Raw genomic sequence first — 287,642 nt, forward strand, 5'->3', positions numbered from 1 at the left:
GACCGCAAGAGGATAGGAGAAAAATGGAGTTTATGAATGAAATCCGTAAGATTCGAGAACTGAATAATCTTCCATGGTTAATCACTGGTGACTTTAATCTCTATCGAGATTTAGAGGACACCACGGGTAGTATAAGAAATATGGGCTTGCTATCTGAATTTAATAATCTGATAGCTGACACAAATTTGTTAGATATTCCATTACAGGGCCGAATGTACACTTGGTCTAATAAAAGACCGCATCCAACATTTTCCAAGCTAGACCGGGTTCTCTTATCTTATCACTGGAACTCATTTGGTGCAACTCACTCGCTGCAAGATCTCCCAGCGAGTGCTTCTGATCATACACCACTTTTTCTCAACATAAAACCACATGCTAACCCGTGCAGGAAAAAATTCAAATTTGAAAATTTCTGGCTTAAACATCAGGAAGTGCATGGTGTAGTGGCAGCGGCATGGGCAACTACATCTCATTCACCGAATCCAGTTAGGGTCTTCCAGGAAAAGATTTTTACAGTACAAAGTGAATTACTCAGTTGGGCACGAAGAAAATTTTGCAAAAGAGACACCTTACTAAGAAGATCAAAGTGGGTGCTCAGACAATTGGATCGAGTAGAGGAACTCAGACACCTCAACACTATTGAATTTAGGCTTCGAATAAAAATAAGGGAACACATTTTCGGGCTAGCCCGTGACAAAGAGTTGAGATGGAAGCAGAGGTCTGGTAGTGCATGGCTAAAATCAGGCGACAATAATACAAAATATTTTCACGCGGTAGCAAATGGGAGGAAAAATTTAAATTCGATGGCTACAATACAGGATGGGAATGGAACAACAATCCCGGAGGCGATGCTACCGCAATACATTAAATCCCACTTCGCTAACCTACTGGTGAGAAGAGATTTACGTAGAAGACCCTTTAATCTGTCTGGAAAGGTAGGGCCAAATCACACACAAGAGTTACTGAGTCTGGACGATCAGATAACTGACATTGAAGTCCTAGCTGCAATAAATGAGATGCCGAGTGACAAGGCAAGTGGACCAGATGGGCTGCCGGTAGAATTTTACAAGGCATTCTGGAGTATAATCCGAACAGATTTCATGAAAATGATATTGGATTTCCACAACTCAGACAGAAACCTTAAACCGATCAACAAGGCAACCATAACCCTCATCCCAAAGAAAAGAGCACCTATTACATTATCTGATTATCGCCCAATTAGTGTCATCAACACTGTGGTTAAAATCATAACAAAAGTCTTTGCTAATAGGCTACAGACACATCTTCCTTTGTTGGTAGCCCAAACCCAAACTGCTTTTGTTAAGGGCCGCTCAATGATGGAATCCTTTCTGGTGGCGCGTGAATTTTTAACCTTCTGTAAAACTCAAAAATTACCGGCAATCTTGTACAAGGTTGACTTTGAGAAAGCTTTTGACACGGTTGATTGGTGTTTTCTTACTAACTTGCTCATTGAGAGAGGGTTCCCGCCAAAATGGATAGGATCAACACTAGGCATCCTCCGCTCAGCAACCTCAGCAGTCAAGGTTAATGGAGCTTTAACTGAATCCTTCGGGCATGGTAGAGGCCTCAGACAAGGCGACCCGTTATCCCCAATGCTCTTCATCATAGTGGCGGATACACTGAATAGATTCATGCACAATACGGAGCAAGCCATGCCGCCATATGTACACATACCTCCAAAAACCATTCAATTTGCGGATGATACGGTAATTATTGCAGAGGCTAATCCGATAACTCTGAAGGTCATCACACAAGTGCTCAAAGTGTATGAGGAACTCACGGGTCTGAAGATAAATAGAGCAAAGAGTGCATTTGTCCCGATCTCAATTCCCCCACACTTGAACCAAACTATCCAAAATATCCTTTCCTCTCCGGTAGAACAGCTCCCGATAACATACCTTGGCCTACCTCTATCAACCAAGAAATTAAGGATCATTGATTTCCAACCAATGATCCAAACAGTCCAAAGAAAGATGGAAGGATGGAAGTCTAATTTCCTGTCATATGGGGGTAGAGTTACTCTGGTAAAAGCAGTGTTATCGGCTATGCCAGTCCATTTCATGCAAGCAACCAGGCTACCCAAAGGGACCATCAAGCAAATTGATAAAATGAGAAGGAGTTTCCTATGGAGAGGCAACGCACCTTGTAAAGGAATAAACTGTCTGGCTAATTGGGAAATAGTTTGCAATTTAAAATGCAATGGAGGAATGGGTATAATTGATCTTGATCGCCAGAATCAGGCACTCCTGACAAAGTGGCTGTGGAGATTGCAGCATGACGGTGATGGACTCTGGGCAACCACATTACGCCAATTGTATAGCATCACAGATTGTTCTCAACTGGTTGATAATACAAACTTATCTAGGTTCCTCAAAGAACTAGCACCACTCACACCCTTCTTCTTCGCCTCAGTGAAAATGGACTTAGCAACCCAGACACTACAATGGAGATGGACACCAACAAAAGCTTTCTCCTGTGCATCGGCATACAGGGTAATGCACGATTCAGGCGTCAGATCCGAACACCATCAAACCCTGTGGAAACTGAAAATCCCAACAAAGGTAAGAATATTCCTATGGTTGATGATCAATAACAAGATCTTAACTCAGGAGGTGCTAGAAATGAGAGGATGCGAGGTGACACAGGGATGTAAGTTGTGCAATAGTGATCAAAGCGAAACATGCGACCACCTGATGAGAACTTGTCCATATGCTATAAACTTCTGGAATGGTCTATATGCACAGCATAATCTACAAAGGGTTCTGGGTAACAGTTCAGCTGAAATTTGGAGTGAGGGCCGACAACAACTGAGGGGCCAAAGCAAACAATGTTGGGATGTGACATGGGCAGCTGGCTCGTGGGCTCTATGGAAGGAAAGGAACAGGAGGACCTTCAGCCTCAAGAGTAAACCAGAGCATATTCTAATTAATGAAGCAGCAATTGATGTACATAACTGGGTGGTATTTAGTTAAATATAACAGGGAAAATAGAGAGCTAGACTCTATTGGGGCTTTTTTGATTTTATTGGCACAACTCTTTACCATGTGATAGTGGGGAAGGGAGGGAGGGTTTTTTACTTTACTGCATTTTTCATTTGGGTCATGTAATTCTATTGTACATACTTTTTTATATATGTCAACATATCTTAGTGGACTTTTCCACTAACCTTCAAAAAAAAAAACTATATTGATTATTTACAACCGAATATAAAATTAATATTGTATAATATATAATTTACATATTAATCTAATGTTAAAATAATGATATGACATATTTAATAAATGAATCAACTATTGGTCCGTATAAGAGTATCTCTATCTATAAAATTGGTTAGCAATTTTAAAAAATTGTCAAAGAGTAAACAAAAATTAATTTCAAACATAATTTCACAACTACATCTATGCAATTGACTAGCACTTGTTTTTGAAACCACGACTGTGAATTTGATTGGCTATGAGAGAGTGAATGCAGAGATGAAAACTTTCACTTAGTAAAATCTTTCAAAATTTACAATTTGCACTACATCTATGAAAGCAAAATTGAAATTGACAACAAGGATTTTGAAATTAATTGAAATTGAAAGATGATGGAAATGCTCTGACAATGATTTTCAATTTAATTTAGTGCACGCCTTATAATTATAATTAGTGAACAATGAGAAAAACTTTAACATTCAACCACGCCATGTTTTTTTTTTTTAAAACCGGATAGTAGCTATCAGGTAAAAAAATACACGCCATGATTTTAACGTGTTAAAATACGATGAAACACGACACGGAATATTAGATATGACGTGACTAAACCGACATGTAATGTGTTCGATATCGACACAATTTAACATAAACACGAATGAAATAAATGACAAAACGATGCCAATTAACATGACTAACGACCCGGATTAGTGCGTCTAGCAGCTCCGTAAAAACGCTGTCCGGTGTCAGCTGAGAAGAAGCAACTCATATCGGCGTCTTTTCATATCTTTTCCTGCCTCTGCGGCCTCATCCCCTAATCACAAAACAAATATCTCATCCTCACTAAACTTTACAAATGGAGGTGTCGATGCATCCATTTGAATCGCTCAATGTTATATCCATATTAAAATGTTTTTGGTAATCAAATTTTATATTTTTTAAAAATATTTTACTATTTTTTAAGATAGGTACAAAATCCCTATTTTACATAAAATTTTGGACCATTCAAAAATAATAATTTTGTACCTATCTTTAAAAATAGTAAAAAAATTTCAAAAAAAATATAAAATTTGATCACCAAGTATATTTTAATGTAGATATCACATTGAGCGGTTCAAATCATCTATTTGGACTTTGAAATCGGAGATAAAAATGTAGATATGATTGGAACATGAAAGAAATGGAGCATTTTGAGTCCTCATTTATCTCATATTATTCCCATATATATATATATATATATATAGGATTTGGCTAATATGCTATGGGTAGCTAAGAGGCCTCCCGTGCTACGGCTCAATATTTGACTTTTCAAAATCCTAACGGTCGATCCGAACCGTTCATCTTGTTCTCCATATTAATATGTGATTGGAGATCAAATTTTACATTTTTTGGAAATTTTTTACTATTTTTTTAGATTTATTGAATATCGCTGTTTTTTATGGTCCAGATTTGTCTGAAAAGCAGCGATTTTCAATAAATCTAAAAAAATAGTAAAAAATTTCCAAAAAATGTAAAATTTGGTCTCCAAGCACATATTAATATGGAGAACAAGATGAACGGTTCGGATCGACCGTTAGGATTTTGAAAAGTCGAATATTGAGCCGTAGCACGGGAGGCCTCTTAGCTACCCATAGCACCGTAGCCAAGTCCTATATATATATATATATATATGAGTAATGCTATCCTACTTCACGAATTAAACCGCCTGTTTTAATTCACGTTTCTGACCCTTTGATCTGCTTCAAAAATAGTGCTGATCGGATCTAAAAACAGCGGAACTGGACGTCTCCTGTTAAGCCCCTTTACATATCCTCATCTAATTATTAGAAATGGAGATCTCCAATTACACCCCAGGCCTCCCGATCCCTCTCCTTCCCTCTCACGCGAAAAAGAAAAGAGGGCGATCAGCGCCTCTCTAAACCCTAGACGCGACCTCTCCTTCTCTTTCTCCTGGCGAACTCCTGGTAAAAACCTAAGGCAAGAGAGAACTCCTGGCGAAAACCTCTCTAAACGCTAAAGTAAGGAATTCACCATTTATACTCTCCGCAGCTCTCTCTGCTCAGGTAAGGAGCTTCCTCTCGTGCCGAAATCGACTCTCCCAGTCCGAGATTTTCATCCCCCGTACCAGCCCTCTCGTACCAGAAACTGTACCAGCCGGTATACCCACTCTTCCTGTACCAGTAACAGTTGTATCGACACCCCCTGTAGCAGAAATTGTACCACCCAACCTCGTACCAGTAGCAGGTGCATCTATACCCCCCATACCAGAACAATCTCAGTACTGAACCATTTGAACTCCCCTACTTTTGGCCCTCTTTTAAGAAAAAAAAATGAAGAATATTGATTTCTTTTTTTTTTCCTTGTAGGCATGAAGTGGATTATACAAACATTCACGAAATAATCTTTTCTACAACCGACAAACCAAAGCTTATTACTCAGGTTTAGTCATGATTATTTTCATTCTTTTATTCTACTAATTTTTTTATTAAGTGGACAAATATTGAGGAAAGAAATGCAAATTGAGAAATAGGAAGAGAAAATTAATACTTCTGCCCATTGTAACTGAAATTTTCTATATATTTTCTTTCAGGTCGACAATCCAAAATTCAAGCAGACCACAGCTAAATGTGTCGCTAATAACAGAAAGATTGGCTTCAAAGGAGGCACAGGAGGAAATTTTAGCTTGCGAGGTGCCAATTTTGACATTCTGAACCTTTGTTATTTCATTTTAGCTTCCAAGGAACACAGCTAAAGGTGTCGCTAATTTGAAATTGCTTTCTTTGTTAACTTATTGTAGCATTTGGCAATTGATGAATTGTTACATGAAACAAGCAAGGTTGGGGCTGCTCAGCTGAGTTGTGTATGATGAGATAAGGCCGACGAAAGAAGAACAAAAAAGAGACAGCCAAGATAGCGTCTCTACTAGTTTGGCCGAAAAATGGATTCACGCCGGCTATTTAAAATATAAAGCTGATTTTGACTTGCATTCTACTATAATTAGGAATGTTGCATTAGCACCTAAGCGGGCTCGACAGAAGCAGAAATGATTTTGGTGGAAAATGGGTTGAAGTATTTGAAGAATTAGATTGTTTAATGTTGTATGAATCATTTACATTGTTTTAGTCAAGTTGGTTTATATATAGATAAATTAGTTTTGTCATGACTGTTGATGCTTGCTAATGTAATTAGTGATGGTTAAACACTTTCTATTAAATTAATCTAAACTTGTTCTAACATATGGCGTAGGGTGTGACAGGCTAACCCAGCCTTTCCCGTGAGCAGAAATTTTCAGAATAACGAAAACACCTATATAAACACTGAACAGCAAATATCAACCAAAAATCAAATTTCATATTGCAAACAAAATTATCAAAAAATTGTAAGCTCTACAAAAAAATAAGGCATGGTAACACATGCTTATAAACAGAGTGATAAGACTAGCAGTTAGATTTTGCTTTGGATCTTGTTCACAGCTTCACAAAAAAATAGCGGTGCATGTCTTCCTTGGCTAATGTAGTTAGCCGTCACTTCTCCAGATCTTGACATTCATGCTCGAGTAGCTTTATGTAGTTAGCCATCACTTCTGCTAATTCAGCCCACAGCCAAACTGTACAAAAATATTAATCTGGTGATTTATTTATTTTTAAAAGAACTGAAATAAAATTACCTTTCCAGAGTTGTTGTAATCAGGAAATTTGGCTAAGGCAATAACTTGAGTGTTCGGCAAAATTTCTGAGAGAACTGAAGTGCAATAGACCTGTACAGAAAAAAAATCTTCTAGTTATAATAACACAAAGGTTTCAACACCAAGTACTACACAGTTAAGTAGTTGATGACTAGTACCAGTACGTTAATATCTGTACCAGCCAACATATCTTTTATGGAAATCGTGAATTTTTTGGATATATTTTTCCTTATTTTATGACAGCATTCCGTAAGGCCTATCAAATTAACACAAAGAAAACGAAAGAAAAGTTAAATATCTAATTTCAACAAAATTCAACTAGTGCTAATGAACAACCAATTTCAACAAAATTCAGCAAACCAATTTCAACAAAATTTCAGGAAATCTAATAAATCTAACAAAACTAACCTGAGCGACTTTAGCGTTTAGAGAGGTTTTCGCCAGGAGTTCTCTCTTGCCTTAGGTTTTTGCCAGGAGTTCGCCAGGAGAAAGAGAAGGAGAGGTCGCGTCTAGGGTTTAGAGAGGCGCTGATCGCCCTCTTTTCTTTTTCGCGTGAGAGGGAAGGAGAGGGATCGGGAGGCCTGGGGTGTAATTGGAGATCTCCATTTCTAATAATTAGATGAGGATATGTAAAGGGGCTTAACAGGAGACGTCCAGTTCCGCTGTTTTTAGATCTGATCAGCACTACTTTTGAAGCAGATCAAAGGGTCAGAAACGTGAATTAAAACAGGCGGTTTAATTCGTGAAGTAGAATAGCATTACTCTATATATATATATATATATATTTTTTTTTTTTTTAAAAGAGGCATTAGCCCATTTCATATTACTGAAATTGGATAATTACAAAACACTAGTCTCAGTTGTCACCTCGACTAGGAGCCAGAATATATCAAACCACCAGAAATAACAGTAAATTCATACATTTGCCATAATAGAACTAGAAACTAAAGTCCAAAAGTAATCTAGATTATCTACTACTAAGCCACTCATAAGGACTAAGATAGACTAAGTAGTCACAGCTAAGTAGTCAGAGCAAAATGGTGAGGCTGTCTTCATCATCCATCAAGGGGCCTCAGAGCCCTCAGCTAGGTCAGTGTGCTGGTGTATCATCATATGTAAAGGCATGAACTGGCTAATAGGAATCGCATCCTCCACTACTGGCAACCACTCTTCAACAGAGTCCTTGGTCTTCTTTTTCAGCACACCTATCCAATACAAAACAAAGAGATTTTATCATAGTAATCAATGTTCTAGCTGTTTTAACTTGAGCATTATTAAAGCACATGTCATTACGATTTTTCCAAAGTGTCCAAGTGACAACACTGAGGACAATTATAAAACCTGTGCGATCGGCAAGGCTAAGAGAGTAAACAAACTGAATTAGACTATCCCAATTGTGCCAGAGATGCATTACCTCTTGACTTTTTCCTAACCAGAATCAAACCTGTTGAGCTAAGTCACAATTAAGAAACAAATGATCTAATGTTTCATGTTGATCACAAATGTGACATTGAGTGTTATCGATCCAGCCTTTTTTATTAAGATTATCTTTGGTCAGAATGAGATTATGTGTCACTAACCACATGAATATTCTTAATTTGGGGGGAATTGGTAAATGCCACCAAATCATAGCATTGGTTGGTTGGTACCCACCAAAATTTAGAATTATGTAAATAGAGTGAGTGGAGAACTTCCCTGAATTTTCCCATCTCCAATCTATCTTGTCATGCGGCAAAGTGAATGAAGTAGAGCTAATAATAGCAAGCAATTTTAACCATTCTCTATAATCTACACCTAACAATTCCATTCAAAATTTCAAAACCTGACCTTGAGTGTGTATGACATCAGCTAACAGTACTGTTTTATTAGTGCATTTAGAGAACAATGAATAATATTTAATAGAAAGGGAACAATTTTGGTACCATTGATCTAACCAGAACCTAACCTGAGTTTGTAAACCAGGAGTATAAGTAGTACTCATATCTCCAATATGACTAATTTTATTCATAGAAGACCAGAAAGGAGAAGGGAAAACTGAATGGTTGCTACTATATTTGTGTATAATAAGAGTTTTCCAAAGGGCAGCATAGTCATTATTTTTAAGTTTTCACCACCACTTAAGCATAAGGGAAATGTTCATTTGTTTAAGGTCTAGAATACTTAATTCTCCAAAATTTTTGGTTAACCTAGATGTATACCAATCTAAAAAAACATTATATTATTCCCATATATAATGTTTTTTTTTTAAATTTCATGACCAATATACAATTTTATATCAAAATAGAAACTTCTCTTTGTTCCCTATTTACAACATTAAGGAAGACAACGCGGCCCTCCATCCCTTTCGTTTTCATTTTGGATCTCTTCGTTGAAATAAAAAATATTTGCCTATGAGCCCAAAATTACTGGGCTGGCCCAAACCTGTGTTACCAAAATCTCCTTTTATTTTACACAAAGGCGGGACCTCAATACATACGAAGAAAACAGATCCCAGTTTCATATAACAAAATCATCATTCTTTATTCGCAACCAGATAGGCTCGAAGTGGTACTTACGTGGCAAGGGAAATTATAAGCTGGTCAAAGCTCTCTTCCGGTCTTTCCTTTTCGATGATTATTCAAAACACAATAATTAATAGGAAACATAATAACTGATAAAAGGCAAGAAGTTTAAAAACTGAGATTAGGTGCCGGTGCCTTCCTTTTCTTCCAGCAAAAATATTCAATGGAGAAGCCACTGGGACCAGCGGAGCGTTTTCTTTGGGTGGGTTAATTTCCATTTGTCGTTGCTTCTTCATCCTTTCCATTTGTTTCAATTGCTTATAGACTAGGCTCAGGGAGCTGTAGCGCTTTCCGCCTAACATGTCAGTTGTACGGTTTACAAAAAGGTTAGTACACCGGGTCTACTCGATATTTCGCAATGTATCTTTATTCTTCACACTTTTGTCGCATAGGAGCCACACGACAACGGCATTTCCATGATCAACCTTTGACCGTTGACTAATTGACGTCACTTTTATTTTTGTTCGTTTCCTTTCCCCCACTACGAGTTTAAATATACTCCCAGCAGTGCGGTCTTCTGACTGGATTCTCTCCAGCCATGGCCTCAACCAACCCAAACAAGGAGAGAAAGAGAATCTCACTGAACCCACTGGAGCTAACCTCACCTACCTTATTCCGGTGCCCGATCTCCCTTGAAGTGATGCGGTCTCCGGTGAGCCTCTCTACCGGTGTGACGTATGACCGTTCGTCGATCCAACAGTGGCTTGATTCCGGCCATATAACCTGTCCTGCCACGTGTCAGCCTCTCAGCTCCACAGAGCTCGTGCCGAACCTTACACTTCGCCGTTTGATCCATCTATGGTCTGGTACACCTCTTGAAGAATCACCAGCACCTGACAATTCTGAGATCGGTATTATAAGTACAATCGATACAGTAGCTTTGCACCTGTTGAATGAAGGTGATCTTGCCAGGTCAGAGTCGGCTGTTGGGTATTTATCTGCAACCAAAAAAGAGGAAAAAGACAGAGTCATATTTGTGCTTGCTGAAAATTTAGAACGATCTATGCAAGCTTTGGTTAAGGTGTTAAAAAATAGTACTGACATTGAGTCACGGGTTAGAGCGGCTCGGTTGATTGAATCAATCCTGGCATCACCTATTTCTGTATCTGATTCAAAAGTTGAGATAATAAAAAAGATTGATTTGTTCACTGATTTGATACACTTGATCAGAGTAGGAAGCCTCAGTGCTGTATCTGCTGGACTAGATTGTATGCAAGCAACAATTGCATCTACAGATAAAAATAAATTACAACTGGAGATGGTAAAGGCAGGCGTGGTGCCAGTTTTGGTAACAATTATCAAAGCAACAGAGGCACCGCATGAGGTGGTGGGGAAGGCTATCAGACTGTTGGAGCAGGCTGTGAGGTGTAAGGAAGGATTTGAGGAGATAATTGAAGATGCGAAGGGAATTATCGATGCCTTCGTGCCGAGAATGATGAAGGTGGGAAGAGGAGGCCGGGATGCGGCAGTGGGGATACTTTGGGTGATGTGTAACAAAGGCGGTGACAATGGCGCACGAGATGCGGTGAAAGTCGCGCAAGGATTAGTGGGGAGATTGCTTGTGGTGATGCAAGAGGATTGTTCGCCGGTTGTTGTGAAGATGGCTGGAGATGTTCTTAGGGTTTGTACATTGGAGAGGGATAAGGAAGGTCGCCTAAATGGAAATTATACAAAGACACTTAATACAATGCCGTTTTGAAGTTGGTTTATTTCTTGTGATCCTGCTTGTAAAACGACCTCATATTTTGTAAGAGTGGATAAATTTTGGATAGAGAAAGAATGAGAATATAGGAACTGAAAGATTGTGTTGATAAGTATATTTTTAATTTGCTAATTCAAAATAAAAAATAGTTTAATCCTAAATGAGGTAAAAAAATGATCAACAAAAAATGTTCTCCCCTTGATCCGGATGCATGGTAATTAACTGAATAGTGTAAAGTATGGTATATTATATTTTGTTCTGTTTATGTCATGATCATTAACTACATGTTCAACTTTCATTTGTTCTGAATTCATATGTACGTAATTGTGTGTAATCCAATTATGCACATGAAGTGAAAAGAGCTGTCCGGAATATTTGACAGTAATTTTCACGCATATATTGTGACAAAAAATAATGTAAAGAATTGTTCTCATTCCCCCCCTTTTTTTTCTTTTCCATACTTTTCCCAAGAAAAGGAACATTTGAATTTGGGTATTTCGGCATAATTCCATAGACTTTTCATATCCCTTGACTTTGAATGCTCAGTACACAAGTCCAAATTCGGAAAATTTTAAATGGGATAATAGACTGTATAATTGTATGTCTTTTCCAGTTTTCCTGAAAGTGACGTCTTAATTGTGGTAGATAAGAAACTTTGTTTCACAGCCCCATGTTGACAAATTTTCTTTCAGGAAGAGACATGGATATTCTGTGTTGCCCCTCTTAGTTCTGTTGAATAAAAAAGGTAAATTTAATTGTTTTGTAGCCCTGCAAAATTCATAATTAACACATTCACTTGGAGCCTATTGCAAAAATTTGCATGCATCACTACTCGTAAGAATTGCCGCAGTATTTGGGTACTCTGAAAGAAGCGTAATAGAAAAGTCTTCTATGGTTTGAGAAATACAGAGAGCATATTGTTCAATGAGACGACAAGTGATATGCACAACTGGAGGTTGTTCGCATGACAAATTATTATTTTTGATATATTTGGCAGAGGTTCGCATGATAATATAGAGATAGTTTTTCCTATTCTTGTTGAGAATAATTACTTTTAATTTTGTTATATAATACAATAGAATGAGATAGAATCATGCAAATATTTTTTCTTCTTTAATATAAATGTTAGTAGCACAATGCCATTTAACCTTAAAAAAAAAAAAAAAATTCCTTTTTTTAGTACGTACCAGTATCAAGCTAGGGTCAAAGGGTCAAGACACTATAAGATTTCAATTTCAATTTGTTTAGTGCTTGAAGAGATTTCTAAGTATGTGGTCCCTTGTATCACCCAATATTAGGCTGCTGTAGAGTGTAGAGTGCTCACGCAGCGGCACGTTGGGAAAATAGAAAAGATGTTGCAATTTGGGTTTTCGGAGGCTGACAGGATAGCACTGCATTTGCAAAATCCCTAGACTTCTCGTGCATGATATAAGAAAAGATGCAATTATTACTTGAAAAGCAGGTAGTTTTCTTCCCATGTTATAATGCTCCACGCCTCCACCCAGTCCCAATTAGACCGTTTGTAATTGCAAGTCCTTGATTTCTTTTTCCGTAAGGGGCCTTGCTCCAAAGTTTCCAGGCCCTGAGTTGGGGAATATTTTTTATAAACTATAATTAGAAAAAAGATTTTTATGAAACTAACGTTATTATTATTTTTTTACAAAAATCATAAGAACCGAAATGTCATTATGGTCCTGATTTTTTTATATTTTATTTTTGGGAGCGAAATGACAATTTGGCCTAGGTGTTTTTATAATTTTTCAAACGTATTTTTTATGTGAAAACGGCTAGAACCGAAATATCATTTCGGTCCAAAAATAAAAAAGAACTGAAATGGCATCTCGGTTCTTATGGTTTTTGTAAAAAAAAAATAATTAAATTGGTTTGGTAAAATTTATTTTTTTCATTTATGATTTCTAAAAAAAATTCTGACTTGGGGGGTGGTGTTTGCGAGTCAGTGTCCCCCCAATATCTGAGATTCTGAGGTACCATTTTAAAAAATAAATAGTCCAAATTAATTCCATTCATATTCAACTTAATCCAGTCCCTATTATGACTTTAGAGGGTCTGCTTTGAGATTTGTGCCAAGCTAAAAAAACGGTTCGGATTTTCTACTTGCAGCTTAGATACCTGGAGTAATACGGATTCGGTGTTTCAGTGTTTGCCACAACAAAAGTACGTACTCCCTCTGTTCTTAAACTGCAAAAATATACCAATAAATTATACTTGTATTTTTTGTTATACCAATTATTTCGTATTTACATTTTTAGTCGCATAGTATTGATCTATGATAAACTTTTTTTTTTTTTTGGTTTCTTTCAAGACCCGTAGGTCAACTTCCATGTGTTATACTTGGGACTAGAGGTTGAATAAAACCCGTTAAGGGTATACCCGCCCGTACCCACCCGTACCCGCCAGCTAGGGTACCCGTGCCCGAGCCCGGGTATGGGTCGGGTACTCGGGTACGCGGGTACGGGCAAAAACCGGACCGGACCCGTTATTTTAGACCAATACCCGAGTTTACCCTACCCGAGTTAACCCGTACCCGACTAAACCCGTACCCGACTACCCGAGTACCCATACCCGTATACCCGAGTACTGTTCATCACAATTCAAAATTCAAAAAATTTGATTTTTCCCCCCCAAACCGGTGCCATCCCATCCGGACCCGACCGGCCGGACCGGACCGGACCGACCGGATGGGACGGTTTTTTTTTTTTTTTTTTTTTTTTTTTCTGTTTCTGTTTCTGTTTCTGTTACTGTTATTCTTTAATTTCTGTTTTTTAATTTCTGTTTTTTTGTTTCTGTTTTTTAATTTCTGTTTTTTTGTTTCTGTTTTTTAATTTCTGTTTTTTAATTTCTGTTTTTTAATTTCTGTTTTTTAGATTTTTTTTTGTAAATGTTAGATTTATTTTGAATAGGTTAGATTTATTTTTGAAAATGTTACATTTAGTTTGAATAGGTTAGATTTAATTTCTGTTTTTCAATTTCTGTTTTTTTGTTTCTGTTTTTTTATTTCTGTTTTTTTTTATTTCTGTTTTTTTATTTGTGTTTTTCATTTTTGTTTTTTAATTTCTGTTTTTTAGATTTATTCTTGTAAATGTTAGATTTATTTTGAATAGGTTAGATTTATTTTTGTAAATGTTAGATTTATTTTGAATAGGTTAGATTTATTTTTGTAAATGTTAGATTTATTTTGAATAGGTTAGATTTATTTTGAATAGGTTAGATTTATTTTCTGTTTTTTAATTTCTGTTTTTTAATTTCTGTTTTTTTCTTTCTGTTTTTTAATTTCTGTTATTTTATTTCTGTTTTTTATTTCTGTTTTTTAATTTCTGTTTTGTAGATTTATTTTTGTAAATGTTAGATTTATTTTGAATAGGTTAGATTTATTTTTGAAAATGTTAGATTTATTTTGAATAGGTTAGATTTATTTTTGTAAATGTTAGATTTATTTTGAATAGGTTATATTTATTTTCTGTTTTTTAATTTCTGTTTTTTTGTTTCTGTTTTTTAATTTCTGTTATTTAATTTCTGTTTTTTATTTCTGTTTTTTAATTTCTGTTTTGTAGATTTATTTTTGTAAATGTTAGATTTATTTTGAATAGGTTAGATTTATTTTTGAAAATGTTAGATTTATTTTGAATAGGTTAGATTTATTTTTGTAAAGAGAACAGAGCGTTTTAAGCTTTATGCAATTTACTACTCATATGGAAGCTCTTGTAATTAAATAGGATGAGCGCTGCTTGCAGTTAAAACCACTCTGTAAATAAAATTCAGCTCAATTATAACTCTGTGGGGTGGGGCCGTGGGGGATGAGAGGGAATTGAAATTAATTTTCTTAATGCATACAAAATTACTTTATTATTGTTTAATTTAGATATTTAGAAATGAAAATTCTGCCGTAGTTACTATTCATAAGTGATTAAATTTTAGTTTTTTATTTGTTTAGTTTGAACTTCTACATGTGATAGGTATTTTATTCTTGCAATTCATATTTAAATGGGATTGAAATTATATATAGTATATAGTTTAGAAAATTAATTTAGACAAAAAATTGCAAATGAAATTTGCACGAAAATTAATGGAAAAAACATGTTTATGAATTGCTAAATAGTTTGAACCAAAAAATTATACAACATAACATTCTTGTTGCATCAAGAACTCATATCTATCATTGTTGAACATAGCACGTGAACTCTTGCCGCATGAGTTAATGAAAGACCTACAAGTATACGTCATCTAATGATTGATCGGAACCGTTAAAATCGAAGAGTATCACATTAATATCATTACAGTGAAATTTGTTGAAATTTGATGTTCATCTACCTATCCATCAAGCTTACGGAATATACACACATCGTAGGGTCACAAACAGATCGCGTTGGATCAAAACCTCGACACAAAGAAAGTTCATTTTATTTTTGCTAATACAGTTCAATATTTTCCCATGATCATTTAAAAAGTAATTTGGAAGTAATTCACTGCAGATCGATCGTCAATCGCTCATATAAAAATGAACGGTTTGTAATTGTTGACTCAATTTTAAGAAGAAAATAAAGATGAAATTATATAAAATTGATAATTACAAGTATTATTTGATGACATGGTACGTAAAAAAGTAGAAAATATTTTTTTCGAAATTTATTCGTATTATTTACTATACAAAATTCACCAATTTCATCATTTTTTGATATAAGTCGTCCGATGGGTGATTAAGAGTCAGGATTATCAAAAAAACCCAACAAAAAAACCAGCTAAAAAAAACAGGAACAAAAAAACCAAAAAAACAGCAACAAAAAACAAAAAAAAAACAGCAAAAAAAAATAAAAAATAAAAAAAATACCCGTACCCGTACCCGCCCTACTTACCCGTCAAGGGTACACAGGTAAGGGTATAGGACGGGTAGGGTATGGGTTTTGAAAATTATACCCGCCATACCCGTACCCGAATACCCTTGTACCCGAGTATACCCGTACCCGAGACGTACCCGTACCCGAGACGGGTATACCCGGGGTACCCGTACCCGCCCGAGTTGCAAACCACTACTGGGACCTGATCTGATCCCATTCTTTCCCATCCCCTAGTTCTACCCAAATTTGCTAAATCATGTGCTATACTCAATTTTTCATTGTTCCGGTTACAATATGATAAACCAAAAATACCACCTGATTAACAATTATTGTTTTGGTAACAAGATATATATTTTGTAATCAACAAACTTTTTATAAAAAATATTAAGTCTAACTTATGAATGAAAAAAATATATTTAGTTGTTATTTATTTCCTAGAAGGAATATCAGTAATTTATTTTTAATCATCCAAATTATATCATATCCTTATTTATATAAGCCTGATATTCGATCCATATTTATATTTGTTTAACATTTGATCCGTATAAAAAAAAATATAACAAATAAGGATACAATTTGATCACTATACATCTGTATTAAGTATTAATATGATCAAGGAATGAAAATCTTCTAATGGGGTAGTTCAAAATTTAATGATATTCTTAATCAAACTTTAAGTTCACTTGTTAGTTTTTAATCCCCGATTTTTTTATATATATTCAAAAAATAAATAAAATTTTAAAAAATAACCAACTAGCTATTGAAATTGCAAAACTACCCAAACCGGTTAATCAGTAACCGGACTTGAATCAAATTTCCGGTTAACCAATTCCCGGACACGTTGAAATAGTCTGTTTAACCATTAACCGGAAATTTGATTTGAGTCCGGTTATTGGTTAACCGGATTTGTGCATTTGTGCATTTTGTTTTTTTTTGTATTAAAATATTAGAAATGTTGAATATATTTCTTTGAAAATAGATGGAATACAATATAATTTGATTTATTAGAAAGACTGCAACAAATAACCCGGATCAATATTTTTCAGATCGGATTTTTCGCGGCTATAAGAAAAATTAATATATTTCTTTATGTGTTATTGGAAAAAAATAAAAATGCTTAGATTCCGAGTTATTGATCCCGGTTCAAAAGTCACTTCTAGGTAATCTAGAAAATATTATGATCTTTCTAGTACATTTAATTTATTAAAAGTTGTATCTATTTTGAGAATTATTTTTGAATAACAATCATTAAATAAATTAAATTTTTTGTTTTTTTTTCAAAATAGATACAACTTTTAATAAATTAAATGTACTAGAAAGATCATAATATTTTCTAGATTATCTAGAAGTGACTTTTGAACCGGGATCAATAACTCGGAATCTAAGCATTTTTTTTTTCCAATAACACATAAAGAAATATATTAATTTTTCTTACAGCCGCGAAAAATCCGATCTGAAAAATATTGATCCGGGTTATTTGTTGCAGTCTTTCTAATAAATCAAATTATATTGTATTCCATCTATTTTTAAAGAAATATATTCAACATTTCTAATATTTTAATACAAAATTTTTTTTCTGTTTTAAAAAAAAAAAAAAAGAAGCAAAATGCACAAATGCACAAATCTGGTTAACCGGTTTGGATAGTTTTGCAATTTCAACAGCTAGTTGGTTATTTTTTTAAATTTTATTTATTTTTTGGATACATATAAAAAAATCGGAATATCCAGTGACTAATACAATTTTTGTGTGTGTTTAACTATAATTTATAAAGTTATTTGTGTGTTTAACTATAATTTTCAATAAAGAAAATTTAATGATATGCTTAATCAAACTTTAAGTTTACTTGTTAGTTTTTGATCCAGTGACTAATACAATTTTTTTTATGCAATATGTTGCATATTCAAAATTCGGTTAAAAATCTATTAAATTTTTTCTCATGTTCTTTTATGACAAATGCACATCAGCACATGTGTGATTAGGGGCGAATTGAGTAAAGCTCGGAAGTAATAGGCAGTTATATATTTTATAATTTTGAAAAATAATTGCGGTCCATTAATTTTTACCTGATGAACAAATTGCCCACTTCTTGACCAAAGTCATTATTTTTCCAACTCAATTTATATTTTCTAGTCTAACTCATTTTCTTTCTCTACCCGCGATCCAATTTCTGAGTCTGCCCGTGTGATAGGTCAGTATGGTACTTCCATTTATATAAAGTCCAAAATAAGATTTTTTTTTTTTTCTTAACAAAAAACAGAGGTAAATATGAGTGGTATCTTAATTCTATCGATGGTGGAAACAAAACAAAATAGGGACATTATATCAAAACATAAAATTTCTCTCGAAGGCTGTATATGTTCTGATCACTAGGAAGTATCCAGGCACCATCGTACCTTGTAATAACTGTGCCACTATCAACCTTTTCTCCAATCTGAATCACATTTCGGTCTCACGTCAAAAAGAAAAGAGCAAATAATGATTGCAGAATTTAATTTTGAAACAACCAAAAGCAAAAGAACGATTCTTCCTCATATCTTCGTTCAAAGAAACCACTATTAAACAATCAAACTCTAGGAAAAAGAGAAAAAAGATCCAATCATACAGCGAATGATGTTTTTTCTGTAGGGCATGCGTAAGTGACGGTTTGTACGTACTTCGACATCAACCCTTCAAAAAAGATGCGAGATAAAAAAAATTACATTGAGTTGCTCTACGATGTTGATTGGGTTCTTTAAATAAGTTCTTTTAGTCAGGAGGAATAAATTATAATGATACTAACAAAGTATTGACCAGAAAAATATCAATCATGGAATTTCAAAAAATGGAGTGTGGTGGGAGCGGGTAGGGGTTAGTGGTTTGCAACTCGGGCGGGTACGGGTACCCCGGGTATACCCGTCTCGGGTACGGGTATACCCGGGTACAAGGGTATTCGGGTACGGGTATGGCGGGTATAATTTTCAAAACCGATACCCTACCCGTCCTATACCCTTACCCGTGTACCCTTGACGGGTAAGGCGGGTACGGGAACGGGTAGGGTGGGTACGGGTATTTTTATTTTTTTATTTTTTTTTGCTCTTTTTTTTTCTGATTTTTTCTGGTTTTTTCTGGTTTTTTCTGATTTTTTCTGGTTTTTACTAGTTTTTCCTGATTTTTTCTGGTTTTTTTCTGATTTTTTTGGGGGGAAAAATCAAATTTTTTGAATTTTGAACTGTGATGAACAGTACTCGGGTATACGGGTATGGGTACTCGGGTAGTCGGGTACGGGTTTAGTCGGGTACGGGTTAACTCGGGTAGGGTAAACTCGGGTATTGGTCTAAAATAACGGGTCCGGTCCGGTTTTTGCCCGTACCCGCGTACCCGAGTACCCGACCCATACCCGGGCTCGGACACGGGTACCCTAGCTGGCGGGTACGGGCGGATACGGGCGGGTATACCCTTAACGGGTTTTATTCAACCTCTAGTAGGGGTTAATTTATTGCTTTTTTTGCTACCGGGAATGTATTCAAATTTTTTTATTTAAAAAAAAAAAAATGAATTATTTGAAAAAGGGCTAACTTTTTTTTTTTCCATTCCATAGATGAGACAACCAATGGTTCGGTTTGAGAAATTTAGTAGGATCAAATTAATGATTTGGTTCTAATAAATATTTTAATGAGACCGAATCATTGATTTGATCTAGGGCTGTCAAAAAAGCTCACGGCTCGCGGCTCGTGGCTCGCCTCTAGCTCGTTCGGTAGTGGACCGAGCTGTTAACGAGCCAGCTCGGCTCAGGCTCGGACCAAAATAAACAAGCTGAGCCAGGGATCAGTTCGGACCAGGCTAGCTCGGCTCGTTAAGCTACAGTGGATTTAGATGTATTTTCGGTTTGGAAAGAAATGATATATAATTTAGTTGCTTGAAGATGTGCCTGTGGGACAATTTCTTAAATTTTTTGAATGAGATTTCTTATTTTTTTATTTTTGAATTTATATAATAGCAGCCCAATAAAGCCCAGCGAGCCAGCTCGTCAGCTCGCGAGCTAGCTCGGACTGGCTTGTCACAAGCTGAGCCAAGGATTTCGGCTCGGGTGACCTAGGTCTAGCTCGCTCGGTCTAGGCTCGGGCCAAAATAAACGAGCCGAGCTAAGGCCCAGCTCGGCCCGAGCCAGCTCGTTTACAGCCCTAATTTGATCCCAATATATATATATACTCTAATGAAACTGAATTATTAGTTCAGTCTTATTTGATTGATCGAAAAAAAAACAATTTATCCTTTTATCGATGATTTGATTTTTTTTTAAATCTAAAAGTATTTTTTTTAAAATGTATTGATAGTCAAATTTAAGTACTTCTAGTAACTGTTTTTTTTTTCATATTTATAGTTTCATTTTTCTTTATTTTTCTTAAACTATTTAAAACTTCACTCACTTCATTTTTTTTAAATTTGTATTGTCTGTAAATTATACCCTTTGTAGGGGTGATTAATGAGCGAGCATGAGCGAGTTAGGGTATGCTCATGCTCGCTCATTAAGTAAATGAGCGAGTTGTTAATGAGCGAGTTTAAATGAGCGGATAAATGAGCGAGTTGTAAATGAGTGAGCTTTTAATGAGCGAGTTATGAGCGGCTCACGAGTTATGACTTATGACTCATAACAAAATTATATAGTGTGTCCACGTATAACAAAATTTGTTAAAAGTCATCGTAATAAAATCCAACAAATTGTTATAATTCATTTAAATGAGTGAGTTGTTATGACTATTACTTGTTTTGGGCTTTTGGCGGAGGTTTTGATTCTGCCGATTTACAAAAAAAATGAATATGAAACTATGAATATTAGTATATTACACAGAATTAAATGTTACATTGTACTCATTATATTACACATAATTAAATATGAAACTTTGCTCACTATCTATCAATTTTAATGAGGCAAGGTTGATGTTATACAGAATTATATAGGATTAAATGTGGCAGGGATTAGGTGTGGCAAATTCTTAATGAGCGAGTTATGAGCGAGTTGGGTCATGCTCATGCTCGCTCATTAAATAAATGAGCGAGTTGTTAATGAGTGAGTTTAAATGAGCGGATAAATGAGCGAGTTTAGATGAGCTTTTAATGAGCGAGTTATGAGCGGCTCACGAGTTATGAGCGATTTACTCACCCCTAGCCCTTTGTACTCTTTTATTAGTTACGTACAAAATTCATAACCATTTGTCTGCTTTTTAATTAAAAAAAATGTTGTGTTAGAACTAAATGTTTTCTAAAATTTGAAAGAAGGGAAATGAAAAAAAATACTGCAATTTTTTACTATTCATTAATAAGCACATAATCATATGTCGAAAGAGTCATAGGAACTCTTAAAAATTGACTCTTTCGTCCAGAGGAAAAAAAAAAGAGAAATCGAGACTAGTCGCCTCCTTTTTCTACTCTACCATTTCATCTCTTTCATTTTCTTTTAGATTTCAATCTGACACGTTAGTGTACTCCGCTCTCCCGTCTCTATCTCCTTAAGCAGAGAAGAGAATGAAAGAGAGGGGAGGGAGCCAAGTCAAGTGGAGTCGAGAGCGCAGTATCGTCAGAGTTTGGAGCATATAGTCTCTATCCATCATGATCGGAGTGAGGTGGTGAGTTGATTCGGTTGTTGGAGCACTGCAGTGAGTAGATCTGACCGTCGGAGCACAGCGGTGAGTAGATCCGGCCATCGGAGCGCGGCGGTGAGTAGATCCGGCCGTAGAGTGCGGCGGTTAGTAGATCCAGTCGTCGGAGTGCCACGGTGAATAGATCGGACTGTCGGAGTGCGGCGGTGCCTGTCAAAGCACGGCGGTGAGCAGTTTGGACCGTCGGAGTGTGACGGCTATCGGACAAAAACAAATCAAATCGTAGAGAGAGTTAGAGAATGTTGTATTAGAGTGTTTAAGAGTATAAATAAGTAGGATGAGATAGTGAAAGTAATTTAGATAAATTATTAAGAATAAAAGAGTTTAGATTTAAAAATTAGAGTTAGTTGATACTTGTAATTACGTTTTTTTATCAATAAAATTGTTAGTTGGAAGCTAAAGCTACTAGCTTAAAAAAAAAATCATAGAAGAATCATGAAAGGATATAAGTTGGAATTTTGAACCCATGTGAAAAAAAGGAAGCAAGACAAAAGGAATAAATAAAGAAATGAATGCGGAATACAAAACATACATACAATACTCAAAAAAAGTTTGAAGATATTCTATTATGATCTTATCTAGATCCCTTTAAGGTGCACCTCTTTACTTGGATTCTAACCAATCCAAAATTCCTTCTGTTCAACAATAAGGACTGAACTTTGTTGAATGGCACTGTATGAAAAAGAGGAAAATCGAATGCTATAAACGGCATTTTTTTTTAAAATTAGACCGCAATTAAAGTCTTTTGTACACATCAGTGTAGATTAATAACGGATAGACTAAGCCCCACCATATGAACATAGTGGGTGAGTTCGGATTTCAAAATAATTCAACAAGTTTTAAAGTTCATAATTAGGATAATATGGATATAATTCAGAAATAGTTTGTTGTTTCATAATTTAAATAATGTATCAAAATTTTGATATTTTTATAAATGTTTTTATTTTTTTTTGTAAATTATATGAATTCATTCTTATATTAAGTATGTAGTCATGATCCGTCAACGGCTTTAATTAAAAGATGAAATTTTGGATTGAATATGAGTTATCTGGTCAAGTATTCTGATTTTATGCATTTTTGTTATGTTTGTTTTTGTGTAGAAATCTTAATTTATTTAGACATGTACTCGCCACACGTACTCTTCACATGCAAATTGTATAATATTTTTGATTGGTCATGATTTCTTTCTATTTTTTAAATTACATTTAAAAACTTTTGAATTGATTGGTCATGTCTTCATTTATTTTTATTTTTTTTATATAATTTGAGGAATATTATTTGTCATTTAATATGTCATTTCGTTTGAGATTTTTTTTATGAAGATATGTCAAAAAAAATCAAAACAATATATGTCATTTAATATGTTTTTAAGAAATGTTATTCGTTATTTAGTATAATTTTTTTATGAAAATATATCATTTTGTATGAGATATTTTTTATTACTTTTTATAGTATATTTTTGTTGCTACGCACAGAGAGACACAATACTAATATAAGATTATTTCTATAACTAAGCGCAACTCAAAAAAACTTTCTAAGAACATCTCGGTGGTGGAAATACTTTCTTTCCCATCAGCTAAAAAGAAAGCACTCCCCAAAGATGAATTTTCTCTTCTTCCTCTCTCTAGCCTTTCTGTATTACCTAGATCCATTTCTGAAAAGTTCTTGCTCACCTATAAAAAACTTGATTAATAGGATAAAATATTAGACCAAATAGACGATAGACCGATCATTGTGGCCAAAATTGTGTTACTTGCAATGCGTCTACCACCAATTAAGTTCATTACAAAATTTACCAACATCCATCAATCAAAGCAACAGATTTAGTATGTGAAGTTACCCCCACTTAATTTTTAGCCACAATTTTAAGTTGTGTCTGTATCAAAAATAAAATTTCTCAGATTTTGTGATTTTTTTATTTATCATTCTTTTAGAATGGTAAAAATAAAAATTTCGGGTTACAACGCACTATATTAATATCACATCAATACGAGAACCAGTTTTTTGTCTAGTAATAAATGTAATGCCCTTCGTGTGGAAAGTTGCATCTTCGAAATTCGGATGGAGAAATTCCTTGTAGATATTAAATAGTTCGATAACTTGATCTTCAACCTTTACTAAAAAAAAAAAAATATTGCATCAATACATTGCTTTGTTGTAAATGTTGTTTTTGAAGCCGAATTGATCCAACTTCTTCAATTTTTATTCAAATTCATTCTAAAATATTCTAAATACCTTCAATTTTTATTCAAATTCATTCTAAAATATTCTAAATACCTTCAAAATAATTTATCATATCATCTCCATACAAAAATATTTCAAACATACATACATGTGAACACAACACAATCATTGAGTTCGGATCCTACCCTGCATTGAATGCAAAATTTTAATGTGTAGCCGCGTGTATTTTCCTCTGTTTTTGAAAATTTTAATGGCAGCTGTCATGTAAATCTCTCTTCCTATATCTCAATTTCATACATACAGACACAACTAAACTTACAAATTTATACACACATATAACTATCTCGAGCTAGGGTGTGATGTGCTCATCAAGAGGGTTTGGTGAGCACAATTCTAAAAGTTCATCGGATCGACTCCATACGCCGAATCCAAACCGTTGAAATCCATGTACTTCATGAGTGATGCATATACATGCAAAATTTTAAAAGTTTCGAGTTTATTTGCTACATGGTCAAGTGGTCAAATAAATAAACATTTTATAAGTTAATTTATAAGTTATTTTATATATTCAATTTTTATTATTTATTTGACTGCTTGATCTTGTAGCAAATAAACTCGAAACTTTCAAAATTTTGCATGTATATGTATCACTCATGAAGTACATGGATTTTAATAGTTTAGATTCAACATTTGACGTCGATCCGATATACTTTTAGAGTTGTGCTCACCAAACTCTCTTGATAAGCACGTCAAACCCTAGTTTTACTCAACTTTCTCTATCATAATCAATTCCCATAGCTCTTCTATACAGACTTTAACTGTTGGAATGGCATATAGTCCAAAAGTGATAAGTTTATTCTTGCACGAAGTTGACTCTAATAAAGATTGAAGGAAATATGTTCAAGAATGCACTCATTTTGCCATTTTAGTATATACTTGAGTGGGACATTTGACAAAAAAAGGGTGAATTTTTTTTAAAGATAACTAGAAGATTTGTTCTGATTAGGACAGCTTTCTGTGTAAGGAGTGGCAGATTAAAAAATATTTATTAGAATTTTTTTTGTGTGTGAATATTTAAAGTTGGAAAATTTAAATTTCATCTCCATCTAAAAAAGTTTGACAATTTACCTACTAAGCAATTTCATTAATTTAAAACATTACGTATGATACAAAGTTTATATGTACAAATAGAAGATAGATCCAATATCTATGGTCACTAATGTCAAACGGTGCAACTTTTTATTTGTGCATAAATTTATAAATTAAAATAATCAAATATATTTTAAATCATGTCAATTACATGCATATAAGAAACTATGAAAATTTGACTTCATTCCGATAGTCATCAAGTGAGGAGATTAAAAGGTCAAAATTTCATCTGTTGATTATGTTAGTTTCTGTTGCGTATAAAAAAATTGAAATGATATAATTTTTGTGTATATCAATATTGCAAGATATATAAAACATACCACTATTCTTTCCTTTTGATAAAGAGTTATCAAACAACTTTGGAGGGTTTTCCAACAAAAAAGTTGTGTGATTTTATTTTTTAATCTCGCATAACATTAAACACATTGCAGGTTTCTAGTATAAAATACGCAATCAGAATGTAACCTGAAATTATTTTTTAAATAAAAATAAAAATTGATTCCATTCAACTTTCAATTAAACAGTTCCTTAGGTTGAGATTTTAGTAAAAATTTCTGTTTGTTTTAAGAAAAGATAGGTGAAGCAAATATTTCGGCAAAATTATTGGCATTGAAGAAGCACAAACTATTCCACTATCACAACTCTGTATTGCATTTTAACTTTGAAACAATAAATATTAAGTTAAACAGTGAGAAATGCAATCATAAAATGGCCCGTAGTATGTTTAAATAATTGTGTTCGAACTTGATCGATTATGTTTTTTATGGGCTTATGGCCCGTAGCTCAAAAGCTGCTCACCTTGAAACAACATATTGTGGCCCATATATTTTGTTATTTTTAGATTTGGGCTGTTATGCAACACCTTTGAAAGTTTAGGACCATTAAAAGAATTTCAACAAAACAAAACTGAACCTACAATTTTCGGAGACTACATCAAACAGATAACTTGCACAAATTAACTGATCATAAGGTACATCGAACTGGCAATTGCATATACTAGAAAAAATAAATAAAATAAATAAACAACTATGGAAACACAAAAGAATATGCTTTTCTTAAAGGGAGTTTCTAATTAGCAGATTTTTTTTTCTTTTTTGAGTAAAAATAGGGATTTATGTCCCTATTTGTTTTCTTCATGAAGGCAATTCAAAAACAGTTCAGGTTCTGAAATAAAACCTGTTTACAAAGCATAATAATAAAATTGCTCAAGACATTTGAGCTTAAAAGGAAAGAAATTTAAATCTGAAACAAAGAAAACCAAAATATTGCCAGTAGAATTGAAAGCCAGTGAACAGGAAAAAAAAGACAGTAAAAAAATATCAGTAAAATGAACCAGTAAAAAACAGCAGCAACAGAAGAAACCAGTAGCTGTGATCAGACTTTTTGAGGAATGAGCGAATGACCTGCAGCTGCAATCTCCAAGCGACTCAATCTGCTGCATTTCTCAGCATCATCCTCTCCATCTTGAAGTTCTCAACCATCTTAGCACTTCCCTTCTCCCAATCATTGAAGATTCGAGAACACCTCTCCCTCCAAATTACGAACTGTGATATCAGTAGAAGTTCCGTTTTACTGGAAAGCTGAAACAACAGGACGATTAATGGAAGATTGGCATACGCGAACATGATGCAGGGGCCTGTTATCGAAACCAACACGCACAACATATGGAAGTTCAATGCCCCACCCAGAATGAAGATTTTTGTGTGACTGACAATAAACAATAAGGAGTTTGGCTAGTATAACATCAGTGTCATTTCAATCTATATAACACCAACTCTAAAACTTATTAAATCAACTTCAAACAGTGAATCCAAACCGTTCAAACCCATCTACTTCATTAGTTGTGCGTTTACATGCAAAATTTATAACTTTTTGAATTTATTTAGTATCAAGTCAAGCGGTCAAATGTGTGAGTTTTTAAGTTAATTTTAATGCATTAAGTTTTCAATATTTTTATTGCTTGATTTGATACTAAAATAACTCAAAAATATAAAAAAAATTACATGTAAACGCATCACTCATAAAGTAAATCGGTTTGAACGGTTTGAATTAGTCATTCGAAATCGATTTGATAGATTTTAGAGTTGGTGTTATATAGGTTGAAGTGACACTGATGTTATACTAGTCAAACTCAACAATAAGGTACTAACTAATGACAATTTGATGAAGAGTTGTTGGAACTTGCCTAAACGATGTGTCATGTGCAAGAAACAAAGTGAGACAGCGCTACACTTGTTCTCTGAATGTGTAAACTGATTTAAAGCATACGTAAACAATACCGGAAGTACTAAAGATTCAAAAGACTATGACCCCAATTATGCATCCAGAATTGTATTTCCTTTCCTTATCCCGGGATTCTGATATTCATGCACTTACAAAAATGTGTGACTTGATGAATGGATTCTGATATCCAGAGTGTTCTTAAGCTCACTAATTTTTTTAGTGAGCTTAACTTTAAAACCTATATAAATGACTTTCATTAAGTGATGAATTCAAATCGTTAAAACTAATCTATTTGACGAGTAAAGTGTTTGCACATCAAATTTATAATTTTTCGAATTTAGTCTAAAGTCAAGCGGTAAGAAGAAAAGATAGTTTATAAGTTAATTTTAATACGTTCATTTTTTTACTGCTTGACTTTATACTAAATTAATTCAAAAATTTATAAATTTAATATGTAAACATATCACCAATGAATTAAATCGGTTTCAAAGGTTTGGATCGTTGTTTGAATAAATTCGTTAGATTTTGAAGCTGAGCTCACAAATGACTTGGTGAGCTTAAGAGCACCCTAGTTCTACTCAAAAGAGTTTGTTGTCTAGTAATTGCTTTTCTAAATAAATAGTAGGAGTAGAACTAGGAAATTCTTAAGCTCACCAACTCTTTTGATTTTTGATGAGATTATCTTCAAAATCTAGCAGATTGACTTCAAAAGATAATCCAAGTCTTGGGGTTTGGCTAGCATGTACTTTGTAAATAATTATGAGAAAATGTAACATCCTTCGGGCTACAGTTCCCCGAAAATTTCCGCGTATAAAAACCTTCCATTTTTAGCTTAGTTCTGACGCGTTTTTTTGACCACGCACTTTCAACTGCCATAACCGGTCGCCATTTTTCCTATTTAAGCCCTTCCTTTTTTTACAGCTTTCTTTTTAAAAAAAAAAATTGAATTGTTTTTTTAACCTTGTTTCCTTTTCTGATCTGATTTGTATGTTAATAGGATAATATGTGTATGTTCATAGGATAATATGTGTATGTTCACAGGATAATATGTGTATGTTCACAGGATAATATGTGTATATTTACAGGATAATATTTGTATGTTCACAGGATAATATGTGTATGTTCACAAAAGACGGTCCCCAGTTTAACTGCCAATTGTACTTTGTTCGTTGACCACGCGTTTTCAGCAGCTTTCACGCGTTTTTATCTGGGACACGCGGTTTCATCTGCAGAATATCTCTTGAAATTGTTTATAGGATTGTTTTCATAGTATTACCGAATCTAATGAACTTGTTTATAGAATTAGCGTAAAAAGTCCAGAAATTTTCGGAGGACTGAGAATCGGGGACTATTAGCTGCTTCTAATAATTATTGCTTAACCAGGGGTTTATAAATTGTGTGTGCTTTTCTTCTTCAAATAAAACTTCCAATCTTTTTATAGATTATATCAAGGATGCCACTCCGCTACTCTTCAAATAGAAGAGCATGACCCTGTTATTCAAAATCTAACCGTTGACTTTTTTGTACACTAATCTCAATACAGATGAATGATCGGATTTAGAACAATAGAGTCCTGCTCTCCTATTTGGAGAGTAGTGGAGTTGGCTCCGTCTATCAAAGGCTAGCTTTCTTTGCCATGAAATAAATAATCTGTAAAATGAAATAACAATAAAAAGGACATACAGAACTGAAGTATGTTTTGACAATCCAACTTATCAATGTCTTGAAAATAAAAGGAAGACGAACATATTAGATTGTTGAAAGTCAAACAAATAGCACCGTTGCATCTCAAAAATACAATGAATAAAGGCTGGTGTTTGCCTTAAGAAAATTAAATGGGCCTTTGATCAACGCAACCGGCCTTTAAGTTCGGAGAGGACACATAAAAGTTTACTCCAACATTTTTTTTTCTGAGACGGAGAACGACTTAAAAATGAGGTAAAGTCATCTGATTTTAAAAATTCACAAGTGATCTTCTATTTGAGATTGAAACATGCGAATTTTACACGAAATACATTATTTTAGTTACTAGAGTGAAATTTATTTTTAACATAGAATCAATTTATTAGTAATTTTAGAAAAAGAAATACCAAAATAAGCATTTTGAAAGGATGACACGACTATAATGATAAAATATCTTTCTTATGAGACCATTTAAAGTAATATGATACTTTGAAAGTTGGCTGATTTATAAAAGAAGTATTAAGAGATAACTAACATTTTCCTTAAAAAAAAAAAAAAAAAAAAAAAAAAAACAACATTAGTCATGTTTGCCCACACATGATATTTTGTGGGCACCTTACATAATATTTCTTACTAGTTTCTTTTCAGAATGATACACAATTTTACAATAAACTATTACTTATTAACTTAATTTTTAATTAATTAACATTAAATTGAGAATTAAATCTATAGACAAATAACAGTTATATGTCAAAAAAAATTGAAAGGACGAAATTCTTTATCACGTCTCTTATCCATTTTATCCCAGTTTTCTCCGAGACTCCCCCAATATATAATTAGTAGTTTTTCTACGTTATCTCTTTGGATCGTTTCATATCAACACAATAGAAGAGAAGAGATTTGCAATTTTAGATCGATGGATCTAGGCGGAGTGATTTCCAACCTTCTCTCTTTGGGCGCCAAATTGCTGCCTGCTATTATCACATCTGCACAAGCTCCTTCTTCTTCCTCGTCTCCAGAAAATCAAAACCACCAAATTGAGGCTGAATTGAAGAAATTGATGAGGATGTTGGAGCGGATCAAGGCCACTCTGTACGATGCAGAGCAGAGGGAGATCACAGACTCGTTGGTGAAGCTCTGGTTGAAGGAGCTTAAGGGAGTTGCATATGATGCAGAGGATGTACTGGGTGAGTACCACTATGAAGTGTTACGGGCGCAAGTTGAGGCAAAAGATGCTTCTCCACTAGATTCTCGAAAAATGAAGCTAATTCAGGTAACTAATTTAATTTCTTTGTGCAAAGGGTATATGTGATAGTTTTAGTGTAGATGAGTCAGGGTCACTAAGACAAACGTCTTAGTGTTAGGGTAAATTGAATTGCTAATGAAGTTCAGAACAAAAAAAATGTAATGTCTACTAGATGTGAAATGCCACATCTTTATTTGACTGCCAAAAAGTTGCAAGTTCTTCGCACTAGCTAAAACATAGAATTCAAGATATACTTAATTTTACTCATTAATCTCACTATCAGGTCCAGTCCAGGTTAGAGTCATATATAAGTACAAAGTACTAGCTGGACATATGGCCTGCCATAGGAAATATGATGAGTCCATATAAACCACATTGCAAATTGCAAATATGCAGCAAAGACTGTACTATAAATATAACTAGTAATATCTGTGTAGAGGAACATTGTAGTAGGTCATACACTCTCAAGTAATTATAAACTTACTAGGTTCCATGCGGCATTATGCTGGATCAAATTCAGCAAATAAGGAGCAGATTTGATGAGATTGCAAATGATCGGATTGCACTTCAACTGTCAGAGGGAGATGGATCCAAACATTGCAACAACCAATTGCAAATAGCTCCAACTAGCCACTTAGTAGTTGAGTCGAATATCTTTGGTCGAAAGAGGGAAAAGGAGAAACTAATTGATTTGTTGTCCATAAGTGGTAATGTTTCGGTGGTGACAATTGTGGGTATGGGGGGCATTGGCAAAACAACCCTAGCACAACTTGCCTATAATGATTATAGAATCAGAGAAAGGTTTGATGCATTTGGGTGGATATTCGTATCAGAGGATTTCAATGTTGAAAGGCTCACCAAAGAGACAGTGGAGTCTATTACAGGAGATGAGTGTAGACTTACAAATTTGAGTGCTTTGCAAAAGATAATTCTGAAGCGGATAAAAGGGAAAAGATTACTTTTGGTCCTTGATGATGTATGGAATGAGAAGAAGAGTCTTTGGGATTCATTTCGGGCTCCTTTTATGTCAGCAACATTTGTTAAAATCCTAGTTATTACAAGGAACGATACTGTCGCGTGAATCATGCAAACTGAGCCAACATTCAACCTTGGATGTTTGTCAGCTGAACAGGGTTGGCAATTGTTTGAACATTATGCATTCGATGGAGTAGAACAAAATAGGGATCCAAAGTTGGTAGAAATTGGGAAGCAGATTATGAATAAGTGTGGAATGTTGCCCCTGGCTGTGAAGTCAATTGCTAGCCTTTTGAGACTTGAGGTGGAAGAAGAGAGTTGGAGAGATATTCTAGAAAATGAGCTATGGGAGTCTGATGCTAGCAATGAGATATTTCCACCCCTTCAAATAAGCTATAAACACCTTCCCACATACCTAAAATCTTGTTTTCTATATTGTTTCATGTTTCCTAAAGATCATTGCTATGATGTACAATATATGGTGAAATTATGGATGTATCAGGGCTTTATTGAGCCTAAAGGAAACAAGACTGCAGAAAAGATTGGTTTTGAATATGCACATCAACTGTGCCAGAGGTCCTTGTTTGAAGGAGAAGGCAAATATGAGGGGAATGATTTTGTTTTCCGAGAGTTTAAGTTGCATGATATAATTCATGATTTAGCACGACTTAATTCAGAAAATGGTTGTTATTCTTCTGAGGTTAGTAAGCTCACAATTTTTCCTAATGTACTGTACCATTTGTACATACCTCGTTCTTTGAACCTAATAGATCCTATTCCCTCTGACATGTTCACTACTCTGCGCACCCTCATTATAGGCTTTTCTTTCAAAAACTTTTTCAGTGTTTTTGACCTTTCAAGGACACCAAAATTAAGAGCTTTAGAAATACGGGGACCCCCTAATTGTGAATTAGAATATCTTTCCTCCATTGGTAATTTGAAACAACTTCGTTATCTTTCACTCCGTGCTCTGTTCTTTGAAACTCTACCTGAATGCATATGCTCCCTTTATAGCTTGCAAAATCTAACTCTTAGGCATAGTATTCTCAAAGAGTTGCCAACAAAAATAGGAGATCTAATTAGCCTGGAAGAATTGATAATTGATAAATATTTTTTCATGGCGATATTGCCCAAGTCCATTTGTCAACTCCGGTCCTTGAGGAAACTCTGTATTAGTTATTGCTACAAACTTAAAGAGCTTCCTAGTGATATGGGGAGCCTTACAAATCTTCAACAGCTGGAAATCATTAATACCAGTGTCAGTTATTTACCAGCTAGCTTGAGAAAGTTTGTAGGAATTGGAGCACTAAAGGTGGAGCTCATATGCGAGACAATAGAATGGTTAAAGGATTTTCCAGATCTAGGAGGAGCTCTTTGTATAGGTGGATTGAAAAATACTCCCAATTTAAGGGATGTCGAAAGTGCTAACCTTGTGAGTATGCGTAACTTGGAGCACTTGATACTATCCTGGAATTGGGTTAATAGATATTGGGGCATAGATGGAAGTTTATTAATGTTGAACATCAAAAGTGGTAAGAACATATTTCTTGAAGATCAAAGTTGTTTTCCGGTGATGGTTAGTCTCCAGCCTCACCCAAATCTTAGCAAGCTACAAATACATGGCATTACATTGCCGGAATGGATTGGCAGCCTATGTAAACTAAAGTATTTGAGTATTAGCTCATGTACTAGTTTGCAATTCTTAAAAGCAGAGTCGCTCCCATTAGAACTTGAAGAGCTGGAAATTATTGAATGCAATCAGCTTGTATCTATGCCTGGAATACTAAAGCTGAAATCCTTGAGCAAACTTTCTATCGTTAAATGTCAGAACCTGTGCTCATTTATTATGGAACCTGCTCTTGAATTGACAATGGGTGCACAAGAAGGTTCATTTGTGAACGCATTGTTGGGGTTGACAAACCTTGCTTCACTCAGAAGTTGTAGGATTTCAAACTGTTTCAATTTGCATTTATTGGGTGATGAGTTGCTTCCTGTTGAACCTTGCAACGTTGAGGTTTATAATTGCCCTGGGTTAAGGGAGTGGTGCTTACAACATGGAATAAACTACGAGGTACTTCATAGTTCATATTATTCTATAACATTATTGTTAGATAATTGATGAGAGTACCATCATCTTCTTTCTCAGCTTTATTTCTTTTACTTCAATACAAAATTTAAATAAGCCTATATTTCATTCCTTTTTTTCTTTCCACGCATATCATTCAACTCAGGAATTACATTTTGGTAGTCATGCCATATGATACTCTTACATACAAGTTGTCATGGATGCAATCTGTTGTTTATCCTCTAAATTTTACTTGGTTGTTCAAACAACAGTGCATACACCTAGGATAAAATTTGTATGACACGGTGCCAACCAGAGTGACCTTTGTTGTCTTAATCCAAATGTAAAAGCATGGTTCTGAAATCGTCTAATTCCGAATTGATTCGGCTGAGTCAGAACGGAATCGGCCGGTGACGATCTGAGTTTTGCCCGATTTACTCGCCTCTTTGTAATTTTGCGCTGAAAACTAAAATTCTCAACTGAAATCAGACCGAGTCTGAGGCTATCTGAAAATGCTTAGAGGTGCATGGTGAGACTAATTATACTGTTTTTGCTTCTCTATTTTGAATCAATCAGTCAAACTTGTTTTGAGAAGCAAAAATAACGCTGGGTCGGAGAAGAAGGAACTGGCAAGAAGAAATGAAGGTGATGACAGAAATTTTCCGCAATATAATCTATGCGTCAAACTGTGTAGCCGGTAAGAAAAAGTTTCCAGATAAATATAATAATTTGTTTTAAGTTCAGTTGGTAAGCACGCCACAACAAATCTCGAAACAAGTAGAGCGTGTTCACGCGTGGCTCGCTTGTGCTGGACAGCTGGAGTTATTTTGAATTTTATTTTTTAATCTTGACTAATATAGTAAGCTTTTGAAACCAAAAATCCCACCCGTGGAGCACTTCATCAAGTAGGAATATAGTAGGCTTTCGATTTATTAATTTTTAATGTTCATATATATATATATATATTATTAGTGCATTATTTTAGTATAAGAAGTGGCCTTAACATTATTTTTGAAATAATTTTTTTTTTTAAAATAGTTTTTCTATTTTTCTAATACAAAACAAGGTTTTTAAAAAAAATCCAAATTTCCGAGTTGACTCGGCGGATTCCGACCGATTTTTCCGATACCTATTCCAATTCTAATGTTCGGAACCTTGTTTAATAGATCAAATCTTAATCTAAGGAATGAGAATCAAAGAAGACTTGCAAGAGAAAGAGAAGAGGACAAATTTGAAACCTAAAGGAGATAAAGAGGAAGCAATTTTGACAGTCCCAGAATAATGATGATGAGGATGAGGATGAGGATGATAGTGGTAACTTGGATTTACTGCAGCATGAGTTATTCACGACTAGAATCAAGATTTGACAACAGTGACCCTAGATTAAGGGAATGGTGCTCTTGCAATACAACATTACCTACAAGGTACGTTCTATTATTTAATTTGCTATCCTGCCATTTTACACAGTGGCAGATTTGGCATATGATATTGCTACAACTTACCAGCTGTCATCAATAGTTTAATGCAGTCCTTTTTACCTTTGATCTTTACAATAAATTGTTGGATGGTACATACAAACAAGAGTAATATTTGTTTAATATGGTATCTAGTAGGTCTCTTATACCTTGCAAAAGGATCCCATCGCGAAGGTTATACCTTAATTTTGCCCTGAGTAAGCCGAATAAGAAAAAGATTGAAAACGAAAATAATAACAAGTGTTTTTCAGATTTTAGCTCACTTCTAGGATGCCAAAGTGTTGGTACTGATTAGTACTAGCCCGAACCTGAAGGAAATCGTCCTTTTTGCTCAATGCTAGGCTGCAAGATTCAACATAATGACCTTTTTGCCCGGCTGTAAATTATGTCCTGTGTTTGGAATTCTAATTAAATCAACAAGAAACAAAAACAAAGAAAAATGTAGGAAATCGTCCAACGCAAAACCCCAACTAGATGCAAAGAGGGGCCTGCGTTTTTCTCTAGCATTTTTTACTTGGATATGAAAATCCACGCGGACTACAGATTTTGCCATTAAAGGTTTAAGAATCATCAAAGTGCTTTTCTTTTACATGGTGATATTATACAATTCTGAATTATTATTTTCTTTTATTTCAGATAAAACGAGGATCAAACTTTTAAACTTTAAATATTCACAAGAATTTTTTTTAACCGATTTCATACCTGCAACCTCATTTATTTTTAATAACTTCATTTAAATAAATTTATTTCTTCATTTATTTTTAATTGTTCGTAGCTTATTAACAAACAATCGAGAGGTCAAATACTTTGAAGATGCTGGGGGGTTTGGCAACCATAACGAGTTCGGGGTAATGCAACTCAAGAGAAAGTTCACGCTTACATGCTTGACGGTTCTTGTCGGTTTACAAAGGCTAATTTCAAATACAAGGTCATCATCAAGGATGATAACACGTCAGAATGCATATGCCATAAGTCTCAATTAGAGAGAATACTATGTTCTCATGTTTTGTCCATGTGCAGGCTCCGAAGCCTCGACCCTAGCAATTTTGTAAGTACCTACCACATCTAGACACTGATCAGCATATGAAGAGGTGAATGATGTGTATGAAAGTCAATCAGAATGTACACGATGACCGTTTCCTTGTTCCAAAACATAGGCTAATTACTTTGGGTAGAAGACGGCACAACAAGATTCTCATATGGTTGGACTTACTAAACGGGAGGAGCAGAAGACACGCACCAAGCCAACTGAGATACATAGGAAAGGCATAACAAAGATGCTCGAGATGCTCGAGGTTGATACAATGTTTACTTAATTTCAACTTTAAAAAAAATATTGAAATTAGATTTAACAATCATCTTTGCAAATAGCGGACAGTTGCAACAATTTTTACTGTCAGCTATTCTGTTTCCGGCTCATGTAAACAGTTGCAACAATTTCTTAATGAGTTTTAACTTTTAACAGCTTATACTGACGTTTTTTACAGTACTGCTTTGCATATAAATATTGAATTTATAATGATAAACTGTAAAAATTACACAATAAGTCAATAACAAATTATTTTTACTGGCTCAAGATGTGTTACACCAATACTTCATATAGAGTTAGGCTAATATGACACTAGTGTTATATCAAACTAAATAACACCACATCTTAAACCCTTAGATTTGCTTTAAGATTCGTACAAAATGAAGTGCTTGAACAGTAAAAGCGGATAGTACGAATCTTAAAGCAGATCTAAGGGTTTAAGATGTGGTGTTATTTGGTTTGATATAACACTAGTGTCATATTAGCCTAACTCCTTCATATATGGTTTTATATCGTGTTTGATACATGTTGTATTGCTGTGTCGATACTCGTATTGTCGTATCCGATACGATATCCATACTTGCCTGTGTCCATACAACATAGAGCTCAAAGTTATAAGCTATTAGAATGACTTCCACAAGATATAAAGAAAAAGTTGCGAGTTTTTTAGTGAAGAAAAAAAACATAACGTGATATGACACGACTAATATGTCATGTCACGTCACATCACATCACATCACATCACGTTATGACACATCATCAATATTTATTTTTATATGACATGATTAAAACAATAAATGACAGTTACATCAGATAAATAATGTGATGATACATGACATAATCAAATATAACATAACTGATCATGTTTTATTTATTTTTTCAGGTTTAAGTTTGTTCATAATTGATCATGTTTCATTATTTTTTCAAGTTTAAGTTAGCTCATAAAAATAATAACTAATGACTAAAACTAATTAGAAACTACTACAAGATAAATTATAAAAAAATAATATTAAAAGTTATTGATCATGTAACATGTCATGTGACATGACCGAATCAATTTGTATGACATGATGTAACTTGAGGTGTTATTTTTTATTCAAAGAAAACATTACGCAAATGGACACTTTACGTGACACGCGAGTCACGTCACGTCACGTGACCAATGCACATGACGTGACATGACATCCATGTGAGGTTGTGATGTACCTGTGACTAGAAGCGGAGCTAAAGTTTTGAACTATAAGGGTCACATACACAATAAAACTAATCATATAAAATTTTATATAATGAAAATTAATTTTACAATGCCATGATATTTTACTCTAGATTATATAGAAAATTATACTTAAATACAAAATTTTCAACAATTTTAATAATAATTGGAAGAAAATAAAGGGCTCTGTGGGAAATTTTTTGCAAATATACGAAGAAATGAAACAGAAAAAAAAATCGCAGATCATAAGGAAAATGCGAAGAAGAGATTTGTGGAAAAACAGCTGTTTTTCATATTTTTATCTTTTTGTATTCGTTTTTTAGATCTCAAATGACATTTATTTCAATTTTACCCTCGGATTCGGGATTTCTCACCGTTTCTCATCACCGACCCGATCGATTGGATCCATATTTACATGACTCTTCTTCTATCTCAACCATTCAAATTCTATCAATGGTTTAGATTATTTCAAACATTTTTTTTTCTTTCATTTATTATATTATAATACTTTTTTAATCTGCTCATCATGTCTAACACGCTACTTTGCTATGTCACAAATAGATCGTCTCAAATGGGACAGAGTCTGAGTGGCGGGTTGTTGGGCACTCTGACGAAAGAGAAACATGAGATTATTCACCGGGAAGAGTAGGTGGATTGAGCAGCTAACTAAGCAAGCCAATCAGGACATTAGAAATTGGCAAGAGACCAGTACCATAGACGGGACCCGTAATGTAGTGAGATTGTAATATAATTATAATTATGGAAAGTCATGTAAATAATTAGTTTGAGCTTTGTAAATAACTCTTTTATCAATCAAAATGACCTTCAAAAAAATAAAACTTTCCTTTACACTTTTTAGAACTGGTACATACTGCTTGATTTTTGTTAATTCACAAATTTTGAAAAAAAAAAAAATTTCTGGACCTGGAATTGCAATTATTGTTTATGTCAGAAATTGTTCAAACTGGTACAGACTGCTTGATGCACTATTCATTAGTAGCACAATTTGTATTGTAATATAATTTCAATGTTGTAATTTTATCTGGTATAGACTAGTACAGACTGTTTGAACAAATAATCATTATCTAATTTCAATGTTGCATGGCTTTACCAGCATTAGTAGCGCGTTTGGTATTTGTACCAGTAGATTCTTTATTGGATTAAAGAAAATGAAAGTTAGATGTACTTCTCCAAAGCAAATTCTTAATTTGTTTAATGCTCATACAAAAAATAAGTCTAAAGAGAAGGAAAAAAAAAAACAGCAACTAATTAATAGTAACTGCACTCACTAGTATTATTAATTAACATATCATAGATAGATGAGATCATATAGAGAACCCACTCTGTTGGTATATATGGGTAATTGACAAAACTGTACCAGTACCATATATGTACCAAACCTAACAATGTTCAAATTTCAGTGATTATTTGATAATTCCATTTATACATTCTTTACTGGATTAAAGAATGACGTTCAAAATAGAAGTGCAATTTAATCAATAAAAAAAATATAATATTTGATATTGCCACTTCACAAGGGCACTGTTTTGAAAACTTTCCCACAGTGCACAGGAGTGGTAATGAGAAATGAAATAAGTCATAGAAATAAGAAAGGACATAATTGTCTAATTTTTATATTTATTAAATTGAGAAATTAGTATATTAATAAAATAGTTAGATACACTTATCCCCTTTTAACTATTTAACATTTAATTTAATTATTGCAAAAATTGAATTTACCAATAAAGTAGGGTTAAAAAGCTCAATTGGCTTTGTGCCCCAACATCATTATTTCAAAGTCTAAACAATCGATCTGAACCATTCAACATGATCTTTATATTAAAATATGCTTGGATAACAAATTTTATAATTTTTATAAACTTTTTACTAATTTTTTAGAGAGGTACAAAATCACTATTTATGAATGGTCTAGAATCTTCTAAAAGCAGTGATTTTGTACCTATCTTAAACAAGGTTCTAAATAGCGATTATATTACTATAACTTTTAATGTCCAAAAAAAGCTATAGCGCAACCATAGCAAGCTATTTAGAATCATTATAAAAGAAAAACAGTTAATAGCGTTATAGCTAGCTATTTAGAACACATTTTAATATAATATAATTTTCAAAAAAATATAATTTTTTGTATCCAAACACATTTCATTTTAATATGAAAATCATATTGAGCAGTTCGGGTGGACTATTTAAACTTTAAAAATAGATATAACAATGTCAAGTATAATGAGGCATAAAACCAATGTGACCTTTTAACTCTACTTTTACCAATATACCCTCACTTGTGCAGTTGTACTTCATCACAATTTTTTTTTTGTGCTTCAAACTTCATCACAAATTAACTACACAAATATATTGCTTTTGATTTCGATTTTAACTTTCAAAGGCTCTCCTTCTTCTTGCTTTAATCACCATCGTACCTTCCAATTGCAATTTTTCACTTTGTTCTTGTATTCTCCCATTTGATACCCAAGCTGCCAAGCAACATGGATCCTATGTCAATGACCTCTATAGTTATCTCTCGTTTAGTCTCTTTGTAGATCCAAATTCTCACCTCTAATAATAAAATATAAGAATTAAAATGCAACCATGCAAACAAGACAATATGAGGACCTACTCAAGATAGTACGGTCGCGGTCTCGCTGACCACAATCAACAAGAAAGTTCCATTGATTAGTTGTTTGGCGTCACCGGAATTTGCACATTGAAATTTCCACACAAGGTTGGTAACGGTACCAGTTTTTGTCGTTCTTTGATATTTAAATACTTGTTTGGATTATTTTATGTTAATTGACGCTTAAATTGATCCTATGAAAGTATGTTCAATATTTCAAGATCCTAATCAAGATAAAGTATTCTCGAATCCAAACGGAATCACTCTTTCCTTATCAAATTGGTACTACTAGAGGTGCTACTTTTACCCGATTACCCGGATCCGATCCGGAACCGAACCGGATCCGACCCGGAACCGATCCGGATCCGATTAATTTGGATAGGGTATGGTTTAAAAAAATATAACCGATTAAATTATGGGTATGGGTACAAATTAATAATTTAATATCCGACCCGGATCCGAACCGGAACCGATACTGTAATGGGTAGGATATGGGTATCATTTAATTATCCGACCAATAACCGGACCCGACCCGACACCCGTATAAATACCCGATAAAATATATATTAATAACTCTGCATCAAGTTTTTGTGTTAGATAATATATTTCAGCTGAGCTATAATTTGATAAAACTTAACCAAATTTATGCTACTGTTTTACACTACCCTTTAATTACATCCTTAACTAGCCCTTTAATTACGCCCTTTAATTTTTGTTCTATATTATACACATGTGACACATGACACATGATTGTCAAATTTATTCTTTCATAACCAGCTTATTTTATACCTTTTTTCTTCTATTACATTCAATTCATAGATTTTTTTGAATTATAGAAAAGGAAATCATCATCTCTAATATTTTACTTTCTAAAAATTATATCTCCTCCATCCTCCTGAATTCAAAAGCTATTAACAAAAAACTGAATTCAATATTTTTTGTTACACCATTAGTACTCCAAACAACCAACAACCAACTAATAATTTAGAGTTATTATTTTTATTTTGCTATGTAGCATGATATATTTTATTATTTATAAACATGATTAATAGTATAATTTTTATTTTGCAGTAGTTTTTAATTTATATTGTAATGATTTATTATATGAGATGTTTAAGAAATTATAATTATATTTAAATGTAAATAATTTCTCAAATACTTTGGAGTTGTGACCTATACCCGCTCTGGATCCGGAACCGCCCCGTATCCGAATCGGACCCGATAATCCACAAACAAGTTACGGATATCTATCTACCCGGAACCGAAAGACTGGACCCGAAATATCTACGGGTAGATAGGTATCCGGATCCGGATCCGACCCGATTTGAAACAAATAAGTATATGGATCGAAATTTGGACCCGAACACTTTTAGGGTCCGGGTCCAAATATAATAGTACCCGGACCCGACCCGACCCGATAGCACCTCTAGGTACTAGTCCTTTTGGTACAGATTTTGAATCTTATTCGTCTCAGAAATACTCATCTCAGAAAATATAATTCTCCACAATTTCTCACTATCCTGAAATTCTTGCCAACTCTTGATGCGTTTAACACTTTTAAGCTATTGGTTCATATTTTAATATACTTTCAGGCTACCATTGAATTAGTTCTTCATTATTTCAGTCCCGGAGCATGGAAAAAACTTACTGGGAAGAGAGTACTGGGACGGAGATAAAATAAATAATGTCAAGTTTACATGGGTATATATGATATTATGTTGTTTTGATGGATAAATTAGCTATTTTAAAAATTCACATGGACACACTAGAAATTTTCCTTCATAATATTGATGTGTCATGTACTCGTGTGTTGAGATTTTCAACAATATTCCCAGAATATTTTCACAAGATCTTCTGCTATTTTCGGTAAGAAAATGCGGTGGGCCCACTTCTACGCCATCAACGCAGACTAATTCCTTCATGCATTTCAATCCAATAAATTAGTCTCTGTTTTTTTTTTGGGGCTGCTACGTTAGCACCGATAAAGTCATACTACTCCTAGTTAATGGTATTTTGGTGTAATATGAATTGATGGCACGAGATCTAAATTAATTACAAATATTCAAAAATGCAACTTTTACATTCAAATTTTCAATAGACACATCAAAGCAAACGAAAACCTCGTTTCTAATATATCATGAAAAAAATATAATTAATAAGCTCATTAGGTAGCAGCCGAAGCACATTGCCTTATTAATAACATAAAAATATAATTAACGATCCTATTGAACAGACCAGAAGAGGCCCCATGCATTATTACATAAAAAGTATCATAACACATTTATCTTTTAACTCTCATGTGCAAGAAGAAACTCAACAATGGAATTCATGTGTGGTCTTCGATTTCTATCTTCTTCAATGCAAGACAATGCAATCTTCACCATAGCCTTAGCTTGCTTTTCATCAAACTCAGTACCTAAATTCGGATCAACAAAATAACCAGCCCATGACTCTTGGATCTCATGCCTTTCATTTAACATACAAACCATCAGTCTCGTATCTTCATAGGACTGTATTTCTCCTTCCATTGTCCAATCTGAAATCCGTTTACCCTTTACTATCTCCATAAGCACAATTCCATAACTGAACACATCAATTTTAGCTGTGATTGGTAGATTTGAAGCCCACTCTGGAGCCATGTAACCCCTGGTACCCCTTATATGCGAAATTCTTGATCCAATAGCTCCTCTTTTAAATAGCTTTGCGAGCCCAAAATCTGCAATCTTTGGTTCAAAATCACTTCCCAATAGAATATTCTCAGGCTTTACATCGCAATGTATGACCCACTCGAGACACTCTTCATGGAGATAAGCTAACCCTCTTGCCATCCCTAGTGCAATTTTGAACCTCTCTTTCCATCCAAGCACTTTTCTAGATGCATCTTCGATAAAGAGATGTTTGTCCAGTGAACCATTTTCAACATATTCAGAAACCAAAAGCCTATGTGATCCATCAAAACAAAATCCAAGTAATTTTACCAGATTCATGTGATAAATTCTGCCTATTATACTCACCTCAGCCCAAAACTCTTCTTCTCCTTGAATCACATCTTCCAACTTTTTGACTGCGATTGCTCTTTCATCTTCCAATTTTCCCTTGTACACTGTCCCCGAACCACCCATTCCGATCACTTCCTTGAAATTTTGAGTTGCCTTTCTTAGCTCTTTGAATGTGAACTTCCTGAACTGGCTGCCCATCAACTCATAGCCTTGTTCTGCTAATGACGCATTTATCCCTCTTTTATATACAAAACACCAGCCTAATATCCCAAAAAGGATCTCTATCAATCCAAGTGCAGCAGCAAACCCATAGAAATATACCCATTTAATCTTTGATCCTTTTTTTGTGTACAAACGAGCTGAACCTATATCATCCACTTCACTGTTATTACAGATCAAGTTAAGCGCTTTAGGTTCATAAACCCTTGACATTCGAGCATTTTTTGGAACTTTAAAGTATATGCTACCTTGCACCGATGGGGAGGATTTTCCATTAAATAAAGTGACTTTCGTATAACAGGTGCCATACTTGTATTTGATGGCTACACATGTACAATCATTTTTGCAATGATTCTTGCAGTGATGTAATGATATATTAAAGTAAGAATTAAGGTCGTAACCCCAAAAATCACTATTTGGAAGTTGAACAAAGGTAATGGAGTTAGGCTCACAACTTATGTTGAATTTTGCTTTGCAACCTTTACTCCAATCACTAGGATCGCTTACTTCAAAGTTAGGAGGGCAAGAACAAATAATTTTAGACGGGGTATGGAGGCATAAACCATTCTTTCCACATAGCCCATGTACATCACAATGCCCATATGTTATCGGTTGGGTGATTGTAACAATCCATGTCACAATCCATGTGCATGATGAATTATTCAAGCTATACAACCTTAAATGACCATCAGAATCAAGGGTTAGCCTTCTTATAATCCCAAAATCTTTATCAGATGCTTCCAGTGAAAATCTATCACTTGAAGTGAATTGCCCAAATACATCAAGAACACCGTGCCTGCTACTGTTATAAATTGTTCTACCATTCTGCCAAACAGTAAAGTCGGGATTGGGCCAATATATGCTGGAAATTTCAGGCCCATCATATAACATTCGTAAAACATTATCATTATCAAAGTAAAAGCTATAGTAACCAGGATATATCGATCCATTGTTCTTTGAGGAGACAAGCTTTATGTTCCTTGTGATTGGTTGAGATGGGAGAAGCGTGTCAGTAGGATAATCAAAGCTTTGCCACATGACTTTATTTTTAGGATCGGTCACAACTAGGTTGCCTGTATCCAAAAGTTTCATTAGGTTGGCTTGACTCGAGGCCGTGTTTGTGAACCATACTACGGTACCATCAGTGTCAGTCAGGACTACATCACCATCTTGTTGAAAAGTTAAGAGCGACCCCTTGCCATTAACTACATGTCCCCAGTTTGTGGTCCATACCTTAGTTTTGTTAGCCGAGTTTGTGAACCAGATTGAGAAGGTGTAGGCATTTGTTCCAACGAGGATGAATCCACAGGTGAAGACTCTGTTTGGCGAGATGAGTTTGTCTGAATCGTTCTCAACTGAAAGGGCGGAACCTCTGGATAATGAACTTCTGAGTAGGTGAGGAGGAGACAAGACCAACGGAAGCAAAATGACAGTGGCAATCAGAAGAAGGTCGAGGTTATTTTTCATTCTCTTCATAAAGTAGATGTACAGATGTGTCAGTGGGAAAGAAATTAAAACAAGAGTTGTATATATATATTGTAAACTGCATATCTGTAAGTTAGCCTATTTTATGTAAAACCAATAGTTCCAAGCATTAGAATTTACAGAGCAGAGCATATATCTGACTATTTAATTACATTTTAGTCATGCTCGTTCCATTCTGCACTTGAATGTTGTTAAATAAAACAATAAAAAAGGTCCTGCATAAAGTCTTTCAAATATTTACAAAAGGATATGGATTATAAAGGGAGGTATAGAGTGAGGGTGTGTGTGGTGTTTGTCTTGGTTTAGGGGCCGGTATGAGGTTTCCTATAATCAAAATTTAAGATGGACAATCTAGAGTGTGTGTGTGTGACACTATTTGTTTAATCAGTGACCTTTGTATAGTAATACTGTTAGTTACTAAAAGGAAATTAAAGAAGGAGAATCGAAGTTATAAAGAAAGTTATCATACCGCTCTCTGAATCTTCATGAACTGATAGGATGAGATAGTTGAAGGAATGATATAAGAGGACAGGCTCTATGCTATACCCCAACGATTTTATTTTAACAGATAAGAAGATTCCATGAAGATTCATGGGGTCAACTGCTGTATGCATTGTGCTTGACTGGTTCCTTGTTACTTCTGAATTCTGATCTGAACACTTAGAAGAAGACAGGTGTCAAAAGTAACATATTTGTTTTTTTATAAGGCTAGTGGACAAATTCCACCAAGGCAAAATTAGCATATGCTGGAGACTCAATAATTCAGTAGACTTGTAGTCAGCTTGCATGTAAGTTGTTCGATGTACTAAAATTTGGCCCAGTAAATTTAATTGCCTTGAAACATGTTCAATAGACTTGTAGCATAGAGCAGGAAGCCAGGAACAGTTGCCGGACTGATGATTTTACGATTGTAAAATTATGAGGTAAATCCGTTGTGGTTTCCTGTAATAAATAAAATTTTAATTTATATAATTTCCCATGGGAATTAAAGTGTTAAATCTGATATGTTCCCATTTTTTTAATTATTGTAAAATTAATATTTTTTAACAGTAACTCATATTAATTAGCTAGCAGATGTTGGGTGATTAAAAAAAACATTAAGGGATGTAGATCATAGTTTCCTTAAAAAATTTAAAGAGGGGAAGTGTATTACATTAGTGATCTCAGTATTGAGAGTCGACGGATCGATGTGCACAATTTTAATAAAATAAATTAGATCATTTTATATTATAGATTACATGTTTTTATTGTACAGATGAGATATTTTTCTATGAAAAGGAGGACAAAATGTTTAGAGAACAATAACTTAATTGAATGAAGGGAGTTGAGCTTCGGGACTTTCATGTCATCAGCTCATTGCTTGATTGGAATAACTAATTCTTGCTCCGGAATGCATTTCCAAAGGTTGATGGAATAGGAATTATATATGGGCCTCAAATAGAGGTGTAAACGGATCAGATAGTGGTAAAACCATATTCGTATCCACTTTCATTTTTTATATATGGATTCGGATCGTATATTAGACGGATACAGATATAGATATCCTTTTTTTTATAATGATGAATAACATAATTTTTTTTCATAATATATACTAAACTATATGGTATATATCTACTATTTGGATACAAATAATTAAAATTAAAAACCATATATGTATCTGTACCATATCTAATATTCAAATACAATCGGATAATATCCGATCCGTTTGCACACCTAGCCTAAAAGGCCCATTATCAGAAAGATCGGTTTCTCTCATGTATTATGCACCAAAGCACAGAAAGATCCCAAATGCAACCAAGCCCGTATCTGACATCTTCCTTTTGGATTTATATGGCCTGAAAATCTCGATCAGTCTAGATTTCATTACGTTCTCATTGGCTGGATTTTACATCATTTTGCTTCTTGATCGAGAGATTAGATGCTTAAATGAAGTGTACCCAGTGGCGAAACTAGGAGTTTTCTTAGAGGTAGGCAAGCATAACTATATAAATAGTTGCAAATATGGGAAATTTAGGTTACCTAACAAATTTTGGCGAAGCTAGACCCTATTTGTTGTGATCCTTGTGAAGCTGAATCAATTGAAAATTTAGGTCCCACCTTGTAGTATCTGTCCATTCTCTATTAATAAATTCAAAGAAAAAATTAGAGGTACCTAACAAATTGAACAAGATCTCATACTTAAGGAACTTTAAATCTTACAATATATCATACTAAAGGGACTTTAAATCTTTCTGTGATCTTAAAAGAAAACAATGATTTACTTCAATAGCAATTATTTGCAAACACAATTCAAATAAAATCGAGGCAGCAATACTCAAAATTGAATTGCTTCAGCAATTCAAATTGACCCAACAAATAGAATCTAGACAATTGAATTGAGCTTCTGGTTTTATTACTAATCTCAAATCTCACAAATATCCAAATTTCAGTAAGCAAATTTTAACAACAGTAATCCATAGTCTAATGATGTCCAAAATTGAGTAAGCAAATTTTAACAGCAACTACAAAAGTAAACTGAATTAGCAGTTCAAATTTTAACAGCAGCAATTTTGCTTTTGGGTACACGGCAAATTCAAAAAGTCTAAACAATATCTAATAAACTGAATTAGCAACTAGGGTTAACAAGAAATTTCGGAATTCAGAGAAGGGGATTTACCAGAGGCGGCTAGGGTTAGCGGGCACAGACGAGCTGGAACAGGCGGAGGTGGGAACAGGCGGCGGCGCGGCTATTCTTCTCTAAACGCAGGCGCAGGCGGAGCGGAGGCGCTGTGTTGTTTTTTTCCTTTTCTTCGCGCAACGCTCTCGACAGCGGAGCGGAGGGTTGAGTTTTTGTTTTGTTGTTTTTCTCTGGGCTCTGAGCTATTGGGTTTGGGTTCTGGGCCTAGGGTAGGCAAGTTTAATTATCTGGGCAGGCAAGTCCAATAAAAAAGTCCGATCCAAAAAAAAAAATAAAAAATTCAGAAATAGACAACCATACCATTTTCGATATACTACTACGATTCGAAGATAATTGTATCTGAAATGAAAGGAAACTATAATTTAAATTAAAAGGAGATAAGAAGAAGATGGAAATGTATTTTATTATTTCTGTTTTTGATAATTATACAGAGGCGTGCACAATTGTATATATAGAGCTAAAATCCAAAATACAGCTAATGCTAAAATCAAAGGAATGATAAATGCAAATACAGCTAATGCTAAATCAAAGGAGTAATACAGATTATAGAATTTAATTCGTTGGATTGCCATCTTGGGATTCTTGATCTTCTGTAGCAGAACTGTGTTGTGCAATACCCCCCCCACAAGCCAATGAGGCAGGAGCCACAGTGAGCTTGGTGCAGAGAGATCGAAATCTAGGAGAGTGTAGGGATTTTGTGAAGAAGTCTGCAAGTTGATCGTTAGAGCACACGAAACAAACCGAAAGCTCTTTGGAAGCAATTCTTTCTCGAACAAAGTGGTAGTCAATTTCTACATGCTTCGTGCGGGCATGAAACATGGGATTTGCGGCAAGAAATGTAGCACCTATGTTATCGCACCAGAGGGTGGGTGGTTGAGGTAATGAGACTTGTAGCTCACGAAGAAGGTACTGGAGCCACAAAATTTCGGTGCATGTGAGAGCAAGACTGCGATATTCAGCTTCAGTGCTAGAGCGTGATACGGTCGGTTGTTTCTTAGCACTCCATGAAATCAGGTTGGGACCTAAAAATATGCAAAATCCAGTAGTGGAACGGCGATCATCCGGGCAACCTGCCCAGTCAGCATCAGAGTATGCATTGAGTTGTAAAGTGTTAGAGGCACGAATGGTTAGGCCATGAGTGATGGTTCCTTGTAGATAGCGCAAGATCCTTTTAACGGCTACCCAGTGAGTGATGGTAGGGTTATGCATGAATTGGGATACGCGATTTACTGCAAAGGAAATGTCAGGCCTTGTGAGTGTCGCATATTGAAGGGCCCCAACGACACTGCGATACAATTGAGGGTCCTCAAAGGGGGAGCCATCGGAGGCAGATAAAGGGGTTCCGGCAATCATTGGGGTGTTACAAGGTTTACAGTGAAACATGTTAGTTCTTTGAAGGAGTGAGTGAATATATTTCGGCTGGGCAAGGTGCAGGTCAGGACCATGTGAAGTAACTTCAATTCCCAAAAAGTAATGAAGATTACCAAGGGTTTTTATTGCAAAGTGAGTTTGGAGATGAGAAATACATGATTGAACTATGGTAGGGTCACTGCCGGTGATAAGAATGTCATCCACATAAACAAGTAGTATTGTTGTGTGGCCATTTGCAAAAGATAAAAAGAGGGAAGGGTCATATTGAGATGCATGAAATCCGAATTGAAGAAGAGCTGCGGTTAGTTTGTGAAACCAGGCACGTGGTGATTGTTTTAGCCCATAGAGAGATTTGTTGAGATGACAAACATGGTTTGGTTTAGATGGATCTGTAAAGCCCGGGGGTTGTGTCATGTATACGGTTTCGGCTAAGTCTCCATGCAGAAATGCGTTTTGGACATCTAATTGTTGAATTTGCCAATGAGAAGAAACCGCAAGAGAGATAATTAAGCGAATGGTGGTAGGTCGAACTACAGGGCTAAAAGTCTCAAGATAATCGATTCCTTCATGTTGGTGAAACCCCTTGGCTACAAGACGGGCCTTGTAGCGCTCGATAGTGCCATCAGATTTGCGCTTTACTTTAAAAACCCACTTACATCCGACTACATTCATTTGAGGATCATAGGGAACAAGTGTCCAAGTATGATTTTGAGCGAGGGCATTGATTTCTTGAGCCATAGCACTGCGCCACTTAGGATCAGTATTGGCTTGCTTGAAGGTAGATGGTTCGGCATCAAGAGTTGTAGTGTATGCTACATGGTTTGGAAAGGTTCTAGGCCGACGGGTGTTATCTCTAGTTCTAGTGACCATTGGATGAGTTGGGGTTGGTTGATGAGTAGTGGTTTCTGAAGGAGGGGAAACAGTAAGTGGTTCGGCTGTGCATGGGGAAGCCATATTGGGTAGAGTTGAGGGAATTGGTTCGGATATATGAGGTGTAGGGTGAGGGTTCGGCCCAGAAATGATATTAGTAGGCTGGGGTGTAGGGATCGGCTCAGGTTGAGTAGAAGGGGCTGTTATGAGAGTGGGCTGTGTTGATATATTATTGGGCTGAGAAGGGTTCGGCTGAGAAGTAAGAAAGAAAGGGTGGGCCGAAATTGCATCTGTTGGTAGAGGAGGTTGCTCCAGTGGTGTTGTTGCAAAGGGGAAATTTTGTTCATCAAACTGGACATTCCGAGATATATAAATTTTATTTGTGGGTAAATGTAGACATCTATATCCCTTTTGCGCAAGAGCATAACCAAGAAAAATACAAGGTAGTGCTCTAAGTTGTAATTTGTGTTGGTTGTAGTCTCTAGTGTAAGGGAAACAAAGGCAACCAAGAACTCGTAAAAGAGAGTAATCGGGTAATTTATTGAAAAGGGTGGTGTAAGGTATATTGTTGTTGGAGGGTAGGCGATTAATTAGGTAAATTGTGCTCGAAAAAATTTCATCCCAAAATTTATGAGGAATTGAAGCGTGAGACATAGAGGCAAGGGCAAGTTCAATTATGTGGCGATGTTTTCGTTCGGATATTCCATTTTGTTGGGGAGTGTATGGGCAAGTTGTTTGATGTATTATTTGTGGAAATTGGGAATGAATGGGTTTATATTCGGTACCGCCATCGGTACGAAGGGTTTTAATTGTGGTGTTTAGAAGGTTCTCAACTTGACATTTGAATGAGGCAAAAATTTTTGGAACCTCGCTTTTGTGAGTCATAAAATAAATCCAAGTGAATCTTGAAAAATCATCCACAAAAATAATATAGTAGCGAAAACCATTAGATGACTCAATTGGGGATGGACCCCAAACATCCGAATGTATCAATTCTAGAGGAGAAGAAGTAGTAGATAAAGAATGAGAGAAAGGTAAATGATGCGACTTAGCCATGCAACAATCATGACAAAGTTCAAGTTTATTAGAACTACAAGGTAGAGATTGAGAATTTAAAATTTGCAAGGTGGTAGCATGAGATGGATGACCTAAACGAGCGTGCCAAGTAGTGGCCGAAGCTCGCAAACCGAGAAGTGCTTGAGGTGATTGAGTTGGAGAAGGCAACGAAATTGTGTAGAGACCACTAGAAGAAGGAATTTGGAGGATTGTTGTCTTGGTGCGGAGGTCCTTCAATTGACAAGAATTAGAAGAAAAAGCGAGTATTAGATGAGGATTATCGAGTAAAAGTTTAGAGATACTCAATAATTTTTTTGTAAATGATGGAACATGTAGTATATCACAAAGAATTAGAGAATGATTTGAAATAAGAAGAGAAGAGTAACCAATATGAGCAATTGGAAGACCGGAGCCATTTCCAAGTTGTAGGTTGTCGGTACCACCATAGTTGTAGAAAGTTGAGAGATTATTCAAATCACTCGTGACATGATTTGTAGCACCGGAGTCCAAAACCCAATCCAAGGACTGTGGAGCAGTCGGTTGAGCCGAATAAGCTTGAAAGGTGGGTCTTGGTTTGTATTCAGGATCAGCATCGAAGCGGTGCCAGCAGAAACGCGCCACATGACCGACCTTAGAACAGATCTGACAGGTTGGTTTTGGTTCTGACGGCCTAGGTTGAGAAGATTGAGACCAATTCGGATTGAAAGTAGGTCTGGGCTGGTAGGAAGATTGAGGTTGATAACTGGGCCGTTGGTTGGTATTATAAGTGGGCTGGTTGGTATTATAAGTGGGCTGCTGGTTGGTTGGAGTGGGAAGAAGGGCTTTGTGATTTTGGTAGTATTTGTTGTTATTGGGTCTGTTGTTATTGGGTTTGGAATAACGTGTATTAGTAGCAATCAAGGCTGATGGGTTAGCAGCAGAAGGAAGAGATGGGGTGGCTGACTGGGAGAGAAGACGAGCTTCATGAGTGAGAAGCATACCTTGAAGATCGGCAAAAGTCAGATGGTCATTAAAAGCGGTGGTAACTGTTAAGTTGAAGTTGTTGTATTCAGCGGGAAGTCCGGTGAGAACAGCTTGAATCAAGTCATCTTCTGGAACCGGGTGGCCAATAAATGAAAGCTCGTCGGCAATACGGCGCAATTTCTGAAGAAAATCGAAACAGGACAGAGAGCCTTTAGTGGTTGTTTGGAGTTGGCGGCGCAAATCTGTAAGTTTAGCTCTAGAAGAAGAGGAGAAGGAGCGCTGGAGACTTGTCCAAAGATCGAAGGAGGTTGCACTGGAGAGGACCTGACCCTGGACTGTTTCGATAAGTGAAGAGCGTAACCAGCCAAGGAGCATCTGGTCCTGGCGAGTCCAAGGCAGGTAAGCCGGGTTGTCAACAGTGGTGCCAGTAGCAGTGGTAAGTGTAGGAGAAGGTGGAGAAGTAGTGATGTATTTGGTTAAGTTGTAACCATGAATGATAGGGAGAAGTTGTGATTTCCATGTGAGGTAATTGGAGGTGTTGAGTTTAGTAGAGATAGGAGGGAAGATGGAGATTAAGGGTTCAATGACGGGAGGAGGAGGAGGAGGAGGAGGTGTAGAAGAAGGAATTTCTGCCATTGTTAGGCTCTGATACCATATAATTTAAATTAAAAGGAGATAAGAAGAAGATGGAAATGTATTTTATTATTTCTGTTTTTGATAATTATACAGAGGCGTGCACAATTGTATATATAGAGCTAAAATCCAAAATACAGCTAATGCTAAAATCAAAGGAATGATAAATGCAAATACAGCTAATGCTAAATCAAAGGAGTAATACAGATTATAGAATTTAATTCGTTGGATTGCCATCTTGGGATTCTTGATCTTCTGTAGCAGAACTGTGTTGTGCAATAGAAACATCATCTTTCTAAGTTCCTCGTAACTTTTTTTATTCTACATATAATAATATTGGTGTGTCATGTACTCATGTGTGTTGAGGGTTCATTTTTTTTTTTTTCAATCTGTAACTTATCCTATATTTGAATATAGGAATAGATCAGTAATATCCTCGTGCTGCATAAATGATTCGATCAATCGGTTCAAGAGCCTTTTTTTTCTCTTGAGATTTTCAACAATATTCCCATAATATTTTTCACAAGATATCCTGCGATTTTTTTTTTCATCGACGTACGTACGATCTCCTGCTACTTTCGGCAAGAAAATGCAATCTAGCTAATTAATTAATTAAAAATATTCAAAGATGCAACTTTTAAATTTCAAATTTTCAATAGCCACATCAAAGCAAACAAAAACCTTGTTTCTAATATATCATGAAAAAAGTTTCTAGACCTAATATTTTTAGCGAAATTCATACATATATATTAAGTCTTTGAATATATTAGAAGAGGAGGGTTCAAATGCCACCACCATGCCTCTATTTTTAAAAACTTTAATAATTCAAAATTTAAAAATTAAAAGTCAAAATAAAACCGTTGCATATCATCTACGTCATTTTATTTATGCACGTGTAAAAAATTATGACATTTCAATTTTATTTTGATTATCATCAAGAACTTGTAAAAAAACACATTAATGTGGATGATTTTTAGACGATGATTTTTAAATTTATTAATTCATATAAAAATAAAATTGAAATGTGATAATTTTTTATGAGCATATAGAGAAAATAACATAGATCACATCTAACGGTTTTATTTTGACTTTTAAGTTTTAAATTTTGAGTTACTAAAATTGTAAAAAATGGAGGCATGGTGGAGGCACAAAAATAGAGGCATTTGAACTCTCATCATATTAGAAACTTTTTTCTAAATACATTTTAAAATACATTTTCAGATGTTCATGTATATTAGAAACTTTGAATATAACATTTTCAGCCAGTTTATCCCTCTATAATACATACGTAGCAATACATGAACATCTGAAAATGTATTTTAAAATTTAAATAATACAGTGACCACAAAATTAGGTAGTAGAACATTTTGGAAATTTCCATTTCCATACATACCCACTGAGAGAATAACAGTTTTAACTCCTTACAACAAGCTACATCATACTACTTCAAATGTGTTGTTGATTCCGCTAATTAATTAGTTGCTCCCTGTCTTAAAAAAACATGTTTCTAAATGAGTAGGGTAAGGCTCTAGCATTTTTGAAACGGAATTTGTTGTAATGTTACCTAGCTAAACAATGCTCTATTATAAGTTGGACTATTTTACATCCTTTTTTTTTGAGAAAAAATGTGGGTCATGCCCCCATTTGATTTCATTGAACGGGTTACAAGGGTTTTGTAACTACAGTTTGAAAATTAAAAACAAAGCTCAAACAGTTGAGCTATAAAAATAAAAATTAAATGTAAAAAGCAGAAAAGGAAAATATCAAATGAGTCTATGAAAACAGAAATTATAAAATATAACCAAAATTTGCTTGTTTCGCCTCTGATCCAACTTGGGCGTGGTTTATCTCATCTCCAGGCTCCGTACCGGTGGTACCGGTGTCAGTACCTCTGAACAGTATCGTTACCAGAAACTTACCAGTAATGTTACCAGAACCATATTGATCTTGTTTCATATTCGAGGTGTGTCCTTGAATGCCATGTAAGCAGTTTTGACAGTGTACCGACCCGTAGCAGACAATCTCCACTGTACATCATCTTCGCTCTCTGGCTGTATTGTAATCTGGGCCAGATATTGTTGGTCAATTGTTAATTCCAGCATTGCTTGTGGGGTAAGTGTCCTCCTGAAGAGAGAATGCAGGTGTACTGTTGTGATCACTTCCCACACTGATATGTCCTTGTCAATCGTATGTGAGAACAGATTAGGTAGTGCGGTTTTCATAATGCCCCTGTCCCAGTTATGACTCCAAAATGAGACATTATGCCCATTACTGATCACGTGCACTGGTGAATTCTCATACAACTGACTACTTTACATCCTAAGTTGCAGGAGTAAAAGCAGTCGGACCAGACAGACCATAACGGCGCTGGGTCTGAAGTCAAAAAATCTATTGGGGTGTACACGAGAAGGCGTGCAGCAGAGAAAAAGAAAGTATTAGGGGTTAGTGGTTTTCTGACAATATGCAATTATCTGGAATTAACATAGGTACTTGTTATATATGGCAAAGTTTATCCCTCAATGGTTCATATATAGCATTATATACAATTATACATCAATATCTGGAACTGTAGGGTAATACGAGACAGGTTATTCAAAATGTATGACAATCTTACCTTAATTGTTTCATCAACCACAGGATCAGCATAGAATGTGGAGTCACATAAGAAAGGGACCAAGTGGTCCTGTGTATGTGAATGAACGAGCAAAGGCAGTTTCGGTTAGTAAATCAACTCGATAGAATTAAATGTGAGATGGCCCTATTTTGTTAATATTAAGGATGATACTTAATTAAATTGTACCCTTGCAGGAAATGTTTGATTGGTGCAGAGAGCAATTGCAAGCAAAAGGCATGAAAGATATCGATGTGTGGAATGATATTGTCGGTGGGCCAGTCAATGGAAGAATTTTTGGGCTTGGAAGTCGGCCGATTCAAATGGCCGCCACACGAGTTTCGCAGATTGGATCAACGAATAGCATAGCAACCTCTACAGAGGACCCCAAATACTACACCGCAGAACAGACTACCAGAATGATGATTGAGGCACTGGCCATGAAAGATGTCATGCACCGTGCGGAGTTGGAAGCCATTAATAAGATAACGTCTCAATACACAAGTCTCATCAAGACACTATATGATCGGAGCGGGTTACCTCAGCCCGTGTTTCCTGTAAGTACCACTACTAAATTAATTATTTCCTATTACTTTTCCTACATGAACATATCTAGATTCGTTCAAGTGGCTTAAATAAAACGCCTTCATAATTTACGCAACAGGGTACATCTGGTAAAAGGCAAGATGCGCAGGCTGAAAATAACAATCCATAGCGGTGACGGGGAGTGCGAAGTTACTGAAAATTTTCGCTAGTGGGACTAGAGGGATTAGTTATAAATGGTCATAATTAGGGAACTAAATTTGATTTAGGTTGTTGGAACAACTTTGTTTTTAGTAATTTCTGTTAAATTTGTGGATGTACATATTGGAATATGCAGACTTGAATGTTGTGGATTCCTCAGTTCGTTGCTGATCGATGTTAAATTGCTTATCCTGTCAATAAGCGTGTCCATCATGCCTTTATATTCTGCATAATATACCAATATAAATTGAGTCATGTATGGTCTTAACTAATACTAGAGGGGTGCCTTGCTATGCTTCGGCGGTGGCTGTTTAGATCCATTTTGATCGAGTATTGTTAATTAAGTACCATCTCAAGGGATTTTATATCCCATGATATTCCAGGATTCTTATAAGAATTACGCAAAGTAATACTTCACAAGGTGTTCTAGACCCGGTGGATCCAGAAGATATCACAGTAGCATTCAGAAGATCTCGCAGTAATCAGATGTTTGCGACATCTGAAAGAGAAGAAGATGTACCTAATTAGTACATTTATTTTTTTGGCTTTCAAACACAGCTCGATTAATATTTTTGATTCTTAAGCATTTGGATTCAAGTATTTAGTACTTTTGTAATTATCAATTAAACATCAACATTTTTTACGTTAATACATTGGCAGAAATCATTTTCAGGTTCTATGCATAGAAGATGCTAATTAAATTCTTAGAAAAGAAAAAAAAAAAACCCTTTCTGTAGTCTGCCACGTATTATTCCTGTGCATAGATTAGGCACTAAATTTATTTCCAAGGATAGTTTTCGTATAAAAGTCTACACCACAAAATTCAAATTGTTTGGTACCCCTGCATAACTTAAACGCGAGGCCAATTTATTCCAATAATTTTTTTTTTCTACCGTGCATAACTTATCCACGAAGCTAATTTATTAGCTAGAATCGCAGATGCCTCCTATCCCGAGCGTATCCTCCCATTATTGCCGACCCAATTAAATTAGCCTCGGTAAAAACTTATCCGCGAGGCTAATTAAACTAACCTCGCGGAAGCCCGGAATTCTTGTTGTGAATCTAGGGGTAGGGGTGCACAAAAAGCTTATGACTTGAAACTCAGTTCGGAATCAATTTGGATTCGACTCGCTGTAATTCAAGTTGAAACTAACTTGAGTCAAAACTGACTCGATTTTTCTGACTTAGTTAATTTATAAGTTGAATCCAAGTTACCTCCAACTCAGTTCGAAATTAATTTGGTTGGACTCATACCAAACTCTAATATATATGTTCCTAATTTTTGCGTCCTCAAACATTATACATGTTTCTCACAATCTATTATATTGTCGCTTGAAACTAAAAAAAAGAATCACTTCTCAAACGACTAAACATTATCTATTTGGTAATTTTTCATTATGTACTATTTTAGTATTTTCGTAATTTTTAATTATGTATTGGCCATTATCTTATTATGTACTGTAATTAATTAATTGTGTATTATTTTGATAAACTATGTAATATTTCTTTTGTTAAAATTAAATTATATTATCCCACTATGTACTACATTATGAATCACGAGTCGACTCGCCTCGACTCGAGTTGTTCACAAGTTGATTTCAAATTGAAGTTTCTAACTCGTAACTGAATTAGCAACTCAGACTCAACTCAGCCCATGAGTTTGCGAGTTGAATCCAAATTGTTCTAAACTCGGCTCATGAGCAGCCCTAGTTGTGATATATATAGCCCACAGAATTGACACGTTAAGGATAAGTGTTTCATTAATCAATGTAAAACTACTACGATCAAATTCCATGTGCGCTTAGCCCACAGGATTAACACGTAATCATCAGTGTACAAACAGGGGAATACAGCGTAGCCAAGCTCAACCATCGGTGTATAGACACATCAGCAGTGACTTGGCATAAATTATGACACGTGTCAATAGGAGATGCATTTAGGCGCGGGACCAGAATTTGTGTTAATGGAGACTCCATAATTAAAATACGAGTAACATGGTGAATCTTGTCTTAATGCATGAGGATGTGCATTATTAGTGCTTATTAGTGGCAGATAGAATCGACCAAGCTTTCCAGGTAAGACACCTATTATAATATTGTAACATTTTGAGGACATTATTAAAGCTTATATGTATATCGAGGGTCCGGCTAATTTGCTGCTGGCAGCATTTTAGCCGGAGGTGCTGCCACTGTTTTTTCTATTTTTTGATGTTCAAACAACAAATCTAAACCGTTAGATGTTTAATCTATATTATAATCTACTTGGAGACCAAATTTTACATTTTTTGGAATATTTTTACTATTTATTAAGTTGGTTTGAAAACCGCTGATTTCAGTAATTTTCTGCAGCATTGAAATCAGCAGTTTTCAAACCAGCTTAATAAATAGTAAAAAAATTCCAAAAAATATAAAATTTGGTCTCCAAGTAGATTATAATATAGATTAAACATCTAACGGTTTGGATTTGTTGTTTAGACATCACACGGCTAAATATAGCCCCGGCAGCACTTGGGCAGAACTGCTGCCAGCAGCAATTTAGCCACAGCCTGTATATCGAATATCAGAAATTAAGGTTCCTAGTGTTTTCAAATTAGACATTACTTGTATTACGACAGATTTTTTTTTTTTTTTTTTTTTTTGGTTTAAAAAGCCGGAGCCCAGTTTCATTAATAAACGAAACAGCACACAGTCACAGTCAATGGGAGCTGATCCCCCAGGAGACTGGAGAGCACACTTACATCTGTTAATCTGTATTACGACAGATGTAATCATGTTAATTAATAAAAGGGATTAGTTTTTTATAAATGTAATCATGTGTTAAGGCATTTAAATTCATTTACATGCAAGTTAAATGCATATCTCGTTGAAACCTTAATATGAGCAGGAGCCAGGAATAAAAGATTAATCATCACATCAAACTCTAGTTACCCCCAAAAGATTAATCGCTGTCGGACTTAAATGTAATAATCGCAGTCGGACTTAATGTAAGTATCGATATTTTTTGGTAAAATTAAGACGCCACTCATAATAAATACGTGGGTACGTTTCAGTTTTTTTTTTTCGCGTGCATAATGAACTACGGAAAAAAATATTCGCACGGGTGATTAACAACCAACATAAATAAAGATGCAAATTCTAATAGCATTCGTAGTTGCAAGAAAGTAGGACCACATAAATTTTTCTCCTTTTAAGTAGTTTTTTTTTTATATATATTTGTTAAATTTATGTTATATATTAATTGTTCTTTACATTATTCAAATCTCAAGCTAGCGATAATCAACTAGTTCACTGTGCATGTAGGTAATTAAGTATACTTGAGCTTGTGTAGAGAGGATACAATCCTCCTTTGGAAAAACAGATGGCTATCAGGATCTAATTCAATTGCTAAATCGAGATGGTAGAGGAAGAGGTAGAGAAAGAGCTAGGAAGGCGAAGAGGGAGAGGAATCCAACAATCTGTCACTAATTTCTGGGTCAATCCCTATGTCTGATACAGAGAGATCCTGATTCTGACAATGGGGGCTCCCTGTAGTTTGCATTTTGTAGTGCCTTTTTTATGCCATGTTTTAACAAACGATTTTTGTAGCTATGTGGATTTATCAGGAGTTTAATCCCCATCATGTGTTCATCATTTAGCTGATGTTTTTCTTGTGATTGTAATATGGTACGTAGTATGCTTTTTGAAACTTATGTATGCATGGGTTGTAGTTCTATATATCTAGGTTTGATATTTACTCTATGGGCTGGTAACAGTAATTTTAGTTTGGTAATCCATCAAAAAAATTTGCTTTCAGTAACGCGGCGGTTATCGGACGAAAATGGATCCGGTCATTAAGATATATAGATGTAAAATGAGGTATTAGAGCGTTTAAGAGTTTAATTAAATATGTAGGACTAGATGATCATGAGAGTAGTCTAGATGAATTAATGAAAATAAAAGAATTTAGATTTAGAAATTATTAGAGCCATTTGAATCATTTTAAATATGTTTTTTTATCAATGAAATTGTTAGTTGGCATTTAAAGTCACTAATTTTTATAAAATAAAAAAAACGGTGGTTGTATATTCACTTTTCTCACAAAAAAAAAAAAAGAATATTTGAGCTTGTATATACAAGAAATTAATGCAGATATTTTCTCAACTAGCTGGTGCACTTCTGTTGATGGAAATCTTATTTTATGCATCTCTCAAGTAAGTTAGTCCCTTAACTCTGAAGCAGCCTAAGATGAATATATATAATGCTAACTTCCCTTTCAGTGCATTCATTGGCTAGTCAATATTGTCGGATGCATGGACCCAATCTGTTTATTTTATATGTTTTTAAGATCCGCTCTTAATTATGTCTTTTGGACGAATAATCAGTTTTAACGGAGAAAATTAAAATCATCAGCGAGAAAAATCATTTGAGTTTATTTTTCTTTTATGAATTTTTTGTTAGTTAATTACACAATATTAAAAATAAGTATAGCTCTTGTTACAATAGCTAGCTTATGTGATAGCTAGATATCGCTACTCAAAATAGCTTTTTTTTCCTAGACTCGAGTGATAATCACTATTTACGATATAATCCATTCAAATATACTTGAATTGTTCATTAAGTATTAGTGCATGCATAAAATCTCATTGTTTTTATATTAATGATGTCGGGATCGACGTGTTATATATATATATATTATTTGATATATAAATTCCGATTTGAAACTTAACTTGTCATGACAAACATCAGCTAGTATTGTCAAATCAATTAATTAAATGTAAAAATCTTGATCATATCTTGATGTTTTGTTTAGTGTACTTTCTGTCAATCGTTCTATTCTTATCTTTTGAAAACTTAAAAGGGATCGATAAAGGTTACCCACCAGCTAAAGCACACAACAGAATTAATTAGCTATATATATATATCCAAATTCCAAGTACGTACAAATAAGCTTTAGTCATTAAAATGTTACAATATTATAATAATAGATGCTGACCATGAAAGAATTCATTCTATCCACCATTCAATGAGCACTAACTAATAATTCATGCACATCCTCAATATGACAAGATTCATCATGGTACTCGTGTATATATTGTGGAGCCTCCACTAACTCAAGTCCTAGCTAGACCCACAAGCCCTGAAATTCATCTCCTGTTGACACGTGTTATCATTTATTCCAAGTCACTGCTGATGTGTCTATACACCGATGGTTGAGCTTGGCTACTATATATGTACTGTCACTGCTTACATGGATATATAATACGTGTCAAAATCTTGTGGGCTAATTGGCTTAGGCCTTAGGGGCTATATATATACATATAGTAATTAGATGTGCTACGTTGTAGATTAACATTGATTCATGAAGCATTTACTCCTCAGTGCACAGTGCACTTGCATAACTTAATTTGTTTTTTATTGCAGCAATTATTGGTCTTGGCTCAGTGTTTCTCAAATTATCCATAACATATTATGACAAAAAAAAATAGTTTTATGACTAAATTAATTTAAAATTTTAAAACTAAAGCTTATTTCATGTCATCAAATATGTTATCGAATTTTATTTCATGTCATCAAATATGTTTTCTTACTAAAAATTATAAAATTTAGAATTAATTTGATACGAGATATTCAAGAGACACACACACACACAATATATATATATAGAGAGAGAGACTAATATGCATTCGGTAGCATATGGGCCAATATACATACGGTCCAAATTTGAAATTTCAAAATCCAAAAAGTCGATATGAACCGTTCGTCTTGTTCTCCATATTAATATGTGCTTGGAGACCAAATTTTATATTTTTCTGAATTTTTTACTATTTATTAAGCCAACTTTGAAAATTGCTGATCCAACGGTGGCTGCTGATTTTACTGTTTTGTTAAGCCACCGTTGGATCAATAATTTTCAAAGTGGCTTAATAAATAGTAAAAAAATTCAGAAAAATATAAAATTTGGTCTCCAAGCACATATTAATATGGAGAATAAGAGGAATGGTTCAGATTGACTTTTTGAATTTTGAAATTTCAAATTTTGGACCATATGCATATCGGCCCATATGCTACCCAATGCATATTAGTCTCTCTCTCTCTCTCTCTCTCTCTCTCTATATATATATATATATAGAGTAAAGCTAGCGTGTGACATGCTCACCAAGAAAGTTTGGTGAGCATAACTCCAAAAGTATATCGGATCGACATCAAATGCCAAATCCAAACTGTTGAAATCCATGTACTTCATGAGTGATGCATATATATGCAAAATTTTGAAAGTTTCGAGTTTATTTGCTACACGGTCAAGTGGTCAAAGAAATAATAAAAATTGAATATATAAAATAACTTATAATAAAATGTTCATTTCTTTGACCACTTGACCGTGTAGCAAATAAACTCGAAACTTTCAAAATTTTGCATATATATGCATCACTCATGAAGTACATGGATTTCAACGGTTTGGATTTGACATTTGACGTCGATCCGATATACTTTTGGAGTTATGCTCACCAAACTTTCTTGGTGAGCATGTCACACGCTAGCTTTACTCTATATATATATATATATATATGAGGAGGGTTAAAATGCATCCTCTTTTTGTGCTCCTAACGTGCACCCTTCTCTCATATCTTCATTTTCAAAGTTTAAATAGTCGATTCGAACCTTCCAACATGTTCTTCATATTAAAATGTGCTTGGAGACCAAATTATATATTTTTTGGAAATTTTTTATTATTTTTTTCAGAATTTTTTATTAAACTAAATAATAATAATAAATTCAGCAAAGTGATGATTTTCAAAAATTCTAAAAAAATAGTAAAAAATTTCCAAAAAATATAAAATTTGGTCTCCAAGCACATTTTAATATGAAGAACATGTTGGAAGGTTCGAATCGACTATTTAAACTTTGAAAATGAAGACATGAGGGGAGGGTGCATTTTAACCCTCCTATATATATATATATATAGAGAGAGAGAGAGAGAGAGAGAGAGAGAGAGCAAAGCTAGGGTGTGATGTGCTCACCAAGGGAGTTTGGTGAGCACAACTCTAAAAGTATATCAGATCGACTTTAAACGCCGAATTCAAACTGTTGTAATCCATGTACTTCATGAGTGATGCATTTACATGCAAAATTTTGAATGTTTCGAGTTTATTTGTTACAAGGTCAAGCGGTTAAATAAATGAACTTTTTATAAGTTAATTTATAAGTTGTTTTATATATTCAATTTTTTATCATTTTTTTGACTGCTTGACCTTGTAGCAAATAAATTCGAAACTTTTAAAATTTTGCATGTACATGCATCACTCATGAAGTACATGGATTTCAACGGTTTAGATATATTTGACGTTTGAAATCGATCCGATATACTTTTGGAGTTGTACTCACCAAACTCTCTCGATGAGCACATCACACCCTAGCTTTACTCATATATATATATATACATCTAGAGGTACAGGCCACTTAATTACGTCCAAAAAAGGAATAAATTTTTTTGGGTTGTGCTGATAGAATAGGAAATTAAGTACCGTCTGGGGACAACTGGAAGCGTATCCTCTGTATAATTGATCAACTTTTAACTTTTTTGATTTATGAGTTAAATTTTAAACGGTGACGATAATTAAGATCTACATAGTGTATTAATAGGAAATGGGTTGCATTAAGATTTGTGCTGACCGGTTCAGATTTTTACACGTATCAACTCAAAAGCTGAGTTGTCTCAGCGTGCGAATGCGGATTATTCGATCGAGTGCCATTATGTAACAGGGGTGTCAATGGTACCAATCAGTAGCGGAGCCACTATGTAACAGGGGTAGGCAATTGCCTACTCCTGAAATTTTAAAATTAGGTATGAAGTAGTATAAATATGTTGGTCTGTCTACCTCTATTCTTTAACAATTTATTACTAGAATCCAATCGAATGAATTAAATTGCAAATTGCGACTGATAATTGACTAAAATTGTTGAGTATTAATGTTTTTCTTGATTTTTGTTTAAATCTGATTTAGAATTTGATGAAATAGATTAAAATAATTCAAGTATAAAAGTTAATTTTGCTTACTGACCTAGTAACCAGGTAACATGAAACTTTTTGCCCACCCCTAACTCAAATCCTGACTACGTCACTGGTACCAATGTCATGCAAAAAATATTTTTTACTCTTACGGATAGCAACATATTTTTTTTTAGTGGGTACAATATATATGAGATGGGTGAAAGTATTTATATGGAGATTAAATTTACTTCAAATCGATCATTTGAACATTAAAAACGTAAAAATGACTTATAAGCATATGCCCTCGTATGCTTATGGAAGTAGAGTAACCAACTTCTATCCATAACTATATAGAATTAGTCTTATTCATATCTGTTAACTTTTGCCTTATTAATATCATACCCTTATTAATTTGTTAAGATAATTAATATAATTTAATCTAAAATACAACAAATAAATAAAAAAATATTAAACACATCATGTATCTAATATTAGAAAATCTAAAAATTGTATTTTCTTTCCTATTATTTTAAAAATGATTAAATTAGTACTCAAATATGCATGATATAAAATGTGGTACGGTTTAATTCTGTCATAATTTACTAATAAAAAAATATTAAATGTTGTATAAATCAATCTAATTGAAATAACAAAAAAAAAATATAGCACACATAAATAAAAGAGGACATATTTAATTTAATATTTATCAAGTATATATCCTATATGAATGTTGCTCTTATCCATACTTTAATCTGATAAGTTAATAAAAAAAAAATCTTACTCATATTCATATCCGTTAAGTTAAAAAAAAAAAAAAAAAAAATCTTATCCATATCCAACTTGTAATTTTGCTTACACCCCTAGAGCCAACTACTGGATATATGAGGCTAGATAATATAATAATTTTCAATCAAGAAATTAGTTACTAGCTAGCTAGCTAGACCTCTCAAAAAGAAAAATATATATTTTTCTTTATAATAGCGTACGTATAGGCTCCACCCACTCACATAGATACTTACACACACTATTTCTACACATTCATAATTCGAGCCCTTAATTTTTAATTAAGAAGATTTATGTCACTACCAACCACACTAAGCAATAGTCGCAAAAATAAATTAGTTACTAGACAACCTGTGATTCCAATAGTTTGAAGAAAATGGAGCCGCACCATGTACGGACACCACAATTCCCAATTCAATTTCTAAACTCCATAAGGGACAATTTACTTTATTTTAATAGGTCTAATAATACATAACTTTTAGCTGGTGCATGCTGAGTGCGTATCCTCTGAGATATCTCAACTTTTGCGTGACCGACGTGTCCGGTACCTATTCGGGGTGATGTAGGGGGTCAGTATTATGTGTGCTTTGAGATTCGTGTAGAACGTATTTAAACGGTTGGAATTTTCCATAAAGTCACGCAAAGTTTGAGATATCTCAGAGGATACGAATTCGTGCATGCTCCTCTCCTATGTGACTTCTAGGCTCTAGCTAGTATATATATTTGTGTCTCCTGGAGCTATAATTAAGACATACATCTCCATCCAAATTAAAAGAAAGCAAATATTTCTATGGAAGTACACTCCAGAAAGCTTCTGTCCCAAACAAATATCAACAAATTATTAACAAGCATCTCACCCCCTCCTTCCCTCTTACCAACCCAAGACAAACTTAACCAGACCCGATCCGAAGCACTAGCCCGAACTCGACTCGGTGGCCAGTTCAGCACCTTCAATGCTGACATTGTGCTGATCCTCTCCATTCTAGTATGTGGCGTAATATGTGCTCTAGCTGTGAATGTGGCAGTGCGCTGCATCCTTCGTTTTACAAGTCAAACATGCAACCATGGATCGCCCGATTCATCAGCAAATGACGAGATCCAAACCCAATCATCGACCAAAATTAAAGGAAAGGAGGCGTTGCAAGTCTTACCGATATTAGTATATTCATCTAGGCTGGAACTCACTGGGTCTGGATCTGAGTGCACCATATGTCTATCGGAGTTCAAACATGGTGTGCATGTTAGGGTATTACCCGTGTGCAACCACGGTTTTCATGTGCGATGCATCGACAAGTGGCTGTCGACACAGTGCACCTGCCCAACCTGCAGACGGTGCCTGTTTGGGATTAGCCAGCAGGATGTTGGTCAGGTGGGTCCCACAGTTAATCAGGTTAGAGTTGAACCCGTAGAGGAGAGTATGCAAGTATAGGAGAATTAATGGTTGAAATTAAATCAGGAGGTATCTCGGTTTAGTTGACTATTTGTGCATAAAAGGTAGTTTTACTTTACATTCAGTGTCGGATCGAGGGTTTTAATGCAGGAGACCAACTCTTTAGATTTTTCACATGTTTAGAACTTGTTTGGGCTTAGCAAGTTGTACGACCCTTTCTGTAAAATTTTGTTGGGCTGTGGATTGGTTATATATTCTGATCTAAGTTTTAGATTGTCATATTGTGCTTTTAGTTTTCTTTTTATCTATTGTTTAAATTTAAAGTTAAAATGGTACATGTATTTCTAATTACTTTAAAGAGTAAGACTTGGGTGCTATGGATAGCATAAGGTCATCACGTATTACGGTCTAAAAAACTTATCGTATAACCTTCAAACTTTGATTTAAATAGCTCAATAAATTGGTTATATAATAAACTTGTAGAATATTAATTTTTACTATTTTTGAAATTATTTTACTATTTATTATTATTTATGAAAGATGGCCAAAAATGAATAGGAAAATAAAAGAAAATTTAGGCAATTTTTGGCCATCTTTCGTAAATCATAATAAATAGTAAAAATTAGTATTCTACAAGTTTATTATATAACCAATTTATTGAGCTATTTAAATCAAAGTTTGAAGGTTATACGATAGGTTTTTGAGGCCATAGCACGAGATGGCCTTATGCTATCCATAACACCCAAGCCTTACTCTACTCTAAATAATAGTATGTGTCAAATTTGAATTAATTCATCATATATCATATATCATAAAATCATTAAAATTTTAATTTTCTTAATGAAACACTAAAAATATTTCGAATAGATATGAGTTTGGTCTGCGCGCGCATACACATATTAGTTTTGTTATTCGGATAATTTTTTACAAGATGTCAAATAGATTTATATAAAAGTTGAATATATGTTATAACTGTAAAATTAATTTTCTTTTGTTTTATGACAACCATGTGGGTATATAAATTAAGTGCAGGAGTAAAGCTTGCTAGTGATGAGAACCAAAGTAGGAGATGGCTTCTCGCTTTCTTTTCAATTTAGCAACAACATGTGAGTATTGAGGAATGAACATGAAGACATGATATATTAAGTACTACAAAATTTATGAGTTTGACATCTTAATTATAAGCGTTCAATTTTTCATACATTAGCGAGATTGGGAGAAGAATAAAGCGGTAACGCAGTTAGCTTGAGAGTCCTAATTAGATCAAATACTCAAAGACGGGGGCGGATCTAAAGTACTCCGGGGGAGGGGCAGCTGCCCCTCTCCCTCGATTTTGATTTTGAGTTTTAGTGATGTTTGGGATGTTCCGATTGACTTTGCCCCCTCTGAATGTTTGAATTATAATTCGGACTAATTAAATTTAGAGTTAAAATTAAAATAAATTTCTTAAATTATGATTGATAATTAGAATTATAGGTCAGAGAATCATAAATTACAAGTCAGAGTATTGGAAAGTACAAGTTCAAGCAATGTTTTTTTATCGAATACCTTATTAGTTAATGGATCTAAACCTGATTAGCTATTTAAACCCGTTCGATATTTTTTTGCTCCCCCTGACGAAAATCCTAGGTCCGCCTTTGCTCAAAGATCAAGAGTTCGAGTCATGCTCACCCCACTTCGCAACCTCTACGAAACTTTCAAAAAAAAAAAAAATAAATAAAAAATAGAGAGATTGGGAGTGTGTAGCAGCTTCGTAAATTGCCTATGAATCATCATACATTTTGCATGACACATAATTAGGGGACTACCATGATTATTGATGGATATTTGATCTCTAATTAATTCGAAAAGTAAATTGATAGCAATAAAAGTTTATGAATCAATTTTATTTTTCTTAAAAAAATCCAAAGATGAGAACCTGAATTTCTTCTACTATTCTAAGTGTCAAACATATAATCTCAAATTTACTTCACAACATGCCATCCAAACAATATATGTTGGGGAAACAATAAGTCAACATATTATTTACATGCAATGATTTGGGTTCCAGCTCCCTCAGCTCAATTCAAATTCCAACTATATATTACACGCCATATGTTGTGAAATTTGGTACGGACTATAGAGCCTAATTAAGCAGTTGCCTGCTGGATCCTAATTAATCAGGGAAATAAATCTGATTTTATTCCCTTGGAATAACATGAACCTGTTATCCCGAACCCAACCGTTCAATTTTTCATACGTGAATCTTAACAGAAAAACTTTTTTATGTGCGAATCTCAATGATAATCACTTGTTGGGATTGGAATAACAGGTTCCTGTTATTCCTTTGAAATAACAGCAGATTTATTTCCCCTAATCAGATATTCTACCTAATCTGCTTTATTTTATTTTGGAAGCAAAATCGTACAATCTGCGTACACAACTTGAAGACACCAAAAGGCCCAAAGCAAACCGAATCGTGATAACATTAATTTGAGCCTATTAGGCCCAATATAAATTTGCCAAGGATAACACATTCCCTCCCAAAGCAAACTAAATTTGACGCACATTTTTCCTTAGTAAGGAACTTAATTTACACTGTTACGTGTTTGCATTAAATTTAGTTTGAAATAACCTCATCAAAATCTTGTCATTTTGAAAATTCAACTATATCATCTACCAAGTGTGGTAAATTATTTCTAAATTTCCATTTTTAAGGGCTTAGTAATTAAAACCGGAATTTTGTAATATCAAAATTCTTAAATTGAAATCAAATAGAGTATGAATTGAGTAAACAAATAAATTCAACACAAAATTGAGTAGCTGATGACGTGTAATCTCTAAAATTTGCATTCCGAACAAATATTCCTTCTTTATTTTGAAAGAACGAAATCATACCCCAAATTTGTCTACTAAAGCCAATAAATTTTTACATGTAATGTGAGGAGTATATTTATAGGAGAAAAACTGAAGAAGATAATGAAAATCCTCTCCTTTTTGCTTTCTATCTCGTTCTTGCTGAAATTGTTTTTTCCCTCTGCTCTCGACTCTGCTTCATCTAGCCGCGCTGCGCTGCTGCCTCCCGTATTTCTTGCTCTTCTTCTCATCTAATTTGTAGTCCTCACTCATCTCATCTGATTTGTTGCATCGGTTTGGTATGTTTGTCAAATACACTATATATACCATAGTGTGTTTTTTAAGCCCTAGTCTAAGACTTCTACTAGAAACAATGTCATTCGGCCGCATGAGCCGCATTTTACAACACTGACTAGAAAGATGTCAGAATCTTTATAATAAAATGGATAACTCTAGTGTGTACATATATTTCTAAAAATATTATTTAACTTAAAAAAAATATCGATATATTCTCGATTATCAAGACAGGGTGTGTATTAATTTTCTCTACTTCAAACAAAAAAGGAATAAAATCGAAAGTCTTGTCTTGTCATCTATAAAATGAGTCCGTTTGAAATTTGATAGGTTATTCGTCGTAAAGCCAATAAAATTATACTGTTTAAACTTTTAAATTGTCTGATAAAATACTAGACATTTTTCAAATCGATTCAAATTTGACAAATATATTATCTAAATAATTAAAAATACATTTAATTCAAATAATATTTTCTAAAGAGATGGACTATGGTGACTTGTGAAGTAAGAATCTTATTTTACTTCACGCTTATGTTTTTACGATTTCAAATTCGAAATAGCCGATCTGAACCGTTCAACACGATCTCCATATTAAATTGTGTTTGGAGACCAAATTTATACGTTTTTTTTGTAATTCTTTTATTATTTTTTAGATTGATAGAAAATCATAGTTTATCGATGGTTCAGAATCTTCTAAAAGAAACAGTGATATTCTACCAATTGAAAAAATAGTAATTTTATTTTTAAAAGATGTAAAATTTGATCTCAAGTATATTTTAATTTAAAAATTACGTGAAAAAGTTCAAATCAATTATTTAAACTTTAAAAATAAAAATACATGCATAAAATAAAACAACACCTTCATAACTCACCATAACCCATTTCTTTTTAAATATATATATCATATAGATTGAATTTAATATAAAAGTTAAATGGATGCTATAATTATTCTTACAAATTACGGATGACTTTACAAGCCATGTCTAAATTCCTTTATTTTATATGATGACTTGCGGTGAAAGTTCAATAACATTAAATTGGAAGAAAACGAAAGGCGCCGCCTTTCTAGTATTATATACGATCAATATTCAATAACACAGCGGGGTTAGAAGAAAAAAAACATAAAATTATGATCAAGTATGCTCTGTGTATGCTGCCGCCCCAAAAAATAAAAAGAAGTATGCTATGTGGAGATACAGAACACCACAATTATGATCCACAATAACTAAAACTATACTCACAAGATTCACAATTTTTTTTTTTTGTAATAACAAACTGAACACTGAATTATTCAGTTGATCGAACCTGGACCGAATTATTCACGAATTTTACGAATTATTTGTGAATTTTTCCTGAATTTTATGAATTACTCGTGAATTTTCCCGAAATTTATTTTGGTTACTTTTTTAGCTCCATTGTGAGACTGAAATCTCCGATTTGGATAATTCTGAATCATTCCAAAATTATATATGAATTATTCCCGAATCACGAATTGTTTACCCCGCCGAAGCGAACACGAATAGTTCATCTATCACTATAATTTAAAGGGAATTTTATGAGTAGAACTAGGGTGTTCTTAAGCTCACCAAAGTGTTTGGTGAGCTTAACTCCAAAATCCATCAAATCGGTTTCAAATGACGAATCCGAACTATTGAAACCTGCATACCTTACGAGTGATGCATCTACATGTGAAAATTTAAAACATTTGAATTAATTTAGTATAAACTCAAGCGGTCAAAAAACGTTCAAAAAATGAATGCACTAAAATTAATTTATTATAATTAATTTATTAACCTTCTAATTTTGACCGATTGACTTTATACTAAATTAATTTGAATGTTTAAAATTTTCACATGTAGACGCATCACTCGTAAGGTATGCGGATTCCAATGGTTCGGATTCGTTATTTAAAACCGATTTGATGGATTTTAGAGTTAAGCTCACCAAACACCTTGATGAGCTTAAGAACACCCTAGTTCTACTCAAATTTTATTGTGTTAGCAAATCACAACACAGATTTCACTACCGCATTCGCCACAGAGAAACAAAAAGTTGGAATTCTTTCCTCTCAAGTTTGTTGTTGAATGAATCTGGAGCGTTAGATGGGAAGCCAAGGAGAGCTGGCAGCACACGTGACCGTACGCCAGTCTATTCATTCCAAATTCGTATCCTCTGCATTAACTCAAAAAGGTATCTTTTGAGTTAATGTTTATGGACCGTCAGATGAGCTTCAATATTCGTTCAGATTAAATTCGCACTAATATTAAAGACCCCTACATTATAAGCCTGATCCAGATGGGTTCCATTTACAATCAGACGGTGCAAATACATTAACTCAAAAGATTCTCTTTTGAGTTAATGCAGACGATGTGGACTCATTCATTCCAGCCGCCTCTGCTGACGTGTACACACGATTTTCTAATGGCCCACTTTCTGCCGAAAGGCATATCAGGACGGTGCATTTTCCACCGTCATACTCTCCATCTGATGGCCCACAATTCCCTTCTTAGTCACTGCCAGCTCACCTTGCCATTTTCATTCATACCAATACCATAGTTGCAAATTAGCAGAGAAACAGTTGTCCCCTTTGATTGCTTGTGTGGCGTTTTGATACAAAACCGGTTATCATTCCATTTTCTTGACTAACAATCAATACTAGCAAAATTATTGGGATCTAATGTTCATACTTCTTAGTGTAATTGTGATTGTCACCTTGCTGTCAGAAATAAACAAAATAGACATGCTAAAATCAAAGAAGTATTCTGTGAAATGTTATGCATTAAATTCATAATAAGTACCCAATTTATATTAATTTGATTATTCGTTAGAAATTTTTGAAGTTTGATCAAAACACAGTACAATGAAATTATGAAGGATCAAATTAATAATGTTCTTAAATTAACAATATGTCCGAGGAGAAATTATTAGTACTGTTTTGTAAGAAGTGAATGTATAAAAGTTTTTTTTATTGAAAAAATATTTATATAAGATGAGGTTGTATTCTCTAGTATGTCTTTATTTTTAAATTATTGATAGCTCCAGTATGATATGACTTATATTATTTTTTACTTGTACAATTTTTTCACAGGCATCAAGGCCTTAAAAAAAATACCAATGGATATTTTTAGACTATATCTAAAGGTGTTTTTTTTTTATATTGTTGATCTAAAATAAAAAATAAAAGTTTTAAAAATGAATTAATATACATAAATATAAATATAAATATAAATATAAATATAAATATAAATATAAATATAAATATAAATATGATCAGTTGTTTATTTGTAAACACACTAAAGGATAAATTATGGGCATTTTTCCAATAAAATAAAATAAACATTATTTTTATGGCTCAATCTCACTATATTTGATTTTCTGAATTTACACTATATGAAAAACTAGACCACCACAAGATTAAATTGTAGCTTCGATGACGGGTTATTTTTGTGAACTTGGAATAGTTCAAACTTTGTTTTCTTTCTTAATGTTTTGTTTTGGACTCTTAAATAATTCAAATGCTCTTAACTTCAAAATAATAAAATATTAAAGACTAAAAATAACAAAATAAAACTTGTCAAAAACATTTATTATTTTGTTTTTTGTAAAAAATAAAATATTCAAGCGTAGATTCTTCAGATAAAAATCCAAAACTTCTACATGGGTCCGATTTGGAATATCTTACGTGGCATCGAAATTTTTGGTAGCGTAGGACGGCGATACACGACGGACGGTGTCGAAATTTGAAAAGAAAGAAAGGAACAATAAAAAAAAAGGTAAAGTTGGTAAGTGGCTGTATAAAATGCTCTTGCCTTTTCCTCTCAATTCCTCTTTAATTTTCTCTCCTCTCCATTGTTAAATTCTCTCAGCTCTCTACTCTTCTCATCTGATTTTGTCTGAAAAATCTCTACGGTACTTTATTTTGCATGCTTGTGTGATTGATTGATCTTTTGCTCTTTTGTTTGGAATTATTGTTCGAGATTACAATTCGACAAGGGTCTGATTTAATTTCTAAATTAGTATTCAACTGACCTATGATGATCTCGATCATAATTCTGACATAGTTTTAGTTAAAAGGAAGTTCCCCGAGGATTTGATTTAGGTTTTATTGTTGGATTTGATCTATCATAGTTTCAGTTAGCGCCTTTGCAGGAGAGTGAGAGCAAATCAAGCTTCAATTATTTTTTCTTTCTTGTAGTTCAAAATTAGTGTTTTGAAATATGGTTTTGTGGCAAGTTACTTATTTTTGTAATACATGCAAGTATATAATATAGGTTATATTTTAATTATTTTTGTAATACATGCATGTATATAATATAGGTTAATACATGCAAGATTCTTTTTTAGTTCCATTCTTTTAACTGATGGTGAAGTAATATCTGATCTTGCTTTGGCTCTATTGATTTGACAGTATAATTTTTTTGAGAAAAGATTTATCAGTAGAATTTTAACTTACGATTAAGTAGCTAATTAATTTCTGATCTTGATTGGTTCTGATTGATTTGAAAGTTACTAACTATTAATTGGCTTCAACTTGCAGTTACAGTATCCTCAAAAATGGCAGATGTAGAAGATATTCAACCCCTTGTATGTGATAATGGAACCGGAATGGTTAAGGTTTGTTACTTACCATAGAACTCAACATATATTATGTTAATCAATATTTTTGGGGGGCAGTGAAAATTCAGTTATAACCCCCCCCCCCCCCCCCCCCCCCCCCCACACACACACACACACACACACAAACACCATTCTGTTGAACTATCACTTGAGCTATTAGGCCATGTCGATCATCTTGATTTTGGACAAAAAGAAAAGGTTTTAACTGATTAACTCTCTTATTTCATGCTAGGCTGGTTTTGCGGGTGATGATGCACCAAGAGCTGTATTTCCCAGTATTGTTGGCCGACCCCGTCACACTGGTGTGATGGTTGGTATGGGTCAGAAAGATGCATATGTAGGTGATGAGGCACAATCTAAGAGGGGTATTCTCACCTTGAAATACCCGATTGAGCATGGGATTGTCTCGAATTGGGACGACATGGAGAAGATTTGGCACCACACTTTTTACAACGAACTCCGTGTCGCACCAGAGGAGCACCCGGTACTGCTCACTGAGGCCCCACTCAACCCAAAGGCCAACCGAGAGAAGATGACTCAGATCATGTTTGAGACATTCAATGTGCCAGCTATGTATGTGGCTATTCAGGCCGTGCTTTCTCTCTATGCTAGTGGTCGTACAACTGGTATGTGGTTAACCTACTTTTAGAAAATATCAAAATATCCTTCAGTTAAGATTATGCTATTATTGCAATTGGGACATGGTTGGTCTCTAGTTTTTTATGGTTGCCAAATAGCAAGGAAACACTAGATTGTCCGGTACAATTCCTGTTATTTAAATTACAAATAATTAAATACATTGATGAAAGTTCAAATGAAAATTTAAGTGATAAGTTGACAATGATGATTGCAGTAATGAAGGAATAAATAAGCAAAATAGATAGAACTAATAAATACATGAACTACCATGTTGGCACTGATTGTACATAGTATTTTTTGTTGGAGGGATCGGATGACACCCTTTTTTGGTGACATCAGATGACACCGTGCATTTTCAAAGTCCAAACAGTAGATCCAAACCGCTCAACTTGATGGATATGTTAAAATATGCTTGCAGATCAAATTTTACATTTTTCTGAATTTTTTACTATTTATTAAGATGGGTACAAAAATTCAACAGTCTGAATATAGCGATTTTGTTAAATACTTAATAAATAGTAAAAAAATTCAGAAAAATGTAAAATTTGATCTGCAAGCACATTTTAACATATCCATCAGGTTGAACGGTTTGGATCGACTGTTTGGACTTTGAAAACTTTGGAAATGTACGATGTTATTCGATGTCACAAAAAAAAGGTGTCATCCGATCCCTCCTCTTTTTGTTGACAATTATTAAATATTTGAAAAATAGGAAACATATATTGGGTACAAATTTATGCTTGGCTAATTTGAAATCAACTATTTTCATAGGCATTGTGCTTGATTCTGGTGATGGTGTGACCCACACAGTCCCAATTTATGAAGGATATGCCCTTCCACATGCCATCCTTCGTCTTGACTTAGCTGGTCGTGACTTGACTGACTGCCTGATGAAAATTCTCACTGAGAGAGGCTACTCCTTTACAACCACGGCCGAGCGGGAAATTGTGAGAGACATAAAAGAGAAGCTTGCTTATGTTGCATTGGATTTTGAGGAGGAGTTGGAGACTGCAAGGAGTAGCTCCTCTGTTGAGAAGAGCTATGAGCTGCCTGATGGCCAGGTCATCACAATTGGTTCTGAGAGGTATGAATATAGAAGGAGAAGATCTATTATAGGAGTAGATCTAGGGTATTCTTAAGCTCACCAATGATAGGATTAAATCCAAAACCTATCAATAGGCTTCAAACGACGAATCCAAACCATTGAAATTAACCAGTCTAGCGGTAAAAAAATGATAAAAAATGAATGTATTAATTTAATTTATAAGCTTTCTTTTTCTAACCAGTTGATTTTATACAAAATTAATTCAAAAGGTATAAATTTTGCATGTAAACGCATAACTCATGAAGTAGATCGATTTCAACCGTTTGGATTTGTTGTTTGAAACCAATACAATAGATTTTGGAGTTAAGCTCGCCAAGGAAATTGTGAGCTTAAAAACACCCTAGTTTACTCATATTACAACACACATAACTGATACTTGATATAGAATAGAGTAATCTTCCTGTTCACTCATACAAATCCTTTAATTAATTTGTTTATAAGATTTGTTTGAGAAACTATCTAAAAGGTAGAATTGAAAACTTCAAGCTAGTCCTGTTTACATTTAAAATAATAGCACATTAAGTACTGTACAAGTTTCTCAAACAAGTGTTTTTTTTTTTTACATGAAGCTCTGATCGTTACAGTACCAGTCATTGATTTAATTTACCAAATATTTTTATTGGATTCCCTTCCTTGACAAAAAAAAAAAGAATGTCAAAAGTTAATCATTTTTAAAATTGATTGTAAGTGGATGGGATTAAACATGCTATCTAATAATAACCTGATTAAAGAATATTAATCTATCAACGTTAACCACAAATTTCAGGTTCCGTTGTCCAGAGGTGCTGTATCAGCCATCTCTGATTGGAATGGAATCCCCTGGTATCCATGAAACAACCTACAACTCAATAATGAAATGTGACGTGGATATCAGAAAAGATTTGTACGGTAATGTTGTTCTGAGTGGTGGGTCCACCATGTTTCCCGGCATAGCTGATCGTATGAGCAAGGAGATTACAGCACTGGCTCCCAGCAGCATGAAAATTAAGGTGGTGGCCCCACCTGAGAGGAAGTACAGTGTCTGGATCGGTGGTTCAATTCTCGCCTCTCTCAGCACTTTCCAACAGGTTGGCTTTTCCTTTTTATTTAATCTAACCAAAGCAATAATCAATATGGGTATCAAGCTGAAAATTAGTCCTAGTGAAGTGGCAAAATCATTTTGACTTGTGACTCTCTTCACTGGTTGGTATTCTCTGCACTGGAGCAAAATGTGGAAATTATTAAAAAAAAAATTTTGAGTAAACATAAGGGTCTAGCCCTCATTTCATTGATTGAAATACACAAGTTTTGTAACAGCGGATGAGAAATAAAAATAGCTCAAGATACTTGAGATGGTAAGAGAGAAGAAAAACAACCTAAAGGGATATGGAAAATAAAGATAGGGGAAACAATTTACATCACTTCAAAATGTGTTTCTTTTCTTCCTCTTTAATTCATGCATGAAGAAGCGCGGGTTTATAGGTTGTTTTGTTTTATAAATAAAAGGAGACGTTATATGAATGTAATTGGATAAGTAGGGGTTTTGGCATGTCTAAAGTCTTGGTATGATAAACTTGGAATGTTCTTTTATTTTTTCCAATATCAGATCTGAGTGGAATAGTTGGGTATTATTTAACTTTAACTAACAGCTTTTCTTTTACCGTGCTAACAGATGTGGATATCGAAGGGAGAGTATGACGAATCTGGCCCGGCCATTGTCCACAGGAAATGCTTCTAAATAATGTATGCTTGTCAGACAGTATGCTATAGGTTGATTTAGTTTTCTTCATATGGTTTTGGTTGAAGTTATTACCTGCAAGGTTGAAATTGTGTTTTTTTTTGTTTGCTTATATTTTTGGTGAGTGTGAATTTGACAAGTTAAATGGTACATAATTGGAGCAGTGAAGTATTCTTTGAGATGAAAGTTAGGTAAAATGGTGTTTAGAACAAATGCTTTTTGTTTTGTTACCCTTTCAGGAGGCGTTGTTTCTATTTTGCCATTTGAGCTTGTTGGAAGGTAATAGTAATTTAATATGGGCTTGTTTGGTTAAATTAGCTGCTGTGTTGTTAATATGTTGTGCACAATTCAGAATTTGGTTTTAGAGTCTGGGAGCTCACATCTCTTTATCTGGGAGTCGGGGGATGGTCTGAATTTGGTCCGATGTCCGGTCGGAACCATTTGATCAGTGTCAAGATTTGCATAAACTTCTTCTGCACGAATCTAAAAGCTGTCTATGCAATGCAATGCAATGTTGACGCTAATCAAATGGCTCGACCATGCACCATACCAAATTTGATGCCCATTAGACTGCCCTGATTCCTTTATCTGTGTTATGATAATTATAACTGGCGGATTGGTGGGTTGTGTGTGATATATTACTGAAATCTAAAAGTCTTATCTCACACAGAAACACTGAAACGAAAAAGTCTAAATTAATACAAATTAAAGAAAAGAATAGGTCCTTTGTCCAATAATAATTAATTGAATTTAGTAAAGATGCATTTCTGATGAAATGAAATTCGCTCATTTCTTATTTGCAAAAACACTTGCTCATTTCAAATTGGTCCTCAAATTTGCGCATGGTTTGCTCTGCTTGTACAGGACATCGCGCTTAAGCAGATGAACAGAGCATTTATTTTGCACACTGTGTAACAGTCTCTGTTTATTGTTGTCTCAAGCAATGGAATTCTATTAGTACATCCAACATAGAATGCCTCCAAATACAGGATTCACGCATAAAACTGTGAGAAGTGCATTACATGTCTCTGAGGAACAAACTGGTACTAAGCCTAACACGGCCTGGCCTCAGAGATTCATAAAGACACAAACTAGTTTAATTAGTATATCACTTGAGGAGAAGCAAACTCAACTCAACATAGGACAAAGAGGAGATAAATCAACATAAACAGATAAAGTTCGTAATATTTGAATAGTTTTTTTAAAGAGAAGGGATTGGATAACACCGTTTTTTGGTGACATCAAATAACATCGTGCATTTTTTAAGTTTTCAAAGTTCAAACAATCGATCCAAACCGTTGATGTGAATTATGCAATGCAACTAATAAATCCTAAATTGCACTCAATTTGGTTGCAAGTGTACAACCTTATCGAGGAGTACTTAGGGATCGTCTCCACAGGGACAAGTCGGAATATTAACTCTAACCTAACAATTTAATTTAGTGAAAGAAAGTAAAAAAGGTTTTTGTTTGTTCAAAGGTTGGTTTGGTTTCGATTAAAATGAATTAAACTAAAGTCTTAAAGCAAAATCTGAGTTTTTAACAAGTATGAGAAATTAGGGTTTCTTAGGGTTCCTATCCACTAGTGTTATGACTAATTAGTTTATTAAATTTGTTCTTTTAGTTATGAAGGCACAGTTGGGTGTTGTAGGTACAAAGGGATATCTCTATATTAATACCATCTTTAAATTAGAATAAACGTCACCTCTCGGTACTTGGCTACCCTAATCTAAAGTCATTAAGTTCTTACTGTCCCAATAAATCTAGAAAACTATCTTTCACCTCTCGGTACTTGGCATAATTCTCTAAACTATTAGGTAAAGCCCGTATAAGACAAGCGTCACCTCTCGGTACTTAGCCTATCAAATACCATATTCCTTATGGTCTGGACCTAATATTCAATTTCTCAATTGCAAATACCAAATCCTATGGTTTCATGTGATTTCGATTAAGTCCTCACAATCAATTAAAATAAAGAATAGATCATAATAAAGAACAAGAATATATAAAATAAAACCAACTAAATCATAACAAAAGTTTCAAGTACAACCCTAATCTACCCTAGAAGAGTCCTTAGCCTGTCATGGCTAAGATACAAATCAAATCAAAGAAAAATAGAAGAGTTCCGAAAGAAAGAAAACAAATAAAACCGATTGATCAATGATCTCTTCCTCCTTCTTCTCTCTTCTAGCTTTTCCTTGTTTTTCCTTGTTAAAACCCTAGAAATTCTGCCTAAAAAAACATCCCCCAATATGTTCTACAGGTTCCTATTTATAGCCCCCTCTAAAACCTAGAAATAACCAACCAAAAATAGCAAATTCGGACTCTGAACCGACCTAATTGCGGGCCGCAATGTACTGTAGCAGTTAACAGACTACGCAGAAAAATTCTGAAGAGGTCCTTGTGGGCCGCAATAAAAGTCCTTGCGGGTCGCAATACATTCCTTTTATATTCTCAGGTTGTAGATCTTCTCGTTAGCTTTCCAAAAAGTGGTCACAAGCCTAAATCGGAGTTACGAGTCAAAAGTTATGGCCGTTTTAAGTTCAGACTCTATTTTTGGCTGACTGCTACAGTGCGTTGCGGGCCGCAATAACTGTGTTGTAATGAAGAGGCTCTGACTTGTTTGGTTGCGGGCCGCAATAAATGTTGGCAGAAGCTCATTTCTTTGTGCTAACTCACCCGTTTTGCTTCGTTAAGGTCCAAACACTTGATTACCTGTAAAACAAACATAACTAGGGCAGTAACTTGAACTTTTGGACATTTCTAACCTAATTAAACCTAATTTAAACTAATTTAACCAAAACTTGGCTTAATTTACATACCTAACCCTAGGTTTAAATAGATACAATTTTGGTTTATCAACCGTCCATCTTGATGGATATGTTAAAATGTGCTTGTAGATCAAATTTTACATTTTTTAATTTTTTTTTACTATTTATTAAGTATTTAACAAAATCGCTATATTCATACCGTTTTGTACCCATCTTAATAAATAGTAAAAAAATTCAGAAAAATGTAAAATTTGATCTGCATGCACATTTTAACATATTCATTAAGTTGAACGGTTTGGATCGACTGTTTGGACTTTAAAAATTACGGTATCATCCGATATCACCAAAAAAAGATGTCATCTGATCCCTCTTTTAAAAACTGACTTGAGCTAATAAAAGACATCTTCATGGACAAAGAAAAACAAATTTCATATTTTTTTTTTATTTTTCTATAATTTTTTAGAGCATTTTAAAGTTCAGATTATGAAAATAAAAAAATAATAAAAACTGGTATTGTACTAGGCTGGTACACAGAATGCCTCTTGAGAAAGGGGAGGTAGCACAATTGGCTAGGAAAAAGTCCTAGAGTTGTTGTACCCAAAGGTCGAGAGTTCGATTTCCCGAGGTCTTAGAAAATTTTGAAATTTTCTAGGGTTAAAGCTTACACTCTTCTGAGAATTTCGACACCAAAAGCACAAATTTTGACCTTGTAGATTGGCTTATGCAAAATTCACAAAATAGGCTGTCATAATACGTAAAGTTCACAAATATATTTTTTTTCCTTTTTTTCTGGTTTTGAGTGGCTTACGGCGTCCCACTTTGTTTTTGTTTTTGTTTTTTGTTTTCATTTTTCCAGTTTTGAATAGCTTATGAGTTGTGGCGTCCCACTTTGTTTTTTTCATTTTATTTTTTATTTTTTTGGTTTTGATAGTCTTATGGCATCCAATAACCCTACCTGTCTTCCTATTTTTGAATTTTTAACCCAACATTTCCTATTTTTAATCTTTTTATCTTCCTATTTTCTATCAATAAAAATTTCGGCATTCTTTATGTTTCCCTTATTATTAATTGATAATTATTTCTATTTATAAAAAATTCTCTTCCTTTTGTTCCTTAGAGCCTGAGCAGTATTTTTTTTTTTTTTCTGATGTACCCTCTTTAATTAGTGTCATAGTCTTGCACCTCTTAGAGTGATATTTTTCTGCTTACGTGTGTATTTAGCTAGAGAAAGGCTCCAGTTGTGGGCTTGTGGCTCAAGTCCTCCGAATTGTGCACTTGTTCTGTTTTCTTTTAATTTTAATGGAAATTTAGTAATGCTGTTCTGACTAACTTCATTAGAAATAAAAATCATACATAGAGATAATGATGAAATGACAGATTGTTTTTTACTGCCAGTACCCCTGCAAATCAGTACTACAACAGAAATACCGTAAATGAATACAATGTGGTGCATTTATGATACCTGTATTTATGCATGTGTACCAATAACATGGAAAACCAGTTTAGAAACAAGCCCAAATGTTTACAAGATAACTGGCATAAATATCTACATCCAATTTACATACCAAATAAAGTTAAACATATGAGCATTTGACAAGCGGAAACTTTCTAGTACAAATTGATGAATTTTAGTTCAGTTGCAGACAGATAATGCATAGACAAATAAACAGAGGACGAGGTATTTTAAAATTTGCTCATGCCAGAACTTATCATTTAGAAGTACCAAAATTTATATGCATGATAAATAAGTTGTTTGCAATCTGAACAAAAATTACGGTGCTAGTTATAATATATGAGTTTGCTCCAAGTACTCTGCTGTTTAGCAGAAGCAATTTTGCTTTCGACAATTGATATTTAATTAGCACCTTGAGTAAACTGTAAACCGTTATTATACAACCCAGAGGCATTATGAGAACTTTCTGTCCTCTGAATGTATGATCGATCGGTCACGACACAGCTATCATACACAAGGTGACACATTTAAATACAATTACAACAACAGGTAAAAATAAAGGAAAAGAATAATTGAAGTTTATTTTTGCTCAGCAGCATAAAGAGCCTTCATCTCCTCAACATCATCATAGCTTCCAAGAAAAATAGGAAACCTCTGATGTATCTTACTTGGCACCAGATCAAGAACCTACATAATCATATTTAGTATCCAATAGTTATCTTATTAAATCATAACTAGAATCTAGATATGCATGCTGGTTATAATGAAAATTATAACCAGATCAAGAGCCTAACTGTTAGGGCTTTGTGCGAAGAGGAAGAAGAGAGGAAAACAGATCTCGAGTACACTGAATTTACTAATATTCTCTCTCATCAAGAATCTAAATTACATAATATATATTAGTAAGATACATGGCCCGTTAGGCTCAAATAGCAATTTAGATCATAACATAACACTAACATTCTCCGAATCTTGGTCCATGTAAACTCCAAATATCTAACATAATTAAGAGAGTGAAAAAAGTGTTAACTGGACAAAATAAATCAGGTATACATTTCATTATTTCATGGACCAAAGCAAAAATAATATTAAAAAATGGATTTGTTTGTAATTTACTCGAGATATAAAACAAACAATATTTTGCACTTCCTTTTATTTTAGGATTTTGGATTATGTGTGAAAGAAAGTATTGAAGTGTAGATATGGGCTTCTGCTCATTTATTTTATCTGGGCATTTCCGAAATTGCTCATTTGCTCTTCTGTTTTATTTTTATTTATTTTGGTCGGATGTTACTGAAAGAACATTCTTTTTATATATGTACAAAGTTTTGTACTGTTTTGGTCTAGTCCAAAATTATTTGAATAAGGTGATTTTGCATCTATCTGAAAAAATAATAAATAATTTTTAAAAAAAATATAAAATTTGATATTCAAAGCCAAACACATTTTTAATATAAATATAAAGATCATATTAAACTACTCAAATTAAATGTTCGAGTCAACAATACATTTTATCTCTACTCTTTTTTTTTATTATTTACTTAGATTGACAAAAGAGGATCTTTTACTGTCATAACTAAGCAAGCTGTTCTTTTAATTTTTAAATTAAAATAAATAACTTATGCAAGCGCTTTGCAAATGCAAATTCTGAAAGCTTTCGTTTCTGAAATTCAATCTACATCGGTGCCTTTGCGCTTTTGAAATGACACGTCGGACTTTGCAAGCGTAATTGCAAACCGATGGAGATGCTCTAAGAATAAAATAAATCTGTTCTTCGCTTAACTACGACGAAGAAGAACCTATTCGCACCGCACGTCCACTAATCTTTCATCCATCCTCTCCATTTCAGTCGAAACGGAGACCTTGAGTCTCTTACAAGCACCGCGTCAGTTCATCAGTCAAATAACTGATGTGTCATCTTCTATATGCATCCGACCTCCAATTAAGTTGACCTGGCAGTTTCTACGTCAGATCACTCTCTCCGTTATTATTAAGAAACGCAGAAGAACCAGCCGACAGCTACTTGGCCAAATCTCATATTCTTCTAGATTCGGTTTCGTCCATCTTCTCTGCTAAGAAAGATCGGAAAGAACAAAGCTAAACTCCATTTATAAGATTCGCTTCTTTCCCTCTCTCTGACAAGAGAAAGGAAGTCCTAATCGTTTGGTCTGATTTCGTCTTCTATTAATCGATGAAGATCACAGCTTTGCTGGTGTTGAAGTCGGATGCGTCGGCTTCTTCTTCTTCGTCGGCGGCGGGGGAAGGTGATTCACTCGTTCTAGCCAACGCAACAGATGTTAGCCATTTCGGGTACTTCCAGCGTGGCGCCGCCAAGGAATTTATTCTCTTCGTCGCTCGCACCGTTTCCAAGCGAACCCCGCCTGGCCAGCGCCAGTCCGTACAGCATGAAGGTCTTTATCTATTATTCCCAGATCTATTTACGTTTCTAAGAAATTTGGGGGAAAATACTGTGAGGAACAATTTTGGAAAATATCAGATCTTCGAGTGTGTATTGTTCTTGAGCGACAATATATTAGCTAATAGAATCATTAAGCATTCATTTTGTGAGACTCAGTTATTTCATCAGGCTGATTTGCGATTGTTCTTGTTCAACTCGATTTCTGTGGCTGTCATTCAGCAATTGACCATCTAATGTGTAATTGAGGGTAAGCAGCTTGAGATGGGAAAATCCCATCGTGTTTGATCAATGCCAGCTCATATGAATATCAATTGCAGGAACTGGGATTCTTTTTATTCTCTTTCTGTGCTGATCAGTAAACCAGTCCAGTATTAATTAATGCAGCTGTATAATTAACATCTTTTCCATTACATCGGTTTCATTCTTCTGAAACAAAATAGTGCACACAAACCAGAAAGCATTGCTGGGAACAATTTGTATTTCTTTCTCTATTGATGTTAATAAAGATGGAATCCTCAAACTCTGCTCTCGGTCTTCTTTCTTTACATATGCAGAATACAAGGTGCACTCATACAATAGAAATGGATTATGTGCTGTAGCATTTATGGATGACCATTATCCCATCAGAAGTGCCTTTTCACTTCTTAATAAGGTATCTAAATGTTGTTGAATTTATTGTTTCCTTTTGAAATGTAGAAGATAAACAAATCCTCTTTATCATAAAGAAAATATTCAAGATAGTATTAGAGGATTTGAGCTCAGAATGTTGAATTTCTTGATGAAAGATCTGGTAATTGTATGGTGAGTTGTCTAGTGCAAATTATCAACAGGTTACTTTGAATTTTAGCTCTAACTTCACAGTTCTGACTGGTACATGTAGCTACCATCCCAAACTCAGTTTATGATAGTATTTCTGTATATTTTTAGGTACTTGATGAATATCAGAAAGCATTTGGGGATTCATGGAAAGCAACCAAAACTGATGCAACCCAGCCATGGCCTTACTTGACTGATGCTCTTACCAAATTTCAGGTACCCTAATTTTTACCTTTCGCTTGTTGAAATTCCTTCGAGTACTTATCACTTTAAATGCCTCAAATTGAATATATAAAATTAAATTTAATGTGCATCAACTATTATGTATGCACCGTTTGCAAATTCAGAATTATTTCAAGAGTGGTTGATTGCAATTTCAGCTACTTTGTACCATTATTGCTGACCTGGTATACTGTAGCACAGAACATCATTATAAATTATTCCTCTGTTCTTGGGTTGTGCCTGTTTTGTAATGTAATTTTGTGTTGAGGTCAATGCTACTATAGAGCTTATTGGCTGTAGTTATATTTTTCTCTTTGTTACAAGCTGTTTATTGGTTGTAATTATATATTTTTTTTTTAATTTGGAAAGTATAACCAGATTTGAAATTTGTATGTGTATAGGACCCTGCGGAGGCAGACAAGTTGATGAAAATTCAGAGAGACTTGGACGAAACTAAAATTATCCTTGTAAGCTCTATATTATCTTGTGCTGATCTGGAAGCTTTTGAATTATTTGGTTTAGTATATTAATTGAAAAGAATTCTGATGATTTCAGAAGCTAAGCAAATTTGACTTCTATGCTAGATTTAAAACCAAAAACCCTCTGTGCTTCTCTTAAATTGCTTCCTTAGAAAAGAAAATTATAGATGTTGCAGAATATTTTGGTTCTTAATCAACTATGCTTTGTCTCTTAGTTTATTTATTTAATTAGTATTTTTTTTTTTCTGTCACTTTGATGTGCTTGCATAATTATACTAATTTTAATTGATTTCTAAATTATAACAAGGCATGAGAAGTTGCCAAAACATATGGTTCTCCAAATATGTGCTCTTTATTTTCTCATTTTATTAAGTTGTCTCTTGTAAGAAGTTATGGTCTTGTTTTATAGAGTATGTTGGCTTCTGTTTAGCACAGTAGGTATTATACTCAATTATACACTTTGGTATGTGTGCATAAATTATGCTAATTTACCCCTTGGTCGGAATCAATTCTTTCCCATCCAGATGAGAAATTATTTCATTTATAATTATTTGGAGGGAGATTTTAGCCCACTTAAAGCTAATGAGTCGGGATGGAATTTGGTGGGAATCAAAATTTTCAAATAACTATATCCCTACTTTTTCTTTCTTTTCCGGAATTTTTAAGAATGGATGAAGAAGAGAACTTTAATAAAAGGAATTATTCTTATGAACTGGTTTATCTGATAAAAAGAACTTCACTTCAAAATAATATATTTTGAACTCTTGCAATTCAATAAATTGGACTCTTTAACAAAAATTCATTACGATCAAAGAGATTACAATACAGCATAAGAAATATACGCTTATTTCTGTTTATGTTTCTTTTATTTATTGTTTCTTTTATGTAAAAGAGTAAGTTCTGATTCACAGAGTCTCTTGTAATTTTTTTTCAGTAAAATAGATAAAGGTTCTACTCATTTATACATTTTGATATGTTTGCACAATTATACTAATGTTGATTAAATTTTGAAAATGTAACACAGCATAAAACAATAGAGAGTGTACTTGAAAGGGGTGAGAGGTTGGACAGCTTAGTTGAGAAGAGCTCTGATTTAAGTGCCGCTTCCCAGGTAATTGCAATATATATTTGTAAATAAATATAGCTGTATGGACTGTAAGAACTAGGAAGTTTGTGTTATACATTGCTATAGAAAATTGTCAAGTTAGAGGTAAATTTGCATAACTTTCGTTAGATTTGCAAAACCTGGTTTTGAGTTGTTTAATCCTCAGTTGCACAATTTGATGCCTAATATTAACTTATTGGAAGTTATAGGGATCACTAAGCCCGAACTTAATTAGGTAAAATATGGGAATGTAATTCACCAAATTATGGTTACTAAAGCTGTAATTGGTTAGGTTGATCAGAATTTGGGAGTGGTGGTACCATATAGGAATTGAGATCCTTGCTGCAAAGCGTCTATTTTCGTTATTATTTCTAGTTTATCACGAGTAAATTACACAAATGGTCATTAAAAGTATCCTTGCTCACAATTTTCATCCTTAAAAGTTTCAAAGGTATAATTTTAGTCCTTAAAGTATCACTAGTTTATCATTTTGGTCCATTAAGTTTTTTATTTGTAACAAATTAGTCGTACCATTTTCACCGATCAACAAAACTGAATAAAGATACATATTTGCATCCATGGCAAAATGATATACTTTATGATATTTATGGTAAGATATATGTAAATATTATTCTAATTAATTTATGATAGCACAAACATTAATACTAATATAAATTCAATTGCTATTTCATGTCATGAATAATTATATCTATTTTCATATTATTTATATTATTTGATGACTATATCCACACTAGTTTCAATGCTAAAAAGGTGACACTATGATAGATGAAAATATCATTTTGTTTCACAATGGATGTTAAATGTATGACCATTTTGATTTAAACTTAAGAACTTTTAAGGACCAAAATGATATTTTTGTAACTTTAAGAACCAAAATAGCAAGCGAATGATACTTTAAGAACCAAATTGTAAATGAGTGATATTTCAGGGACATTTGTGTAATTTATGTTTTTTTTTTAACTTCTAAAATGGAGCACCTTATATTAACTTCTTATGGTACAGATGTTCTACAAGCAGGCCAAGAAAACTAACCAGTGCTGTACCGTGCTCTAATTCCAGTCTAAACATATTTGGTTGCCTCTTCATTATGTAATGGTAGATCTTTGTTGTTGTTTTTTTTCCTTCTTTTTTATTATTTTTTTTTATCTGCATATCTATTGATGGTGATCGTGAAAATGTAGTGTTGAATGTTACAAATTGATAATATTTGTTTGATCTGTGTGTTTTATTATTGTCCACATTTTCCAGCTTTCACCTTCCGACCTTTATAGCAATAAATATCTGAAAAGATAGATGCATCATAGGTTAACCATTTTTTCATATTATATTTTCCTTATTGTATTGTTACGATTTTCATATTAAACACGTATTGCTGAGTTGGCATATGTGTTTTATTTTATAATGGTTAATTTTGTGTTCCATAATATGTCATTTAATGGTTAACTAATATAGAAAATTAAAAAGTTTAACAGTATGTTGTTGCTGGCAATGATAATAGTTTTTTAACTCGGACGTGCTTGATCATTTGCTATATTTCTTGCAATAGATCTTCACTTTATTAAGAAGAGAAATATTATTAAGCTTCTCTAATCATCTCAGTGGTTGAGGGATGTCTTACGTCAAGTCTCAGTGTCTTTATTTTGCGTTGTAATCACAACAAAAGGCGCAGTTTAAGGGGAATCCGAATCCGCTGCTTTCCGAATAGGAGAGTAGGTATCTGTTAATCAAAATCTGACTGTTGAATTTTTTTCATGCACGAATTTCAACACAGATGAACAGTTAGGTTTTGAATAGTAGGGTTCTGCTTTTCTATTTGGAGAGCAGCAGAGTTCAGCGCGTTTAAGGGGGGAGAAAAGTTTGTCTCAAAGAAAAAAAATTAAATTAAATTAAATTAAGTGAAGGTACATTTAATTGATTGCACCAAGATATTAGGCTTTTACACGTTGGTATCGTGGTGGCTCACTAATAATATTACTGGGATATTTATTTTTGGTGAGTTTATCGTACATTCACTTTTATATTTTTAATAACTTTTTTTATTTAGAAAGTTGAAGTGTAACCTTCCACAACATTCTACATTGAGAGCGTTGTCCTTTACCACTAAACGAAAGCTAGTTTTTAAATTTTTAATAACTTAAAACTCTAAAACTTAAATATCAAATAGTATAATTAGATATGATTTATATCATTTTCTTTAGATTTATGTAAGAGATTATAATATTTTGACTTTGCTTTATATCATTTTTAATATTAATTTTTCAACTTATTAATTTATATAAAAATTAAAAGTGATTTTTTATGAATTTTTAAATAAAATAATATATATTACATCGAACAGTTTATGTTAACATTAAGTATTAGAATTTTTATTAAAAAAAATTAATGGACGCACAAAAAATATATTTGATCCCTCGTTTAGTTTAACTAATAAAAGTTAACAACATTCTGATGACTTGTTTGATGTGTGCCTCAAGCTTTAAGAAAATTCTTATTCGTCTAGTACAAATTGCAACTTTATTTCAAAAGTATCATCACAATACAATTCTTTGTGGCTTCTTTCTCCGAAACTGACGTGTATTACTCGGTGCATTTTACCTTTTGTATCGCAGAAGTACAGAATATCCATTTTTACTTGGAAGATTCTTATTAGCATTTTAAGTTTGAAACTTTAGTTGGAAGACATATTATTTGTTGACCTTAATTTCGTATCATATTTGATATCTTATTTTATATCTTGTTTAACAGTTGAAATAACGGCTTAAATAATCTGACTAGAAGATTCACAAACTGAAAAATAAATTGAGTGAAACTATGGTAATATGCATATTATGGATCGATTTGCGCCATAGATTAATATCAGCTTTTGTTATCGTTACTTTGCATAGCAAACTGCACCTGGATAAGTTAAACAATTATTTTGTACCAAAGAATTTTTAATCATAACCAGTGTTTTCTATGATATGATTTTCCTTTTCTTTTTTTTAATTATGATTTCCCTTGTTACAAATTTAACTTTCCATAACCATAATTGTGGAAAATTGTTAAAGAATGAGATTGTGTTACTATACATATATAACAAAGATTGGTATGTACTATCTGTATTATGAATTAATATCTCTGCTTTCAAAGTCCAAATAGTTAATATGAACCGTTCAACATAATAATCTATATGAAAATGTACTAGCTTGTAGATTAAATTTTACATTTTTTGACAATGTTGTTACTATATTATATTGTAGAACACAACCTTAGGCAACTTTTTTTTGGTAAATTTTCAATCCCAACTGGGAACAAGTTAAAAACAATACAGTAATTAGCGTGGGGATCTTTAACGATATTCTTAGCATAAAGGAAGCTCAGTGCACCAAAATCAATTTTATGCACATCACCATTGACATTTTTTTTTTTTTTTTTTGAGAAAACACCATTGGGCATTGGATCACCTGACACCCAACTCGCTGACAGCTGTGTGTCTATGCTAAGGATTTTAGCATTTCTGAAAATACTTTGTCAAGTTCTTCTTGGCTTATAGCCTAATACTATGATCCATCACAGTCATGACGAATTCTCCATCTAATCAAGCATTCCTTTATTAAAGGAAAAAAAAATTGTTGGTTATTTCTTTGTGCCCTCACTAATGGTGCTTTTAGGAAAATTAAATTTAGGGTAATAAATCTGGGAATTTTCCGGTGTGACCATGCAAAACTTTTGAAATAATCAATTTTCTTATGAAAATATCATAATAATCAATATCTTTATACAAACTTAACATTCTTCTTTCCGTCCCTTTAATTTATTTAACATTTTGTTCAATTATCATATGACAGTGTTCATTTAATGATCCCTCAAAGTTCAGAGAGCAATTTGAATTATCCTGTAACATTCTTTTATACGGACTGTGCAAGAAAGGTGATCTGAGAAGACATTCAATTTTCTAGTTAGAAGGATATGGTTATCAATTCAAATTTTATAATAACTGAATAAAAAGTTAAATAAATAAACGAGAATAAAAAATTGTTAAGTTTGTATTAAGATATTAGTTATTAGAGAAGGGATCCAATTACATCATTTTATGGTGACACATCTTGATACCATATTTTTATAAGTTATTTTTGTGATTTTAAAATCCAAACAGATGATCCGAACCGTTCAACATGATCTCCGTATTAAAATGTGCTTGGAGTCCAAATTTTACATCTTTTGAAAAAAAATTATTATTTATTAAGATGTGTACAAAATTGTTGTTTTTAGACAATTTTGAACCATTGAAAAGAAATAATTTTAAAAAATTCTAAATAAATAGTAATAAATTTTCAAAAAATATAAAATTTGGTCCCAAGCACATTTTAATATGCACATCACGTTGAACATTTCGGATCCACTATTTGAATTTTGAAATCGTAAAAATGACTTATAAAATTATGGTGTCAAAATGTGCCTCCATAAAATGATGTAATTGAATCATTCCTCTAGTTATTATGATATTTTTATGGAAAAATTAGCCATTTCAAAAAAATTGTATGGACACTGGAAATTTTCTCTATTTTTTTATTGTCAAAAATCTCTGTCCACCGATAGCAATGTTTATGTACGTACGTGTCCTTTGAAATTAAGCATGAAAGAAACCCCAAAAAAAAAAAAAAAAAAAAAAAAAATTAAGCATGAAGTCCGTACAAATTAAGATTTACACTTTAAACCTGCTGACTCGCTGATGTGGTGATTTGTCGATGGCGTCTGGCAAACATGTTTTGGGAGGGGTGGGGTGCAAAAATTCTACTGGCAGTTATCAAGAGACACACCCCGTTCGAAATCTTACTCTGTTTGACATATTTATTTAATCATTTTGTCACTATATTTTTTTTCCCTCAATGAGTTTAAAATATCTAAGGTGCTATGGGTTGAAGAAACTGTTTGTAATGATCAGGTACACAATTGGCCTCAAACAGATGGGTACAAGCAATCAACCTTCCACCTTTTTGGCATCTGACGGACGCGGTCGCGTTCACTTTGAACTACAAAACAAAAATCCATAACTTCCTCTAACCTCAATCCAAAACGGACAATTTGGCATCTTCTCTCCATTTTATAATAGCTGGAGAATTAATTCTTCAAAATTTCGAGCACGGCTGACATGAATGCAGATCTCCAATTAAAATAACTGGAGATTAAAAGCAAGTCCGAAGGCTTTAATGTTATCTTCACCCGCACCACGAGGCTAGATTCACTGCAAGAACGCCACGTGTCATCAAACTTCCGATTGGCCCAGCGGATAGCCCTATCTCCAATCTTCATACTCCAACGCCTCGTTTACTAATAACCATTTTGATTAGATTAATCAACGCAATCATAGTTCTGTGCACACTTAAAAGTATTTTAAAGAAGGTAGCGTGACTAGCGTCGACCGTCAAAACCTGGCAGTTAAGTGGCGAACTTATCCGGATCCGACCCGTTATTGGGTCCGGATTATAATCCACATTCCACACCTTGAATTAAACATTTAACGGGTATCGGGCGTGGTGATTAGTGAGAGAATAAAACGCAATTCGACATGACGGACGTCTACTTATAATCCCCGCCATTTGAAGTTTCCTCTGCTCTGTCTGTCCGAGAAAAGAGAGAGACACAGAGAGAGAGAGAGAGAGAGAGTTGAGAAATCAAAGCAACCATGGATCATATGGCGGAGGCGCATCGGACGGATCTGATGACAGTAACCCGGTACGTGCTGAACGAGCAGTCGAGGTATCCCGAGGCTAGAGGAGACTTCAGCATTCTCCTCTCTCACATCGTTTTGGGTTGCAAATTTGTCTGCACTGCTGTCAACAAAGTATTTGTTTTTCTATCTATGTTCTTCTTTTAATGATTCTTCTTCTTTTTTGCTGAAATTTGTGATAAGTTTACTGGTTTGGTTTTAATCAAATTAGGCGGGTTTGGCAAACCTGATAGGCCTAGCAGGAGAGACGAATGTTCAGGCAAGCTCTTCTTTTACCATCTCTTGTGAATTTCATTTTCAAAATAATTGGAGCGTAAACGGTGAAGCACAACTCTACAATTCTTGTTTCTTCTGATTTGTTGAGTTCTGTTTATTTTGTAAATTCAGGGAGAGGATCAAAAGAAGCTTGATGTGCTGTCCAATGAAGTGTTTGTTAAGGCTCTTGTCAGCAGTGGTCGTACTGTATGTTTTCTTTTTCTCTTTTTATTCATTTAGGAATGAATATATATTTAGAAAAAACAAAACCTAATTAATTTATCACGCTATCTTCTTCTTTTTTGGCAAGAACAGTGCATCCTAGTGTCCGAGGAAGATGAGGAAGCTACGTTTGTAGACCCTGCTCTTAGGGGAAAGTGCGTATTTATAAATTTCTTTTTCGTTTTTTTATTGACTTTTTTGTGACATTTAACTGTCTGGTACTAATAATAAATAATTGCGTTTAACGCGGGGCACAGGTATTGTGTAGTGTTTGATCCACTGGATGGCTCTTCCAACATTGACTGTGGTGTCTCTATCGGCACGGTATTAATTTCTTTCTCTTAAGTCAGAAACCTCTTTAATTTTTTGATGGAATTGGTCAATTGAACCTTGAGCATCACTTCTTTTATAAACTAAAATTAATTAATTTACTGATCAATCCCTTGAATTAAACTTAATGACACTAAAGAATAAGGTTATTTCTTTTGGCGACACTTTAAAATGAAGTCTTTAATTTGAGAGACGCTATGTCAAAAGTTGTTGTAAGATGTAAAAAAAGGTAGAACATATTCCTATTAAAGGAAAAGAAAGAATAGTGCGTTAGGCAAATTGTTTTTCCACTTTATCCTCTCTGTTGGAAGTGCAAATTGTTGGTTTTATGTTTTGAGTAAATTACAAACAAATCCCTTTTTTAATATTATTCTTGTTTTAGTCCATGAAATTATGAAATGTATACTTGTTTTATGTAGATATTTGGAGTTTACATGGTCCAAGATTCAAAGAATGTTACTCTAGATGATGTGTTGCAACCAGGAAAGAATATGCTTGCTGCTGGTTATTGTATGTATGGAAGTTCATGCAATGTAAGTTTTACATATCTATCTTAACTTAAATGAGTATTTATTTTTTACTATGTGAAATTAAATTTTAATGACTAAATTTTGTGAATACAGCTGGTGATTAGCACAGGTAATGGTGTAAATGGATTCACCCTTGATCCATCTCTTGGCGAGTTCATTCTCACTCATGCTGACATTAAGGTCTCTGTTAGTTTCTGATTAATTCAATTATTGTAAATTTCTTACTAACAGTAAATTGGTCACTTAATATCTAATTTTGAATCAATGTAGATACCAAAGAAGGGGAAAATTTATTCAGTCAATGAAGGAAATGCAAAGAATTGGGACAAACCGACAGCAAAGTAAGCATTGTTTCAGATCTTATATTTTATATGACTCTTTTAATCCTTACGGAAATATAATATTTTTTGCAGGTATGTTGAGAAATGTAAGTTCCCAACAGATGGTTCATCACCCAAATCTCTGAGATACATTGGAAGGTATGTGTAATTGAAACTCTAAAATTCTACCTAAAATGTATCTTTTTTTATCATACCAGTATACAACTTGATTCTTTTTGCATAAAATGTGCAGTATGGTTGCTGACGTGCACCGTACCTTACTCTACGGAGGAATATTTTTGTACCCTGCTGACAAGAAGAGTCCCAATGGAAAATTACGGTAATATATATAGATCGAATATCTAATGGATATATGCCCATATATTGTGTTGTTGTTGTGTGTTACTTCTGTTCTGAAATGGGTTCAATTTTTTTTGTTAATAGTGTTTTGTATGAAGTGTTCCCCATGTCTTTTCTGATGGAGCAAGCAGGGGGTCAGGCATTTACTGGAAAGGAAAGGGTATGATAATTATATCAGCATGCAATTCTATATTTTAGTTATAATTTACTAAGCTTACTATTGGATACTAAATATGAATGTAGGCTCTTGATCTGGTGCCAAGTAAGATACATCAGAGGTCTCCTATTTTTCTTGGAAGCTATGATGAGGTGGAGGAGATTAAGGCTCTTTATGCTGCTGAGCAAAAATAAACTTCAACAAAAAAAAATTCTTTATTTTTACCTCTTGTTATAATTGTATTTAAATGTGTCACCTCATGTATGATAGCCGTGTCGTGACCGATCGATCATACATTCAGAGGACAGAATGTTCTCATAATTCCTCTGGGTTGTATAATAGCTGTTTACTTATAGTGCTAATGAAATATAAATTGTAAACTTCCTGAAAATTTTATCTTGAAAGCAAAATTGTTTCTGGTAAACAGCAGAGTACCTGGAGCAAACTCAGATATAATAACTACCACAGTAATTGTAGAAATGGTTTGCAGGGGTACTGGCACTGCCAATAACAGTACCTGCCAATAAAAAACAGTTCGTCCTATCATTATTTATATTTATTTGTTTAGTTGGAAAAGCATTACTAAATTTCTATCAAAAATAAATGATAACAGAACAAGTGCACAATTCGCAGGAATTAAGGCAGTAACCCAGTTGGAGCTTTTCTCCACCTAATTACACGCGTAAGCAGAAAAAATATAGCTCTAAGAGGGAAAATTGCAAAAGACTACTACACTAAAGAAGATACATAAGAAAAAGAAAATACTGCTCAGGCTGTAAGGAATAAAAGGGGAACCCAAATGATCGATCGCATAGCAGAATTTTTTTATTTTTAGAAATTAATATAAATAGTATGGAAAAATAGAATGAATAGCTTGAATGTTTTATTTGATAGAAGGATCATGTTTTTGTTTCTCGGAACCAAAGTTTGGAGCTAGTTTTACTTTCGGATCCAAATCATCCCACATGCACCACGGATTATGTGTGGACATGGCCACATGGGATACGAAACATTCTAAAAACTTTGGATTTGTGAAAAATTTAAGACTCCAAACTTAATTATTTCATCCACCCACCTAACCGAAAATTATCCGTAGAAATTAATAGACTAGAAGAGGGAGAAATAAAAAGATTACAATAGTATTTTTATTGGTAGAAAATTTAGTACGAATTATACTTATTTTAAAAGTTAAAAAAGTTTAGAACGGTATAGATTCCATCGGTTCTAAATCTTTTCTTATTTTTTTAATGTTTTCATCGCAACACGAAATGTTACATACTCGCAACGGAAATAGAAAAGTTTTAGTTTAGATAGGTAATTTTGCTTACCGATCTAAATTTTAAAGAAGACGTATGATATTTAATTAAAATATTCCTATTGTTTATATCAGTCTAAATTTTGCCGATTATAATAATTGAATCAGGGTTTACATCCCGAGCGTCCATTTTTTGTTCTTTTCTAACATTCTTTTTCTTCCTTAGTCAGCGGCTTTTTTTTTTTTCTTTGAAACTAAATGTTCAAATAGCGTTTATTGCATCATAACGAAACGGCTAAAAAAATAATGCTATTGTCATATTGCGCCACTGTAGTGCTCCTGCGCCAACACGAGATCATGTGGTGCGCTACAAGTCTCGCAATAACAGCACAGGAGCACAATTAATTGCTCAATTCTATCCAATTCGCTTTCTTGGTTTTGGCACATAAATTTTTTGAGAACCTGGCAGGAGCTGCCATTTATATTGCTTTTAAATATGAAAGGATGGTTTTGGCAAAATTGAGGAGCCCTGTATATACTTTTTTGTTGATCTGGCACCTGGACCACATTTTTCCCTTTTAATTACTTATATTTATTTTGGTTTATTCGGCCGTTCAATCCAGTCCTACTGTAGGGGTGAAAACGGAGCGGATAATGCTAATACCATATCCGCATCCGTCGAATAATGAGCGGATACGAATACGGATACGGATAGTAAACGGATATCAAAATTCAAAATCAAATCCGCCTTAAACGGATACAGATACGGAACGGATAGTCCACGGATACGGATTCGAATACGGATATAAAACGAATAATGGTCGGATAATTAAGATATATGAACTTCTAAAATACAAATATTAATTAAAACATTAAATATAAATATTAATGAACTTATAAGAGATGAAAGATAATCTATTCATATAATATATATATATCAAATAAGTGTATGGTAACAAAAGATGTTGTGGTGTAGTGGTTTGAAGCTTAGTCTTAAGGCATTGAGATGGGAGGACATGGGTTCAAATCCCACCTATAGCAAATATTTATTCCTCTTTTATATGGGTTTGGCCAAACTATCCGAATCCGGATAATCCGGATATCCGCTCCGTTTAAGACTCCGAATCCGTATCCGGATCTTTTATGGATTTCCGAAAATTATTCGAATCCGTATCCGGGAATTATCCGAATCCGGATTATCCGGATTCGGATTATATCCGGATACGGAGCGGATATCCGCCGGATAATCCGGCTCCGTTTTCACCCCTAAGTCCTAGTCTGCACTTGATTTTCAATTGTTTATTTAAACGATCTCATGGACATAGTGAGGTTCCATAGCACTCTCAATGGATCCAATTGGGATAGAATTCTCCGATAATCTAAATATGAATTTATTTAAATTTTATAAAATTTATATGTAGACTTTATATTCAATAAAAATTTGATTATTCTTAATATGAATTCATATTTATTATTATAGCGGATTTCAATACATACGTAACACAAGTAAAACATAATGATTTATATTATAAATGGCTTTACTTCAATAAATTTATATAATTAATTATAATTTAATATCTTTGTATGTTTAGTTATAATATAATACATTTAACTTACTATAATTTAAAATTTTAATCCAATATATAAAATAGAACTTTTTCTAAATCTATGCAAGGATCCAATTAAAGATCAAATATATTTCTTATATATTCAGATATGCGGATATACAGATTCATTCATATAAATCCGAGTAACATATCCAATAACAGCCGTAGACTACCTCAATCTGAACAGCCGGTTTATATCAGCAAAATTTAGGCCAGAACAAACTTTCAGTACCTTGATTTTAGGATGGTAAATTAGTGTACGGTTTCACAACTCAAGAAGAAATGGAATCAGTTACCAAACGAGCACAAAAATAAAAAGAATTCCAGATAATGAAAAGCGACCCACAGTAATTATATTCTTTCAGTATCATACAACCAAAAAAATAAAATAAAATAAACAGAAGAGCAATCCCGGAAATGCCCAAATAAAATAAATGAGCAGAAGACCATATCTATACTTCAATAATTTCTTTCATATATAATCCAAAATCCAAAAATAAAAGGACTCCACGACTTCATCAAATTGGAAGACTTCATAAATTTAAGGCTGCAAAAATCAAATTATTGTTCAAGAATACTAGCCACAGCAATCTAACGTCTCAAGCTGTGCAAAATGTACTCCGCATAGAGATCCCTGCAATTGCAAAAATCAAATTTATTTTTACAAATTGTTTTGAATTGCTATAAGTATTGGAAGGTTCCAATTCAATCAGTTTTCAGAAAGAAAAATGAGACCGGGGAACTGACGCTTTAATAAAAATCTATACAGGTTATCATTTATTCAGAAAATGAAAAGGGAGTTAAACTAGAACTTACATGGAGTACTGGATAGCTTCACGAGCAGTGTTTGATGGCAAGAAATCATCCACAGCCACATCCTTGTTCTCATTTTTCTTGTCTAACCAATTTGGTTAAGTACAATCCAAAATTAACCAGTTAATGTTCTTTACAAAAATACACAGTAATTTGAAGCAGACATCATCCCGAAAAACACAAAACAGTCAATATAGTTCTTATTCAGAAAATGCATTAGAGTGTACCAATATAAAAATAAAGTTTGTGGTAAAAGGATACAGTCCTCGAAAAAGCGGCGAATCTCCTGGAGACGGTGAGGGGAGAGCTCACTGAGGTCATTCAGGTGCCTGAATTCTGGGTCATCAGCACAAACTGCTATTATCTTGTCATCCCTCTCCCCCTATTTTTGTTCAAACCAGCAAAGTAAAAAAATAAAATATTGAAAGAAGACTTCACTAAGGAGTGCTTACTTGAATGATATATCTAAAAGTCTAAGGAATGCTTACTTAAATGATATATCTAAAAGTAAATTTGCAGAATTACATATAACTATCCAAAGAAGACTTCACTATTTACATTTTCAACTATAAGAAACCTCATCAGAAAAAAGTAAATTGAAATTAAAAAGAAAGGAAAACCTGGTCAATCATAGGCATGAGACCAATAGCTTTGGCCCGGAGAAAGCAACCAGGCAGAACCGGCTCCTAATACAAGAACACATTTTTCAGACTAAGTAAGAGAATGCCCTTATATAGTTAATGTCAAATCAAATTACTATGTCAAAAGTCAGATGTGCAGTTAAATAAAAAATATACCTGCATGAGCACTAGAACATCCATTGGATCATTATCTTCACAGAGAGTGCGTGGAATGAACCCGTAGTTGTGTGGATACACAACTGATGAGTATAACACACGATCAACCTACAATTCATTTGTACAACATTTATCAACGTATTATTGTAGTAGTTAAAATGTATGAAATTTATTAATCCCTTGTTGATCTATCCTTGCCAGATCATTATCAGTACCTTAATCAATCCAGTTTTCTTGTCAAGCTCATACTTGACTTTGCTTCCCCTTGGGATCTCAATAACCTGTAACAAATAAAATAAGAAGCAAAAGTTATCAAGAATGTTAAATAAATATAAATAGTGAATGTTCCTCAAATAAAATTTTCATATCAAAAAGCACTTACAACATTGAATATAGCTGGAGCTCCGGGGCCTGCCCTCGATCAAAACAAGAAAGAAAACGAATTTTTCAATTAATTGAAACTGCAATTTTCTTAATGAAAATTAGAACATAAAAACTTGAAAGAAAAAGGGGAGGCACGATAGTTGTACCAATTTCAAGGTCATGCCAGGGGTGTGCAGCAACAGATCTTCTTTTGAGGGATGAGAGAATCCTTTCATTCAGTTTTGGCACTTGTCTTCTATCTAGCACCTTTTTCCCGTTTCCATTTTCCTGTGCATTTTCTGATTCTTGCCCATTTTCAAGGGTAAGATTTTCTATTTTTGTTTCAATTTCCTTGCTCATGTTTTCCCTAGAGATGAATCAAACAAGATTTTTCTTAGTTATGAAAAATCTCTTCTGTTAAGCTAAATATCCATAATCACCACCAACATTTTTCTCACCAGTACTGCTTCTATGTAGATTATATTATTATTACGGTTTATATGAAATTATCATTATCATTAGCGTAATCATTATATTTATAGATGAATATAACAAAAATTTAACCACAAGTGACCCAAAAAAAAACAGACTTTTGAAAACCAATTGAAGTGGGCTTAATATTAAGAAATCCATTAACACAACAGGAAGCACACAAATTGGTATCAAAATAAGTACCAATTCATGCAAGTTGGTACAGGTTCTTCTACCACCGGCATAGCTACAACTTTCTCATTTTCTTCTTTCTCATTTTCTTCATTCCCATTTTCCTCTTTCTCATTTATTTGGCTAAGTTTATTCATGTTTGCGGTTTTCTTGTCTGATCTCTCCCTTGACAAATCAAATAAGATGGTCTATCTGCTTTGCTTATTAATTTCTCGTTTTATTTAATTTTTCTTTTCTATTGATTTCATTTTTATTTAATCAAATCTCTATTGATGCATTTATACTATGAAAAGCTTGACTTTATTACAAATGTTTTATAAGTTCTAACTTGACGAAACTGAGATTAGTGAGGAAATACAGAGACAATGGAAAAGAGAAAAATCTAAGATTTGCAAAAGAAAATCAAGTAGCAATCCATGCAATTGCTCGCCTACACTTATCGGCAATTTTTTAGTACATGTGATTGCACAAATCGACGATTTCTAAATAGTCAACTAGTAAGACTAATGTTTAGTAACTACTTATAACAAATCAAAAGAAGAACATACGAATAGCGATAAATAAAACCGATTAGAAGAGAAAACAAAAATTAATCACCTTGGGGTTTGAGATGACGAGAAGCAAGGAAGTAATAGAGAGCTTAATCAAAAGGGAAATATGCTTCTGCTTGAATTGGTTATTTCTCTCTATAAGTCCTCCTTTTTATATACCTCTGGAATAATGAAAAGTGAAGGGGAGAGACCGAGAGAGGAGGAGAGTGGCTGAGTGGGTGGGGTGAAAGTGTGGGGTCTGAACTCCTGAAGTATCTAAAAATTCGAGTTTAGATGGAAATGCACAGGAATCCTTCAATATTCGTGCTATATCAGATGAGACGGTCTGTATCCAAACTCAAATTTTGAGTTACTTTAGGAGATCCGAATTCGGGTCAAAGGGTAATTATTCGGACGAGACTGCCATGTGGAACTGACTAAGCACTGGAGAAGAAAATCGTGGAGACTGGAGAGCACGAAATAGATATCGATGCCAGATCATCTCACGCGCCGAGCGCCCTTTTATTCAACGAATCTGGATCCTCTGGAATTCGTACTCTGTAATCCACTAACGGGCAAGTTTATCAAACCTCTGAATTGGCCACTTTCTTTTACAGTGACAAATGAATTATTCGGATTCGGTTTGACGAGATCAAAAATTCGTGATTCGAATATAATTCAGATATAATTCGAAAGTTATTCGAAATTATATTTAAATTATTTTTATGTTTTTCAAAAAACAATTAGAGAATGAAAAATTGCTATCAAAATTTTTCAAAATTTTCAAATATCAATCTTTTTTAAATCAAATTTTCAAATATCAATCCACCGTCAAAAGTGAAGCTCCATGTGCAACTGTGCAAATAGCCAAAAATTTTGAATCATTAGTATGAACTAGAGTAGATGCTAAAAGTTAAAAGCTTTACGGTGTGAAGAACACATAAAATAGCGTCACGTAGCAAATGCCATGTCTCACCCACGTGATGGAGACGTCTAAAATGACGTTCATGTAAAGGAGAAATAGGAGCCACATTTATGAATTCTCAGCGCTACGAGCGACGAATAATTCTGAAAAATTGCGATTTATTCTCGTTTTATTCGGTCAAAGGTTCGGTCAACTGTATAATTCGTTGTTCAGTTCGAAAACACACAAAAAACATTTTTTTCGCAAATAAAATCCGAACCTTGTCACTGTGTTTCTTCAACAATAGTTGTAGCTTGTGACATACACTGTTATAATAAACATGTTACAGAAAATCGATACAGTCAACTCTTTTCAATTTCTAGCTTTCTCCAGTTCTTATAAAACAAGCGACATCACGAATTATACTTCTTTTGAATGTCAGAGATGATTGAATTTTATAATAATACAACTTGCATAATTATTTTTAGTAAGATATTTGTCAGAAAATAAAATTAAGATTGAATCTTAATAAAATATGAGAATTGAACTTGAACTTACAAAGAACAAATTGTTTAGCGTAGTCATACAAAAGCAAGATAAAACTGCACAATTTCGTTTTAAATAATGTCTTGCATACCGATTTTGAATCATGATTTTATAACATCAGTGTCATTTCAACTTATATAACACTAACTCTAAAATCTATCAAATCAACCTCAAACGATGGATCCAAACCGTTCAAACCGATCTACTTCATTAGTTGTGCATTTACATGCAAAATTTATAACTTTTCGAATTTATTTAGTATTAAGTCAAGCGGTCAAATATGTGAGTTTTAAGTTAATTTTAATACATTCATTTTTCAATATTTTTAGCTCTTGATTTGATACTAAAATAACTCGAAAATATAAAAAAAAAAATTGTATGTAAACGCATCACTCATAATGTAAATCGGTTTGAACGGTTTGAATTAGTCGTTCAAAGTCGATTTGATAGGTTTTAGAATTGGTGTTATATATGTTGGGATTTCGGGTAGGTTATAGTGCAACAATTCGAAACAGTTCAAGATTTGCTCACTACCCGAAAACCAGAATCCAAGTATAAAACTAATTCTAGGATTAAAACAGATTTTACCACTAGACACGCAGCGAAAACTTCAAGTCTAGTCTAGCGGTAGCCTTCTTCTCCTTTCCTTCTTCTCCTTTCGTTCCGTGTCAGATTCACGTAACAGCCCAGCAGTCACGCCTCTATCAATATCCACACGAACAAATTCAAAATCAACAGTCAACTGGTATGCTAGTACCAATCTGAAAGCCCCGTCTTTTCTCTTTCTTTTTCTTATGTTTTCTGATATGTGTGAAATGGAATTTTCTGGAACCTATGAAACCGAACTGTTGCATGTATATTTATAATGCTTATGCATCCATTCAGTCACACCATTTGGTTGCACCTTTTAGAAAACGTGGTCTGATCTGAGATCAGATCAGATCAAGAATTTGGGCCTAGCCCAATAAGACTTAATATGTTAATTCAGTCCATATTATTTGGCCTATAGAACACTTCTTACAATATAGGCTAAAATGACATTGATATTATATTAGTCAAACTCCTTTATAATTACTTAATAAAGCAAAATAAATTATGGATCAATATAATGTCACTTTCACGTCTAACAGACGCATGCCGTTTGAAGGAGAATGGAGGCCGCACTCTCCGTATCAAAGCAGGAATTAGAATAAGACTTATAATATTTAGAGTCTATGGAACACAGAAAAATTACTGTAAGGGGAAGGGGGCCAAAACAAAAGGCATCTTTTCAGATTCCTTGATGTTCCAAAGGCACGTAATTTTCTTTGAAGAAGTCTTCTACCATTGATTAATTAATTAAATGATAGTTTCCTAATTTTCTGGGAACATGCCTACTACGTCAGTGATGGTTACCATGTATTGATCACGTTTTCGTTATTTTTTTCTTTTTGCCAAGATCACATTTTCATGAGAATACAAGTAAAAGTTAAATTTTTCATGCAATTGAATGAAAAGTATTTAATTATATGAGGGGTTTAACAGCCTCTGTCAGGTCTTTCAGAAAAATAGAAAATAGCACAAAATGTGCGTCGGAAATTTTGTTTTATAAGTAACAGATATCAAGGATAATATAATAAGATGGGGGAATTTCATCTATATCCTTCAAAAAGTTAAAAATTACTTATTTTCATCTCTAAAGTTCATAATATCATATTTATCTTCTGAATTTCTAAAGCTCAAGAATTTACTCAATTATTACCTTTTCTATTAGAAGTCATTTGAATTTATAAAATATCTACTTAACCCTTTATTAAAAAAATATGTGGCATGTTTAAGAGAAATCAAGAATGTTTATTTTTTTTAATTGACCAATTGTAAAGCAAATGATTTATTTTTTACTTGTGACACACAACCGTGTGTCTAAATATTATTGTTTATGCATCACAAGTAGAGAACTGAATTGTATGTTATCGAAAATCTACCAATCATAACATTGAACATTTTTCTTACATATACTATATATTCTTATTTTTTTAATAAAGAATAAGATGGGTACTTTATAATTTAAAATGAATTTTAATAGAAAATGTAAACTAAATAGCATTCATGAGTTTTTAAAATTTAAAATTTAGAACGATAAATCTGATATTATAAATTTTAATAGAAAAATATGTAATTTCTAGATATTTGAAGGTGTATATAAAATTCTCCTAAGAAAGCGTTCAAACATGTCTAACTGGCGGCACATTCTCCTATTGGGAGACCTGTTCGGTGCTGGTGCACGTGGACAACAATAAAAATAGATAACTACGCGTATGCGCGACTTTTGAGACCTTCACAAAAAAGTTATTATGCGACCATTATTTTGCGGCCATTTTTATTAATATTTCTAAAAAAAAAATTAAAATTTTAAAAATGCTTCTGTCTCTCATTTTTTTTTTTAAACATGCTCTAACCGCCAGAATTACGGGCGGCCCAAAACACAAGCGGAGCGCCCGTGGCTGGGGCGCCCCATGGCCCCTTTTTTTTTTTTTTTAGAGAGATTTTAGTATTTTGATTTGAATAATTTTGTGAAAAAAAAGTTTTCTTATTTAGAATGTATGCCAAAAAATAAAATATTTGATATATTTACGAAGTGATGTCGTAAATTTTTATAACTTTAATTTTTTTATTTTTATTTTTTTGGTAAACTTTGATTTTATTTGTCAGTTGGATATCACAAGTCTAAATATAACACTAATAAGGACTTGGCCTTTATTATGGTTTTTATAATATATGTATAATATACACATATACATATACATATACATATACATATACTAGTATTTTGATTTAAATAATTTTGTGAAGAAAAAGTTTTCTTGTTTAGAGTGTATGCCAAAAAAATAAAACATTTGATATATTTATGAAGTGAATCAAGCTGGATCTAATACGCCTTAGTTTAGACCGAAATTTCATACAAACTAAGGCGTATTAGATCCAACATATCAAAAAAAGAGTATGCATGTGATCCATGACATGATGTCTCTTGGTTAAAGATCTCCAACATATTGCATCTCCAAATGACATTCATCAACATATATGTGCATACATAATAAAAAATAAAAATTCTCAGTTAAAATTTTCGTTCAAAATTATAAGAAAATATCTGTACATAAAATTAATTGAATTTATATAACTTTTATACGAACCACTGAAAATCAATTTCGTAAAAAAAAAATTTATTGCATATTATATGAATTTACGACATCACTTCATAAATATATCCAAATGTTTTATTTTTTGGCATACACTCTAAACAAGAAAAAAAAAATTTCACAAAATTATTTAAATCAAAATACTAGTATATGTATATGTGTATATGTGTGTATGTGTATGTGTATGTCTATGTATATGTCTATGTTTATGTGTCTGTGTATATGTGTATGTATATGTGTATGTATATGTATATGTATATGTATATGTATATGTATATGTATATGTATATGTATATGTATATGTGTATATTATACATATATTATAAAAATCATAATAAAGGCCAAGTTCTTATTAGTATTATATTTAGACTTGTGATATCCAACTGACAAATAAAATCAAAGTTCACCAAAAAAATAAAAATAAAAAAATCAAAGTTATAAAAATTTACGACATCACTTCGTAAATATATCAAATATTTTATTTTTTGGCATACACTCTAAATAAGAAACTTTTTTTTTCAGAAAATTATTCAAATTAAAATACTAAAATCTCTATAAAAAAATAAAAAATAAAAAATAAAGGGCCATGGGGCGCCCCGCTAGTTACTATGGAGCGCCCCAGTCATGGGCGCTCCGCTTGTGTTTTGGGCCGCTCGTGGACCTGGCGGTTGGGACATTTTTAATAAAAAAATTAAATGTAGGGTTATTTTTAAAATTTAGTTTTTTTTAAAGGATATTAATAAAAATGGCCGATTATTTTGTGACTTTTAAGAAGCTTCTCACTGTAGAGTAAAATATTTAATATGACAAAAATATTATGTTATTAGTTAAGAATTTAGCTGGACCGATTCGCACATGAAAGCAGCCGGTGGTTTACCCATGTTCTTTCTTTCTTTTTTAAATAAAGATGAGAGTTTACGCGTCTATCAGCTTTTAATATCTATAATATACAAAGATTCCTCAGCCAATTTCAAAATTCGAAAAAAAAAATATTTTTATTTAAATTTGACAGGATTAGTTTCTCATTTTATTTATAAAACATGGCCTCAAAGTGGATTATTATTTTCATGACATTACTTTGATTCTTGTGGAGACAACGAAACGAGGTTATATATATTCCATGGTGTGAAGATGCCAACGTAGCTAGTAGCAAATCGAGCAAGGAAGGATGCAAAGCTATGGGATCTGTATTATAGAAATTTAAGAAGAACAGATTATGCTAGTGCGTATCAGGGAAGGAGGAATCAGTTAATCACAGAGATATTTAATTAATTTAATAATATAGAATTAGTTGTTATAATTACATTTAGCAATATAACCTTGATAGCCATCATTGAGTTTTCAAAAAAGATAACTTGTCTTACCATTACATCATTATTACAAAAGAGTTATTACAAAAAAAAGTTATTATATTAAAATAAAATAAAAACTCCGTTCTTATGATCTTATCTGGTGGCATTGTCATCATTAAAGCAACGCTTTTACATCCTATGAATTCTTCTAAGTTGATTTGATGCCTAGTCTCTGCCCTGGTAAACATACCTCATCTCAAAAAAATTCCATACTGAGAAGTCGTAAAAGAACATAATGGGTAGCAATGTTATCAGAACCGGACCGGATATCGAACCGGCAAAGCTTCGGTTCAACGGTTCACTGGTCAAACCGATGGTTCAACCGGTTCAATTGCTGTTTTTTTAAAACACATATAACTTGTTATCTTAAAGCCTAACTGATTATTTATTTGCATTTTCTGAAGAGGAATAACAAGAGTAGGTATCTAGTTAAATAAACATGTAACTTTAACAAAAAAAATAGCATGTCATAAAAAAAGGTTATGAAATATATTGCAAAAAATGAGGTTCTTCAACACTGAGCTTGTATACTGGAAAGTTTATATTGGAATCAAACTAAGCTTATACTATAAAAATTGAGGTTTTTGAACACTGACAATATTGTCAAAGGATAAACTTATTTGCCATTATAGTCACTCTTTTGTAATTTTCAGTTTGCTGGTAAACTCTGTCAAAGCAGCACCTCCTTGTAATAATTTATGCTGTTGCATTATTGAACCGGATAAGTGTCCAGTGTTATTCAAAAACCTCAATTTTTATAGTATAAGCTTAGTTTGATTCCAATATAAACTTTCCAGTATACAAGCTCAGTGTTGAAGAACCTCATTTTTTGCAATATATTTCATAACCTTTTTTTATGACATGCTATTTTTTTTGTTAAAGTTACATGTTTATTTAACTTGATACCTACTCTTGTTATTCCTCTTCAGAAAATGCAAATAAATAATCAGTTAGGCTTTAAGATAATAAGTTATATGTGTTTTAAAAAACCAGCAATTGAACCGGTTGAACCATCGGTTTGACCAGTGAACCGTTGAACCGAAGCTTTGCCGGTTCGATATCCGGTCCGGTTCTGATAACATTGCACGTAACAATATCGTCACAATGAATAAATAAAAAACAAAATAGGAACCCTTTTGCAGGAGCGATCTGAAAAACACGGTTGCACGATTGCACGAGGTTGTTGCAGATTGTTCTTTTGACATTATACAGCAAATCCCTCAAAATAACACGATTGCATGAGGTGAAATTCAAGAATTTCATAAATTCCCTTCGAAAATTTTGAAATTACGTATTTTCTCCTCTAAAATTTATAATATCATAGTTGCCCTTGTAAAAATTAAAAACTCACAACTTTATCCAATTTATTACTGTTCTATTAAAACTCATTTTAAATTTATAAAATACTCATTTACCCTTTATTAAAAAGTAAATAATATGTAGTATGCTTAAGAAAAATATTTATTCATTCAAATTGCCGTGAGCGAAAATTGTTCATTTTTCTTACTTGTGATACACACACAATGTATGCCTAAATGCCACTATGCTTTACAAGTAGAGAAACTGACCAATTATCTTCGAAAATCAATCATTAGAAGATTGAATATTTCTCTTACACATACTAAATACTTTTTATTTTTTTCATAAAATAAAAAATGAGAAGTTCATAAATTCAAAATTAGTTTTAATATAAAAGATAATAAATTGAGTAAATTTGTGAGTTGTTCAAATTTAAAATGGTAAATATGGTATTATGAAATTTAGAGAGGAGAATACATAATTTTGAGATTTTTGAAGGGTATACGTGAAATTCCCCCATAACTTTCAGCTATATTAGTGATGCCCCGGATTCAAATCTGCTTTTCTTAAGAAAAGGAGCATCTTCCTATTCCTCCATCCGAGCCGTTTAAAATCGATCATATTGCTTCAATTACATCTGATTTGTTTTAATAGATTATATTGATATAAAAGAAAAAAGCAATTCAAGTCGTATAATTGATTTTGAACGGATCGGATGGAGGAATAGGAGGGTGCTCATTTTCTTAAGAAAGAAAAAAAAAAGCAAATTTGAATCCGTGATACCAACAAAAAGAAAATGCAAAGAATTCCACATGTAACACTAAGATATCCATTAGGTGTCATTAAACTCAGCAAAAAAAAATGTTACAAACCATGGTCATAAACTCATAACGCAATAGCATGCTCTTTCATAAGAAAAATACCAAAGAATTCCACCATTTGGTCTCAAACCAACTTTTCAAGAGAAATACAACCATAGTAGAATGGGATACATTATTTCAGTTTAATTTTATTTTTTGCAGTAATAGTTACTCTTGGGCTTTGTCCTCGGGCTTCCACTGGGCCGCGGTAAGGGCCTTCTTGATGGAGAGAGCATGGATCTGTTTCATCTGCTCAGCGAGAGCAGTGTTAATTAACCGGTGCCTCTCCAGTAGCCTCTTCCCTTCAAAAGTGCTAAAACACTATCTCCACTTCAAAGCCACCTTATCAATTACAACAAATGCGACTGTTACTAGAATAGGAATGGTTATATTTATATAGGGAGTAGGCTATGGTACTATGCATAGCACAAATTGGTTTGTACTATGAATTATATCTTCATTTTCAAGATGATCACTATATGAAAATGTACTTACAGACTAAATTTTACATTCTTTTAGATATTTTTCTATAGTTTTAGATAGGTTAAATATCACTACTTATCAATGGTCTATAATCTTTAGATTAAGTGATTTTCTACTTGTCTAAAAGAGAATAGTAAAAAATTCAAAAAAATGTAAAATTTTATTGGCAAGTACATTTTCATACGAAAATCATGTTAAATAGTTCGGATCAACTGTTTGGAATTCAAAAATGGAGATATTGATTCATAGAACTGACCAATATACGCTATGCATGATACCATAGCCTCACTCTAATAATAATCATAAAGGAATTCCGAGGAAGAATTTTTCTGGCTTGGACACAACTGATAATTGTTAAAGACATATTACAAAGTCTGATCATGTATAATTATAAATACATAGATTTAATAACAGACTTGCTTGGTACAGTGCTTTTTTGTACTCTCCAAGCACCTTCACCAGTATTGTATTTTTCTTGAGTTATCAAAACTAAATGATGGTACAATGGTACATGGAGTGCTTTTCAGGGTTTCAGTACAAAGGAGAAATATTCATTTGGGGTTTTAAAGCACTTATCCGCTGACCTAAAATTAGAGGTTCAAAGTACTTGTTTGGATCCACAACAAATCCAAGTACATAAAATAAAAGAGAAAGAAAATAGATAGAGGATTAATTGGTACAAAACCAGTACGTACCTATAGAACGCATTTTACTAAACCAAGCTTGAATTTGCCAAAATAAAAAAAAATAAAAAATAAAAAAACAGTAACTACGTACGTGTTTTACTGGCACCATGACAAACACTTTTTTGAGGGTTTGATCCTCTCTGGTGATATACAAGTAAAACTGGAGCACAAATTTAGAAACGGGCTGTACATTTTAGATCAGATTGTCTTGATCAAACTCGAGTTTTAATCATATATCAAGATGCAAAGAATACGCTCCTTAATATTTGCTTAATTAGTACATATTTGCAATTGCAGGCATAGAAACAAACAAGAAAAACCATACAGTATATATCCAACAAAACATATGCCAATGCCACTGGAGCGCTAATAAAAGTAAAAATAAAATAAAATAAATAAAGCAGATTGTTTGAAATCTTGCTGAACTATTCCATGCACTAAAAAGGACCAATTTCAACTTTCTTTGATATCATAGGATATCGATCATCTAAGACAATTTTGGCCTCCTTTGATAACCTTGGTAAACTCTCCAGCTTCTTCAAGAATGCCACACCATCCATTAAATCATCAAAGCTTAAGATAACCAGCTTCTCTAACACAGGTGCAGTGCTCAGAAAGAAATTTGCAACTTCTAGAATCAAGTCAGGACATCTAAAATCAGTTATCTCAACAATTTCAAGGCAGTTAAACAAGTTGGATTCGATTCCTTTCAGCTCCCAAAACGATTGAGCAAGTGACGATAGAGGGTAACTCTCTCCGCAAAACTGGAAGAAAAAAAATCAATACAATGGGAAAATGAGATTCAATAGAAAGATCAATTAATTGTAGCAAACAAGATAGTAGCAGATTAGTGATCAGCTTGTTGGACGCACCTCTAAATGGAGCACCTTTAAGTTGGGGGCACTTTTGAACAAGCAAAAAGCAGCTGCAACCTCTTCCTTGCATATACTATTAAAGTTGATACGCAGCTCTGTCAATCGGTAGAAGGGTACAGGGAGCACTTCTGGTATGGGCCCCTTGGCTAAACCCTAAAACAAGTCAAAGAATAGATTATCATTAACATATAGGCCAAATACAAGCTGTATAGAGAGAACTAATTAAAAGGTGCATGTGAATTAATAATCACTTTTAAGGTACGTAATTGATGGGAACTTTAATTTCTCAAGTATGGATGGATTTCTCACGCACCATAATAAAATCAGAGTATAGGGAAAGATATGCAATCGTAGAAAGGCTACCAAGAACTCGCAAAATATTACTCTTACAATCCTCACTTGGCGTAGTGAAATCCAGATAGTCTCCAAGGACATTTTCGAGACATATGCTCGCAAAAAGCAACTTGGGGGTTTCCAAACAGAGATCACTGAACTTCCCTGAGATATTCAGCTCTGTGAGGTTTGGTGCATGGATGACAAGACGACCACACTCAGCAATGCCCTTCAGCTCCAAGCTCTCAAGTAAAGGGCAACTTGAAATGAGTCTTGCTACAGCAATCCCGGCTAAACTAAACCTCAACAGCCTTAGGGTGCGAAGATTCTTAAAACCTACGAAAGATGGAGGAACGTGTATGGTAATGTAGCCAGATATTTTCACATGTTCCAATGCAAGACAAGAAAATAAGCTAGAAGGAATCATGCATTTTTCAACACAGAAACCCCACAAATCTATATCAAGATACTTAATTCCATTTCTGGATAAGTTAAGCATCCATCGACCAATAGCCTCATTGCACGCATGCCTACTAGAGAGTACAAAATGTAGAATTGGACCACAATGCAGTAATAGTACTCGGTCAACAACCTTAACTAGCTCTGACTCTGACTGTGCACAGTCTCTGTTGAACACCAATTTTGGAATTGACATCCACACATATTTCCATTTGGTTGATAGAAGGCTTGTCTTCCCCGCCTCTTTAATTGGAAGTTTCATAAGAACTTCCTCTTTTATATCTTTGGGCAAGTTGCTGATATAATCTCGTTCTAAAGCGAGATCAACACTACCCGATTGAGGCTGCAAAATGTTCATGGTGTATGATCTTTCACACCTGTAAAAAGCATTGGTAAATTCTTTAGCAATTATTAGAAATAGCAAAAGCATAATACTGAAACAGGGTAAGTGGCATAAAATGGGCAATTACTAAAGTAAGGAAGAGGGCATTTGGTTTAGGTTAACGATGATCACTGGAAATGTTATTATTGCTCAAACAGAATTCCAGGGCAGAATATTATTTGGAATGATTTGCTTCCTAGTTTGGTAACGCAACAGATAGTTTATTGGAATAACAAAATAATTAATTTGCCCTCTGTAATTAGTAGGAAAATTCCAACCATACCCCCACCTGAATAGCTGTTTTCTTTGATAATTTTGCAAGTCATTTACAGCTTGGATAGTTATTTTCAGAAAAGAAAAGAAAAAGAACAAAGGGGAAACGGGAAAGTGGACATGAAATTACACTCATGAAACCTTAAAAAAAAATGGCTTTTGTAATGTTTGTTCTACTCAATGTTATGTGCAAATGCTTTATATTCTATTTGCAGCCATACTTCCTAGAAATATTGAGTTCTCATACAATCTTATATATTAGAAACAAAACATTGTGTATAGGAGATCACAATACAGTTTCGTCCAATATATAGACCATAAAGTTAATTGAGCCTTAAATGGAAATGATTCCAGAAGTACAAAACATCAAGATTACAGAAATAGAACCTCAAATTGACAACAATTGGGCAATATCTGACCTAAAGCCCCGATTCAGGGCCTAACTAGACTATTAAAGAAGCTATTTAAAAGAGAACAGCAGAGGAAAAAGAGAGCAACTCGATTCAGGTCCTAAACAGATAATTATAGGGTTTTACTACTTGAGAGAGCAACGCAAAGAGAGAGGGAGGAGGGGATAAAGGAAGGAGAAGGAAGAGAAAGGCAGAGAGAGAACCATCACCTTCGTCAGAGAGAGCGCGGCCGGGAGAGACAGAAGAGCGAGAGGAGACAACAAGAGAGTGAACCTTCGTTTTGAAATTTGAATTAGGGGCAATTTCACGTATACCCCTCAAAAACTTCAATATTACGTTTTCCCCCTCTAAACTCCAAAAACTCACATATTTACCTATTTTATTGTATTTTATATTAAAACACATTCTAAATTTATAAAATACCTATTTTACTCTTTTATTAAAAAAGCATAATACGCCCATCTGACTCCAAATTTGAATCTGAAGGTTCCTCTACCGTCCGAATTGCTTTAAGATCCGTGTGCGCTACATCAACACGAATCTTGAAGCGAACACACACAGATATTGAGGCAATGTGCACAGATTTTAATGTGTTGCACGCGGATCAAAATTGCTTTGAGATCCGTGCAAACTAGATTAGAGGGGGAAATACGTAATTTCAAAATTCACATGCACATACATACTAAGAAAAGTCTTTTTATTTTTTTTTTGAATACTTGCCAAGGTTACATACTAAGAAAAGTCAATTGGAAAAAACAATGAAGACAATTGCATGTTTTCTACAGACACAACAGGTAGGTAGTACTTTCAGTGGCGTAGCCAGGATTTGAGTCAGGGGTGGGCAGAAATTGGATTCGAATATTTTTTTTTAAATGGGTTCGGATTCAAATCGCCTTCATAATTCTCTTCCCGCCTTCATCCGCCTACCAAATTGCATTCTGCCTATCGAATCGGTTGTAAAATTGCATTGGCATTGCCGAATTGAACAAAGATTTAAAAATACATTTCTTTCTTAATTAGATTAAACAACTCACAAACTATCTCTGAAATCTGAACTGACAATTGGTACTCCAAATTGAATTCAGAGGTAGGCAAAATCAAATTCAGAGGTAGGCAAGACCTATCGAAAAACTTAATCAAAAGAAGAAGAAAAATTCCAGGGGTAGGCAGCTGCCTACCCCTGTGCCACTGTGGCTCCGCCACTGAGTACTTTGCTTTATGGTACGAAACTGAATCGTCTGCCCCCGGGGGGCAGGAAATTCCTGCCCCCAGAGTCTCTGCAGGGTGGGACCGGGGTGAGACCGGTTACTGTTTAAAGATTTAAATATTGTTACTGTTTTTAAATGGGCCCCACCCACATAGACTCTGGGGGCAGTCTCTTTCAAATTTTAACCATCCTATATTGTTACTCTTTTGATCAAAACTTGATTCTCTTATATTTACCATCTTTTGGATAAACAAATGACCCAATCATTATAAATCTAGGAAAAAGAATATGGAGTCTGTTAGAATTTAGAGACGTCTAAATTACAATTATAATTTGAACTACGTGTTATATAATTATATGTTTTTCATACTGTCATAAATAAGTGTCTAAATAAGTGATCAAATTCAGAATAACATTAATTAGACATTATACGTATTTTAATTAGGATATGGGCCGAAATACGTATAGAATATTCGGGTAATTATTTCTAATTGTTGATGGACCGATTAGAAATATTGCAATATGAACTCGTGATAAATTAGAATAATAATATTGACTAGATTAAATTCTGGCCATATTTGGTTTATTTCTAATATTCTTCTAGAAGTATTTATGGTTATTCTTAAATCAAAATAGAATTCTAAATTCTGAACGGACTTAGCTAATTATAGCATAACCGACTTGGTAATTATAGCATTTTCACGAGTATTTAAGGGCTGGGTCTCCAAGGCAGCAGCAATCAATTCTCTCAGATTAATTTCTGAAATTAGGTTTAGCCTCTTTATACTGCTCCATTAAGTCTAAAGACAAGATTATGTTCAAGCAATTTCGGAGAAGAATCTCGACAGGCATTGCTGCAAACTTTGGAAGGATCTGAGTCCTCAAGTTCAAAGTTCAAGCCTTCAAGAAGAGCTCTAGAAGTGTTCAAGCCTTTGATCTCGATTGAGTGTCGAGCAACAACACAATCAAGATGGAACGAGGTAATTTCGCTGCCTTGATTAAGTTTTATTTCTGCATAAGATGGTCTTAGGGCATGTTTAAGAGTGCGCTTGTGCACCAACAGAGTCTACTGTTGCATGTTTATTCTTTCTTTCTTAATTTTTTTTTTCTTTCTCCATGACTTACTGTTGCAGGTTTTCATAAAAATTGTGGTACACATATTGATAGTTAAAATTAGTTATTTTTCTTTTTTTAGAATTTGAAAGTAAATATTTACTTGCTGTTCTAATGGCTTACTGGTAGAAGTAGGATACAACGCTTTTTCCTCACTATTTTAACCATTTTGAGTAGAAGTCGAAAAGAAAATGTAGGATGAAATTGGAAGATAATAGGCTAACCGAACGGGCTTAAGGAATTATAATCCGAGTTGGGCTAAATCCCGCCTATTCCGATTAAAAAAGTTGCATTCGAGCAGGACCTTAGAAAAATAAAGGAATAATTTTGTTTTTGTTTGTTCATAAGTTCTATTTCTATATACAATAACTAGTAATCGTGTCCATGCACAGCAACGGAAGCAAATTATGTAGTAGAAAACATTAAGCTCCTTAATAAAAAGGAGAGATAATTTAAATCAAATTTGTAGAGAAAAATAGTTAAATGCTATATTTATCTACAAGATAACACATGTGAACTCTAGTGTAGGGACAAAAGTTTTGGCACCAACAGAACCCAACTGGGTTCGAATCCCGCCTTCAGCAGAAAAAAAAAAAGGGTGCGCGGTGCACAGGCTCGGTCCACAGGTGCCGTGCGTGGTTCAGAAGCGCGGTCTATAGGTGCGGCGTGTGGTTTAGGGGCACTGGGATCATATGCGGCGCAACACTAGGATCATATGCGGCGCGACCAATGCATACTTAGTGTTGAAGCTCATAATTTAGAAAATTCATCTGTGCAATCTGGAAATTCAACGGCTGAGCATCATTCCGAAAAAAAACAGTAAATCAGGACCCTTACATAACACATGTGAACTCTAGTGTAGGAGTAAAAGTTTTGGCACCAACAGAACCCAACTGGGTTCGAATCCCACCTTCAGCAGAAAAAAAAAAAAAGGGTGCGCAGTGCACAGGCTCGGTCCGCAGGTGCCGTGCGTGGTTCAGAGGCACGGTCCATAGGTGCGGCGCGCGGTTTACGGGCACTGGGATCATATGCGGCGCAACACTAGGATCATATGCGGCACGACCAATGCATACTTAGTGTTGAAGCTCATAATTTGGAAAATTTATCTATGTGCAATCTGGAAATTCAACGGCTGAGCATCATTAAAAAAAACAGTAAATCAGGACCCTTGCAGGATTTAGACATTAAGCTAATTAATAAGGAGGAGATATTAGCCTTAAAATTGAGTAACTTAACCCATGCTCATAATGAGTTCAAATATAGATGTTGTAGAAATTCCAAACAGAGTTTTTTTTTCGCTCTTTCTAGTTGTTATTTCTCTCAAAGTGAAACTTTAGATATCATATTTACCCTTTTTTATTGTTACAGAGTTGATACAAAAAAAATAATAATAATAATAATAAATTGTATCAGAATAAAAGGGAGAATCTTGTGGATACCCCCTAAAAAAAATTCAAAATTACGTATATTTTTTCTAAAATTCTTTATATCAATATACATTTCTAAATTTCAAAACCTCATAAATTTACTCAATTTATTGCATTTTTCTATTAAAACTCATTTTAGAATTATAAAATACTCATTTTATCCTTTATTATAAAGTAGAATGGAGAATTTGAGTAATGCTATCCTGCTTCATGAAGTAAACGGCCTGTTTTACTTCATGTTTCTGACCCTCCGATCTGCTTCAAAAATTGTGCTGATCTGAGATGATGAGATATTAAAAATGCGGAACTGGACATCTCCAGTTGAGGTCCCTTTACAATTTTGCTTCTAATTTTCTGAAATGGACAGCTCCCATTAAGACTTCCCGACCCCTCTCCTCCTCTTTCTCATGGCAAAACCCTAAATCCCAGACGCATCGGCGGAGAGAGCAGAGGCGATCCCGGCGAACTCCAGCGGCAGCACACCTTTCTTAGAGGCGATCAGCGATCAGTGCCTCTCTCTCTCAGAGGCGATCGGCGCACCTTTCTCTCAGTCGCCCCTCTCTCTCTCAAACGCGATCAGTGCCTCCGCCTCTGACTGGTTGTCTCTCTTGTCACGTGTGCTTTCTCTCTGATATGTTATTTCACTGGTACCTGACAGCATAGTAGTTCTCAATATGCCATTTTTTTCTTCTTTTTTTTGACCTAGAAATAACTGGTACCTGACAACCTGTTATTTCTTCTTTTCTTCTATTTTACTGGTACCTGACAACCTGATCTGTTATTTCTCAATAGGCAATTTTTTCTTTTTCTTTTTTGACTTCGAATCAGATGTAGTTCCTGATCAAATGACATATTGCTTAATGAGGAATCAAGTTATCATTGATTTCATTTTTGCTGATTAGAAATCAAAATAGAATGTGAACTTGAATTTCTTTCATGGTGATTTTAAACTTACATAAAAAATTTATAGAGTTAATTGATTAAGGTTTCATTTAATTTAGCAAACTTATGCCAAGCTTGGAGTTTCACAATTCTCTAGAATTGCTTGAAGGATGTTTATGCGTTTTCTGACTTTTTTGAAAGACAAACACTTCTCCAAATTTATCAAAGGTTCACTCGTTTAATTCTAGAATTCCTTGAAAAAAGAAAGAAATCAGAATTTTGGTTTTAAGAAAATATAGTTATCTAAAGGGCTTAGTTGGGGTTCTGAAATTTGAAATTTCCTTTTATCCTTTGTTATCTAAAGTAGCAAATTTTTAATAAAAGTATGGTTATATGTGGTATTAATTTCATGACACTTAGTCTATTTTGATGTCTTGTAGGTTAATATCTAACATGTTCTGATTTTATTTGTGTAGACGAAATGAGTAGCCAATATAGTCGCTCTTCATCAAGCCTTCCTTGCAAGGCATGCTATAAGTCTACGGTTGTGAAGGTTGCAAGGACCAAATTGAACTATGGAAAAGAATTTTATAGTTGTCCAAATTGCAATGAGTGGAATGGTTGGTGCGACATCACTACCGATTTCAATAACATAACTCAAGTGCAACATCACAAAAAGGGTTCAAGATATAGGTTTGAAGCGGAAATCACTTCGGTACTGAAGAAAATACTAGTCGGAGTAATTATACTTTGTGTATTGATGTGTGTACTTTGTGTGTTAATTGTTGTTAATTAGTGTAGTTTGTCAATTGTACTTTTTTGTAAGAACCTTATGCTTATGGTGCATATTAATTGTACTTTTTTGTAAAAATTTTATGTTAATTTGTGTGTTAATTGTTGTTATCCACTTTGGATGATTGTAGCCTATGGGGATGAAAGGTATATATACACTGGGAAGGGGTTGTCATATACAAGATGACATGAGTATATCATATATGGTTAAAGGTTATATATACACTGGGATGTAATTTTACGGCTATGTGCTGAAGTGATGCAGGAACTTTAGATCGAGTTCATCATAAAAACGCATTGTAGTAGTAGCAGCATATTTCAGATGCAAATCCCATGTTCTTTCTCAGGGGCAGCAAATTACATTGAGCATCCAATTGGCCTCTCTTTTCTTTTATGCCACTCTGATTTGCCTTCTTTGGAACAAACATATCGAATCGATGACAACCCATTCTTATTAGTTGCTTGAGTGACTTTGCGAACACTAAATCCAGCACAAAGTGCATAATTGTTGTAGAAAGTGTATGCCTCTTCGTGTGTATTGAACTCCATGCCGACATACGGCTTACTTGTATCATTTAACAAAGGTTCATCAACTTCACAAGCTTCCTCATAATAGATGTAGGGATCGATGAAATCTGACTGTTAAACATAAGCAAACCATAATCACTAAACACTCTTACTTAAGTTGCAATGTATATGTTTTAAAAATATAAAATAACAAAAATTACCTGCATATGAAATCTCGGATTATTTTCATCTTTATCGACATAAAAGTCATTTGAGCCTACCCCTACACTATTAGAAACATCACATGATGACATTGGTTCTCGTCGCTCGTCTGAAGCTCTTCTCTTCTTGTTTATCTGTTTAACCATTTATTTAGTATGCTTTATTTGATGATGAAATGATTGAAATCATAGAGTGTTATTTAGTTTCATTGAAATGATAAAATAAATACTATTGTATAAATCATAGAGTGTTATTTAGTTTCATTAAAATAACTTTAGTTAAGTCACAATTGTCCAGCTATAACTGAATATGGAAATAATTTCATATTTCAACAATGTAACTCCTATATAATATTATATACATATTGTACTTTTATTTATCTTCAAAGTTTTGCTTACTAACTCAATTAAGCATTTTCCTAAATTCCAATCAAGACAACAGTGAAATATATATCAAGACGCCAGTGAACTAATTAAGCATTTTGCTATTAATTAGTTCTGACACCAGTGAAACATATATCAAGACAATCATTTTAATTTGGTACAGAAATTGCTTCCTAAAAAAAAATCGGTATAGAAATTGAACCTTGGTTTTAGTCTCACATAAAGCCAATTAATAGCAAATGATGCTCAACCAATCAAAAGTCAATACAAGGAGGCGGAGGTGCTCAACCAATCAAAAGCCAATCAAAAGCCAATTCATGTGTTCGCCTCTGAGAGAGAAGGAAAGCCAATTCGAGGTGCTAGGTGAGTCGGTACAACTGATCGCCTGAGAGAGAGAGAGAGAGAGGGGCGACTAAGAGAGAGAGGCGCTGGGTTTCGGCATGAGGCAGAAAGTTTGGCGCTGATCGCCTCTGCCTCTCTCTCACGTCTAGGGTTTTCAATTTCGCGTGACAGAGAAGGAGAAATAACGGGAGGGAGATGTCTGTGTATTAATTGGAGTTCTCCAGTACCGCCCATTTTAATTGGGGAAATCGGAAGGCTCAAATGGAGGTGTCCAGTTCCGCCCGTTTTAGATCAGATCGGCACAATTTTTGAAGCAGATCGGAGGGTCAGAAACATGAAGTAAAACAGGTCGTTTACTTCACGAAGCAGGATAGCATTACTCGGAGAATTTCATATATATCCCTAAAAAAATTTAAATTATGCATTCTCTCTCTAAAATTCATGATATCATATTTATCCTTCTAAATTTTAAAAACTTACAAATTTACTCATTTTATTTTTTTTATTACAATACAATCTAAATTTATAAAATACCCAACTTACCCTTTATTAAAAAAATAAAAATCTATAGTAATTTTTTGAGATTTTTAAGACAAATGTTCAATCGTCTAATTGGCCGGATTTAAGGGCAAATTGTTCATTTTTCTTACTTGTGATGAACACTCAAGCATATATCTAAATGATATTGTAGAAGACTGATCATTTTTTCTTACGCATACTACATATATTTTTATTACAAAGAAGTCCAATTAGATATATAATATTTTATTTTATGTTATTTTTCACCGAAGACCCTAGAAGTTTATTTGCCGATATCCCTAGAAGTTTAATTTAGGGCTATCAGCAATTAAACTTCTAGAATTTTCGGTAAAAAATAATCACAAAATAAAATAAAATAATATATATGTTATTGGACTTCTCTGTAATAAAAATAAATTTAGGGATATCGGCAAATAAATTTCTAGGGTCTTCGGTGAAAATAATCACAAAATAAAATAATATATATGTTATTGGACTTGTTTGTAATAAAAATTAATTTAGAGCTATCGGCAAATAAACTTCTAGGGTCTTCGGTGGAAAATAATCATAAAATAAAATAATATTATGTAATTGGACTTCTCTGTAATAAAAATTAATTTAGGGCTATCGGCGATTAAACTTTTAGGGTTTTCAGTGAAAAATGATCAAAAAATAAAATATAATAATATATATGTTATCGGACTTCTTTAGAATAATAATAAATTTAGGATTATCGGCGAATAAACTTCGAAAGTCTTCGATGAAAAATAACCATAAAATAAATTAATATATATCTAATTCAACTTGTTTGTAATAAAAAATAATTTTGAATTATCGATTAGCCGACACCATCTCCAATAGCCTCTACCCTTCGAACTGCTCTGACACTATCTCCACTTCAAAGCTAGCACCACACCTTACCAATTACAACAAAATGCGACCGTTATTAGAATAGGAATGGTTATATTTATATAGGGAGTGAGGCAATGGTACTATGCATAGCACAAATTGATCCGTTCTATGGACTATATCTTCGTTTTCAAAGTCTAAATAGTCAATCTAAATCTTTCAACGGAATCTCCATATGAAAATGTACTTGTTAAAGAACCAACATTTTATATTTTATAAGAACCAACATTTGATCTAGTAGCAAAGAGTACACATGATCTCTATATAAGAAGTTATGAATTTGAAATCCGGATGAGAGAAATCATTTATTGTAATAACAAGAGTATTAAATAGTTGGGTAGCTTGACCTCCAATCATTACTCCAAAAAAGAACATTACATTTTGTTTGAAATTCAAAAATGAAGGTATTGATTCATAGTACAGAACAAAATGCACTAAGCATAGTACCATAGCCTCACTCTAATAATAACTACAAAGGAATTCCGAGAAAGAATTTTTTTGGCTTGGATACGACTGATAATTGTTAAAGACATTACAAAGTCCTTGCTTGGTACAGTGTATTTTTGTACTCTCAAAGCACCTTCACCAGTATTGTATTTTTCTTGAGTTATCAAAACTAAATGATGGTACATCGAGTGCTTTTCAGGGTTTCAGTACAAAGGAGAAATATTCATTTTAAAAAAAAAAATAGGAATACTTTTCAACCCACCAAAGTCCTAAAAAAACAATAGGAATACTTTTGCAGGAGAGAAAAACACGATAGCATGAGGTTATTGCAATTGTTCTTTTGACATTATACAGCAAGTCCATCAAAATAACACGATTGCACAAGGTTATATAAATTAAAGATTGTCAGCATGAAACAACATAAAAAAAAAAAAAAAAAAAAAAAAAGAAGAAGCAAGAACTGCACATGTAATACTAAGATATCCATTAGGTGTCATTAAACTCAAAAACACAAGTTACAAACCATGGTCATAAACTCATTATGAAATAGCATGCTCTTTCATAAAAATCATGCCAACCAATTTTTCAAGAGAATACAACCCCAGTAACATGGATACTTCACATTTCAGTTTTATTTTATTTTAAATTTTATTAGCACCAAGTCAAATAGTTACTCTTGGGCTTTGTCCTCAGGCTTCCACTGGGCTGGAGTGAGGGCCTTCTTGATGGAGAGAGCATGGATCTCTTTCATCTGCTCGGTGAGAGCAGTGTTAACTAACCGGTGCCTCTCTAGCAGCCTCTTCCCTTCAAACTGCTCTGACACTATCTCCACTTCAAAGCTAGCACCACACCTTACCAAATACAACAAATGTGACTGTTATTTAAATAGAAATGGAGTGAGACTATGGTACTATGCATAGTGCGGATTGGTCCGTACTACGGGCCAATATTTTCGTTTTCAATGTTCAAATATTAGATATGAACCTTTCATGATAATTTCCATATAAAAATGTACTTGCATACTAAATCTTATATTTTTAAGAATATTTTTACCATTTTTCTAGATAGATAGAAAATCACTACTTTTAAATGATCAAGTGATTTTCTACATATCTAAAAAAATAGTAAAAAAAATCCAAAAAAAATGTAAAATTTAATCCACAAGTACATTTCCATACGAAGATCATGTTGAACGGTTTAGATCGATTCTTTGGACGTTGAAAATAGAGATATTGATCCATAGTGCAGACCACTATGCACTATGCATAGTGCCATAGAGTCACTCAATAGAAATGGTTATAATTATAAAAGAATTGCAAGAAAAGATACTTTTGGCTTGGATACAGCTAATAATTTTTAAAGACAGTTACAAAGTTTGATCATGTACCAATACTTAGATTCGATAATGGACTTGCTTGGTACAGTGTTTTTTTAGTATGCTCTAAGCGTCTTCACCAGTATTGTATTTCTCTAGAGTTGTCAAAACTAAATGATGGTGCATGGAGTACTTTTCAGGGTTTTAGTACAAAGGAAAAATATTCATTTGGGGTTCCAAAGCACTTATCTGCTGACCTAACATTACAGGTTCAAAGTACTTGTTTGGATCCACAAGATATCCCAAGTACATAAAAGCCAGAGAAAATAGATAGAGGGTTAATTGGTACCAAAACCAGTACTTACCTATAGAATGCATTTTACTAAACCAAGCATGAACTCCAAAACTGAAAAAATCCAGTAACCAGGTGTTTTTTTCTGGCACTGTAACAAACAATTTTTTTCTCAGAGATATATTTTGCCCCAGGTTGTTTACCAGTTTTGCTACCGGTAGGAGCACATCAGCCCAATTTCAGAAAATAAAAACATGTACCAACAAATCAGTTTAGGGTAATAAATGGCTTAGCTATTCTTATGCAATACCAGATAAAACAACGGTACCGAGGAATAATTCCATACTTTAGGGTAAACATGAAGATTCCCTCAACCAGTAATAACACAATAATCAAACAAATCAGTTTTTTACACTAAAAAATAATAAGATCAACGAAAATAAATAGCAATTAAAAGGAGATGAGAGATATTTACCCTCCAGAAGTATCCACCACTTCCTGAAAATTATAAAAAAAAAAGAAGGGGGTTAGGAACAAATCAGTTAAGAGGGCTTGAAAAAAAAAAAAAAAAAACGCGAGAAAAATCCGAGAGGAGAACTGAGGATACTTACTAAATGCGTAGGCTTGAGAGCGGAGGTGAGCGTAGTTTCAACATCCTCTTTCGTTACTCCCATTTTTTCTGATCTCTCTTTTTTATTCGTCTCTTTTAATTTGGTGGTGTTAGTTCTCTTCTTATTATTACTTTGATTCTTTCACCAATTGGGGTCAACTTGTGTATATGGACGGTCGGGATTGAATGAATCCTTCAGATGTAACCAAACCGGCCAGGCTTTCAAAACTGTCGAGTGGGTTTGGGTCGAATGTGCCGGGTATTTGACAAACCCTAATTCAGAAACGAATTCCACCCTCTGGTTTTTAGTTTATAATTTATCAAAGTGTTGTTACAAATGTGTAACATCTCATTGTCTTTCATATCTCAACCAGTGTTGTAAAAAACATCCGTTTAGGTCGATTAATTGGCCAATTAGTCATTGGCGATAACCAAACTATCACTGATTTTTCTAATTAATCGGCCGATTATTTCTAATTATGACTGATTGTTCTCAATTGTTCTCAATTATTCTCAATTAATCGTTTGACAATACCATGTCCGTCCGATAACCACATACTGTTATTTATAACACTGACTGTGCCTCACATCTCTTTCTTTTTCTTTTTCTTTTTCTTTTTCTTTTTTAAAGTCAGTAAGTAAATTCGAACAACTCAACATAATCTCTATATATTTAAAAAAAGAACAAATTATATATATATATATAGAGAGAGATAGGCTAATATCAAAACGTTTGCACCAACCCCTCCCGTGCAACCAAGTCATTTTCCGATTTTCAAAGTCCAAACGACCGATCCGAACCGTTAGATGTTTAATCCATATTGAAATGTGCTTGGATACCAAATTTTACATTTTTTGGAATTTTTTTGCTATTTATTAAGATGGTTTGAAATCGCTGTTTTCCAGTGGTGCAGAATTTTAATAAAAACAGCGATTTTCAAACCATCTTAATAAATAGAAAAAAAATTCCAAAAAATGTAAAATTTGGTCTCCAAGCACATTTCAATATGGATTAAACATCTAACGGTTCGGATCGGTCGTTTGGACTTTGCAAATCGGAAAATGACTTGGTTGCACGGGAGGGGTTGGTGCAAACGTTTTGATATTAGCCTATCTCTGTATATATATATATTTTTTAAAATTGCTATTGCTTTAAATAAGTATAAAATCACAAATTTTTTTTTTTAGAAAAAATCTAAGCTATTCAAAAACAGTGATTTTGTAGTTATTTAGAAAGTAGTAAAAAAAGTTTCAAAAAATATAAAATTTGATCTCCCAAATATATTTTAATATGAAAATCATGTTAAGTGGTTCGACTATTTGTATTTTCAAAATGGAGATAAAAATGTGACTATGAAAATCATGTTAAGGTTCGACTGTTTGTATTTTCAAAATGGAGATAAAAATATGAGACACATTGAGGTATGAAAAACACAAGTACAAAACATTTGAACCATCTTCTTTATCAAATTTTCAAGAGTAGAACTAGGGTGTTTTTAAGCTCACCAAAGTGTTTGGTGAGCTTAACTCCAAAATTCATCAAATCTATTTCAAATGACGAATCTGAATCATTGGAACCCACCTATCTTACGTGTGATGCGTCTACATGTAAAATTTTTAAATATTTGATTTAGTTTAGTATAAAGTCAATTGGTCAAAATTAGAAGGTTAATAAATTAATTTTAGTCCATTCATTTTTTTGAACGTTTTTTGACCGCTTGACTTTATACTAAATTAATTCGAATGTTTAAAATTTTCACATGTAAACTCATCACTCACAAGGTGGGTTTCAACAGTTCGAATTCGTCATTTGAAACAAATTTAATGAGTTTTGGAGTTAAGCTCACCAAACACTTTGGTAAGCTTAAGAACACCCTAGTTCTACTCGTAAAATTCCCTTGAAATTATAGTGGCAGACGAACTATTCAGGTTTGCTTCGGCGGAGTAAAAAATTCGTGATTCAGAAATAATTCAGATATAATTTTGGAATGATCCGAAATTATCCAAATTTGAGATCTCAGTCTCACAATGGAGCTAAAAAAGTAACCAAAATAAATTTCGGGATATAATATTGCTACGATTTGTAACATGGCTTATAAACCTGTTATAAGCACGGCATGCCTATCAGCTTCAATAATATGTTTTTGCTTCCGCAAATCTGCCAAATAAAAAAAAATGTGATCTTAAGTGTCACCTAAATAGACATTTCCTGTCACTAATATATCTCATTTTTCATGATGAATTGCTAGATCACGCTTCTATTTTTTTTCGAAAACAAACATAGTTATGAAACGAAACATAACTAAATTAGCCTTTAATGTGACATGGCTATCTAACCCAACAAAAAATATCTATCAGAGAAAATAAAATATCTATCGAACAAAGAAAACACATGCAGAGCATAACAAAATAGCAACACAAAACTAATATAAATCTCCTACTGTTACACATGCGAATCAGATGAAGTCATCCTCACTTTTGCCATATATCAATCATCAAAAGATAAAATTTCTAGTCTAGATTACATCATAATATGCCGAGTAGGCGAAATCTAATCTCAAGCCCACTTAGAATCAAACAGTTCTGAGGGGTGGAGACACCAGTATCACTCCATCTCCTCTGACAAACAGAAATGGTATATTTCGCTTTGTTGTCTGAAAATTAAAGGGAAATAAAACAAATGGGAAACAATTAGTTACCACAGAATACAAAACTGGCACTTAAGAGCACTTGCTATAAAATGAAATTCTACATCTTTACATGCCTACTAAATCACAGTTCATTAATGTCAAATTTAACAATATAATACATTATTACTTTGACAACCATATTGAAATTTACTAACCTAAGGGCAGGTGTGGGAAGACAATGGAGAAAAATATTAGTGAATTGAGTATCAAAGAAGAAGAAAAGGAAACCAAGAAACAGTAAACATACCCGAACTATCTCCTCATATGTCTCATCATCGATTTCCACAGTAGTGACAACCTCTTCCACATCTCCAAGTATCATATTCAAATGCTGATCATATGCCTGAAATTCAACCAAAATGAGGTGGAACTTGAAATTGGAAAAGGATAAAAAAGGCATCCAAATCTTTCTAAAATTCATATTGTATTAAAAACAAAACACAAAACTACTGCCGAAAAACACCAGCAAACTACTAGCTCGTTATAGCTAATTAAATTTTGTCTTGATAACATATTTCCATTTTGCCTTTAAAAAAATGTCCCAATTCTACTGTTTCAGAACTAATTTTACAATTTCAGAAAAAAGTTCCATTGTCCTGTTCACTTATTTGATACATGTACCAAGAAAATAACTACATTTAATAGATTTACCTGATATTGAATCAGTTAAAAAAATTCCAATGAGGGTACAATAGAGAAAAAAGAAATAGCATTAGGATCTTGCTTGAATTCAATCTTGGAGGGTTTTCTCTGCTCTAGCCGCAACACTTCCCCTTATCTTAGAAGGTTGGATTGTAAATTAAATGAAAAGAAAATGCCTAGCTGGACATATTGCATGCATATCATGCAAAAGGAAATTGCAGACATGGCCAAATGGAAAAATGTCTCTTTGCCAAGGAGAAGACACAGGTTTGATTATTGCCACTCACAGTCATCAAACTCTTGTGCAAAAAAACTCATGGCCATAATCAGTTTAAATCTGACAACTTGGTTTGCAACTAGTCTACATTTAGCCTATCAATTTATCGTCTCTTGCTCAATAAATTTCGGATCTTTTCAGTTCTTAAACCCTAGATTTCTCCCCTCCTTTTTCTGGCCGCACCCTCTAACAAAATACCTCATACATCAATACAAAGAATTGCACTTTCTTAGCAAATCATTAGCAATTCTGCTTCTGGAAAAGCGCAAAAACCTCGAATTATGAAACTTTCTAGATATACGAAGAACAAAGAGAAAAGAGAGAAGAAATACATGAAGCTTGCCACGGAGCTCGCGGTCGGAACGAAGCTTGACATAGATGCGCTCGTCGAGACTGAGCCGTATCAGATCCAATGGCTCCTTCACCGCTATTTCCTCCTCGCTCGCCATATTTAACCTTTATTGGAAAGCTCTTAAGCTATAACGAGAGTGCGCGAGAGAGAATCAAAACCCTCGTTTCTGCGCCTTTCTAGGTTCCCAAAAAGAATGGAAGAGGAAGTCATTTAATGTTAGAACCAAATTGGGCCTTTATCAGCCCATTAAAGTACATAAAATGATAAAACAGAACTTTGTCTATCAGACTTTTTAAAACTGGATCTTAATAGGCCCAGCCCATTTATCAGAAACAGGTGCGGGCCTTTATGCACTTCCATAGTTGTGCCTTAGTGCGTCTTTTTCTTACAATATCACCCACATAATTTTAATATTTAGTATTTGTGGGTGACAACTGGCAAGTACCACTCCGACTCCGTAGTGGTATTTTATTTCCGTACGCAAAATGTTATCATAACCAATTTTCCATCCCATTTTAAAAATTTTATTTCTACATCGACATAAAATCATAGAAGTCGTAACAGGTAAGTGGAGTACGCTACCAAAATACGATTTGTAAACTTTTGGTATAATTGTGGCGTGTGATTAGATGCACAAGTAATCACGTATGGCATCATGATAATTAATATACTACTATAAAATTTATAATAGAAAAAAAAAATACATCATAAGTAGCTTTCATCCGAAATTCCAGAATATAAGTGCTGGCGCCACTACATAACTTGCAAGCATGAAATAAGAATCTTTCTTGATAAAGGGTCTAATAAGATAATAAACTATATTAAATGAGATTGAAACTTTGTGTTGAATGGGACCCTGATGGCTGGGTTCTTTGTTCTTTGACAGACAAGCAACTGTGGTGCCGTGCACAATTGAGCAAACTAATTTGGATGCTCATAATTGATCACCACAATGTCTGATATTGAAAAATTAAATAATACAAAATAGTAATGCTTTCCTTAAACAATCTTAGCAAGAGTTTTTTGACGGAGCTCCAACTTGCACCAAAATGTGCCTTTTTTGTCCTTTGATTCAAGACCCATAATTTGGGTAAATATATTAACAACGCTGATTTAATTTTGTGCAACGCAGAGTTATATATTTCTTTATTATTTTTACTCTATTGTATGTGCGATGCATGAAGTTAAAATAACGTTGCCAATATTTTTACTCCGTAATTGATGGTTCATCAAGCCAAATTTAAATCTGTCTAAAGGAGTTACTATATCTTAATGTGAAATCTATTGTAATTATTTTTTTAACAAATTTGATAGTTTTGAGAAATACATGTATTACAGACATTGGAAAACTAAAAGCAACGCCATCTAATATGCAAGAGAGAAATAAAAGTTATAATTTATTGACAAGAAAGGATAATTTTCACATTGATGATGAGTAAATTGCTCGTCTATTCATAATATTATTGACAATATATTTTCCTCAAATTTGAAAATAGAATATATTTCTGCAAATAATTCAGAATTTTACTGCATTTCTGATGAAAAAAACTTGTATGATCTGGACAATATTTTTAAATTATGTACAAGATCTCCTTATAATTAATAGCATTATTTGTCTCATAAAAAATTAGCATCATTTTTCTATATAACCATGTACAGCATTTATGTTCCATAGCAATATTGAATTTTTAAATTAAGAGATTTCTAAGAGGATCTAAACTAGGAATCTTATGATATGCACAAATTTTAAATTTTGACAGAATATATTTCCAATTGTTTGACAGCGCAATCGCCTGGAACAAATGATCTTTTTGTGTTTTAAATTCAGAATGAAATTATGTCCATTTTAATTATTGAAGAAGACGGTTTACAGCTTACAGTTGCTACTCAGGACAGTTGTCATGAACATTTAAAAAACAAAAAATACATAAAAATAATGAAAACCCTATTTATGTGCCACAATTGCTCGTACCTATTGGAGATAATATTTTTTGACTTGCCAATGTTAGTTTACCATTTTTCCAAGTTACTTCAAATGCAAAGGTTTTGTAAACTAAATATTGGTCAAACCTAGTAAACAATGACAGCTTATAAAGACTCCTAAACCTTTCATCCCATATATCCAATCTCTCTCAATTTTCTTTTGAAAAATATCCCTCTCTCTTTCTCTTTCTCTCTCTCTCTCTAATCAATGGGGAACTGTGGTCTATCATTCGGCAAGAAGGCAACAACAGAGGCACCGGCGCCTGAGGCTGCACCGGAGAAAACAGAGGAGGTGGTGGCAGGAGAAACGAGCAAAATTACTGAGGTACGTAATAGTTTTGCTTATTTTCTTTGTTCTGAAATAATTACATAGAGTATATCATTACCATGTTCATCTTTCTAAAACTAAACATCACTAATAAAGAGGGTTCAAACTTCTTTATTTTTTGTATCTTTACTATACCGCCACTTTTTAATTTTCAAGTAACAAAATTTACAACTCATATGTTAATTTTAAACCGTTAGATATCATCTATATTATTTTTTCTAAGTGGACATAAAAAATTATCGCTTTTAGTTTTGTCTTGTCATATATTAATAAGTTGAAAAATCAACATCCGGAAATTATCTAAATCAATATTTTTACAAGTTCTTAACACCAATCAAATAAAGTTCGAATGTCATGATATTTTACATGTGTATAGAGAAACTGATATAAATCATATTTAACGTTTTATTAATTAACACATGAGTTTGAAATTTTAAATTATTAAAATTTTGAAAATAAAGGCACCATAGAGTCACAAAAAATGAAACCCTCCTCAACAATAAATTGCGAATTAAGGAGAAGTTCACTAACAAATTAAGGTATACATGCACCAGTGTTGCACCGCTGCTTAGCGAATTGTTTGTAATGGCGTTGCTTCTCCTGTGGAGAACAAAGGGATGGAATCACAATTTATGAGGAGGGGTTGTGCGCATAGCGACAATTTCAAAATTTGAAATAATTGAACGAGGTCTAAATTTTGTAATTCCAATATAATATGAATATAATTGAAAAATATTTTTTGTATAATTAAAATAATATATTAAATTACTGAAATTTTTAAAAAGGTGAAATAGAGCTCAATTGAGACTATATATATTTATGAGTTTTTTTTTTTTGATGAAATATATATTTATGAGTGAGTCTATGGTACTATGCATATTACGATTTGGCACCGTGCTACGGCTCTATATTCGAGTTTTCAAATCCTAACGGTCGATCCGAACCGTTCATCTTGTTCTCCATATTAATATGTGTTTGGAGACCAAATTTTACATTTTTTGAAATTTTTTTACTATTTTTTTAAATTTATTGAAAATCACTGTTTTTGGATGGTCCAGAATTTTCAGATCAAGTGATTTTCTAAATATCTAAAAAAATAGTAAAAAAAATTTTAAAAATGTAAAATTTGGTCTCCAAACACATATTAATATGGAGAACAAGATGAACGGTTCGGATCGACCGTTAGGATTTGAAAACTCGAATATAGAGCCGTAGCACGGTGCCAAATCGTAATATGCATAGTACCATAGACTCACTCTATATTTATTTTTGAAAGCTATAAATGTCTGAATAAATAGAGAACTATTAGGATATTTATTTTCTAGAAATTAAAATAATTGAGAAAAGGCTATATGAAAATTTACAACACATGAGTACATGATCCAACCATGTGTATTAAGATATATTTATTTCGTTGGGAACATTAAACAGTAGGATCTATCACAATTTTTTTTTTTTGTATTTTTATTTTCATTTTTGGAGTTTTTGAATGTCAAGCTAAATACCTACAGTTAGATAGCTTTATTTTATTTTATTTTAAAAAAAAAATCATGGCTGATCCTCTTCTACGAAAGCTTGAAAAATGATAAAATAAAAAAGTTACTTGTTAGAAGAAAAATGTAAAAACTAACTAAATGAGAAAAGCAAATGATTGAACAAAATCCATTTCAGTAATCCAAACAATGATGTCTGACCACTTTAATAGAAATCAAATGATTATACAAACTCCATTTCAGTAATCCGCTATTATACTTTAATTTGAAACTCATAATCGGAATCAGACTGTGTTTTTAATGCCAAGCTAGTTTAAATAAAAGATGTTACTCAGTACCATCTTAATTTCTTCTTTTGAATTAAATAACCTGATATTAAAGTTATACAACTGTTTGGATTGAACAGACTGAAGTAAAGGCGGCAGAGGTCACACCTACTGAAATAGTAACAACAGAGACGAGCACTGAGACTAAAGAAGTGGCAGCAGTGGAGGCTGAAAAGAAAGAAGCAACAACAGCTTGAAATGAAATCCTCATTTTATAGATTCAGTTTGTTTAGACAGGATGGATTGTACGTTTACCCTGGTTTTGAATTTGGTTGTGTATATTTATTTATTTAAACTTGGCTGGTTCATAATTTGCTCTACGAAATTTGATTGATTCAATTGTTTGATTTTGTAACATCTGTTTCACATGACAAGTTAAAGTGTGTGATAGATTTTTCTTTATTTGTGTTGCGTGTTGATATATCTAAAATTCTAAATACATGAATTAACATTAGGAGGATTGAAATGCCTCTCTTTTTTTTTACCTTCACCATGCCTTATTTTTAAAAATGTTAATAAATCAAAATTTAAATCATAAACGTCAAAATAAACCGTTAGATATGATATATGTTATTTTCTCTATGTGCTCATAAAAAAAATATCACATTTCGATTTTGTTTTTCTGTGAATCGATCATTTTAAAAATCAATGTCAAGAAATTATCCACAATGGTACGTTTTTACAAGCTATTGATGACAATCAAAACAAAGTTCAAATGTCATCATTTTTCACATGTGCATAGATAAAATGATGTAGATTATATCCAACGGTTTTATTTTAATTTTTAAGTTTTAAATTTTATGTTGTTAAAGTTCTTAAAAGAAAAAGTATGATAGAGGCACAAAAAATAAAGGCATTTGAACCCTCCTCATTTAATATATGCACACTAGGGCTACTAATGATTAAGGTTCGGCTCAAACTCGACTCGGCTCAACGAGAGAAGCAAAATGATATTTCAGCTCTAACTCGACTCACTTTTGAAAGAAAAAAGCTCGGCTCGGCTCAGCTCAGCTCATGTAAACACTTGACTCAACTCGGCTCGGCTTGCGAGCCGACTCATATTCTTACATGAAGAAATTAAATGTGATTAAAATGAAGAAAATGTAAAGCAATTATGTTCCTTATTATACCAAATTCCCACCCAGAAGCTGTGATTAAAATGAAGAAAATGCAAAGCAATTATGTTTTAATTCTCACTGTGGTATTAAAACACTACAAAATCTATATAATGCCCGGTTATTGAAAATACCAGAACAAACACTTGTACTGACATTGGTTGCTGATGTAACCATCATTTACGACACTTCATGATGAAAGCATTTGGTTTTATAAAAAATTTTGTTATTTTTCAAATTTCAATTTTTTTTCGAATTTCAACGTTTTTTCGAATTTCAAAGTTTATTCAATTTTTTTCAAATTTTAATTTTTTTTTCTATAAATTAAAAAAAAAGACAAAAAAGAAAGAGAGAAGGAAACAAATTCAAGGCAGCGTAACAGAATATAATATCTAATGGTTAGTATCATACATTCATACTTTTTCCCCAAGCCTTCAGAGAGATATCAGATCGAATATAATATGTGATCGTAAGATATATATTTTTTTACTTATCAGGTAATATCTCATGTTACTATTTCTTTTTGTCTTCGGAGATATTTTGAAGATTTCTATATTGTCATTGTCAATTCTTATGAAAAGAACAATGACGTCTGTGGAATGATGTTAACATATTATTTAGTAAATCATATAATTTCCTAGTCTGTGGGTTGGTTCGTTATTTTCTTTGAGATGCTTTACATTTTCTTCATTTTAATCACAGCTTCATTTTAATCACATTTTCTTCATGTAAAAATATGAGCTGGCTCACGAGCTCGCGAGCCAAGCCGAATCGAGCCAAGTGTTTACATGAGTTGAGTCGAGCCGAGCCGAGCTTTTTTCTTTCAAAAGCGAGCCGAGTAGAGTTTGGGTTTTTTCAGTTTCGAGTCCAATTCGTTATAAAATAATGAGCCGCTCAACTCATCGATTCGCGAGCCAGCTCGACTCATTAGCAGCCCTAATGCACACAACATGATGTAACTGTATATAAAAAAAAATTATAAATGAGAAGGGTTCAAATGCCTCCATTTTAAAAACTTTTAATAACTCAAAATTTAAATCTTAAAATTCAAAATAAAACCGTTAGATATGAACTATATCATTTTATCTATGCACGTGTAAAATATTATGGCATTTCAACTTTGTTTTGGTTGTCATCTTGAGCTTGTAAAAATGTATACTAATGTGGATAATTCCTAGATATTGATTTTTTAACTTATTGATACACATAAAATCAAAATCAAAATGTGATAATTTTTTATGGACACAGAGAGAAAATAACATAGATCACATTTAACGGTTTTATTTTGACGTTAAAGTTTCAAACTTTAAGTTATTAAATTTTTTAAAAATAAAGGCATGATGGAGATACAAAAAATGGAGGCATTTAAACTCTCCTCATTCTAAATTTATAAATCAACAATTTTCTAACATAATGTAACTGTATTCAAATCAATATTTCCAAATTTATTAATCAACATTTGGACATATTTCTAAAAAATCACCTTGCGCCAAAAAATTCAATATCTTTTTTTTTTTAAAACCGGATAGAAGCTATCTGGTGTTACAGTTGTAGCCCGTAGGCATTATCAGCAAAACAGCTTGAAAAGACAACCAAAAAAACAGCAGAATCACAAGGTAACATCATAACTTCACAAAATTTTAACCAAAATGTTGCTTCCTTCAAGGCCTTGCCTGCTGCCCACTCAGCATCCATGCACTTATTCTGGAAAATCATGTTGTTTCTTTCGTTCCAGATGATCCAGCAAGCCGAGAAGAAATAGACCCCCCATTTCATCTTAGATAGGCACCTCCTGCATGACCTGTAGGATTCTGTCAGCGTGTCTTGCACTGTATTCCTATTACTCATGATCCGAAATCCCAGGTGTAATTCAATATCCTCTCCTATGAAAGTACATTCCCTAGATAGGCCTTTACAAGTTGGGGTTTGTGCTCCGAAGCAGGCCCGACAAAATATTTCATTATTTTTACTAAATTGGGCCTTAAGGCCTCAGATACACCCAATCATTGGTTGGTGAATTAAGGCCTTAAATTAGGCCCAAGATCGGTATGTTGCCTCAGATGTAAAATAGGCCCTTCGTTAAAATACACTATGAAATACCGAAAGATGTTGCTCTCCAGATTTAGGTCACTGTTGAGTGTTGATAGAGACTTTAGTATGGTGCATTTATTATTGCCATGACTTTACAAAGTATGTTAGATTCATAACTTGAAGATATGAACGAATCTTCTAGGTCGTTTATATGTCCCCTCAACATCGGTTTTAAAATCTTATGTATTAAAATCTAGTTCTTTCTTAAATTAGTGTAAGAAAATCTATACTCTATAAAAAAGACTTTTAAGTTTCAACGCTTTTTATTTATAATCACATAATTATTAACACTCTCATCTATTCAATATTCATATTTATTAGATTGTAATGGCTCATATTTTCTCACTAAGAAATAACATGTGTTTGTATTTTCAGGGTTTTCAGCTGAGAAATAACATTTATTTTCATCTATTTCATCTAGCTTATTCAATTGATTTGATTTTTAATTGTCAAAATCGAACCGTAAATTGAAAATAAATTATCATAAAATTAAACCGAAATCCAACAAAATAAATTGACCAACTGAACTAGTTTATTCGAAATAAACTTGATTTTGTTAAAATCAAACAAATCAAATCATTTGGATGTAAATTGTTTGATTACAAACTAATCTGTATTACGTTTGGATGACACAAGAATAGCTACTATTTTTGACGAGCTATTCTCAACACAGCACGTTTGGATGAAAAAAAACGCTGTTCTCAACAAAGGAATAGCTCGGATTAGCTACTATTTCGCTATTCCTATGAAATGTTGGGTTAGCAGTTATTCCGAACTCAAAAATAACTATTATTCCGAGCTATTCCTTGATTCATCCAAACGCATCTAAATAATTTACAATATGGTACCTTAATTGGCAAGGTACAGTTTGTTACCTTTTTTTTTATTCTCTTGCTTTTCATGTAAATTGTTCAGTATGCATGGGTTGCTAAAATAATGTTTTCTACTGTGCCAATTGTGACTTAAAATTCATGATTATAATCTTAAATTCATCGTAATCCCTCACGGAATGAGCTAAACAGTAATAATTTCTTGTAGCTAGAATCATGTCTTGTTAGTTCAAACTTAGCAACCCAAAATTATTATTTTTTGCAATTCGAATATGAAATACTTTCATCACTGTTTGAAAATATTTCAATTTAGGAGTCTTATATGAGCTTTACTAGCAACTGGTGGAATCATTTAATCCGAACAAACAAAAAGAAAAAGAAAAAATATAGAGAAAAAGGTTTCAAATCCATGATACTTAGCCGCCGCTCTTTCCGCAAATTGAAAGTAGAATTTGTTTTTTTTCTTTAAGATAAACAAATTGAAAGTAGAATTATGACCAAATAGAAGAAACCTTTTTTGTCAATTAATTATGTTTGAAACAAAATTCCAAAAGTGTGTTACTCTTAAAAGAATATTCTTTTCTTTTTCTTGTTCACCTGCAAAATCAACAAAATATTTTGGTTTAATTTATCTTTTTGACACCCTGCCTAACCATGCTTGCATGGGCCTTACCTCCTTCCTAATTTTCTAGCTTATCTGATCTTTTTCTGAAAGAGACCTTAATTAATAGTTTAATTTTTATAATTTCTCTAATGGCCATGGGTTGTTCGTTGAAACTTCTCTTCTTAGTTTTCTCTTCTGATCATCTATCACAAAAATATTTTAAGCTAATAATTCATTTGGTCATTGTCCTCTGACTTCATGTATATGCTTAATTAAGACCTCGTAATTATTAGTACAATAACTTTAAATAAACCACAAAAAATATGCATTATTACTCTTGTAATATGCGGTAATTCATATATTAATATAACTATGTGAGTTAAGCTATGGGACTATGCATATCACATATCGGTCCATACTATATATCAATATTTTCACGTCAAAGTTTTAACAAGTTGTTCTAAACAGTTCAACATGATTTTCGTATAAAAATGTACTTACAAATAAATTTTAATTTTTTAAAAATACTTTTGCTATTTTTGAGATAGGTACAAAAATACTATTTTTTAATAATCTAGAATCTTTAGATCAAGTTATTTTTTACTTATCTAAAAAATAGTATACAATTTCTAAAATATGTAAAATTTGATCAATAAATATATTTACACATAAAAATTATGTTGGAATATTGAGATTGATTGTTTGGACTTTATATATTGAGATATCGATCCATATTGCATATCAATATGTGCTATACATAGTACAGTAGTCTCACTTTTATTATGTTCATCCAAAAAAGACGAAACAATTGCTTATCAGCTGTCAATGATTGTTGTGCAGCCAAATTAATGTGGAGTAGAACTAGGGTGTTCTCAAGTTCATCAAGTTTTTTGGTGAATTTAAGTCTAAAATTCATCAAATTATTTTCAAATGACGAATCTGAACTATTGAAATCTGCCTACTTTACGAGTGATGCATCTACATGTGAAAATCTTAAACACTCAAACTAATTGTGTATAAAGTCAAGCGGTCAAAAAACATTAAAACAATGAATGCATTAAAAATTTTAAATTAATTATTAACCTTCTAATTTTGACCACTTGACTTTATACTAAATTAATTCAAATGTTTAAAATTTTCACATATAGACGCATCACTCGTAAGGTATACGGGTTTCAACGGTTCGGATTCGTCATTTGAAGCTGATTTGACAGGTTTTAGACTTGAGTTCACTAAAAAACTTGGTGAACTTAAGAACACCCTAGTTCTACTCAATTTACTTTTATAATAATTATAAAATTATGTCTTATTTTGAAAAAAAAAAACTCTCGCTCTGTATCCTTGATTCCACCTATAGTCCTCTACTTATTAAAATTGAAAGAAGAAAATAAGACAAAACATATTATTATAAAAACATACTGTGTTTGGATGTACTAAGAACAGAATCTATTATATTCAATAATAGAGATTATTCAAAATAATAATGTGTACACATATAACATTTTTGCTATTCATAATAGTTAAAACAATTACTATTCTCTATTTCTTGTAAATACTATAATAACTAATGTTCAGAAAGTGTGAAGAGAGAGAAAAAATATTTTCTTCTCGTATTTCAGCCAATACAGTCTCGAAATGACAAAGTTGATGTCACTTCTGAGATCTTCAGGTTATGACAATTCATTTGAGACACCCACTTGTTTATCTTTCCTCTTAATTAGCATCTTGTTGACGCTATTTTATTTTATTACAACTATTTGCTATTATAATAAATTATAATCAAAACAATATTTTTACTCATCCGTGTAGCACCACTTTCACACTAACCTTGAAATCACTATTTTTTTTTCTATTCTCATCAACTAATCTTAAATTCCGCTATTCTAGTTCCCATCCAGAAGAACAAAAATAAGAAAAATTGAGAGTAAACCGTGATATTTTTCTTTATCTGCATGACTTCATCCGCAAAAATAGTTTCATAAATGCTTATTGATAAGCATCTAATCTTACTTGCAACTTGCAAGATTAGAAAACAGAGAGTAGATTTTAGCCACCGTCACAGCTACCAAATCCACCTTGTTATTGTCAAACAGGTGTCTTAACTAAACATTTTTATTTTTAATCCTAGTGGTTACCCGGTTAAAACAGGCATGTGTCATGCTTTCTCTCTCTCTCTCCCTTTTTTTTTTTTTTCTTTTTTTTTTTTTTTGAGAGAGAGAACTTGACAGTGGCTGTATGTGTCATGCTTTCTAAATTGCTTGTATTGATTGACTCCTGGCAATTTATTTTTTGAAGCACATCATGTGCTAATCTTTTGCACTTTGTCCTTTGTTTTGGTTTCGTATATCCCTCGCAGCATAATTAAGTTACCTTCAGTCGGGTGGTTGGGAAATTTTACAATCTTACACCGCAAAAAATTGGAAATATAACTTCCCAATAAGTCCCCGTTAAGTTAGTAATTAGACTAATTATAAGACCTCACAAAACAGCTTCAAACGGTCGATTCAATTAAAACCAAATCAAAAGTTTATTCAGTTTGCAAAAATCTAACTGAACTAGCTGAATTAAACTTGTTAGCCGAATAACAGACAAATAAAAAAAAACCGAAGTAAATTCGGTTTGGTTGGTGGAATCGAAATAAAGATATAAAATTTCAATCAAAATTTAATAATCATAAAAATAAATATTAGTTGAACCAAAAATAAGAAAGATTAAATTGAACCTTATATAAAAAATAAAATAATTCTAGTAAATTTTGATTTATTTAATTGTATCAAAATAAGAGAAATTAAACCAAAATAAATATTAAAAATCTTAAGTAATTCAAAAATTCAATTGAATCATATCATTTAAACCGAAATATCAAATCATTTAACTCAAAATTTGCGGTTATGTTCAAAATCAAATAAAGCGGATTCAATAAACACGCCTAGAGCCAGGCAAAATCATACTTATTTTGTTTTATTCGACAGCATCTGTACAAATAAGAATTAATTTACTCCGGAGAAAAAGGTTCACGGAATAATGGAATTTTATCTGCAACAAAAATAGACATTTTTTTTTAAAGGTTACGGACAGAGCCAATATCTAATTCCTTTTAATTAATAGACGAAAATATTGAAGGAGAGCCATATTTAATGAAAGTTGAAAACTGAAAAAAAAAATTGTTAGGTGACCGCTCGTGAGATAATATAGTTCCTTCTAATCGACAACGTTAGCAAAAAAATATAATAAAAAGCATAAACAAAAGGTGGTCCTCTGAGTTGCTAGGTTAAAAAAACACAGGTCAGGCATCTCTTTTTGTCCATTGCAATTTTTATGAATTAAAAAAATGATAATTCTTTTTTACATAAATTTCGTTTTTTGTTGCTTTCTCCAACTGTTATTCCAGTTCCCAGTGCACTTTTTAAAGTTTGGACAAAATAATGTTGTTTGGATGTATAAATACTGATGTGTGATTTAAATCAAAATTTTTTTTATAAATTTTAGCGGTTATTGATTATCGTTGAAGGAAAATAACATTGAAACTATACTAATTTAATATTTGTGAATTTTATTAACTAACGAAAACTACGCTCTAGCTACTGACGGTTCTAAAAAAATACATGATTTTAATGTGTGATAGAGACAATTACTGTACATATCTTTCACAATTTAAAAAATACGATGAGTAATAAGGAGGCAGCTACTCCTATCATTGCTATTACTAATGGAGTAATGGTTATGATGTTTCTACTTCAGGGGTGACAAAGGAGCAAATACAGAGCGGATAGTGATAAAATTATATCTATATTTTTTTTTTTTGGATACAGATACGGAGCGGATATCAAACGGATACGGATATGAAATCGGATCAGATTGAATATTTATTGAAATAATATTAAAAAATATTAAAGTTCAAAATATTTATCTAATTATAATAGTGAATAACATAATTTTTTATAATATATATTAAAATATATGCTATATATCTACTATTCATAATTAAAACGTAAAACCATATTATCATCCTTATCTATACTGATATTCGAATCAAATATCCACATCTAAATGTTGTATTTGAATACGGATCGGATATTATCCATACCGTTTTCACCCATATTCTACTCCCATTGACTTAAATTATAATCATAACGCTATTTCATAATTTTTTTTTGAAAAATAACATACATGACAAATATTTTGCTACGTATAATTAAAACCTTCCAAGGGCTAAGTTTTTTTTTCCCAACATTCTTGGAATAAATAAATATTAAATAATGATCAATAAATTCATCTACAATAATAAAAGAAATCATTTATGCGTAAAAAAACAATAGCATAATCACAGATTAAAGAGAAAAGTTTAACTGAACATATTCCATTCAATATTTATCAAATTTTTAAATTTTAATAATAATTATTATCTTCAACTTATTAGTGGCTTCTGATGTAAATTGGTGACATGAATTTTACTTTTGAATTAGTCTTCTGCTGTTGCTTGCAATTATTTAATTGCATTGACCCTTGCTATATCTTTTCTTATTTTCTTGCAAAATTCAAATAGAACCAGATCGAATTTTAGTTTCACTTTCATTATATTGATTTCACCTTTATTCTTTTTACTCATGTTTAAATAAATAAATTTCGTTGCAGCCTTTTATTTATAATGTATATAAATTTGTTCATTTGTATACAAAATAGACAAAATCACAAAACCCTATATGATGAATGGAGATAGAGTGGGAAAAATGGCACGGCGGAGCCGGTTTCATCACGGAACGGCACGTGTTACTTGTTACTGTTCCGTGCCTTGACTCGCGTGTCAGGTGCCGTGATCATTCGCGTGTCATGACCATCCCTTGATATTTTGGTCACGGCACACGAAAGATCCAATCACGGTACGACATGACACGTAATCACACGAGTCACGTGTAATTAGAACCGTTAGGTCTTAATCAAATGGTGAATCTTGAATAAACTAACTTAAATTATGAAAAAATAGTTAAACATGAGAACATGACTAGTTACGTTTGGACATGACACGCGAGTTACAGCGTGACTCACATGCCATGACCAACCCTTGACATTTTGATCACTACACGGCACGGCACGGATCACTGTTCACTTGATCACGGCACAACACGAGACCAAATTCACGGCATGTTAGTCACGGCACGTCACGTTTTTTCCACACTAAATGGAGAGATCCTAATTTACAAATCACTATTGGTGGATATAAATGGTGAATTTCAACTAAAATTATTAATGAGTTTATACGCGATAGATAGAATATTGTAGAAATAATAAAATAAAATGAAGATCAATTTGTCTGATGGAGGGTAATTTTGGATTGTTGGGTCTTGTAAAATTTGTTAATAAATTACCATAGACACCCTCGTCACGCGAACCTTAGAATCTAGAATGAAACCAATCAATGCTGCACGCAAGGAATGTAGAGCACATGTGACAATGAAAATATACAAATTGGAGAATTATTGACATATCTTCTTTTTTTGGTAGTTTGAATTATAAAAAAGAAAGTAGGTGTCCGATATTTGAATTAGAAAATTTTATGAACTGGAAAGTTCGTAAACTGCATATAGATTTGGGATTCAGATAAGCTGAAATTTCATATGCGTGAACAGTATCTTTGAAATTTTTAAAATTTTGAATCCAACCGTTGAACTATTTCGAGATGCGTGCATAAAAAATCAGCTATTCCGAAATACATACACAAAAAAAGTTAGACAGTTAGATTCAAAATTCCAAAAATTTCAAAAGTACTGTTCACATATATAGAATTTCAGCTAATTTGAATACTCTGATCCAACCTCAGTTTGCATTCAATATATGTAAGTTTAGATATCTCCACATTTCTCTCTCACCTCATTTATTATCTCTCTTTTCTCGGTCAAATCCTGCACCTCCCTCCTTTTCCCCTCTCAAAGCAGCCCTCTCAAAATCTCATATTTTGTGGTTTGTCGGTGGTGATGACGATATGACGAAGACAGTCCCTAGCTACTTAATATTAATTAATATGGTGTGCCGTTTGAAATTATATTAGTAGGTAACTAATATAAATTTGATCAAATTATTTGGTTTATATTTTTAATTGTGATTGAAGAAAATTTATCATACTGGAGAAACTAATTAGTAGTGCATAAATTGTTGCGGGATAAATATTAGTAGGATTAAGATTAAGACTCATACAATAAAAAAAATAACATTTCTTAAAAAAAAAATAAGGAAAATGATATATGTGTTAACAAGTGTGTGTATGAATTGCTTTAAAAAGCTGTTCTAAAACTAGCTTTTCATTGCAATGTATGGTGCATGATTAAAATGTGCAGTGACAGTACCAGTGTTTTCTCCTGGCACAATTTTTTTTTCCCAAAATATATTTCTTTTGTCCTGTATTTCTAAAAAAAAAATTATAAAAATATATGTGTTTAAAATAATTATACCGTTATGTGTTATTCTGAAAATTTTGCTTTATCATATTTTACTTTCTGACTTTTTAAAAATGTGTACTTCAAAGTTTGAAGCTTGAAGCTAAAGACTAATTAAAGACACGTAGACATAATTTTTAGGTTCGGAGTTGTACTAAAAGGAATAAATGTAATTATTCTCATTTGAACAGGAATAAGGTGGTTAGAATTGAGGAGGATTTGCCACTGGTGGTAGGAAACGTGGCAAGTGGTTAGGGACAAGAGAGTATGTTAGATTTTGACTTAGTCATTCCTCAAAGATTTTTTTGTGAAATGATTAATTGATCTAGGATTTTTTTAGTGGATGATAACTAAAAGAAAATTACAAAATAAAAGTTTTGATACTAACTTAATTTAGCTATTTTTAATCTTTGTCTCTATATTTTTTCTTTTAGGAGATATTTGTTTCTATCTAATAAAAGGTGTGTGAAAACTATTGAGTTGGGAGGTTTTATAAATAAATATTAATCTAGTAGTGATTTAGAATAATATCCTAACGAATTTTCATGATAATTACCCTCAATTGAAAAAAAAAAAGATTTTAAAATAGTCAGACTAACTAAGAAATAGCTTTTAATTTAGTGGTAAAAATAATATCTTCTATGTACAAAGGTATTAAGTTTGAAAACCGAATAAAATATTAAACTAATTAGACAGCTTGACTTTCAATTTACTCAAAAAAAAAAAAATTTGTTGAACTAGCCATTAAAGCATAGAACAGTCTGTCTCGGTCTTAGAGTTTTTTTTTTTTTTTTGAAAAAAAAAATGTAGAGATCTCCTCCTTAGAGTTAATCAAGTGTGGCCTTAGAGTTAATCGGACTAGTTATTAGAACCGTCTAATTCCTGTAAAAATTCACACGAACTTGATATGTATAAATATTAAAAATAGTATGTATAAATTTTGCAGTGAATAAAACAGCTCCAACCGAACATCATATTAATTTTGATTTGATATTCATCGGACGTGGCCTCCTTTTATTCAACAGTAGTCTCATGTTTGATTGTGGTCTAAAGCTAAGGAGGTCTAAATTGGTTATTTCAACTTAGGCCGGTCTAAATTATTCATGTTTGATCGGAGGTCTAAAGTTAAATCATAGCTTAACGTATTCCTTATTTGGTTAGAGTCAGTGGAGGAATAAAATTTTGAAAACCTAAATTGGTTAAATATTTATAATAAGATACTAATTATATAATATTATGAGGAGGGTTCAAATGCACCCAAATTTTTGTGCACCCAAATGCACCCTATCCTTTTTCTTCATTTTCAAAGTCTGAATAGTCAATCCGAACCGTTAGATGCGATCTATATATTAAGATGTGCTTGGAGACCAAATTTTATATTTTTTGGAATTTGTTTACTATTTATTAAGCCACTTTGAAAAATCGCTGATCCAATGGTTCAGAAAATGTAAAATCAGCGATTTTCAAAGTGGCTTAATAAATAGTAAAAAAATTCCAAAAATTATAAAATTTAGTCTCCAAGCACATCTTAATATATAGATTGCATCTAACGGTTCTGATTGACTATTCGGACTTTGAAAATGGAGAAAAAAGATTTGAAAGATAGGGTGCATTTGGGTGCACAAAAATTTGGGTGCATTTGAACCCTCCTCATTATTATATATAAATAATAATTGTAATATATTATATATTATTATAAAATTTATTTAATATATTAATAATATAAAATATTAATTATATATTAATAATATAAAATATTAATTATATACTAATAATAATTATTAATAATAAAATACTAATTATATAATTATAAATTAATAATAATTATTAATAAAAAGATACTAATTATATAATCATAATAAAATAATTATTTAATTATTAATAATATTAAAATATTAATTATATAATTATATAATAATTATTATTATTAATAATAAGATACTAATTATATAATATTAATATATTAATAACGCCGAAATTTTTATAAATGTCCAAAAAAATAATGATATTAAGGAATCTACCCTATCCGGTCACCCAATAACCGGAATAAGCCCTTCTTTCCGGTCACCCAATTTCCGGATTTATTACTTTGGTCCGGTTAATGATTAACCGGAAAGAATTTGAAATTCACAAGGTCCGGTTGATGGTTTACCGATTTTGTAGATTTTTCTTTTTTTCTTTTTTTTTTAAACATAATTTTTTTATTTTTTTATTTGTTGTATTAAAATATAAAAAATGTTGAATATATTTTTTTAAAAATAGATGGAATACAGTATAATTTGATTTATTAGAAAGACTGCAACAAATAACCCGGATCAATATTTTTCAGGCCGGATTTTTCGTGGCTGTAAGAAAAATTAATATATTTCTTTGTGTTATTGAAAAAAAATAAAAATGCCTATATTCTAAGTTATTGATCTCGGTTCAAAATTGATTTCTAGGTAATCCAGAAAATATTGTGATCCTTCTAATACATTTAATTTATAAAAAGTTGTATCTATTTTGAGAATTTTATTTGAATAACAATCATTAAATAACTAAAAGTTTTTATTTATTTTTCAAAAATAGATACAACCTTTTATAAATTAAATGCACTAGAAGCATGACAATATTTTTTGGATTTACCTAGAAGTGACTTTTGAACCGGGATCAATAACTCACAATCCAAGCATTTTTATTTTTTTCCAATATCACATAAAAAAATATATTAATTTTTCTTAGAGCCGCGAAAAATCCGGCCTAAAAAATATTGATCCGGGTTATTTGTTGCAGTCTTTCTAATAAATCAAATTATATTGTATTCCATCTATTTTCAAAAAAATATATTCAACATTTCTAATATTTTAATACAACAAATAAAAAAATAAAAAAAATTTGTTGATTAATATGAACTATGGTCTATGGCATATTCTAAAACAATTTATAGCCCCAAATTTATTTTTAAAATTATTTCTTTATTATTTAAGATTTACGGTACCTAGCATTTTGAATATTCAAACTTCATTTTAATTAATTTGTGAGTTGAGCGACGTAAATGTAAATAGAGAAGGGATCTACTTACATCGTTTTTTTATGATATCAGATTACATCCTACATTTTTTAAGTTCAAACAGTTCATCCAAACCGTTTAACATGATGGATATATTAAAATGTGTCTGCAGATCGAATTTTACATTTTTTTTTCAATTTTTTACTATTTATTAAGGTAGTTACAAAAATTCAATGGTCTCAAAACAACGATTTTGTAAAATACTTAATAAAGAGTAAAACAATTCAAACAAGATGTATGATCTGCAAGCATATTTTAATATATCCATCATATTGAACGGTTTGTATTGACTGTTTGAATTTTAAATTTTTTGAAAATATAGAATGTAATCCGGTGTCATCAAAAAATTACCGATGTTAGTGGATTTCTTCTCATGTAAATATCAAACATTTGATAATTATAATTTGATCAATGAATCTATTTAATCCCATCCCAATGGTAGAGTTACTTGAATACTTGAATGCTGTGTCTTAAAATCTTTAATTATTTTCTAGTTTAACATGTGATAAAATCTAGGCTCTCTCGTGCATCTAGATGCTAGTTGCTAAATTCTTTTCTTGTGATTGATCGTCTTAAATGTTAACACAAGCAATGTTGCTTAAGTTCGACAAATTAAAGATGCAACTAGCTAGGTAAGGACCTAAGGTTCACAAAGAATAATTTGTGCTCCATTTCCACTGCAAATTAATAATTAAGTAGGATATCTAGGAACATCTTGATCCATTAATTTAATTAATTATTCAGATACACAAGTTTGATTCATACCACATGACAACTCAAAAAATCTATTGCACAATAATTAAGTGGGTTCATCTAGTTATTTTCATTGCATTATCAATATCTATCACGCAGAAAATTTTGCCATGTTACTATCACATATGAAAGATCGATATGGCAATGCCTAAAGCATATTTAATTTGTTGACATATATGTTACTATGTAACATGTCCAAATTAACTTAAGATGCAATAATGTACGCATACTTGGTAGCTTGAAAATGGCTCACATTTTAAAGAGATCAGACTTAATGGCGTTAAATAAATAAAAATATTTATATTTATAATCTATCACTAATAAGTTTAATTGGCCTAATATTCCTCACGAAGCCAAATATTCTAATTACTTAAGAAGATACAAAAGCTTCATATTGTAGTAATTTTCAAAACGACTTCTCACTCGATCTCATTGATCTTAAAAACTATTGCACAAATATTCCAAGCATCTATTCAAGCTTTCAATAATTATGTTATTAAAAAGTTTTATTCAACGGCACAAAGAGATAATTTTGCTTAACCCATAATTATCACATGGTCATGAATGAAAATATTTGACAATCCAATTGTTTCCTCACATGTGATCAGGACCGAGTTAGAATTTCAAGTTATAGAGATCGGATGTAAATGTGATCAAAACATATATAATATTATTTCTCCAAATGAGATTAATTTTACACCACTCATAATATTTTATTCTGAACTATATATAAAATAAGAAACAAATATAAAAGTTTTAGAAAAAATGAGTCAATTCACCCTATTATTTTCAAATGGCTCTATCAATGCATGTGATACTAAAGCCATCATTTTAAGTTAGATTACCATATTAAATTAAATTCAAAAAGTCATGTTATATCATGAAATAATCGGTGGATCGAGTAAATATTTATTCCATACTAAAATTTTAAATGAGAAATAAAACATAGTAAGTTAGATTATCTCCACAGACAGATTAAGTTACTTAACATTCGTAGAGTTCATTGTCGTAGATAGAGATTTATTTTTTAATATTCTACTTCTCCAAATGAGTTAATTAACTCCACAACTAATATGTCAAATAAAATGCAAAACATGAAGAATGAAATTAAATGAGTAATTTAATCTTTCTTAAATTTAAATTTAAGTAACAGCCAAACGTGACAAAAATTAAAATAATTTGGTACTCAAATGCAAGTCCACACGGTTATGATACAACTGTTAGAAAATAAGAACTACAAACAGATATATTATTTTTTATCGAACAATAATAAAACATGCTCTTATTTTTTGAGAAGATCAGAAGAATAATAAAATAAGCTAACGTGCATTGCCAGCATCACATTTCATCAAAGCTGTCTATTATTGTCTAGATATATCGAGACTCGTGAACTGATCAGAGTTTGTTCAGTTGTTCTTCACGCTCCAAACCCTAGAGTTCGACCCCTACTCTAATCATACAGAATTCATTAGATCCAATCAGTCATTAGCTAGGTATTTAATTCATATTTAATTGTTCAAATTGGATGCAGTAGAATAGTTGTTAGGTGCTCCTTTATGTTTAATTTTAAATATAAGGAATTGCGCACAATTTTAACTGTTGAATTTAATAAGATGAATGAAGTTTTATTTTAATTCCTAGTTCAAATGAAAATTGGAAATTAGAGGGGATATAAATTTCAAGAACGCGCAATATTAAAATTTCTGATGCTGAAAATTGATTTATCAGCAAACAATTCACGTGCTTCTAGAACTATTGATAAGAACATACGGCTCCAAGATTTTGCTTCCGGTGGAGGTAAAAGGGAAAGGAAAGACATTCTTTCTTTGTTTTTTTGTTTTTTTAGATTAAAGAGTCGCGATGTATCTTAATATATTTTTAATGTATCGTGCAGAGAGACAGAACTTACGCTACTGTGCTCAGGTTCAAGAAAAAAAAGCAATGAGTTGAGATGAGTTATACAGAGAACAAAAGTTGTTACTTTCTAAATATTTTTTGTTTGCCAAAAAGTAGTAATTCAGGTAAATAGGTAATTAATTATGCAGTAACAAATCAAGTGCCTGTAACTAACAAACGATCTAGATTTTTTTTAGAAACTGGCACACATGATACATCAACTGAGTAATTTTTTAAGAAGAGTATGATGTAATTTGAATATAATTCTCCACACATCTCATCTAATCCGATCTGCTGTCAATATTTTCAATCCTTCTTAATACATAATAAACAACCGGTGCAGCTCATAACGCCCGAAAGTCAAGTATTGATCAAATACATAAATAAATAATAAAAATTGTTCAACGACACAAATATTGATCAAATACAAAATTTGGATTCAAAACAGAGAACTAAAATTGAAATTTAAGAGGCACCAATACAATATGCAAGTCCTTCGAGGTTACCTGCACTTAACATGCTTTAACTGTCTATAAAGTACTTTTTGACTGCTCTTTTCAGTTAAAATAGGAAAATAAATTACAGCAAAAGCGTAAAATTCTCCGTACTTTTGTTATTGTCAGTTATCAGAGCGTGTCAATTTTCAGATTTCTGACACAGTCAAAACTTTGTCCTCTTTATCCAATAACATACTCTTACAAGGACATAAATACAAAAATCTATGCAAGGAGTGGAGAACCATGAAAGGGGGATTCATAAGGAACAAGCCAAAAACTGTAGTCTTTGACTGGTAGAAAAATCGGAGCTATGGACCCACATGTCAGTGGAATCACATTGTGTGATGTGTTGTAGGTGTCACACAGAATCTGAAACATGAATGAAATGATGGCATGCACTAGGCAGTGGGAAAGAAACTGCCTTTTTTCTGGCGTACACTCCGGGAAATGAACCAAGCATAAAGCTCTTTTTTTTTGTGTGTTTTCCCTCTGTAACGCCGTTACTACTTACTACCGACTGTTATGAAAAGTCAACTCTGCCCCTCCCAACACCGTAGCGACCACAGAGGGAATACATGAATAGACCTGGTTCAATCGTTCAAATAATATATTTACTGTGCTAATTTCTTCTATAAAAAACATGTAAAGCTACCGTAGACGGGTCCAAATCGAGACAAGTCTTTGTGGTATTCTACGTGAACCACGAGCTTTCAAAAAATAGATCGAGCGGAGCAGATAAACTAATAGTAGAGGCTGCTCCTACTCTCTCCCTTCTCTGATTCCTCTTTTTCTCTTTGTGTCTTCTTCTATCAAGTCGCCTTGACCTCGCCCAGGGAAAGAGGGAGAGAGATTTAAAGCGTCTGATGTTGTTCTTGATCCAATCGAATTAGGGGGGTCTCAGAGTAGCTCGGAGTTTCGATTTTTTATTGTTTTGCGCCTTGATTTGAGGGTGGATTTAAGGTAATATCTCAAATACCAATACTTTTTGATTATGTAACAGTTTCCCTGAGGAAAGGTCCTTTTTCTTTACATATTTCTTAGAGTATGAGTGTGGAAATAATTTTTCATGTATAATTTTTTCAGATCTCCCAATTTATACGTTTTTGTTCTCTGTTTTAACAAAAAACTTTTGCTTTTTTAGGGTAAAAAGTGAGGAAGTTTGTGTATATTTAGGATTGTCTACATTTGGATTTCTAAAAATGTACTAGGGACAAATCTTTCTCTTGGTGTCTCCTTTTCTTTGTTCTCATCCTTGGTTCTCTAGCGTATCCAAGTTATAATCCCTCCCCTCAAGAAAGTTAAGCAAGGTTCAAGCCAAATTTATTAGGTTTCTGTTACAATCTCATCATCTCCCTCTTTTTTTGGTACAACTTACAATTCTGTGTAGCAGTTTCCACTTTTCTTCTACTTTTGTTCTTTTTCATTTGTTTTCAATTACTCTTTAATTTATGTATCTGGTGCATTTATACAATTATTACCTTTATCAGCTGTACCTAACTGTTCTAAGTTTCTTAATTAAAAATATCACCACCCACGAAATTGTTGTGCTATTTAAATAATTATGGCTGGATTTGACATTTTCATCGATGGGGGTTGGGAAGTTGAGTTGGCAATTTCGTTTGTTGATTTTTTAAAGAAAAAAAAAATTCTTTGGATGGTTTCAGTCATTGACTTTGTGTAGTTTGTTGAAAGGATTCCATCCATAGATATAAATACCTTGACTTGACAAAATACCCATTCTCATCTCATATGTAACCAAGTTAACAACTGTTAGCAATTTTTTTACTTCATTCTTTATAATAATTTTCTCTGTACTTGGTTTTCAGGTACATTTCATTTGGAACAAGCATGTAAATGTGACTGCATCTGAACTTTGAAAGAAGGTTTTGTGGCTTTAATTATCTCATCTTTCATGTAGAATTTATTTTGGTCTGTGAAAACTTGTTGATTCGAGATTAGTATGGTATAGTAAATATTTGACAATTGTGCCTTGATCCATGTTTCTTTCATATATACCGTCTAGTACCTTCAATAGATCAAAAGCTGACATTTCATTTCTTGCATATGATACAGGTTAAATAAATATATGGTGGATGCAGAAATAAATGTCATTTAGAAAGATAACAAGAGATGTTAGGGATGGGGTGGGTTCCATCTCTCGGCGGAGTTTTGAGGCTGCCCTTGCCGGGTTATCAGGTATAACAGGTAATAGCCGGGTCAAATCAGGGAGCTCAGTGCACCAGGTGCAGGAACCCGGACCAGTGGTTCAGGATAGCAAGTGGGCCCATCTCCCTCCTGAGCTTTTACGGGATGTGATAAGACGGTTGGAGGCAAGTGAGGATGTGTGGCCAGGAAGAAAGAATGTGGTGGCTTGTGCTGCTGTTTGCCGTTCTTGGAGGGAGATGTGTCAAGAGATTGTTATCACCCCTGAGTTCTCTGGCAAGTTGACTTTTCCTGTCTCTCTCAAGCAGGTATGGCACTTTGGATTTTTTTTTTTTTTTTTTATCTAAAGAGGTGGTTTTATGTGCATAGATGCACCTGTAATATCATCTGGAGATAACTTATTATATAACTGTTGAAATAATTCAAAGAAAATAAAACAGTATATCAAGTCTTCAATGTATACAAAATTTAACACTCTGGCATTAAATTGTCTAAAGACACCTCGCCGTTAAATGGTGATTAAACAATGATTAAACCGATTATACCTTAAAATGACACCCCATTGTTATATGCTGTGAAATGTTTTAACCAATATTCTTATCATTAATATTTTTTCAGCCTGGTCCTCGTGATGGGATGATGCAATGCTTTATAAAGAGGGATAAGTCAAAGCTAACTTATCATCTCTATTTAGGCCTTACCAATGGTATGTTCTTTGCTTGATTTTCTCATTACTCATTAATTATTCTTTACATCTAGTTTGATTTATTTGTTACACTTTTCAGCTGTGCTAGTTGAAAATGGGAAATTCCTCCTATCCGCGAAAAGAAATCGCAAGGCTACTTGCACTGAATATATTGTTTCCATGGATGCTGATCATATTTCAAGATCAAGCAGCACTTATATTGGCAAAATTAGGTACTTGATTGAATTTGACCCTAAATAAATAATCTAGTTTATGACCTTCGTTTCATCATTACTATGTTTCCAAGTATTTTATTTCTGGCATTGTTTACCAGAGGTTTTCTCATTTGTTATCCTTTTCATTTGTCTCAACTGTTCCAAATCATTTTCATTTCACTTCTATATTTATGAAATTGAAATTCTGTGCTATGATGAATTGGCAGGTCAAATTTTCTTGGTACAAAGTTCATAGTATACGATACACAACCCCCATACTACATGGACCCTGCCACAGCCAACCCAGGTCGTTCCAGCCGCCGTTTCACATCTAAAAGAGTTTCCCCAAAAGTGCCATCTGGCAGCTACAGCATTGCCCAAGTGAGTTATGAGCTCAACGTACTTGGCACACGGGGCCCACGTCGGATGCACTGCATCATGAACTCCATCCCGGCTGCATCGCTAGACCCACACGGGTCAGTACCGGGTCAACCTGACCGGCTTATTTCACGTAATACATTTGATGAATCTTTTCGTAGCACCACATCCACAGCTATTTCCAAGTCCATCATGGACCCATCAGAATTTAATAGCAGCCGATACCTAGATGACAACATCTACTTTGCCAAGGAAAGACCTCTTGTTTTAAAAAACAAGCCGCCTAGGTGGCATGAGCAGCTGCAATGCTGGTGTTTGAATTTTCGCGGTAGAGTTACAATTGCATCAGTCAAGAACTTTCAGCTAATAGCTGCGACCCAGGCGTCAGGTGGTGGGCCTAGTAATAGTGGGGCAAGTGGGCCCCAGGTTCAAGTCCAAGCTCAAGCACAAGCCCAGCCCCAGGTTCAGGCGGGCCAAGCGGCTCCTCAACCGACTGCTGCTCCTGCCAATTCACCGGACCAGGATAAGATTATACTGCAATTTGGCAAAGTCGCCAAGGATATGTTTACTATGGATTATAGGTACCCTTTGTCTGCATTTCAGGCCTTTGCAATTTGCTTGAGTAGCTTTGATACCAAGTTGGCTTGTGAATAGTGGTTGCAACTGTTAATTTATGTCTGAGATTATGATGCTATTTCTACTGGATGATGTTGTGTTCTTCCAGGTTTTTTCGTCTTTTTTTGTTGTTTTATTATTTATGCAGTGATTTCTGTTGTTGGCCATGTTCTTGTTGTTGTCGTTGTTTGTTCTTATTGTGTTTTGGTGTAATTTGGATGAAAATATTTCAGGCTACGAAGCATTTTTATGAGCTTTCTTGTCTGCTCAAAATGAGCTATAGACTTCAGTTTCAAACTTAATTGTACTGTTTGACACTGCAATTTGATTGTGATCATAATTCTTCTATTTGGTAAATCTGCAAATTATATTGAATCCCTCCTTTTGGGTCATCTTGATAACCAAGATGCACTCAAATTATAATAATAAAAATATTACAAGCTTGAATTAAAATAAAAGAGAGATCGCTTGGCAATGATTATTTTAATGATTTTGACAAAGAGTTGTTTTACAAATAAATTACATATAATTTAAGTATATATGAAGGATTATTATTTTTGGATCGAAATTTTAAGTTATTTAATGTATGATGACAATTAATATCATCATTTTTTTTTATAAAAGTAGTACATGAACAAATAGATTATGGTTATAATGTTGTATTATAAATTTACACCTTATTCTAAGTATTGTTAAGATTAACAATGTAAAACATAAAGTAATTCCCATTCAATACAAAAAGTTTCCTGTTAATCTTCTATGTAACCTTAAAATTGAACTAAAATTATATTATATGATAATACGTTGTAATCATTAAAATTGAACCAAATTTTCAGTAGAGAAAATATTTTGTATTATTATAATGTTCTATTTTTGCATTTGTTATTACGGTAAGTAGTATCATCTCTTGTCAGTATAGGAAGTCGTATCATTATGTGCTAGTGTTTACGGTGCAAGTGCACCGAGCAATTGGTAACATGCTACATTTATTATAAATATATTATATATGTGTAATACTTCATTGAGGAGGGTTCAAATGCACTCAAATGCATTCTATCTTTCAAAATTTTTTTTTCTGTTTTCAAAGTCCAAATAGTCAATCTGAACCGTTAGATGCGATCTATATATTAAGATGTGCTTGGAGACCAAATTTTACATTTTTTTCAAATTTTGTTTACTATTTATTAAACCACTTTGAAAATCGCTGATCCAATGGTCCAGAAAATGTAAAATCAGCAATTTTCAAAGTGGCTTAATAAATAGTAAAAAAATTCCAAAAAATGTAAAATTTGGTCTTCAAGCACATCTTAATATATAGATCGCATCTAACGGTTCGGATTGACTATTCGGACTTTGAAAACAGAAAAAAGAATTTAAAAAATAAGGTGCATTTGAACCCTCCTCTACTTCACTTGTATTTGCTCGTATATAATATTTTATTTGCTGCCATAATAATGACGCACCACGCCACCACTGCCCTAATGTATGAAGATATTATGACATGAGATAATAAATTCAAAATGTTGACAAATTTGAAATTTTTGTGAAGTTAAATCCATACGCAGTAGAATTATCTCAGCATAAAGTATATAAATTTTAGAAATAAAATAGTGCAACGACTTATAAGATAGTATAAATAACGTTGGCTTTCGCGAATCAGTTTTTGGTTTAATTATTCAAAAAATATTGTTTTTTATAACATCACATGTTCGTAATTATTTAACGAAGGTTTTATTTAATTAAGCAAATTAACAAGTATCACAGTGTTGGAGTGAGGCTACAGATATACGGTATTATGCACAACGCACACCCGTTTCTATTACAGTTCATACATCTGTTTTCAAAATTTAAACAGTTAATGAACCACTCAACATGATTTCTATGAAAGTATATTGGAGACCAAGTTTTATACTTTTCAGAATCTTTTTATTATTTTTTTAGATAGATAAAAAATTACTTGATCAAAACATTCAAGATCATTCAAAATTAATTATTTTTTATCTATCTAAATTTTTTTTTCCTAAAAAGTACACAATTTAGTCACCAAGTACATTTCAATATGAAAATCATACTGAGTATTTTAATTGGTCAATTGAACTTTGAAATACGAATATGAAGTTATAGTACAAGACTGCATAGTAACATGAGGAGGGTTCAAATGCCTCCATTTTTTGTGCCTCCATCATGCCTCCATTTTTTAAAACTTTAATAACTCAAGATTTAAAACTTAAAAGTCAAAATAAAACCGTTAGATGTGATCTATGTTATTTTCTCTATGTGCTCATAAAAATTTATCACATTTCAATTTTGTTTTTATGTGAATCAATAAGTTCAAAAATCAACGTCTAGAAATCATCCAAATTAGTGCATTTTTTACAAGCTCTTGATGACAATCAAAATAAAATTGAAATGTCATAATTTTTTACATTTGCATAGATAAAATGATGTAGATGATATCCAACGGTTTTATTTTGATTTTTAAGTTTTAAATTTTGAATTATTAAAGTTTTAAAAAAATGGAGGCATTTGAACCCTCCTCTGGTAACATAGCCTCGCAGCACTGATCTCTTTTGTAGTCTTTATTATTATACATGTGTAATAAGGAACAGAATCCGGTGCTTTTGAAATCCCTTTTCTTTCTCTGCTATTCTCTCTATCTCTCTCCTTCTCTCTCCTACGTAATTCTCTTTCTCTTTCTTTTTTTTTTTTCAAAGAGAGATATTTTTTGCTTTTCTTTTCTAGCAAGAAAAGCAGCGGATACATATTAACATCTTTTATTATGAACCAATGATAGTTGTGTCAAATTAAAGCACATCACAAAAAACGACATCGACTTTTTTGCATGTGGTCTTCTGTCTTTGAAATCTATCCAAAAACAAAAAACCCCACTTTATACCAAAAGGCAAAAGAAAAATTATTAAGAAGAGAAAAACATAAAAGAAAACAGTGCGCACATATATATGAGATATAACCATATTTGAAACAAATTCCAATGTATGTTTCGCCTGAAACAATGAGACAAATCAACAGTGCGCTACAAAATTGTCTGAACTGTTGTTGAAAAATGAAAACAGTAAAATCGGAACTCCCTGCAGTTGAAAACAGCAGGAATTCACTTCGTCTCCATTACCTGATAAGGGAATCTTTTACCATTAGTAGATCTGGACCGTTCTTTCTAACTTGACACGAATCTCAAAACCTAATAATACTGCCTCTGCCCTTGTCCGAATCCCAAAACGTAAAGTGAGGATAATCCTCTACAGTACTTGGTTGGATACGAATCCAAACAACCATTAATGGAATTAGGGAAGTTAAAATTGATTTGTGTAATATATTCGTATTTTCATTTTTAAACCTTATTTTTAAGATTTAAATAGTCGTTCTTAACTGCTCAATATAATATATATATATATAATTTTACAGTTTTTAAGATTTTTTATAATTCTTTTGCACATGCATAAATTTCTACTTTCTGGCATAATCTTTAGATCATATGATCAGGTGACAAATTAAAAAATAAAAAATAAAAAAATTGATCTCCAAGTATATTTTTATAAAGAAATTATGTTAAATAATTCAGATTAATTATTTTATTTTTAAAAAAAAAAAATATAAATTCACAACACAGACCTAAATAGTAAATACGCATTGCATTAAAGTACCGTAGCTTCAGTCAATAAAAAAATCGGACTTGATATTTTTGAAGATATTTTATGGATGGGATTGCTTCGATAAGAATTGTCTCCTTGTTTTAAAGTCAATGTTATCAATTAAATTGTTGCTTGAAAAAGAGGACTCTTGTCCCTTCAAGTCTTTCACCCTTTCATACTGTTTCCATGAATTTATGGATCCAAACATTTTTTTTTTTTTTTGAGAAAATTGATCCAAACATTTTGATAAGTTCGGATTGGATTTCCTGAGTGGGGGTAAAAAGAGAAGCTTATTAGAGAATAAAGCAAAAGATAAACAAACAGGGGCCCATTCCATTTAGCACTTGTACAGTAGAGATTTTTAACAAATTCTCTTCAGTATTATATTATTAATATAATATGTAACACTGATGAATTGTCGTGAGATTCGTTCTGTGCACTGTAGTGGCAAAATTATATCGTATCTTTTTTTTTTAAATACGGACATGGATCGGATATTAAATACCGATACAAATATTCACTTTTTATAACAGTGAATAATATAATTTTTTTTTCATAATATATGTTAAATTATATAGTATATATCTACTATTTAGATACAATAAATCAAATTTAAAACTATATATGTATCCTTATCTGGAAAGATATTCGGATATCAGATATCCATATCAAATTTTCAGACACAGATTCCGATACGGTCGAATAATATCCGATCCGTTTGCACACTGTTTAGACGAGACTACATAATATGTAACGAGCTATTTTTACCGATTCTTTCAAGCTACCGTTTCATAGGAAAATAATAAACGAAGTCGTCATGAATTAAAACAAAAAAAAAAAAAATCAGTTTTATGAGGGACGTAGATAATATTTGCTTTCCAAATTTGGCATTTTTTTTTTGCAATTTCTTTAGTTCAATTTGGAGCGCAAACATTATCTGCTTTTCTGATAAAAATAAAAATCAAAATAAAATCAAAATCCATGGCATCGGCTATTTTTAAAACTGTCATACATACGTCTGTCTATCTAACTTTTATGATTATCTATTTGATACATTTAAGAATAATGTTTAAACTAACAAAAAAAATAAAATTATAATTGTATTCTTCATTTTTTAATATTACGTATGTCAAATTTGTATTAAATTGTAAGTGATTGTAGACTATCGAGGTTTAGTGATTTTCAACTGATGAATTGTTCAAATTTTACATGCACATCCTAACTATAATGAATAATACACTATTTTAAAATTTAAATATATTTTTCAACACGTTAATAGATAAAATAAAATAAAAATTATATATATGTTATAACTATTCTTTATTTTAATGTCATCCGGTGCATTGTCAGGTCTGCATTTCGATAGGATGTATTTAAAAAGTTGCCCGTTATAAAACTCATAATATAATTTAATGCCTCCATTTTTTTTTTGCCTCCACCATGCCTCTATTTTTAAAGCGTTAATAACTCAAAATTTAAATCATAAACGTCAAAATAAAACCGTTAAATGTGATCTATTTATTTTCTCTATGTGCTCATAAAAAATTATCATATTTCGGTTTTGTTTATATGTGAATCAATAAGTTGAAAAATCAACGTCTATAAATTATTCGCATCAGTACGTTTTTACAAGCTACTGATGACAACCAAAACAAAGTTGAAATGTCATAATTTTTTACACGTGTATAGATAAAATGATGTAGATTATATCCAACGGTTTTATTTTAACATTTAAGTTTTAAAAAATCAGTTATTAAAGTTTTTAAAAATAGAAGCACAAAAAATAGAGACATTTGAACTCTCCTCATATAGCATATAATATTTTCTCAAGAAAACATTATTTATGTAAAAAGAATGTAGGTTCAAATTTTACTAAACAATTTATGGTCGGTGTTAGGAAAATGAAAGGGAAGAATCCTTTTCAATGATAATATCAATGAATCAATGGAGATATCATTAAGAAATTGTGTCCCAACCTAATCCATTACAACAATATGTCACAACTCACACGGAGGGGTATCACTTTGATGTAACTCAAAACCTCCCTATGTTGCCTAAATGGTGTGGTCCAATCCAAGCATTCATCAAATGATCAAAGAGAGAATAAAAAATACGAATAAAAATTGAGCTGTACCGCACGAAAGCAGTGGGCCCATGTGGGGGCTAAAATGCATTTTTTATATTTAGAACTTTAGTTAATGGGGCAGCTTGTGTGGAATCATCTTCTGTCTGTCTCGTCTCGTCTCTACAAAAGCTGTGACACCTCCGTGGCTCCGTCCCTGTCACTTTCGGATTGTAATATTTTACTTATTATATGATAGTCGTTTTCTTCCAGCAGTTTCACAGTTGGTGCAGTCGAACTATCTCCAGTTCAGACTCCACAGTTGTGCACATTTGGTGATGCTCCGCTGTCAAAATAAATTAATAATATATGAGGCGGCTAAAATGCCTTTATATTTTGTGTGATTGTGGCTGGTTCATCTTCATCCCAGTCACTTTCAAAGTGGAATCATCTCCATAGTGAATCATGAAAAAATATTTGTAATATTAGAACGAATTTATTGAAAAGTTTATTCTAACGCACACTCCGCCTACCGGCAAAATATAATGAAATTATTCTAAAATATTAATTGGTCGATGGAGTATTTTTTAATATCCAACATAATAATTTAGAAATAAATTTTATTGCAGTCTGTGAATGAAATAGACAAAAATATTAAATGTTTAATGTTAATTGGTCTTGCATCCAACTGCAATTGAATTTATAAATAATATTTGCATTTACATAAGAGAGTTAACGGCTATTGTATGCGTTGTTTAATTGTGGTTGTAATATTATTACGAGGAAAAAAAATTACTTGAGAATTTGACAAATTTCAAAAATAAAGTTTGAATATATAACTCCATAAAGCAGTATAGGCATTATATTATTCACGCATCATATCTATAAAAAAATAGATTTTATGTTTATTTCACCATACAATAAGCTATTTAAAATTTCAACAGTCTAAAATTAATAATTCTCGATACATCGTTGAATTATACTTAAATTACAATAAATTATATTGTTTATATATTCAATGACATGCCGATAAATTTACTTTTTACTTTTAAATATTATTTGAATTTTTTAAAAATCTATTGTATGATTTGTCAAATGAGTGAGGCTGCGAGGCTATGGTATTGCGCATTGTGCAAATTAGTTCGTATTATAGATATTTGCATTTTTAATGTTTAAACAGTTGATCTGAACCGTTCAATGTGATCTCTATGTGAAAATGTACTTACATATTAATTTTTACAAAAAAATGTTTTACTATATTTTAGACAGATAAAAAATTATTATTTTTGAATATCTATAATTTTTATATTGGATGGTTTACTATCTATCTAAAAAATAGTAAAAAAATAAATAAAGGAAACAAATCTGACCTACAGGTACATTTTTTAATATAAAATTCTTAAATAATTCAAATGAATTGTTTAAACTTTCAAGAAAATTATTGATTTATAGTACAGACCATAGTGACAACTTAATAGTTCGGGAAAGGTTCGGCAGAGTCAAAAATTCGTGATTCGGGTATAATTCGGGTATAATTCGGAAATAATTCGTTTTTGTAAACACCAATTCGGATATAAGTCGGAAATAATTTATTTTTGTACACACCAAATAATATATTAAAATACTAAAGTTATAAAAAAAAATGAGATTGTTTTATTCATTTTAATTTTTTTATTACTGTAAAAATAGAAATTTTTACATAGACATGTTTATTTAATTCTACTCTATAAGTCCTATCAATTTTATAGCTTTTTTTTTTGAGAAAAAATAAGGATCTAGTCCTTATTTGTTTTATTGATCATAAAAAGGTTTCAACATGAAACCAATTACAAAAACTTAATGTTATTCAACCTAGTTGAATGAAAAAAACAAAATGAAAAAAGCAGAAAAACACATCAGAAAAAAGCAAAATAGAAAACTGTAAAAAAGCAGGGTTGATAATGTAAAAATTCTAAATCTCTTCTTGTTAGTGAAGAGATCCACTGTTTTTGAAGTTCCGCCTTCTGTTTTTGTATGTATTGCTGCATCTTTCGTTCTGAAAATACGAGTGTCATACCTTGCTGCGCATCTTCTTCATGTAAGTTCCATCTCCAGTTTGTATTCGGCATCTCCATTATTGGTACCGGTTCTTGTACCAGTAACTAATTCTTTACCTTGATTGTCCATTGGCATACTAGTATTCAAAATTTCCACTGTTTTCGGTCACCCACACCTGATCCCTTATCAGTAATCGATGCTTTGCTGTTATTGTTACTGATATCAGTAAACGCTCCATCAAAGAAAATTTGACACTTTCATGGCTTCATGCTAAGCGGGTAGTACAAAGAAAAAGACAAATGCACTTGGCACTTTGGCAACCACTAATTGGTTTTGATCACAATTAAATATCTTAATCTTATACTCTTATCTCAAATAGAAAGAGTCAAAGGAAAAGGGACTTACAAATAAATGCGCGAATCAAAGAAAAAGGAAAAGAAAAAGCGAGAATCAAATCAATCTTAGACTTACTCGATTTCTTCTGGCTGTCGTAGTCTAGGATTTTGAGGGGAAGAGAAATGACGGAGGGAAAGAAGCGAAGTCAGAAAAAAAAATGAATTAGGATGATAAACGACGGAGCGACGAATTTTTTCGAACAAAACGCGATTAATTCGTAAAATTCGTAGAATTCGCGAACGGAGTGTTTAATTCGCGAATCACCTTATTAAACGCGGATTGATTCGCTGAACTCTCAAAAACAATTAATTCGCGAATTAAACCCGTACCGTGTTACTATGGTACAGACCCAATATGCGCTATGTACAGTACCACAGCCTCAATTTTGACAAAATATCTATAATCAAGTGATCCTTTCTCTCCTATTATTTTGTAGAAAGTTAATGTTACGATTTTTGCCTGAGTCAATTACAAATGAATAATTAGAATGCGTGAGGAAAAATATTATGAAGTAAAATATCACTAAATTAATAAATTCGAGTTAAAATTTAGTTTGCTCCAACAATGTAAAATTCAAAATTTGAATAACATATTTATATTGCTAGATATGTTATGTTGTGTATTCGGTATATCTTACAAGCATTGAAATTCACCTGATTATATGATAATATCTAGTTTGTGAAAATAAAGTGAACCATAATTTTAAACTTGTACATTTTACATAAATTCTTCTTTTATACGCACAATAAAAATTCACAACGAACAAGGAAATATTTTAAAATTAGTAGATTCGAATCGTTCTTTTAACTCTGCGAAATCTCAAAACACAAATAATATTGCCTCCTGCGCTCTCTCCAAATAGGCACGGGATTAATTTAATTTGGATCGTAAAGTTATGGGTCCCACCATCCAACACTCGAAAGGGTACTTGTCCCGCACAATAAGAGACAATCATTGTTGGTTTGCACTAATGACCTTATATACGTAAAATATTGCTATATAGTATATACTCGTTGAAAGTTAAAATGTTCAACTTGATTGTGCAATATTTTGTACTCATTGTTGCTCCTAAAATTGTGCACTATTTTGTCAATTTATCTAGGAAAAATTGTGAAAATGCCACTCCAAAATCTTCAAAATGTCAAAATGCCATCACAAACTTCAAGCTCGTTAAAATGTCACTCCAAACTTCATTAATTTGTAATTTTGCCACTCCAAATAATTAAAGACTAAAATGCCCTCCTCTTCTATTTAGAATTAGTTGATAAATTATGGATATAGAATTCTAATGCTAGACCAGTGGTTGCTCCAGTGAACTTAAAAGCAATCCATATATTGTATATAAATGTGGACCCGAGATAAACAATTGCTAGAAGAACAAATGTGAAGCCAAGAAATCGTTTTCTACTGGACGGCTTTGATGGGTCAAAAACCAAAGAATCAATGGTCTGTCTGAGAGAAAAATGAATTACAGGAAACACAAGCACCAAATGGAGAACATAGCCGATTCTCACTATAAAGTTCAAAAATCGGGCTGTAATTTATGCCTAAATATGTATCGAAATTAGTGAGCACATCTGACTCAGTATCATCCCCAAATAACAGATAGCCTGATACAGCTGTAGAAGCATATACCAACACGCATAGCCTTTTGCAATAAACTGAAAACCTTACCAGTAACTCAATACTGATTTCAGATAATATTCCCATTATTACAATAGAGATTAAGCCAACCCCTACTCCAAGAACCTTCATTGTAGCTGGAAGCGCCATGATACCAGCACCAATAATTGATGTGGCGATGTTGAATACCACACCTGTTGAAATCGCCATTAATAAGGGGGTATTCATCAGATTCGTGTGTAAAGTCTTCATGAAAGAGAGATAATTTTGCGGCTTTTTCTTTATCAGGAGGATTTGAATTAGCGTTTTGGAGCTCTATTGAGGAGTAATTGTTTCGCATTTTTTGCTATTTCTCATCGGGAACTAGATGACATGTCGCTTTACAGCCTTTCGCCATGGCAGGAGAAGAAGGAGGAAGGGCATTTTAGTCATTAATTATTTGGAGTGGCAAAATTATAAATTAATGAAATTTAGAGTGACATTTTTACAATTTTAAAGTTTGAGATGACATTTTGACATTTTGAAAGTTTTGGAGTGACATTTTCACAATTTTCCCATTTATCTATTATTACTCATGGAATTTTTAAGAAATCACTATCACACGCGTAAGAGTTGCCATTGCAACTTGCCGTTTTTTTAGTTACCACCCCAATAATTTAGAATTAAATGAATACTACCCGAATAATCAGATTTCATATTCCACCACATTCCACCATGGATCTGCGGATGGATCGCTAACCCGTTCGCGAAATGGATCTGCGGACTGACCCGTTCGCACTATGGATATGCGCGCTGACCCGTTCGCAGATCCTTGGTGCGAACGGATCAGGTCGGGAACGGGTCAGGTCGAGAACGGATCAGTCCGCAAATTCATTACGCGACCACGTGTGCAGATCCATGATGCGAACGGGTCATCGGGAGCGGGTCAGTCTGCAAATCCATTACGCGAACGGGTGACGATCCGTCCGCAAATTCATAGTGCGAACGTGGCGGAATCTTAAATTTAGTAGTAATTCGGGTGGTATTTATTTAATTCTAATTTATTGGAGTGGTACCTAAAAAAACGGTGCAACTTGCCAGAAGCCAAGAAGGCATTACTTGGACATATCAGATTTCTCGGTGAAATTATTCAGATCAATTGATATTATTGCGTGAGCTTGTGAGGATTTTCTGTTTACCGGCCAAATGTACTTTCATAATCGAAGTCTTCAAAATAATTTAATTGGCGAGCAACTGACAAGTCTTGGAAAAATATACAAAAAATAATACGTTGCGAATCGAATTCAAACGGTAAAATCAAACCGTGTAAATAGATATTTTTCATTAGTTGTGTATTTACATGTAAAATTTAAAAAAATTTAAAATTTTTTTAGTATCAAGTCAAGTGGTTAAATGTGGGAGTTTTAAAGTTAATTTTAATGCATTTATTTTTTAATATTTTTGACTGCTTGACTTGATACTAAAATAATTCAAAAAAATAAAAAACTTACAGGTAAATACATCACTTATAAAATAAATCGGTCTGAACAGTTTAGATAAGTCATTTGAAGTCTATCCAATAAGTTTTGGAGTCAGTATTATATGACACCAATATCATACTATCCGGACTCATTAAAATATTCGTGTACTTATAGTAGAACTATTTAACCTACTAATTACAGAGTATCAAGTAATAATTTTATATAACATGGTTAAATGGGTATGGGGGGTAATCTTTTTTTTTTCAACCGAACTCAAACGTGCATCTTTCATATCATTCACACATAAAAAAAAAAAAGAAAAAAGGATCTTACAGTGAATAGATATAATCATTTTTACATAGTGAATATTTAAACTGAGACTCCATTTTAATTAAAAAGCGAGATCAAAACCATCTATCATTTTTTTTTTTTCTGAAGGTTCCATCTATCCTATTTGCCTGGACCTAAAATTCTTTTTATTTTTTCAAAAGCTTTGGCACTGATATATTTCTTCTCTTCTATGCATTTACAAATTACCAGTGGAGGCCTGATTTACCGGAAGCAGCCCATGTCAGATAAACCATAAAAAATTTTGTTGGGTTTTAGTTCTTGTTCTTTGTTAATGGACCAAAGAAGGGTCATCCATTGGAAATGGCACTGTTGATATTTATACGGAAGGAGGAGGTCATTTATGATTTCGGACCTACTCTGTACAGGCAGAATTTTTTATTTTTAGAAAATAATATGATGAATAGATCGGGTGCCGTAATTTATTGATTTATAGTAAAATTCGAAAAAACAATTCGGGGATCGAATATTGAATCTGAATTTTTTTTCTGGATCCAATAGGGATCACAGAATTGAGAATACCCACAACTACGCAGAATTATGAGTCCCTATTGATACTAAATAAATTTTTTGAATCCAATATTTGAGCCGAAATGATAAAAGTGGGAAAGATAGGGTGAGAGAGGAAGGGGATGGAAGGAGAGGGAATCAGATCCGCTACTATTCTCTTTCTGTGAACAGTAACTTTGTTTTTCCGAATCTAATCGTTTAATTTTTTTTTTTGGAACGAATCTCAAAGTGACATTTTTTAGAACTTTTCTGTTCAAGTATCTCGAAATAATTTAATGACTGAATTTAAAAAAACATGGATAGCAGAAACACTGTTCATGCACGAGAATAACAGCAGATGCCTATCTGAGGGAGAGAGGGAGACTTTGAATGTGAGGTAGTTTGAAATATATAGGACTGTATTATGTCTCTGTATTCAGAGGCAGAGACAAAAATTTAATGAATGAGAATCACACTCATATTAAAAAAAAATTTCAGTAAAATTCATATATGTTATAATGCGGGAATTGATTCATATGTAATTAAACAATGAATTAACTAATAAATAAGAGAAATTTTTAACAATCATTTTAATCTCCTTCTTAGTTTTCTCTTTCAATAAGAACACAAAATCTAGAATACTAAAATCAAAACATCACAGACTAATAGGCCAATAAAAAAGAAAGGAAGAGCAAATGAGAAAAACTAATTCGGATTCAATGTGGTCAAATTCATGCAACAATTATGGTGCAGTTTGTTGTCAATCCGAATCATTCTACGACATTGAAAAACGAAAGACTCATTCTATTCTATTTTATTATTCAACAATAATTTCTATATATAAAAAATTCTACTGTACAGGAGCTGTGAAGACACTATCCACCAACTGGTGACTAATCACATCCGTCTTCTTCACTCGGCAGTTTCTTGCTGTGCAATAAAATTAGCCCCATTCTAGAATCCTACCTAATCGATTACCAACTTTTCTTCAATCGTATCAACAATTTGTTTTGTTCTGCTCTGTTATCTACGTGTTTTGGATCAATTGAAGAAAATGTTGCTTAGATCATCTAGTGTGTGTGCGAATAAATTGTCTTGTTCTAGCTCTTAGGCTTTCGGCCGGAAGCTTTGTCTAGATTTGCTTTCTTTTCCTCTGCTGTTCTTTCATTGAAAAACTAAAGGAATAAAGTCCCTGTCTGGTCTTAAGTTCGATTTGTACCTATCCAAACTTTACATCTGATTTTTGTTTTGTTGTTGGTATGATCCCAACGACTTAATGCAATTTCTTTCAGAAATTTTACGAAATAGGTCTCTCGTTTTGATATTTTTCACAAACAGTACATGCATTTGAGGGAACTATTTCAGGCCCCTTTCTGTAAAATATGATTTGAATCACTGTATGCACCTATATGGGGCCCCAACGCAGTGACTTGGTACACATGCTTTCAAGAGAAAGAGAGAGCACCAACTCGATCCAGTCCTTGCTGAATTTAACCATTATTGCACAATTGACACCTTCTAGTAGCATCCTCTCCTAGGATAGTAGGTCCTACATGAAGGGATTAGATGAAAAGCACACCTGACCTTGTTAGGTTTCCTATCTAACAGTCTGATTTTGATCCAATGGCACCTATTTGGATACTTTTTTTTTTATCTTCTCTAAAGGAGGCCCTTGGATTGGATTTGTCCTTGAAAAGCTTGGCAAACAAGAATAGGAAGCTGACAATACAGATTTATCAAGGTACGAGATCCGAGGGCTCTTTTGTAATTTTTAAGGCCATGCTTGTCAGAACTGAAAACCTTTGTTTGATCAAGAAGTTCCCTTCCAGACATAGGTATTGATACATTGGTTGTGTCAGAATTAAATTATGTTATATATTGTTTTATGTTGTTCAATATTTGTGCATGGTGTTTTGATAACGAAGTATTAATGAAATATCTTAAAAATTGGGGTAATAAGTGGGTCGGCCTTAACAAAACTTAAGAGATGGACTTTCAGGTTTCGGTACAAGTGCAGTATTGTGTACCAGTCTTATCTGTTTCTGGTACCAACCAGCTGATACAGAAACACCAGCTATACAAAAATGATGTAACAGCAGTGTAATGCCCGATATGGCACTCGCTACCTCTAGATATATGCTTTGACGTATGCATGTGCATCAATGCTTAATTTTATAAGCCAATGCAGTGTGTATTTACCATCAATTAAAAATTCGGGACATAATTATGAGATCTGTGGGCATTTGTTTTTTTTTTTTTTTCTTTTGTTCCACAGAGATTAGTCTGTTTGTGGAAAATTATTCTTCGGCTTTCTAAACTAGATTTATCTAACAATTGGGTAAATCAAATTATAGAAAGTATTAAGCTACTTATTCTAATTAGCATATGTTTGTGCAATATATTGACTGTACGAGGCTTCTTTGCATATATTATTTTCTTGTACTGGCTCGATGATGCCAGTATTGTTATCATAAGATGGCACTTGGCTTATAACACAAGTACTGATTCATGAAAGGTCCTTGTCCTCTCCAGTGTAGTAACTTTATTTCTTTTTCTTTTTCTTTTTCTTTTCATTTGTTGCATCAATGCTTGCTAAAAATCATGTCATTTGCCATCGATGGAACATATAACAAATCAGATATTACAAAATCTGAGAGCCAATTATTTATAATTTCATTCCACCTGACTAAGTTTCTGTGCAAAGTTGCTAGTGTTTTTTCTCTCAAAAATCAAAGATTTTTTATTTTATTTGAAGTTTGTTTCTTTTTCATATTTCTCTATTTGGATGGTCGTTGTTATAAAATAAGGCATGTGCCGTCTATGAATGTGCTTCTGACAGATATAATGCCACATTTCATTTTGTAACAAGACTATTTATGTTTTGCAAATTATTTTTTGCTGTTGTACAAGGGTCCAATGTTTGATAAAATTGTTACTATGTTACCAGTTAGTATCCTCAGGAGACTAATTCTCAAGCTGTAAAGACTGATGCACTAATGATCAGATTAGTCATTGAATGGTTAAAGATAAAATAATTCAAAAGTTGAGTTAGTTAAAATTATGAGCACTAAATAATATAGCTTATAAAAACTTAAATACAAAGAACTAAACTATATATATAGCTAAAAGATATGGTCAGAAACAATTCCCAAAGGATCTAGATAGTAATATCAACCACATCTCATATTCCCATTGATCTGTTTGATTTTTTCTTTTTTACTTGTTCCTCTCTTCTAGATTTTTGGTTGGATTATCCTGATTCGTGCATAAAGTATTTCATTTTTTTATTTTTTATTTGAATTTATCCAAGAAATTTTGCCTTGAGAAAATTTCCTTGTTGGGTCTCAAATTTGATACGTACCCAATTTAAACTCGGATCGTGATATTTTTTGCTGATTGCAATTGATTGTGCATGCACTTAAAAAGGTTTCTTGAGGTGTCTTCCAATTTCGTTTATCTGAGATTTTTTTTAGAAATGATTCTTTCTTTTTTAAACCTTTTTTTTTTCGTCGGTTTCTTTATATTCATATTGAAAAGGAGCTGTTGGCTTCTAATTAAGAACCTCCGTCAAATCAATAAATACCTCAAAGCCTACACCAAAATCTCCAGCAAGTGTTGGCAACAACCTTCACCTCAGTGTCTTTTCCCTCTTCACCTGCTTAACCCAAGCTCAAGGAATAAATCCTAATAGATATACCTATGATATCTTGATATAATTCTTATTGGGCCTGTTCGGCAAGGTAGGAATTATCAAGAGAATAGAAGAGAATAGAGGAATTGTGGAATTGGAAATTGATCTCTCTTCTTCTCTATTCCGATTATGTTCCGTAGCTTCAACAATTAGAATAGTGAAAGAGAATATTCATTAAAATATAAGAATGATAAGAAATTACTCTCATAGCCTTCACTGTGATGAATGTACTTCACCGTAAAATTTGATTATATGTCTGTTGTTTTCCAAAAAATTTACTCTCATAGCCTTCACTGTGATGAATGTATTTCACCGTAAAATTTACTTGTTGTTTTCCAAAAAATTGTGAAAGTGCTCAAAGAACGGGCTTGTTAGCAGCATTATTGTGTCTAATTGAGCTCATCCTTGTTTAATCAATAAATCATTTAAGCTTTGTGGGTATTGGAGTTGTATCGAAATGATTATATGTCTGTTGTTTTCCAAAATAATGTGCCCCCCCCCCCCCCCCCCCCCCCCCCCTGCAAATTCACCCACCTCAAGTAGTAATGAAGCCCATGCCAGGGGAACGAAGGGAGTTAGCTGCAATGAAGAGGCCATTGATGAGTTAGCTCCAGTGATATTGACGAAGTACCAAAATTTCTTTAACAAGATGGATCTCATTTGAAAGTAGAATTTGTGTCCATCTCACCTGTAGTTTTAGTTTCGAAAATTATCCGACACATTGTTGGATATATTGGATCGGAGTAGATGAATAAAGAAGGTTTTCTCCTCGGTAGATGTGCAGGGAGAAGAAAGAAAAAAGAATATTAAAATGGAGAGAGAAGAAAGGAAATGAGTATTAAATGCCACGTCAGCCAAATAAAGGGTAAAAGTGGTTCGTTTCTCACCTTTTTTCAGCTCAATTCTCAATTCCAGCCCCTCCCTGGAATTAAGAATAGGGGAATAGTTCTCTATTCCAGCTCATTTAATTTCTGTTCGGCAGGAATAGAAGCTTAATTCCATTCAATTCCACTATTCTAGTGGTGCTGAACAGGCCCATTGCAAATAAGAAGAAAAAAGAACATGATATATTTATTCATCTTGTTAAAATAAATCGAAAGAAAGAAAATCAAATCAGATGAATAAAAATATATGTAGTTTATTTATGACATGACCAAATATACTTGAAGGCTTAGTCCTCGTTGGAACATGGGGAATTAGTATTTAAACATTGTTAAAAACATAGAAATAAATTTTACAATGCACTTAATATTTAAAAATAAAAATATAACTATTAATATTGTTGTCCTATTATTTTTTATATAATATTTAAATTAGTCGTATTAGTTTTGCCGAGTAAGGCTACGGTGCTACGGCTCAATATTCGAGTTTTCAAAATCCTAACAGTCGATCTGAAATGTTCATCTTGTTCTCCATAATAATATGTGTTTGGAGACCAAATTTTACATTTTTTGAAAATTTTTTACTATTTTTTTCAAAAAAATATAAACTTTGGTCTCCAAACACATATTAATATGGAGAACAAGATGAACAGTTCGAATCGATCGTTATAATTTTGAAAACTCGAATATTAAACCGTAGCCCTCTATACAACCCATAGCACCGTAGCCTTACTCTAGTTTTGCCATACTCAACAATTGTCTCATCTCCAACATCAACCAGTAAATTCGGAAAATACAATATGAAAAATATTCGTAATATTTGATCAAGTTTGAAAATATTGCGGATGTTAAATTAATGAAAAAAATCGCAACTAATTAATTTATGGGAAGTACTATTTTAAGCGTTGAAATTATATCATGTGAGTTGATTTGTGTCATAAAGAATATATCATGAGAAGTGCTTGCACTCAGTGTTATTAAAACCGGACCGGATTGACAGTTTAACTGAAAAAGACCGAAACCAGTCACTTGTCCAGTTTGATTTTGTTGTTGGATCATTTATGTAGTTAAACCAAAAAAATCAGCTTAATTAACCGGTTTTTATTGAAAAACCGCAAATCAATTTGTTAAAAAAACTGGTTTATGCTTCTTGTACTTTTTTTTCATGTGCATCCAATGAGAAAGAGGCTCCGTCTTGTGTGAGAGTAGCTTTTCAAGCAGTTAACAACATATCTTTTTTTTTAATCTCTAATAGGACCCTCATGTTTTAAATATTATAAAAGCCTAATCAAGTACAAAGGCCCTATAATTATTCATATACATATAATAATTATTAATTTTATCATTTATATTTTATGAGATTTGTTCTTGAAAGAACTAAATTTTTTTATTGAAAAACATGAACTAATTTAAGATTCTATATAAATTTAAACTTCTCTAATTATATTTATATATTTTTATAAAACATGATACTAAAATTCTAGATTCATATATCTTATTAGTTTTAGTAAACTTATCAAGCAAAGTTAGAATGGAATAGTATATTTTCTCTTCTTAAAAAAATTACTTTGTTATTTTTGATAAATTTATTTTTATAGTTTTAATTAATTTATAAATTTATTTTTAAAGTATGTTAGTTAATGTGTATGTTTGTATTTTCATTATATGAAAACCTTATTATATTTACAATAGTACATATATTGCACAGTGTATTTAAAAAATAGGAGGGTTCAAATGCACCATCATTTTGGTGCTCCAATATGCTTCGCGTTCTTTATCTCAATTTTCAAAGTCTGCACAGTCAATCCAAAACGCTCAACATGATCTTCATAATAAAATATGCTTGGAGACCAAATTTTATATTTTTTAGAATTTTTTTTCTATTTTTTTAGATAGATACAATGTGACTTTATCAAATAGTCCAGAATCTCCTTAAAAAAGTGATTTTTGTATCTATCTTAAAAAATAGTAAAAAAATTCTAAAAAATATAAAATTTGGTATCCAAGCATATTTTATTATGAAGATCACGTTAAACGGTTTGGATTGATTGTTCGGACTTTGAAAATAGAGATAAAAGATGTAGTCCATGTGGAGCATATTGGAGCACCAAAATGATGATGCATTTGAACTCTCCTCTTTAAAAAATTAGTGGTCTAACCGACTGACCCACCAGTCCAACGAATGAACCGTTGAACTGAAGATTTTTCGGGTCGACGTCCGATCCAGTTTTGATAACATTGCTTGCACCTGTACTGGAATGTTGATTTTACGTATGCATAAGTTTTTGTTTCTTTATTGTTGCTTAGATGGAATTGTTAGGATGAGAATCACGTTTAGGGCCTGTTTGGCAGATTACTGTTCACCGTGGGAAAAAAAAATTGCTCAGAGTTAAGTTTTTATTCCCACGGTAAACAATAAAATCCAGTTCAAAATTTTTGATTCCCACACCCATTTCTATTCCCTACTGGACTGCCGGGCCCTTATTGGTTTGTTTTGATCCGAAAGACTAGAATGCGATCATCTATGTGGGAATATATTGGCGCATATAATGCTATGTATAAAACCGAAGACGGATTATGAGCCCATGTTGACTGTCAGCCCAACAAATGCCCAATTCTCATGTTTTTAGTTGTTTTGTTTGTATCGTTCAGCGGCTCAGGCCTCAGGCGTTCAACCTTATCGCTTCACAGCTCCCCGCTTTTTTTCTCCCTCAGACCTCAGTGGGCGATTCCCTTCAACTCAGCTCAACTCGGTTAGTTTTCTTTTCTGCCCCTCCCTCACCAATTCCTCTCTCTCTCTCTCTCTTTATTCTTTGCTAATCATCGCACTGCACCTCAATGATTTCCGAGATTCTTTCCTTGCACAATTTTCTTATTTCTGATTACCAACTTAATTGCATTCATTATTCATTATTGCTTACATTACACTCTATTCTTAGTCATGTGTTGTTATTCTTGTAGGCAGTAGGTTAACATAGAAGGACAAATTGTCACTTCCAAAGCAAAACCCCTCAACCTTGTTAGATCAGATTTTACGTAGCGACTGTAAGTCAGTAACAAAAACAAATCAGACTAATTAACAATCATATCAGATGGTGATGGTGATGGTGATGGTGTCATCAACCTTATCTGAAGCCCCCTTCTTTTCACTTTCACCTTCACCTTTACCTTCCCAGTCCCAATTCCGATCCCCATTTGCTTTTCGCCGAGGCCTCTGCCTTGTCTGCTATGCATTCTCCCACTCTCAATTTCAACCCGACATACCAATTCCACGCGGTCAGCCGCATTTGAAAAGGGAGAAAAGGGGGCACTGGAAGGCGGATACTGTTTCTGTTTCTGACCAAGACGTGATTCACCAGTTTGATCAGCTGTTGGCTACTAAGAACCTCCGTGAAATCAATAAATACATCAAAGCCTACACCAAAACCTCCAAATACCCTTACCCCACTGTCTTTTCCCTCTTCACCCGCTTAACCCAAGTTCAAGGAATGAGCACTAATAGATATACCTATGAGATCTTGATAGAATGCTTATTACAAATGAATCAGGTCAGCCTAAATCTGTGTTTTCTGGGATGTTTCCTCAAAGAGGGTTGCAGACCTAGTCATTCTATGATCTTCAGTCCAATAATCAAATCCCTCTGTTGGGAGAAAAGAACTGATGAGGCCGTTAAGGTGGTGTTCTACAAAATGCCAAAGCTAGGATTTGTACCCAATATATTCTCGTATAACATTCTTATAAATGGGCTGTGCAAGAATGGTGAAACTGTGAAGGCATTAGATATTTTAAATATCATGATTTCCAATGGGCATGAGCCTAATGTCGTGACGTACAACACACTTATAAAAGGGTTGTGCAGCAGTGGTATAACTGGCAAGGCATTAGCTATGTTAGAAGTCATGATTGCTAAAGGGCATGAGCCTAATGTTAGGACCTACAGCACTCTTATAAATTGGTTGTGCGATAATGGTAAAATTGACAAGGCAATGGATCTTGTACATGTCATGATTTCCAAAGGGTATGAGCCTAATGTTGTGACCTATAATACTCTTATAAAAGGGCTGTGCAACAATGGTAAAACTGATAAGGCATTAGATATTGTAGATGTTATGATTTCCAAAGGGCATGACCCTGATGTCGTGACGTACACTACTATTATAAGTTGGCTGTGCGAGAATGGTGAAACTGATAAGGCATTAGACTTTCTAGATGTCATGATTTCCAAAGGGCATGAGCCTGATGTAGTGACCTACAACACTCTTATAAATGGGCTGTGCAAGAAAGGTGAAATTGAGAAAGCATTATATTTTGTAGATGTCATGATTTCCAAAAGGTATGACCCTGATATTGTGACATACAACACTCTTATAAATTGGCTGTGCAAAAATGGTGAAATTGGTAGGGCATTTGATTTTGTAAATGTCATTATTTCCAAAGGGTATGACCCCGATGTCGTGACATACACCACTCTTATAGAAGGGCTTTGCAAAAATAGTGAAACTGATAAAGCAATGAATATTCGAAATATCATGATTTCCAAAGGGTATGAGCCTAATGTCATGACCTATAACACGCTAATAAATGGGCTTTGCAAGAAAGGTGAAAGTGAGAAGGTAATGGATATTGTACATGCGATGATTTCCAAAGGGCATGACCCTGATGCCGTGACCTACAACACTCTGATAAAAGGACTGGTCAACAATAGTGAAACTGATAAGGCATTAGATACTGTAGATGTTATGATTTCCAAAGGGTTTGACCCTGATGTCGTGACGTACACCACTTTTCTAACTTGGCTGTGCGAGAATGGTGAAACTGATAAGGCAATGGATTTTGTGGATGTCATGATTTCCAAAGGGTATAACCCGGATGTTGTGACCTACAGCACTCTTATATATGGGCTGTGCAAGAAAGGTGAAATTAACAAGGCAATGGATTTTCTAGATGTCATGATTTCCAAAGGGGTTGATCCTAATGTCGTGACGTACAACACTCTTATAAATGGGTTGTGCAAGAAAGGTAAATTTCACAAGGCAGTGAATATTCTAAAAACCATGATTTCCAAAGGGCATGAGCCTGATGTCGTGACCTACAACACGCTAATAGATGGGCTGTGCAAGAAAGGTGAAATTGAGAAGGCAATGGATATTCTAGATGCCATGATTTCCAAAGGGTATGACCCGGATGTCGTGACGTACAACACTCTTATAAAAGGGCTGTGCAAGAAAGGTGAAATTGATAAGGCAAGGGATTTTTTCGATGTCATGATTTCCAAAGGGGTTGATCCTGATGCCGTGACCTATTGCACTCTTATTGAAGCGCTGTGCAAAGGAGGGTGAAATTGAATAGTCAATGTATTTTTTTACTTTACATTATTATTGGATGTTGCTCCTTGATTAAAGATTGATTATTTTAATGGTGTATTGTCTCATTATCCTCACCTATTGGAGTCCATTAATTCGAGCGTGTGGATTTGTTTATAACTTGAATTTACATATTTTTGATATTTAGGAAAATTGTTATATATTTCTTTTTGTGGTAAGAGGATATCAATTTTATTTTCCACAACTTCATATCACCATATCACTATGTTACTAGTGAACCTAATAGAGCTGACTTATTAGAAGTCTTCAATAAGTGATATATTCCAAGTTCCCAACATCACATTTCATGAAGCACCAATTTTTCTGATACTGGTACAGCAGGGTACGTATGCACCTATATTATTTTGTTTTTGTTTTTTGTTAAAGGGTCCGGGACCCGGCATCTTTCAGATACCTTTAACAGGAGTTGAACATGCACCTCTCTGTAAAGAGACACATGCGCTATATAAAGTACAAAAATGAAAGCAAACAGTTTCATACCAACACTTCAACCTTGGACAAACGATTATAGAGGGCAAGACGCCCAAATCATATGTTTGCACAATATATTGACTGTACGCGGCTTCTTTGCGTATATTATTTTCTTGTACTGGTTCGATGATGCCAGTATAGTTAGCATAAGATAGCACTTAGCTTATAGCACAAGTATTGATTTATGCTCTCAAATCTAATTAGTTACTATCTTTTTCTTTTCCTTTTCTGTATCAATGCTTGCTAAAAATCATGTCATTAGCCATCGATGAAACATATAATAGAACAGATTTTACAAAATCTGAGAACCAATTAACTATTTATAATTTAATTCCACCTGAATAAGTTTCTAGGCAAATTTGCTGGCAGTTCTTCTCTCAAAAAATCAAAGAAAAATTGGCTTTTTTTTTTTATTGAGTGAGGCTATGACACTATACATAGCACAGATTGGTCTATACTATGGATCAATATCTCTGTATTCAAAGTTCAAAGAGTCGATCTGAACCGTTCAACATGGTCACCATATGAAAATGTACATACAAATTAAATTTTACATTTTGCTTAGAATTTTTTTTACTATTTTCTTAAATAGGTAGAGAATCATTGATCTAAAGATTGTAGACCATTCAAAATAGTGATTTTCTATATGAGAAATGTTCTTTGTCCACTGATGTTTGTCCACAAATTGTCCACCACCTTATCCACTCTAACTGATTTTAACGACTTTACTTTCCTTTTATAAATCAGATCCCTCTTTCTCAATCCTCCGCCTTTCTATTTTTTTTCTCTCTTGAAAATCTTGGCGAGGCTCTGTCTCTCACTCTAGCAGCTTTTCTCTCTCTCTCTTGTGAAAATCCTGGCGAGGCTCTCTCTCTCTTCTCTTCTGCTCCGGCAGCGACGGCCGCAACGGCATCGACGGTCGCGACAGCGGCAACGGCAGCAACGACAGCGACGGCCGCGACCTAGTGGAGAGAGACGATCTGTAATCTATCACCGTAGGACATGATCGAGCATGATTCCCTTGTGTATCTCTTTTACTTGAGTGCCAGATCCGACCCCTTGAATATGTGCCACTAGATCTGGGCAAGTGCCAGATCCAACCCCCTTCTATGGAGACTCGTGCTTCCCTTGGCACAATGTCAAAGGTAAAATCAACTTGATTAAATCTTTGTTCAATAGATTCACATTGTCGTACTTTAAGTAACTGGTTTTTGTAAAAATAAATGTTGAAATTTGATCTTACTTGACACTTTGACTTGTTTGAAGTTATTTTGTATGAAATATGAACCATGTCGTCTCTTCTATATATGTTGATTTTCTTTTTTTACAATGTCGATTTACCTTCTCAGATTCATTTTTTCCTTTCCGATCTCTCCTTCCCCTTTTCCAGTTTAGATTTGCGATTTTGATATTTTTAAAAATGTGAAGTACATTTTTTGTAGGATTTGTTATTTAAGTTACAGCATTGAATAATGAATTTTATAGTATTGGTGCATATTGAAAGTTTCTGGATGTTTGAAAATTTGAATGACATTTTTTATAAGATTTGTTATTTAAGTTACAGCATTGAATGATGAATTTTACAGGATTGGTGCAAGTGAAATGATACTTTTTCTTTATGTTTGAAAATTGTTATTAGATTATTTTACATAAGTTACAGTTTTGAATTAGGAATTTTACTGGATTTACCTTCTCTGATTCATTTTTTCCTTTGCAGTGTCGATTTTAATTGAGATTACTGACTCGATCTCATTTTTTATACATGATCGCAATGGAACCTTCAATCGTGGAGCGCGATCGAATAGAAGTTGTTTTTGTTGAAGAGCACGGCAAAATTCAAATCTAGTAAGTTTTCTATTGAATTTGTTGTTTTCGTTGTATGCAGTAACAGATCTAGCATTTCAAATGAAATCTGGATGAAAGAGATGATAGAGAGGCGATATGGAGTATTGATCTATTAATTTTACTATATTGCCCCGTTAATTTTACAGTATTCATCTTGTCATTTTACAGTATTCATCTTGTGGAAATTTAGAGGAAATAGATGATAGAGAGACGATATGGAGTATTAATCTGTTAATTTTACAGTATTACCTTGTTAATTTTACAGTATTCATCTTGTCATTTTACAGCATTCATCTTGTGAAAATCTGAAAGAAAGAGATGATTTGTTAATTTGACAGTATTTATCTTGTAATTTTACAGTATTCATCTTGTAATTTTACATTATTCATCTTGTGAAAATCTGGAGGAAAGAGAAGATAGAGACGCTTTTTACTCATCCGAATAATGAACACAAGAGGTTTCTAATGTAAAAGTTATTTGTTCATAGTTTTTTTGTTGCTATTATGCTATTCTGTAAAATTTTTTTGTTGCTGTGGATTATTGTAAGTGTTACATGATTTTTTTAGTTTTTTTTCAGTTTTTTTTACTGTCATTTTCATGGGATAGATATATATATGAAAGTTCATATGTATTTGTGCAGTATTAAGTTACTTAATTTACAGTATTAAACTACTTAGTATATAGTATTGACTTTCTGATATGAGTTGTTTATGTATTCAGCAAGTAAAAGGAAGTTGGTCCTTGAAGATAGTGCAATTACAAAAGAAGGCAGAATAAGAGAGAAGCGATCAAAGAAAGATAATGATGCATTGCATCCTTCTTTTAGCCTTGGGATCGGACTTACACAGGATGAGGAAGAGGAAGAGGAAGAGGAAGAGGAGCAAGGTGAAGAGTAGCAAATTATTGTAAGTCAAGAGCAGAATGAGGAAGATGACGAGGCTGCTGGAAACATTCAGGTAGAAGAGGAGGCGGATGGAAAAAACGAGGCTGCTGGTGAAGATGGGGCTTATATGGAATTTCATTGGCATACGATCAGTTGGCTCAAGACTTTTCTTGCATGGAGAACTTGTGATTGTTTTTTATTTTATTATACTTTCTTCTTCTTAAATTTTACAGTATTGCTGTACTAGTTTTCCTTTATTTGTGGGAATTAACTGCAGTTTTAATAATTGAACTTTTTACAGTATTGCTGATATTAATTTATCTTTCAGCCAAACCTGACTGGGTAGATGTTTGTGTGGATTCTAAGGAGTGCCCAAAACAGGGAGAAAATTCAAAGGATTGTGCTATCTTCGTGTTGCGTTTTGTGTACAACATTATCAGAAACAGTCATATGATTTTTACCCAGGTAAATAACTTGTAATATTATTTTCTAATTCTTATTTGATGACAAATGCAATTTCTTTTTGTTTAATTGTTTATTTTATTTTATTGTTATGCAGGATGATATATCAAAAGAGCGTGTGGTTCTTGTGATGAGGCTTCTTACTCATCCCAACAATGCACACCGAAAGTTTTTAGTCTGAATGTTGAATGATATAGTTTTGTATTTTTGTGGTGAATATTGGGGTTGGGCTTTGTATTGGATGATTTTGAGGTGGATATTATTGTTTGTTTCGAACAGTTCTCGTGTGTGGTGATTGTTGAACAGATGATGAATGGATGTATAATTTTAGACGTTTTACAGCATACATGGTATTATCTTATGGCTTAGAAGTAGAAAGTTTACAGTATTCAGGATTCTTTTGCAGGTTGTTGTTTAAGATGAATTGTTGTAGTATTTTGTTTACATTTTATTTTATCATTTTTGCGATATACAAGATTTAATTGAAAATTCTACTTTATACAATATGCAATTTTACAATTGTACTAATTAAATTTTACAGTATACAAGATTCAATGATAAATTTTACTGGTTAGATTCAATTTTACAGTATACAAGATACAATTGAATATTTTACTGTATAGAAGATTCAATTTTGCAGTATACAAGTTTCAAATGAAAATTTTACTGTGTACAAAATTCAATTTTACAGTATACAAGATTCAATTTTGCAGTATACAAGGTTCAATTTTACAGTATACAATATACAATTTTACAGTATACAAATTTTAATTTTACAGTATGCAAGATTCAACCCAGTGCATTAACTGATAATAACCGCTAATAACTAACTCTAACTGCCAATAACTTTCTATAACTGTAATTTCCAAAAGTACAATTTGAAAGTACATTTATTTTGTCCTTTTGTGCAAGTTGCAATTTTTTTCTAACTATCATGGAACCACTTCAAATAGTTGCTGAATTTTTTGTTATTAAGTGATATATTTTATGTGATATATTGTATAATTATACAACATATATAAGTAATTTTACAGTATTCGCGTAAGTCAAAGCTGTGGACAAATGGTGGATAAAAGGCTGTGGACAATTAGACGCTTCCTTTCTATATATCTAAAAAAAATGTAAAAAATTAAAAAAAATATAAAATTTAGTCTGCATATCATGTTGAATGGTTTGAATCGAATTTTTAAACTTTAAAATGAAAGATATTGATCCATAGTACGGAGTACGGACTAATCTGCACTATGAAGTTTTGCCGTAAGCTTATATTGGTCCGTAACTTTTCTGTTTTCTAACTCGTTGACGCAACCTATTAAATTCAGCAATCATTAATAGATTATTTGATTTTATTAAGTATATCTCATAGTTTACAATGATAACCACAAACAGAGGCTAAGGAGCCGTTAGACTACAAGGGCTATAAAGAGCCGTTAGGCTGTAACAAAGAAAAATAAATATATAGAGTATATTATGTAAAAAATTTATGGGCTATCCCAAGTAGCACCAAATAATACAACTCCAATTAAATGGGTTTTGTTAAGAATCTCCAACACACTCCTTGTAATATGAAAATATATTTTCCACTAGGTCCTCATAGCATTAATTGCGACCTGTTCATTTTCTTGTTCCTACTTCTCTATTTGGATGGTTGTTATAAAATAGGGGGGGATTTCATGTATGCCCCTCAAAAACTTTGAAATTACATATTGCCCCCTCTAAAATTCATAATATCATATTTACCCTTCACAATTTCACAAACTCACAATTTTACCCAATTTATTAACCTTTTTTTTATTAATACTCATTTTAAATTTATAAATTACCCAATTACTCTTTATTAAAAAATTGAATCCCCCCCTCCCCCTCTCCCTTTGGCAGGCCCACCCTTGTTTTGTCGAGGCTTTTGTTTGAAACTACTGATCTCAACGGGAAGTAGCTCTTAGTTGTATAGAAGATTGGTTAGTTGTTTTTTTAATTAGATATCTCGCCTCCTTGGTCAATCATTGGTGTGTCAACCATATTTGACCCGATGTGAAGCAAAGAGATATTTTCCTAAGAATAAGCCAAAGACAACACCTATTTCAAAGGAGGAAGGTTCAATTTTGATTTTCAAAAGTAAGAGCGAAATACATTATTAGTTAGTAATGCAGTACTATTTGAAGTTGTGGCTCACATGCGTGTATGGCACCTCCTCGGGTGTGATGAACTATTTCTTATGTTTTCTTCTATCAACTACTTATTCTATCCAGCTAGCAACGGAATGTAGAATTTCATTTACCAATACAAAGTTAGGAAAGTATGAAGACGACTTGATCAGGAAAAAAAAAGCAAGAAAGACATCCAATTCTGCTTTGTGATACTAGATCTGGAGATCATCCTCTTGACTATGATGCAATTACATCGGTAAAAAAACAGTCAAATTCCCTTTGGCCAAGTCTAATTCGAGCTCTCCTTTTTCAGATCTTAGCAAAAAGAAAAGTCATTTGATGGAGGCCAATAGAAATCATTTTGCACTTTACTCATTTGATGTATTTTCATCTTTCATTTTGTTTACAAGAATCAGTTAATAGCTCACTTCTAAACTTACTGATATAACCATGGATAGAGAAGAAAATCACTAAAGGAAAATTTAACTTTCATGTGCGCTACTACTTCTTAGATTGCTCCAGCTTACTCGACTATTGTGGGTTAGTGCTATTACTTCATTGAATCGAAGGAATAAAGGATGAAATGGGTAGTTTATATATTTAAAATGAGTTTTATTAAAAAAAAGTTACTAAATTGGGTAAATATGTGGGTTGTTAAAAAATTTAAGGGTAAATATGATATTATGAATTTTAGAGGGGAAAATACATAATTTCAAGGTTTTTGAAGGGTATACGTGAAATTCCCCCCCATAAAATAAGGCAGTGCCGTCTATGAATGTGCTTATGACAGATATAATGCCACATTTCATTTTGTAATAAGACTATTTTATGTTTTGCTGTTGTACAAGGTCCAATACTCCAATGTTTGATACTTTTTGATTGTTTGCATTTTTGAAGTTTTGGGGTGCATTTTAATAATTTGCTGTGTGATCACTATCACACTGTGACACAGCCATTGTAAGAAGGCATTACCTGGACATACGAGATCTCTCTCTAGGTGAAATTATTTAAAAGCTAATTATTCCATCATAAACAATGTTATGTGGATATATATCAATCAATAATATTGCATTAGCTTGTGAGGATTTTCTGCTAACCGCTCAAATGTACTTTCAAAATCAAAGTCTTCAAAATAATTTAATCGGTGACAATTCACAAGTCCTAGAAAAATATAGAAATAAGTTCACGAATTAATTAATTTTAGAAATACGCTACGTAAAAATTATTCACGTGTAAAAAAAATTTGTGTATATTTTTTCTATAATATAATTATATAACCTACTAAGTACAAAGTATTAAATAATAATTGTTTGTATAACATGGGTATAGGGAGTATTTTTTTTTTTCTTCAACCGAACTTAACATGCATCTTTCATATCATTCACACATAAAAATATAAGATCGTAATATATAGTTCATATCGTGAAATCGAGGTCAGAGAATATGATAAATATAATATTTTTTACAGTGAATCTTTAATCCAATTTATAGAAAAGAAATACCGAGATCGATCGACACCATTTGTTTTGGTTGCTGAAGGTTTGATCTATCCTATTTCGTATATTTCTTCTCTTCTATGTGCATTCACCAGCGGAGGTCTGAAGGTCATGTTTGGCTGTGGAGTAAAATTATTCCGAGTTAAATTTTTTATTCTGAGCTAAGATAGATTAAAATAATTATGTTTAATTGAAATTTGGTGAAATAAATTCAAGAAGAGAGAGAAATTTGTAATATGATATTATTCTAATTGCAAGACCTACAGGTGGAATAAGTTACTTCATCTAGAGAGCTAGAGTAACTTGATCAGGATTAACTCAAATATTACTCCATCTTACTCTTTTAAATTTACTCCTCATTTAACTCCTTAAAAGTAGAGTAGATGATTTACTCCACCACTTACTCCACAATCAAATATGACCGAAGTAAATTCAGATCACCCTCAGTACTGTACTAAATCCAAACCATTCTTTCATTGTGACACAATTTTCAAATATCTATCGCTCCGTTGGTAGTTAATCTTAGTTCATTGAACATGTACCATAGACGATACATCCTCAGATAAACCATGTACTTTTGTTGGGACACAGTTAGGACTGGCAAAAAAGCTCGTGGCTCAATCGTGACTCACAGCTAACTCACTCGCTAACAATTCGCTTGTTATTGAACCTAGCAGGAGCCTAGCTCGATCCATAATTAACGAGTTTAAACTTGGGCCTAGCTCGCTTGCCAGTTCGCGAGCTAGCTCGGTTAGATATCAATTTGTGAATTTATATGAATTTTTGTGTATATTGAAACTTAGTAATTCTTTTTAAAACTTATTTGTAAAATTTATAAAATTTATAAAAACAACTCGATCCAAAAAGTTTCTAAATTTAAAAAAAAAAAAAAAAATTCAGTCAAACTAAGCTCACAAGCTAGCTCGATTCAGCTCGTGATGATTTCAAGTTTTTATTTCAACTCGTAAAGAGTCTAAGCCACAGTTAGTAGTTTGCAGTTTGCACAGTGATTCGGCTTTCATCTTTTAAATTGTTGGGATAGTGACATTTTCTTAGGACTTGGGCCGTGAATTTAGAATTATGAGAAATATGCGGCGACTTATCAGCGATCAGTTTTTTGTTTAATTTCCGAGCCGATCCGATCCGGGTATTTTGGGTTTGTAATGTTGTTTGAACAAATTGGGCCGAGTTTGAGTTAGAAACCGCTCATTAGGAGTCTAACTGTCACTCACTACTACTACTGTCACTCCAGCAAATGTGGCTTAGATTCTCCACATTCTCTTGCCCCCCTCCCTCTTCTCTCTCATCATCCCCAAACACCACAGCAAAATGGGCGACAGAGCGTACGCCACGTCAGGCTCCGCACAAAACCCTCTCCCCGCCCCACCTGGAAGAACAGTCAATGGCGCCGCTACAAACGGTACCGCGGCCCCAAAACCGGTACCGGCAGTGCCCCCTCGTGTACCGGCAGTGCCTCCTTACCAGTACCGTCCGAAACCCTATCCACCTCCTTCCAGATCCCGCTACAGGAGTCGCCGCAACTGGTGTTGCACATGCTGTCTCTGGTTCACTTTGTTACTTATCGGCCTCGTATTTCTGGCTGCCATAGCTGCCGGTGTGTTGTATGTACTCTACCACCCTCGAAAACCCACATTTAATGTCACCTCTCTTCGGCTCACTAGTCTGAACGTCTCATCCAGTTCGGATCTGCTATCAGCTCGGTTGAATTTCACTGTCACAGCCCGAAACCCAAATCAGAAGATATTCTTCTCTTACGGTGATGTCTCAATATCTGCTTACTCAAATTCAGTGGACTTGGCTGACGGATCTATACCCGCCTTCTTGCTGGATCCAAATAATGTGACAATAATTCCCGTCTCATTATCAAGTTCGGGTCGGAGTGTAGATCCGTCTGAAGCTACAGATCTGATGAAGAGAAAGAGCTATCCATTAGAGATTGTGCTGGATACCAAGGCCGGAGTAAAGATCGGACGGCTCAGATCTTTCAAAATTGCTATTAGGGTTTCCTGTACTGGTATTAGTGCTGGAGTAGCTAAGGCAGTGAGTATGGCACCGTCTCCTTCGCCAAAATTACCGCCTCCGCCACCACCTTCAATTGATGCAAAGTGTAAGCCTAAGATCAAGATCTTGAGCTGGACTTTCTAGTAAGATGAAAACACAGAGAAATTGAGGGAACTCGATCTCCCGTGGCTCTCTCGGTGAAGTGTTTCGTGTGCTTATGGAGTGCTACATGGACCGGCAAATCACGAGTCCTGCCATGAATTGGGACTCGATTGCGGGTTAGGGTGGTGGTTTCATTTTATATCTTTGTATTTTCGTCACATGTTACGGTTAGAACAGTACAGATAAGAGTTAGCTTGGTGTCTGATAAATTTATCTTTTTAAATTTTTATTTAATTCTTTCAAAAAAAAAATGTTGCTTAGATCATCTAGTGTGAAGCTTTGTCTAGATTTGCTTTCTTTCTCTCTGTTGTTCTTTCATTGTAAAACTAAAGGAATAAAGTCCCTATCTGGTTTCAAGTTCGATGTGTACCTATCCAAAATTTAAATTTTGTTATTGCTAAAATGCCAATGACTTCATGCTATTTCTTTCAGAATTTTTTCAAAAGGTCTCTCATTTTGATATTTTCACAAATAGTACATGCTTCAAGCTGTGCACTTATAAGACGATGGTAATTTTTGAGTGTCCTAAATGGGCCCAAAATGCAGTGACTTGGTACACATGCTTTAAAAAGAAAGAGAAAGCATCAAGTCAATCCAGTCCTTGCTGAATTTCACCATTATTACACAATTGACACCTTATAGGAGTATCCGCTCCTAGGATAGCAGGTCCTATATGAATGGCCTAGATGAAAACCATACCTGATCATGTTAGGTTTCTTATCTATCAGTCTGATTTTGATCCAATGGCTCCTATTTGATTAGGCAGGGTCCTTTTTATGGATTAGGACAGCAGCTTATACATCATTTTTAATCTTCTCTAAAGGAGGCCCTTGAATTGGATCAAAAAAGCTGACAATAAAGATTTATTAAGGTATGAGATCCAGGGCTCTTTTGTAATTTTTATGCTTATGGCCATACTTTTCAGAACTGAAAACCTTTGTTTAATCAAGAAGTTCCCTTCCAGACATGGGCTATAAGTGGCTATAAGTTGTGTTTGTGTCAGAATTAAGTTATAGATTGTTTTGTCTTGTTCAATATTTGTGTATGGTGTTTTTGATAATGAAGTATTAATCAAAATGGCTTAAAAATTTGGGCTATAAGTGGAGTAGTCTTAACAAAACTTAAAAGAGGACCTTTCAGGTTTCAGTACAAGTACAGTATTGTGTACCAGTGTTATCTTTTCTGGTACCAACCAGCTGATACAAAAATATCAGCTGTACAAAAATGATGTAATAGCAGTGTAATGCCTGATATGGCACTTGCGGTAACTGGATATATGTTCTTCGACGTATGCATGTGCATCAATGCTTAAGTTTAGAAGCCAATGCAGTGTGTATTTACCATCAATGAAAAATTTAGAACAGAACTATGAGATCTGTAGGCATTTTTTTACCCTTTTTTTGTTTTACAAAGATTAGCTCTTTTTGTGGAAAATTATCTTCGGCTTGTAAACTGGATTTATCTAGCAATTTGGATAAATCAAATTATAGGATGTATTAAGCTACTTATTCTTAGTAGCATATGTTTGCCAATATATTTACTGTATGAGGCTTCTTTGCATATATTATTTTCTTGTACTGGCTCGATGATGCTAGAATAGTTAGCATAAGATGGCACTTTGCTTTGTAGCACAAGTATTGATTCATGATCTTATCTACTCACTGCTCTAGATGTAGGGATTGATTACTGTTTGCTTGCTTAACAACTATGTTTTGTATTAGGCTATTATTTCTACTACCTAGCATACTTTATAGCTACTTAGCTGTTTCAGCTTAATGGTTCCAGGTTTGTCTTATGCCTGATGACATTTGTATTTTACTTTCTCCTTTTGATGACTGGTGCATATTTGCACCACCATAACACTGTAAGAACTATCTTTTGGTTTCGTAATAAAACAGGTGGGTTTCACCCACTATTGTCAAAAAAAATGATAGGTTCTTATCCTCTCCAATCTAGTAACTTTCTTTTCTTTGGTTTGTTGTATCAATGCTTGCTAAAAAATCATGTCATTTTCCATCGATGAAACATATGATAGAACAGATTTTACAAAATCTGAGAGCTGTTTTTTAAAAATTTCATTCCACCTGACTAAGTTTCTGTGCAAAAGTTGCTAGCAGTTTTTCTCTTGAAAAATCATAGAATAATTGGATTTTTTTATTTGAAGTTTTGCCGTATGCTTATATTGGTTTGCAACTTTTCTGTTTTCTTACTTGCTGATGCAACCTAATTTGTATGAGATGATACATGGCTTGTTGTATCCATTCCTTGTAATGTGAAAATATATTTTCCACTAAGTGCTCGTAAGTCGTAACATTGTTACCTGTTCATTTTCTTGTTCCTATTTCTCTATTTGGATGGTCGCTGTTATAAAATAAAGCAAAATAAAGCATGTGCCGGCTATGAATGTCCTTATGACAGATATAATACCACATTTCATTTTGTAATGAGACTATTTATGTTTGCAAATTATTTTTGCTGTTGTACAAGGTCCAATTTTCGATACTTTCTGATTGTTTGCATTTTTGAAGTTTAGGGTGCATGATAAAAGATATGGTCAGAAACAATTCCCTCAGGATCTAGATAGTAATATCAACCGCATCTGGTATAATGGTATTTTCATTGATTTGCTTGATTTTATATTTTACTTGTATCTTTTTGTTTCTCTTGTAGATTTTTGGTTGGATCATCCTTATCCATCCATAAAGTATTTGTGGTTTTTGTCCTCCAACTGTACTTCAGTTCAAAGCTATTTTTTTTTTTCTTGATTTGAATTTATCCAAGAAATTTTGCTGTGAGAAAATTTCCTTGTTGGGTCTCAAATTTGATATGTACCTAATTTAAACTGGGATCGTGATTTCTTTTGCTGCTTGCAATTGATTGTGCATCCACTTACAATATTTCTTAAAGCAGCTCCTTCCAATATCTTTTATCTGGAAAATCTTTTAGAAATTATCCTTTTTTTTATAAACCAATATTTTGTTTTCTGTCAGTTTCTCTATATTCATATTGAGAGCCTGATAATGGAAAAATAGTACCTTATACCTGAGAACGGCATTAGTCTCTCATTCTGTGTGTAAATTGTCATGAAAGTCACTTAAAAACATGCTTTATGCACTGCAATTAAACTTGAATTCTGTGCCAGAGAATATTTCTTGAATCCTGATACAAAGTCATCTTGAGTCTGTACAATTGGAGAGGAGCCCAACACCCTATTTTCATTATTTAGTTTGAGAAGCTGAAATTTAAACTATTGACAAAAAAAAGAAAAAGCAAATGAAGTTGCAACATCTAAGGGCTCTTTTGTACTTTTTTGTGTTTGTCAGAATTTACACAAACACTTGATTGATCATCTGATCGCCTCAAAATTGTCAGGTTCTTACATGCTATCAGTAGAAATGGTCAACTTAGGTACTGGTACAACTTGGCTGATACTGTTGCAGTGTAAGGGAAGGACTTTCTAATTATTTATAATTTTTTTCTGTTTGGTCAGAAGGTTCAAGGGCTGAATTCGGGCTTACCTGTGGCTATATTAGGAAGTTTTGTTCTTAATTTCTAAGACAAAAACCTATTTCAATTTGAGTACAAGTGCAGTAGTAGGTTGTTCTGGTTTTGGTACTAACAAGTAATGCCCAATGATAATATTGCTAAAAATGTTCATGGCTCTTTTAAGTCTATATTCTTTTACGTAACACCAAAAAAAGGTTATTATTATGTGCGTGCTTACATTATTTATAGTTCTTCCTCTGTCACTGCCTTCTCTTATGTCAAACATTAAGATGTGATGTTCAAGTTCACATCAAAGCCGCTGCATTAGCTTTGTTAAATTATAAATTAAATTATTAGGGTTATTTATGGTCAGAAGAACAATTTATATTTAGGCTCTTCTAAATGTTTCTTGGAACTTACGAAAACAGGAATTCGGAATTTTATGCAGTGCTTAAGAAAAAAAGTGTGTGTAATGATTATTTAGTGTGTTATTAAGAAGTTCAAAAGTTATCTTAGATTTACGTGTGTATGTAGACTGTAGAGTCATTTGTAATAGTACGGGAGAAATTATAATTTGAAATTTGAATAGGAAAAATACTGTATGTTGACCTTTTTTCCTATTATAGCCATCACTAGTGAAAATATTTAACTGAAACCTATGAAATTCCAGTGGACGTGTAATTTGTTTTTTCTTTATTGGTTCAATGATGTGAATAATATGAGATGGCATTCAGCATTTCAGCTCGTTTTATAAAGAGATTCTTCATGCCACCTAGGGGTGTTTATAGGTTCGGTTCGGTTCAGTTCGGTCTAAACCCAATTAAAATTGGCCAATTAAAGTTTTATTCGGTTTTTAAAATTCAAACCGAACCGAACTGAAATAGAATATGAACCGAATAAGAACCGAACCGAACAAACCGAAGTAAATTTCGGTTTGTTCGGTTGAACCAAAATATGATATTAATCATAAAAAAAATATTTTTTTGTTAATTTTTTATTTTTTAAAGATAAATTTAAAATTTTGTTTTAAACCGAAACAAACAATATACATTATGCTTTAATTTTTTATTTTTTTAAATGTTTGGTTCGAATAGGAGATGGAGAAGAGTTTAAAAAAAACAAGTCAGTTTTAAAAATATCTAAACCGAACCGAACCGACTGAACTTTTATACCGATTTTAAAAAATAAATTGGGATCCATTTAACTGAAAAAACTAAACCATTTAAACCGAACTTTTACGGTTCAACTTAAACCGATTAAACCGGACTGATGAACACCACTAATGCCACCTGTTTATGCTTATCCTTTGTTGATAACTGGGACCCTCAACTTCCCAAGTCCCAACCAACTTCTTAAACGATCAGGCATCCAGCCCCACAAATGAATTAATTGAAGCTAAAGCGTGTACAACTGTACATACAGGCGTCACCCTTCAGCAGTGATATCAGATCTCAAAATTGATTTTTTTTTTTTCTCTAAATATTTGAATGCTCCGTGACAGATAGATCCTATTCTAAGTTCTAACTTTAAGCCATATCTCTAAATCGATGGATATATTCTAATTTTGTATGGGGTTGGTCCACTGTAGACTATAGTAGTACTTGCTACAGTATCACCGACAGATAGGACCCACTCTCTGTGGAAATGTTTCTTTTTCCTCTCCCTTTTCGCTCGAGAAATTTCGATTCTGACAGTTCTCTCTGAAGAGTTTCACCGCTCTCCATCGCCACTTCCCTCTCTCCTCCCTCCTCTCCAACCGTGACCGCTGCACCATCGCCCCCTTCCCCACTGCCGAATGTTCTCGACCTAAGCGAAGAAAATGAAAGAAGAGAAAGAATATCTGACCAGCGATTTCCCCACTCCGAGTGTTCCCTACAGTTCTCACGATGCCTCCGACCTCCAATGCTGCCTCCCCCGCCTTGTCGACCTCAACGACCATCGAGTAGTTCGTTCTCTTCAAGCTGAGCTCCTCTCTCGGCGCGCTCTCTTACCCTGTCTCCCACCTCTCCGTGTCTGCTCCACCGGCGCCTCCGAGCTCGCCTTCACTCACCTCCTCCACAACCAGTACTCGCTCTTTCTCTCTATAATTTTTTTGAACCAATTTTTAAGTTCAACTTATTGGTTGCAGTTTCATAATTTGTATCTTTCCTTTTTTTTTCAAGTATATTAGCACCAACTTTTCTGGTTATCTGCTCCAATTCATCAATGCCTGTTACTGGCACTCATTAATATCTAATAATGGTTCATAGTACATTTCAGTACTTACTTTCAGTTAACATATTGCAGTCAATTCCCAATCTGTCCTTTTCTTTATATATTAAGGGCTTAAATTTTTTCGGATCAATCAATATCAAAGATATACCTAGGCAATTTGATTTTGTCTGTATACATTATCTATTTTTTATTTGACTGTCTAAATTTTTTGGGATCAACCAAAATAGAAGATCTACCTAAGCAATTTGATTAATAATCTGTACCCATCATTTGCATATATGGCTTGGTATCAAGACATACCAGCTAGTAACCGTTACATCCAAAATGTGGTAGTTGATTTTTTTTTCTTTTTTCTAAAGAATGAAAGGAATTGATATAGCTGACCTATAGTTACACTGGCTAGATATTTGGTAACCAACAGTGGTTTCTTTTATCAAATCCTGAACAAATAAAAGAAAATGAAATGTGCCATAAATGACTTATTTAGAATAAAGTATTGCAATTTCTGATGCAGGATGTGATCAGGTACAACTGCCAATAAATCCACTCAGTAGAGCTACTGTCTGTTGACAAAATATATTTCTTTTATCCAACCATTTCTATTGCTAAATGGACGCTTTTCTTGCCTTGCCATTGGGAACCAGGTATTCTACAAGCCGGATCAGAGTTGTGTATAAGCATCACGATTTTATACCTACTGAGTGCGAGGCCAGCCAATAGAATTGAGCAGGGACCGATCGAGTAGGACTGGTGGAGCATCAGCCATAGATCAACCTACACCTGGAAGCTAATCACTTGAGAGAGAATAGAGGGACCAAGGCTCGGTGAAACCCAAGCAACGATCAGTCGATCTTAACGATGCCATGTGTCGCAGAAAGGACTTGACAATTGCACCTGAGATATCAATAACAGTGGTTGGAGGTGGTGCTGTCGTGCCATCGAGAAAGGAGAGGAACCCACGTCTACGAATTACAAGTAACACTTGAGATTTCGATATCAAAAGGTTTGATTTGTCTAACTTGAGGTTAATTGAGTAGTGAAATTGATTTGGATTAATTTACTTGAGGAATAGGAGCAGGAGTTGAATTTGAATCTGGGGTAGGAATGCAAGACTCCGGTGGAGAAGCAGCCATAGTTTTGTGTGATCTTGATTTTGGATGCTGATCAGGTTTTGTGCAAATACTGATAAGAACAAAAAGGTAATTGTTGATTCAGGTTTTGATTTCGGTTGTGATGATCTGTGTGACCTTTTTTGTTGATGCTGGCTTTGATTTTGATTTGCTGAATTTTCCTGCTACTGATATCTGATGCTTGCTGATTCTGTTATCTTTGATTGTCGTGGTTTTTTCTGATTTTCTGGTAAACAGCCTTGCTGATATTCGCCAAAGCTGAGTTTTCTGGTACTGTTAAAAAGTAACCGGATTGGTTGCTAGGGTAATTATGAGTTGTTAAACATTAAAAAAATTTACTTTCTGTGTCTTATTTTGCAGCAAATACCATGTTTAGTACATAATGCCATTATACCAATAAAAATTTTGCACTGAACCCTTGATAACAACAAGGTTTTTCTTGCATGAACAGATAGCGAATGGTATTTTGCATAACTTAGCATGCATATTTACAGCTTAAGCCGGAATATAAAACAGTCTGCTTGTCTGAATTATGGTTCAGTGCTACTTTACTATTCCTCAAGTAAATTTTATTTTGCATATCATCACAGGAAAACAAAAATTACACACTTTATATCCTTCATCACCAAATTAAATGTTCAAACATTACTACACAGTTGCAAACAAACTAACATAACTCTTTATTTCCACAGCAGTGGAGAGGGCAAACAAAAAGAGAAGATACAATAGTGATACTGTATATGCACAAACTATTTGAAATAATTTGATGATTGCAAATATTTCTTAGTTTAGCCTCTCTGTAAAAAGAACATTTACGGTTGTTTTGTAATATTTAGATACAAATACTCCACCTTTTACATTTTTGTAATATCCCTATAAAACCTTTTAATATTTGATGTATGCAACTACCATATATAAACATCATATATATTTTTCCATGCACCCATTTAGTGTAGAACTAAGTTATATTGTATTTTTGGATCTTATAGTGGATAATATTTCCGTGTCCGGTGATTTTTAAAAAAAATCCTGCATATCCTTAGCAGAATTATTATTGGTAATTAAGAACCAATTTGTTGTCAAATAAATTGGTTTGCATAAAAGTTGGGTGCAGTTAGTAAACAAATGATAAGTAACAAAATCACAATCCTGATCAAATTTAAAGTAACGCAACAATGAAGTATCGAGTTTGAATGAATATTGCAGTAAGACGTAACATGGAGATTTTATCAATTAAACGAATTATAAACAACTGAATAATTCACGGATTTTTCAAAAAAAAACTGAATAATTAATTCTGTAACGAAAATAATTATCCAACCAGCACTAAAAATCGTGCTTATAAATAAGGCGACACAACATTTTCAATTTTAATGCTTACAGAATAAACCAAATTAAAACCGTATTAATTCAATATAGTGTAAATGGCTACTCAAACATTGTACACAAATCGATTATAAATAATAATAATTATTATTATTCAAGTGGTACAAAATTAAATTATTATCTTTTGGGGAGTGCTATACTAAGGGCAACTATTCGGATTTTGAGAGCTGAGACTTTCAAATACCAGTTTACTCTTCCTCTTCAAACAAAGCGCTTGATTAACGGATCGCCTGTACCAAAAAAAAATTAAACCCGCTTCGTTATTTCTCGTCTCTCCGTCTTCCTCAATTTTTCTCTCCAACTCCACCAAGGTAGCAAGGACAATGGATGCTGTAGAATCAACGGTGGATCCGCTGAGAGAGTTTGCCAAGGAGATCATACGTCCCATGAAGCACTGTCTCAAGCCTGATCGCAAAGGTTCCTTCCATCTCATTTTTCGTTTCTCTTTCTAAATTTCATCTCAATTACTTAAATCTCTGTTATATGAGATCAATTCTTGCTCTGGATTGTTTGATATTCGCTTTAACTGTAGAAGATCCGATCTCACCCAATAATAACATCAGAATTATATTCAATTTATACAATTCACGTAATTTTATTCTACTTATGTACATGAAGTTTTTAGATCTAATCTGATTGGAAGTTCTGATACATCTGCGAATTAAAGTTCATTTTTTTGTTGCAAATAAGGTCATAAAGGTCACTTTATCCATTAAAATTTCCTGGTTTCATCTGAGAGCATTTTCAAAGGTTTAAATCACTCCCCTTCCTCCAGTTTATCTCAAATTCATGTCATATCCATCATACATATGCCTTATGACATATTTGCTGACAATTAGTTTATTTTACAGATAGGGCACCTGTTTGCAATTAAAATGGATTGGTCCCCCACCTGGCAATTTGAAATTCTGATAGGTGAATTTAGTTTTAGCAGTTTTTGTTCTCTTCGTGCTTCCCCTCTTTGATCCCTGCTTCTCTAACCGCAGTCACCACCGCAATGGCATCCATATCGCCGTCTTTATGCCCGTACTGTACCAGAATTATACTACCAGAACTAGGATGTCCTAAGTTAATCAAATATTACTTTATAATAATGTGTTAATTCATTTTTGTAAGGCAAAACAAGAAATGAAGTGTATTCAGGATAAGGAGATTCCCAATTTGGAGCTTCTTCGTGACATTTATGAAAAAGACCATGCAACCGGGATGAAGGCAAGAACCGCTAAAAAGAGACTCTGTCAGTGGGAAGAGATCAATATAATTGATGAGCTAGACCAACTTCAAGCTGAATGTGGTCATTCTAGACAATTTGGATGACCCTCGTACTTCTCGTAAACTAGGAATTCAAATTGGATGACCTTTTTTTTCGATGAAAGTCGTAGGCTCAAATTGGATGAACTAATACCCTCATACTGGTATTAGGTCTTGCTGATTTTAGCATTTACATTGCCATAGTAACGAAAAGTTAGAATAAATCATGAATGACAATCCTCATGTACAGTTGTTATTTGTTTCATTTGGTACTGGTTATTATTTTATATTTGTCCACTAATTGTGTTATCTGACAGGTTTGTGCAGATCAATTGAAGAGGCAAGGGCATTGTCATCATTTCTGAATCTAGTCACATTGATATATTAGTTCCTGAGGTTATTTATAACTAATATGTAATTGCAATTGTAAAGATTTTCATTTTTTTTTTTTGGCTATCAAGCTTATGATGCTTTCTAGATCTGAGTTAGAACTAATATTTAATCAAATTTGACTTTATGTATTTGTTGTTTCTATCTTCAATTTTTGTTAGGCTCATAGCCTCATACTGTTTAAGTTTTAGATGATTAAGTACAAAAAAAATACATATATGCTTATTTAAGTGTTCAAGTGCAGAAAAAAGAAACAGATGCTTTGGAACCAGTTAATCAACTAGAAATCATAAAGAGCTATAGTTCATTTGGACTCATGGTAGCCAAGCAAAAAAATTCCAGGTGTAACTGATAATTTAAGATCATACGAATAAACTTTACCCAAACAATGTTGTACGCTAAAAAGAATTCCAGTGCCTTGTCAGTCTTCGCTGATCATGTAAATATTTTAGCATAGAAAATTAAACTAAAAGCCATTTAAAAGATTACACATGTACAATGTTTCGACATAAATAAAAAATAAAATAAAATAAAAACTACAAGCCGTTTAACAGATTGTCTATTCAAGTTTAAGGGAAAACGATAAGATTAAGTATAAATTAATCAAACCTTTGCTACTTACAATTACACATGCATCAGTCATTATTATCCCATTCCTCAAACAATACCCCAATTAAACTATTTCTAATATACATAGCTACTGATACATATTACAAAAGCTATATAAAAGAAAGAAAAAAAAGAAATCTTGTTTTGCTCCTGATTTTCTCGTTGATCTTCTTGTTAATCTTCATTTGTGCAAATCTATGTGCAAAAGAAAACTTTTGTTTGAATTTTAGTTAACAAAATTGCAACGTGAGTCAGTATTGTGTAAGGTTAGAACAAACAGTATTTTTCAAGCTTAGAACAACCAGCATTTTCTGATATTATTTTGTGTAGCTTCTGTTAGCTAGATTTGTACTTACTGGCTCTCCCAACATTTTTCTTTGTTCATTCTTCAACAAAATTGAATAGCATGATCAATGAAAAACTAAATGTACCTTCAAAATTAAAGTACAAACTAGATCATCAGATCGATCAGCAATCGCCGCCTTATAATAATCAAATCAAGCACTTTCACAACAGTAGTCGGGGTATTGGCGGAGTCCATTCTCATTGCAATCGTTACATATCCGAAACCCACCCCCTTTCTCGTAGTATCTGACAATGCGGAGGGAAGTGAGACAGTACATAAATTTGTAAAGCGAAAGATAAAAAAGCAACGTGAGCCATGCAGTACTTATCAAGATTCTAATTGAAATCAATCAGCATAATGTGATGGAGCTTAGACCAACAATCTAGAGTGAATATGAAACCATCTAAAGCGATAATTGATCTCAAATAACAGAGATTTAAGTAAAAAAATTAGAAAGAGAAACAAAAAAATGGAGACGAAAGGAACCTTCGCGATCAGGCTTGTGACAGCGCTTTATGATCTCCTTTCAAACTCTCTCAGCGTATCCACCATTGAATCTACCGCATCCATTGTCCTTGATGCCTTGGTGGAGTTGAAGAGAAAAATTGAAGAAGACGGAGAGACGAGAAGTAATGAAGCGGGTTTAATTTGGATTTGATCCAGCGATCTGTTAATCAAGCGTTCTGTTTAAAGAGAAGGGTAAACTTGGTATTTAGGAGCAAAATATTATCTCAAAACCACAAAAATTGCCCTCAATATAGCACTCCCCTTTTCTCTTAAAGAAAGAAAATGTAGGAGGAAACAACAGTTTAATTGTACTATTTTTTTAGAAGGAGTGTTCAAATGCCTCTATTTTTTGTGCCTCTAACATGCTTTCATTTTTAGAAATTTTTATAGTTCAAAATTTAAAACTTAAAAGTTAAAATAAAACCATTGAATGTGATCTATGTTATTTTCTCTATGTGCTTATAAAAAGTTATCACATTTCAATTTTGTTTTTATGTGAATCAATAAGTTGAAAAATCAATGTCTCTAAATTATCCACATTAGTATATTTTTTATAATTTCTTGATGACAACCAAAATAAAGTTGGAATGCCATAAATTTTTACACGTGCATAAATAAAATGATGTAGATCATATCCAATGATTTTATTTTGACTCTTTTTTTTAGGGCAAGGTGGCAACTTGCCATCTTACATTTTAATTGATAGAAAATTATTTACAATTGCCCAACGGGCATAGTTGTATAACTAATATTTACACAAATTACACCGCTCACTCTATTCTTGAATGCTTTAAAAATAACTATCTCTCAACAGTTCCTAATCCACTGTTGCATGTCCGTTATCACCTCGTTAGTAAGCATTAGGACCGTCTTTGTTTTGTCATTGAAGATCCTATTGTTCCTTTCTCTCCAAATGGACCATAAGCCTGCAGCCCAAACAATCTCTCACATACGAATTCCTGCTTGATCTCTAATCAACATATTGTTCTTCCATGCTCAAATGTGCGAGTTTACTAGAGATGTTGGTATTTGACCCCCTAATCTAGATATTAGAGCTAGCCAAAACTCCGCCGTAAAGTTGCATGACCAGAAAAGGTGTATATCTGTTTCTCTCGAATCGGTCCCACATAAAACACATCCCACCGGAGTTTGACACCCTCGCCTTTCTAGGACCGTCCTTGTGAGAAGTTTGTTTTGCAATAACACCCATATTGGAGACACAAAAAATGAAGGCATTTGAACCCTCTTTTTTTTAGAGACATTCCTTATACCACTAACATCTATTGGATTTAAAATATAACAATGGCGTATTTTATCATTCCTTCTTGGTGTAGGCACTAGGCTCTGCTCAAATTGTATCATTATCAATTTATCATGGCGTATTTTGCGTGTTCCAAAAGATATCGCTACTTTTACTTTCCATTCAGATGATGTGTGTCTCTATGTACGAGGCTGATGCTAGAGGATCTAAAACCTTTTTGTTCCCATATCTTTAATTGGTATATACTGTCTATAACTACAATTATAATATATGGTTATAATTATGGACATGTTTCCTATTGCTTTTCACGTTCAAAGTTTGTACTGCAGGTTCATGGTCGTGAATTTGTGCATGAATCAACAACACTAACTAACAAATGTACCAGTTGTGACTGATTTGGTTTAGTTACTGAGCACACCGTCATAGGTTGTTAGTAGGGTCGGAACCATAAAAATTGAGATCAGGGGGACTGATTGCATAACTATTACGTAATTTCATTTTATGAGAGGCTACTAGTAATAACTTTTGAAAATTTAAAATTTTAAAGGATAAAGTGCAAAATTTTAATTTATAGGGGGTGCTTAGCACCCCTTTCTCCCTTGGTTGCAAGATAAATAGGGAACTCGAGAATAATTACTTTCACCATTATCACTAAGCTAAAATATTTCACTCATAACAAAATAAAAGTTCCCAAGTTAAAAAATTTACATCGACAAAAAGAATATCAAATGTAATCACCATCACTATCTTCAAAATCACTATCTTCGTCGTATTCAGATCCAGATTGTTCTTCTCTCGGCTCTGCAAACTTCTCCATATCAAAAGACGATTCTGTCCCCGCATCCATCTCCTCAATGCCAATGGAATCATACCTCATTCTCTCCTCAAATTTGTCATCACTGCAATTCAAAAGCCATGCAAGAGAGCACTTCAGTCCCTTTTTAGTCACCATTTTGTGCCTGGGCCGTACAGTAGATTCGAGCCCATACGTAAAGAAAGCAGGGAACTCAACCAACTCCTCTATTTCTCTCTCCATTTCATTTTTGAAAAAATCAAAACTCAACTTCATGATATCCAAATTCAAAGCTAGGATTTGCGGGCAGTGCACCACCATTGTACTAACTTGCTTCAACAAAAACCCACAATTTTTAAAAAATTCTACGTGTTTTAATACTGTATCTCTACTTAGACTAACCGCTTGAGGCATTCTCTCAATAACCGTGCCAAACTCCTCTCGACTAACCAAAACTCTTGATTCGAGCAAGCTTTGTTGCACAACAAGCTTTTCCCTCAGCTCAAACCCTAATATATCTGGATACCTTGCTATAATAGAACTCAACACCTCCTTTCTCACACCAAATTCAACCAATGCCACCAAATTGGGTTTGACTTGATCAATGAGATTAAATCCTAGTATATACGGCTGTTGTTCTATCAACCTAGCTATGGCAGCCCTTGGTAACCCAATGCTTTCAAGGTGTTCAACAAAAGGCTTTATAATACGCCCAACTCTCATGCCGAGGATTTCTGGGTAACGCGTGAGAACATTACCGATCTGACGTGGGGCCACACCAATGCCTACAAGGAAGGCAACTGAGGTGCTCATTGTGCCCTCCAATTTGTACCCAAGAACCTCAGGGTAACGCTCCAGCACACGAGGAATGTCAACCGGTTTTATGTCCATGCCTTGGAGATACCTCACCACTGGCATGAGATCAACAACTACACTTGCATGCAGTACCTGAGATTTGAAGCGAAAGTGAAAATTTATGTAATGGTTAGGATTGATTTTAGAGGGTCAATTAACTTCTTTTAGCAAAGATATCTTGTACATATGCTTAATGGCCACATTTGTACTAATGGCATCATACAGAGAGCAGACATGGATTTTGGTACTGTATAGCTCAGGCCAGGTACTGGTATCTATGGTTGCCATTGATCCATCTATTGGTTGAGTAATTGAGTGTCAAACTAATTTCCTTTTCTTAAGTATAAATTGGTGTTTCAAGGTGCAATTGTTTTCTGCTTAATCAAGGTAACATAAAAAAAATTGGTCCTAGAGATATTTTATATCAGATTCAGTTAAAGCTTTGTAAATTGCTCTATTTTGTTGGTAAGGTACCTTTCCTAGAACTCAAGAACTATACAATACCAGTAGGATAAGCTCCTGTTGCAAGACTTCCGAAGAGAAAACCAAAGTAGATTGTAAATTCCTCTAAAAATCTAATAAAAAAATATAAGACCAGAAAATCTCATCAATACCTGAGGGTAACGCCTAAGGAATTGAGTGAAAGTCGATTTGCGAACCCCAATCTTGCCAAGATAATCCAGTACCGGCACCATGTTTTTGCGCACACTACATCCCAGCACAAGAGGGTACGCATTGATATCTTCAATCGTTAAACCAACTGAGTGAAGAAAATCAACCCGCTCCTTCATGACCTCCACGGTCACAGGCAATTCAAGCCCCTCCAACTCGTCGGTTACAATCCCAAGGCCACGTAAGAACTCAAACACCGAGGTACGGCTAGTGGCTCGTGACTGGCCTATTTGGTAGAGGCTGGGTCGCAAGTAGAGGGAGGAAGACGAAGGCGGGTTATCGGGTACGGTCTTGGTACGTCTGGATGATATTTTTGCTGGAGAGGAAGCAGAGTAAGAGTTGAGTTTGAAGGATCGTCTGCGGCGAGGGAGTGTGGCGAAGGGAGGGGCACGAATCGAATAGCAAGGGAAGGAGAGGAAGGGAGAGTTGGGTTGCGAGCTGGAGAGAAGCGCTTCCATCTTTTGTGTCGAGTGTGGAAGGAGACTGAACCAAGAGCAGACGGAGAGAAAAGTCGAGAGATAATCGCACGAAAGGTTTTACAATTTTTATTACACTTTTAGCCGCTACTTTTAATCAAGGCCCACTAGGAGTTGTCTCGGTCCAATAGGCCCGGTCCAGTACAATTAAAAGAGACGGATCAATAAAAATGGTAGTCCAAAAGGGCAGGAGAGAACTGAATTCATATCACTTATATAGTAACTTACATCTTGAGTTTTGATCTATACCGTCAGATCTGTTTTGGCACGAATATTAAAGAGAACCCTTGCATTCCACCTCGGACCAGATTGACCGCACGGTCCAAATATAAACTCAGAATCTTAGTTACTCCAGAGAATCTAGATAATCTAAGGTAACAGAATATTAATGTTTATATAATGACTGTCCGATCAGAATCCGCACGAATATTAAAGGAAAACTGTGAATTCTAAATCGGTCTGAATTGGTACGGATTAGGATCAGACGGTGATTATCTAAACATAAATATTCTGTTACCTCAGAGAATATGGACTCCACCTCAGGAGAACGAGGTAGCTCTTAGTAGTTCAGCAACGCCGCTACAAGGGGCTGCCGCGCTAAATTGAGAGATGGTAGAAGTGAGGAGCCTGAGAAAGGCGTCGATACCGCCTTCCCTCCTCTCCGACCCTTCTCCTGCTAGCCTTCAACCCACCCGCCTCGCTCTCCATGTATTTCATTTTCTCTTTGTTGATTTTTTTTCTATTAAAAACATTTTCTCTTTGGTTCATTTGACTTAGCTGTTCCTGTGTCTGTCTGCTTATTTTAGGTGAACGAAGATGAGTCATCTTCTTCGGTCTACATTGCTTCTGGGTGCCACGTGTACAACTTGGAGGTGCATGTCTTTATCCTCTTGTCTTGCATTCTTTGTGCAGTTCTGGTTCTTTCTAAGCAGGGAGGCTTGCCTGAGCTAGTACAACAGTTGATCCTTCTGCTACATATAAGTCTAATTTAGTATAGAGTGAGGCTATCGTACTATGCATAGCTCGGATTGGTCTGTACTATTGATCAATATCATTGTTTTCAAAGTTCAAATAGTCAATCTGAAATTCTGAACCATTTAACATGATCACCATATGAAAATGTACTTGCCACAAAATTTTACATTTTTTAGAATATTTTTTCTATATTTTTAGATAGATAGAAAATCACTACTCATGAATTGTCTGGAATTTTTAGATTGAGTCATTTTCTACCTATCTAAATAGTAAAGAATTTTGAAATCTGTAAATTTGATCTACAAGTACAATTTCGTATGGAGATCATGTTGAAGGGAATGAAGATATTGATCCATAGTACGGACCAATACGCGCTAGGCATAGTACCATAACCTCACTCTTTAGTATATGTATTGTATAATAACAATCAGACTTTTGTTTCACATGTGGTATGGTTTAGTAGATGCATTATATATACATCTTATCAGGTTGTAAGGTCCGTATTATAAATTTTACTATTTTCTTTGTCATTATGCTGAAGATATCTATGGAAGGATCCAGGGTTGCTAAGGGAAAGGAGAGTCTCTTGATTCCTATCGAAGCACAGGTGTGTATAGCATTATTCATTGTGAACTTTTCACCATTGTCTGCTTATTCAATTTTATTTCGTATGTGCATGTTTTATCTATACTTCAATTCACCTTGTAAGGTTCGCGATGCATCAATTTTGGATCGGTGCCCGCACAGATCAGAGATTTGTAGTGTAGTTCTTGCTGAATCTAAAGGTATGCTTCTTAAATTTAACCTTTTAGATATTTTCTAATTTTGACTTCAATTGAGTTTGTTTGCTTATATTTAAAATAATTTAGTTTACTTTATATCTCGGATTATCAAAACCCTTTCCATAACAAACGTATTGTTGCATTGCAGGTGATAATTGCCTGATTTTGGGCACGGTCGATTCTTTTGGACATCTTATTGTATCCCAACTAGACACCACCTCTTCTGGTACCATGTCAATTCCCTCTCTTTTAATGCTAAAACCAGTTTGAACAAAGCTTATTTTTTTTCCACTAGAAGTAAAATTTTCTTAGACATTGACAGGCTGTCATACTCTGTACTGCCACATGATTTTGGAGTAGGAGAAGCCAGTTGGGCTGGCGCCAGCTTCAGCCCAATTCACTGGTCTACTGTATGCTTCTCTTCTTTTTTACTATGATTCAAAGAAAAAAGGTATTTACAATGCCTTGTTAAATGAGTAGGGTTCCAGGACTACAAGTCTGGTAACACAAGTTGCTAAAATTTATCTTTTACATGAATATTCTATAACAAGAAGTCTGACCAACTAAGCGAGTGGGTAATCTTGTTTTATGTCAAAATCAATGTGTAAATATACAAAATTTGTAAACTTCTGTGGCTATGTTGTATAAGATCAGTAGATCGATCTAAATACAAAAAATAAATTCTCGCATGCTCATTTTCTGAGCTTTGGATTTTGTACGCTATCCGAAAATTTTTGTACGTGCACACATCTCTTGTGATGTATGGATAACTGTTTGGTCTTTGAATTTCGAAATACTATACAAAAGTGAAGTTGTGGCAAATTGCGGCGCCTAAAACTTTTGGCAACAGAACCATTCTCTTCTAAATTTTTTCATTTATAATTTTATTTTTCAGGTAGCAGTTGCTAGGAGCTTTTGCAAGAGTATAGATGTCTACGATCAAGACATTCCTATACGTAGCTTTCGCACGTAGGCCCTCATCTTTTCTTGATTACAACTTTTCTAATTTTTGTTATGTTGGTACTTCTCATAATTAGTTTCTTTCTTATGATTTAGATTATGGTATCCAAATTCATTAGCATTTATGGGAAATTCAACTCAAATGAATGGGAGCTCTCCCTTACTAGCTGTTGCTGAAGGTTCTCAGGTTGGGCTTAATTTAATAATCTATATTTTGTGTTTTTCCCCTGGCCTGTTTTATGTAATTAATTTACTCTGTAGCTGAGTATATGGGACTTGAGAGCAAATAAAAATGGTGGGTGTGTACAAAGAATCTATAGTTCAGTAGGAGATATGATATATGCTGTCTGTGCATCTCCTTCTGGTTCCATTGCAATTGGTGGGTCTGACCGAAATTTGACGATTGTTGACCCTAGAAGGTTATCTTTTTTTTTATTGTCAATTGGTTCATACATTCAATTTAAAAATCCTCAAGAAATGAAATAAAGCTTTTAATCTTCTATTTAAGTTATAAAATTCCTTTCTTCCTGATGAAAGGTGGACAGCTTTATCGAGATGGAGCAACTGCTCCAAGTATGAGGTTGGCCTTTCTTTGTTTATTTTTCAAGTTTGGCACTTGTGTAGATATTTTGGTCATGTTTTTCTTTTTGGATCTTGTGCAGATAACAGGGCTGTCATTTTCATCAATTAATCCCTCTTATATTTATATTCAAGGCGTGGATTATGAGGTACATTTCTACTGCTAGTACTTTTTCTTTTTTCTTTAATAGTTAGCCTCATAGATAAGATAAAATATTTGTTGCATTTATGTACTCACAAAATATCAGGATGTCATTTGTACCCTTGCAGACTGACAAATATGCTGTAAATTTTTTTAAATCATAGAGAATTTGTTATGTTTTGTTACTCCCAATGTTTTTTTTTTTCCTCAAATATACTTAAATTGCTACTTCTCTCTATGTTTTGCGGGGTGCATACAGTATTTCTCTTATTAGAGAGTATACATGATGCTTTTAGGTTCTGCAAGGGCACATTTTACTGAGATATTCAAATATCAAGCCTTCTCTAGCTAATCATGTTCCTTTCTACAACGTCATGAGTGCTTCATGTTAAAGTTTTCTATAAGAAATAGTTAGAACCTCTGCAGCTAGTTTCTAAGGATGGCATGTTAATATTTTATATGACCAATCTGCAATTCATTCTCAGATAATGAATTTTTGTTGCAGGTAACATGTGGGAACTGGAAAGAAAGTGAGAAAGCTTTCTCATTTAGAGGAGATTCTAATTGGCTGGGATTTTCCAAGGTATGACGACTATTATCTTATTTTTTTCTTTACTTGGTCAAAGTTTTTGCTAATAACAGTATTCTCTTGTCAGTTTTTTGGTCTACTTTCCGGAGAGAGAAAAAAAAAACACTAGCCGATCAATGAATATATATTATAGTGGCCACCACACAGTTAGTTTTCCGTTTTTAAATTATTGGTAAATATGGCACTTAAATTGCTTTGTTGCGAATGCAGTGTGCAAGCAAAGATGTAGTTGCAGGATGGTGTGAATCAGGCAACATATTTATTGCTGATGTAATGAGTTCATAGAGATATAATATCTTTTGTTTAGATTGTATGCGCTATGCATGACAACAAATTAGATGCTCTTCGTAGCTTCATACGTTGGTTTGAAAATTAGTTTTGCGTTTTGGATTAGGGTTTTTAACTTTTTATCTAAATGTCTTAGATGCTAACAGAGATATTTCCTAGCAGTCTCATTCTTCTTTAATTGGAATTTTATTTTTTCTTTAAATATCTTAGATGCTAACTGGATGATATTTAAAAAATAATGGAGTACTTGGCATCTATGGTGATTTAGTTGATTTGTTTAATAAAAACTGATTCGATCAAATAACCCGTTAAATCTAATGTCCAATCCTTCTCAGGACATCCTAAAATAAATTATATGTTCTCATCCGAATTGGAATAAAATCGCAAAAAGAAGTATTCCAATACAAGTTCACAAAATCTGAGTCTAAATATAATCCTATCCACCTGATTTTTAAATATGCATCTAAATTCTGTAGCTCACTATAATTTGAAAGCACGGTAAACCGACACTCTGAGCCCATACATATCAACATTAGTTCAACTCCGATAAAACAAAATTTAGGATAACTGACAGAATGCAACCAGAATATCGATACTTGTCTGAATCTCAAAAGAGCTTTCTTTCATCATAGCCAGATAAAGGGAGCAAAAAACTACTTGAGAAGACTCAAATTTATGCTTATTTATATTCAAAAAATTCAATAAAAAAAAAAGAACAATACAATACTTCACATTCTCCCAGCTCGCCAGATAAACGGGGCCAAAGAACAATATAGGAGACTAAAGATATACTTCTATATAATCAATAAAAGAAAACATACAACACTTCTCCATTCTCTCCCGGCTTGTTCTCCATTCCTAAACAACCACTGCTCAAACAAACATAATTTAACAGCACCAAGTAAAATCATAGCTAACCTTGTGCATTCATGAGCCCAATCTCTCTCATAAATTCCTTCAGCTCTTGGGTTTCTCTGAGCATCTCCTTGTGTTATGTTAGCATCTTCAAAAGGGGATTGCATTTGAGCAAGACCAACACTTTCTCTACCACTCCATTGAATTGGTTCTTTTAATCTTTCGTTTTGGTCTTTTGCATTCGGTAACTGGAATAAGGTTTTCCATCAGCTGCACAAAATTCGATTTATATAAATTAAATTCAGCAAAAGATATTAATGTATTAATGCCCACATAATTAATATTAGAAAAAAAACACAATTCCCAACAAGAAGATATATTGTTTAGGAATAAAATACTAAATGTGATGTTCTTAATTAGAATTCAACCCATATGGTAAACAAAATACTTAAATGTGATCTATACCTGCTTAAGCCTCTTCTGTTGCTCCTCCTCCTGTTATTGAATACAAACTAGTGAGTTACACTCATATGAAATATGAACTCGTAATAAACAAAAAACAAATAATCTTTTGTATATCTGAAAGAACATTACATTACTTTCACATAATATTAAAATATGCACACAAAAATCAAATTCACTCATTCTTTTGCCTTCTGAAAACTTCAAAAAAAACATTTACCTGATATCTCAATAATTGGGCATTTTCTTCCTCCAGGTGTGCAACCAGTAATTCAAGCTCAGCAACATATGCCTACAAAACCAATGATTCAAAGTTTCAAACCTTTAGAGATAATAAATCCAAAGCTCAAGAACCTGGCTTGAACTCACACATGACTGGAAGTAAAAAAAAAAAATATATATATATATATATAGGCTGTGGCTAATTTGCTGCCGGCAGCATTTCTGCCGGCGGTGCTGCCACTGTTTTTTCTATTTTTTGATGTTTAAACGACAAATCTAAACCGTTAGATGTTTAATCTATATTATAATCTACTTGGAGACCAAATTTTACATTTTTTGGAATTTTTTTACTATATATTAAGCTGGTTTGAAAACCGCTGATTTCAATGCTGCAGAAATTTACTGAAATCAGCGGTTTTCAAACCAGCTTAATATATAGTAAAAAAATTCCAAAAAATGTAAAATTTGGTCTCCAAGTAGATTATAATATAGATTAAACATCTAACGGTTTGGATTTGTTGTTTGGACATCACACGGCTAAATATAGCCCCGGCAGCACCTCTGCCGAAATGCTGCCAGCAGCAATTTAGACAGACCCTATATATATATATATATATATATATATAGATAAATAAAACGAAGCGTATAACATAAAATTTTAGGGCTTAGTGTGTTTTACTGGCAATATCTGAAATCGGCATGAGAAAAGGATACAAGAGTCCGACTACAATCCCACTTCAATATGACTTGATTCTGTCAAAAACACTGCTCACTCCATTTCTAATCCAAACTTCTTGATTTTATGAGCAATTCCTACTTCAATTTGATTCAGAACCGAATTACTATTCCTATCGAGGAAAGGGAGAAAGCTAAATCTTATACCTGTTTTCTCTCTCTTGATCTTGCAGCTGATTCTCTGTTCTTAATCATTCTTTTCTGTCTCTGCACTGTAGCTCGATCAACCGGATCCAAAATTTGCCTCTTTCTCCCTCTCCCGGTTCCATTATTTCCATTTCCACTAATTCCATCTCCATTAATTCCACTTACAGATCCTACCAATCCGCTCAAACCCCCAACTCTGGGCTTCCCTTCCTCCTCCCTTGCCAGAAAGTCCTCCAGCGTCATCTCCCCTCCGGGAACAGCCGCGCCGGAGGTGCTGGCGTCAGCCCTGGGCTTTACCGACGAGATCTCCCGCCACACCTCATCCACCGTCTTTCCACTGCTGACGTCAGTCCGGGATCCAACTCCTATAGCTCCAACCCCACCGCCTACTCCTTCATCGTTGTAGATGTTTCGAAACAGATCTTCCATATTCATGGATCCGAGCGTTTTACCGGGGGAATCCATGGGGATGGGGCTCTGCATCTCGGTGATCGGAGGGGAGAAGATCGACGGGGGTGACGTCACCCTCGACGACGCCATGGCCACAATTTTAGGGTTAGGGTTTCTGTTGCTTTCTGATTTCTACTACTAGTTCGTTCGAGTAGATTCGGTTGCTTTCTGATTTCTAGTACTAGTTCGTTCGAGTAGATTCGCTTCAGGTTTCTTCTTCGATTGTTCTTCTTGGAGAGAGTCAAGAGTAGATTGCAATTTGCTGGGTTCTACTGGAATGCCATGTCATACAGCAATTGCTTCCCCACTATTGACCTGTTTGGTCGTATCCCTAATCCCGGGTTAGTTGTTCCTTTACCTGTATGTATTTGTAACGAGTCAGATAATCTCAATAGAATGACCCGCAACACAAAATTTGGTCTTCTGCAAGATATTAATGTCGGTCTTTCTAGAATCGAATCGAACAAAGCGTTGAATGATTGCCGATATGTTTAGCGATTAACACGTACCCGCAACCTTTTTTCACTTTTTCGTGTTACTTATCTAATTTTGTACTGATATTTCCGATTCCTCGTTGTTTCGATTGATGACTAAAGATTGTTTTAGGCCCGATTTAATTAGGTCTTGTTTTGTGACAAATTTCAACTCTGCAAAATTACGGATAGCATCACTCTCTGAAATGACTTGCAAACATTTCCCCAAGGAACTCGTGATTTGATAAAAAAAAAAATTATCTTTTGTTTCTTTCATTTTCTTTCTCTTCTAATGTATTTCTCATATATTTCGTAAGGATACGGTTTACAAAAGCCCATTAACCCAAGCAGCGTCCAGAACACAGATTTTTAAGGTATTGAGCTGGCCCATATTTCCTCTGTACGATTAGTAATTTTTAAGTTGGGTGTATACAGGCTTAATTAAGGTCAGGAAATAAAGGTCTGAGCAGGTTTTTTTCCCTTAGCGTATTTATTTGTTTATTTGAAAGTAAAAGTTTGAAACAATTTAATACGAAAGTATGTCTATTGTCCGCCGAAACAATAAAAAATGGCCGTTTTACATTTAATTTAAATTTGTGAAGCTCGTTACTTTTTTTTGTCCCTCAATTCCTTTTGCACCTTGGTATTGACAAGTGCTAATGTGCTACAGAGCAACAAGAGCTTAGAACATGTTCGTTAAGGGATTGTACGAGATGGGATTTCATGGGTTTGAAAATCTAATAATTAATTTACGGGATCTCACAAGTCATACCCATGAATATGGACAGAAAAGATTATAAGAATATGCCGAAAACAAAAGAGGGAGAGCAATGTACATCAAAGTGCAACGGCACATGCATATAGAGATCATGTACCTACAATTTACATCCACTTTACTACAAAATTTATTCAAAACATTCACCAAAAAAATGCATACATATTATATTTCCTTGAAGCAAATCAGCTTATCTTAGAAAGTTAAATATCAGTTGGAACATCATTTTTTTTACATCAAAGAAAAGAAACTACAATATTTATTCAAAACATTCACCAAAAAAATGCAAACATACTATACTTCCTTAAAGCGAATCAGCTTATCATAGAAAGTTAAACATCAGTTGGAAGATCATTTTTTTACATCAAAGAGTAAAAATGTAGCCCAGACTAAAATCCCTCCTGTTTCCTTTTTGCTTAAGAGAGAAGGTTCTTGCTTGGTGGTGGTACTGAACATCAAGAGACATTGATCGAATGGTATCAGCATCAGTATACACAATGAAATATTCAATTCATAGGTGCATCAAATAAAAAAAATCGCAATAAAATAGAAGTCCAAATTACACTTCTTAGTAGGCTGAGAGCACCGGCATTTTTTAAAAATGCATACCTCCCCAATTGACCAATTTTCCTTCAACCAAATACCATCCTCCTTGCTGTCCTCCTGCTTCTCCCTATTTAGCAATGCATGTCAGCAATAACAGGTCGTCAGACACAATTTAACTCAAAAAAGTAGAGAATGGAAAAGCATATCCAAGAAATGTGAACTCCAAATCAACAATTTTATATATCTAACAGTAACTCTGAAAACAAAGACAAAATCAAGCAAACCAACACCCGACCCCTGCACCCTTGCCCCCTATGGCTAACATTGTGTTATGAAGTCAAGTTGTGGTGAAAAATACTATGTTGATTTGACTCAAGGAAAATGAATATTGGAAAGGGAAGTAACCTGAAGGCTGATGTAACATTGGCCGCAGTTCCCAGTTGAGTAAAACTGGTAAATGCCGGTGCCGCATCACATTGGCCGCAGCTCCCACCAGTCTTTAGCGGACTTCCCGTACCAAGATCAAATTTGTCGATGTTCATGAGAGCAGTATCTGCAATCTTGATCCTTACTATGTTGGCCTTTGGTGCATTTTTGCCCTGATCAGGTGTATTATCTGATACGGCGTAACTCGGGGGAGTACGCAAGGCCTCATCATTATCGAATTCTGACAATTCTGACTGCATTAAATTCCTCTCCTTGCTGTCCTCCTTGCAGTCCTGCTTCTCCCTATTTAGCCATGCATGTCAGCAATAACAGGTCGTCAGAAATGATTCAACCCAAAAGGTAGAGAACGGAGAAGAACAAAGAAGATATGAACTCCAAATCAACAATTTTATATATCTAACGATAACTCTGAAAACAGAGACATGATCAAGCAAACCCATACCCGACCCCTGCACCCTTGACCCCTATGGCTAAGATTATGTTATGAAGTCAAGTTGTGGTGAAAAATACTATGTTGATTTGACTCAAGGAAAAGGAATATTGGAAAGGGAAGTAACCTGAAGGCTGATGTAACATTGGCCACAGATCCCAGTTGACTAAAACTGGTAAATGCCGGTGCCGCATAACATGGGCCACAGCTCCCACCAATCTTTAGCGGATTTTCCATACAAAGATCAAATTTGGGCATGACCATGACAGCGGTATCTACCATGCTCTTTACTTCATTGACCTTTTTTGGTACCTTTTTGCCCTGTTTTGGTGTGTTATCAAATTCTGAAATTTTTGATTGCAATAAATTCCTCTCTCTCAACCTGCATCAATATAAACATTGAACTTAAGTATCTATATTAGTCATGACAACAACTTACAGCCTACCCCAAAGAGAATAAAGGTTATTATGACACGATAAAAGTAAGCATTGTTTTAAATGACTATTTGTATGAAAAGTTTCACGTAGTTAATCATGCAAGCACAATTTTCAAGCATAGTACATATTCGATAAATAAAAAACAATAAATTAAAAAAGCTTGAGTATGAAAAAATTGCAGGTCATTTTTAAGATAATAAAAAAGGGAGCCATATAGAACTGCAACCAAATGAACTACCTAATTAGGGGGGCATGTATAAGCTTAAAAATATATATCAGAGTGATGAGATCAAAAGTAGATATAATAACATAAAAAACTTAATAGAAATAGATGAAAGCATTGCACATACGATGTGCTCTAAAGTACAGCCGTTCTTGGCCTCTTCATACGCCATAGCACGAAGCTCTTCAAAGCTTATGTCGCAGGGCATGCTGTCAATAATTCAACAAAAAACAAATATACATATAAGATCATGGGTATCAGTAATAATAAAAAGTTAGCAGCCAATGCTATAGCTGCTTTAATTAGTTCATAAGAAGCTCATGCTAATATTTCAGACGAGTTAGAAATTCTTCATTGTATTAAAAGAGGAATATGATAATTTCAAGAAATAATTGAAAAGAGACGTACGCATTTTTAAAATAATCAGCGATTATGTTTTGGCAGGACTCAGGATCTGTACAGCTGCAAACAACCAAAACGTGAATCACATAATGTTTTTTCCAATTAGAAAAGAGAGAAGATACTACAGAAAAGTAATCAGTACTTTATATAAATACTTACATGTGAGATGACCCTGGTGTCTGTGAATCTGTCAGATTTGGGGCAGTCGAAGTTGAGCGTATCCATTTATTTGCAAATGGCTGGCCAACAGAATTGTTAAAGGTTTCCTTCAATTATGAAATGATAATTTTCCAATTGTACTACTAAAGGATGTGGTATCCATATACATGAAACCTAATGGGTATTTGTACCAGGAAGTATACCAGAACTGGATTTTTGGACACAAATCATGTAAGTGTCTAAGCCTCCAAAGCAAATCCCTAAGTTGATCATAATAGAACAAGAAACAGAATTAAGAAAAGAACAGCACAGAGTGCCTTTCAATTTAGGTGCTGCAAAATATGTGCTTCTAATATATAAAATCCGTTATAATTCTATATAAACATTAAAAAACAAAAAAAATCAACGGCTACCTTTGATAAAGCTTGGAATTGAGAGGTAGAGTTTTTGTTTTTTTCTCCAAGGTCGAAAAGATATTCATTGGTAGAAACGTGCAACCATCTACAATTGTTACAAAATCTGCAGCTGCAAGCATGAATGGGGGAATTATGTGTTAATAATCAATATGTGTTGAAGAAAAAAAAGAGACAAATTTTCCAGCCATTAATTGAAAACGAGAGAGATGTACCTGCCCCGAAGGAAGTATAGGCAGGGCTCTCGTCGGCTCATCGCGAACCAACCCGACGGATAACAGCAGCCGGAAGAGACGGAGAGAGCGAGCGACAGGAGCGACCGTGAGAGAGGGAGAGATACTGGTGTTGAGGCGACAGAGAGGGCGGGAGGAGGAAAAAGCAAAACAAGAGAGAGAGGAGCGACGAAAGAAAATCGCGATAAACCCTAACTTTTTATCTCGCGAGATATCTCAACTTCTATTTTTTGCGCGACCGACGTGCCTATTCTGGAATTCACATCCCCTCAGGTTACCGGACTGAGTACAATTGAATCAGACAGCCCAAAATTGTTATATTTAACTTGGAACAAATCTCAAAGCACAAGTAATACTGCCCGTCTGCCCCCCTCTGTCATTCCGAATCCCGACCGGATGAGAGTAAATCTGAGCCGTCTGTTTCAATTGTGTTGAGTCAGGTACCTGGGAGGATACGGATCCCCTATTCTGGCCTGGGATAGTAGTGTTATATTTTTTATTTTTAAATTTATAAAATATAAATTTTACTTTTTATTAAAAAGTAAAAATAATCAGTTTTGATAAATAGTTCATTTTCTTGACACACTTAAAAAAATAGAAAAATAATAATTTATAATAAAAAACTCATCAATTAGAAGATGAAACATTTTTCTTATGGACTATATATTTTTGTGTCATGACTTGAGTATTTTATGTTGTGATATTTAGCGTTATGCCACTATCTTTAAAAAATTTGACACGACACAACATGTTACGTGAAAGATCTAGTTATAATACGTGGTCACACAAGTCACGTATAATAAGGTTATTAGATTTTAATCAAATGGTGAATTTTAAATAAATTAATCTAAATTATAATCAAATAGTCATACGAGTTATGCGAGTCATGTTTGATCATGACATGTTTGGGCACGGCGTGACCACCTTTGACATTTTGATCACGGTAGAGCACTGCATATGAAAAATTAACTTGATCACGATATGACACGTTTTTTCCACTATAGGATAACGCAGGGGCAGTATTATTTGTGCTTCGAGATTAGTGCCAGACATATGTGAACGGTTGAGATTTTCTAGAAAACGCTCCAAGTTTGAGATATCTCCATTGTATTACAACTCTTCTCGTGGTTTAATTATAATTATTATTCTCTTCTCGTTTATTTCAAAGTACTTAAGAGTACGGTTTACAAAAGCCCATTAATCCTAGAAGGACCCAGAATACAAATGTATAGATACTAAGTCGGCCCATATTATTTCCTCCGAGTTCGACTAGTGATTTTTAGTTATGTTTATGAGTGAGTCTATGGTACAATGCATATTACGATTTATTACCGTGCTACGACTCTATATTCGAGTTTTTAAATCCTAACGGTCGATCCGAACCATTCATTTTGTTCTCCATATTAATATGTATTTGGAGACCAAATTTTACATTTTTTGAAATTTTTTTACTATTTATTTAGATTTATTGAAAATCACTGTTTTTGGATGGTCAAGAATTTTCAGATCAAGTGATTTTCTAAATATCTAAAAAAATAGTAAAATTTTTTCAAAAAATGTAAAATTTGGTCTCCAAACACATATTAATATGGAGAACAAGATGAACGGTTCGGATCGACCATTAGGATTTGAAAACTCGAATATAGAGCCGTAGCACGGTAACAACCCGTGATATGCATAGTACCATAGACTCACTCTATGTTTATACAGGTAAGTTCAGAAAGCTGTGAAAGATCAATGGCTCTCTGTCTATTTATTTATATTTAATTATTTTAAAAGTAAAAGCTTAAATAAATCTAAAATTTTAATACGCCGTTCTTTCTCCGCATAAACAATAATACGACCGCTCTGCATAAACTAAAATTGTGAAGCTCGTTAATGTTTTTGTCCCTCACTTCATTTTTTGCACCTTAGCATGTGTTATGGAGCTACAGGAGCTTAGAGAATATGCTCTCATTGAATTTCAAAAGGAAGAAAAATAATAATATGTCGTCATTACTTGTCTTTTTCTTGGAGAACTTTAATTTTCGTTGTTACCAAAAAAGGAGATGTTAAGTTTAAAACGGAGAGTTTTGCTTTGCTAAATTGGGCATAAGCCAGCATATTAATTAAACCTTTTGGAATATGCGATTTAAGTAATTTTATTGCCATCTTACTACTAACTTAAAATGCAGGAGTTTAATTAATCAGTCCTTGTACATCAAATCTAATGCAGAAATAAGAACCCTGATGTTGAGTCCATCAACACTCAAAAGATGCTCCACCATTATTAAAGGCGTATAAATGACATAAAAATGTGTGGACTATATTTTAGAGTGAACAAGAGGTGGCAATCAGATGGGTCGGTCTTATTCGGATCGGGACGGGTTGGTTTCACTTCCGATAATTGCCGGGTCATAGGTTGAGCCAGGTTCAAGTCGTTCAGTTTCATATCATGTTCCGGGTTTTGAATGATTTGGATTAGGTTGAGTAGAATTTGCATTACCTTTAAAGTGATATCTAGACTACATAGAATTTGTATAGAATTAAGTGATAAAAAAAACGTTCAAAAAATGAATGCATTCAAATTAATTTATTAACCTTTTAATTTTGACCTCTCGACTTTATACTAAATTAATTCAAAAGTTTATTTTTTTGCATTTAGACGCATCACTCGTAAAGGTAGACAGTTTTCAACTGTTCAAATTTATCATTTGAGATTAATCTGATAGGCTTTAAAGTTGAGTTTATAAAAAGAGTTGGTAAACTTAAAAACACCCTAGTTCTACTCATTATAATTATATATAATATGATATAATGATACTAAAATAGTTCAGTGACAGACTTGCATCTCTTCCTGCATATATTCTCATTGTCAAGTGTATCAGCTTTAAGTAGGATTAAAATTTCTCCTTTCCTATATTTTTTTTGTGATATTTAAATAACTATGTATTGGCAAACTCTAGTATTTTACCCAGGTACAGATTTTAAGTCAAGTGATGCTTAACCATCTTTATGATTTTAATTTTTTAAATTAAGTATATTGAATTTGATTAATTTTTAATTTTTATGTAGTTTAACTTCTCTTGTAAATATTAAAGAGCGAGTCTATGGTACTATGCATATCACGGGTTGTTACCGTGCTACAGCTCTATATTCGAGTTTTCAAATCCTAACGGTCGATCCAAACCGTTCATCTTGTTCTCCATATTAATATGTGTTTGGAGACCAAATTTTATATTTTTTGAAATTTTTTTACTATTTTTTTAGATATTTAGAAAATCACTTGATCTGAAAATTCTGGACCATCCAAAAACAGTGATTTTCAATAAATCTAAAAAAAATTCAAAAAATGTAAAATTTGGTCTCCAAACACACATTAATATGGAGAACAAGATGAACAGTTCGGATCGACCGTTAGGATTTGAAAACTTGAATATAGAGCCGTAACACAGTGCCAAATCGTAATATGCATAGTACCATAGACTCACTCAATATTAAATGTGTACTTGTAATTTGTAATTCAGTAGTTAGAATTTCAATTTATAATTGCGAAAACATAATTAAAATCTCAGCCATACTTGTGCATTTAAGATCAGCCCCCAATCTAATCTAACAAGCATATCGTTTGGTTTGTATATATGCGGCCGGTACTGATTATGAAGTTCCCATTCTATCACACTTCTCATAATGCCGTGGTCGAACAGTTGAATTCATTATCATGGAGCCATTAATTGTTGCCATGCCCATGCAAACTCATCTATCAAGGTCTATTCGGCGTCTCTGTTGGGAATAGAAATAGGAATTGAAAATTTTTAACTGAAAATTACTGTTCACGTGAGAAAAAAAAAATTTGTCTGTCTAGAAAGTGAATATTTTTCTTCCCACGTGAACAATAACACGCTGAACAGGACTTGACTTTGCAGCATGTAAATCGGAGCCAAAGTAAAATGACCATAACTTGTGATTTGATTTCATTCCGTTTCTTCTTTACTAGTCACAAGTCTGAATCAATTAATGTTGCATTAGAAGTCTAGAGAGGAGAAATCAGATTTGAAGAGGAAATCCGTATCACCCCAGATATATACCTGAGGTGCAAGTTATAAATCTGAACCGTTCTTTTCACGTGGTATGAATCTCAAAGCAGATTTCTTACAGTCTTAACTGGTTTCAAATTGAGTTTTGCCCAACTAAAATTAATTTGGATCATCCATTTTTATAAATTGTACCTCAGGTACTTGCGGGGACACGGACTCGTATTTTGTTATGACTGAGTGGGGGCTTTTTCAAAAGTTCTTTGGACAAAGGCTTATTCAAAGTTAGATCTAAACGGTTTAGATTGACGGACCGTTTATATGTATTAAGTTATAAATTATTTACACAAATTTCAACGCATATCGGATAATTTAAATCCGTCTTGAAATAAAATTTGTCCGAAACCTTTTTAAACAAAACCAAATTCTTATTTTTACATGACAAACGAGGATAAAGGAGTTCTCTATCTGTGAAAATTAATACTGGACCCTTAAATGGTGATGATGATGAAAGGCTCTGTGAAAGGATGGAGGACCATGACAAATTTTCAAGATGATCTCACAAAAATATTTCGTGCCTACCTTATTATAAAATAAAGAATTTCAGGCTTCAATGATTGTGCACAGCTCGTGTTTTTCGACAAACTCAGCATTGAATTGTTGTCAGAGTTCTCCATTATAGAAATTAGAAAATGACATCAAAAATATTATTATCTTCAAATAAGTATTCGCAATTTGATAGCAAAAATAACTCAACGAAATAAAAAAATATATTAATTTTTTTTTATTCACAATTACATGCTTTTTTTTTTTTTTTTGTCAAAACTAGTATATGAGATATTACTTTCACCTGTGCAACAAATAAGTCGGTCATTTTTATTAATACCCAAAAAAAATAGAAAATTTTAAGAATGCCCTCGATTTAATTTTTTTTTTACATCTGCCCTGACCGCTTGGTATACGGGCGGTCCATGCTCAACACCAAACCGCCCCAGGAATGGGCGGTCCATGCTCAAACCAAAGCGCCCCATTTCCGGGCGGTCCATGCTCAAAACCAAACCGCTCCGGAAACGGGCAGTCCATGCCCAAACCAAACCGCCCGCATTTGTGGAGGGCCATTAAATATAAAATATTCGGTTTTTAATAATATTAAATTTTTATTTTTATTTTAAAATATTAAATTATTATTACCCGTGACATTTAATACCCAAACCCACCCCCACCCGTGAACCCTAACCCACCCGTGACCCCACTCTCTTCTTCCTCACTGTCCACTCTCTCTGTCTCTTCTTCCTTCACACGGCGCACCAAAAAACAGAAGAAAAATGAAGCTGCAGCAGTAGAAGAAGAAAAAGAAGGAAAAAAAACTCAAATTGCTAACTTCTTCGCTCTCTGTCGTACTCCACCGTTGAATTGGGTAAGTTTTTAATTTGAATGGATTGAATATTAAGTTGTGTAAATGTTGAATTCGATCGAAATAGAATCGATTCGATACGATTCGAATCGAATCATTTGAATGTTATTGGATGCGATTAAATGTGATTGTGATTGTAGTTATGATTGTGACTAAATTAATAATTGTTATTAAAAAAATGTTAGAGTTTTCGAAAAAAAAAAAATGTTAGGATTGTGATTGTTTAGAAAAAAATTCATGTGATTATTAGAATTGTGATTGTTAGATAAAAATTCATGTGATAAAAATTTATGTTATGATTGTGATTGTTAGAACTGTGTATTGTAATGTTATTTGGTAAATAGTTATTATTTTAATTCGATTAAAATTTATGTGTTAGAGTTATTTAGTTAGGATATAATTTTATATTGTCAAATTAGTAATTGTAATGGTAAGTGTTAATTTAATTGTATCATGTATTTTTGTTGTAATAATAAAAATATGTGTGTTATTAGTTATGAATGTTTGCAGCCCTAGTCCGGGGAACCCTCTTTGAATATATGTCCATTACCGGGACCCCACTAGCCGCAAATTGAGTGTACACAACTCTCCACAAATTCGCATCTGTTATTGGAAACCTCACAAAGTAAGGTCTAGCCCCCACCCCACGTGAGTTGTCAATCCGTGTAGCCAATTCTATTTCATACCTGTTGGGGTTTGCAGCAGTCTTTTCGTATATTAGCTGCTTAAGTTCCTGAAATGTGGTATTGTCATTAACCTCGAAGCCAAATGCGGCCTCTTTCGTGTACTGCACACCATCTTCACCTCTTTGTAGCTTGCCGCCCACATACAGTGCAACTAACATCTTTTTCTTAACAAACTACATTTACAAAATAATTTTATGAAGATTAAAATAATTATTCACAAATTAAAATGGGTACAATAATCTAATTATAAAATAATTAAAAAAAAACTGCTACCTTTTGCTACAGTAATTATAATAGTTAAAGTAATGTACATTAGCAACAGTTACCATAATAACTAATTTAGTAATACAACAGTTATGGTTACAGTAAATGAAACAAAAAATAATTAAAAAAAAATACCTGTTACAGTAAAATTCTTCTTCAATCGTCAAATAAATCGCCTTCAATCGCTAAATAAATCGCCTTCTCTCAAACAGTAAAATGACAGGCTTACACTGAATGATGGAATGATGAGAGAGAAAAATAGCCGTAGAATGATGGGAGAGAAGAATAAAGAATGGAGCTGAGAAGAACTCCAATTTATATATTATATATATTGGTGGATCACCAATTATTTAATATACTGTTGGATCACGGATTCGAATGGAGCTGAGAAGAACTCCAATTTATATATTATATATATTGGTGACACCAATTATTCAATTATTTAATATACTGTTGGATCACGAGTTCAAATATTTTAATTACGGTTAGGAATTTAATATTATTAAAAAAATATTAATTGGTAATATTATAATATAAACGGATATAAACGGTCTTCAATATTATAATATAAACGGATATAATGTTATAATATAAACGGATATGTTGAATATTATAATATAAACGGACCGCCCGCCAATTAGGCGGTTTGGTATTTGGTGTGGGCCGCCCGCCTATTAGGCGGTTTGGTATTTGCTGTGGGCCGCCCGCCTGCGAGGCGGTTTGGTATTGTGTGGGCCGCCCGTTACGTAGGCGCTCAATGCATGTTTTGGCCCGCCCCGCTTCCAAGCGGTTGGGGCATCAATAATAAAAAAAAAAATCGAGGTTATTTTTAAAATTATCTATTTTTTTGGGTATTAATAAAAATGGCCGCAAATAAGTTATAAAAAGAATTAAGTCAATGTTATTATGTTCGTTAATTTTAATATTATTGTTATGATTAAATCCGGACCTCCAAAAGTTGTGCAACAGCTCCATTCAATTCTTAATTATCTGGCATTAATGATCACACGACTAACTGTTACAAGTAAATTTAATAATACCAAAGAAGTAATAACGTTTCTGCTCAGCTGTTCTCATTTTAATATTTTATATAAATGCTTTAAAAAAATGATTTATGATGAATTACAGATCTTAAGTGTACAGCTAGCCCGTGAGCCCCGTTAATTAGATCTCTAAAATATATAAGTCATTAAGTATTTTTAATTGTTACATCAACCACTATTTATTAATAAATTTAATAATGCGGTTGACAATCATTATTTTTTTTATGAATAAATGTTTATTAATGTGTTATGATATTCCTAGTTACATATGAAATTAACTATTTTATAATGCGATGGTGTTGAAATTTTATATTATTTTTTATGTTGCATTCTATTTGATAGTATTTGTCTTAATTTAAAAGCGTAGTTTATTTCGAAGTGAAGTAGATAATATAATAATTAAATCATGCAACCTTAAAATTGTTCGCAAAAAAATATAACCTGTAACAAATCTTAAAACACTTAGAATTTAATTTATTTGCATGAAATATAATAAAATAATGTATTTTTATATTTATCACTAGCCAGGAAGCAATAACCGCTACCAGCTGTCTCGTTTGTTGCTTAACTTTACCTTTCCAAAAAATTGAAAATATTAACAGAAAAATAGATTAATTAAGACAAGTACAAACGTCTTACTTGATTTATTTTAATTTTTATGCCAAATTGATTGATTTGTTTTCATAACATTATTTCTTATAGTTTTATCTAATTTTCTTTACGTATTTTGCCTACGGGGTTTAAATCAAGATTACACACCCATGAAATATTTTTAGTAATTAATTAATTTATGTATATTTCTTTCTGGCATGATATTTTTTATGGCTGTACTAGGCTTCATGATTCACTCCTTATAAAACTAGATATCCTTTCACAACCTTTTATGTTAGGCTAAAAGCTGTTGCCAAGAATGAATATTCACTTTTGGCCTCATTGATTTTTTTGTTTTGTTTTGTTTTTGTTTTGAGAAAGCCTCATTGAATGTTGCCATAAACACTATCACTATCATAACAGCTGGCAGATGTGTATTGTACACTGTATAGTACCACCCTTCTCTACCGGAAATAAATTGGTATTTAATACCTTCCTTTTTTTATATTTATCTTCCTGGAGTGGCAACTGACAAATCATACCAACCTACAACAATAAATATGAATCCGTATCACCCGAGATACCTGCGGTGCAAGCGGAAAATCCAAACCCATTATTTTAGCTTAGCACAAATCTTAAAGCAGACCCTCTACAGTCACAACAAATTCATATTAAATTTGATTTGAATGGAATTAATGTGGACCGTTCGTTTTTTAAAATGGTACCTCAAGTCCCTGCGGAGACACGGACTCATAATTTATTATGTATAATCACCAGGCCATAGTTCATAGCAGTGCTGTAAAAAACGTCCGTGACGGCCAATTAATCGGCCGATTAGTCGATGATGGTGGCCAAACTGTCACACATACCTTTAACGGAGACATGTTTGCGGTGGAAAACATTTAATCGGCCGATTATTCCCATTTATTCCTATTTATTCACGTTTTTTCTAATTTATTTCAGAATTTTTTTTTTCACATTGACTTTTTTTTATGTAATAGTGTGTGATAATAAGTTTTATAAATCATGTATTGCAGTTTTGTTTGTGCTTGAGCATACATTCAATATTTTTTATATATGTTTTTCCTTCTTACTTACTTTAAAACTGATTAATTATTCTTCTATTTATTTATCATATATTTTTCTTACTAATTACTGATGTAATTTTTTCAATTAGTACGACATATTAATTTATGAAACTAAGTTGTTGTTATAAACTAAATTTATTGATTTTATATTGGAATATTTCATTTCTTTCACATAATATGTTATTACTATTTGAAAAAAGTTTGACTCTTGAATTTATTTTTTCATTAAATAAATGTGTTACTGACACATGTAAAGTACTTATGCGTTAAAAAAATAAGTGTAGTGTCATGTTATAATAATGAAATTAAATTAAATTAAGTTTATTTGATAAGTTTAATGAGTTAAATAAATTATGATATGTATACATAAATTTAATAAAAACATTAAATTGTCTGCATAATTCTGATTAATCAGCCACATACCGATTAATCATTTGACGGTACCCCATTCGTCCGACGACCGTATACCGTTATTTACAACATTGCTATAAACATTCAACAGTCTAAATTGGACAAAACTATCCTTTTGACTTAGATTTGACTCATATGAACTATGGCATGTTCTAAAACAATTTCTAGCCCCAAATTTATTTTTTTATTATTTAAGATTGTACGGTACCTAGCATTTTGAATAATTCAAACTTCATTTTAATTAATTTGTGAGTTCAGCAACGTAAATGTAAATAGAGAAGGGATCCACTTACATTTTTTTTTTGTGATACCGAATTATATTCTATATTTTTAAAATTTAAACAGTCGATTTAAACCGTTCAATATAATAAATATATTAAAATGTGTTTATAGATCGAATTTTACATTTTTTTTAATGATCTCAAAATAATAATTTTATAAAATACTTAATAAATAATAAAAAAATAAAAAAAATATATGATCTGCAAGTACATTTTAATATATCAATTACAATCACGGTGAACGGTTTGAATCAACTGTTTGGACATGTCCACAGAGGGAATACATGAATAGACCTGGTTCAATCATTCAAATAATATATTTACTGTGCTAATTTCTTCTATAAAAATAAAAACATGTAAAGCTTCCGTAGACGGGTCCAAATCGAGACAAGTCTTTGTGGTATTCTACGTGAACCACGAGCTTTCAAAAAATAGATCGAGCGGAGCGGATAAACTAATAGTAGAGGGTGCTCCTACTCTCTCCTCCTCTGATTCCTCTTTCCATTTATTTATTTTTCTTCATTTCTCTTCCTGTATCAAGTCGCCTTGGCCTAGCCAGGGAAAGAGAGAGAGAGATTTAAAGCGTCTGATGTTGTTCTTGATCCGATCGAATTAGGTGGGGTCTCAGAGTAGCTCGGAGTTTCGATTTTGTCTTGTTTTACGCCTTGATTTGAAGGTGAATTTAAGGTAATATCTCAAATACCAGTACTTTTTTTTATTATGTAACAGTTTCCCTGAGGAGAAGTCCTTTTTCTTTACATATTTCTTAGAGTATGAGTGTGGAAATAATTCTTTGTTCTCATCCTTGGTTCTCTAGCGTATCCAAGTTATAATCCCTCCCCTCATGAAAGTTAAGCAAGGTTCAAGCCAAATTTATTAGGTTTCTGTTACAATGTCATCATCTCCCTCTTTTTTTTGGTACAACTTACAATTCTGTGTAGCAGTTTCCACTTTTCTTATGCTTTTGTTCTATTTCATTTGTTTTCAATTACTCTTTAATTAATGTATCTGGTGCATTTATACAATTATCACCTTTATCAGCTGTACCTAACTGTTCTAAGTTTCTTAATTAAAAATATCACCACCCACGAAATTGTTGTGCTATTTAAATAATTATGGATGGATTTGACATTTTCATCAATGGGGGTTGGGAAGTTGAGTTGGCAATTTCGTTTGTTGATTTTTTAAAGAAAAAAAAAATTCTTTAGATGGTTTCAGTCATTGACTTTGTGTAGTTTGTTGAAAGGATTCCATCCATAGATATAAATACCTTGACTTGACAAAATACCCATTCTCAGCTCATATGTAACCAAGTTAACAACTGTTAGCAATTTTTTTACTTCATTCTTTATAATAATTTTCTCTGTACTTGGTTTTCAGGTACATTTCATTTGGAACAAGCATGTAAATGTGACTGCATCCGAAACCCGCCCATTAGCAGCCCTATTTGTTTTTTGTTTGTATATCCATTCACAATGATTCCTCTTACTGGGCAAATACTATGCCAACAAACTCTATTGACGTTATCTCCTTGGGAGCTATTGAAACTCTCGGCAGAATTTGTTCCGATGAGAGTGACTTTTCTAGTTTAGCAGTTTCTGCCGAGAGTGACTTTTCTAGTTTAGCAGTTGTAAGGAGTTCATCAATGAATGAAAGTCTGCTTTCTTTCTTTTTCTGTCTTTTGCATATTTAACAGGTTATTTGGGAAGAAATAATATATATCAGTAAAAGATAAAAGAATAATGACTTCAACCATTTGCAATAAGATATCATTGAAATATTCTTCTCAATCCTTTGTTTTTAAAGGGTGATAGTTTCACATTACAATCCTTTGATAGCAAATTACTTAACACTAAATACTAAGGTGTTTTGTTCTTTCCCAGGTGCTTAGCCACTGGGATAAGTGATGGCCTCAACAATTTCCTTCTCTCCTGGAAATGTTCTAGTAAGGCCCAAGGTGGCTCACAGAACAACTTCTTTCCCACCCAGTACCAATTTGAGATCTTTTGTTGCGGTTAGAGCAAGCAGTGAGCAAGATGGCTCAATTAAGACTTCCCGAACTCTTGAGGAGTGTGAAGCAGCGGCTGTTGCTGGTAACATCCCTGCCCCACCTCCACTTGTCAAGCCAGCTGGCCCCAAAGGAACCCCAAAAATCAAGCCACTTGTGAGTAAATTCTTAAGATCTACTTGAATTTAAGAGTAAAAAAGGTTTTCATTTTGTATCCTTAGGATTGAAGGAATGGTACTGTAATCCATCTTGGCAACTGGCTGGTACAGGACTAGGGAATTTAAGTCTTCATACCCTAATGGGTAACTATGTAAATGCCAATTTTATGAGACTACTCAAAGATCAGTTCTCTTGTAGTTTAATTTGCACCCTTCAAATGCTAGCGCGAAGTGAGATCTTTCTTCATGAAATTGATAGTTTTGAAGATTGTTGGATATATTATTCTATGCTAGTCCGGAAAGACTAACATTTTAGGATTCTGTGAATCTATTATGCAAAAAAATTTCTGTTATGGATGTTTTGCTAAGCTTGAAGGGCTAATTTTTTATTATTTCAGTTATGTATTCTCTATACTACATTATTATATATACCTTTCACTCTGATGATATCCAGGATCTGGCGAGACGCCCTCGCCGCAACCGCAGATCACCCGCACTCAGATCTGCATTCCAGGAGACGACACTGTCTCCGGCTAATTTTGTCCTCCCATTGTTTATTCATGAAGGTAAATTTTTCTTGAGTTAATTTTCTATTTACCCTCAAAGACTTCTTCAGTTTTCTATTCCCCCCTACACTCTTTGTTATATTTCATATATCCCTTAACTCTGTTTATTTATTTTTTAATTTACCCACATAGTTAATTATTCATAGTTAAGTGTTATTAGGATTTAACTTTCCAGTTATATCCTTGTTCTTATTCATAAAGTTTTGTATGATTTAATAAAATGTGTGAAACATAATCTCTACACTGCTATCCTGCCTGTTCGTTCCAATAGCTTTAGTTCTTCTGCCTTTTATTTCTTAACTTCGTCTACCCACCAGAATCACCTTTCTTAGAAATAGAACCAAGCTTATTATTGCAATATACCAAAAATATTCTAGTAAGTTCAATTTGAGTTGAGAAAGTATAACTTCACGATTATGACAGTAGGTAGGATCGGATTTATGTCAGTATTTGGAGTGGACGAGAAAGAAAGGATTTCTTGGAGCAACTCCCTGCTTCCAAACCCAGGAGTTTACTACGATTAATACAAATTTATCAAATTGGTCAAAAAGTCAGAATAAATGGTCTGACCGTTCACGCCTTGCTCTGACAAACCTTCCAAAATCCAGCTCCATGATTTTCTTTAGTTTCCGATTGACTTACCCGATCGATCCTTCCCGTCCAATTCTTTGTAACTCCCCTTCTATATTATATTCTCCAAAATTGAGAGTTTTCAATTATAATAAAATCTCCTATGCTGTTCTCCATTGAAGCTCGTCTCTCAATTGCGCAAAACCTCTGTGCTTTTGGTCCTGGCTTGAATCCGCTCCCTTTTGCATGTGCAAAACTACACCTCTTCCCACCAAATCCCTTTACTCCTCCATTTTTCAAGACTATGTAAACCCTAGGTCTTGTTCTTTGATCCTTTCTGTTATGAAAATGGTACATTCGGTACCAAAACTACGTATTCTCTTCTTTGACCTCTTCTATAATATCTGATTTTTTTCTTTCTGGGATAAGTGAACATAAGATTGTCCTTCTTGTGTGAGTGAGGTCGATTGCCTATCTGATTTGAAGTATAAACATAAAGGAGAAAAACAGGAGGCGGAGTGGAAAAACAAAGAAGAATGCAGGAAATATGGTCAAACCATTCAGAGAGAGGATATTTTCATCTATTATAATTTTAATCAGAGAATTAACTATGGTTAACTTCATAATTGTTGTGTAATGAGTAAAAAAGAAAAAGTTTTAAGAACTCAGGCATAAATTAGATATATTCAAGTGTATAGGGGTAAATAAGAAATTAGAGAACTCTATAAGGGTATATGAAAAATTAACCCATTTTCTTTATTATTATTATTGTTGTAATTATTATTATTATTGATTTTTTTTTAAGTAGATCAAGTATGCTGATATATATAGACTTAACTGTGTGGGCTCGAGAGTGAGTTCCTTTTTTTTGTCTTTTTTATGCTCATGTAGGTGAGCTAGATACACCAATTGGAGCAATGCCAGGATGCTTCCGACTGGGGTGGCAACATGGACTTATAGCGGAGGTGATGAAATTGGATTGTTCCCAACTCTTATAGCTTATGGTTGATGAATGATGACTCTGTGAATGTGTGAAACTGATAAGAAATCGTGATAAAATTCGCTCACACTGCCACCACACTGTGCAGGTCTCCAAGGCAAGGGATGTCGGTGTCAATAGTTTTGTGCTGTTCCCAAAAATCCCAGATGCATTGAAGGTTTCTTTCTTATATGACCACTATCTTTCTTTTATATGCTTTTAATTGCCAAAGTATGAACCTCATTCATTTTGTTTTGTAGACTCCAACTGGTGATGAGGCATACAATGACAATGGTCTGGTTCCTCGGTCAATTCGTTTGCTAAAGGACAAGTTCCCCGATATTGTGAGTCGTTCCCTTGTATTATAGTCATATAGTGATTAGTGAATTTCAAAAATTAAACAATCTTAATAATGCATAAATCGCCATTCGTTGATGATATTGCCTTATCCAGATAATCTACACTGATGTTGCCTTGGATCCTTATTCATCTGATGGTCATGATGGCATTGTCAGAGAAGATGGTAATGAAAAAATACAAAATTTGACATATAATTTGTAAATATTCAACCATTAGAGGGTTTGTAAATCTTTTGTCAATTGTCTATAGGAGTAATCATGAATGATGAAACTGTCTATCAGCTATGCAAGCAGGCTGTATCTCAGGTAATGCTACTACTCTTGCTAGTAATTTGTGTATTTTTTAACACAGACTTTGCATAAGTTTTTTTTTTTTTTTTTAATAGGCCCGAGCAGGTGCAGATGTGGTCAGTCCAAGTGATATGATGGATGGACGGGTTGGTGCTATTCGCGAAGCCCTTGATGCTGAAGGATTCCATGATGTGTCCATTATGTCATACACAGCAAAGTATATTCATATTTTACTGAGGATATCTTCCATAATTTATAGTTCTTAGTTCTGCTGATAATGGTGTCTAACAAGCCCATTTATCCATCGCAGATATGCTAGCGCATTCTATGGTCCATTTCGCGAAGCTCTAGATTCAAACCCACGCTTTGGTGACAAGAAGACGTAGGAGTTGCACTATTAGACAATTTCTGTTGACTTATTCCTATACCTAATGTGATGGTTGAATCACCTTACATTTTGATGATTATTTCAGATACCAGATGAACCCTGCTAATTACAGGGAAGCTCTCATCGAAACTGAAGCCGATGAGTCTGAGGGGGCAGATATACTTTTGGTAGATTTCTTTACTTGGGTCTTTGACATATTTTGGTTATTCTCATGGTCCCTATTATAGAGATTTTCGTTCAGGAGTAAACATTTTTGCTATTTGTTAGGTGAAACCAGCACTGCCATATTCAGATGTTATCCGTCTTCTTAGAGATAATTCTTCTTTACCAATTGCTGCTTACCAGGTAATCTTATTATTTCTTTTCTTTTTTCCTTGGGTGATGCTTCTGATGATTTTTCTTTTTCTAATGGATATGTAATTTTTGTGCGTTAAGGAAAAAGAAAGAAGGAAAAAAAATAGAGGAAGAGGAAGAGAGGTTGAGGGACTTTTTGTTTCTTCGAGAATACTGTTGCACCAATGTTTCTTTCTTGGTTAAAATTTGAGGAAAAAATTGTTACTTTGAGTAGAGCCAAAAGTTTTGACCTGTAGAAACAGAAACCCTTAGATTTCAGATTTTGTTTCTCAATAGTCACCATCTGGTCGTGTTAAATATTCTTAATTAGTTGCCGACATATTATCTGTACTTTTGTTTTGATTAACATTTTCTCTATTTGATTTCAGGTTTCAGGAGAGTACTCTATGATCAAAGCAGCTGGTGTTCTTAAAATGATAGATGAGGAGAGAGTGATGATGGAGTCATTGATGTGCATTAGGCGGGCCGGTGCCGACATCATCCTTTCTTACTTTGCGCGCCAGGCTGCCGGTGTCTTGTGTGGCACAAAATCTAATTAAGTAGGCCAAATTTTTGTTTTGTTAAAATTGAATGTCTTATTTTGTTAGTAATATTTTTCCTTCCTTTTAGAATGAGCAGAACCTTGATTTTTTTGGACACAGATTGTAGAATAAATGTATTGGGAAAAGAATAGAAGTATGTTTAATGAGTGGAATCTATGTAATTGTTCTTATATGTCAAGTATGAAAAACATGCCTAATCTATTTATCATCTGAGGGTTTCGGGTACCATTATTGTTAGTTTGTCACCTTTACTTTGTAGTTATTTGCCAGCTCAGAAAAGATTGGAGTTCCATCATTCTAATAACAGGTACTCAATATTGACCTTGATATCTCTTTTCTTAAAGTAGGAAAAACTAAATGACAAATATTTAGTAAAATACAGCCATGAGCCATCCAATTTGTTGATGGCAACAAATGGCATAAACATCCATAATTAAGTGACTATTCATTTTTTTTTTTTTTTTAGCAAGGACCATTGCCAACCGTTTCGAAAATTGAACCCATTTCTACACCTGATTTTCTGAAACCTATACTCGACTAGAATTGGAACCTTAAACCGACTCACCCAGCATAACACATTGACCCGCTTAACCTGACTGTTTAACCGGTCCGACCCAAAGAGCACGACCACGCACTAGTCCAAAATCAGTTTCATTCGTTAAAACATAATTGATATAATATTCAAATCTGCATATTACCTGAAGCTAGAACAATCCATTGAAAATCTTACTGGTACCATAACAACAAGCCAGTGGTGGCACTGATAGAGTCTGATCAAGAAAATAACATACAAAAAGATATTGAATCACTCAATAGTCAATACGCTTGGTTATTGGAAGCTTTAAAATGACACATTGACGGAAGAGTGTCGCTAAAGCCTAAGCAAAGGTTAGTACGAACAAGGCGCGCATTAATGAAATCCACGATTAGATAACAGCTGCTATTATGATGCTTAAGGAATAAAAAACAACATCCTAGCTGGCTAAAATTTTATGAATTTAAAAACAAACATGTGCAAATTGGGTGCAACAGTTATGACTTGCATTGCAATGTGTATATATATATATAGGATTTGGCTAATATGCTATGGGTTGCATAGAGGCCTCCCGTGCTACGGTTCAATATTCGAGTTTTCAAAATCCTAACGGTCGATCCGAACCGTTCATCTTGTTCTCTATATTAATATGTACTTAGAGACCAAATTTTACATATTTTAGAAATTTTTTACTATTTTTTTAGATTTATTGAATATTGCTGTTTTTTAGGATTTTGAAATATATCTGTTGTAACTCGCAAACCTACGTAAAGATAATAAATCAGTACAAAGCTTAATTGATATCTGTCAAACTAGTATACCACAGCACCAAATTTTACTGAGATCCCAAGCATGGTCTAACAACCACCATTACAATAGACAAAATTCACAAATTATTGCCTATGAGAACTACTAGTAACTTTTTTACCATCTATGTTCATTGATTACATCTAGAAGTTGGATCTTTTGCTTGATAGCACTGATGCAAACTTGCTAAGATGTCTTGTGTCTCAGTACATCACTAAAGGAACAAACTAATCACATAATGATGGAAGGCATAAATACTGGCTTTCTGTATCTCAATTCAGCATCTAATAACATGCAAAAAAAAACATATACTTAGGAGAGAGAGAGAGAGTATTTACTGATTTGACGACTCCCCCCCCCCCCCCACACACACACTACATGAGTCATGACACCAAAATGCCAAGAGACTGGAAATTAGTAATATAACAATAGCAATATAAGTCTACCATAAAACATGTAAAATTATACTGACAATACCAATACCTGATGAAATCTGACAGACACAGCAAAGACTCGCACTGATTAGCAATTGCATTTTTCAAAAAAATTTGCAAAAGAAATCTCGTCCCCAAAAAACCTGGACCCAAAATAATCACCAAATTAAGAAAGAAAAAGAAAAGGTGCTTGTGCAGAATAGCACTTGTATATTCTTAGTTCAAATCTAACTACAGCAACCAAACTGGTAAATCAGATACCATGATAGATGGGATAAGAGACACGACTAATTATCAGCAATCAACTCCAGATTTTAATGAACGAATTAATCAGTTCCGCATGCTGACTGATTTGAATCAGACAGTCTCAATTCAAAACCCAAAAGTTAAGTTACTTTAGGGGATCCAGACACGGGAGCGCAAGGGGGGGGGGGGGGGGGGGGGATGGATTTACGAGTAGGATACTAGGATCTGACGATTGGACCCACTGCCAGTGTCGTATTTTATGAGTGAGGGATCTGATGCGCCTAGGGGTGGCAAAAAAGTTCGTAACTCGTGGATCGATCGTGACTCGCATCTGATTCACTCGCTAATAATTCGTTTGTTAGTGGACCAAGCTGTTAATGAGCTAACTCATCACTAGTTCAATCCAAAATTAATAAGTTTGAGCTAGGACCTAGCTCGCTCACGAACTGGCGAACAAGGTCGGACCAAGTATGAATTTGTGTGAATTTATTTTGTGAACTATGTTTATATGAATTTGGAGATTTAGTATTTTAGTATGTATGAATTTAGTTGCAAACTTAATTTGGGCTTTTGGCCCATGAGCTTTTACGAGCTACTTTTTCAGCTCGGATCCGAATGTTAGCTCGCTCATGACTTGCTCGTTTCTAAAACGAACAAGCCATAAACTTAGTCTAGTTCGGACCGAACCGTCTTGTTGCCAGCCCTAGATGCACCACACAAAACTGCTAATTTTATGTTTGACTGGTCAAATTATCTTTGACTTTTCTTTGATAAAATGATCTAGACCATTCATAAAAATATAATCGGAAATCATATATAATTACATGAGTGAATTATGATTTCATCATCGCTAAATATTATTCCTTATGCACAGTAAATTAGTTTCTAATTTAATATGAAATATCATATCTATTATAAAATGTGTTATCATAAAATGTGTCACATTTTAAAAATTTAATCATAAACATGTTATCTATTTCTCAAATAGACCAAGTATTATACTCGATGTGATTTCAAAATAAATCAGAGATTTATTTAAGATAACGAAATGAATTACAGTTTTTACTATAAATTCCTCTACTTTATTTTTGTTTTGTGTAATTAAGATGCCGATCATTATTAAATCTTATCCCTACTAACAAGTGAGCCTATCTTCTAATTTTTAAAATATATGACATGTTGGATATTTTTAAAAGTGCGGGTTTCAAAAACCTCATATCTTTTATACCTCATTTGTATCTCATATCTTTGTTTTTATTTTCAAAATTTAAATAATTGATTTGAACTATTTAACATGATCTCAATAATAAAATGTACTCGGAGGGCAAATTTTATTGTTTTCGACTAGAAAGATCTAAAACTAAAGAGAGGAGGCCTATAGTAAGTATTTAGGTAGGCGTGGACAGATGCGAAGGGAAATGAGATGCTTGGACCCACCATCACTAGTGTCGTTACTAGGATTGCTTAAGAAGTTGAGTTAAGTTCGAGTTTAGGACAACTCGTGAACTCATGGAGTTGAATTGAGTTGGAGTTGTTAATTTAGAACCGAGTCAAAAAATCTATCTTAGATTTAACTCGAGATCAATTTGAGTCAATTCGTGACTAGTGAGAAAATGCATGGTTTATCAAATTAAAAATTATCAAAACAAAGTCTAATAAAAAAATAGTACATAATTTATCAAAACATTACACAATTAAAAACAATACATAATGTTATAATAAGACAGTGGCAAATATATGATTAAAAATTATCAAATGCTAAAATAATACATAATTAAAAAATCTAAGAAATTTGAGTCAAGTCTTCGTCCGAGTCTAACTAAATTGATTTCGAATCAACTTGGAGGCAATTTGATTCATTTGTAACTCAACGGAGTCAATGAATTCAATTATTCTCCTATTGAGATGGTGGTGGAAACCGCATACGGAGGAACTGTCAATTTGGACAGAGGTGGTCAACAAGCTTAAAGTTAATGCAAACATCCATCGGGGATCAAAACTTTGGATTGCAGTGGGCAGTTTCTTCTAGAAACAGCTCAGGAGTTTGTGGCGCCTCTTCAATTGGTGTACTGGATGGGAGATTGGAGATGGAAAACTCATCAGCTTCTGGTTCCATGCATGGCAAGGCTTGCCTTTGAGAGACAACGGACCTCCAAGGCCGGCAAGACCAAATATCAGCCTCCACTCAGTGATTCCAATCATAACTGACCTACTGCCAAACAACCCATTACCAGAATTGCCTGTGCTTACTCAGCAGACGGATATCATAGTCTGGAAATGGTCAACTAGTGGCAGGTACATGACAAAGTCGGTTTATGACAAGCTCAGTGGAGGAGGGATGATCAGGGATCGCTTCTCCAACATCTGGAAATGCAAGGTACCACCAACAGTGCGTATCTTCGGCTTCTTGATTCTTAGGGAGAAGATCCTTACAAGGGATGTGTTGACCAAACGGGGTGTCAGATGTTAGACAAACTGTGTCTTGTGTCAGGGATGTGATATGGAAACAACAACACACCTATTTTTCAAATGCTCTTATGCGTTGCAGGTTTGGAGAGAAATAAATAGGTATGCAGATCATTGGGAGGTAATACAGCAAAACGAGATTAGAGATATTTGGGAGTTGTCAATAAAATTTAATGTACGTCGGGCAGAGCACTGGTTAAAGGCAGGACCGGTACTGATGTTGTGTGTTTGTTGGTACATCTGGAATCAAAGAAATGCTGTAATCTTCCAAGCTGCAAGGTGATGTGATTTTGGACAGCTTAACAATTTAATCCCTAACCCTAATACAATTCGGTCACAAGCGCATGACCTTATCGCTTAGTAATTTGGGTATCGAACCACAGAGAGGTATTGTAAGTACTGGTTTTCCGATTTTCAGTAATCTAGACAAGCAAATATTGAGTGGTTTTCTTTTAAACTAAATTATAAAAATGCTGGATGAATTAACTAAATGCAGAATGAATTATAAACTAATGCAGACTAAATTCCAGAACCTCAGCCTGAATTCCAGACAGAATGCATGATGAATTATTTGAATGCAACTTAAATTAACAGAATGCATAATGAATTCCAGAAACAAAAAATGATGAGAAAAATCAGAGAGAATGGATATCTAGGGTTATGGTTTCACTATGATACTTTTAATTATGTATTTCTAATTGTTTTTATAATATTTGGGTTGCAATTATTGAGGGGGTGTTATCCTAAGGTAGATGTTTATCCACTTTCGTGGCTTCGCACAGTATCTAGATTAAATAGGTCTCCTACGTTCGTGGCTTACCAGTTTTAATCTAAATCCATTAAGCTAGTTGATAACCCGTGTTTTTCCCCAAAAGCCTTTTGGACTACTTTCGTAGCTCCGAGTACTTAAGTTTGTTTATGTTGTTCTAGCAATTCAATTTCTCCTTTCGGTCCATCACCAAATTCACCTAATATTATTTGTATAACTATGACTATTTTAAAAAGTACTTCTAATATAAATTTCTCCTTTCGGTCTCAATTTATTATTAGCGGATCCCTTAATAAAATAAGAAATAATTAAACAAACCAAGCAAGCATTCATAAACAAATCAATATCACAGCCACAAATAAAATTCAAACAATTAAATTAACATAACAAAAGTATCAAGTTACTTCCATATCCATAGATAAAATGTTTAGCCAAGCATACTTTCAACACAAACACAAGTCATATTTGATTTCATTAAAATCAGAAAAATAAAAGAAGAAAAAAAATTAAAACCTCCCTCAATCAAATATTCTCCCTTGCTTTCCGTTTTGTCTCTGCTGAGCCTTCACCTTTTCTTCAATTCCCTTCGGTTTTGCCTCTGACCGAAATATCTCCTCAATTGAAAAGTCACGACGAGAATAAAAAATGCTAAAGCAAAAGATAACCTCCTTTTCATTCCAGGGGCTAATATATCAGGTGCTCCCTGTCATCTCATTTTTTGGTAATAGATCAAATCCGCCCCATTAGCCAGCTTATGGAAACCAATCTGCGCCATGCACCTCAATAATTAATAATTGGGAAACCAATCTAAATCAGCCAAATCAATTGATTTAATTTCGGTAGAAAAAGATTATTTCCTCCATTTGTTTCTCCATTCGGCTTGGATATTTTGTGCACATGCAAATCGTGCGGTTTCGTGCTCCAATCCTGCAATAGTTAACAATTTGCGCAGTATCTTTTATCTTGACTAACATCAACTAAAATTAACTAAGATTAAACAAAACGATAAATAAAATGCAATAAAATATGATGATTAAGGTAAGTTTTGGGTCAACTATGTGTCAAATGATGCGTTAATATATGGTTCATCACAAGGACGAAACCCCCACAGGTGTTGGCAGATTTGATCTGTAGACAGTTCCATTGGTGGATTAAACTCTGTTAATTGGTAATAGCTACCTAGATATATATTGTGTTGTTGTGTACTAAAAACTGTCTAGCTATGTTGTTGTGAGGGTGTACCACTGGTACTGTTTTCTGTAACTTAAACATTATTAATGCAATCTTGGGAGCCTCTTCCAAGTTTAAAAAAAAAAAAAAAAAAAAAAAAGAATTCAATTATTAATGAATTGAATCCAAATTGATTTCGAATGAGTTAAGTCATGAGCTTCCTGTACACCTCTAACTGTCGTATTTTTCGTTAAATTATAAATGCAGAGAGATCTAGAAGTGGAGGGATCTAATTAATGCGGCACGAAACTACAACATCCAAAGTTAATTTTTTGTTTGACCGGCTAATTTATCTGACTCTTTTTTCGATAAAAAGAAGAGATGAATACAAATTACATAATGTTAATATAGAAATTAGATCATTCATAAAACTATAATCGGAATTTATATATAACTATGAGAACCAAATTTTCAACGAATATATATATTGTTGTGAATTATGATGTCCTCATCACTAAATATGAAATGTCATTTTTATCTATAATTGTGCCACATTTTAAAATTTTATTAATAGACATGTTATCTATCTCTCAATAGGCCAAGTATAAAATTCAATGGTGGTGTTTGGTTGTGGTCTAAGATTAATAAGGTCTAAGTTAGTTATTTCAAATTAATCTGATAAAAAAAATTATGTTTAGTTGAAATCTAAAAGTTAAGTCATAACTTAAGCTATTTTTTTTGCTTAATTAGAGTTTGTGGTTTAAGCTATGATCGGCCAAATTATTCATACTACATTTAATATAATTTTTTTCATATAGTAATTTATGATCAAATTAATTTATCTAACATTTTATGTAGATTCTTAATTAGTATTCTTTTTTGACAAAATTGATATATACAATATTTTATCATTTCATTTAGTTAATAGTTTATATCTTTTAAATAATTTAAAAGGGGTTTAAAATTATATATTAAATAAAAATAATAATTGTGTATATTTTATGATATCAAGTACATGATGTATTAAATGTCTATATTTATTTGTTGAATTTATATATCTATTGTGCTTCAATTTAAATGGGGCTTCATATAATGTTTCATTGTGCTTCATTGTGCATTTTTGAATTTATATATCATGATGTATTAAGTGGGGCTGGGTTTAGATGATCCAAACAGAGGATCATTACAAAAAAGTAGAGTATGTCTTCATTTATCTAGCTGGCTGGACATCCAGCTGCTCCTTCTTCAATAGCTAACATGGCCCCTCCATCATCTCCTTGGTACAGCACCATTTGGTTGCCAAATGTGTGTAGGGTCATCTTCTTCAGGCATCCAGGTTCTAATTGGGATTGCATCAATGTCAATCGGCATCCAATCAGCAGCCATCTGTTTAATCTTCTCGGGGATATTTCCTGCCCAATATTCAAAAAGGGAAATAATGAGTAAAATGAGAGATCGAATAGTTTGTATTTTTGTATCTTGAAAAATAAGGGTATTTCTATGCTTCCACAAGGTCCAACATATAGCGCTAAATACAACTAAAAATGCTATTTGCTGATTTTTGCTTAAGGTCCCTGAAAAATAAAAAATGTCAGCAATGGTTTTTCAATTACTAAAGTGTTGTTGACTGTTACCAAACCAGAACCATATCTGTTTAGCTACTGGGCATTTGAGAAACAAGTGAGATATAGTTTACTTTTTATGACATAATTGACACGTAAGATCTCCTCGCCATGCTTTTTTATACAAATTATTTTTTGTTAGAATCCTATTATGCATAACCAACCACATAAAAATCCTAATTTTAGGAGGTAAGGGTAAAGCCCACAGCAAAACATATCGATTCCTACTAATCCCACTAAAATTGAGTATGTGATATATAGATTGGACTGAAAATTTTCCTGTTGGTTCCCATCGCCTCGCTAAATTCAGCATATTTATTACTCGTAAAATATTGATTACTTTGTTGTGCAGTCAATTTCTTTCACAAACATCCCTTTTTACCAATTATTTTGGAAAATTGCACTACTGACGGTGCACCATTCTCTATGTCACTCCTGCAAATAAGGAGGTTCTCTTGCAAACTCCATTGCCAGTATTGATGGGGTACATAATATCTTGAGACCTTCAATTCAAAAAAAAAAAAATTCAGTGCCCCATTACTGATAAGTTTACACATCTGAACAAGACCATGCCAGTCCAGCATATGTCTGGCCTTTTTGTCATTTTTGTTTGCCTAATCAGGAAAAAATAACAATGTAACAGCATAAAAAGCTCTTATTCTAAGCTAGTATAGCAGATTAGCAGGTGCCATGATTCTCAATCAAAACCGAAGGCGCAAAGGGACTACTTGAGCTAATACCTCTATCTACTTTCTAGTGTATGACTGCCATCTGTTGATGGCCATGAATTATTACTCAGTGTGGCTGGTAATGTTTTGGTGATCTTCACCCAGTGTATAAAGACATGATTAAGTTATGCAATCCCATACCTGCTCAATTTGAGATGAACATATGTATTACTATTACCTATGTACATAAATATTGGTTGATTATTAGTTGAAACATAGAGGTTATTTTCCAGAAAGCCCGTTGAAAGTTTCTTCTTCACCCTCCAAAACAAAAGGAGATATATTTATCACAGATGATCGGTAAACTTAAAATTCGATATTTACTAGGTTAGAACTACAGGAGAGATTATGTATAACCTGCAAAATCTACTTCCTGGATCTACTATTACTTATTTGGATAACCTATATAATTTTTTTTGTACTTATTACCCCCAATAAAATAAACTAAACTAATTTTGTAATATTAGTTCTAATAATCCCTGTTAAAATTATGAATGGATATGAGGTCCAGATTGATAATAGCTGAACAATAGGTATACTTCACAGAGAATTTCTATTATCATAAAAGTCATTTGAATTACCTACAATCATAGAAATATGATCTGACCAGAGATTTAAACTTGCATAAGTACTCTTAATTATAATTTTCAAAATGAAATAAAAAGTTCCATTCTACAGAAAACACCTATAAATTGTTTATTTTGCACAAGAACTCCTATAAATTCTGGTATTTACAAGCACACACTTACCATATTATAAATCTCTAGAGTTGCAGTTTTCTCTAGCTCCTTTTGTGTTGTCAATTTCTCCAAGTTCTTTGCCTCAGCTTTAGCAAATTTCTTCTCTTTTAGCTCCTTCACATGGGTCTTGAGAGACATTCGTTGCTTGTTGTAATTTTGGATTGTTTGTTCCAGTTACCTAACCTCTGCATCCAGTTGCTGTACCACCGGTTCCTCCATTCTCGCCTATATTTCATGACCTGGTATCACATCATTGAGCTGTACATCCACCAAGTAAATCAGATGTCAAGAGCATTTTGATCATAAAGAAGTGAAACGTTCAGATTTTGAGCAGTCAGGGTATTTTTTGTTTTTTAAGAAAATGTCGAGGACTTTTGTAGAATTTTTTTATTAAATAGAGGATATAGTAAAAATTTCGGTGCGAACTACAATTTAATATGGATCCTGATAACAATCTCCGCAGCTTTATCCCCACAAAAAACCCCGCACAAACTGCTAAAAAAATCATAGGGGGACCGCTAAGTCATTAATAAGCATTTCGTAAACTGTTGGTATTTAACTTGAAGCATCAAAATATTTATCTTTAATTTGCAAAGTATTAATCCCTATGTAATGATCGCTATTTATGAAAGAATAAATCAATTCATCAATTGTCTCCGCACAAAATTTTCTTTTTTTTTAATCGTCTCCGCACAACTAGGACCATTAAATAAACAATCCCTTCATAAATACTCGTCAGTCATCCCCGCACAAAATTTTCTTTTCTTTTTTTGGATTGTCCCTGCACAACTAGGAACCATTAAATAAATAATCCCCTCATCCAATGATAAATAATTCTCAGACATAATGATAAATACTTTATGTTACATGGATAAATACTTTATACTACATAGATAAATACTTCTAAAATATAATTACAACTTTTAATAAAACACCAATAATAAATATTTCTCAGACATAATGATAAATATTTTATATTACATTGATAAATACTTTATGTTACATGGATAAATATTTCTCAGACATAATTGCAATTTTTAGTAAAACATCACTGATAAATACTTCTCAAGCATAATGATAAATACTTTATGTTACATGGATAAATACTTCTTAGACATAGTTACAATTTTAACTGAGAATTTTTATTTTCTATTATGTATGTATGCATGCACATTATAATTTTCTTATGTATGTATGCACATATATGTTGATTCTTGTATTTTTTCATTGGAGATGCAATTTTGTTGGAGACCTTTAACCAAGAGGCATCATATCATGGATCACATGCACACTCCTTTTTTGATATGTTGGATCTAATACAACTAAGTATGTATAAAATTTCAATCCAAACTAGATTATAACCAAGCGTTTTGGCAATATGAGCCCAACTTGATCACATGGTTACTAAGTAGAAATGACGTAACTTCTAGACAAACATTGTATTGGATCTTGAGGAGTATATGTTATGTGGATCACGTGGGATTGCATGTGTACAAAAGGCAATATGTATATATGTTGCATGAACTGAAATATGTTATGGTTTTATATGAATTCATATATAATAATCAGCCCAACAGAAGTTTGATGTATATTTTTCATATAAATAATTTTAAACCATATAACGTTATTTTTTTTAATAATGGGTTGTTATCAATTTTTATCAACTTTAAATTGCAATTTTCAGTAAAATATATGTATGTCAAAGACACTGATAAATACTTCTCAGAAGCAACAATAAATACTTTATGTTACATGGATAAATATTTCTCAGACATAATTGTAATTTTCAGTAAAACATATGTACGTCAAAGACAATGATAAATATTTATCAGATATAATGATAAATACTTGTCAGAACAATGATAAATATTTTCTTAAACTTGTCAAGAAGTAATGTTTAATCAAATCAAAGTATTATCATGTCAGGGACAATGATAAATACTTCTGAGACATAATGATAAATACTTGTCAGAACAATGGTAAATATTTTCTTGAACATCAATAAACAGATAAATAATTGTTAGTGGGGATTGTTATTAAATGACAGTATAATTAATACATGAATTGTTATTAGAGGACAGTATAATTAATGCGATGATTGTTATTAAAATAACAGTATAATTAATGTGGAGATTATTATTAAAAGACAGTAATTAATGCGGGGATAAATGAAAATTCTTAGCGGAATTAATGGGGAGATAAAAGACAGTTAAGAAAGTTAATTTGAAGTGAGAAAATGAGAGGGGAAATGATATAATTATTCATTTAATATAGGACGGGATTTTTCCTAATGTTCACAAAATGTGGGGGGTGCAATATCCAAAGATCCAACCGTATCCCTGCAGCAACGTCATCCTTTGTGGAGTAGTATTTTTTTTCGATTATTGGGTCTCGATCTGATTTTGATTCCGATTCGGATCCAAACAAAAACTCATCCGGACCCAATTAAATTAGATATAGATAAATAATAATATTGATTGAATTGTGGATACTCTCGTAGAATAAAAATTAATTTCTACATCCAATCCAGACTCGACACTATATGGTTAGAGCATGATTATAATTTACCTACCAAATTCAAACCACATCTCCAGAAAATTTTGAGTTCGACGTCTATCAGACTCAAATTTAAATTTGATAATTTCTGTATCTGTCCGATCTATATGAATATTAAAGAGAACACGTACAAATATTGAAGCGATGTACATGAAATTTAAAAAACAGATTGGATGGATATATAATCCATCATACTCTAATTTGAGTATGACGACCTTCAAACCCAAATTGTTTTCTAACTCGATATCCATATAAATGTCCAATGCAATACTAATATACTAATAATTATGGTTGGAAAATAAATATATATGATAATTAATGGTATTTAATCCAACCGTAGAGGCGTAGATTATATAGATTTGTCAATTTATTAATTCTTCTTTCTTTAATCTTAAAAGAATGTATATTTTTGCTGCTTTTTAGCTGACCTAATGTATGCTCTATGGTTCATTTTAATAAACGGGTTTCGGCCTTTTAATAAAAAAAATAATGTATTTTTCATAAAAGACTGATCCTAAAGCATATATTTCCTGCAAAATGTTGCACAAGTGAAACAATATTTAAAATTTAATATATTATAATTTATTATGTAATGTTTTTATCACATAGCGTTATTTTACAATTATTAACAATTAAATTTTAACTTGAAGCTGTTCTTTCAATTTAAATAGTTAAGAATAAAATATTTGATGAGAGATGCGTAAGAAAATAAGACCAAAAGTATAATGTTTAAGAAAAAAAAGATATTTCCAAGCCCAATTCGGTCGTTCTATCTATCTAAATCCGAAATACAAACCACGAAAATATTGTTAAACTCGATATCGGAGTTTAGACCCTACTCGGCTACTCCGGTTTAAAAATGAAATATATACAAATCAAAATTCCGAATTGTAACACTTTAGAATACGGTTCTAGAGAAAATACTAACTTTTTTTTTTTAATTATTGAGAGCCGTAGGAATACTAATTAACATAGTAACAATATATACAATAAATTCGTTAATAATTTACGTTTTATTTCTTTTTTGACTTTTTCGAACTGACTCCGAATAAAATACAAAAAACGTATAATACGTTTTATTTGCGAATAAAACACGAATAAAATGCGAATCACGAATTATTCGCGAAAAAATGCAATTCTTTTTACAAAAAATTTTAAATTTATTTTGGGGTTCTTTTTTTGCTTTCTTGTTGTACCGAATGAATTTCAAATTATATGTGAATTACGAATTTTTGATCTCGTCGAATCGAATCCAAACTATTTATTTTTTGCTGTGCTAATTAATAGTACATCTGGTTCTCACCAATCAAAGGAGAGAACTAGAGAAGGCACTGAAACTGTCGAATCTGTATCCTCTCCGGTATTGCAGAGGATCACCCTCACTTACGATTTGAGATTAAATTTCAACCGGTTTGATATTAGGGCCGCAATAGGGGGCAATATTTTTGGACTTTGAGATTCATGTCAATTTAAAAAGAACGGTTCAGATCTAGTAATTATAAAAAATTCCCTTATCAGGTGTTGGAGAGGATGTGAATTCGAAACTGTCTGGAGAGCGTCACCTCTGAGATATCTCAACTTTTGCGTGACCGACGTGTACAGTGCCTATTCGGGGATGGCGCAGGGCCTGTATTATTTGTGATTTTAGATTCGTGTAGAACGTATTTTAACGGTTGTGATTTTCCAATAAACACTCAAAGTTTGAGATATCTCAGAGGATGCGAATTTAGATTGTGTGTGGCACCTAAAATTCAATTCAGAAAATCCTGCATCAGTTCCACTCGAATTCGGATCTCCCAGGTACATGAGGTGCAATAAGGAAATCTGAACCGTTCATTTAACTTTGCTCAAATCCCAAAGCGTCCCCACAAAGTTTTATAGGCATAGGATTGTGTTTGGCCTGGGGGAAATTAATCCGAGACGTCCATTTATTTATATTGCACCTCAGGTACTTGAGGGAATACGTACTCGTTCCACTCTCCAGTCGAGTCTCCAGTACTGAATCTGAAATGGGGAGAGCGTTAAGCCAAGCCTATACCTAGAATAATTATTTGGCGGTCACTTGTTAGAAGCCCACCCCAAATTTCGCCGCCACCTCCCCCTCCCCCTCCCTCCACGTGGCCATACAATTTAAGAGGAAAACAACGTCCATCTAAAGTTGTTGAAAAATTGAACTGGGATCTCTCTGCAATTCTCTCCTATATTATTTTCTATTGAAGTCACCATACCACGTACAAACCACAGCTGGATATTTTTTTTCTTCTTTTATAAATGCATAGTTGAATGGTCGATGGAGACTGGAGAACATGATTCGCATTGAATGGTAGGTATGCAATTAAAACGCCATTCCCTTCTGATTCCGTTACTAATTCTGTGTATAATCTGACGCGTTTTAATCAATAGCGATCCTCATCAGACAATTTTGAGGTTTGCGAATTCGATTGTGCGATTTGATGCGGACCTGTGTTGACTGAGATGGCGAGAAATGACGAAATCGAGGTTTTGAACGAGTGTGAGGGGATTGAAGAAAGCGAAGGGAAGGATGAATTGGGGGAGAGGCGAGGTGTGGTAGGTTCTTCTCCAGAGTTGATTGGAATTGCGGATTTTGTTGTTAGATCGCTTGATAAAAGATTCTCTGGATCGGCTGAGAGCGATTCTGAATTTTCTTCTTCTCCTCAACCAGGTTCGTAAATATATCCAGTAATTAGTCCTAGAATCTGTTAGGATAAATAAATTTGAGTTTGCATAAAATATTTTATACACTGATTGAGATATCTACTCGTACTGTCGTACATCGGTCATTTTGACTATTGTGAGTAGTTATATTACAAAACTGCAATTTTGTGTGAGTTGGAAGTACAATGCTGGAAGTTCCTAGATAATCGGAATGGTACATGTTCTGCACTAGTAAAAGGGACAAGTGGTATATTTGAATCAGTCTATAGCTTTAGTTGAAATTGCATGCGTCAATTAAATGATTTTGACAAATGGGCTAAGTATGCATACTTTTTAATTAGTTTTTTTTTTATTATTTATTTATTTATTAGTCCACTCACTTGTTTATTGATATGGGGTAGTTTTGGGGCATTGTAATACTGCTCTGGCACGACCTAGTAACTTGAGCCAATCTTCCAAAAGTTATGAGCTTACTGGTAGCGAAAGGAGGGAAGCTATGAAGGTTGATTTGACACTTGACAAATTACCAGACAAGGAGAAGGTACATATTTTTGTTTTAATAGTTCTATTTTTAAATTTCATCTTCTAGTATGTGGAAGTTGGATTGTTTTATTTTTATTTAATATTCAGAATTATCAGCCAAAGCACTGTAGATTGCCCATTTATTCTAATTTTTTTATTTTATCAACAAACCACTACTGACAGATTCAATGCACTAGATCTAACGACTTAACAGAGTCTCTAAACAATTAAACATGTATATAAAATACTTTTTAAAACACTTGTTACGATTGTTTCTCTTTTTTTTTCAGAAAAAGATAATTGAAAATCTGGTAAGAATACAACAAGACGGTACAGTGGAGGTGGATGTAACAAGTGGTTTTAATGTCGCATCTGAGCTTTTAGAGCTTGATGCTGTTGGATCCAGCTCCTTCTCTTTTAATGTCAAAGAAACGGCCTCAGATTGTAACAAGTCAGTGCCAAGGTTAAATGTAGCTATGTTAGTTGTTGGCACCAGAGGAGATGTTCAACCTTTTATTGCATTTGCCAAGAGGCTTCAGGTACCTTTACATTATCATATTTGCCTTTTTTGAAGTTCTGATCTAACATACCAAAATGTTAATAAAGTATGAGCATCCAAATTGCAATACTTTGCATTAAGAATCTAATTGCAATGACCTGAAGGAAGTTTGAAAACAATATCATTACGACAGTATCTGAGATGCTTGAAAACTAGATATATTTGCATTGTGTTTCAATTTTGAGCTTGTTTTACCCAGGTACTCTGTTTGTATGATTAAAATAAATTGTAATTTTACAGGAGTTTGGCCATAATGTGAGGTTGGCTACACATGTAAATTTTCGTAAGTTTGTGAAGTCGGCCGGTGTTGACTTCTATCCCTTGGGCGGCGACCCCAAAATAATGGCTGCATGTATGTGTCTTCCCTTTTATCTCCTCTGAGATAAAAATCCTTTTTGACAACCTTTTGTATTAAGTTAGATCTCATAAGCATTTTGAAATTGAGATAAAAATCCTTTTTGACAACCTTTTGTATTAAGTTAGATCTCATAAGCATTTTGAAATTGACAGATATGGCTAGGACAAAAGGTTTTCTCTTATCCGGGCCAACAGAGATTTCAACACAAAGGAAGCAGCTTAAAGAAATTATATACTCTCTTCTTCCAGCCTGTACAGAGCCTGATTTAGACACTGGTGCTCCTTTCCATGCCCAAGCTATTATTGCCAACCCTCCTGCTTATGGTGAGTCAGCAAGGTTTTAGGTACCTACGCATAGCGTGGATTGGTACTATGGTACTATGCATAGCGCAAATTAGTCAGTACTATGAATCAATATCTCTGTTTTTAAAGTCTAAATAGTTGATCTGAACCATTCAACATGATCTTCATATGAAAATGTACTTGGAGATCAAATTTTACATTTTTAGCAATTTTTTTAGAGAGGTAGAAAATCATTTGATCTAAAAATTCCAGACCATTCAAAAGTAGTGATTTTCTACCTATCTGAATAAAGTAAAAAAAATCTGAAACATATAAAATTTAGCCAGCAAGTACAATTTCATATGGAGATCATGTTGAATGGTTCAGATCGACTATATGAACTTTAAATACAAAGATATTGATCCATAGTATGAGCCAATAAGTGCTATGCATAGTACCATAGCCTCACTCCTGATACATATTATTTGTGGAGTCTTTTTTGTCATGATTATAATTATTTTTTTAAATGCTGACAGGGCATGCACATGTAGCTGAGGCTCTGGGGATTCCTCTTCATATATTCTTCACTATGCCATGGACGTGAGTCTTTATTTTCATTCCATTGTGAAATTCCTGCAAAAAAGACCTTTCAAATCACTTGTATATCTTATATTAGCTTATCTCCTAACTGAAGAAAAGGTATTTTTTTGTTACTTCTTATGGTAAACGTAAACCTAGACATAAATTTGCAACCAAATCTTGAAAAATGATTTTCCCACGAGTAATTAGTATATATCTAAAGGGTGGGAATTCATTGAAAACAAAATAACTCGGCAATTTTGACAACAGTAAAAAATAGCTTGTAATTTGGAAATTGGACATTTTTTTATGTAATCTACACATCATACACGTGAATAATGATGGATTTTGATGCAACTTTCGTCGTTCATCAAATGACTTCAAATTTGCAACGGTCCATAATGTACATCTATTAAATGATTTTCAAATTGTATGAAAATTGTTACACAGCCAGTATCGTAAACAAGATATTTATAATTTTTTTTCTTGATTTGAGAAAGTGCTGTCATAATTGTGGATATAAGGCACTATCAAATATGAAATATCAATGGATCTCCACCTGTCTTTAAAGGGTTGGGATCGATTGATCTTGACAATAATTTAACAAATCAAGCTAATTTTTTTCCTAAAGTTAGAAAAAAGTTTATAGACATGGTATTGGCCTTATAGATTGGTTGTGTATAAAATTTCGTGCAATTTGAGTGTTATTTGATATTCTGTCAAAGACCATCGTATAGACCGTTAAAATTCTAAAATTGCTTGATGAATGGTAAAACTTGCATCAGATTCCACCATTTTTTGTTTGCATGATACAAATATAACATAGATTGCATTCAAAAGTCTATTTTAAAATTGCAAGTTAGTTGTCACTATTGTCAAGATTGTTATATGGATCCCAACCCAAAATTTTATGGACTTAAAATTGTTTCCATAATGATATGTTCTTAACTGGTACTTATAGTCAGGCCAACTAATGAATTCAAGATTGCAAAAGTTAATCCATTGTTAATGGATCCCAACCAAATATAAATGTACTTGTAATTTTTTTCATAATGATACGTTCTTAACTGGTTCTTATAGGCAGGCCAACTAATGAATTCCCTCACCCCTTTGCTCGTGTACCTCAGAGTGCTGCTTATCGGGTATGATTTCCATCTCTCTATCTCTATCTAACACAGACATTCATACTGGCTGACCTGTGCATGCATATCGATAGTAAGCCTTTTGTATAGTGCCCAAAAGTTTTGCAATATTTCCTATTAAATTGCCAATGTTCTTTTGGACATCTCCAAATACTATGCACCAAATAAACTTTAACTGTTTAAGATAAGCACAAATGTCACCTTAATTGAAAAGGCTGAAGCTTAACTTGACATTTAAATTAAATTGGTTCAAATTTGTTTTGATTTGATATAGGAAATAAAAAAGGACTTTCTGGACACAAGGGGTAAAATTTTAATCTGTTTATGTAATAGTTGGGTCCTTTGAACATTTATGTTACTTGCTAGATGTCAGTACAATAGAACACAGGAGAAACAAGACATACATAAAATATTCTAATTTCTGTTATGTTACCATTTCAGCTGTCATATTTAATAGTCGACTTGGTTGTATGGTGGGGGATCAGAGGGTACATAAATGAATTTAGAAAAAAGAAGTTGAAGTTGCCCCCAATAGCATACTTCAGCACATACCATGGATCCATTTCTCATTTACCAACTGCCTACATGTGGAGCCCACAGCTCGTGCCAAAGCCTGCTGGTATTTTTTTTATTTCACGATTATCTTTTTTGTTTTGTTTTTGAAATTCTCAATTACTTGCAAATTTTATCTGTGCAATCTACAGAGAGTGAGGCTACGGTACTATGCATAGTGCACTTTGGTCTGCACTACGGATCCATATCTTCATTTATAAAGTCTAAATAGTCAATTTGAGCCATTCATCATGATGTCCACATGAAAATGTATTTGGAGGCTAAATTTTATATTTTTTACTATTTTTTTAGATAGGTAGAAAATCACTACTTTCGGATGCTCCAGAATCTTTAGATCAAGTGATTTTGTACCTATCTAAAAAAATAGTAAAAAATTTGGCATGCAAGCATGTTTTCATATGAAGATCATGTTGAGCGGTACGAATTGACTGTTTGGACTTGAAAATGAAAATATGCATCCATACTACGGATCAATGTACGCTATGCATATTACCATAGCCTCACTCATCTACAAAAGCCTAAGCTGGTTGTAGTCATATGTAATTCTGAATTCAAAATTTAAGCTGAGGCGAAATCATTTTCAAATTGCAGATTGGGGTCCCCTAGTGGATGTAGTAGGCTACTGTTTTCTAAACCTTGGTCCGAAATACCAACCACCACGAGAGCTTGTAGAATGGATCGAACAAGGATCTCAACCTATATACATCGGTTTTGGCTCTATTGTAAGCACTACATCAGATAATGATCATGCATTTATTTTATAACACTCTCTAGTATGAATTTTTCTTTCTCATTCCTGCTTTTGGTTGTAAGCCTCTTGATGATGAGAAGAAAATAACGGCCATCATATTGGAAGCTCTGAAAGAAAGTGGTCAAAGAGGTATCATTGGCCGAGGTTGGGGATCTCTTGGAAGTTGTAAGTTTATTTTAATGACTATTTTTTTTATTAGGCTTTATAGCAAGATACTACACAATTAAAAATCGGAAATAACTTTTCCCCTTGGAAAACCTCAAAATAACTTGCTACGTTTCAATGACACAATATTTTGATACTTTGCTGGAATAACCATGAAATTCTCCTGTCTAAATTTTATTTCTTTTTACTTTTTTTTTGCAGTATCAGAGGTACCTGTAGATGTTTATCTTCTAGATGACTGCCCTCATGACTGGTTGTTCCCTCGTTGTACTGCTGTGGTATGTAAAGAAAATTACCATAAATCTATAAAGTAATTTTATTTTATTTTATTCACTAAGTTTATGAAAATTTTTGTGTTACTATGCTTAGGTCCATCATGGCGGTGCTGGTACTACGGCTACTGGCTTGAGAGCTGGGGTAATTCTCTAACTAAATCTTTACTTTGTTTCTCCTTTATTTGATTGCAAAACTCAAAAGGCTTTTTGTTGTAGTAGGTATTGCAAGGGTAGAATATTGTATGATACGCTTTAATCTGTTAAGGTGTTCATATTATGAGGCAATATATAGTTTATTATATATAATCACACATTAATTAAGCAATACTTATGCAGTGCCCAACTACGATAATTCCGTTCTTTGGGGATCAGTTTTTCTGGGGAGACAGGATCCATGCAAAAGGGGTGGGGCCAGCTCCAATCCCTATATCTGAACTCACTGTAGAACGCCTCTCCAGTGCTTTCAAATTTATGCTTGAACCAAAGGTAATTATTATTTTTTGTTTGCTGACATTCCAAAACTAATAAAATTGAATTTCACAACATGTGGATGTAGCTTGAATTTCACAACATGAGGATATAGCTTGAATCACAAGTATGAGTTGGATTACACGGTTTAAACTTGATGTATATGGTAGCCATTTTTATTTTGTATTTATACACGAACAAAGCAATTCTTATGCGCACAATGATTTATATTTAAAAACTATATTTAACGTTTTAATTAGCTCCCTCGCTAACATAAAATCAGTGGTAAAGTTGCAATTGTGTTCTATGTAGCAAATTATTAGGACTACAATTTAAGTTGAAGCTTATTGAGATGTGAACATAAGGAACCAGAATAAATCATTCGTTCCCAGAAAAGCTGCTACTGAATATAGGGTGAATGGATCTTTCGACATTTTATGCATGTTTTTTTTTATATATATATACAAGTTGTTTTTCAATGTGATTAATTTTTTTTCTACTTGCAAATATGGATAATTATTGAGAGTCCTTTGAAAAGGGTAAGTGGATTTCTCTCTTATATTAGCACCAATTCATCCCTTCATTTTGCTCATCTGTAGGTGAAGTTGCGTGCAATGGAGCTAGCAAGAGAAATAGAGAATGAGGAAGGAGTTGCAAATGCAGTAAATGCATTTCACCGGCATTTACCTGCTGAAATACCGATTGCACCACCTGAAACTCCAGATTTGGACCCTCCAAATCCATTTGAGTATCTTTGTCAGGTTTTTGAGAGATGGTGCTGCTTGCCTTTGGCTCCTTAGCTATTAGCTTTTTTTTTTTTTAAAAAAAAAAAACCTTCTGTAGTTAGAAGAGTTCTCTTTGTTGATTATATTGTTATTTCATTTTTATTTGTTCTATGCTGTGAATAAGGTGATGAGGAAGTAGCAGTGTTTAGTGATTTTTTGTAGGAAATAGTGCGACATGCTTTGACAGTGTTTTGGTTTGATATTTATCAGCTGTTGTGATTATAATAAGGGAATTTTTTAAGAGTAGTTTTTTTTAGAGATGCCCATTCAAAGATTGGTGGAATCAAGAACTGCCCCCTGATATTAGTCGAATCAAAATTCTTAATACGTTTTTTTTTTATTATTATTATTTAGACGATTTGTGTTTTCTTGTCGTCTTGTCGAAATTTCTATCAGTGTTGTAAAAAAAAGTCCGTTTTGGCTGATTAATCGGTCGTTTAGTAGTTGGTGGTAATCAAACTGTCATGAGTTTTTCTCACTAATTAGCTGATTATTTCCAATTATAATTAATTATTCTTGATTATTTTCAATTAATCACTTGATTGTAACTGTCCGTCCGATAACTGCATGCCGTTATTACTGTCAAAAAATATCCTGATCTTTTTTTATAATAGAACCTCTTTAATAATTCTATTTCTTCGTAAAATGCAAACCGAACAGAGTCGTGGGTAGAGAGCATGCCTCCCTATAAATCAATTTTTTTTTTTTTTTTATTAGAACAGCTTATTGTTTTCGTACCGAAATGATATCTCGCATTTTTATATTAAAATCCCCATATAATTTGTATGTTGCACAAATTTTACATAAAAAGACACTATATGAATTCGTTTCTAGTGCAAACTTAGGATCATTTATGTCTATTTATTTATTAAAAGAGCAATTATAACCCATTTTAGTTGAAAACAGAAAAAAAAAAAAAAAAATTGAGATATGCAAAAAGAATTGCTTATAATATTTTCGAAATATTTACTATTAAAATGTATAATTTAAGAAACATCGCCGGATTAACATAGAACTTATCTGTTGGAAAGCTGTATGAATTGCCGAAAATTTTATTCATATCCTCAGAAAAAAAAAAGGGACATTACAAAGTTACCTTTACACACACACGTGTAAAAACAGCCTCTATCGTTGGCTTTATCACCGATAGATTTCATAGATTACTGTGGGAAAAGTCAGCGGTTGTCTTTCCAAACAGTAGTCTATGAAATCTACCGTTAAAAAAATCCAACAGTAGAAATAATTAAAAAAATATATTAAATTGATTTCAAATAATAAATCCAAATCATTTGAATTCATCTATTACATGAGTGATGTATGTACATAATTTTTTTTTAAAGTTTCCAATTTAGTACATTTTTTTGAAAGTTCCTATTTATTCTCAATTAAAAGTATAATGAAAAATGAATACATAATTTATAAAAGATCCAATTTTTTTTTACCACTTGATTATGTACGATGAATTCGAAACTTTCAAAAAAAATTATGTACATGCATCATTCATGTAATAAATGAATTTCAACAGTTTAAATTTATCATTTGAAGTCAATTTAATATATTTTTGTAGTACTTAGTGCTCATCAAATTTTCTTGATGAACGCATCACACTCTAGTTTTGCTTTTATAATTTCTCAAGAAAATTCTTGTGGATATGAATAAAAACATCGACATGAATTGATAATTTTACATCACCTGGGCTAACAGAAAATTTGAGTTAAGATCCGGATCGTCTGATCTACATAGACACGATAGACACGATTACCTCAGCGGTTTCGGACTATCCTGAGAGAATTGAACCGGTACTTGCAAACAAGGAAAATGGAGGTAGAGAGCTCATTAGTCACTTCATCCGTTGCAAAGAGCTCACTTGTCCCCATTCATTGTACGAAAATGTCCATTGATTGTACGGATATTGTCGTTGAGGTATTCCCGGACCCGATCCCATTATCCGCATTATCCGAAAGCGAAGCCGAGGCCCGTTTTAATTTCCTGTGCAAAAAAACCCCAAATATAGTTTTATTAAAGATCCTTAAACTCATTTGCTCTTCGGCTAACTCCAACCTCCGCTTCCATGGTGCTTACGCCCTCCGCTATCTCCTCCACCACCACATCACCGAACTCTGGCCCCGCTTCGACCCCAGACTCACAGACCAAATGCAAGAATTCCTCATCGATATCAATTTTGTTACCCGGGAAGGAAACAGATCTATTCTTGAACAATTGCGAGGTGCCCTGATTGCACTCGGTTCATATTTGTTACCTGACAATTCTTGGCCAGAGCTTATCAGTACATTATTTCCGGCGATGAGTTCCACTTCGACCCAGGTGCGAGGATCAGCGCTCTTTATCTTTTCCAATCTTGCCCAGCTCTTAGACATAGAACCGCAGTTGCTTCATCCACACCTTCCGATGATACGCTCAATTATTGGTTGCTCTTTAGAAAGAAAATTGTACGGTCCTTATGTGCAGGAGGAGAGAAACGCAGCTTTACTTGCGGCTATTACCTTGAATCATCTTGTACCTCCTGAGGATTGTCAAATGTTCCAAGACCTGTTACCACACATGATTTCTGTTTTACAAGAAGCATTTGATTGTAATCAACAAGAGTTTGTCAAAGAGGCCGTGATAAGGTTGACCAATTTAATCGCTGTTAAACCCAAATACATTCCCCCCTGCTTGCCTGAGGTCGTGAAGGCCATGTTGATTATCGCAGAGTCTGAAGGGGTAGATAAAGAATTGAGATGCAGGGTTGTGAATCTTGTGGTTAGACTTGCCAAGATCCGAGAGAAGGAACTGGGTACTGCTAATTTGATGTTTATCATATTTAGTTGTTGTATTCAGTAGGAGTTGCCTACCATAGACTGATTTATCTTACAACATAATGATGTATATAACTATTGTATGCTTATATTTTGTAATTTGTAATCATGTGTTGATCATTAATATACTCTTTTGTCTTCTCTAACTAGCTAAACGAGTGTCCTAAAGGAATTTAATACATTTTTGTCCAATTAGTTGCGTTTCTGTGGTTTCTTGTCATAAATTTAGTTATTGTTTTTTCTCTTATTGAATTAACTGTACTATCTTGAATAGATGTCTAATCTCCATACACTGTATATATTTGCACTTCTCTTGTACCAATCACCTCTTAAGCCATGCAAATTGGCAAGATAGCATCCTCTATGTTGGTGTTATTTCTGTTCCTCATTCTTGTTTTTAGCAGCCTATATATGGTAGAAATAAAGATTTATTGCTCCTCACCATCTTGGTAAGGACTTCTTCCCAATATTTCTTTCTCTTCTCTCACATGTTTGTTTTATTTTTCTGGTGGGGTAATTGTGGCAAACAGTTATGGTAGAACAGCATTTAGTACCTGTTCTGGAACGGTTTGTTGCAATACTATTGCAAATGTTGTCAGACATGGAGGATGATGAGGATAAGGATACAGGTGAGCAGAATAACTTCTATTGTGCCAAAATATTCTCCAACGCTCTTTCAGCTGCTCTGGGCGGAGACTTTCTTGTACCAGTGCTCATCAAGTTGTTGCCAGCATTCCTGGAAAGTTCTGATTGGAAGGAACGGCATGCAGCTTTGTTTTTCCTTAAGGAGATAGCTAATGGATGTGCTGAGGTTAGTAAAATGTTAGTAGTTTTATGATTTGGATATGGTGTTAGGTCTGATTAGGTGGGTGACTAATTACTATTGTACCTTTCCTTTTAATATCATAGATGAAATTTACTAAGAACATGGTCGTGAGATTTGAGTTTGACACAGCTATACAGTAAACCTTTTTTTTCACTTGGTTTGAGATTTGAGTTTTCGTTGATGATTGTATTTTAAATTGCATAACTTATCCTAATTAGTAAGTACAAAAGTTTAACAATATTCTGTTGGAAATTAATTTTTGAATTCAGGCGATGAAAGAGAACCTGGAGCAATTTAAGAACATGGTGGTGCAATTGTTATATGACAATCACCCGAGGGTCAAGTGGGCTGCGCTAATCGCGATGCATGTGATTTTAGTAGATCTGAAACCCGATTTGGAGGCCCAATACCGTGGCAGAATATTCCCCATTCTAATCCTACAAGCCATAAACACATTTAATCGCTCTACTCCTTTGCTTCAGTCTGCTCAGTCAGATTCAGAACTAATCGTTTCTTCAACTAACATGGATAATACTATGTACAAAACAATAACTCATATTTACATTAAATACACAATCAACGGTATAAGTTATGATATGATTACACAATTAAATGGATGCAGGGTTAAAACAGGCAAAGATGCTGGTGAAAAAGTATTGGATGAAAAAGCCTTAGCATGCAACATGCTATGCTGCTATGCTGATGAGCTCAAGGAGGATTTCCATCCATGGATAACCCAGGTTTTTCTCCTTATTTCTTTTGCTTTTGTTTTTAAAACAAATTAGCGCAGTTAGTCTGATCTCTAGCATACTACACTAATAGTAGTTTTGATTTAAATGCAGGTTGCTCTTTTCTTATTACCTTTGCTGAAAGTTAAATTCCACAAGAAAGTCAGGAAAGCTGCTATTTCAGGTTTATTCTTTTTGCATTACCTGTTCAGCTTTGTATTTCTCTGAATTGCGTGCTTTGTAGACTGATATTTTTCTATTCAACATTTCATTTAGCAATGTCAAAGCTCCTATGCTCAGCCAAATTGGCGGCGAAGAGAAAACCATGTGAGGCAGTTAAACAGTGCTGTGCCAAGATGATACCTAATTCTCTAATTGAAGCTATGCATAAGGTTACTCAAGGCTTTTCTTATCATTCTCTTTTATTCACTGCACCAGTTTTACTAAAATGACAGAACGCTTGTATACTTAATTAATCTCTTTATAGGAAGATGACAAAGAACTGTTTTGTGAAATGGCGAAGTCTTTGATGGATTGCATTCAGGTTCAGTTCTTTTATTAGACAAGTCTGTTCTTCTAGTTTTCTACACTATTAGCTCCTTACATAGATCATTTTTCCTCTCCATCAGCTATCAAAATCTTGAAGAAGGCCACGTGATAGGCATAGTGAAAGAAATGAAGAATATTACCATGGAGAGTATATTTTGGGTAAGAGCTGTGAATTATAAGCAGAAGTATCTACTGCTCAATCAAGTATATACTTTCTTATTTTTTAATTATTTTGTTAAACTTATTTTTCACACTTATTAGGTCTAAGTGGAATAACATTGTAATTTTTTCTTTTGCTTTATTTACTGTGTACAGATTGCTAAGTGTTTAGTTATACTCATCAAAACCTTCAAGGGATCTCCTCTTAACTTTATGGTACATTTTCTGATCTTTCTTTGGTTTTCTTTCTCTTTCTTTGGTTTGCAAGAAGAGGGTCGTGACAAGCGCAATTGCCCTCAGTTGAAAAAGATGACTCCTATTATAACAACAAGATTATGTTAATTTACTTTTCATTTAAGTTGTCTCTCTTTGTTTTAAACTAATATTGTTGATGTTTGTTTTTTTTCGTATGTTGCCATGGAGGACTAAAGGGTGTGAAGAAGAGCTGAAGACAAAACTCACTTGACTTTTTTTTTTTTTTGTTAAACCGTGGTATATGCAAATTACTGTATAAATTGTTAAAGCTATACAAATCACTGTATATGCCTTCAGTTTTAGTGTACCTAAGAAGTCGAAAGCAATTTTGTATAGCATTTTTTGTTTATCTAAAGTTGCAGTACTATATTTTTTTCTATACTATGTGTCATGGCAAATAGGAAGGTTTTCATTTTAGCTCTGATGAGTATTTTCTTTATGTCATAGTTGGGGTTTTTGAACTCTCAAGCATTGAGGGCATCACCTTGAAGGCTCTAGGTTCAAATCTTTTGCTAATCAAACTTACTCTGAATTTGGCCCTTTGTTGCGACTCTGCTTCGCAATCTCTTTCTCAAGAAAATCCAAAATGTCATCGGTTATATGATTTGGAGACAAGCCCAACAGCCGCATTTTTCTGATATACTAATATGCTTCTTTTACCCTTCCTGCCTTAACATTCACTTCAATTAAAAACGGCACTTGTAAAAACAACACCCATCCCCAGTTGGGTTGGGACTAAAGACTTGGTTGCTGTTGTTGAACAACACCCATGCCTCTCTTAAGTATGCCTTTTCCGCAAAGGAACTCATGAAAGAGTTGTATGTGTAGCAGCTGGCCCCTTCTTCTCTCCCCAGAGTAGCAAATAATTCAAATAATTTACAAGCAATGCTCAACTTCTACAGTTACCCAGGTATTCTGCTTGCATTGTGTTTCAATTTTGAGCTTGTTTTTCGTATCAAGTGATCAGTCGCAGTACCGTTATCCAGGTACTCTGCTTGCATGATGTAATATTAGTTTTTGTTGGAATTCGAAACCTCTAAGATATCTCAAAGTTTGGAAAATCTTAACCGTTAAATTAATTTTACACAAATCTCAAGGCACATCTCAGTAGTAAAAAAGTTGGCAAATATGGGGGCCGCATTCTCTATTGTGCGGACACCAATCTGGAGCTCATAGTGCGATCTTTGGTGAAAGAATCCGCATCACAGTGATAAGTTTGAAATTTCTCAGAAATTAGAATTTTTTGGTTTATTTTTTGAAAAAAAAAATTTATTTGTCACCTCAAAACTTAGAAAATATCAAATTGTCACCCTAAAACTCAAAATTTCTTATTTGCCACTCTAAAATCATCAAATTTATCAAATTGCCACATTTTTACATCTGATATACATTTTTCCTTAAAATTATACTGAAAAGTGTTGTATAAAAAACGTTTTTTTGTATTTCCAATTTTACCCTTCATTTCAACAGATCATATTGTTCTCCAATTTTACACTCTTCGTCTCTCAGTCGCTCTTTCTTCTTCTTTCGCTCGTTCTCTCGCCGCGTCGCCCCCGGACCCACACCCTGCTCTCCACCCTGCACGCCCCGAATCCAAGCACCAGTTTCAACTCACCTCATTCCGCTCACCTCCTCTTTCAACTCTCTTGCACTTCAACTGTTTGTCAAAATGCTCCTCACAAGTATTCTCAATCCAAGCACCAGTTTGAAGAATCACTTGTAAAAGAAGGCTGTTGGTCGGGCACCCTCACCATTGAAGACGCTCTTTGATTTTTGAACTGCCTGTTGAACCTGGCACCGTCTATATTCTAGAAGCAATTCTAAGGTAACCACTCATCTTGCACTTGAATGAACTACACTTGTAAATTAATTAATTGGATACTTTGACGGAAATGAAATAATGATTGATATTTCACTGTTAAATCTTTTAATGATTTTTTGAATTCTTAAGGGATAGAAATAAATCTCTCAAAAGGTTTTAGAAAATAAAAATTCTACACAAAAATAAGTCTTTTGCTGGATTGTTTTAAAAGATGAAATAACTTGTAAAAGATAACCTGACGAAGAAAAGCTAAATTGGATCAAAAAACTGTATTTGTACTAAATAAAAACACAAACCATCTCTGTTCAATATTCATATGTCCAAATAATATCTTTGTTAAATATTCATATATCCAAATAATATGGCAATAGTCTACTAGATTATCATGAAAGAATTTTAGGTAACCACTCAGCTTACAATTAATCATTACTTTTTACCATGGGCCAACAGTTCAATTGTTTGTTTTAAACAGAAGCATTGACTGGTAAAAACAATGCACACTAGATGGTATGTTGTTAGGTGTATGGTACATAAATAACCAGGTCAACATATGCAATATAGTCAATATATTACTCATTTGCATCCTAGATTTTTGTTTTAGTCTTTTGCAAATCAAGTCAGCTATCATATGTTTCTTCATTTGAGTTTGTGAGCATATTAGTTTATTGTTCTAGTTTTGCTTAAATATCTCTTAGAATGTCTGTTAAACTTTGTGAGCATATCAGTTTGTTCTTTCATTCAACAGGCCTCATTTCCATTTCCAAAATCGAAGCCGTATGTTTTTTTAATTTTCTTACAAGTAATTGATTCTTCATCATTTTCTATAGATTTTAGACACAACAAGATATTTCATGTGCATGTTTTAGGGAGGAGCTCCATTTTATTATACATGTAGAAGTAGTTTTACAGTATTTACACAAATTAAATCTGTAGACAAATAGTGGACAAAGATCTGTGAATAATTAGATCTTTCCTTAAAAATTTCAGCTGATAACATTGGGCTAAAAGAAAAATTGAGTTTAGATCCGGATCGTCTGATCTACATAGACACGATATTAAAGGATTCTACCTTGAACTATTGGACGGTCCGATCTGAACTCAAAATATTCGCTCACCTCAAGATTCGGACTCTCCTGAGAGAATTGAACCGGTACTTATAAACAAGGAAAATAGAGGTAGAGAGCTCACCTCATCCGAAGCGAAGAGCTCACTTGTCCCCGTTCATTGTACGAAAATGACCATTGATCGTACGAAAATATTCGTCGAGGTACTCCCGCCCCCAATCCCATTATCCGCATTATCCGAAAGCGAAGCCGAGGCCCGTTTTAATTTCCTGTGCAAAAAAGCCCCAAATATAATTTTATATAAGATCCTTTACCTCTGCTCTTCGGCTAACACCTACCTCCGCTCGCATGGTGCTTACGCCCTCCGCTATCTCCTCCACCGCCACATCACCGAACTCTGGCCCCGCTTCGACTCCGCACTCAAATCCCAACTGCAAGAATACCTCATCAATATCAATTTTGTTACCCAGGAAGGAAAAAGATCTATTCTTGAACAATTGCGAGGTGCCCTGATTGCAGTCGGTTCATATTTGTTACCTGACAATCCTTGGCCAGAGCTTATCCAGTTCTTATATCCGGCGATGAATTCCACTTCGTCCAGGGTGCGAGGATCAGCGCTCTTTATCTTTTCCAATCTTGCGCAGCTCATAGCCATAGAACCGCAGAGGCTTCATCCACACCTTTCGATGCTACGGTCATATATTGGTTGCTCTTTAGAAAGAAAATTGAACGCTCCTTATGTGCAGGAGGAGAGAAACGCAGCTTTACTTGCGGCTATTACCTTGAATCATCTTGTACCTCCTTCTGAGGATTGTCAAATGTTCCAAGACCTATTACCACACATGATTTCTGTTTTACAAGAAGCATTTGATTGTAACCAACAAGAGTTTGTCAAAGAAGCCGTGATAAGGTTGACCAATTTAATCGCTGTTAAACCCAAATACATTCCCCCCTGCTTGCCTGAGGTCGTGAAGGCCATGTTGCTTATCGCAGAGTCTGAAGGGATAGATGAAGAATTGAGATGGAGGGCTGTGAATCTCGTGGTTAGACTTGCCAAGATCCAAGAGAAGGAACCGGGTACTGCTAATTTGATGTTTATCATATTTAGTTGTTGTATTCAGTAGGAGTTGCCTACCATAGACTGATTTATCTTACAACATAATGATGTATATAACTATTGTATGCTTATATTTTGTAATTTGTAATCATGTGTTGATCATTAATATACTCTTTTGTCTTCTCTAACTAGCTAAACGAGTGTCCTAAAGAAATTTAATACATTTTTGTCCAATTAGTTACGTTTCTGTGGTTTCTTGTGATGAATTTAGTTTTTTTCTTTTTTTTTTTCTTTTATTGAATTAACTGTACTATCATGAATAGATGTCTAATCTCCATACACTGTATATACTTGCACTTCTCTTGTACCAATCGCCTCTGAAGCCATGCAAATTGGCAAGATAGCATCCTCTATGTTGGTGTTATTTCTGTTCCTTATTCTTGTTTTTAGCAGCTTACATATGGTAAAAATAAAGATTTACTGCTCTTCACCATCTGGTATGGAGTTCTTCCCAATATTTCTTTCTCTTCTCTCACATATTTGTTTTATTTTTCTGGCGGGGTAATTGTGGCTAGCAGTTATGGTAGAACGGCATTTAGTACCTGTTCTGGAACGGTTTGTTGCAATACTATTGCAAATGTTGTCAGACCTGGAGGATGATGAGGATACGGATACAGGTGAGCTGAATAACTTCTATTGTGCCAAAATATTCTCCAATGCTCTTTCAGCTGCTCTGGGTGGAGACTTTCTTGTACCAGTGCTCATGAAGTTGTTACCGGCATTCCTGGAAAGTTCTGATTGGAAGGAACAGCATGCAGCTTTGTTTTTCCTTAAGGAGATAGCTAATGGATGTGCTGAGGTTAGTAAAATGTTAGTAGTTTTATGATTTGGATATGGTGTTAGGTCTGATTAGGTGGGTGACTAATTGCTATTGTGCCTTTTCTTTTATTATCATTGGTGAAATTTACTAATGGGCATATATATTAGTGTCCCTTTTTTGACACAGCTATAAAGTAAACCTTTTTTTCACTTGGTTTGAGATTTGGGTTTTCATTGATGATTGTATTTGAAATTGCATAACTTATCCTAATTACTAAGTACAAAAGTTTAACAATATTCTTTTGGAAATTAATTTTTTGAATTCAGGTGATGAAAAAGAACCTGGAGCAATTTATGAACATGATGGTGAAATTGTTAAATGACAACCACCCGAGGGTCAAGTGGGCTGCACTAATCGCGATGCATGTGCTTTTAGTAGATCTGAAACCTGATTTGGAGGCCCAATACCGTGGCAGAATATTCCCCACTCTAATCCTACAAGCCGTAAACGCATTTAATCGCTCTACTGCTTTGCTTCAGTCTGCTCAGTCAGATTCAGAACCAATCGTTTCTTCAACTAACATGGATAATACTGAGTATGTTCAAAACAATAACTCATATTTACATTAAATACACAATCATTGGTATGAGTTATGATACGATTACACAATTAAATGGATGCAGGGTTAAAACAGGCAAAGATGCTGGTGAAAAAGAATTGGATGAAAAGGCCTTAGCATGCAACATGCTATGCTGCTATGCTGATGAGCTCAAGGAGGATTTCCATCCATGGATAACCCAGGTTTTTCTCCTTATTTATTTTTCTTTTGTTTTTAATACAAATTAGCACAGTTTTTTTGTTTTTATTCAAATTAGCACAGTTAGTCTGATCTCCTGCATACTACACTACTCATAGTAGTTTTGATTTAAATGCAGGTTGCTCTTTTCTTATTACCTTTGCTGAAAGTTAAATTCCACAAGAAAGTCAGGAAAGCTGCTATTTCAGGTTTATTCTTTTTGCATTACCTGTTCATCTTTTATTTCTCTGAATTGCGTGCTTTGTAGACTGATATTTTTCTATTCAACATTTCATTTAGCAATATCAAAGCTCATATGCTCAGCTAAATTGGCAGTGAAGGGAAAACCATGTGAGGCAGTTAAACAGTGTTGTGCCAAGATGATACCTGATTCTCTAATTGAAGCTATGCATGAGGTTACTTAAGGCTTGTCCTATCATTCTCTTTTATTCACTGCACCAGTTTACTGAAATAACAGAAAACTTGTATACTTAATTAATCTCTTTATAGGAAGTTGACAAAGAGCTGTGTTGTGAAATGGTGAAGTCTTTGGTGGATTGCATTCAGGTTCAGTTCTTTCATTAGACAAGTCTCTTCTTCTATTTTCTACACTACTAGCTTCTTACATAGATCATTTTTCCTCTCCATCAGCTATCAAAATCTTGAAGAAGGCCACGTGATAGGCATAGTGAAAGAAATGAAGAATTTGACCTTGGAGATTATATTTTGGGTAAGAGCTGTGAATTATAAGCAGAAGTATCTACTGCTCAATCAAGTATATGCTTTCTTATTTTTTTAATTATTTTGTTAAACTTATTTTTCACACTTATTAGGTCTAAGTGGAATTAACATTGTATTTTTGTCTTTTGCTTTATTTTCTGTGTACAGATTGCTAAGTGTTTAGTTATACTCATCAAAACCTTCAAGGGATCTCCTCTTAACTTTATGGTACATTTTCTGATCTTTCTTTGGTTTTCTTTCTCTTTCTTTGGTTTGCAAGAAAGAGGGTCGTGACCAGCACAATTGCCCTCAGTTGAAAAGATAACTCATATTATAACAACAAGATTATTTTAGTTTACTTTTCATTTAAGTATGTTTTCTCTCTTTATTTTAAACTAATATTGTTAATGTTTGTTTGTTTTTTGTATGTTGCCATGGAGGACTAAAGGGTGTGAAGAAGAGCTGAAGACAAAACTCACTTGACTTTTCTTTTTTCTCTTTTGTTAAACCGTGGTATATGCAAATTACTGTATAAATAGTTGAATCTATACAAATCACTGTATATGCCTTCAGTTTTAGTGTACCTAAGAAGTTGAAAGCAATTTTGTATAGCGTTTTTTTTTTGTATAGCAATTTTGTAGTACTATATTTTGTCTACACTGTGTGTCATGGCAAATAGGAAGGTTTTCATTTTAGCTTTGATGAGTATTTTCTTTGTCATAGTTTGGGTTTTTGAACTCTTAAGCATTGAGGGTATCACCTTGAAGGCTCTAGGTTCAAATCTCTTGCTAATCAAACTTCCTCTGAATTTGGCTCTTTGTTGCGACTTTGCTTCGCAATCTCCTTCTCAAGAAAATCCAAAATGTCATGGGTTATATATTATTTGGTGACAAACCCAACAGCAGCAATTTTCTGGTATACATTTTTTTTTTTTTTTGAAAATGTTGGTAGAAGCCACCAAACAAAAAGAAACAAAAAAAATAACTACAAACTAAATGTATTCACCAAACAAAAAGAGAAAGCAAGGATGTACCGGACCAATTATCGTACCAGAACGTGATTCGTGTCCCATCCCTATTCCGCATGTCACCAGTGATAAATATATCTGTATTTAAAGTCTAATTCTAAATAGTCGATCTGAACCGTGTATTTTTAATAACTTTTTTTACTATTTTTTATATAAATAGAAAATCAATTGATATAAAAATTCTAGACCATCTATTTTACCTAGTGATTTTCTACCTAAGAAAAATAGTAAAAACATTCTAAAAAATATAAAATTCAATCTGCAAGTACAATTTCAAATAAAGATCTTTTTGAATGGTTCTGATCGACTATATGAACTTTACAAATAAAGATATTGATCCATAGTACGGACCAATCTGCACTATGCATAGTACGTTAGCCTCACTCCTGGTACATATTATCTCTGGAGTCTTTTTTCTCATTATTATAATTTTATATATATGCTGATAGGGCATGCACATGTAGCTGAAGCTCTATAGACGTGAGTCTTTATTTTCATTCCAAATTTCTTTTGGAGATCTCCAAATGCTATGTACAAAATCAACTTCAACTGTTTATGATAAGCACAAATGTTTGAAAAGGCTGATAACTTAACTTGACATTTAAATCCAATTGGTTCAAATTTGGTTTGATTTGGTGTAGGTAATCAAAAAGGACTTTCTGGAGTCGAGGGATATAATTTTAATAGTTGGGTCCTTCTGAACATTTATGTCACTAGTTATTTCCCAGTACATTGGAGAAACAAGACATACATAAAATATTCAAATTTCTGTTCTGTTACCATTTCAGCTGTCATATTTAATAGTCGACTTGGTTGTATGGTGTTGTAAGGGTACCAGTACCAGTCGAGGTGATGTGCAGAATAATAGTTTTAATTTTCCATTAATTTGAAGAGTTGTAATAGGTGCAGATGTTGCAAGTACATCTAATGTTTGTATACTTGATAGCTACTACTAAGCCTTTCCAGAAAAAAAAAAAAATAAGGACTTAGGTTGTATGGTGGGGTATCAGAGGGTACATAAATGAATTTAGAAAAATAAGGACTTAAGTTGAAGTTGCCTCCAATAGCATATTTCGGCACATACCATGGATCCATTTCTCATTTACCAACTGCCTACACGTGGAGCCCACAGCTCGTGCCAAAGACTATGGTACTATGTGTTGCGCATATTGGTCCGTATTATGGATCAATATCTTTATTTTTAAAGTCAAAATAGACAATCTGAACCATTCAACATAATCTCCATACAAAAACATACTTGTAGATCAAATTTTACACTTTTAAGAATTTTTTTAGATAGGTAGAAAAATCATTTTAACTAAAATTCTAAACCATTCAAAAGTAGTATTCTCTACCTATCTAAAAAAATTTTAAATTTTTTTGTAAAATTTAGTCTGCAAGCACATTTCATTTGAAGATCAATTGAACGGTTCAGATCGATTGTTTGGAGTTCAAAAACAAAGATATTGATTCAAATAGCAGTTCAGATCAATTATTTGGACTTCAAAAACGAAGATATTGATTCATAGTACGGATCAATCTGCACTATGCATAATACCATAGCCTCACTCAATTTTATTTGTGCAATCTACAAAAGCCTAAGCTGGTTGTAGTCATATGCAATTCTGAATTCAAAATTTAATCTGAAGGTGAAGCCATTTTGTAGTAGGCTACTGTTTTCTGAACCTTGGTCCAAAATACCAACCACGAAGAGAGCTTGTAGAATGGATCAAACGAGGATCTAAACCCACATACATCGGTTTTGGTTCTATTGTAAGCACTACATCAAATGCAAAAGGGTGGGACCGGCTCCAGTCCCTATATCTGAACTCACTGTAGAACGCATCTGCAGTGCTTTCAAATTTATGCTTGAACCAGAGGTAATTTTTTTTTTGTTTGCTGACATTCCAAAACAGATTAAAAATTGAATTTCACAACATATGGCTGGAATATAGCTTGAATCACAAGTATGAGATGGATTATGCGGTTTAAACTTGACCTTTGCTTTAAATTCCATCGCTGATGAGGCTGAGACGAGGCTGGGCGGAGGAAAAGAGCACAGAAAAGGAGAGGCAGACTGAAGGAAAGAAAATAGCGACCCTATCCGTTAAACGGAGCGCATTTATTTGGTTTTTCCGTTCCGTGAAGTCTGATCCGCGAACTCATCAAGCACGAATCAAAATGCAAATCAGACAGTTTAGAATTATGCACTATTGTGTTATGACATTATAACTTTTTTTGTTCATGAATCGAATTATGGGCAATTATTAATTAATTCATAATCAGTATCAATTAATATTGAACAGGTTATATTCATAATTTTTCCAGAAATTTTTTTCTTTTTTTTTCTAAATATATATATTAAATTAAACTAGTAGGGTTATTAAAAATGATTGCATAATGCTTTTTGGGAGACAAATATCTTTTCTCCAATGCCAAATATAGTTTTGGCACAGGTCTTGGTCAGTCTTTCATTATAAAAGTTGAGGGGAAGGTGCCTGGTTATGTCATGCATCAAGTCTCTATCTAACCCACCATCGTTGCAATTTCTGGCAACTAACAAGGAAAACCCACATTTTTTCCCCCTTCTAATTCATGTATCTAACACTGTCTCCAGTTCCTTCCCCATGTCTGAATGTCTGATATCATTTTCTCATTGCCACAAATTGATTATTATTATAGTGTATGTCTGTATGACCGAGAATTCCTTTTTTTTTTTTAAACTTGGTAGCCGGATGACTGAGAATTCAAAAAGACTAAATCTGACCAATGACTTAATAGTCTGTAATGATGCGTTGATGTAAACTGGAAAATTCATGAGTACTTACTAGTGAATATGTAGGGAACTTAATTTGTAGAAAATAATGCAATTTGAGATCTAGTTAAACACCTTGCCTAGATTTAATTATCTGTTATGGACTTGCTGGGTTTTTGGATAAAGAGATTGACAAAGTTGATTTGGCTTCATACATCATAGAAGTTGGTTTGGCTTCATGCCATCGTTACAAAAGTCAAATTAAATATTTTTTTCAATAATAAATGAACTACCTTAGAATTTGAATGTACTAAAAGAATCACGATAATTTCTTTACATATTATAAGCTACTTTGATCAATAATTCAGATTCAAAATATATATTTTTTTTTCTAGTAAGACACCAAAAAATAGATTTTTTTTTTTCACAACTGAGAAAAATCCCGTCTAAAAAAATATTTCGAAGTCCTTCTAATACATCTAAATTGTAAGATGTTTTATCTATTTTATTTGATGTACTTTCTTAATATATTTAAATTATTAATTGTTCTTTCTATTTTTGAAAATCATTAAAAATATCAATTAAATTCCAACGTGACAATTGAATTTGTTGGTTTTTTTTTTTCTGAGTTTTTGCGGGACCTCAACGACAAATGACAGTCTCAATTCAGGGGGGGCGCTATTTGTCGTTGCGGCCTAGATATTTTTCAAAATTTTCAGAATTAAGAATTTTTTGTTTATTTTTTTAGAAAGGGTATTAATAAAAATTTCGGTTGTGCAATGCATGAAGTTAAAATAGCTCTGTCAATTGTATCTTTATTTGGGTTTTCTCATGCAACGGAAGCGAACAAGTCGAATTCGTATCCTCTGAGATATCTCAAATTTGGTGTGACTTTATGGAAAATCCCAACAGTTTAAATACGTTCTTCAAGAATCTCAAAGCATACATAATACTGACTCCCTACATCACCCCCAAATAGGCACCGGACATATTGGTCACGCAAAAGATGAGATATCTCAGAGGATACGCACTCAAACAAGTCAGGGAACAAATCGATACATATATAATTGGATTCGTATCCTCCCAGGTACCTGACTCAAGACAATTAAAACGGACGGCTCAAATTTACTGTCAGTCGGTTGGGCTTCGAAATGACAGAGGGGGCATGATTATTTGTGCTTTGAGATGCGTGTCAATTCATTTTCGCACCGTCCGATTCAATTCTACTTAGTCAGGTAACCTGAGGGGATACGAATTCTATACAATCCGCGGGTCAATACTCCTTAAATCATTTGAATGAGGGTCAACTGTCTATTTGGCGATTAAAGTAAAGCCAATATAAAAATAATGACTAACGTACTGTTCTCTTAATCTATTGATGCTTTTTGACAAGTCTGATAAAATAAATTGGTAAAACAATATAAAAATAAAGAACATACTATAAAATATAAATAATAGATCAACACGATTCATGGATTGTTTCAAAAAAAATTGCCGTCACTAAATTTTAATTAATTGTATTAAAAAGTTTCTCAATTCGAGTACTAGACCAACCAGCCATGAAATTAGTACTTCATTTCGTCAAAAAAAATTGAACAATACACAGGGATTTTTTTTTTTTTTTTTTAAGATAGCTGGCTGACAATATATTAATAAAAAAAGTTATTTATAAATGTTGCAGTTTACACTTCTCATCTAGTAATAATACACAGTGAAAATTGTGTGGCGGACTGGGCCACAATCAATTACCAAACAGGATTATGGGTTTAAAACCGAAAATATAATTTTAATAATAAAAAGACTGTACTATTGGTTTGTTAAAAATAAATTAATAATATTTAATTCATCGCAGTACGATCTTCTTCTTTTTTTGTGAGTTGAAGCTCGTAGGTACGTGGTCAATCTCAACCCCCGTTGTTTCATCTTGACCCACCATCCCTTAGGAAGAAAATTCTCCGTCCGCATAAATACACAATTTCTCTTTTCTTTTTTCTTTTTTTAAAATACACAATTTCTCACTTGCCCACAGACTGACCTACTTCCTCTGGCACCAAACCAAATAGGGGTGCAAACGGATCGGATATTATCTGATTCGTATCTGAATTCATATCTAAAAATTTGATATAGATATCTGATATCTGAATATCCGTACGGATACGGATATGATTTTAAATTTTAGAAAAAAATTCTAGTAGATATATATTATATAGTTTAATATATATTATGAAAAAAATTATGTTATTTACTATTATAAAAAGAGAATATTTGTATCTGTATTTGGTTAATATTTGATCCATATCCGTATCCATCTAATATCTGATTCGTATCTAGAAAATAAAAACGGATACGGATATGGTTTTACCACTATCCGATCCGTTTGCACCTGTAAAACCAAACGCCCAAACCCTCTCTCGCATCTATTACCTCCAGTTCAAACAACCTGGAATCGTCCGGCCTAGAACTCGACCATGATTCCTTGCAAAACAACAGAGGACAAAACCTCCACGTTGAAGCAAAAAGATCTCCAGTTCTTTACCAATCAACAGAGGACAAAACAATGATTCCTTCACTAGAACTGGACGAAGTGGCCAGTCAATGCAAGCATGCAGCCTACGATCATTTCAACTCCAAAAAAGAACTCCGAAAATAAAAGTGGCCAGTCAAAGAAAGAAAAGTGATCAGTATGATCATGCTGCAACTACCTCGCTTCTCTCTCTCACCAACCCGCGCACGCATTCCCGTCCCCTATTTAAGTCCCATCCCATTCCTACTATCAGCAATTCACCACACCCAACCCAAATCTACTTCATTGTTAGCACCATTTCCGGTCCCCAAATCAACTTCTCTCATTCAAACAGCACCACAAATTCTCTTCATAAATGGAGTTCCACCTAAACGGAAATACCAACGGCTCAATGACCGACCTGTGCATGCCGAAAAAAGACGCCTTGAATTGGGGCAAGGCGGCGGAGGCCCTGAGCGGGAGCCACCTGGACGAGGTGAAGCGCATGGTGGAGGATTTCAGGGCTCCGTTGGTGAAGCTAGAGGGGGCAGATTTGAAGATATCTCAGGTGGCTGCTGTGGCCATGAAGGAGGCCGAGGCGGTCACGGTGGAGCTGCTCGAATCAGCGAGAGAGAGAGTTAAAGCCAGTAGTGACTGGGTCATGGATAGCATGAACAAAGGTACTGACAGCTATGGTGTCACCACTGGTTTCGGTGCCACTTCCCACCGCCGCACCAAAGAGGGTGGAGCTCTCCAGAGGGAGCTGATCAGGTAAATGCTACTATCATCTTAATTAGTTTTTGGGTCCTCCAGTAGAAATAGTATACTTATCTGAAAATAATTAACAAGTGGTCCCCTTGGTAATGCAAATTTGTTCCCCTCTGAATTCAGAACAACGGGGGAGATATTATTTAAAGTCGAATTAGTAATCATAGTTTATCACATCTCTTAAAAAAATAATTTAGGATTGTAAAATTTTGAATTTGTATTAATATGTTATTTGATGCAACTTGTAAGCAAAGAGCTGTTGCCGTTTGAAAAGTCTAATATGTAATAATAGAATGTTTGACCGAGGAATTGTAGTATACCCAGGAATCACAGTTGACTGTTGTTATTAACTGAAGAGAAATTTAGATATATGCACAAACATAATCACCACTCATCTGTCATAGATTAGACCTGCTGGCTCTAAAAAAAATTAAATTCTGTAACTAATTAATTTATGCCCAAATCTCTATGTTTTAGATTCCTTAATGCTGGGATCTTCGGTGCTAACAAAGAATCAGGCTGCACACTGCCATCTTCAGCCACCAGAGCAGCGATGCTTGTTCGCATCAACACACTGCTACAGGGCTACTCCGGCATCCGTTTTGAGATTCTAGAGGCCATCACCAGCCTTCTCAATTCCAACATCACCCCTTGCCTCCCTCTTCGTGGCACTATCACCGCCTCTGGTGACCTTGTCCCCCTCTCTTACATTGCAGGCCTCATCACTGGCCGTCCCAACTCCAAGGCCATTGGTCCTGATGGTCAGGTCATGGATGCCACAGAGGCCTTCAAGCATGCTGGTATCACTTCCGGCTTCTTCGAGCTTCAGCCAAAAGAGGGGCTTGCACTAGTCAACGGTACTGCTGTGGGGTCCGGATTAGCATCCATGGTACTGTATGAAGCCAACATCCTTGCAGTGCTTGCTGAAGTGATATCGGCAGTGTTTTGCGAGGTTATGCAAGGAAAGCCGGAGTACACCGACCACCTCACTCACAAGCTAAAGCACCACCCAGGACAAATCGAGGCTGCTGCAATTATGGAGCATGTGCTCGACGGAAGCTCTTACATGAAGATGGCCAAAAAGCTGCACGAGCAGGATCCGTTGCAGAAACCCAAGCAGGACCGTTACGCCCTCCGTACTTCCCCCCAATGGCTCGGTCCCCAGATTGAGGTGATCCGTGCTGCCACAAAGTCGATCGAGAGAGAGATCAATTCAGTTAATGACAATCCTCTGATCGACGTCTCGAGAAACAAGGCGATTCATGGTGGAAACTTCCAGGGAACACCCATCGGTGTCTCCATGGACAACACAAGGTTGGCAATTGCCGCAATTGGTAAGCTCATGTTTGCTCAGTTCTCCGAGCTTGTCAATGATTTCTACAACAACGGATTGCCGTCCAATCTGTCTGGTGGCCGCAATCCAAGCCTGGACTACGGATTTAAGGGGGCTGAGATTGCAATGGCCTCCTACTGCTCTGAGCTCCAGTTCCTTGGTAACCCAGTGACAAACCATGTGCAAAGTGCAGAGCAGCATAACCAGGATGTTAACTCACTGGGTCTCATCTCTTCCCGTAAAACAGCAGAGGCGGTGGAGATACTAAAACTCATGTCATCCACATTCATGGTAGCTCTATGTCAAGCTATTGATCTCAGGCATCTGGAGGAGAATCTAAAGGCTACTGTGAAGAATACCGTGACCCAAGTGGCTAAGAAGGTGCTGTCTTTGGGTGTTAATGGAGAGCTCCACCCCTCTAGATTTTGCGAGAAAGACCTGATCAAGGTCATTGATCGGGAGTATGTGTTTGCATATGCAGATGACGCGTGCAGCGCGACCTACCCGCTAATGCAAAAGTTGAGACAAGTTCTCGTTGATCATGCTCTCAGCAATGGCAACAAAGAGCTCGATGCAAACACTTCCATCTTACAAAAGATTAGTTCATTTGAAGAGGAGCTGAAAATTCATCTACCAAAGAATGTTGAGGCCACTAGAGTAGCATTTGACAAGGGCACTTTGGTAATCCCCAATCGGATTAAGGAGTGCAGATCATATCCACTATACAGATTTGTGAGGGAAGAATTAGGCTCAGGTTATCTTTCTGGAGAGAAGGTCGTGTCGCCGGGAGAGGAATGCAACAAGGTGTTTAATGCGATTTGTGAGGGTAAGGTGATTGACCCACTGCTAGAGTGCTTGAAGGAGTGGAATGGTGAACCTCTGCCAATATGCTAGGAAAACTTGCTTTTTATTATCTGCAATATACCTTCTTTTTTTTTCTTGAAAAAATCTTTGTAAGCAACCTTCAAAAGTTGTTGAAGGTGAGTTTTGGTGATCTTTATAAAACGAAATAAGAAACTTTTTACTATTTTCTATCTTTGTCTTATATTTTATTTTGCCATTAGCGCACATTACTTTATGTTAAAGTTAATAAAGAGGAGATTGATCTCAGTCATTCATCATAGATCAAATTAAGGGTCAAGTCAAGATTAGATCAAGCATAGAATAGTCCTTTTGTAATTAAAAGAAAAGTAGGTACAGAGTTGGTACCAATAGGTTACCAAAAATAAAAACAATACCAACGGTACAATAATATAGCCGTTTAGTTTGTAATATAAATATAGCGCTTAGAGCTTGTAAACAGAGATCCGAATATACAAAAAAAATCATTCATCATATTATCTTCTCCTCAGATCTTTGTCTATAAAAATAACATGGTATATCAGAGGGACTTCTTGCAATTTCTTCTTACAACGGATCAATCTGATGGAAGGGACAGAAAACTGCTCGATGAACAGATTTTGGATAACATTTTAACACTTATTATTGCCGGTATTTAACAACATCTATTTTTTATACTTGATTGTTTTCATATGTTATATCCATTCAAGACCAAGAAGTTGAAAATAAAGTTTATATTTGCATATCCCAAATACACTTGCAGACAAGTAACTACTGCAAGTGCAATTACACGGATGGTCAAGTGCTTAAACCAGCATGCTGAGGTCCAAGATAAGCCAAGTAAATATAGCTTAAATGCATAAAAACTCTAAGAGCCATTATTATTACAATGTAGTTTAAACAATATATTTGTTTTCATTTTTATACGAGATATCAATAAACGATACCCATACTGGTACCTGTTCTTATCAGGTCCAAGAGAAAAATCCAATGAAATTCGAAGGGCTGAAACAGTGTTGTTTCAGCCAATACCCGAAAATTTTGATCCTTAAAAAAAAAAAAAAAACAGTAACCAGCAAAACCTTGTATAGAAAAATTTGATCCTCCAACAGGTACACTGTGTAATTAGCTTAAATTAATATACGGTGGACATATCGACCAAGTCCAGGACTTCCAGTTATAATTAAGCTGGAGAGAAGGCATGGTATTCATAATTAGCTTATACATCTGGAAAGAGAGATAGGGGCAAGGTTGTTTTTTTTTTATTTATTTATTAGTACTCAAGATTTAAGTTGTTATTTGAAAATAAATAAACATATAAATTTTATGAGGAGGGATCAAGTTACAATAATTTTTGAGTTACAACAAGTATTTTTTACATTTTCAAAGTCCAAATCGTCGATCCAAACCGTTAGATGTGATATCTACTATAAAATGTGTTTGGAGACCAAATTTTATATTTTTTGAAATTTTTTTACTATTTATTAAGATGGGTACAAAAACTAGTCAAATTCAAACCATTAAATTTTGTACCCATCTTAATAAATAGTAAACAAATTCCAAAAAATGTAAAATTTGGTCTCCAAGCACATTTTATTGTAGATATCACATCTAACGGTTTGGATCGACGATTTAGACTTTAAAAATGTAAAAAATACTTGTTGTAACTTGTTGTAACTTGATCTCTCATCAAATTTTATATTGTTTAGATCACATTTAATCTAGTTCTAGTACATATAATTTAAAAACAAAAATTATGTTACATCAGCTGATATGCATTCAAGTACAAAAGGGGTAGCTGTAGTGTAAGTACAGATTCCTTAAATGCATGTATTACAGTCAATGCGATATCCTACGCTACTATACTCCACTTGATGGAAACATTAATATACTGAGCATTGTAAGCGACAATCATTAAAGTCTTAGATGCCTACAACATATTTATGTTAGTGGAATTGGGAAAATCGAATAAGAAAGCTACATAAAGTAAGACTTCAATTAGGAAAAATTAAAATACAAAGAACTTTTAGAAGAATTCTGAATTAATATATAGAGGCGAATGCAAGCCAATCCGTATTGATAGCTGGTGTGATCCGAATTCTCATACAACTAAAAATTAATTTATGTAAGAACTTGAACTAAAAATTATTCGAAATAAATTTGTAATTAATATCAACAATTAACAAGAATTACTAATTAATATATATATTTGATTTCGGGAAAAACATTTTGAATAATTTTATATCATAATTGAATGTCACAAATAACAAAAACAAAAGAAGTTTGTTGTGCATACCAACTGCCAACTATAAAGATATCTTGCCAACTGTAAAGTGAGTCTTGCCATATTGCTTTACAAAGATGGAAACTTGATAGCCGCCTTTTTTTTTGTTAAACTGTAAAATCCATTGTTTGGCTACAACATATTAATGTTAGTGGAATTGGGAAAATCGAATAAGAAAGCTACATAAAGTAAGACTTGAATCAGGGAAAATTAAAATACAAAGAACTTTTAGAAGAATTCTGAATTAATATATAGAGGCCAATGCAAGCCAATCCGTATTGACAGCTGGTGTGATCCGAATTCTCATGCAAGTAAAAATTAATTTATGTAAGAACTTGAACTAAAAATTATTCGAAATAAATTTGTAATTAATATCAATAATTAACAAGAATTACTAATTAATATATATATTTGATTTCAGGAAGAACATTTTGAATAATTTTATATCGTAATTGTATGCCACAAATAACAAAAACAAAAGAAGTTTGTTGCGCATGCCAACTGCCAACTGTAAAGTTATCTTGCCAACTGTAAAGTGAGTCAGAGGTGTTATAAATAGGAATGAAAAAGATTGTGGAGTAAAAGCTTTTGAAGGGATGACACAAAGTACATAATTAATATGATTGAAATAAAAGTTGATATGATTTTTGCACGTACAAAATATGACATATTCGTAAGCTTTTGAATGTTTCTTTACTTTTCAATTAATGAAGGCCTACGGGTTTGAAATAAAAAAAAAAGGTAAGAGCCTTTATATTTGAAACACTTGTTTATAAATTCTCCGTCCAATTTTTTATAAATTTAACACGTATTGATAAGAGCCTTTGTATTTGAAACAAAAAATTGTGAGGTGACTTTGAATATTAAAAAAAAAAAATTGAATGACATGTATTTATAAAAAAAATACTCAACAAAAACACGTGTTGATGACACGTGGTCAATACATAAAAGGGGGAGTTTCATGTATCCCTCCAAAAACTTTAATATTACGTATTTTTTCTCAAAAGTATAACATCTTCTATTTAATTAAAATAAAAAATCATACCAGAAATAGGATTTTAAATTTGTTGAATAATTTATAGTGCATAGGGCTTATTTCCGATAAATTATTTACTAGAATTGGCAAATTTGAAATTTTATTCAAAACATGTGTAGACTTGAAAATTTTATATTTGTTATATTAAATAAAAATTTCGGACCAAACTGCCTTTTTTTCTTGGAGATAAGAATTTGAGGAATACCTGGAACGGTCATTTTCTAATTTATTAATGGACTAGAATTCGCAGGATTATTTAAGTAATTTTATTTTTAGTAGATAATTAAATGGTCAAATTTAACTTAACTTGTTGTTTTATAATTATATATTGGTCTGGCAATTCATTAATATCTATGGAGGCGCGCATATAAAGATTAAAAGTGACAAAACAGGAAAACTTTATTTAGAAAAAAGAGAACACTATAAATATGTGTTCAAACTCAAGAAGATGATGAGGTGCTGTTCCATATCTTTTGAGATGAGCAAGGTGGTCCAATAAAAGATAAGCCCTATGCTTTTAGTGTGGTGCATGCATTAGCTAGTAAGTTGTGGAATTAGAAGTGTTTGTCCCCTCAGATTTCCCTTGGAGAACCTAAACGAAGGAGGAGTCAAAGGAGGAGGTGTACTACGGGGATGCGGTGTACTAGGAGAAGACGAAGCTGCCGCTTAAATAGGTGGGGCTGCCGAACGGGCTACTACCCTGCGAGACATCACCGAGTGAAACAATTATTGAATAGAGCAAAGCAAGCAATAATTACAATGAAGATTGTTTTTCTACTTGTTCTCGTTTTGGTTTTTTCCGGTACGTAATTAATTAGTTTCATTTCATATATATGTTGTTAATTATTACAGCTAGCTATCTAGCTGGAACTATATATTATTATTTTTTTTTGTTTTTCCAATAAAATAAATTTAATTAGGTCCAACACTAATAGTAAATGCGTGTGATGAAATGGAGATGTATTTGTCATTATATTGCACTGATAAGGGACAGTGCAATTTCAAAATGGATTGCACTCCCAAATTGTGCCAACAAAAATGTGGTGAACAAAGTTTCGGAAGCCTCATCAAAAGCAGATGTCAAGACAACAAATGTTATTGCCTGTATGACTGCTAGCAAATCAATGAATATATATATATATATATATATATATATATATATATATATATATATATATATATGTATGTATGTATGTATGTATGCACGCATATATAATGTAATTATTTAGATTGATCCATGGATCGATTCAGTACTGCATTTTATATAATTAATTTGTACGTATTACTAAATTTTGATTATTTAATTTGGTTGTTAGTCATTAATGGAAACTAATAAATTTGTGTGTATTTTCTAGCATTGTTAACTATATATTGAAATAAAATTAAAGTATTAATTAATTTTATTTGTTGATTTGCTTCTCCCTCTGTTTATTATCTATGTTGTTATTTTATATATGTGGTGTCATAAATTTTATGTTTACTTTTAATATAATTAAGCCCTCAAATTTCTTTTATGGTAAACAGAAAATTTATGACAACATGCAGTCGCCACCAGGGGCGGAGCTACTGTATATCAGGGGTAGGCAGCTGCCTACCCCTGGAATTAAAAAAAAAATTTGGACCAGGTTTTCTAATGGGCTTGAAAAAGTCTGCCTACCCCTGAATTTAAATCTGCCTACCCCTGGCCCAATTTTTTCACAGCCCATTAGGAGAACGCTTCTTTCACTTTGCTTCTGGCTCCGCTCCGTTAGCGAATAGAACCAACTACTCTTCCTTCGCTCCGCTGCAGCCTGCACGTACGCGAGACGCGACTGCCTCCGCGGCTCCGCCTAAACCGCGCGACTGCCTCCGCGGCTCCGCCTAAACCGCGCTACTGCCTCTTCGCTCCCCGCTCCTGACCTCCGCTCCGTGACCACTGACCACACCTCTCTAACCTCCTCTCTGACTTTCTGGCCTCCGCTCCGTGAGACCGTGACCACAGTGACCACGCCTCTCTGACCTCGGTAAGCTATTTCTACAATTTGTTTTAATTTGACCTGACTTTCATAACTTTCTGATATACCATGCCAGTACGACAGTACCATGTGATTCATTTTGATTGTATGCTAGTGGATTTGGGGATTGTCCTTTGTTTAATTAATTATATGAAGTCAAAATTTCAACTTGTAATTTTCCTATCTAAGTCACCTGACATAAATCATAGTTTCCATTGTATCATTGGAATTTCGGGGCTAGAAATTGGTATTTGTACAATTTAATATTCAAATGAAGGATTTATCTTTGTTGGCATGGCATGCATCATGCCCAAATTAAATTCATTAATTTATGCTTTTTGTTGGTATTTTTCTATACAAGTATGACACTCATTGGTTCTAGTATATTAATTTAATTTTGAATCTGAGTAGTTTCATATTAAGTAGATAAGAAACCTAATTGGTAAGAAACCGAATGGAACTGTACTGAGATGAATTGCATTGAGAAATTCTATAAGGTGAATGGAACTGTACTACATATCAATTTAGAAAGTTTTTTTATTTGTAATTTTCTTTCTTTAAATTTGTCAATTAGAGAATGGAGAGATTCTATAAGAAGGAATCTAAAGTTCCAGTTGCTTCATCTTCACAAGGATCACGACAAGTCGGGTCTAGCTTAGGCCCTAATCGTTCTAATGAAGTTGAAGGATCACAACAAATCGGGTCTAGCTTAGGCCCTAATCGTTCTAATGAAGTTGAAGGATCACAACAAATTGGGTCTAGCTTCGACCCTAATCGTTCTAATGAAGTTGAAGGATCACAACCTCCTTATGATCCCGCTAAAAGGAAACCCATATCTCATTATCCACCAAATGAGCAGGATTCTGTACGTAGATATTATCTAGGCAAAGGGCCATGTCAACCGAAAAATCACAATTTTCCTAAAAGAGACATAAGTGGTTGTTTGAGAAGGTTTAACAACTCTTGGTTTAATCAATACAAGAATTGGTTGGAATATAGCATTGATAAAGATGCGGCATTTTGTCTTTGCTGCTATTTATTTAGATCCGAAAATCTTGGATCAGGTGGAGGAACAAACTTCGTAGGAGATGGCTATAGAAATTGGAAATGTAAGAAAGGGTTTGATGATCACATTGGTGATGTAAATAGTGGGCACAATCAGGCTCAAAGGAAGTGTGTGGATTTGATGAGTGAAAGACGGAGCATCAAAACTTGCATAGAGAAAGCAAGTGTTAGCGATCAGATGGATTATCGAGTACAGTTAAATGCCTCTGTGGTTGTTTCTCGATTTCTCGCAAAACAAGGTTTGGCATTCCGCGGCCATGACGAGTCTGAAAGCTCTAACAGTAAAGGTAATTTCCTTCATCTTTTGAGGTATACGGGAGAGCGTAACCCCCAAATTGCTAAGGTGATTCTAGAAAATGCTCCCAAAAACCGAAAGTTGACATCACCCGATACCCAAAAGGAAATAGTTAATTCTGCTGCAGAGGAGACGATATTGGAGATACTTGCAGATCTTGACAATGAATTGTTTTCTGTCTTGATTGATGAGTCAAGAGATGTCTCAGTCAAAGAGCAAATGGCAGTTGTGATTCGGTTTGTAAACAAAAGCGGTTCTGTTGTCGAACGGTTTCTTGGTATCGTTCATGTTCCCGATACTGCAGCATTGTCTTTGAAGGTGGCACTTGAGGGGTTATTTGTTAAGAATGGTCTAACATTTTCTAGGTTACGTGGTCAAGGTTACGATGGAGCTAGTAATATGAGCGGAGAGTTCAATGGTCTCCAAAAATTGATCATGAAAGAGAACGAGTCCGCATACTACGTGCATTGTTGGGCTCATCAACTTCAGTTAACTCTCGTTCATGTTGCCAAGAATCATCACAAAATTGGCTTGTTTTTTCAAATGGTTTCTTGTGTTGTTAATGTTGCAAGTGCATCTTGTAAAAGACGTGATCAATTACGTGAGAAACAAAGAATTCGAATTGTGGAAGCCGTTTCAAATGAGGAGATAGAAACCGGAAGTGGTTTGAACCAAGAAATGGGTCTTGCACGTCCATCTAATACTCGATGGAGTTCTCATTTCAAGACATTAAATAGTGTGATTACACTATTTTCAGACACGATAGGTGTACTTGAAGAAATTGAAAAGGATGCGATTCTGAAAGAACAACGATGTGAGGCAACTGGTATTTTATTTAACATCCAATCTTTTGATTTTGCTTTCAATTGTCATCTCATGAGAACTTCATTACTCATTACACATGATTTGTCGCAAGCCTTGCAACGCAAAGATCAAGATATGGTGAATGCTATGCGTTTGGTGAAATTTGCTAAATCTCGCTTGCAAGATATGCGGGATGATGGTTGGAAATCATTATTCCAAGAAGTGTGTGCATTTTGTGTGAAACACGATTTAGACATTCCAAACATGGAGGATAAGTATGCCGGTAAGCCAAAGAGACAAGCAACAAACACAACTAATCTGCATTATTATCGGGTTGAACTGTTTTATACAGTTATTGATATGCAATTGCAGGAGCTTAATGACAGATTCACAAAAACTAATACCGAGCTACTTATTTGCATTTCATGTTTAGACCCGAGTAACTCTTTTTCATCCTTTAACAAAGATAGGTTGGTTCAATTAGCTCGATTCTATCCCCTTGATTTCAATCAATATGAACTTGCTGTCCTAGATGGTCAGTTGGAGAATTATCGCATGGATATGCAAAGTGATGATGATTTTTTAAAGTTAAAGGGCATAGTTGAACTTTCTCAAAAAATGGTGGAAAAGAGGAAGCACAATGTTTATCCATTAGTTTACAAATTAGTGAAATTAGCATTGATATTGCCGGTGGCTACGGCTAGTGTTGAAAGGGTATTTTCGGCGATGAATTATGTGAAAAACCGATTAAGGAATTCAATGGGAGATCAATTCTTGAATGATTGTTTAGTGACCTACATTGAGAAAGATTTGTTTGATGAGGTATGTGATGAACGGATTATGCAACGATGGCAAAATATGAAGGGTCGTAAAGGAGTGCTCCCTCCATTGGCTTGACTATGTAACATTAATATATTTCTTTTTTTATATGTAAACGAATATTTGTTATAAACTTTTGACTTAGTTGAATCTTTTGATGTTCAATTATATATATTGACTTCTTGTTTATTTTGATTGGTATTGTAGTTTTTGTTATGTTGAATTTTTTTTTTTTTTGCAACTATATATATTCCGCCTACCCCTGGCAAAATTCTTGGCTACGCCACTGGTCGCCACATATATAAAATAACGACATAGTTAATAAACAGATGGAGAAGCAAATCAACAAATAAAATTAATTAATACTTTAATTTTATTTCAATATATAGTTAACAATGCTAGAAAATACACACAAATTTATTAGTTTCCTTTAATGACTAACAACCAAATTAATATAATTAAAATTTAGTAATACGTACAAATTAATTATATAAAATGCAGTACTGAATCAATCCACTGATCAATCTGAATAATTACATTATATATGCGTTCATACATACATACATATATATATTCATCGATCTGCTAGCAATCATACAGGCAATAACATTTGTTGTCTTGACATCGGCTTTTGATGCAGCTTCCGAAACTTTATTCACCATATTTTTGTTGGCACAATTTGGGAGTGCAATCCATTCTGAAATTGCACCATCTCTGATCAGTGCAATATAATGGCAAATACATCTCCATTTCATCGCACGCATTTACTGTTGGTGTTGGACCTAATTAAATTTATTTTATTGAAAAACAAAAAATAATAATAATATAAAGTTCCAGCTAGCTAGCTAGCTGTAATTATTAACAACATATATATGAAATAAAAATAATTAATTACGTGCCGGAAAAAACCAAAACGAGAACAAGTAATAAGACAATCTTCATTGTAATTATTGCTTGCTTTACTCTATTCAATAATTTAACCTATGAAAGCAACAAATTATCCTAATTTAACTTATGAAAGTAGCCTAGAGAACTTCACCGTTACTAGTACCTCCAAGTTGCACTTCTACCTAATGTAGGTACGTTTTACTAGTATTTTTCCTAATCCAATTTTCCTACTGCTGATCGTTGTGTCTGAACAAGGACCTGACTAATGTTATTCTGTGCCGCTACATACACCGGTATGGCGGTATCGTGCCTTTTAATGCAGTACCCGTTGTGCGCGCCCAATTTGCCATGTGATGTGGTTGCGTGAGTAATGTCTTGCTTACATGTCGTATGGTGATACTGCCAGCCGCTTCCTGGTATAACTGCACAACTCGCACGACCTTTTCCGCTGCTTTCCAGGAAGGAATATTTGCGCTATCTCCCCGTATTATAGCATCCACCAAAGGCTTGCAATCAGAACATATAGTCACAGGTATGTGCTGAGCCTCTTTAACATAGTTCAGTGCTTCAAGTACAGCCTGTGCCTCGGCATCAAAAGGGTCTTCGCATGTAGTGTGACCTGTGTGAGCATGCATAAGCTCCCTCTTTGCGTCAAAACAGAAAAAGGCTGTACCTGTCTTTTTGGTGCTGTCCCAAGATGCATCTGTAAGAATTGTGATAGTTCCACTCGACCAAATAATTTCCCAAATTGTCATGTTAATACCCTCTACCCTTTCTTTTGAGAGCCCATTTTCAGATGCAGTGTTGCCCTTTCCCATTGCTCTTGCCTGTGCTATTATCCCTGTTGGTGTTGCAATTTCACCCTTGAAAATGTGAGAATTTCGAGCCTTCCATGCGCAGGCGACAGACAGAGGGCCACAAAGTGTTACCAAAGAACTGTTACACTCAGTCCTGATGATGCCAAAGCTGGAGTAAATGTGATCAATTTGAGATCAATACATCCACTGAATTATGGGTCCCGTGTTATAAATATCTAATTTCTCGGACGGGTATTCTCCCTAATAACCGTTCTGTCCTGAAAGTTGAAACGACATTTTCGGAGGGGCAACCTCGTCATTTCAGTATCTTAAAAAGCAGAAAACCCTCAGATCCATATATATAACATTAATTAGTACTCTTCACCTCACTAGCTCACTTCCCTTCCCTGTTTCTTTCCAGGAGAGAACGAACCAAGAAACAACAAAGAGAGAAAAATACAGATTTTCATGAAAAACCTAACTGGGAAGACCATCACTGTTGATTCGAGAAAACCGACACGATCAAAATAGTCAAGTCAGCTAGTTCACTTCGCTGTTTCTCTCCGGGACAGAGAGATCCAAGAAACAACCAAGAGGAAAAAAATGCAGATCTTCGTAAGAACAAAGATACAATCACGCTTGACGTTGAGAAAACTGACACAATCAAAATAGTCAAGTCCAAGATCCAAGAAAGGCTAGGTACATGCAACCATTTCTTACATTCTCTGTGTTTATTGCATTTGCAAGATGTATTGATTATTCTAGTCTATCCTCGACGGAATATTTCATAGTTATTGATAGATTTGGTGATATATGTTAGTTTATTTGATTGTACTGATTCTGCTTCTGCTCTGAAGTTGTTCTGTTTCATGATTATATCTTGCTTTTAAACCTTGAAATATAATGTTCATTTAGAACTTAGTTTGAGTCTTTCAAGAAATGCAGATCAACTGACTATATTATTTACCTTAAATGACTTTTCTTTTAGTCATAAAGGTGTCTCTCTGATTCTAACAATTGGTTTAAACTCTGATTTTATTTAACCAGTAAGAATACTAGAGCGTTATGGCTTCTTGGTTTGAGTTAACCTAGGTTGATTCTTTACCTTCAGAGATCATGGATTCATGGGATATGTAATGATGGAATAATATATACTACTTTAGTTCCATATATAGATCTGTATATTAAGTGCTTATGATTTGTGCTAATTAGGACTATTTATACTCTGATTTATTGATAAAACTACACAGATGCTCTTCTTTTCAGTTCTCAATATATCTGAAATAAAATCAGATATAAATATTCTAGTACGAATCTTGGTTTGAATCATCTGATCTTTGTTGCAGGGATCCCAATAAGTGACCAAAGCCTGATTTATGCCAGGAAGCGACTTGAGGATGACCGCACACTTGCTGATTACAACATCGGGAACGGTAACGTTGAAGTTCTATCTTTATAATTTAGCCCCTTATTTTGTTATTATAGGGCTTTTGAGTAAACATAAAAATATGAAAAATTAATGTTCTAGAGTCGACACTGGACCTGTTGCTGCCATATTGTTGGATACGTCTGATCAGAACAGCCAGGCGCTTATTGTCACTGCCATTTCTTTCTTCAATTGTTTATTATTTCATTTCATATCGAGTTTTTGTTGCCAATGATTTATTGATATTTTTTTAAACAAAAGTTTGCTTACAAAATACGAGACCAAGGACATGACTTACATCAATATAGACACAGCTTCAACAACTAACAAAGGAGCAACAACAGCTTACAAAAATAAAAATAAAAAACAACTAACAAAACATAACAAAATGGTACTAGAGTTGTGAAGACATAGAAGAACTATCAAGGCAATCAGATGTAGAAGTGTCTCAAGAGGAAGAAGCCCAGCTAATCCAAGTCAGACCCTTCTAATCCAAGTATAGGACCCGACCCCAGGGAGTTTGGCGGTTCCAGGATATCGGAGTCAGAGATCTCTATCGTTGTATCTGGCTGATGTAAAGGAGTAACATCAAAAGTAATAATAATGTTAGCTTAAAGAAAGAATTATCATTTCTAAATTTACACCAATAAAATGCTAAGGAAATAATAGAAGAGGTAGTCGAAGCTATAGGAGGCACTAGACTGTTATGAAAACAAATTTTATTTCTAATTAACCATAAATACCATAGTATAGCAGCCCTCATCAATTCTAGGAGTAATGTATTTCTAAGTGGAATTCCTTTATCTAAGTCCCATAAATTATCAATTGAGGTACAATTAAAAGTAAAACCATTATGAGAAGCTATCCAAGACCAAATAGATGAGATATATGGACAAGTTACAAATAGGTGATCAACAGGTTGATCACAAAAGTGACAAGTTGTCTCCATTCCAGCCTCTATGGGATAGGTTAACTTTAGTTAATACTTTATTTTGTTTAACTAAGCATATGAGAAATTAAAGGTGTCACACATGGAAGCAGAAGAATTCTCAGCAGCAATTGGAACGTTGCCAAGGACTAATTCTTCGGGAATATCACTAGTTGAAATATAAACTTCTTTAGCTATCTTGACCATTTCTTCCTTGAATATCGATGGCCTCACGTCTATAATGCAATGAAAATAAGAGATGGAGATGATCTCAGCTCCACCAGAAAATAAGAGTTTAAGGGATTCTCTTTGAAAAAAATAAATAAATAAAGAGGTATCTAGCAAACATGAGAAGGAATATATATATACATGTGTGTGAGGAGGGTTCAAATGCACCATAATTTTGTGCTCCAATATGCTCCACATCTTTTATCTCCGTTTTCAAAGTCCGAACAGTTGATCTGAACCGTTCAACATAATATTCATAATAAAATATTCTTGGATGCCAAATTTTATATTTTTTAGAATTTTTTTACTATCTTTTTACATAAGTACAATATCACTTTATCGGATGATCCAGAATCTCCTTAAAACAGTGATTTTGTATCAGTCTAAAAAAATAGTAAATAAATTATAAAAAATGTAAAATTTGGTCTCCAAGCATATTTTATTATGAAGATTATGTTGAGCAGTTCGAATCAACTGTTTGAATTTTGAAAACGAAAAAAAAAATGTGGAGCATATTGGAACACAAAAATTATGATGCATTTGAACCCTCCTCTATATATATAATGGGAAATTTTTTTTTATGTCGCTTCAAAACATGGAAATTAGAAAATTGCCACCCCAAAACATGAAATTAGTTATTTGCCACTCTAAAGTCGTTAAATTTATCAAATTGCCACAATTATACATCTAATCTACATATTTTATTAAAATTATTTTGAAAATACAATAAATTTACATACTGACTAAAATACCCCTAACCCCTCCATCCCAGCAATTGCATAAACCCAGTATCGAACCTAATCGTAAAACCCTCTCACTACCTTTTCGTCTCCCTTCCCTCCAAAAAAAAAAAAAGATGCCCCTTTCTTTCCCCTTCCCCTCCATCTCCTCTCCAGTAAAAACCCTAACACTGAGGTCACGAAATCGCACCTAAACCCAAGTTCTGTCAATCGCACTCAGTAATGTTTGATTTTGCTGTTAGAAGGAGAACAAGAGATTATTCCTCCCGGAAATTTTGAATTCGTGTTGAACTTAACCCATAATCATACTACTCTTTTAAATCAGCATAAATGAAAATATTGGGTTTTGCAGCTGCCGAACACAGAGAAGAAAATCAAAGAAGAAAGAGGATTAGACAAGATACTAAAACCAAAGTAGAATCTCCAAACGGCGTCGATCCTAATAGTGCATGCCCAAGGTAAATTTTCCGAGAAGAAAGCAGGGCACCAGGGGTATTTTGGTCAGTACGTAAATTTATTGTATTTTCAAAATAATTTTAATTAAATATGTAGATTAGATATATAATTGTGGCAATTTGATAAATTTAATGACTTTAGAGTAGCAAATAACTAATTTCATATTTTGGGGTGGCAATTTCCTAATTTCCATGTTTTGGAGTGGCATAAAAAGAATTTTTCCATATATATATGAAATACCGCCTTTGACACATACCTTTGAAACGTGAAATTATGTTGCATTTGGGACATAAGACGCTTTCACTAGTAGGAATGCACATTCTATAATTAAATTTAAGGCTAACAATTAATTTAGAAATTGGTAAATAAATATATTTGACTGAATGAAGAAAACATTAATTATGAGAAATTGAGAATAAAATTGGTCGTACCGACAGAGAATGTGATCACAGGTTAACAGCGTGGGTTCTTGAAGCCGGTTGTTGCTGTCATAAAACAAAAGATAATAAAAATTACAGCCTATGGCAATATAGGTAGGTTGTTAAGCGGTAAAATTATGGCATTAAGTGAATGCCATAAGAGAGAAATGGATTAAGTGGTAGAAAAGTAAATGAGAGAAATATACCAAGCAGGGCATGTGAGCAGACACTCAAATCTATATATGAAGTCTATATATGAAGTCCAGGAAAGAGTTCACAAATGGAAAGGGTTGATCCTGGCCTGCGGACACAGCCATTTTTTTACAAAGGCTTTGGCTTTGCTACTGGAGAAGAGAACTTTGGAATTTGGGTTATAGAAGAGGCGAAACGCTAGACAGGGAGATGAATCGTCAAGGTTGGGAATGCAAAATGTAAAAGAAAATAGCTTGCTTTGTGAATAGCGTTTCTTATCTGCTGCTACCAGGGTTCAAATGCTTCTATTTCTAATTTTTATGTCTCAATCATATTATTATTTTTAAATTTTAAATAACTTAAAATTTAAATATTAAAATATTAAAATAAAACTGTTATATGTAATTTGTCTCATTTTTTTATGCACACGTAAAAGATCACAATATTTCGATTTCATTTTAATTAGTATCAAAAACTCACAAAAATACATTAATGTGGATAAATTTTGAATATTGAATTTCAAGTAACTGATTCATACAAAATCAAAATCAAAATCAAAAAGGTGATAATTTTTGTGTGCATGTGGAATAAACAATATATATTAAATCTAATAGTTTTATTTTGACATATAAAAATATCTAATGTGAATAAATTATGAACGTTAAATTTCAATTTATGATTCGTTCAAAATCAAAATCGAAAAGGTGATAATTTTTATATGTATGTAGAAAAAGTAATATATATTATATTTAATAGTTCTATTTTAGGTTTTAGCATATAAGTTTTAAAAAAATAAATATTATTAGAAAAATAAAAAATAGAAATACGATGGAGACATAAAAAAATAAAAATATTTGAAGTTTTGAACTCTTCTCTATTTATTATTATTATTATTATTATTATTATTATTATTATTATTATTATTATTATTATTATTATTATTATTATTATTATTATTATTATTATTATTATGTGCGGGGAATGGAAAGGACCAGTAGACCAGTCACTCACCTCTATTCTTATTGTTATTATTTTTATTATTATTATTTGCTTGCTTTTTCTAATTTTTTTTTTATCTTAATGACTATTGGATAAATTATTTCTTTTTGACAATAATAGTATCCATGTAATCACATATGTACGAAAGATGAAATACGAGTCGGACTAACAGAGATGGTACTGACTTGGACTTTTTTCTTATCGACTCGGACAAGGTGGGACGGTGGGGGAATCTTTTTGTCTTTCTTATTCCTATCTAAAAAAAAATAGTAAAAAAATTCAAAAAAATATATATATAATCTGGACAAGGTTTTTGAGAGATGGTGCTGCGCCTTTGGCTCTTAAGTGTATTGTATCCTCCACAGGCGATCCACAGACTCTACTGTGGACTCTACAACTTTGAGCGATTCCCTGAATGCGCTTAGCAAGAGCATGGCCAGTTGATAGCGCACCTTGTAAAGCTTTCGAGAGGAATATTCTAACTCTCAGTATCACATTCTTTGTTTTCCATATGATTTTCCAAATTTTCGCTCATCATCAGATTGCACTGCATAGGTGATTGCCCTTAGCTGGATTAGCATTTGATCCCCTCTTTTGACCGAGAATTCACCATTCTTAGCCCAGGTGAACATGAGTCTGTCTCTTACACCTTCCCTTAAAATTAATTCCATGCATGTCAGATTGTTATTGTTATACAGACCCGATACCTTTTACCAGTATCAACAAGGAACACAAAAATTTCCATACCCGTACCAGCAATTCGTACCATAAAGTTTATGGCAGTGTAGTGATGTGCTGCACTGGTACAATCATGGGATCTGTACTTCTGTACAATCCTGTTCTCCATGCTTCTTGCCAATCTGCTTCGCCTCCAGGTTGGCCGCATTCTAGCTCGGCAGATTGACAAGCGTCCGGTTGTTTATATGATCAACTAAGACCTTGCTTGCTTTTCTCGGAGATCACTTAACTTGTACTATTTTATGAGTGTGTAACTCATTGCTTGCTTCAGATATCACCAAATTTACCAAGAAATTTACCAGAAAAGGCAGAGGATTGCCGTAAAAAGGGATTTGAGATACTTTTGTGAAGTAAATTTCATCAATGGCCAGTGATTTAGGAACAAAAAATTAGCATATGAAATATAAAAAACAGAAAACTATTAACCCAACAACAACGCAACAATGGAATTGGAATTGGAATTGGGAAAGGGAAGTGAGAAGAGAGAGAGAACAAACTTGTAATCTGAGAAGAGAGTGGAGAGGAGAGGAGAGGAGAGTCAGAGACGAAGTGGAGAGGGCTCACGGAAATAATCAGAGAAGAAGAATTGGAGAAAAAAATTAAAAACAGCGCACTGATCGTGATTGCCGAGGGAACGGGAATGAAGAAATTCCATCTTTTTTCAGGCCATAGAGTATGGCATTAGGATGGCAAGGGAATCGGCAATTACCATGTTTATTCCCTTCCTCTTCTAACCAAACGCGATAATCATGAAAACGGCATCTCAATGCCAGGGAATCACTCTTGGATAGAATGAACCAAACGCCCCCTTAGAGCATCTTGGTCCATGCCATTATTAGAATTTCTAATTTGAGGTGGCAATTTTTACTTTGATTTCACAAATGTACGAAAGTTTATTATTCAAAAATTATTTAGCTATTTATTTTAGCAAATTGGAAAACTTCACTGCTAGGGCCCCTCTATAGTAAGTTATTATATAAAATCCCTTCAATTAAGTGAATCAGCCTTTCTAGTACACGGCCAAGAAGAGCAAGTATAGACCCTATGATTTCAACATCTTGCACCATAAACTTCACATCTGAGAGAGACAGAATTTTATGGAAATGGGGTAACAATGGAGTATACTAAGCAAGCACAGCATATTAACAAAATAACACCCACAGCAAAGGTGTTTGCCTACTCTACAGGACAGAATATTAACAAAAGAGTGCATGAGAAGAAGAGGGATGCAAACAGACCTTGTTTGTGTTTGCTGTGCCAATTGCCTGATAGAATCACCCGCACACCTAATTTTTCTATGCCCTTTTGCAGTGGAGGTATGGTTCTCTATCGCATCACACTTGAACAGGCACATAATGAAGATTGCGGGAACTGTTACTCAGATTTGGGAAGACTCGTGGAATATGGTCAAACCGGGGGGGATGCACAGAAATGAATGGACGACGAGATTTGTATGGTCAAACATATGGAAGAACAGCAATTGCATTATTTTCAGAAACCAACGAGTATCGGCAAGAATATTGGCAGTAAGAATTGTGAAAGAAATGAGTCTCTGGCTAAAGAACTGTTAAAAAATAGTCAGAACCAGTGTAGCGTTCACTACTTATTGTAATAAGCTATTTAAGACTAATGGAGACTGTGGGTGTAATATTTTGAAATCAATATACCTATGTGGCAGCTTCTGTCACATTTCCTCAAAAAAAATATTTCTCTATTTCTCTATTAAATAAGTTCGGCAATTAATCAAATAATCAATTGTCTGATGTGCAAGGTTAGATTTGATAATCTGAACGAAATGGAAAAACACAAGTGCAAGAGCAACAAGGCAAAGGAACCCATTGATAAGGCAAACAGCAAACAGAATCAATACCTAAAGAATAAAAAAATAAAAATAAGAAGAAATAAGAGTTTTCATCATTTCAATGTGTTCTCGCCATTTTTTTTTTCATGTTTTTAGCACCAATTTTTCATATTGGATAAAGTGATTGGATTCTATAGCAAAAGGCATTGATGTTGTCTGAATTGATACACAGCTAAAGTTTTGATGTATTAGTTTCTATAGCAAGTAGGGCAATATTTAGGTCTTTGTAATATTGTAGTTTCTCAGACAAAAATATCCTTCAGTTATGCTTTGTATTGGTACTGGGGATGGAACCCTTTTTGCTTGTACAAAGAAATACAAGGCAGTATAGTACCATGATGACTACGTTTTGGTGATATTTATTACATTGGTCATGCCTAAATTATGATAATGCTACTTTATGAAAGAATTCTCATGTCCCCATACATTGTTGGATTTACTGGTATGAATCACAGGCAGCAGCACTAGGCTTGAGCATATTGCATATTTGCATTACATGACCAGATTTCACCATTTTACAACCATGTACTAAATTTGGTACCAGCAAAGGTCCTGAATTTCATTACTTTGCTATAAATACTGACTATATCTTAGTAGATACAATTTATGGTGCA

The 287,642-nt window shown here is 33.6% G+C and overlaps 24 protein-coding genes, 7 long non-coding RNA genes and 2 pseudogenes across 55 annotated transcripts; 21 read left to right on the forward strand and 12 right to left on the reverse strand.

Moving 5' to 3' along the window:
• The first annotated feature begins 5,069 nt into the window (after positions 1–5,069).
• Positions 5,070–6,448, forward strand: LOC144575914 (uncharacterized). The gene is made up of 4 exons (XR_013518556.1): positions 5,070–5,275; positions 5,579–5,651; positions 5,803–5,902; positions 6,010–6,448. It is a non-coding gene; the product is annotated as an uncharacterized LOC144575914 (long non-coding RNA).
• Positions 6,449–6,543: 95 nt separating this feature from the next.
• LOC144575928 (uncharacterized) lies at positions 6,544–7,475 on the reverse strand. Its single transcript, XR_013518564.1, has 2 exons — positions 7,306–7,475; positions 6,544–6,969 (listed from the first exon to the last, which is right to left on the reverse strand). It is a non-coding gene; the product is annotated as an uncharacterized LOC144575928 (long non-coding RNA).
• Positions 7,476–9,443: 1,968 nt separating this feature from the next.
• Positions 9,444–11,249, forward strand: LOC144575715 (U-box domain-containing protein 27-like). Its single transcript, XM_078325953.1, has one exon. It carries the CDS (start codon positions 9,997–9,999, stop codon positions 11,155–11,157), a length of 1,161 nt encoding a protein of 386 aa, XP_078182079.1. The 5' UTR covers positions 9,444–9,996; the 3' UTR covers positions 11,158–11,249.
• An 18,488-nt stretch (positions 11,250–29,737) lies between these two features.
• On the forward strand, positions 29,738–36,119 carry LOC144575898 (disease resistance protein RGA2-like). 2 transcript variants are annotated; one of them, XM_078326153.1, is made up of 5 exons: positions 29,738–30,162; positions 30,623–33,181; positions 33,752–33,872; positions 34,342–34,599; positions 35,426–36,119. In XM_078326153.1, exons 2-3 carry the CDS (start codon positions 31,220–31,222, stop codon positions 33,764–33,766), a joined length of 1,977 nt encoding a protein of 658 aa, XP_078182279.1. In that variant the 5' UTR covers positions 29,738–30,162; positions 30,623–31,219; the 3' UTR covers positions 33,767–33,872; positions 34,342–34,599; positions 35,426–36,119. The 2 variants fall into 2 exon arrangements, with proteins under 2 accessions (XP_078182279.1, XP_078182280.1); XM_078326154.1 differs by having other exon boundaries at positions 34,360–34,599.
• On the forward strand, positions 29,806–31,216 carry LOC144575269 (putative disease resistance RPP13-like protein 1). Its single transcript, XM_078325364.1, has 2 exons — positions 29,806–30,162; positions 30,623–31,216. The coding sequence occupies exons 1-2, from the start codon at positions 29,806–29,808 to the stop codon at positions 31,214–31,216; spliced, it is 951 nt and encodes a 316-aa protein (XP_078181490.1).
• Positions 36,120–41,934: 5,815 nt separating the features above from the next.
• Positions 41,935–47,329, reverse strand: LOC144575328 (putative receptor protein kinase ZmPK1). 4 transcript variants are annotated; one of them, XM_078325420.1, is made up of 4 exons: positions 47,161–47,329; positions 46,524–46,622; positions 44,974–45,151; positions 41,935–44,489 (listed from the first exon to the last, which is right to left on the reverse strand). In XM_078325420.1, exons 3-4 carry the CDS (start codon positions 44,989–44,991, stop codon positions 42,090–42,092), a joined length of 2,418 nt encoding a protein of 805 aa, XP_078181546.1. In that variant the 5' UTR covers positions 44,992–45,151; positions 46,524–46,622; positions 47,161–47,329; the 3' UTR covers positions 41,935–42,089. The 4 variants fall into 4 exon arrangements, with proteins under 4 accessions (XP_078181546.1, XP_078181544.1, XP_078181545.1 ...); XM_078325418.1 differs by having other exon boundaries at positions 44,974–45,156; XM_078325419.1 differs by having other exon boundaries at positions 44,974–45,163.
• Positions 47,330–50,373: 3,044 nt separating this feature from the next.
• On the reverse strand, positions 50,374–51,208 carry LOC144575751 (uncharacterized). The gene is made up of 2 exons (XR_013518517.1): positions 50,865–51,208; positions 50,374–50,709 (listed from the first exon to the last, which is right to left on the reverse strand). It is a non-coding gene; the product is annotated as an uncharacterized LOC144575751 (long non-coding RNA).
• Positions 51,209–64,970: 13,762 nt separating this feature from the next.
• On the forward strand, positions 64,971–65,609 carry LOC144575270 (RING-H2 finger protein ATL79 pseudogene; annotated as a pseudogene).
• Positions 65,610–72,523: 6,914 nt separating this feature from the next.
• LOC144575480 (actin-3-like) lies at positions 72,524–77,091 on the forward strand. Of its 2 annotated transcripts, none has more exons than XM_078325637.1 (6): positions 72,524–72,608; positions 73,237–73,313; positions 73,549–73,942; positions 74,727–75,039; positions 75,827–76,127; positions 76,712–77,091. In XM_078325637.1, exons 2-6 carry the CDS (start codon positions 73,254–73,256, stop codon positions 76,775–76,777), a joined length of 1,134 nt encoding a protein of 377 aa, XP_078181763.1. In that variant the 5' UTR covers positions 72,524–72,608; positions 73,237–73,253; the 3' UTR covers positions 76,778–77,091. The 2 variants fall into 2 exon arrangements, with proteins under 2 accessions (XP_078181763.1, XP_078181765.1); XM_078325639.1 differs by having other exon boundaries at positions 72,564–72,598; positions 73,235–73,313.
• Positions 77,092–83,056: 5,965 nt separating this feature from the next.
• On the forward strand, positions 83,057–87,303 carry LOC144575509 (VAMP-like protein YKT61). The gene is made up of 6 exons (XM_078325675.1): positions 83,057–83,411; positions 83,974–84,071; positions 84,347–84,451; positions 84,859–84,924; positions 85,961–86,047; positions 87,065–87,303. Exons 1-6 carry the CDS (start codon positions 83,192–83,194, stop codon positions 87,113–87,115), a joined length of 627 nt encoding a protein of 208 aa, XP_078181801.1. The 5' UTR covers positions 83,057–83,191; the 3' UTR covers positions 87,116–87,303.
• A 4,248-nt stretch (positions 87,304–91,551) lies between these two features.
• On the forward strand, positions 91,552–94,337 carry FBP (Inositol monophosphatase family protein). The gene is made up of 12 exons (XM_078325841.1): positions 91,552–91,886; positions 91,984–92,031; positions 92,160–92,234; positions 92,343–92,404; positions 92,507–92,573; positions 92,999–93,112; positions 93,203–93,289; positions 93,380–93,450; positions 93,523–93,588; positions 93,683–93,769; positions 93,874–93,949; positions 94,033–94,337. The coding sequence occupies exons 1-12, from the start codon at positions 91,728–91,730 to the stop codon at positions 94,138–94,140; spliced, it is 1,020 nt and encodes a 339-aa protein (XP_078181967.1). The 5' UTR covers positions 91,552–91,727; the 3' UTR covers positions 94,141–94,337.
• Positions 94,338–97,136: 2,799 nt separating this feature from the next.
• Positions 97,137–100,205, reverse strand: LOC144575634 (soluble inorganic pyrophosphatase-like). The gene is made up of 9 exons (XM_078325842.1): positions 100,042–100,205; positions 98,949–99,148; positions 98,801–98,829; positions 98,634–98,699; positions 98,419–98,526; positions 98,242–98,307; positions 97,883–98,003; positions 97,625–97,706; positions 97,137–97,442 (listed from the first exon to the last, which is right to left on the reverse strand). Exons 2-9 carry the CDS (start codon positions 99,139–99,141, stop codon positions 97,400–97,402), a joined length of 708 nt encoding a protein of 235 aa, XP_078181968.1. The 5' UTR covers positions 99,142–99,148; positions 100,042–100,205; the 3' UTR covers positions 97,137–97,399.
• Positions 100,206–110,106: 9,901 nt separating this feature from the next.
• LOC144575635 (F-box/FBD/LRR-repeat protein At1g13570-like) lies at positions 110,107–111,310 on the reverse strand. The gene is made up of 2 exons (XM_078325843.1): positions 110,472–111,310; positions 110,107–110,311 (listed from the first exon to the last, which is right to left on the reverse strand). Exons 1-2 carry the CDS (start codon positions 111,306–111,308, stop codon positions 110,138–110,140), a joined length of 1,011 nt encoding a protein of 336 aa, XP_078181969.1. The 5' UTR covers positions 111,309–111,310; the 3' UTR covers positions 110,107–110,137.
• Positions 111,311–121,234: 9,924 nt separating this feature from the next.
• Positions 121,235–123,123, reverse strand: LOC144575636 (BolA-like family protein). The gene is made up of 3 exons (XM_078325844.1): positions 122,984–123,123; positions 122,848–122,870; positions 121,235–121,616 (listed from the first exon to the last, which is right to left on the reverse strand). The coding sequence occupies exons 1-3, from the start codon at positions 123,044–123,046 to the stop codon at positions 121,436–121,438; spliced, it is 267 nt and encodes an 88-aa protein (XP_078181970.1). The 5' UTR covers positions 123,047–123,123; the 3' UTR covers positions 121,235–121,435.
• Positions 123,124–125,375: 2,252 nt separating this feature from the next.
• LOC144575792 (sm-like protein LSM3B) lies at positions 125,376–127,144 on the reverse strand. Its single transcript, XM_078326040.1, has 3 exons — positions 126,924–127,144; positions 125,920–126,015; positions 125,376–125,636 (listed from the first exon to the last, which is right to left on the reverse strand). The coding sequence occupies exons 1-3, from the start codon at positions 127,038–127,040 to the stop codon at positions 125,556–125,558; spliced, it is 294 nt and encodes a 97-aa protein (XP_078182166.1). The 5' UTR covers positions 127,041–127,144; the 3' UTR covers positions 125,376–125,555.
• A 1,958-nt stretch (positions 127,145–129,102) lies between these two features.
• On the forward strand, positions 129,103–131,475 carry LOC144575576 (uncharacterized). The gene is made up of 2 exons (XR_013518471.1): positions 129,103–129,251; positions 131,154–131,475. It is a non-coding gene; the product is annotated as an uncharacterized LOC144575576 (long non-coding RNA).
• Positions 131,476–149,160: 17,685 nt separating this feature from the next.
• Positions 149,161–152,718, forward strand: LOC144575950 (tubby-like F-box protein 8). Of its 2 annotated transcripts, none has more exons than XM_078326215.1 (6): positions 149,161–149,299; positions 150,166–150,222; positions 150,413–150,810; positions 151,121–151,208; positions 151,288–151,420; positions 151,630–152,718. In XM_078326215.1, exons 3-6 carry the CDS (start codon positions 150,445–150,447, stop codon positions 152,432–152,434), a joined length of 1,392 nt encoding a protein of 463 aa, XP_078182341.1. In that variant the 5' UTR covers positions 149,161–149,299; positions 150,166–150,222; positions 150,413–150,444; the 3' UTR covers positions 152,435–152,718. The 2 variants fall into 2 exon arrangements, with proteins under 2 accessions (XP_078182341.1, XP_078182342.1); XM_078326216.1 differs by lacking the exon at positions 149,161–149,299 and adding an exon at positions 149,464–149,666.
• Positions 149,229–227,199, forward strand: LOC144575951 (delta-aminolevulinic acid dehydratase, chloroplastic-like). 2 transcript variants are annotated; one of them, XM_078326218.1, is made up of 13 exons: positions 149,229–149,299; positions 222,680–222,960; positions 223,417–223,528; positions 224,990–225,063; positions 225,187–225,255; positions 225,338–225,421; positions 225,531–225,600; positions 225,687–225,742; positions 225,823–225,944; positions 226,038–226,109; positions 226,201–226,282; positions 226,383–226,460; positions 226,838–227,199. In XM_078326218.1, the coding sequence occupies exons 2-13, from the start codon at positions 222,703–222,705 to the stop codon at positions 227,006–227,008; spliced, it is 1,248 nt and encodes a 415-aa protein (XP_078182344.1). In that variant the 5' UTR covers positions 149,229–149,299; positions 222,680–222,702; the 3' UTR covers positions 227,009–227,199. The 2 variants fall into 2 exon arrangements, with proteins under 2 accessions (XP_078182344.1, XP_078182343.1); XM_078326217.1 differs by lacking the exon at positions 149,229–149,299 and adding an exon at positions 221,284–221,483.
• Positions 161,788–162,511, reverse strand: LOC144575271 (amino acid transporter AVT6E pseudogene; annotated as a pseudogene).
• On the forward strand, positions 171,705–174,448 carry LOC144575747 (uncharacterized). Its single transcript, XM_078325983.1, has 2 exons — positions 171,705–171,785; positions 171,994–174,448. Exon 2 carries the CDS (start codon positions 172,125–172,127, stop codon positions 174,369–174,371), a length of 2,247 nt encoding a protein of 748 aa, XP_078182109.1. The 5' UTR covers positions 171,705–171,785; positions 171,994–172,124; the 3' UTR covers positions 174,372–174,448.
• On the forward strand, positions 182,973–184,265 carry LOC144575566 (NDR1/HIN1-like protein 13). Its single transcript, XM_078325759.1, has one exon. It carries the CDS (start codon positions 183,050–183,052, stop codon positions 183,884–183,886), a length of 837 nt encoding a protein of 278 aa, XP_078181885.1. The 5' UTR covers positions 182,973–183,049; the 3' UTR covers positions 183,887–184,265.
• On the forward strand, positions 189,485–191,639 carry LOC144575892 (uncharacterized). Of its 2 annotated transcripts, none has more exons than XR_013518548.1 (2): positions 189,485–190,803; positions 191,427–191,639. It is a non-coding gene; the product is annotated as an uncharacterized LOC144575892 (long non-coding RNA). The 2 variants fall into 2 exon arrangements; XR_013518549.1 differs by having other exon boundaries at positions 191,430–191,639.
• Positions 192,310–193,892, forward strand: LOC144575753 (uncharacterized). The gene is made up of 2 exons (XR_013518518.1): positions 192,310–192,537; positions 193,237–193,892. It is a non-coding gene; the product is annotated as an uncharacterized LOC144575753 (long non-coding RNA).
• On the reverse strand, positions 194,234–195,359 carry LOC144575339 (uncharacterized). Its single transcript, XR_013518413.1, has 3 exons — positions 195,203–195,359; positions 194,802–194,961; positions 194,234–194,565 (listed from the first exon to the last, which is right to left on the reverse strand). It is a non-coding gene; the product is annotated as an uncharacterized LOC144575339 (long non-coding RNA).
• On the reverse strand, positions 197,118–199,321 carry BSM (Mitochondrial transcription termination factor family protein). Its single transcript, XM_078325848.1, has 2 exons — positions 198,747–199,321; positions 197,118–198,225 (listed from the first exon to the last, which is right to left on the reverse strand). The coding sequence occupies exons 1-2, from the start codon at positions 199,260–199,262 to the stop codon at positions 197,209–197,211; spliced, it is 1,533 nt and encodes a 510-aa protein (XP_078181974.1). The 5' UTR covers positions 199,263–199,321; the 3' UTR covers positions 197,118–197,208.
• On the forward strand, positions 199,816–203,756 carry LOC144575506 (uncharacterized). The gene is made up of 13 exons (XM_078325672.1): positions 199,816–199,988; positions 200,087–200,152; positions 200,797–200,862; positions 200,965–201,040; positions 201,186–201,263; positions 201,350–201,447; positions 201,933–202,006; positions 202,094–202,184; positions 202,259–202,416; positions 202,535–202,577; positions 202,660–202,725; positions 203,224–203,301; positions 203,518–203,756. Exons 1-13 carry the CDS (start codon positions 199,890–199,892, stop codon positions 203,590–203,592), a joined length of 1,068 nt encoding a protein of 355 aa, XP_078181798.1. The 5' UTR covers positions 199,816–199,889; the 3' UTR covers positions 203,593–203,756.
• On the reverse strand, positions 204,253–206,730 carry LOC144575507 (bZIP transcription factor 12-like). 2 transcript variants are annotated; one of them, XM_078325673.1, is made up of 4 exons: positions 206,017–206,730; positions 205,133–205,204; positions 204,916–204,945; positions 204,253–204,720 (listed from the first exon to the last, which is right to left on the reverse strand). In XM_078325673.1, exons 1-4 carry the CDS (start codon positions 206,554–206,556, stop codon positions 204,640–204,642), a joined length of 723 nt encoding a protein of 240 aa, XP_078181799.1. In that variant the 5' UTR covers positions 206,557–206,730; the 3' UTR covers positions 204,253–204,639. The 2 variants fall into 2 exon arrangements, with proteins under 2 accessions (XP_078181799.1, XP_078181800.1); XM_078325674.1 differs by lacking the exon at positions 204,253–204,720 and adding an exon at positions 204,825–204,847 and having other exon boundaries at positions 204,899–204,945; positions 206,017–206,724.
• On the reverse strand, positions 207,837–211,151 carry LOC144575693 (zinc finger CCCH domain-containing protein 16-like). The gene is made up of 8 exons (XM_078325926.1): positions 210,988–211,151; positions 210,773–210,884; positions 210,360–210,439; positions 210,207–210,260; positions 209,926–210,007; positions 208,666–208,967; positions 208,278–208,387; positions 207,837–208,162 (listed from the first exon to the last, which is right to left on the reverse strand). The coding sequence occupies exons 1-8, from the start codon at positions 211,026–211,028 to the stop codon at positions 208,131–208,133; spliced, it is 813 nt and encodes a 270-aa protein (XP_078182052.1). The 5' UTR covers positions 211,029–211,151; the 3' UTR covers positions 207,837–208,130.
• A 14,051-nt stretch (positions 227,200–241,250) lies between the features above and the next one.
• Positions 241,251–248,244, forward strand: UGT80B1 (UDP-Glycosyltransferase superfamily protein). 4 transcript variants are annotated; one of them, XM_078325577.1, is made up of 15 exons: positions 241,251–241,407; positions 241,488–241,767; positions 242,162–242,301; positions 242,573–242,821; positions 243,082–243,193; positions 243,352–243,522; positions 244,017–244,080; positions 245,144–245,201; positions 245,643–245,820; positions 246,366–246,496; positions 246,588–246,690; positions 246,892–246,968; positions 247,060–247,107; positions 247,302–247,451; positions 248,033–248,244. In XM_078325577.1, the coding sequence occupies exons 2-15, from the start codon at positions 241,560–241,562 to the stop codon at positions 248,231–248,233; spliced, it is 1,890 nt and encodes a 629-aa protein (XP_078181703.1). In that variant the 5' UTR covers positions 241,251–241,407; positions 241,488–241,559; the 3' UTR covers positions 248,234–248,244. The 4 variants fall into 4 exon arrangements, with proteins under 4 accessions (XP_078181703.1, XP_078181704.1, XP_078181705.1 ...); XM_078325578.1 differs by having other exon boundaries at positions 241,252–241,411; XM_078325579.1 differs by having other exon boundaries at positions 241,289–241,411; positions 241,501–241,767.
• Positions 248,245–250,095: 1,851 nt separating this feature from the next.
• Positions 250,096–260,535, forward strand: LOC144575680 (uncharacterized). 13 transcript variants are annotated; one of them, XM_078325901.1, is made up of 10 exons: positions 250,096–251,015; positions 251,568–251,848; positions 252,133–252,401; positions 252,486–252,603; positions 252,706–252,775; positions 252,868–252,983; positions 259,624–259,680; positions 259,765–259,888; positions 260,002–260,061; positions 260,274–260,535. In XM_078325901.1, exons 1-8 carry the CDS (start codon positions 250,109–250,111, stop codon positions 259,777–259,779), a joined length of 1,833 nt encoding a protein of 610 aa, XP_078182027.1. In that variant the 5' UTR covers positions 250,096–250,108; the 3' UTR covers positions 259,780–259,888; positions 260,002–260,061; positions 260,274–260,535. The 13 variants fall into 13 exon arrangements, with proteins under 13 accessions (XP_078182027.1, XP_078182026.1, XP_078182030.1 ...); XM_078325900.1 differs by having other exon boundaries at positions 260,282–260,535; XM_078325904.1 differs by having other exon boundaries at positions 259,765–259,843.
• Positions 260,536–266,378: 5,843 nt separating this feature from the next.
• On the forward strand, positions 266,379–269,251 carry LOC144575549 (phenylalanine ammonia-lyase 2-like). Its single transcript, XM_078325737.1, has 2 exons — positions 266,379–266,889; positions 267,364–269,251. Exons 1-2 carry the CDS (start codon positions 266,495–266,497, stop codon positions 269,111–269,113), a joined length of 2,145 nt encoding a protein of 714 aa, XP_078181863.1. The 5' UTR covers positions 266,379–266,494; the 3' UTR covers positions 269,114–269,251.
• A 5,699-nt stretch (positions 269,252–274,950) lies between these two features.
• Positions 274,951–277,615, forward strand: LOC144575272 (uncharacterized). Its single transcript, XM_078325366.1, has 3 exons — positions 274,951–276,297; positions 276,500–276,559; positions 277,070–277,615. Exons 1-2 carry the CDS (start codon positions 274,951–274,953, stop codon positions 276,533–276,535), a joined length of 1,383 nt encoding a protein of 460 aa, XP_078181492.1. The 3' UTR covers positions 276,536–276,559; positions 277,070–277,615.
• LOC144575273 (uncharacterized) lies at positions 276,673–277,434 on the forward strand. Its single transcript, XM_078325367.1, has one exon. The coding sequence runs from the start codon at positions 276,673–276,675 to the stop codon at positions 277,432–277,434; it is 762 nt and encodes a 253-aa protein (XP_078181493.1).
• Positions 277,616–287,642: the final 10,027 nt, after the last annotated feature.

This window comes from Carex rostrata, chromosome 24 (assembly GCF_964058835.1).
Source record: "Carex rostrata chromosome 24, lpCarRost1.2, whole genome shotgun sequence".
In the NCBI taxonomy this organism is placed as follows: domain Eukaryota; kingdom Viridiplantae; phylum Streptophyta; class Magnoliopsida; order Poales; family Cyperaceae; genus Carex; species Carex rostrata.

What these genes read in the sequence shown, in the direction of transcription:
- LOC144575715 (XM_078325953.1), top strand. Translation starts at nt 9,997, where the DNA reads ATGGCCTCAACCAACCCAAACAAGGAGAGAAAGAGAATCTCACTGAAC.
- LOC144575269 (XM_078325364.1), top strand. Translation starts at nt 29,806, where the DNA reads ATGGATCTAGGCGGAGTGATTTCCAACCTTCTCTCTTTGGGCGCCAAA. An exon ending in GAAAAATGAAGCTAATTCAG is followed by an intron (nt 30,163 to 30,622) that starts GTAACTAATTTA and finishes TAAACTTACTAG; the next exon opens with GTTCCATGCGGCATTATGCT.
- LOC144575898 (XM_078326153.1), top strand. Translation starts at nt 31,220, where the DNA reads ATGCAAACTGAGCCAACATTCAACCTTGGATGTTTGTCAGCTGAACAG.
- LOC144575480 (XM_078325637.1), top strand. Translation starts at nt 73,254, where the DNA reads ATGGCAGATGTAGAAGATATTCAACCCCTTGTATGTGATAATGGAACC. An exon ending in TGCTAGTGGTCGTACAACTG is followed by an intron (nt 73,943 to 74,726) that starts GTATGTGGTTAA and finishes CTATTTTCATAG; the next exon opens with GCATTGTGCTTGATTCTGGT. An exon ending in CTCTCAGCACTTTCCAACAG is followed by an intron (nt 76,128 to 76,711) that starts GTTGGCTTTTCC and finishes CCGTGCTAACAG; the next exon opens with ATGTGGATATCGAAGGGAGA.
- LOC144575509 (XM_078325675.1), top strand. Translation starts at nt 83,192, where the DNA reads ATGAAGATCACAGCTTTGCTGGTGTTGAAGTCGGATGCGTCGGCTTCT. An exon ending in CCAGTCCGTACAGCATGAAG is followed by an intron (nt 83,412 to 83,973) that starts GTCTTTATCTAT and finishes TTACATATGCAG; the next exon opens with AATACAAGGTGCACTCATAC. An exon ending in ATGCTCTTACCAAATTTCAG is followed by an intron (nt 84,452 to 84,858) that starts GTACCCTAATTT and finishes GTATGTGTATAG; the next exon opens with GACCCTGCGGAGGCAGACAA.
- FBP (XM_078325841.1), top strand. Translation starts at nt 91,728, where the DNA reads ATGGATCATATGGCGGAGGCGCATCGGACGGATCTGATGACAGTAACC. An exon ending in GTGGTGTCTCTATCGGCACG is followed by an intron (nt 92,574 to 92,998) that starts GTATTAATTTCT and finishes TGTTTTATGTAG; the next exon opens with ATATTTGGAGTTTACATGGT. An exon ending in TCACTCATGCTGACATTAAG is followed by an intron (nt 93,290 to 93,379) that starts GTCTCTGTTAGT and finishes GAATCAATGTAG; the next exon opens with ATACCAAAGAAGGGGAAAAT.
- LOC144575634 (XM_078325842.1), bottom strand. Translation starts at nt 99,141, where the DNA reads ATGAGCAAGGAAATTGAAACAAAAATAGAAAATCTTACCCTTGAAAAT. An exon ending in CTGGCATGACCTTGAAATTG is followed by an intron (nt 98,830 to 98,948) that starts GTACAACTATCG and finishes GATCGAGGGCAG; the next exon opens with GCCCCGGAGCTCCAGCTATA. An exon ending in ATGTTCTAGTGCTCATGCAG is followed by an intron (nt 98,308 to 98,418) that starts GTATATTTTTTA and finishes TTCTTGTATTAG; the next exon opens with GAGCCGGTTCTGCCTGGTTG.
- LOC144575635 (XM_078325843.1), bottom strand. Translation starts at nt 111,308, where the DNA reads ATGAACATTTTGCAGCCTCAATCGGGTAGTGTTGATCTCGCTTTAGAA. An exon ending in TATACTCTGATTTTATTATG is followed by an intron (nt 110,312 to 110,471) that starts GTGCGTGAGAAA and finishes GACTTGTTTTAG; the next exon opens with GGTTTAGCCAAGGGGCCCAT.
- LOC144575636 (XM_078325844.1), bottom strand. Translation starts at nt 123,046, where the DNA reads ATGGGAGTAACGAAAGAGGATGTTGAAACTACGCTCACCTCCGCTCTC. An exon ending in CTCTCAAGCCTACGCATTTA is followed by an intron (nt 122,871 to 122,983) that starts GTAAGTATCCTC and finishes TATAATTTTCAG; the next exon opens with GAAGTGGTGGATACTTCTGG. An exon ending in GTGGTGGATACTTCTGGAGG is followed by an intron (nt 121,617 to 122,847) that starts GTAAATATCTCT and finishes GTATTTGGTAAG; the next exon opens with GTGTGGTGCTAGCTTTGAAG.
- LOC144575792 (XM_078326040.1), bottom strand. Translation starts at nt 127,040, where the DNA reads ATGGCGAGCGAGGAGGAAATAGCGGTGAAGGAGCCATTGGATCTGATA. An exon ending in AGCTCCGTGGCAAGCTTCAT is followed by an intron (nt 126,016 to 126,923) that starts GTATTTCTTCTC and finishes GTTGAATTTCAG; the next exon opens with GCATATGATCAGCATTTGAA. An exon ending in CATATGAGGAGATAGTTCGG is followed by an intron (nt 125,637 to 125,919) that starts GTATGTTTACTG and finishes TTTAATTTTCAG; the next exon opens with ACAACAAAGCGAAATATACC.
- LOC144575950 (XM_078326215.1), top strand. Translation starts at nt 150,445, where the DNA reads ATGTCATTTAGAAAGATAACAAGAGATGTTAGGGATGGGGTGGGTTCC. An exon ending in TTCCTGTCTCTCTCAAGCAG is followed by an intron (nt 150,811 to 151,120) that starts GTATGGCACTTT and finishes ATATTTTTTCAG; the next exon opens with CCTGGTCCTCGTGATGGGAT. An exon ending in CTATTTAGGCCTTACCAATG is followed by an intron (nt 151,209 to 151,287) that starts GTATGTTCTTTG and finishes TACACTTTTCAG; the next exon opens with CTGTGCTAGTTGAAAATGGG.
- LOC144575747 (XM_078325983.1), top strand. Translation starts at nt 172,125, where the DNA reads ATGGTGATGGTGATGGTGATGGTGTCATCAACCTTATCTGAAGCCCCC.
- LOC144575566 (XM_078325759.1), top strand. Translation starts at nt 183,050, where the DNA reads ATGGGCGACAGAGCGTACGCCACGTCAGGCTCCGCACAAAACCCTCTC.
- BSM (XM_078325848.1), bottom strand. Translation starts at nt 199,262, where the DNA reads ATGGAAGCGCTTCTCTCCAGCTCGCAACCCAACTCTCCCTTCCTCTCC. An exon ending in TCCTTAGGCGTTACCCTCAG is followed by an intron (nt 198,226 to 198,746) that starts GTATTGATGAGA and finishes TTCAAATCTCAG; the next exon opens with GTACTGCATGCAAGTGTAGT.
- LOC144575506 (XM_078325672.1), top strand. Translation starts at nt 199,890, where the DNA reads ATGGTAGAAGTGAGGAGCCTGAGAAAGGCGTCGATACCGCCTTCCCTC. An exon ending in GCCCAATTCACTGGTCTACT is followed by an intron (nt 201,448 to 201,932) that starts GTATGCTTCTCT and finishes TTTATTTTTCAG; the next exon opens with GTAGCAGTTGCTAGGAGCTT. An exon ending in CCTATACGTAGCTTTCGCAC is followed by an intron (nt 202,007 to 202,093) that starts GTAGGCCCTCAT and finishes CTTATGATTTAG; the next exon opens with ATTATGGTATCCAAATTCAT.
- LOC144575507 (XM_078325673.1), bottom strand. Translation starts at nt 206,556, where the DNA reads ATGGCGTCGTCGAGGGTGACGTCACCCCCGTCGATCTTCTCCCCTCCG. An exon ending in GATCAAGAGAGAGAAAACAG is followed by an intron (nt 205,205 to 206,016) that starts GTATAAGATTTA and finishes TTGGTTTTGTAG; the next exon opens with GCATATGTTGCTGAGCTTGA. An exon ending in CCCAATTATTGAGATATCAG is followed by an intron (nt 204,946 to 205,132) that starts GTAAATGTTTTT and finishes ATTCAATAACAG; the next exon opens with GAGGAGGAGCAACAGAAGAG.
- LOC144575693 (XM_078325926.1), bottom strand. Translation starts at nt 211,028, where the DNA reads ATGAGCCGACGAGAGCCCTGCCTATACTTCCTTCGGGGCAG. An exon ending in AATTCCAAGCTTTATCAAAG is followed by an intron (nt 210,440 to 210,772) that starts GTAGCCGTTGAT and finishes TCTGTTGGCCAG; the next exon opens with CCATTTGCAAATAAATGGAT. An exon ending in GCTGATTATTTTAAAAATGC is followed by an intron (nt 210,008 to 210,206) that starts GTACGTCTCTTT and finishes AATTATTGACAG; the next exon opens with CATGCCCTGCGACATAAGCT.
- LOC144575951 (XM_078326218.1), top strand. Translation starts at nt 222,703, where the DNA reads ATGGCCTCAACAATTTCCTTCTCTCCTGGAAATGTTCTAGTAAGGCCC. An exon ending in GCAAGCAGGCTGTATCTCAG is followed by an intron (nt 225,743 to 225,822) that starts GTAATGCTACTA and finishes TTTTTTTAATAG; the next exon opens with GCCCGAGCAGGTGCAGATGT. An exon ending in TACCAATTGCTGCTTACCAG is followed by an intron (nt 226,461 to 226,837) that starts GTAATCTTATTA and finishes ATTTGATTTCAG; the next exon opens with GTTTCAGGAGAGTACTCTAT.
- UGT80B1 (XM_078325577.1), top strand. Translation starts at nt 241,560, where the DNA reads ATGGCGAGAAATGACGAAATCGAGGTTTTGAACGAGTGTGAGGGGATT. An exon ending in GCTCGTGCCAAAGCCTGCTG is followed by an intron (nt 245,821 to 246,365) that starts GTATTTTTTTTA and finishes TTCAAATTGCAG; the next exon opens with ATTGGGGTCCCCTAGTGGAT. An exon ending in ACATCGGTTTTGGCTCTATT is followed by an intron (nt 246,497 to 246,587) that starts GTAAGCACTACA and finishes TTTGGTTGTAAG; the next exon opens with CCTCTTGATGATGAGAAGAA.
- LOC144575680 (XM_078325899.1), top strand. Translation starts at nt 250,109, where the DNA reads ATGTCCATTGATTGTACGGATATTGTCGTTGAGGTATTCCCGGACCCG. An exon ending in TCCATCCATGGATAACCCAG is followed by an intron (nt 252,604 to 252,705) that starts GTTTTTCTCCTT and finishes ATTTAAATGCAG; the next exon opens with GTTGCTCTTTTCTTATTACC. An exon ending in CAGGAAAGCTGCTATTTCAG is followed by an intron (nt 252,776 to 252,867) that starts GTTTATTCTTTT and finishes CATTTCATTTAG; the next exon opens with CAATGTCAAAGCTCCTATGC.
- LOC144575549 (XM_078325737.1), top strand. Translation starts at nt 266,495, where the DNA reads ATGGAGTTCCACCTAAACGGAAATACCAACGGCTCAATGACCGACCTG. An exon ending in CTCCAGAGGGAGCTGATCAG is followed by an intron (nt 266,890 to 267,363) that starts GTAAATGCTACT and finishes TCTATGTTTTAG; the next exon opens with ATTCCTTAATGCTGGGATCT.
- LOC144575272 (XM_078325366.1), top strand. Translation starts at nt 274,951, where the DNA reads ATGGAGAGATTCTATAAGAAGGAATCTAAAGTTCCAGTTGCTTCATCT. An exon ending in TGGTTTCTTGTGTTGTTAAT is followed by an intron (nt 276,298 to 276,499) that starts GTTGCAAGTGCA and finishes CAGACACGATAG; the next exon opens with GTGTACTTGAAGAAATTGAA.
- LOC144575273 (XM_078325367.1), top strand. Translation starts at nt 276,673, where the DNA reads ATGGTGAATGCTATGCGTTTGGTGAAATTTGCTAAATCTCGCTTGCAA.